Here is a 288,358-nt window from a genome sequence, read left to right as displayed (position 1 = left end):
TAGGAGATGAATGTCAATGTTCAGATTGGCAAACTCCATAATATGAGACTAAATTGGGGATGCAAAAGAGCCAGGAAAGATAAAGAGAAGGGCAATGAGAGAAGGACAGACCATAAAGTACACAAGCTAGGAAAAATGAAGTGAGGGGTAAGAATGACAAAGAAAGAAAAAAGATGCATTAAAAAAAGAATGTAATAGACCAGGAAAAGAAGAAAAGAAGCTGAGAGTGAAGCAAGCAAGGAGGAAGAAAAAGACTAAAAATCCGATAGGCTCAGTGGGAGGGAATTGGGCTACTTGCAGCAGCCTTGGGAATCAGTCCCGATAGTAACACTGGAGATTTGTAAATCACTACTTCAAACTTCATGTGTGGTATTAACAAATGTCACATGCTTTTGATTTTTATGTACATATTGGTGAGCACTTTAGAAGTTATGGGATAGATTTTCATCTTTACTATTTGTACATTAAGCATCACCATTGCACAAGGGAAAATCTGGCAGAGAAGATCACATGTCCCTTACAGAACCGGCCTGATTTTCCTTCCATTAATTTAAGGAAAATTAGATGTATTCTGTTAGGGACGTGCAATCCTCCCTTCCAGGTTTTCTTCCCTACATTCTGACCAGGCAATTCAGAACGTCCAGGCAGTAAAGACAAAAATCTACCCTCATATTTTATTTGCTGATCTCCTACTGGAATGGACCACTTTGATCGTGGTTTGTTTTCCCTGCTATTTTATTTGTATTTACATATGTTAATCCTATCAAGGCCTGCAAATTAGCTAAAGGCTTACCAAAAAAGGGTTTTTCTTAAAGTGAAAAATAAATTTGTCAAAGCAGAAGATTGCAAAAAATGTCTGAGATTTCTGAACTAAAATAATTTTTTAATCATTTTAGTCATCGACAGTGCTATCAAACGGCATTTACTCACCAATAACCCGCTCATCGATGCTCAGTTTGGGTTCCACCAGGACCACTCGGCTCCAGACCTCATTGCAGCCTTGGTCCAAACATGGACAAAAGAGCTGAATTCCAGAGGTGAGGTGAGAGTAACTGCCCTTGACATCAAAGCAGCATTCGACTGAGTATGGCACCAAGGAGCCCTAGTAAAATTGAAGTCAATGGGAATCAAGGGGAAAACTCTTCATTGGCTGGAGTCATACCCAGCACAAAGGAAGATGGTAGTGGTTGTTGGAGGCCAATCATCTCAGCCCCAGGACGTCGCTGCAGGAGTTCCTCAGGGCAATGTCCTAGGCCCAACCATCTTCAGCTGCTTTATCAATGACGTTCCCTCCATCATAAGGTCAAATGTGGGGATGTTTGCTGATGATTGCAGTGTTCCGTTCCATTCGCAACTACTCAGATAATGAAGCAGTCCGTGCCCGCATACAGCAAGACCTGGACAACATCCAGGTGTGGACTGATAAGTGGCACCACACAAGCGCCAGGCAATGACCATCTCCAACAAGAGTCTAACCACCTCCCCTTGACATTCAACGGCATTACCATCGCCGAAGCCCCCACCATCAACATCCTGGGGGTCACCATTGACCAGAAACTTAACAGGACCAGCCACATAAATACTGTGGCTACAAGAGCAGGTCAGAGGCTGGGTATTCTGTGGCGTGACTCACCTCCTGATTCCCCAAAGCCTTTCCACCATCTACAAGACACAAGTCAGGAGTGTGATGGAATATTCTCCACTTGCCAGGATGAGTGCAGTTCCAACAACACTCAAGAAGCTCGACACCATCCAGGACAAAGCAGCCCGTTTGATTGGTACCACATCCACCACCTTAAACATTCACTCCCTTCACCACCGGCTCACCTTGGCAGCAGTGTGTACCATCTACAGGATGCACTGTAGCAACTTGCCAAGGCTTCTTCAACAGCACCTCCCAAATCCGCGACATCTACCACCTAGAAGGGCAAGGGCAGCAGGTGCATGGGAACACCACCACCTGCACGTTCCCCTCCAAGTCACACACCATCCCGACTTGGAAATATATCGCCATTCCTTCATCATCGCTGTGTCAAAATCCTGGAACTCCCTACCTAACAGCGCTTTGGGAGAACCTTCACCGCACAGACTGCAGCGGTTCAAGAAGGCGGCTCATCACCCACCTTCTCATGGGCAATTAGGGATGGGCAATAAACGCTGGCCTTGCCAGCGACGCCCACATCCCATGAACGAATAAAAAACATTTTCCCCGAAGGCTCCATTGGTTTTTTTAGATCTAGAGGTTCATGCTAGAATGAGAAATAAAGAGTGAATACATTTTATCTAACATAATTCAACTAGAAATTGCCTGCATTCAGATGGTACATCAGTTTGAAGTGGTGTGCAGAGGGACTGGGTCTCTCCTTATGATTTGGGTTTCGGTAAGTTACATAGAATTACATAGAATCTACAGCACAGAAACAAGCCATTTGGCCCAACTGGTCTATGCTGGTGTATATGCTCCATACAGGCCTCCTCCCACTCTACTTCATCTAACCTTATCACCATATCCTTCTAATCCTTTCTCCCTCATGTACTTATCTAGCTTCCCCTTAAACGCATCTATGCTATTCACTTTAATTACTCCATGTAGTAGCAAGTTCCACATTCTAACCACTCTACTAGTCACCCTCTGGGTCCCTTGCCGATTTTGCCCTCTCTCTTTAGCTCACTGGTCCTGGGGTCAACTGTAGCACCCCTACTGCTGCCCAATGTTGAGATCAGCTAACTCACCCCGCAGAAGAAAAGGAGAATAGTAATAAATTGTGCTCAATTTGTTGCATTTTAAAGAATTGGAAGAAGAATTCAGTGCAGGCTGAGGCTCTTTAATATTAAATTATTGGTGGGGTTCTTCCATAATTCAGGAAGGAGAATTCAACCACAGAAATACACATCAGAAAAATTAGCGAGGACTCCCAACAGATGAAATTTCATTATCAGCACCCTTTTAAAAATCAAATCGGGGAGTGAAATTGGTCTTGGGCAGTAGTGCAAAACGAGCAATTGTGAATCGGCAGCTCGTTTCACACCCCGCCCGATTTTCGTTTCCACAATGTTTGTGAGTCAGTGGGGCGTGCTGCATTGTTAGAGGTGCCGTCTTTCAGATGAGATGTTAAATAAAGGCCTCAGCTGCCTGCCCAGGTGGATATAAAAGATTGTATGACACTTTTTTTGAAGAAGTGTAGAGTTCTCTGGTTTTCCTGGCCAAGATTCATCTCTCAACCGACACCATCAAAACAGATTAATTTGTCTTTCATTTCATTGTTGTTTGTGGGATCTTGCTATGACCAAATTAGCTTCCCATTTATCTACTAAACTTCAAAAGTAATTCATTGATTGTGATGTGCCATGGAACATCCTGAGGACATGGATGATACCATTACATGCAAAGGCATTCTTTCTTACAAGGATTATCTTAAAATCCTTCCCCCGCCCCCAATTTTTCTGTAGGTACTCGTACATAAATAATGAGCACTGATTATATCACAATGGAAGAGTTTCAGTGGAAGCATTGTGAATGTACTGAACTAACAACAATAGGTGCAGGCTTTATCCAAAGCTAGTTCAGTGAAAAGGAAAGACTTGCGTTCAAATAGTGTTTTATCATGTTTCAAATCTCAAAGAGCTTCACATGCAATTAATTATTTTAAAGTGCAAGTAACTATTGTTATGTAGCATATGTGGCAACCATTCTGCGTCCAGCAAGGTCCCACTAACAGTGAGATGAATGACCAATTAATCCATTTTTGGTTCTGTCAGTTGAGGGAGGACTGTTGGCCAAGACACTATGACTATTTCCTGCTCTTCTTTACCTGGCCTAGTTAACAGTTATCTGAACCATAGGAACAGGCAGACTCAGTTTAAAGTCTCACCAGGCTAGGGAGTGGAAAATTAGCCAGTGACTCATGGAAAGTGAATAAATTGATGTCAGATGAGAACATTATTGGTCATGTCAATTCAAGCATGAAATTAGATGGGCATGGGTCTCATACTGGTATATACAATGTGAGTAGCAACAGTCCATTATTAACTGTTAAAACATAGAGCAATTGTTAAGAGTATACCTATATAAGCTGTAAAAAAAATCTTTTAGTTTTAAAAAATACTGATATCCAAGACCTACCCTATTGGAAAATAAAACTTACTCAAATGGAAGAAAAACTGGCTGGATTAATTCCATCCAGTAGAACCAGATCTCCTCTTAGCCGATCACAGATGGCAGCTGTGGAATAGATCCCATTAAAATTAACTGTGTAATTCATAGCAATATTTTGCAGATATGATGAGCTATTGTTTACATCTTAAAGTCTTACTCGTTCACAAAAGGATATTATACACCCGTTGTGTAAAATTGGTGTAGAAAGTCACTTTATGAAGCACTCCGCCAGGCATGGTGGGTTAGAGGCCACTGAAGGAGGCAGAAACAAGGCACAGTATATTAATGTGTTATATCGAGGAATTACTTAATTGCTAAACATATCTGTCCTCTGCCTCTACAACACCCAGCTGTACCTCACCACTGCCTCTGATTTATCACACTGCTTGTCCAACCTCCAGTATTGGAAAGACCAAAGCCATTGTCTTTGGTCCCCACCACAAACTCCGTTCCCTAGCCACCAACTCCATCCCTCTCCCTGACCACTGTCTGAGGCTGAACCAGATCGTTCGCAACTTTGGGGTCCTATTTTGACCCTGAGATGAGCTTCTGACCCCATATCCTCTCCATCACCAAGATCACCTACTTCCACCTCCATAACATCGCCCGACTCTGCTCCGGACATAGCTCATCAACTGCTGAAACCCTCATCCATGCCTTTGTTACCTCCAGACTTCACTATTCCTATGCTCTCCTGGCCGGCTGCCCACCATGCATCGTCCGTAAACCTGAGCTCTTCCAGAACTCTGCTGCCCGTATCCTAACTCACACCAAGTACCGTTCACCCATCACCCTTGTGCTCGCTGACCTACATTGGCTCCCGGTCCGGGAACACCTCGATTTTAAAATTCTCATCCTTGTTTTCAAATCCCTCCATGACCCCGCCCCTCCCTATCTCCGTAACCTCCTCCAGCCTTATAACCCTACGAGATCTCTGCACTACTCCAGTTCTAGCCTCTTGAGCATCTCTGATTTTCATTGCTCCACCATTGGTAGCCGTGCTTTCAGCTGCCTAGGCCCTAAGCTCTTTGATTCCCTCTCTAAACCTCTCCACCTCTGTCTCATTTAAGACATTCCTTAAAACTTACTTCTTTGAGCAAGCTTTTGGCCACCTGTCCTAATATGTCTTTATGTGGCTTGGTGTCAAATTTTGTTTGATAACACTCCTGTGAAGCGCCTTGGCACGTTTTACCACGTTAAAAGAGCTATATAAATGCAAGGTGTTGTTGTTAAGTAACACAAAAATCATGTCTGGTGGGCAAGGCAGGAGAGATCCTCGTTCGCTCTGTGGGTTGGTTAATGACGTGCTGAACAGTGTCTAGTGAGGATGAGTGTGCGTAGTTTAGTAACTGCTACCAGATCCCTTCAACAACTTATGGGTCTATCATGAACCACCTATTTCCTTCAACTACATGCCCTACAGCGCAGTATTACTAACTTTTCAAGCAAATATATTAAGACATTTCCACCACAGTTCTTCCACTCATATCTAATTAAGATATACTAACTAAACATAGAGAGGATAAAACCCCTGCTCTGGATGGATTGCATCCGTGTATATTAAAAGAAGCTAAGGAATAGATAGCAGAGGACTGGTGGACAGTTAATGCTATTCCTATGTTGATAAAGGAAGATAGAACAAGTTCAGAGAACTATTGACCAGTTAGCTTAATGTCAGTGTTAGGAAAGATAATGAAATCATTACTCAAAGATGTAATAGAAAAACATCTAGAAACAGAAAATATAGTAAAGAATAGTCAGCATGGATTTCAAAAGGAAAAGTCATGCTTGACCAACCTTATTGAATTCTTTGAAGAAGTAACAGAAAGAGTAGACAAGGGCAATGTAGTAGATGTAATATATTTGTATTTTCAAAAGGCCTTCAATAAGGTATCGCATAGTAAACTCATGATTAAGTTCATGAGTGGCAAAAGGTGGGAAATGATGTTCCACAAGGATTGGTGCTGGGACTACTATTATTTACATAAATGATTTGGACTTGGGAATCATAAGTACAATTTCAAAATTTGAGGTTGACGCCAAATTGGTGGGTATAATTAATACTGAGGAAGATTGCGACAAAATACAAGAAGACATTAATAAACTTGCAGAATGGCCATGTAATTTGCAAATGAATTTCAATATAGATATGAGATGGTGCATTTTGGTAGGAAGAATAAGGAGGCCACATACTCCTTGGAAAATAAGAATCTTAATGGGGTAGAGATACACAAATCACTAAAAGTAGCGACGCAAATTAATGTCATTAAAAAAAAGCAAAGCACTGGAGTTCCATTTCTAGAGGGATAGAATTGAAAAGCAGAGAGGTTAAGTTAAACTTACAAAGAACCTTAGTTAGACCACACTCAAGAGTACTGTGCATAGTTCTGGACTCCATATTATAACAAGGATCTAGAGGCACTAGAGAAGGTGCAAAAAAAGATTTACAAGGATGATACCAAAACTGGGAGGTTATACCTATCAGGAAAGTCTGAACAGGCTGGAGCTGTTTTCTCCATAAAAGAGGCTAAGTGGTGACCTGATAGAGGTCTTTAAGATTATGAAAGGGTTTGATAGGGTAGACATAGAGAAAATGTTTCCACATGTGGGGGGAGTCCAAAACTAGGGCTCATAAATATAAGATAGTCACCAATAAATCCAGGGAAATCAGGAGGAACTTCTTTACCCAGAGTGGTTGGATTGTAGAACTCGCTATCACAAGTAGTTGTTGAGGTGAATAGCATAGATGCATTTAAGGGGAAGCTAAACACGAGGGAGAAATCAATAGGTTATGCTGATAGGGTTAGATTAAGAGGGGTGGAAGGATGCTCATGTGGAGCATAAACGCTGGCATGGACCTGTTGGGCCGAATGGCCTGTTTCTGTGCTGTAAATTCTATGTAATTCCATGTCTACTTCAGCATTTGTGTTGTGAATCTTTTATGTTCCTATGCAGCAGTACAAACACCAACACCACACCGCCCCCTTCCCAGAACTTTCATTTATGTTTACATGTTTTTTTTTTGCATGCCACATATTGCTGCTGTGCAATAATAGAAATTGAAAGCATTGAAAATCTGCATCTTGGGAATTTACATGGCAGCTTATTGCAAACACACTATATGGTAAGTTGGTTGAATGTTGTTGATAAATGAGTATTCCTGTCTTTTGTGTCATAACAGCTACCCCAACTCCAGACCAGGGATCAGGGCTATTTACATATTGAAAGCAGGCACCCACACTATTTTCAATGAGACTGGGGTGCCTGCCTCAGTCGAGAGGAGAAATATCGGAGCAACACCCCGCGCCAACTTTAAGGAGCTATGTTGGCCGAAGAAACCCTGAAAATGTTTCTAATTTCTGTAATTCAAAGTTGTTATTGGAAAACCATAATTTGAATCACTTGTGGGCCCCACTTCCACCAGAATCCAATCCTGGCATGCTACTACACTGCGTCGTGTAGGATACTTAGCAATGGGGAAAATGGAGATAAGAATGGTGGGAATTCTGATGGATAACTTAATTCCACCATTCCCACCTCTTGAGGTTGCTGACACAAGAATACCCTTCCCCACTTCTGGTGGAATGTGGTATTACAAAAAGAGGTGGAGACCCCACAGAATTGCATCCTGCTCCAAATTCTGGTCTGCACACCCTGATCCCGCCCCTCCCATACCCAGGAATTTTGGGCTTTACATGTTAATAAAGTGCATTACTGTAAAGCCTTCAGCCCAAGTGTGCATGTGTCACCTGGCACCAGCAAGCAAATCATGTCTGCTGCTATTGTCATAACCAGGCATCGATATAATCTGCACGAAAATGTACTGCTCTTAAGCAGGGTTTTGAAGAGGGGGAAAAATTAGCAGGTGGATCTGAATGAATTGACCATAACTGGATTGGCTTAAATTCTTGTTAAGTACAGCAACTTTCCACCGAAAATTTCAACAGGAACTTAGATAATGTATGGACATAGCTGTGACACCCAAATATAAACTTGCGTCTTGAAATTCCACCATGTGTCACATTTATCCTAATGCATATTTGCGATAGGTGCATGATTTTGTCAATGGATAAATTTATAGCCATTTTAGTGACATAATTTTGCATCGATTATAGCTTGTTTTGTGGGATTTTTTTCCAAAAACAGCTTGGACTGCAGTATTTTAATTCAATTAGCTTTCTGCTAATGTTTTTAGGAGGGGCTGTGGGAAAAGTTCACTCTACACAGCTGGATGAGTTTGCCTTCGCAATGGTCTACTATTGATTTGGAAAACAAATGAGGGGGCTTTGTTTATTGTAATGCTAAGCTCCTTGGCAGGGTCCACAAGTTAATAGTTAACCCCCTCAGACCTGCCACTCAGATTTCTTATCACCACGTATCCTCGGCCTGATGGAAAGGCAAGACTAGTCAGGGCCACAGGTTTCTCTGCAACAATTATCATGACCACTCAAAGAGCACAGCTCGAGGCATCATTTTTATTTTGCCTTCATTCAATATGGAACACCTTGCTTCCACACAGTATTAAAATTAATGATTTTTTACAACAAAGAAAAACCAAAACCAGCAGCCGTTGAATTAGCCTTCAGAGTGCATCAAAACAACATTCGCCTTTAATTTTCAGTCATCTAATGCAACGATACATCATGAAGTCTATAGTGGTACATCTCGGAAATTTGCCGATTGAACTTTCCTCCACTGGAGTGTAGACTTTAATTTGCCTCATATGAGTGTCTCTTCCATTCTGATGATTGGCTAGTACAGCAATCTGTATCATAAACGTACGGATTGGCTTCTTGTTGACATCAGTAAGCGGAACGTGTATCCAGCCGCTGGGTTCCACCAGTTCTAGTTGCTGTAGTTAAATTAAGACAGGCTATTAACTATTGTTTCCATCTTATTGCAAGCATATACAATAAAAATCCAGTACAATAGCTGCAATTTTTTTTTAATTAAAAAGGACACATTAAGCACAGGGAAAAATAAGTTTAGAACTGCTCATTAATTTTTAATGCTTCCAACACAAATACTCTTGTAAAGTTTTGGCTGGAGGTCATCAGGCACTGGTTTAAAAATATGCTGGACAACTATAAAATATTGATAATTTAAAGAACAAAAATCTAGCATCAAGTTGCATATAAAATAACAAGGCTCACATGCTACATACTGAATCTCAGTAAATTACAACATATCCTTCAAGCCATTAGTCTCAAACCAGATCTTCTCCACTCCCGGTCAGTGAAACTACATGGGAACCAAAATGCTTTGTCCTATTATGTATGGACATCACATGTAAATATAATTGTATTATGTAGATCAACAGCAGCAGAAACATACATCTGTCTTTAAATAAATGTAGCACTCCTACAAAATAGAGAACATTTTTCAACTGCATGCTACTGGCATGGAACCTTATTGGATGGGATGTGTATTAGGCAATCACGTGCACACAGCCAATGATTTCCATCAATTATGGGCTGTACCCCTATGATTTTCCAGTATGTGCTCCAATTGGGTTTTCTACATCCATCTAAACAGGCAGAGAGGGCCTCAATTAACGTCTCATCCATAGCACCTTCGACAATACAGCACTCCCTCAGTACTGCACTGAAGTATCAGCCTAGATTATGTGCTCATCCCGGAATGGGGCTTGAACCCACAACCTTCTGAGATAAGAGTGTTACCACTAAGCCATGTTGACACTTAGGAGCTGAGGCTATGAACGATTGAATTAAAATGAAGCTGGCAGCACAAGGCAGCTCCATGCTCAAATGCTGATCCGAGATTTTCTTTTGTGGAAGTTAAGATCTTGGGGCAAAGTGTAAGTAGAGAAAATTTTTATGAATGCTGCATGTGGGGTGGGGAGGGGAGGAAAGCGAAGAGAAAAAGACAAGAAGGAAAATAACTCATGCACCTGCACAAACTATAGGTTGGAAGTATTAATGGAGTTAAAAATGTTAAGATTGCTTTCCCAATATTCTAGTCTTTTCCAACAAAAACATTGAGTAAATTTGTATTTTTCCATTAGGAAAGAGGAACAAAAAAGTACATTGTGTATATTTTACTTTAGTGTTGAAGTACTCCGAGAGGGTAGCTAGGCTAACAGCCGTAACTGCCTCTAACAAAAAAAATAAATGCATTATGTTGAATTAAAAGGTAATTATTTAACTTGGCTGTATAAGCCTTAAATAGACTTTCAACTATAATAAATCACCCGTGCACTGGTTGACTATAAAAAGATTTTCCTGGCAAAATTTTGCTATAGTTGATTACATTTACATATTGTTCATTTTGTATCTTTAAGCCAGTTTACTGAGTATTAATATCAATGCAAAGGATTTCTGCACATTAAACTGAATGTAAAACTTACTTGTATATTGGAGTATCAACTTAATGTATTTCCATTGACATTGAAGTGCGCTTCCAAGTAAAATATACATTTTATTTTTAGTTAAAAAAGATTAATACCGTTTATATGCAAGAAAGCACATTAGAGACATCAAATATGTGAGTTTAGATGTATATAATTACATAGTTTTCTAAGGTCATTTGGGAATGCTAAATTGGATTGAGCTCATACAATGGAGACAATAGTAAAATTTTCCAAGTGGTTGAGCACTTACTCTGTAGCGAGCCAACAGCAACCCATTACGCATTAGCATAACCTGCCACCCACATTGCTGAAGAAACAGCTTTCAAACACATGCATTAAACTCAAAAACTACTAAATCCTTTAACACCCATTCACATTTTTACAACACTTCATTTAGTTGAAAACGCAAAAAATTTAGCTTTCAGTGTTCTTGCAATGAACCTACTGTGTTGATGGATCAATTGTGAACTCAGCTGCTGTCTGAGATTCATGGCTAAAAACAGTTTAAAAACAAAAATGCTGAGTGCACTATATTCTTTATATCACCACTCTTGTGAAACACATTACATGATAAAAACTCTTCCAGAAGTTCCCACAGTGTGTGGATACAGTATTCATTACTCTCAAATGCAACACATCGTACCCATATAATTAGGGGCAGTTTTTTCCTTTATTCCCCTTTCATTTTTCTGAAGGATCAGCTGAGCGGAGTCCAAAACATGAAGTGGAACAGATTGCAAAGTCCATTTAAAAAGTACATGTACTTTAATAATTGTATAGAGAATTGGGGAAAAAATATACTTACAGGCGTGCACCATATAAAAATAGATTACTGAACAGTTTTCTGAGAATCCCCCACTTAGGAAGCCAGCAGAAGGCCTTACAAAAGCTCACACAATTGTGCAGAAAGATTGCAGCAACCATTGCAGAGTACTTGATTCTGCCACCGCAATCATGTGAACATCTTAACTGCCAAACTAATGGGTCACTCCCCAGAACAAAAAAAAAAGTTTTTAATCAGTACATATGTTGTAGCAACCTCAGAGAAGAGGGAGAGCAGGAGGAGAAATGCACACCACAAAGACAATGGGAGCAGCAATTGCCAGAAAGTTCTCTCTCTCTCACACACACACACATTCACGGTTTGGAAGTTTCTCAAACTCAATAACATTAGAAATACCATGTCTCCTGCAGTCAAATAGCCTGCTGACTCTTGTCATCAAGGCTCACATATGCATTCAGGTCAGTTGGCCAAAATACTGGATGACAACTGGATGCCTGTGGAAAAATATTGCAGGGTGGAATCAACATCAGAGGAAGGGAAGGGGAGAAAATTGGTGACAAGTTAAAACAAAAAGTAGAAATGTTTCAACAACATTTTGCATAACGATGTTAGATAATTTGCATAGTTTCAAAAGGCATAGAGTTCTTAAAGGTTTTGAATATAAAGTAATATTACAGGACTTGTTCGATCCATAAGGAGGACTAACAGATGAAAACCCCTATTTGTACCTAACCTCCACCCAATAACTAAACTACACAACCATCAGAAAGTCTTTGGGTTTGGCATTTTCTTTGTTATTACCACAATAAAAAGGGTATAATTATGTGCAACTGAAACAAAAAAATATAATCAATGTAATAAGTCATAGCATTTCTATGAAGAGAATTCCTTTAATTCAATATCAGAGGTATTGTTAAGAAATTGTTAGGACAAATGAGCCGAGCTACCCTGTATGCTATACACAGCATTAAAATAAAATATATACAAAATTCTTTAAAATTTTACCACTACACAGTGACGTTTTGTATATTTATATGAAATAAATTAACGCAAGTAAAATACAGTAATACTGGCAGCTAAGGTTTACATCTGAAAAGTTATTACAGATGTACTGTAAAAGTTTACAACCTTTTGTTATTTAGTTTTAGAAAAACACGTATTACACATATCAGCTATTATAGCTCTTTGCAAACAATCTCATTCATAAAATAAAGATCTTCATTGGAGGTATTGCTACATTAACATTGCTGGCCGAAATGCGTGGAAGTCCTACTGAGTTATTCTATCTTTAAGAGAACCAAGCTGAATACAGAGAGTACAGAGGAGAACTGAAAAAGGAAATAAGAGGGGCAAAGAGAGTGAATGAGAATAGATTAGGGTAACATAAAAGGGAACCCAAAAGTCTTTTATAAACATATAAATAAATAGTCAAAGGAAGGGTGGGGCCAATTAGGGACCAAAAAGGAGATCGTCTTGTGGAGGCAGAAGGCGTGGCTGAGGTACTAAATGAGTACTTTGCATCTGACTTCACTAAAGAGGATGCTGTCAATGTCACAGTAAAGGAGGAGGTAGTGGAGAAATTGGATAGGATTAAAATAGATAAAGAGAAGGTACTTAAAAGGTTGGCAGCACTTAAAGTAGAAAACTCACCTGGTCCGGATGGGATGCATCCTAGGTTGCTGAGGGAAGTAAGGGTGGAAATTGCAGAGGCTCTGGCCACAATCTTCCAATCCTCCTTAGATATGGGAGTGGTGCTAGAGTACTGGAGGATTGCAAATGTTACACCCCTGTTCAAAAAAGGGGAGGGGGATAAACCCGGCAACTACAGGCCAGTCAGCCTGATGGCAGTGGTAGGGAGACTTTGAGACAATAATCCAGGACAAAATTAATTGGCACTTGGAAAAATATGGGTTAATAAACGAAAGCCAGCAAAGATTTGTTAAAGGCAAATCGTGTTTGACTAATTTGATTGAGTTCTTTAATGAAGTAACGGAGAAGGTTGATGACGGTAGTGCAGTTGATGATGTGTCTACGGACATTCAAAAAGTGTATGATAAAGTACCACATAATGAACGTTAGCAAAATTAAAGCCCATGGGATTAAAGGGGCACTGACTGCGTGGATATGAAATTGGCTAAGGGACAGGAAGAAGAGAGTGGTGTTGAATGGTTGTTTTTCAGACTGGAGGGAAGTATACGGTGGTGTCCCCCAGGGATCGATATTAGGACCGCTGCTCTTTTTTGATATATATTAATGACCTGGACTTGGGTATACGGGGAATAATTTCAAAGTTTACAGATGACACGAAACTCAGAAATTGTAAACCGTGCGGAGGATAGTGACAGACTTCAGGAGAACAGTCTGGTGAAATGGGCTGACACATAGCAGATGAAATTTAATGCAGAGAAGTGTGAAGTAATTCAATTTGATAGGAAGAATGACGAGAGGCAATACAAACTAAATGGTACAATTTTACAGGGGGCGCAGGAACAGAGAGACCTGGGGGTGTATGTACACAAATCTTAGAACATGACAGGACAAATTGAGAAAACTGTTAAAAAGGCTTTATAATCAGAGGCATAGAGTACAAAAATGAAAGGAAGTTATGCTAAACCTTTATAAAACAATGCCTAAGACCCATCTGGAGTATAGTGGCCAATTTTGGGCACCACACTTTAGGAAGGATGTCAAGGCCTTGGAAAGGGTGCAGAGGAGATTTACTGGAATGGTGCCAGGGATGTGGGACTTCAGTTATGTGGAGAGACTAGAGAAGATGGGGTTGTTCTCTTTAGAGCAAAGAGGGTTAAGGGGAGATTTGATAGAGGTATGCAAAATCATTAAGGGTTTTGATAGAGTAAATAAGGAGAAATTGTCTCCAGTGGCAGAAGCATCAGTAACCAGAGAACACAGTTTTAAGATAATTGGCAAAAGAACCAGAGGTGACATGAGGAAAAAATAATTTACACAGCCAGTTGTTATGATCTGGAATGCATTGCCTGAAAGGGTGGTGGAAGCTGATTCAACAGTAACTTTCAAAAGGGAATTGGATAAATTGAAGGGGGGAAATTTGCAGGGCTATGGGGAAAGAGCAAGGCAGTGGGACTAATTGGATAGCTCTTTCAAAGAGCCGGCACAGGAACGATGGGCAGAATGGCCTCCTCCTGTGCTGTATCATTCAATGATTCTACCTGTGCTGTAAGATTTATTCCATTCTTACGATCCCAAATTGCAGAAACCATGAATGCATACTTAGAGCAAGTGCAATTAACGTTAAGATTTTAAAAACTTTAAAGCGTGGAGCTCAGTGATCCTGCACTTTGCTGGAATTTCACCCACTCACCTTTTTAATATCACGATGAACGTATTATTATATAGTGTACACAGATTTTTAATTTATAGAAATGCCTTTCCTTAAATATTGCTCAGCTCTTAGGTTATCTTACATAAAGCATTTGTTGTAGCCCATTTTCCCATGAGTCTTGTAGCTCTAAATGCTCTCTAGTTTAGTTAATCTACCTACTCCTTTGAAACAGTTTTTAAAAGAGGAGTGAAAAAATCCATTAAACAATAAAGTTTACAATTTGGAACAAAAAAAAGTGTAAAGTCAAAAACAAAAGATTTTTTTCCACTCCATGCCAATTTTCTTCCCTCTGCTCTTTAAAGTGTTGACCTCTTGTTGGAACATAATTGCATGGGTGCCAGTAACTCTCCAATATCTCAATGAAATGACACTCTTCCTATGAGTCTAGACAGTGAATGCTGATGGACTATTTGACCAAGGGGGCATCACAGCAGAACCCCACCTGGAAGATGTTCTCATCCATTGCCCACTTATGCACTTCCACCAGTGTTACTGTATGGCAACCAGAAATGGTAATCTGGCCAAATTCCCCTCCCTATTCCAAGGAAGCAAAGTCTGATTGTAGTGCCATACCATTGCCCTAGTTGAGATCAAAGAATTCGGCACAAACCAAGGATTGAATCTGGGAAGCACCTGTTCTGTATGACTCAGTTACTCACTAGACATCAGGGTGGCTAAATAGAAAATTCAGAAAACATTACATGGAGAGGTTGTGAGATAAAAGGTATAGAGAATCACTAAGACATCAACGTTACTTCCATCTTTCAAAAAAATGCTAACATCCTCATTAAAGATACTGTAAAATATCTTTAAAATATATAATTTTTCATTATATGCACAATTTGTAATATTTATCATAAACACTACTTGTCGACCACTGCCTCTCCCTGCCTGCCTGACATTGAGGATGTTAACTGCTAGTACAATAGCTATCAGGTGTTAATAGTCAACACATACTCTACTCACTGACACTATAAAACAGCGTTTAAAAATATGTACATTTAAATGACAGCCAAAAATGGATTTGAACTCATTTTTGGAGCCTCAATGCATCACAATTGCATTGCTGATAGTTAGTGATTATAATGCAGAACTGCATTCTTCAGGACATAGAATGAATGAATCAGAAATGTTCATTTAAAAATAGTCTGGTATAGATTTTCATTTGATACTTCAACTAAAAATAAAGAAACTTTAATCACACTGAGAAATTTGCCAACAGATCAAAACAGCAGAATGTAAAATCCAGCAAACTGAAAAAATTGGTGAAAAATAAACATGAAACCATTCTTGTACCAAAATATCATTAAAAGTCAGCAGCCACACGTCAGCACCCCGTGATTAAAGATGCTTAATTTTAGATGCAGCTGCCAAGCTAAAAGCTAAACCTGATACATTTCAAATGGACATCCCAATTAATTTCCTACTTTAGCTCCAAGTCGTAAATGGACGCCATTTTCCATTCAAATCACTAGCATCCAGATAAAGAACTATTTCAAAATCATTAAAATGAAACATTTCCATTTTGCTTGTTGGATAAAAATAAAGAATAAAAATTATACATGAAAAAAGGGAATGGGCATAGAAGCACTCTTATATTTCAAGCGCATCTTTTAATTCAACTTCAGATCTTGGCCTTAAGCAGCTTATATAATGGGCCAGATTTTGCTGTAGCAGGGCATCTAACGATGTCTGCCATTAGTTAGACTTGCCCCTGCATCCTTCAGCTCAAAAAATTTTGCTCACTAAGTTGCTGGAAGTGCGAGCTGATAATGTCGCAATGAGGGAAACAGGGCATCTGGGACCTGAGTGAACAGGGCAAGCAACAGGGTAGCTCCTTAACCAATGAGATTTAAGGATTGGGAAATAAATAGCTGAAGGACCGAGAAGGAGGGTGAATTAAAGGGGATGAATTTAATGTCAAATCAGGTACAGAAGGAGAAATAAAGAGAGGGAAAGAAAGACTGAATCAAAGAGAGAGAAAATGAGACAGAAAGGAAGAGTAAAAATTTAAAAAAAAAATTTAACATTTTTAAAATCTCCTAAAACAATTCACAACCTGAAGGAATGAGACTTCACCAGCAACTTCACCCCATTCAATGCATTTCAATGGTGAGGCAGACTGTGAAATGCCATTTACACAAAGATAACAGCAGAGCCGGGCAACTCGCTCAGCAACTTTTTGATATTGGCATTTAACCGCACATCTGCCCCTCGCCTGAAGTTGCTGTACCATTTACACATAAATAACGGCGAATGCCATTAGCCTCACCATTATTTTGACAGCAAAATCTGGCCCCAATATAAACAAAATCTCTTTTGAGATAGCATTTGTCCAATAGCTCAAATCCTGCAATAATGTCTCATCCTTAACAGCACAGCATAAAACACCTTTCCCTCGGGCAGTCTCATCTTTAAAGAGATCTGAATTGATCACATGGTAAAGAAACTATGTAGAGCAACAAAAAAGTCTTTGAGGCAGACAGTTAGGATGCATTACTATGGCACTGTAAGGCAAATTGAGCTGACCTAACACCATGTCCCTGACCTAGAAGTATCAGTAAATTGCACATCTCTTAAATGTATACCAAAATCTAATTTTCTGGGAGACAGGGGAGGGGGTGAGGGGAAACAAAGTGGAGAAGAGAAATAAAATCAGAAATATACATAGAAAATATGCTGTAATGCAAAAAAAGCATTAAAAGTACACAGTGGTACAAAAATAATTAAAACATTCTGAGCAACGGTAACTAAAATAGAATATCTTCCAGAACTCAGCACAATGAAATACATCTCAAAGAGCTACCCTCTCTCCAGTGGTTAACGAATAAGGCTCTGCATTTACAAAGACGAAACTAGGGACTGCTTCAATATGCAGTTAGGCCTGAAAATATATAAACTTGATGGGACAGAGTTCCACAGAAATGGAGGCAAGGGAGAAGTCTGGCTTTCAAACCACATACCTTACATACAATCAAACGGAACATAAAAGACCATAAGCAGAGCTTCCATTATTAAACCCTTACACTAACATAGAAATTGTATACTCGCATAACATGGATTGAATTTGCATTTTAATTATATTAATTTGATTACTAAATTTGTGATTTTATAAATTGTAAGGGATATCTTACCTAAATCCATGTGGTTAACAATACAATGCACCTCAGCCTCATTGGTTGCGTGTTTGGCCGCTCAGCAACTCACAGCAGCAGTTTCAGCAGCTGGGAGAGGGTAGTGCGTTGAGATGTATTTCATTGTGCTGAGTTCTGGAAGGTATTCTATTTTAGTTACTGTCGCACAGAATGTTTCAATTATTTTTGTACCAGAGTGTACTTTTAATGCATTTTTTGCATTACAGCATATTTTCTATGCATGTTTCTGATTAATTTCTCTTCTCCACCTTGTTTCCCCTCACCCCCTCCCGTCTCCCAGAAAATTAGATCCAGCAGGATGTAGGCTTAAAAGTTTTTTTTGGGATGCTTAAAAATCCCGTTTTAAGGGAAGTGTTCAGTGTATGATGGGAGTGTGACAGACTACACTCAAAAAGCAAAGAATTGCTCAGTCAACAGCACCTAGCTTTACAGCACTCAAGAGTCTCAGAACTACACTTAACTCTCACATTTTATAAAAGATATACATAAAATATCAAGGAGTTCCTTTTACTTAAGGCTCAAGCTCCTTACCTAAAAGTTTATGGTGTTGGGCACACTCAGTGAAGTTTATTCTTTTCTGGTACAGTGGTAAAATAATTATTTTGAAGGCTATCAGTGTGATATATTTGAACAGTGTAGACTGGACCACCTAGATGATTGATAAAATTCCACATGTACTATATCTGTTTGGAGCCATGGGTTATGTCACTATTAGTTCAGATCAGTAGTCATGAGGTATAATATTTATGCAATAAAAAGTACCAAGGAAACATTAAAATTCAAGTTTTAGAGTGGGCACATGACATGATCTGCTGTGTGTCATTGCTATTGTGGTTAAATACCAGGAGGCCAACTTTTCTGACCTTTGCCCCGGGGAAATGTCCATTCCCGAGCACAAAGCTGAGGCTTGCAACAGGGATGCTCCTGGGCCAAGTTATGGCCTATGACAGGAAATACCAGTGCACGTGGGCTTGGACAGGTGTAGCGCACTTCAGGTGTGTTGATCCTGTCCAGCACTGGGGCAGATGGGAGGGACATGAAAAATCAGTCCCCAGAATCTGTGCTACAAAGCATAATGCTACTTTCATTGCACAACTAAATGACTAGATTTAGCAAAAAGTACCTGTAGTAAATGTCTTAATTTACAGTTGCTGTACAGTACAACTGAAGAGCATGCAATTGCAGAGGAGGGGAAGAAAGGGAAGGAATTACTTTGAAAGTATTTTCTCATCTACATTTACCTTTGCCTACATTTGTGGCAAAGCTAAGCAATCTTCACAGGACTTACTCCATCCTACTGATTTTTTTTTATTCGTTCATGGGATGTGGGCGTCGCTGGCGAGGCCAGTGCTTATTGCCCATCCCTAATTGCCCTAGAGAAGGTGGTGGTGAGCCGCCTTCTTGAACCGCTGCAGTCTGTGTGGTGAAGGTTCTCCCACAGTGCTGTTAGGAAGGGAGTTCCAGGATTTGGACCCAGCGACGATGAAGGAATGACTATATATTTCCAAGTCCGGATGGTGTGTGACTTGGAGGGGAACGTGCAGGTGGTGTTGTTCCCATGTGCCTGCTACCCTTGTCCTTCTAGGTGGTAGAGGTCGCGGGTTCGGGAGGTGCTGTCGAAGAAGCCGTGGCGAGTTGCTGCAGTGCATCCTGTGGATGGTACACACTGCAGCCACAGTGCGCCGTTGGTAAAGGGAGTGAATGTTTAGGGTGGTGGATGAGGTGCCAATCAAGCGGGCTGCTTTGTCCTGGATGATGTTGAGCTTCTTGAGTGTTGTTGGAGCTGCACTCATCCAGGCAAGTGGAGAGTATTCTATCACACTCCTTACTTGTGCCTTGTAAATGGTGGAAAGGCTTTGGGGAGTCAGGAGGTGAGTCACTCGCCACAGAATACCCAGCCTCTGACCTGCTCTTGTAGCCACAATATTTATATGGCTGGTCCAGTTAAGTTTCTGGTCAATGGTGACCCCCAGGATGTTGACGGTGGGGGATTCGGCGATGGTAATGCCGTTGAATGTCAAGGGGAGGTGGTTAGACTCTCTCTTGTTGGAGATGGTCGTTGCCTGGCACATGCCTGGCACGAATGTTACTTGCCACTTATCAGCCCAAGCCTGGATGTTATCCAGGTCTTGCTGCCTGTGGGCACGGACTGCTTCATTATCTGAGGGGTGTCTTTATAGAAATGGAATAATAGGATTGTTGGCATGACGAAAACCTAACCTGTACAAATACCCACCTGCTTATCTAAACAGAGTTAGTACATCCATCACTTTATTTGAATGGGTTATCAAGTCAGGTTAATTAAAATGCGATTGGCTTGCCATAGAAGTTCAGTGCGAAGTACTTCCATTTTAATGTCTCATATCTCTAGTAGCTTTCAAAAAAAAACTTTTACAGCAGCACTCAGCTGATACTAGGTTAGACATCATTTGACTGCTTAAGACGACCACCCAGAGGTGAAAAGAATGTCAATCTATATGATCAGTGCAGGCACAAACTAACTGTGGTTAGTCAGCTATATATGTCTCCAGCATCTAGCCAAAAGGTCAGTGGATGAGGTACAGTAAACCAACCCATATTTCCCTCACCCCCAGACATGGGTCATTTTTATCAATTGTCATAAATTGATAAATTGGGGAAAATGTCAGTACACAAATGACACATCACACCCAGCATCATCACTACACCTCCCCAGAAAAAAAAAGCAAAAATACTCTACAAAGCATCTTTCAAACTAGGATGAATTTTAATTTTATATATTGTGAAATAGACAGGAAAGAATTTCTGTAGCACAGTGACACCTAGTGGTTAAAGACCAAATTCAAGTGCATTAAATTAATTTATGAGGATACCGTCAATATGTTATATTACCAACCTTAAATATAATTACAGAAAACACACGTAGATCCTCATTTTACACTTTGGCAAAGAATTATTATAAATACTAGCGATGCTTCTGTGGCTTTTCTCACTCCACTGTTACCTCCAAAGTCCCCCAAGGATCGAACCTTGGCCCCCTCCTCTTCTATATTTCCATGCTGCCTGTGCAACATTATCCGGAGACGTGGGCCCCGCTATTTATTCGTGAAGATTAGTGGCAGGTCAGAAGATTGAACAGAATACAAAAAACAGCAAAGAATGACTAAAAGAATAATAAGGAGGGAGAATTTAGAGTACGAGAGAAAGCTAGCTAGAAATATAAAAACAGATAGTAAGAGTTTCTAGAGGTATTTAAAAAGGAAAAGAGTAAGTAAAGTGAGCGTTGGTCCACTAGAGTGTGTGTCTGGGGAATTAATAATAGAGAATAAGGAAATGTCGGATGAATTGAACAGATATTTTGAGTCCGTCTTCACTGCAGAGGATATAAATAACATGCCAGAAATAATTGCGAATCAAGAGGTGAAAGGGAGGAATGAACTTAAAACATTTACAATCACCAGGGAAAGGGTTGGAACCATAGAAAAGATACAGCACAGAAGGGGGCCATTCGGCCCATCGTGTCCGCACTGGCTCGAAGAATAACCAGGTGCCCATTCTAATCCCACCTTCCAGCACCCGGTCCGTAGCCTTGCAGCTTACAGCACTTTAGGCACAGGTCCAGGTACTTTTTAAAAGAGTTGAGAGTCCCTGCCTCCACCACCAATTCGGGCAGCGAATTCCATACACCCACCACCCTCTGGGTAAAAAGCTTTTCCTCATGTGCCCTCTAATCCTTCCAACCAATCAGCTTAAATCTATGTCCTCTAGTTTTTGAACTCTCTGCTAGGGGAACAGGTACTTCCTGTCTACTCCATCTGGGCCCCTCATAATTTTGTACACCTCAATCAAGTCACTCCTCAGCCTCCTCTGCTCCAAGGAAAACAATCCCAGTTCTGAAAAAAATATTAGAACTAAAAGCTGACAAGTCCCCAGGTCCTGATGGACTTCATCCTAGGGTCTTAAAGGAAGTGGCTGCAGAGATAGTTGATGCATTGGTATTAATTTTCCAAAATTCCCTAGGTTCTGGAAGGGTCCCATCAGATTGAGAAATAGTGAAAGTAACTCCTCTATTCAAGAAAGGAGGGAGACAGAAAGCAGGAAACTACAGGCCAGGTAGCTTAACATCTGTCATAGGGAAAATGCTAGAATCTATTATTAAGGAGGTTATAGCAGGGCACTTAGAAAATCTCAAAGCAATCAGGCAGAGTCAACACAGCTTTGTGAAAGGGAAATCGTGTTCGACTAATTTATTAGAGTTCTTTGAGGAAGTAACAAGCAACGTGGATAAAGGGGATCCTGTGGATGTGGTGTACTTGGATTTCCAGAAGGCTTTTGACAAGGTGCCACATCAAAGGCTACTACACAAAATAAGAGCTCATGGTGTAGGGGGTAACATATTAGCATGGATAAAGGATTGGTTAGCTAACAGGAAACAGAGAGTAGGCATAAATGAGTCATTTTCAGGTTGGCAAAATGTAATGAGTGGAGTGCCACAGGGATTAGTGCTTGGGCCTCAACTATTTACAATCTATATCAATGACTTGGATGAAGGGACCAAATGTATGGTTGCTAAATTTGCTGATGACACAAAGGTAGGTAGGAAAGTAAGTTGTGAAGAGGACATAAGGAGTCCGCAAAGGGACATAGATAGGTTAAGTGAGTGGACAAAAATTTGGCAGATGGAGTATAATGTGGGAAAATGTGAACTTGTCCACTTTGGCAGGAGGAATAGAAAAGCAGTATATTGTTTAAATGGAGAGAGATTGCAGAACTCTGAGGTACAGAAGGATCTGGGTGTCCTCGTACATGAATCACAAAAAGTTAGCATGCAGGTACGGCAAGTGATTAAGAAGGCAAATGGAATGTTGTCATTTATTGCAAGGGGAATGGAATATAAAAGTAGAGATTTTTGCTATAGTTGTACAGGGCATTGGTGAGACCACGGGCTCGATTTTCGGACGTCCAAGCGGGTGCGTTCGTGGCGGAGGGGCTCCGAAAATTCGGGATTCCCGGGGCAGGTCCGGAGCCCAGCTCCAACGCACCCACTTCCGGGTTCCCCAGTGACGAGCTTAGATGCGCGCGCAGCCCTTGCTTGCGGGACTCCAGTCGGCAATTAAAGCCGGCGGGATCCCACTTAAGGCAATTATTTTGATACTTCAGGTCGTTAGCACACCTGATTTGTAGGATATTTTAGGAGGGGTGGGATTTTCATCTAAACTGAGAGTGTTTCCCCTACTGGGGGAAAACACTCCCAGTTGAAATGGAAGTGTTGCAGCCACCAGCCTGTGGCAGCTGCAAAGGTCCATTTGACAGGGGGGGGGGGGGGGGGGGGGGAGACCCTCACTCATTGCAGGAGGCCACTCTGTCATTTTGGACAAAGTTTGGCCTGCACCACCCACCTCCTAACACTAAAATTCACCAACTTGCAACCTCAACCCCGGTGTGCAGACACATTTACCTACCTTGTGGATGCCTTCAAACGTACATCTTCCGGATGGGGGCCGTCATAGCTGCAGTCATGATCTCCTCGGAGGACGAACAGCATCACCAGCCTCGCCGTCTACCTGACACATGGAGCTCCACAACACAGTGCTGTGACACATCCACCTGCACAGCAGGAGGGAGGGCAACCGCAGAGAGAGATGCGTCGCAGGGTCTACAGACGGAGGCTCAGCTTTCTGGACCTCTCTGAGCAGCAGTGCACACGGAGGCTCAGAGTCACTCGACATGTAGTCGTGGACATCTGCAGCCTCCTTCATGCCGAGCTGCTCCCAGCTGGCCCGAGCACCATCATCTTATCTGTCGCTGTCAAAGTCACCACTGCCCTCAACAACTTCTCCTCCGCATCCTTTCAGTGTGCCACCTAGGATATCGCCAGCATCTCTCAGTCGTCTGCAGTGACACAATGGGTGGCATCAGTTGTGGGTCTTCATGGTGATCCTCAGGAAAGGGCATTATCGCACAAACCAGACAAAATTTGCAAAGACGTGGCAGTAGTGGTGATAACAATTTTTTATGATTTTTTGCAAAACAAACAAAAGTAAACCAAAAACATGACATTTTGTCTTACACCCTTGTGCATCCCCTTTGTGCTCACAAAACCTTCGCATTACGTTTACGGGAACCCGTACGTGGTGCTACCCCTAAGGCTTCAGCAGAGGTAGTGGCAGGTTGCTCTTGTCCATGCCCTGACCGATGAGATGCTTTGCGCGGATGCCTTCTGGGTTTCGGTGCCCGTGAGGGCCCCTCCAATGACCTGTGCAGGGGCAGACTCGGCCACCAGGAGAGGAGGCAGCATTGCGGGTACTGGTTAAGAGGGGGGCAATGGGTGAGACGTGGGAGCGCTTTGAGTGGCGCCCCACTTCCATGTCCCCTTTCACCATCATCCCTCTCCTGGCCCAGGCCCACATCATTCCTTCCACCCTGCTGGACGACAGTTTGAAGGACTTGTGTGAAGCCTTGGAAGGCCAGTTGTAAGGTATCTGTCAGCCTGTTTAAGGTGGCAGAACGTTGCTCACCCTGAATCCGAACGGCCTGAATGGACTCATTGTTGAGCCATGCTTGACGCTCGATGGAGGCTAGCCTTTCCTCCATCGCAGACATTCCCGCACCTACCCGTGACACTATCTCAGAGATGCCTTCACGTCCCTGTGACAGTATTCCACTCATGCTGGAGATGGACTCCTCCATCCTCTGCGCGATTGTGGAGAGTGCGTGTGGCAATTGTTCCAGTACCTCGGCAACATGCTGCTGGCCCTCGATGACTCGCCTTTTCACGGCTGTTCCCCAGGGTTCAGCATCTGGGTCCAGCTGCGCAGAGCCTGGAGAAGAGTGCTCCCACCGACGTGGACCCTCCATGGCTGCCCCTGCCACCAGAGTCTGCTTGTGCTCACGTGCGTGGTGACTCACCATGTGCAAGCCCAACTAAGCGAGGACGGGGACCCATCGAGGTGTGTGTATCTGCACTGGTGGATAGCTGGCTCAGATGTGATGATGCACCCTCAGAGGCCGGCAGGTCCTCTGAGGAATTGCCTCCACCGTCACGGCGCTCGCAGATGGCCCTGCAAGAGAACAGAAAGCAATATTAAGCATGTGGACAGATGTTGAGGTGCTGCAGATGCCAAGTGATGCTAAGATCATTCACTATCATGAGTGCTGAGTGTTAGATTTCTGTCACCAGCCGCTTGTGCACTCCCAGTCTCGGCGTCCGCCACGGACAGGCACTCCAGTGTCCAGCTTATTTCGAGTGCCTGCTGCTCCGCATCTGTTAAGGCCACCTGGTGTGGCGGGCCCCCTCTGGTCCTTGCCCTTTCCCGGGCATTCAGGCATCTCTTCTCCTATCAAGGCAAAACACAGAGGCGTGATTGAGTGATGGTTGCATGGTGACCCGCTGCATGCATTGGTGTGGGTGGGGGTGAGCGTGAGGGAGATGCATGGGAGGGTGCGTGTGAGACATAGCCATGAGATGGGAACTGGGGTGGTGAGTACGTGCAGGCAAGGTGAGGATGATAGTTGAGTGGATGTGAGGAGTGATGCGAGAGCGTTGTGGTGGCAGAGGTGATGTGGAAGACGGAGTGTGCGAGAATGCGTAAGTATACTCACTTTGGCTGACCTGGTTAGGTCATTAAATCGTTTCCTGCACTGGACCCAGGTTCTGGACATATTGCCGCTGCTGGTGACCTCGGCCACCTCCACAGGCCTTCTTGGTGTTGGAGGGAGGACACTTCCTCCCATCCGATGGGAAAAAAATTTCCCTCCTCCTCCTCACCCCATCGAGCAGCACCTGGAATGAGGAGTCAGAGAACCTTGGAGCAGCCTTGCCTTTGGACTGCTCCATGATCCGAAATTGGTTCTTTGCTGCAGGAGGAGCATTGGAGGACTGCCCCTTTAAATAGGGCTCCCCCTGCTGACAGCCTGTGATGCGGGTGCGCAGTGCGCCCGCTGCGCAAGTCTAGAACGGGAAACCCGGAAGCCAAGGTAAGTTACGCCCAGTTGGCCCCCCGCTGCCAACCCACCTCCCTCCTAATATCGAGCCCCACATCTAGAATACAGTGTGCAGTTTTGGTCTCCTTATTTAAGAAAGGACATAATTGCTTTGGAGGCACTTCAGAGAAGGTTCACTTGACAGATTCCTGGAATGAGGGGGTTACCTTATGAAGAAAGGTTGAACAAGTTGGGCCTGTATACACTGGAGTTTAGAAGAATGAGAGGTGATCTTATTGAAACATATAAGATCCTGAGTGGACTAGAAGGGGTAGATGCTGAGAGGATGTTTGCCCTTGTGGGAGAAACTAGAAATAGGGGCCACAGTTTAAAAATAAAGGGTCTCCCATTTAAGATGGAGATGAGGAGAAATCTTTTCTCAGAGAGTCATGAGTCTGTGGAGGCAGGGTCATTGAATATTTTTAAGGCTGAGCAGGCTCGAGGGGCCAAATGGCATATTGCTGCTCTTAATTCGTATGTTCGTATGAAGGGGGAGGTGGGGGAAGAAAGAGAGGATTTCCGGTTGGGAAACCCGGAAATATGGGTTTCCAGGACGCCCTGCATAATTTAAACGCAGGACGTCTTTTAATTTTTCTCAGCAGGTTTCCTGCACGACAGCCATCCAGATTTACAGGCTGGCTGTCTGTCGGGTGGGAAAATAGCTGGGTAGCGGATGCCAGGAGGGAGGTCGCTACAAGGAGACGCTGGAGGACTGGAAGGTGGGTAAATGTTATAATTACATTTTACAGATAGGGGATGTCTCGGACATCGGTGGGTGGGCAGCCGGCATGACGTGGGGAGGCGGGGAAAGAGAAAAAAAAAATCACTGGAATCAGAGAGTCCGATCACAGCAGGTAAGGTTGCTGGGCCTGGAGGAATCACTCCTGCTCTTCCTGGCCCACAAGCAGTGCAACCAAGGCACTCACCTCAGGATCCGGCCCTTCTCACCTCCATTTCATTGGCAAGATTCACAAGCCCCAGGAAACACTTGCTGGAGGCAGTAACCTTGAAGGTCTGTTAAAATCAATTCATAAACCTGATTAATGTCTCATAATTGCTCCGATAACTACCCCCCGTCTGCACTAATTAGGGACCGACTCCAGCGAGTAGTTTACTCACATGCATCGAAACATGTCTTCGTTAAAGTTGGAGCCGGGTTGCCATCGCGCTGGTAAATTCATTTATTTTAAACCTCCATTCAGCCCCCAATCCACCCATTCCTTGGGATTTAAACTCCCCCCATGGAGTCAGGTTCCACATGTACGCTGACAACAACCAGCTGTACCTCTCCACCATCTTTCTTGACCCCTCCACCGTCTCTGTGCTTTAAGATTGCTTGTCCGACATCCAGTCTTGGATGAGCCACAATTTCCTCCAAACAAGCTACTGTACTTGGCCCCTGCCACAAACTCCGTATGTACACCATCAATTCCATCCTCCTCCTCAGCCACTGTCTCACGTTAAACCAGTCTGTTTGCTACGTCGACGTCCTATTTGACCCCGGGTTGACCCTATATCCCTGCCATTGCAAAAGACCACCTACTTCAACCTCCATAACATTAGCCACCTCTGCCTTGTCGTAACCCATCTGTTGCTGAAAGTCTCATCCATGCATTTGTCACCTCCGGCCTCATCTTCCACACTTCATAAACTTCAGCTCAACCAAAATTCTCCCTGCTGTATCCTAAGCCGCACCAAGTCCCGCTCGCTCATCACCCCTGTACTCGCTGACCTACATTGGCTCCCAGTCTACCCACGCTTCCATTTTAAAATTCTCATCGAATCCTCATAGTGTTCAAATCCTTTCATGGAATTGCCCCTCCCTATCTCTATAACCTCCCCCAGCTCTACAGCCCTCCAACAACTTTGTGTTCCTCCAACTCTGGTCTCTTGTGCATCCCCAAATCCCTTTGCCCCATCATTAGTGGCTGTGCCTTCAGCCATCTAGGCCCCACATACTGGAACTCCCTCCCTAAATCTCTGCCTCTCCACCTCCCTTTCCTCCTTTAAGACTCTCCTAAAATCCACCTCTTTGACCAAGCTTTTAGTTACCCCCCCCTAAAGTCTTCCTTTGCCTCAGTGTTCATTTTTGTCTGATTATACTTCTGTGAAGCACCTTAGGACTTTTGTTTTTACATTAAACATGCCATATAAGTGCAAACTGTTGGTGTTGTAATTCAGATGATATAAAGCTTGTGTTATTGATCAGTGTATCATGTAATGCACAATGTATTATTCGGCTGCTAAGGTGGATTCAACTTATTTAATCATCATTCATGCACATCAGGCACAGCATGTTTAAGAATCTGCAATCAGGAAAGATTTTCCATTTTAATGTGATTTATACTTTGCCATAAAAATGCATAAAAAGAAACAGAAAATACAGAGCAGGTGTCAGTGAGGATAATTTTTTTTTAAATGCTCAAAAAATTGCAACCAGACGACCAGAAAAATGACTTTCTTGCTGTGCCTGAAAATCTGGTTGCAATGTTGCGAGACCCCCCCACCCCGACACAAGCACAACTGAGAGTCGGGGGATGGAAGGTTTGATGGACGGACACAAAAGATCAGAGAGACTTGGGCGTATTGTAGTTATGCGGGTAACTCACTCACGCTCAAAATTCTGCAATGTTTTAATTAATTTGCACCCAGATTACTGGTGTATCTGGGCACAAACATGGAGGTAACTCCAGGCCAAGAATTTTCTTTGAAGTAACTCCATGTGACCACAAATGCCCCTTTTGTCTGATCAGAGCCGACGCGGCGAGGCTCAACGCGATTTTAGACTCAAAAAGTGTTTGAAAAATCCGCCCGTTTATGTCTTCAATCTTCACAGGTGACTTCAAAATTCTCTATACTAGGTTATTTTTGTTAGTGAATTACTATATAAGATTGCAAATTCTTTATATTAGAACATAACATTAAGACTTTTCTGCATTATTAGTTCTTGGGCAGTCTCTGCATCAGCCCTAGTTAAAGCATAGTCCACTTACTTGAAAGACATCACAATTAAATGAGCCACATTAAAAAATTCTCTAGACTTCAACCAAAATAATAAGTGTTTTAATGTGCTGCAACAATATACTAATAAGGTCACTAAACAAAGTGTGGTTCTTTCAAGTAGCGCCTGAGAACTGATTAACTGGAGTCAGATTCATTGAAGGTTTGAGCACTTTGTCAGTAGTAACTCTATGTAGAATTGGTTTCCAAACATTCAGAAAATTGGAGTATTTGTGACATTAAATTTCACCGTCACCCAAGGACTTAGGTATGGGCTGGCACAGGCTGGTCAGTCACAGATCCACTGGCCAATTGCGATCCCTGCCTCATCGCCTTGGGAAGGTAATCAATCCTCAGGTGCCTCGGAGAGGGAAGAGGAAAGATGCAAATTATTTCTAAAAGGCATCACTCCCATGCTATTCTCACACACCTAAGTAGCTGCTGAAAAGTGGCCTTGTCAGAGGCTCAGAAGGGAGTTGCCTGCTTTATTGGTCACAGAACAAGGGTGCCCAAATTGTAGCCTATAGCCTACACACTGCTGAGTTGTCTGGCAACACAGCCCTCGAAGTTGTGGCAATTTAATCTTTTTGCGCTCATTTCTTATTCACTGATTTGTTCTGCTTGAATTGGGCTGGAGAATTAAACGGGCCTTTTAAGCACTATTGCCTCGGTGAGGAATAAATCTTAAATCAGAATACTTGAGATATGCAAATTAACAGGAACATGAGTCTAATGTTTATATGTGGTTCCCAAGGTTCCTTGGTATATACCTATGCAGGCCATGGAGACCAACAGCTTGGACATCACTGGTCTGGGAAGCCTTAAAACAAGAGACTTTGCTACCAAGGCAAATTTTATGAAGCAAGATGTGGTAAATTCGTACCCGCATTTCTTTGAGGTCGTGAAAGTTGTTTCCCACTCTGACAGAGACCTTGCTTGGAGTATAGCTTTCATCAGATTTGTAGTCTGCATAAATACACAGGGTCTTCACAGTTGTTTTTCGTCTATAAAAACAAGCAAGTTAATACCAGCAACTGAGGCATCAGAAATACATGGCATAGCGAGCACTGCGGGAGTACCTTCACCACACGGACTTCAGCGGTTCAAGAAGGCGGCTCACCACCACCTTCTCAAATGCAATAATTGCTGGCCTTGCCAGCGACGCCCACATCCCATGAATGAATAAAAAATTGCTGCCTGAAGTGAGGACAGCTGCAATATTTCTTTTTACCAGCTCTTAACAGATGTACACTGAAACCTATTAAAATCAAAATGAATGTACCATAACTTCACGTGTGAATCTCTAGTGTGGCCTGGTAGGGTAATTGACTGTGTGGGGCCTCTAGGCCAATCCCAACCCTGTCTTCAATCAAACAACCACACACATGTACTTTTCAGCAGGATTTTTGGAAAACAATCAAGAGCAGAAGCCTGGCCAAACTCCCCCCCCCTATCTAGCCCAGGGCACAGTACACATCTGTTGAGCCCCTAATGCCACCCCGGCTGAGATCAGCCAACTCAGCACAGACTAGGCATCAAATATGGGATCCACCTGATTTGTATGTTGCAATTTCACCAGGTGGCACTGCCACCAACATCAGAGGAACCTTATTTGCTTTTTAATAGCCCTTTCACAGGTCCAGGCATTCAATATTACAACATATATCACTTGTTTAGATACAACATTATTGATGCGTTCAAATAACACCAGAGTATAATTCAAGGTTTCTGGCCCCACCCCATTCCAAAAAGGCCAATCAAATAAATCTCAATCTATTTTGTGAAATTATGGCACATTCCCCTTGTCTGATTTTCTTCAAAGGGAGAATCCTTATATCAGCTACAATTCTCTTCTGAATGAAGTAATGTATACGAAGATTACCATTTAGGGGACTATGTATTTATGCAATGGATATAAATTTGAAAAGATTAGAAAGAACTTTATTGTTGTGCTCTAAATCTTTAGATACTGGGTGGTCTGCAGCAATTTTCTGTACCCAAAGCATTAAGAAACCAGACACAAATGATGATTGATAACCTTGACTTTGAGTTCTTCCTTTAACTAGCAGTCAATCATGGAGAACTTTCATAATGTAAACTAACGCTTCTAAAACTGCCAAAAAACATATGCTTGTAACTACATTGCAACATAGGAAATTTATACCAAAGTTAGCAATATTATGCACAGAATATACATGAATACTGTTGCAATCTTAATGTTTTCTTAAAGTTTGAGCTTTTGATAACATAGCTTTCCCTTTGAATGGTTGTTCAATGCTTCCTGTGAGTATGCCTCATTCCGCAGGAATGAGGAGTGCAAAAGCTAGCCCAGCCCCAGTTTAATAATTAGCCCAACTGTGATAAATTGAAAACTAAAATATACATAGGGTTCCCATTATGCCCCCTATAAATTAAAGCGCATAAATATTGCATCACATAAGACCTGCACAGGATATTGTTTTTTCATATAAATTACTCAAACTTTAAATGAAATAAAGTAAAATAAACACATAAAACTTTATGAAACAGTGGACAAAAAGTTAATTTGTTCATTTCACGGCTAAATTGCAGAGGATAATAAAAAGTCCTTTTTACTGAAAAAGTTCTCAAAGTGCATGACAAAACAATTCTCCAACTTCTTCCTCCAGCTCTTTCTTGGAAAAAGCCTGATTTACAGGTTTCCAGAGATGACTATCTTTAGCAGCAAAACCTTGTTGGAAAAATGAAATCGGAAATCCGATAGGAAAAACTGGATCAGGTTTGATCATTTTTGTCAAGCATTTTACGCGTAATGCTGTTTGGCTTCGAGAGTTGTCTTATATAAACTGACCTACTTAAAGAGATTAAGAGTCACTGGTTAATGTGAATAGAATGCAGGACTGTAAAGATTTACTATTAACTCATAATCTAGTTGAAAGACCGCAAGCACGTGACACTAAACTTAATGAACTAACAACTACTTAATTTAATCAAATCCATAACACTACAATTATCATTACAAGGTTTAGTATCAATGATCACTGCTAAATGGGATAGATTCAGAACAGATCTAGCAGCTCAAAACTGGGCATCCATGAGGCGCTGTGGGCCATCAGCAGCAGCAGAATTGTATTCCACCACAATCTGTAACCTCATGGCCCGGTATATTCCTCACTCTACCATTACCAACAAGCCAGGGGATCAACCCTGGTTCAATGAAGAGTGTAGAAGAGCATGCCAGGAGCAGCACCAGGCGTACCTAAAAATGAGGTGCCAACCTGGTGAAGCTACAACTCAGGACTACATGCATGCTAAACAGCGGAAGCAACATGCTATAGACAGAGCTAAGCGATTCCACAACCAACGGATCAGATCAAAGCTCTGCAGTCCTGCCACATCCAGTCGTGAATGGTGGTGGACAATTAAACAACTAACGGGAGGAGGAGGCTCTGCAAACATCCCCATCCTCAATGATGGCGGAGTCCAGCACATGAGTGCAAAAGACAAGGCTGAAGCGTTTGCAACCATCTTCAGCCAGAAGTGCCGAGTGGATGATCCATCTCGGCCTCCTCCCGATATCCCCACCATCACAGAAGCCAGTCTTCGGCCAATTCGAATCACTCCACGTGATATCAAGAAACGGCTGAGTGCACTGGATACAGCAAAGGCTATGGGCCCCGACAATATCCCAGCTGTAGTGCTGAAGACTTGTGCTCCAGAACTAGCTGCGCCTCTAGCCAAGCTGTTCCAGTACAGCTACAACACTGGCATCTATCCGACAATGTGGAAAATTGCCCAGGTATGTCCTGTCCACAAAAAGCAGGACAAATCCAATCCGGCCAATTACCGCCCCATCAGTCTACTCTCAATCATCAGCAAAGTGATGGAAGGTGTCGTCGACAGTGCTATCAAGCGGCACTTACTCACCAATAACCTGCTCACCGATGCTCAGTTTGGGTTCCGCCAGGACCACTCGGCTCCAGACCTCATTACAGCGTTGGTCCAAACATGGACAAAAGAGCTGAATTCCAGAGGTGAGGTGAGAGTGACTGCCCTTGACATCAAGGCAGCATTTGACCGAGTGTGGCACCAAGGAGCCCTAGTAAAATTGAAGTCAATGGGAATCAGGGGGAAAACTCTCCAGTGGCTGGAGTCATACCTCGCACAAAGGAAGATGGTAGTGGTTGTTGGAGGCCAATCATCTCAGCCCCAGGACATTGCTGCAGGAGTTCCTCAGGGCAGTGTCCGAGGCACAACCATCTTCAGCTGCTTCATCAATGACCTTCTCTCCATCATAAGGTCAGAAATGGGGATGTTCGCTGATGACTGCACAGTGTTCAGTTCCATTCACAACCCCTCAAATAATGAAGCAGTCCGAGCCCGCATGCAGCAAGACCTGGACAACATCCAGGCTTGGGCTCATAAGTGGCAAGTAACATTCGCACCAGATAAGTGCCAGGCAATGACCATCTCCAACAAGAGAGAGTCTAACCACCTCCCCTTGACATTCAACGGCATTACCATCACCGAATCCCCCACCATCAACATCCTGGGGGTCACCATTGACCAGAAACTTAACTGGACCAGCCATATAAATACTGTGGCTACGAGAGCAGGTCAGAGGCTGGGTATTCTGCGGCAAGTGACGCCCCTCCTGACTCCCCAAAGCCTTTCCACCATCTACAAGGCACAAGTCAGGAGTGTGATGGAATACTCTCCACTTGCTTGGATGAGTGCAGCTCCAACAACACTCAAGAAGCTCGACACCATCCAAGATAAAGCAGCCCGCTTGATTGGCACCCCATCCACCACCCTAAACATTCACTCCCTTCACCACCGGCGCACTGTGGCTGCAGTGTGTACCATCCACAGGATGCACTGCAGCAACTCGCCAAGGCTTCTTCGACAGCACCTCCCAAACCCGCGACCTCTACCACCTAGAAGGACAAGAGCAGCAGGCACATGGGAACAACACCACCTGCACGTTCCCCTCCAAGTCACACACCATCCCGACTTGGAAATATATCGCCGTTCCTTCATTGTCGCTGGGTCAAAATCCTGGAACTCCCTTCCTAACAGCACTGTGGGAGAACCGTCACCACACGGACTGCAGCGGTTCAAGAAGGCGGCTCACCACCACCTTCTCGAGGGCAATTAGGGATGGGCAATAAATGCTGGCCTCGCCAGCGACACCCACATCCCGTGAACGAATAAAAAAAAAATCACAGTACAAGTAACAGATAGTTACTGTCGTCAGTAGGATCTGATTCATGCAATATCACTGCGTTAGCTGGATTTAACCCAACACTAATATTAAAATCCAGTTTTTAAAGTTGCAGCTATATTTTTAAAATTTATTCTTGGTATGTGGGCGATGTTGGCAAGGCTGCATTTATTGCCTATCCCTACTTGCCCTGAGAAGGTGGTGATGGGCCTCCTTGAACTACTGCAGTCCTTGTGGTGATGGTGCTCCCATGTTGGTGTAGGACTAAATCAACAGCTTTAAAGTAGTAGGCTTGAGCACAAAATCCAGGCTGACACCTCAATGCAGTACTGAGGGAGTGCTGCACTCTTGGAGGTGTATGCTATCTTTCAGATGAGATTAAACCAAGGCCTGGTCTGCCCTCTTAGATGGACGCAAAAGATCCCATGGCACTATTTGAAGAGCTGGGGAACTCCTCCAGTGTTCTGGCCAATATTTATCCCTCAACCAATATCACTAAAATAGATCCTATGATCAGTGTCTCATTGCTGTTTATGGAACCTTGCTGTGCACAAATTAGCTGCCGAGTTTCCATATGACAACAGTGACTACACTTCAAAAATACTTCAGTGGCTGTAAAGTGCTTCAGGATGTCCTGAGGTCATGAAAGGCTTTATATAAATGCAAGTCCTTTGCTTTCTTTTAAAATGCCCCAAAGTGCTTCACAGATGCAAACATCAATACTGAGAAGTGGCAGAAGAGCTAGAGAACCTGGCCAAAGGCAAATCACATCTTAATCTGCAAGAAAAGAAACGTCACACCACGTCGACACTCAGCCTTGCAGCTATTGACATCTGCCATGACCATTTGCATTCCAAGCTAATTAACTTCAATTAACACATCAGATCAAAGTACAATTCATCTACAGAAGCTACCATCAGGCAGACCAGGTGGTGCCAACAGCTATCTTGCAATTTAGTAAATCATCCATTTTGACAGGCTTATTTCAATTTTAAAGGCTATACACAAGCATATCTCACAAAAGATTCTATGATCGTCATACATTGACACTGAAATTTAAGGAATTATCTTTATTTTCAATAAGATTTTTTCCCACAATTTTTTGGCAGTGAAAAAGGTTTAGTGCATCATATTGTGTACTTTTTTCCATCAGTAGTAGATATCCATTTAGAATCAATATATACCCAAGAGCTGCTTTCATCACTGTACTTTTATTAATCAGGGCTTAACTTTAACTTCTGCAGCAAAGTATATCTCGGTCCTACCTCAACCTGTCCGTCACTGAAACCTTTCATTCATCACCTCCAGACTCGATTACTGCAATGCTCCCTTTGCTGGCCTCCCATCCTCCATAAACTCCAGCTAGTCTAAAACTCAGCTTTCATTTCCCATGCCACTTGCCCATCAACCTGTCCTCGCTCCTAGTCCTCCATGTCTACAAACTTCCCCCTTAGAATCACCAATCTGGTTGGATGTATTCCTGGCAGTTTCATCACATGACCTCCCGCCTCCAACTGCCCTGCACAGTAAAACAGCCTTTTCCTCATCTCCAATATTTTTAGAACTAATAAATGAAAGTGTTCAAAGAAATTGAAAAAAAAACTTTTTTTTTTAAACATCCCCATCAGCTTTCTCCTGGGTTGCTTGCAGCAGTGTCCAAGACATTAATCTTCAATTCCTGGAGACTCCAGGGCAATCCTGGGGGGTTGGCAACACTAACCACCCCACCGCCCCCACCACCCCACCCCAAATCTAAACTCTCAATTCCTGATTCTGGTTCTTGTGCAACATCCTCCTTCACCCCACAACTGTCGACCATGCTTTCAGTTCCCATAATCTCTGGAATTCCCTCCCTAAATCCCTCTGCTTCTCCAACTCCTTCTCCACCTTTAAGATCCTCCTTAAAACTCACTTCTTTGACTAAGCTTTCTGTCAACCCTTCCTGATCTCTCCGTTTTTCGCTCAGCATCCATTTTCCTCATGCCTTTTGTGAAGTGTCTTGAGACATTTTTCTATGTTAAAGGTGCTATATAAACATAAGTTGCTGTTAACAATGCCTGAATGTTAGCCCAACCTGCCTATATAACTCAGAATTACATAGAATTTACAGCACAGAAACAGGCCATTCAGCCCAACGGTGTTTATGCGCCACATGAGCCTCCTCTCACCTTACTTTATCTAACCCTGTCTGCATATCCTTCTATTCCTTTCTGCCTCATGTACTTGTCTAGCTTCCCCTTGAAAGGCATCTATGCTATTCGATTCAACTACTCCATGTGTAGCAAGTTCCATATTCTAACCACTCGCTGGGTAAAGAAGTTTCTCCTGAATTCTTTAATGCATTTATTAGTGACTATCTTATATTTATGGCCCCTAGTTTTGGACCCTCCCACAAGTGGAAACATCTTCTCTACTTCTACCCTATCAAAACCCTTCATAATTTTAAAGAAATGGACCCCAGCCTGTTCAGTCTTTCCTGATAGTTATAACCTCTCAGTTCTGGTATCATCCTTATCAATCTTTTTTTGCACCTTCTCCAGTGCCTCTATGCTTTTTGTAATATGGAGACCTGAACTATGCACAGTCTTCTAACTGGACCTTATTTTTAATTTTCTCGAGTGAAATTCGGAGTTGAAATATATAACATTATGTCAAAGTACATACTCTTCTGTCCCACAAAGTATAACTACCAGACTTTGAATCCAATATCTGCAAGTATTCCCGCACTGGCCTCTTTGCTCTCGCTGCAGCCAGACCAGCGCGAGAGCAGCGGCAAGAGCAGAAAGGCCAGAGTGGGGATAAAGAGCAGTGGCAGTGAGAGGCCCCAGACCAATGTGAGAGCAGAGAGGCCAGAGTGGGGATAAAGAGCAGCGGCGAGAGGCACACAAAACAAAAAAAAAACAAGACAGCTAAAGTGACATCAGCACTGATTTTTAACCCTTTAGCTTATTTCTGTTAAGCGGAGTTAATAGTCTAATAAATAGAGGACTGGCAAGGCACCTTGGTCTCATCAAATGCACATCATGTGTCATGTGGGAAGACCAGGACGCTTCCCGTGTCCTGGACAGCCACAGGTGCAGGAAATGTCGTCAGTTGGAGGAGCTGGAGCTCTGGGTTTTGGAGCTTGAGCAGTAGCTGGCATCATTACAGTGCATCCACAAGGCTGAGAGCTAAGTGGATAGCACATTTCAGGTGGTCATTCCGCAGCTTAGGAGAGTGCAGGCAGAGGGGGAGTGGGTGATCACCTGACAGACAAGGACCATGCAGGTAGTTCAGGAGTCCCCCGAGTGCATCTCGCTCTCTAACCAGTTTCTGAATACTGGTGAGGGTGATGGTTCCTCCCGGTGAGTGCAGCCAGATCAAAGTCCACAGCACCACGGGTGACTCAGCTGTACAGGGGGGGGGGGGAAGGAGGAAGGTCAGGAGAGCAATAGTGATAGGGGATTCAATAGTTAGAGGAACAGACAGGTGTTTCTGTGGCCGCAGGCGTTGCCTCCCTGGCGCCAGGGTCAAGGATAACACTGAGCAGCTGCAGAACATTCTGAAGGGGGAGGGTGAGCAGCCAAAGGTCGTGGTCCATATTGGTACCAACAACATAGGTAGAAAGAGGGATGAGGTCCTGCAGGTGGAGTTTAAGGAGTTAGGAAAGAAATTAATGAGCAGGACTTCAAAGTTAGTAATCTCCAGATTACTCCCAGTGCCACACACTAGTGAGTATAGAAATAGGAGGATAGAACAAATGAATGTGTGGCTGGAGAGATGGTGCAGGAGGGAGGGCTTTAGATTCCTGGGGCATTGGGACTGGTTCTGGGGGACGTGGGGCCTGTACAGGCCGGACGGGTTGCACCTCAACAGGGCTGGGACCAATATCCTTGTGGGGAGGGTTGCTAGTGCTATTGGGGAGGGTTTAAACTAGCTTGGCAGGGGATAGGAACCGGAGCGTAGATTCAGAAGGGAGAGAAGCTGAGCTGAAAATGGAAAAGAAAAACATTAGTAAGCGAGGTTGGAAGGCAGAGGAAACAAAAGTTAGAAAATAGACAACAAAAGAGTTTGACAGTGCTTAATGGTATATACTTCAATGCAAGCAGTCAGCGAACAAGGCGGGTGAGCTAAGGGCACAGATAAACACGTGGAAGTTTGATATCTTAGTTATTACTGAAACACGGCTTAATCAGGGGCAGGAATGGCAGCTCAACATTCCTGGTTACAGGGTTTTCAGATGAGATAGAGAGGGGGATAAAAAAGGAGGGGGGGTGGCAATATTGGTTAAAGAAACATTACAGCTGTGAGGAGGGATGATGTGTTGGAAGGATCGTCAAATGAGGCCATATGGGTTGAGCTAAAGAACAAAAAGGGACAATCATACTGCTGGGAGTATACTATAGACCCCCAAACAAACAGTCAGACGGAGATAGAAGAGCAAATATGTAGGCAAATTTGAGAAGTGCAAAAACAATTGGGCAGTAATTGTAAGGGATTTCAACCACCCTAATATTAACTGGGATACAAGCAGTGTAAAAGGTATAGAGGGTGCAGAATTCTTAAATTGCATTCAGAAGAACTTTTTTAGCCAGTACATAGCAAGCCCAACGAGAGGGGAGGGCAGTTCTGGACTTAGTTTTAGGGAATGAAGTTGGGCAGGTAGAAGGCGTATCAGTGGGAGAGCATTTTGCTGGTAGTGATCATAATTCAGTAAGATTTAGCATAGTTATGGAAAAGGACAAAGATAGAACAGGAGTAAAAGTTCTAAATTAGGGAAAGGCCAATTTTACTAAGCTGAGAAGTGATTTAGCAAAAGTGGACTGGAAACAGCTACTTGAAGGTAAATTAGTGTCAGAGCAATAGGAGTCATTCAAGGGAGAGATTGTGAGGGTTCAGAATAAACATGTCCCAACAAAGAAAAAGGGTGGAACTGCCAAATCAAGAGCCCCCTGGATGACAAGGAACACACAGGGTAGGATACAGCAATAAAGGGAAGCTAACATCAGATACAGAGAGCTGAATACTGGAGAAGGCCTAGAGGAGTATAGAAAGTGCAGGGGTGAAGTTAAAAAGAAAATTAGGAAAGCAAAGAGAGGGCATGAAAAAGTACTGTCAAGTAAAATCAAAGAAAACCCAAAGATGTTTTATAAATACATAAAGAGCAAGAGAATAACTAAGGAAAGAGTAGGACCTATTAGAAACCAAAGACGTAACCTATGCATGGAGGCGGAAGATGTGGAAACAGTTCTAAATGAATACTTTGCATCTGTCTTCACAAAAGAGGGGGATGATGCAGACATTGTAGTTAAGGAGGAGTGTGAAATATTGGATGGGATAAACATTGTGAGAGGGGAAGTATTAAAGTGTTTAGCATCTCTGAAAGTAGATAAATCACCAGGCCCGGATGAAATGTATCCCAGGCTGTTAAGAGAAGCAAGGGAGGAAATAGCAGAGGCTCTGACCATCATTTTCCAACCCTCCATGGCTACAGGCGTGGTGCCAGAGGATTGGAAGACTGCTAATGTTGTACCGTTGTTTAAAAAGGGAGAAAGAGATGGACCAAGTAATTATAGACCAGTCAGTCTAACCTCAGTGGTGGGCAAATTATAGAAAGTTACAGCATGAAAGGAGGCCATTCGGCCCATCGAGTCCACGCTGGCTCTATGCAAGAGCAATCCAGCTAATCCCATTCCCCCCGCCCAAGCCCCGTAGCCCTGCAAATTTTTGCCTTTCAAGTACTTATCCAGTTCCCTTTTGAAGGCCATGATTGAATCTGCTTCACCACCCCCTCAGGCAGTGCATTCCAGATCCTAACCAATCGCTGTGTAAAAAAGTTTTTCCTCATGTTACCTTTGGTCCTTTTGCCAATCACCGTAAATCTATGTCCTCTGGTTCTTGACCCTTCTGCCAATGGGAACGGTTTCCCTCTATCTACTCTGTCTAGACCATTCATGATTACTGGAATCAATTCTGAGGGACAGCATAAATCATCATTTAGAAAGGCATGGGTTAATCAAGGACAGTCAGCATGGATTTGTTAAGGGAAGGTCGTGTCTGACTAACTTGATTGAATTTTTTGAGGAAGTAACAAAGAGGGTCGATGAGGGTAACGCGTTTGAAGTAGTATACATGGATTTTAGCGAGGTTTTTGACAAGGTCCCACATGGCAGACAGGTCAAAAAAGTAAAATCCCATGGGATCCAAGGGAAAGTGGCTAGTTGGATCCAAAATTGGCTTAGTGTCAGGAAGCAAAGGGTAATGGTTGACAGGTGTTTTTGCAACTGGAAGGCTGTTTCCAGTGGGGTTCCGCAAGGCTCACTACTAGGTCCCTTGCTTTTTGTGGTATATATTAACGATTTGGACTTGAATGTGGGAGGCTTCATCAAGAAGTTTGCAAATTATATAAAAATTGACCATGTGATTGATTGTGAGGAGGAAAGCTATCAATGGACTGGTAATGTGGGCAGAAAACTGGCAAATGGAATTCAATCCAGAGACGTGTGAGGTAATGCATTTGGGGAGGGCAAACAAGGCAAGGGAGTACACAATAAATGGGAGGATACTGAGAGGTGTAGAGGAACAAAGGGACCTTGGAGTGCATGTGCACAGATCCCTGAAGGTGGCAGGACAGATTGATAAGGTGGTTAAAAAAGCATACGGGATACTTTCCTTTATTAACTGAGGCATAGAATATAAGAGCAGGGAGGTTATGCTAGAACTGTATAAAAGATTGGTTAGGCCACAGCTTGAGTACTGCGTACAGTTCTGGTCACCACATTACAGGAAAGATGTGATTGCACTAGAGGGGGTACAGAGGAGATTTACGAGGATGTTGCCAGGGCTGGAGAATTTTATCTATGAGAAAAGATTGGATAGGCTGGGGCTGTTTTCTTTGGAACAAAGGAGGCTGAGGGGAGATTTAATTGAGGTATATAAAATTATGACTGGATTAGATAGAGTGGATAGGGAGGACCTATTTCCGTTAGCAGAGGGGTCAGTGACCAGGGGGCATAGATTTCAAGTAATTGATAGAAGGATTAAAGAGCGGAGGAGAAATCTTTTCGCCCAGAGGGTGGTGGGGGTCTGGAACTCACTGCCTGAAAGAGTGGTAGAGGCAGAAACCCTCAACTCATTTAAAAAGAACCTGGATATGCACTTGAAGTGTCGCAACCTACTGGGCTACAGACCAAGTGCTGGAAAGTGGGATTAAGTTGGGTAGCTCTTTTGCGGCTGGCATGGACACGATGGGCCGAATGGCTTCCTTCTGTTCCCAGACTTTCTATGATTCCATGAAATCTAACAACTGCAGATACTGGATTTGAACCTAGGATATCACACTTTGCAGGATGGGTGGATTGGGGGTGGGTAGGAAGGAGGCGGGTCGGTCACTGAAATCTTTTAAGGAGGCTGCGTGCCTCCATTTTAAAAGCATTTTCATTTTTAACTCATGGAGGCCGGGATTCCTGGGGCTTGTGATACTCGTCAGGTAAAAGGAGGCGAGAAGGGCCAGATCTTCAGTTGAGTGCCTTTAATGCACTGCTTGTGGGCTAGGAGGAGCAGGAGTGTTTCCTCCAGGTCCAACAAGCTTACCTGCCGCGATCAGCCGGCAACCCCTCTCCGCGATGTCTCCAGCCAAAACCTGCTGAGAAGATTTAAAAGATGGCGTGCAGTTAAATTCTGCACGACGTCCAGAAAACCCATACATCCGGGTTTCCCAACTGGAAATCCTCCCCACAGCTCTCTTCACGGCTCAGATTTAAAATCCATGCCTCAGTCTAGGAAAACAATTGGAAATTCTTCTGAGTAAATAGCAAAATGCTGCAGATGCTGGAAATCTGATACAAAAACAGAAAATACTGGAAAGTACAGATCAGTCAACATCTGTGCAGAGAATAGACAAGTTAATGTTTTGGATGCAGATGCTTCTTCAAAACTGAAACTTTACAACGGGCAGTTGGAAAGATTATCTGTAATCACCAGGTATTGTTCTCGGACTATAAATGCGGTAACATTCAAGGAATCCCACACTTCACCTGACGAAGGAGAAAGCCTCCGAAAGCTTGTGATTTTCAAATAAAACTGTTGGACAATAACCTGGTGTTGTAAGATTCCTTACATTTGTCAACCCCAGTCCATCACCGGCATCTCCACATCATGAAAAATAAGAGGCAGACAGAGTTTAATTCAACCAAAAAAGGGGGAGGGGAAAAATATAGGAATCATGAGTGCAATGATGTAACTTAAAAGACAAAAACATTAAGGCATTAAAGAGACAAAAGGTGTGTAAATAGCCGGGGAATTGCGGGGAAAATGGGGAATTGCGGGGAAACCTGAGGTCAGGTGTTTAATTAAAACACATTTCAAAATGAGGATATAGCTAAAATCTGAAGTTACTGAAGTCAATTTTCAGACAAGAGGCATGCAGGTTACCCAAGAGAAAGCAGTGATATTGTTCTTGCAGCTTACATCGAGTTACATCGAAACTACAGCACAGAAACAGGCCGTTTGGGTCTATGCCGGCGTTTATGCTCCACAAGAGCCTCCTCCCTCCCTACTTCATCTATCCTTATCAGGATACCCTTCAATTCCTTTTTCCCTCATGAGCTTATCTAGCTTTCCCTTAAATGCATCTATGCTATTTGCCTCAAGTACTCCTTGTGGTAGCACATTTCACATTCTTACCACTCTTTGGGTAAAGAAATTTCTCCTGAATTCCCTACTGGATTTATTAGCGACTATTTTATATTTTATGATCTCTAGTTTTGGACTCCCCACAAGTGAAAACATTTCCTCTATGTATAACCCTATCAAACCCTATCATTATCTTAAAGACCTCTATCAGGTCTCCCCTCAGCCTTCTCTTTTCTAGAGAAAAGAGCCCCAGCCTGTTCAGTCTTTCCTCTCAGTTCTGGTATCATCGTTGTAAATCTTTTTTGCACCCTTTCCAATGCGTCTATATCGTTTCTATAATATGGAGACCAGAACTGTGCACAATTCTCCAAGTGTTGCCTAACCAAGGTTCTATTCCAGTTTAACATAACTTCTTCGCTTTTCAATTCTATCCCTCTAGAAATGAACCCTAATGCTTGATTTGCCTTTTTTATTGCGTCGCTACTTCTAGTGATTTGTGTATCTGTACCCCTCGATCCCTTTGCTCCTCTATCCCATTTAGACTCTTACTATCAAGTCATATATGACCTCCTTATTCTTCCTACCAAAATGCACCACCTCACACTTATCTATATTGAAATTCATTTGCCAATTACACGCCCATTCTGCAAGTTTATTAATGTTCTCTTGCATTTTGACGCATTCTTCCTTTGTATTAACTACACCCCCCAATTTTGAAATTCTACTTCTGATTCCTGAATCCAAATTGTTAATGTAAATTGTGAACAACAGTGGTCCCTACCCTTAACCCCTACTCTCTGTTTTCTGTTTTGTAGCCAACTCACTATCCATTCTGCTACCTGTCCCCTGACTCGACATGCTCTGACCTTAGCCATGAGTCTATAATGCTGTACCTTATCGAAGGCCTTTTGAAAATCCAAATGTATTACATCTACTGCAATACCCTTGTTTACTCTCTGTTACTATTTACGTTGAGGTTCGTTGGAACAGTGTATGAGGTCAGTAACAAAGAAATTCTTATGGATCACCAGGACAAGAGTAGGAAACAGATAACTCAACAAATAAAAACTTAACCGGTAAAAGGCGACATGATATTTATATGTGGGTTTAATTACACCAATTCAAAAGGAAAATGATCTTCCAAAAGAGCTAATACAGGGCTGCTTCTTGACACAAGGGCCTCATTTTTTTTTTAAAAACAGGTGGGGCAGAAAGGGTGCGTGGGAGCCCGGTAGTGGGCGACGAACCCAACGAGGTCGGGGACATGGAGGCCCTGCCATCAATTGAATGAATATTTGCATAGTTCCACCCAACACCCGGCCAGATCGACTACCTGACTGGCAGGTGGGAGCGGGTATTTGACCAGAACTGGGAACGGTTCCCGGCAGTCAGTGGCTGGAGGGGATTTCCTCGCATCGCGGTAGGAGGGGGGAGTCTGGGGTTTACTTTTACTGAACAATCTGGGGATGCTGGGGATGGAGATTCCCTGAAGATTGTGGGGCTGCCCTGCTGGGGACCCCCAAGGACTCCTTCAGGGGCCTGTGGGGAGCTCTCCTGCTCCTCCTGGCCCACATGGAGTTCAAAGGCGGGCAAAGTTTTAAAACTTACCTGGGCCTCTTCCAGCCAGTCGGTTCCTTCTGCCACGTTTCTGCTGCCGGGCAGCAGACAGCGTGGGACTCCCCGTGTGGACCCTAAAATTTCGTTGTGGATCTCATCATCGGCCTGCGACTTTTGAATCCTGAGTAGTCCCTCGCCTGCTTTTAGTGGGAGCCTCGTCCAGGGCCTGAATCACCGCCGTAAATATTCCGAAGGCTGGGAAAGCGGTAGCTTGGAGGCGGGGTCTCGATTTTTAGGATTTTAACCCATAGCCTGATCCTTGCCTGTCTGGGGGAGCGGGATGGGGAGATAAAATTGAGGCCAAGATGTCTAAAAAGACATTTGGGTTGGGGGGGGGGGGGAAACCATACTAAATCTAATATTTAAGAGGTAGCCCACAAATATAGCAAATTTAGAGACAGTGGAATAACTGAGCACCAATGATGATGTTATTAGACTGCACACATTAAAATGGCAGGTTTCAGGACAGCAAGATTTAAAGCTAAGTGGATTGAAATGGCTGGACTAAATTAGGGGCATATGCTAGAAGGGAAAAACAAAAATGGAATGCTTTTAGGAATATTTTAAAATCTTCAAATTAAGGTGGGAAGTGGTGTTCCGCATGGATCGGTGCTGCAACCACTGTTGTTCACCATCTACATAAATGATTTGTACTCAGCAATCGGAACAACAATTTCAAAATGTGCGGACAATACCAAATTGGGGGGTATAGTTAATACAGAGGAGGACTGAGGCAAAATACAGGAAGACATTAATAAACTTGCAGAATGGGCGTGTAGTTGGCAAATGAATTTCAATATAGATAAATGTGATGTGATACATTTTGGTAGGAAGAACATGGAGAGCACATACTCCTTGGAAAATAAGAGTCTAAATGGGATAGACGAGCAGAGGGATCTGGGGGTACAGATACACAAATCACAAAGTAGAGACGCAGGTTAATAAGGCCATTAAAAAAAGCAAACACTGGGGTTCATTTCTAGAGGGATAGAATTGAAAAGCAGTGAAGTTATGTTAAACTTGTATAGAACCCTGGTTAGACCACACTTGGAGTACTATGAACAGTTCTGGTCTCCATATTATAAAAAGGATATAGAGGCACTGGAGATGGTGTGAAAACGATTTACTAGGATGGTACCAAGACTGAGAGGTTATGCCCATTAGGAAAGATTGAACAGGCTGGGGCTCTTTCCTCTAGAAAAAAGACTGACGGGTGACTTGATAGAGGTCTTTAAGATTACAAAAGAGTTTGATAGGGTAGACGTAGAGAAGATGTTTCCACTTGCCGGTGAGACCAGAACTGGGGGAGTAACTATGACTCTCCAAGGCTTAGTAGGTGGCTCTCGGAGTTTTGCCCTCTGGTTACAGTAGCTTGACAGTTTTGTAAGTTCTCGGTCACAGTGAGCCATGCCTCCGCTGGAAACAACATAACACCATTGGCTGAATGGGCTGCTCAAAGAACTTACGGAAGAGTGATCTGCGTAGATCCGCGGAGGTAAGCGATTTCTCTCCTGACCTGTCCAGCCAAGAGCCCGTGTTCTACCTGGTGTTGAACCAAAAGTTGGGGGTAACGACTTGCCCTCAGCCAATGTTTGTTTTAGTAAGTCCGGTTACAGTAGGATGTGGCTGTAGTCGTGCAGCTCTGCTGTTAAATCGCAACCAAACTAGCACTTATTTGGTGAAGTCTTGGTCTTACTGTAGCTGTGATCGTCTTGCGTGTTCTCGGTCACAGTGAGTCGTGTTCCCGCCAGTCTCCATACAATACGTGACTGTTTCGACTGCTCAAAGAACTTACAAATGGGATTCTGACAGATCACATTCCCACAGGAGGGAAACCTTCTAAAACAAAAATATGTGAGTCCGCTCGTGGCCCGATGGGATTGGCACCGGGCAAAAAACCTCCCCGTCTGTATGGTGGCAGATAACCAAGGCGTAAAATATAGAAGCTGCACTGTTAGGCTGACTCCTGGAGTACTAGCATCACGAGCTCCATCAAATAGATCTGGGAGGAGGAAGGCAACAAGTTAAGATCTACAAGTGCCCAGCTGTAAACCAAATCGTTGTCATTTATTGCAAGGGGAATGGAATATAAAAGTAGAGATGTTTTGCTACTGTTGTACAGGGCATTGGTGAGACCACATCTAGAATACTTTGTGCAGTTTTGGTCTCCTGATTTAAGAAAGGACATAATTGCTTTGGAGGCGGTTCAGAGAAGGTTCACTCGGCTGATTCCTGGGATGAGGGGGTAATCATGAGGAAAGGTTGGACAAGTTGGGCCTGTATACACTGGAGTTTAGAAGAATGAGAGGTGATCTTATTGAAATATATAAGATCCTGAGGGGACTTGAAGGCATAGATGCTGAGAGGATGTTTCCCCTTGTGAGAGAGACTAGAACTAGGGGCCACAGTTTAAAAATAAGGGGTCTCCCATTTAAGATGGAGATGAGGAGAAATTTTTTCTCTCAGAGGGTCGTGAGTCTGTGGAACTCCCTTCCCCAGGGAGCGGTGGAGGCAGGGTCATTGAATATTTTTAAGGCTGAGTTAGATAGATTCCTGATTAACAAGGGAGTCAAAGGTTATAGTAGGTAGACGGGAAAGTAGGGTTGAGGTCACAATCAGATCAGCCATGATCTTATCAAATGGCACAGCAGGCTGAAGGGCCTACGCCTGCTCTTAATTTGTATGTTCGTAAATCGTGGAAGACTGAAATAGAAGGGAGTACTAGTCAATTCTGAAGAGCAGGGGTCCGCGATGATGGTGATGTCTAAGAGAGCTCCAAAGAACCTCAAGGAAGGCGGTCCGAGAGGGGAGACTGTACAACATTCGATCCCCAGTTTCAGTGGGTATGGAAACCAAAATGGAAGCGACCCTGCGGGAGGCCCTCGAAACAAGAGCCGCTAGTATGGACTTTGAAATGACCTAGCTGATGGGTCAACAAAAGAAACGCTAGTTCGACTCTTTGTAAATTTGTTACATGTTAAATTCATTGTTGTTATGTTACGTTACGTTATCTGATGTGTGTTAATTAGTAATAAAGCGCAACCAGATGATGATCATGGGCAACGGCAAACAAGGCCGCTAATCTAACGACACAAGGTAGTTGCGTCTCTCTGTTATGGTGGATTCCATGCCAAGTGAAACCTGGCGGTAACATCTGTTTTCCTAATCACAGATCAACCCCTCCTCCCTCCCTCAAGTGCCTGCTGTTCACTATCGGCCAGCCCACCTTGGTCTGTTGGGAAGCTAGATATTGCAACGCGGACGAGCCACCTAAAGACTCGAAACAGACACTCATTCAATGGGAAGGTGTCCCACGAATGTATCTAAAATAATCACTAATAAATCCAATAGGGAAATCAGGAGAAGCTTCTTTACCCAGAGAGTGGTTAGAATGTGGGACTCGTGACCACAAGGAGTAGTTGAGGCGACTAGCATAGATGCATTTAAGGGGAAGCTAGATAAACACATGAGGGAGAGAGGAATAGAAGGATATGTTGATGGGGTTAGATGAAGAAGGGTGGGAGGAGGCTGACGTGGAGCATAAACACTGGCATGGACCTGTCGGGCCGAATGGCCTCATTCTGTGCTGTACATTCTATGCAATTCTGTGTGAGTAGGTACCATGTAGGAGTACCAAAGCCTTGACCAAAATGGTTAAATAAGCTACAATGTCATCCATACAAAGAAAATGTAACTACTTTAAAAACCAAAGAAACATGGAAGGAACAAGTTTGAAAAAAATAACATTTTTTAAAAAAGCTATAAAGAAATATTTTTAATTTCACTGATGCTGAAACCCTCACCCACTTTTCCAACACTCTCCTAGCTGGATTCCCAGGCTCCACTTTGCTGTATCGGTATCCTGTGCCATAATAAGTCCCATTCATGAATCCAATCCTCACCAAATTCCAGTGGGCTCCCCGACCCCAGAGCATTGAATTCATCCTTGTTTACAAAATCGTTCTACAGGACTCGGCCCATCCACTCTCTGCAACCTCTTCCAGCCCTTTGCCCCAGTTCCCACCCTTTGCCCACCGAGTCTGGACTTTTGTGCAGTCTCCCCTTCCTCTACTCCCCCAGTGGTGGCAAAGGCCTTCAGACATTACCTTAGAATTCTCTTCCTAAACCCCTCTGCCTGATTATATTTCTCCTCACCTCTTCAATCATGCCATTGGTCACTTCCACTAACCATCCTCTCCCAGGTCTTGCTCAAAAGTTCATTACTGCCCCCCTCCCCATTCCTATTGCAACATTTCACTACATTAAAAGTCTTATGCAAGTGCAAATTATAACCTGAGACAAAAAGCAAAAATTGAGTAAAAAATTTGCAAGGGTCATTGAGTGAATAAAAATCTCAGAGAGGTACGCAGGTCTGTCAACATTAGACAAATCCTAATGTGAAATCTTCAGTCGCGAGCCTTACACCCGAGGCTTTGCCGCATACCATAAACAAATGTTTAAAGTGGCAAGCTATGTGTTCAGCACAGGAGCACAGCGTGTCTGTGCTTTAAACCAAATTCACTGTCCTGCTACCACTGGAGCAGGCAATCAGGGTCAGTAATTTTCTTTAATTATTAGATTGACCAAGTCGCAACTCATTATAACTTTCAGCTTATCACCTATTAAAAATCACCTGGAAGAGATTGTCTTACAGTAGTAGGGATAGGAAGTTCTGTAGCAACAAAGCAGCTGCTTCTGCAAAATCCTGCCAAAATAGGTAAGCTTTTGAAGTTTAAAAGAAATTCTGGTGGTGTGCTGCATCATCATTTACATTCAAATGACAAACAGCTGACTGTCTAGTCAGTTCTTTTCAATCATCAAAAATTGCACTAGAATCTGGTAATCAGCATTTTCTGCACACATTTGGATATATGTACACAGAGTTCTGCCACCCCCAATTTCCCAGTGACATAAAAAGGCACTGAAAGAGTGGCTCCTGTTTACATCAACCTGATGCAGCATTCTTCAGTGCAGTTTAAAGGTGGCATTCATATAATCTTCATCATTATATACTTTTCCCCCTTCTTTCTTTTTTTCTCCCCTCTCTATTTCTTTCCTTCCAGACTGCCTACAGTTTTAATAGAAAGTTTTTACGACTAGCGTTAAGGAGTCCTCTGTTCTTTTATAATTTGCCTATGAATATACCCGAGTCTACCAATTTTCCTGTATTTGGTCTACTGCCCATTTAGCTCTGGTTTTATAAACTGCTCATATCTCCTGACATTTCTTTTGCTTTCTTGCCAGAGAACACTGGGCAAGTTAGTCCTCATACACTAGTGAGCAAAAAATGTAGCCCAGCTTGACAAGCTTAAAACTCACGAACAAATATACTGCTGCGGTAAATTATCTCAGTTCAGCAAAATAACTTAAGCTGCAGAAATCCTGACATTTTGTAAACCCAACTTAACTTAATTTAAATGCTTAGAGAGCAGGGACTCCCTCCTACCTGGTCTCTACACATTTACATTTCTAGCTTTTGAGAAACAGCTTTACCCATGCATGCGCAGGTGCCAGGCAGGAGCCAAACAATGTAAACTGAGTTCTGCCTGGCTGGAACTGCAGGTACTGGTCTCAGGGTGCATTTAAACTACAATTGAAGCATTAGTGCAAGCAGTTTCATTTCGTACCAATGTTGTAGTTATACCGTGAACGAAGCCTGAACACAGAGACAACCTGACACTGCAGCAAAGTAGAGTGAGAATTTCTGGAGCAGGGTGTCTCATTCCACTTTGTTTTTGAGTCAGTTAGGGCTTTAGCACTTATTTACACTATACAAGTTTAATATCAGTGTGAAGCCAAATCTGCTTTGCACCAACACCAAGCTTGTAGTGTAGATGCCCCCTTACATAGATATTCCTTTTGCAAAGTTAGAATATTTGGAGTGTCAAAGTGATTTGAGGTACACAGACCAGTCACATTGGTTTGGTGGTTTCTGTCCTCCCTGCTCAAAATTCACATTTTTGAGATAGGAACAGGAGTAGGCCATTCAGCCCATCGAGCCTGTTCCGTCCTATCAAATGCAAAATACTGCAGATGTTGGAAATCTGAAATAAAAACAGAACATGCTGGACAAGCTCAGCAAGTCAGGCAGCATTTGTGGAGAAAGAAAGAGTTAACGTTTCAGGTCGAAGACCTTTTGTCAGAACTGGAAGATGTTAAAAGAGCTAAAGTTTTTGAGCAAGTACAGGGGAAGGGGGGGGGGGGGGGGGGGGGGAGGGCAGAAAAGAACAAAAGGGAAAGTCTGTGATAGGGTAGAGGGCATGAATGATTAAATGACAAAAGGGATGATGGTGCAAGGCAAGGAAGGTGGTAGTGGGGCAGGTTAAGAAATAAAAGATTGATCAGGAGTAGCTGTAAATGGCAGCAGCAGAACCATTACCAGCACTGGCTGACCGAAAAAAATGGGAGCAGTGGTTGTGATCTGAAGTTATTGAAATCAATGTTGAGCCCGGAAGGTTGTAAAGTGCCTAAGCGAAAGATTAGGTGCTGTTCCTCGAGCTTACGTTGAGCTTCATTGGAACAGTGTATGAGGCCGAGGATAGGGGTCAGAGTAGGAGTGGGAAGGGGAATTAAATGGCAAGCGACCGGCAGGTCGGGGTCACGCTTGCTGACAGAGCGGAGGTGTTCAGCAAAGCGATCACCCAGTCTGCGTTTGGTCTCCCCAATGTAAAGGAGACCACATTGTCTGCAGTGAATACAGTATACTAAATTGAAAGTAGTACAAGTGAATCGCTGTTTCACCTGGAAGGAGTGGTTTGGGGCCCTGGATGGTGGGAAGGGAGGAGGTGAAAGGGCAGGTGTCGCATCTCCTGCGCAAGCACGGGAAGGTGCCGTGGAGAGGAGAGTGGGTATTGGGGGTAATGGAAGAGTGGACCAGGGTGTCGCGGACGGAGCAGTCCCTTCGGAACGTTGAAAGGGTTGGGGAGGGGAAGATGTGTTTGGTAGTGGGATCGTGCTGGAGGTGGTGGAAATGGCGGAGGATGATACGTTGAATGTGGAGGCTGGTGGGGTGGAAGGTGAGTAGAAGGGGGAACAAAGAAACATAGAAAATCGAAGCAAGAGTAGGCCATTCGGCCCTTTGGGCCTGCTCCACCATTCAAAATGATCATGGCTGATCATCTAACTCAGTACCCTGTTCCCGCTTTTATCCCCCCATATCCCTTGATCCCTTTAGCGTTAAGAAATATATCTATCTCCTTCTTGAATACATCTAATGACTTGGCCTCCACTGCCTTCTGTGGTAGAGAATTCCACAGGTTCACCACCCTCAGAGGAGAAATTTCTCCTCATCTCGGTTCTAAATGGCATACCCCGTATCCTGAGACTGTGACCCCTGGTTCTGGACTCCCCAGCCATCGGGAATATCCTCCCTGCGTTTAGTCTGTCTAGTCCTGTTAGAATTTTATACGTTTCGATGAGATCTCCTCTCATTCTTCTAAACTCTAGTGAATATAGGCCTAGTCGACCCAATCTCTCCTCATACCTCAGTCCTGCCATCCCAGGAATCAGTCTGGTAACCTTCGTTGCACTCCCTCCATGGCAAGGACATCCTTCTTCAGATAAGGAGACCAAAACTGCACACAATACTCCAGATGTGGTCTCACCAAGGCCCTGTATAACTGCAGTGAGATATCTCTGCTCCTATACTCAAATCCTCTTGCAATGAAGGCCAACATACCATTCGCCTTCCGAACTGCTTGCTGCACCTGAATGCTCATTTTCAGCGACTGGTGTACAAGGACACCCAGGTCTTGTTGCACCTCCCCTTTTCCCAATCTATCATCAGATAATAATCTGCCTTTCTGTTTTTACAACCGCAGTGGATAACCTCACATTTATCCACGTTATACTGCATCTGCCATGTTCTTGCCCACTCACTCAACTTGTCTAAATCACATTGGAGCCTCTTTGCATCCTCCTCACAGCTCACATTCCACCCCAGCATTGTGTCGTCTGCAAACTTGGAAATGTTACATTCCGTTCCCTCATCCAAATCATTGATATATATTGTGAATAGCTGGGGCCCAAGCACTGATCCCTGCGGTACCCCACTAGTCACTGCCTGCCACCTGTAAAAAGACCTGTATATTCCTACTCTGTTTCCTGTCTGTCAACCAATTCGCAATCCATGCTAGTATATTTCCCCCCAATTCCACGTGCTTAATTTTGCACACTAACCTCTTGTGTGGGACCTTATCAAAAGCCTTCTGAAAATCCAAGGACACCACATCCACTGGTTCTCCCCTATCTATTCTACTAGATACATCCTCAAAAAACTCCAGTAGATTTGTTAAACATGATTTCCCTTTCATAAACCCATGTTGATTTTGTCCAATCCCGTTAATGCCTTCCTAGTGTTCTGTTATCACATCTTTTATAATAGCCTCTAGCATTTTCCCCACTACTAATGTTAGGCTAACTGGTCTGTAATTCCCTGTTTTTTCTCTCCCTCCTTTTTTAAATAGTGGGGTTACATTTGCCACCCTCCAATCTGTAGGAACTGTTCCAGAGTCTATAGAATTTTGGAAAATGATCACCAATGCATCCACTATTTCCAGGGCCACTTCCTTTAGTACTCTTGGATGTAGATTATCAGGCCCTGGGGATTTGTCAGCCTTTAGCCCCATTAATTTCCCTAGCATTATTTTTTTTACTAATACCGGTTTCCTTCAGTTCCTCCCTCTCACTCAACCCTTGGGGGTTCCCTAACATTTCTGGGAGGTTATTTGTGTCCTCCTTTGTGAAGACAGAACCAAAGTATGTGTTTAATTGTTCTGCCATTTCTTTGTTCCCCATTATAATTTCCCCCATATCTGACTGTGAGGGACCTACATTTGTCTTCACTAATCTTTTTCTCTTGACATATTTATAGAAGCTTTTACAGTCAGTTTTTATGTTCCCTGCTAGTTTACTCTCGTACTCTATTTTTTCCCTCTAAATCAATCTCTGTCCTCCTTTGCTGAATTCTTAACTGCTCCCAATCCTCAGGCTTGCCACTTTTTCTGGCAATTTTATATGTCTCCTCTGTGGATCTAATACTATCCTTAATTTCTTTTGTAAGCCACGGTTGAGCCACCTTTCCTGTTTTATTTTTGCGCCAGACAGGAATGAATAATTGTTGTAATTCCTGCACACGTTCTTTAAATATTAGCCATTGCCTATCCACCGTCATCCCTTTTAGTAAAGATCCCCAATCTATCATAGCCAACTCGCACCTCAAACTTTCATAATTTCCTTTATTTAGATTCAGGACCCTAGTTTCGGATTCAACTATTTCATTCTCATCTTAATGAGGAGTTCTATCATGTTATGGTCGCTCCTCCCCAAGGGACCCCACACAACAAGATTGTTAATTAATCCTTTCTCATTGCACGATACCCAATCCAGGATCGCCTGTTCTCTGGTTGGTTCCTCAACGTATTGGTCTAGAAAACCATCACGTACACACTCCAGGAATTCCTCCCCCACAGTATTATTGCTAATTTGGTTTGACCAATCTATATGTAGATTAAAGTCACCCATGATTATAGTTGTACCCTTCTTGCATGCGTTTCTAATTTCCTGTTTAATGCCCTCCCCTACATCTCCACTACTGTTTGGGGGCCTATAGACAGCCCCCACCAACATTTTCTGCCCCTTGGTGTTTCTTAGTTTCACCCATGCAGATTCCACATCGTGATTTTCTGAGCCAATACCCTTCCTCACTATGGCATTGATTTCCTCCTTTACTAACAACGCCAACCCACCTCCTTTTTCTTTTTGCCTGTCCTTCCTAAATACTGAATACCCCTGGATGTTCAGTTCCCATCCTTGGTCACCCTGCAGCCATGTCTTCGTAATCGCAACTACATCATTACCGTTAATATCTATCTGCACTGTTAATTCATCTAGCTTATTGCGAATGCTCCGCGCATTAAGACACAATGCCTTTAGACTTGTCTTTTTAAGATTGCAAGTCATCTTAGTTTTATTTTGCACTACGACCCAATTTGTTTTTCGCCCTTGTTTTCTCTGCCTTCCCACTATTGCTTCTTCCCTTTCTGTCTTTTGTTTCTATCCTCGTTTCCCCCTCCTCTGTCTCCCTGCTCAAGTTCCCATACCCCTGCCATTCTAGTTTAAACCTTCCCCAACAGCACTAGCAAACACCCCGTGAGGACATCGGTCCCGGTCCTGCTCGGGTGTAACCCATCCCGCTTGTACAGGTCCCATCTTCCCCAGAACCGGTCCCAATGTCCCACGAATCTAAATCCCTCCCTCCTACACCATCCCTGCAGCCAAGCATTCATCTGGTCTATTCTCCTGTTCCTATACTCACTAGCACGTGGCACTGGTAGTAATCCTGAGATCACTACCTTTGAGGTCCTGCTTTTTAATTTATCTCCTAACTCCTTAAATTCACCTTGCAGGACCTCATCCCTTTTTTTTAAAAACCTATGTCGTTGGTACCGATATGGACCATGACCACTGGCTGTTCACCCTCCCTCTCCAGAATGCCCTGCAGCCACTCCATGACATCCTTGACCCTAGCACCAGGGAGGCAACATACCATCCTGGAGTCACGTTTGCAGCCGCAGAAACGCCGATCTGTTCCCCTTACAATTGAATCCCCTATCAATATAGCCTTGCCACTCTTATTCCTCCCCTTCTGTGCAGCAGAGCCACCCGTGGTGCCATGAACTTGGCTCTTGCTGCTTTCCCCTGATAAGCCATCTCCCCCAACAGTATCCAAAGCGGTATATCTGTTTGAGAGGGAGATGGCCCCAGGGGATTCCTTTACTCTGCCTGGCAGTCACCCATTTCCTTTCTGCCTGCGTAATCTTTACCTGCGGTGTGACCACCTCACTGAACGTGCTATCCACGACAATCTCAGCATCGTGGATGCTCCAGCTCCAAAATACGGTTAGTCAGTAGCTGCAGGTGGACACACTTCCTGCACACATGGTCACCAGGGACACCTGTCGTGTCCATGACTTCCCACATAGCGCAGGAGGCTCACAGGTGCGAGCTCTGCTGCCATGACTTGCCTTAGATTTACACTGCATTCACCTCTCAGACTCTCCTCCCCTCTCGGGACTCTCCTTTTTTACTAGGCTCACCTTTCGGACTCTCCTTTTACACTGCACTCACCTCTCTGGCTCTCCTCCCGCTCTCGGGCTCTCCTTTTACACCGCGTTCACCTCTCGGACTCTCCTCCCGCTCTCGGGACTCTCCTTTTACACTGCGCTCACCTCTCGGACTCTCCTCCCACTCTCGGACTCTCCTTTTACACTGCATTCACCTCTCGGACTCTCGGGACTCTCCTTTTACACTGCGCTCACCTCTCGGACTCTCCTCCCGCTCGCGGGACTCTCCTTTTACAGTGCATTCACCTCTCTGACTCTCTTCCCGCTCTCGGACCTATCATAGTTCTGAGAGGGAAGGGAAGTGGTGAGGGCAGAAGTGCAGGAAATAGGACGGTCATGGTCGACAGCCCTGTCAACTACAATGGAGGGGAATCCTCGGTTGAGGAAAAAGACATATCAGAAGCACTGGTGCGGAAGGTGGTATCATCGGAACAGAGGCAACGGAGACAGAGAAACTAGGAGAATGGAATAGAGTCCTTACAGGAAGCGGGGTGGGAGGAAGTCTAATCAAGGTGGCTGTGAGTGTCGGTGGGCTTATAACAGATATTGGTTGACAGCCTATCCCCAGAAATGGAGATAGAGAAGTTGAGGAAGGGAAGGGAAGAGTCGGAGATGGACCACGTGAAGGCGACGGAAGGGTGGAAATTGGAAGCAAAGTTGATGAAATTTTCCACTTTGGGGCGAGAGCAGGAAACAGCACCGATACGGTCATCAATGTTCCGGAAAAAGGGGCAAGGGAGGGGACTTGACAAGGAATATACCACGTATCCACAAAAAGGCAGGCATAGCTGGGACCCATACAGGTTCCCACTACGATACCTTTTATTTGGAGGAAGTCAGTGGAGTCAAAAGGAGAAGTTGTTCAACGCAAGAACAAGTTCAGCCAGGGATAGGAAGGTGGTGGTGGATGGGGACTGGTTGGGCCTCCGTTCAAAGAAGAAGCAGAGGGCTAGCAGGCCGCCCTGGTGGGGGATGGAGGTGTAGAGGGACTGGACATCCATGGTGAAAAGGAGACAGTTAGGGCCGGGGAACTGGAAACTGTTGAGGTGGCGGAGGGCGTCACAAGAGTCGTGGATGTAAGTTGGAAGAGAGGAGAAAAAAAGTCGAGATAGGAGGAAATAAATTCCGTGGGGCAAGAACAGGCGGAAACAATGGGTCTCCCAGGGCAGTCCAGTTTGTGGATCTTGGGAAGGAGGTAGAAGCGGGCTGTGTGAGGTTGGGGTATGATGAGGTTGGAGGCCATGGAGGGAAGATCTCCAGAGGAGATGAAGTCGGTGATGGACTGGGAAACTATGGCCTGATGTTCGGCGGTGGGGTTGTGGTCCGGGGGAGGTAGGAGGAGGTGTCGGAGAGTTGGCGTTCAGCCTCTGCAAGGTAGAGGTCTGTTCGCCACACAACAACAGCACCACCCTCGTCAGCAGGTTTAATGACAGTGTCGGGGCGGACCTGAGAGAACGGAGTGCTGCGAGTTCAGAGAGAGGTAGGTTAGAATGAGTGAGGGGAGCAGAGAAATTGAGACAGCCGACGTCACGCCGGCAGTTTGCAATGGAAAGATCAAGAGAGGGTAAGAGGACAGAGGGAGGGGTCCAGGTGTAACGAGAATTCTGAAGACAGGGAAAGGGTCCGCTGTGCGGGGGGGAAGACTCACGGCCAAAGAAGTGAGCGCGGAGGTGAAGGCGACGGAAGAAGAGCTCAGCATAGTGTTGAGATCGAAATTCATTGAGGTAGGGGGCGTAAGTGAATGAGCCTGTTCCGCCATTCAATTAGTTCATGGCTGATCTATATCTTAACTCCATTTACCTGCCTTGGTTCCATATCCCTTAATACCCTTACCTAACAAAAATCTATCAATCTCATTTTTGAAATTATCAATTGACCTAGCCTCAATAGCTTTTTGGGGGAGAGTTCCAGATTTGCACTGCCCTTTGTGTGAAAAAATGCTTCCTGATATCACCCCTGAACGGCCTAGCTCTAATTTTTTTTTCATTCATGGGATGTGGGCGTCACTGGCAAAGCCAGCATTTATTGCCCATCCCTAACTGCCCTTGAGAAGGTGGTGGTGCCTTCTTGAACCGCTGCAGTCCGCGTAGCGAAGGTACTCCCACAGTGCTGTTAGGTAGGGAGTTCCAGGATTTTGATACAGCGACAATGAAGGAATGGTGATATATTTCCAAGTCAGGATGGTGTGTGATTTGGAGGGGAACGTGCAGGTGGTGTTGTTCTCATGTGCCTGCTGCCCTTGTCCCTCTAGGTGGTAGAGGTCGCAGGTTTGGGAGGTGCTGTCAAAGAAGCCTTGGCCAGTTGCTGCAGTGCATCCTGTAGATGGTACACACTGCAGCCACTGTGCGCCGGTAGTGGAAGGAGTGAATGTTTAGGGTGGTGGATGGGGTGCCAATCAAGCGGGCTGCTTTGTCCTGAATGTTGTCGGGCTTCTTGAGTGTTGTTGGAGCTGCACTCATCCAGGCAAGTGGAGAGTATTCCATTACACTCCTGACTTGTGCCTTGTATATGGTGGAAAGGCTTTGGGGAGTCAGGTGGTGAGTCACTCGCTGCAGAATACCCAGCCTCTGACCTGCTCTTGTAGCCACAGTGTTTACGTGGCTGGTCCAGTTGAGCTGCTGGTCAATGGTGACCCCCAAGATGTTGATGGTGGGGATTCGGCGATAGCAATGCCATTGAATGTCATGGGGAAGTGATTAGGCTCTCTGTTGTTGGAGATCGTCATTGCCTGGCACTTGTCTGGCGTGAATGTTACTTGCCACTTATCAGCCCAGGCCTGGATATTGTCCAGGTCTTGCTGCATGTAGGCACAGACTGCTTCATTATCTGAGGGGTTGCGAATGGAACTGAACACTGTGCAATCATCAGCAAACAGCCCCACTTCTGACCTTATGATGAAGCAGCTGAAGATGGTTGGGCCTAGGACACTGACTGCCCTGAGGAGCTCCTGCAGCGATGTCCTGGGGCTGAGATAATTTGCCTCCAAAAACCACTACCATCTTCCTTTGTGCTAGGTATGACTCCAGCCACTGGAGAGTGTTCCCCCTGATTCCAATTTTACTAGGACTCCTTGATGCCATACTTGGTCAAATGCTGCCTTGATGTCAAGGGCAGACACTCTCACCTCACCTCTGGAATTCAGCTCTTTTGTCCATGTTTGGACTAAGGCTGTAATGAGGTCTGGAGCCGAGTTGTCCTGGTAGAACCCAATCTGAGCATCAGCGAGCAGGTTATTGGTGAGTAAGTGCTGCTTCATAGAACTGTCGACGACACCTTCCATCACTTTGCTGATGATTGAGAGTAGACTGATGGGGTGGTAATTGTTCCGGATTGAATTTGTCCTGCTTTTTGTGGACAGGACATACCTCGGCAATTTTCCACTTTGTCGGGTAGATGCCAGTGTTGTAGCTGTACTGGAACAGCTTGGCTCGAGGCGCGGCTAGTTCTGGAGCACGAGTATTCAGTACTACAGCCAGGATGTTGTCGGGGCCAATAGCCTTTGCTCTATTCAGTGCACTCAGCCATTTCTTGATATCACGTGGAGTGAATCGAGTTGGCTGAAGACTGGCTTCTGTGATGTTGGGGGTTTCGGGAGGAGGCCGAGATGGATCATCCACTTGGCACTTCTGGCAGAAGTTGCAATTATTTTTTCATAGGGCCTTTGAAGTATACAAGTACCCAATTTAAAGGTTATGCCCCTTTGTTCTGGACTCCCCATCAGAGGAAATAGTTTATCTCTATCTACCTTATAAAATCCTTTAATCATCTTAAACATCTCAATTAGATCACCTTAAATCACTTTAATCTTCTTAAACACCTAAATTAGAGATGATGATAATCCTGGTCCACCACACTCACACAGCAATTAATTTGTTCAATTTTCAAAAGAAGGAACAGACATTATGTAGACAGTAAGAAAATCGAGCTTTAATTTATCAGCGTCTCTGAATACCTACGTTGCTTGAGCAGAGGAGGGAGCTTACAGAACAGGGAATTATATGCAAATGCTTTACTCTTTCAAATTTAGGATTAAGTTGCCTAGTAAATCCACCAACACCTCTGTTCTGATTGCTTCTCAATAATGGTTTATAAAAAGGTCTGATTCCTAAATCAGCAGTTTCATTGTTGCACCCTGAAGCCCAAAAGCTTTTTATTATTGCGACATCAATGAATGTGCTCCTGCTGGCACTGCAACTGGACCACAAACTGGAACTGAAACAGTGGCTTTTACAGAACTCACGTATCTAATGACTAATTGTGGTCTGAACTAAGTTAGGGTTAAATATTTGAATAAGGATACATCTTAATGTTTACTACGGTGCCATACTATCTGCTTTAAACACACAAAAAAAATTTCAAATGATCAGTATCAGGTATCAGAAGATAACATTACATTGATAACTCTATAGTAATGTTAATGAATAATAGCTTAGTTTTATCTTTTCAGTTCATTGAATAGTCTGCTTGTACAATTATTTTTTCATAGGACCTTTGAAGTACACAAGAGTTTCAATGAGTTGCCTTTTCATTCTTCTAAACTCGAGTGAATACAGGCCAAGTCGACCCAATCTCTCCTCATACGACAGTCCTGCCATTCTAGGAATCAGTCTGGTGAACCTTCGCTGCACTCCCTCTTTGTCAAGTATATCCTGTCTTAGGTAAGGAGATCAAAACTGCACACAATACGCCAGGTGTGGTCTCACCAAGGCCCTGTATAACTGCAGTAAGACATCATTGCTCCTTTACTCAAATCCTCTTGCAAGGAAGGTCAACATACCATTTGCCTTCCTAACTGCTTGCTGCACCTGCATGTTTGCTTTCAGTGACTGGTGTACAAGGACACCCAGGTCCCTTTGTACATCAACATTTCCCAATCTATCACCATTTAAATAATACTCTGCCTTTCTGTTTTTCCTTCCAAAGTGGATAACTTCACATTTATCCACATTATACTGCATCTGCCATGTATTTGCCCACTCACTCAACTTGTCTAAATCGCCTTGAAGCCTCTTTGCATCCTCCTCACAACTCATAATCCCACCTAGTTTTGTGTCATCAGCAAACTTGGAAATATTACATTTGGTTCCCTCATCCAAATCATTGATATATATTGTGAATAGCTGGGGCCCAAGCACTGATCCCTGCAGTACCCCACTAGTCACTGCCTGCCACCCTGAAAAAGACCCATTTATTCCTACTCTCTGTTTCGTGTCTGTTAACCAATTTTCAATCCATGACAGTATATTACCCCCAATCCCATGTGCTTTAATTTTGTACACTAACCTCTTATGTGGGACTTTATCAAAGGCCTTCTGAAAATCCAAATAAACCACATCCACTGGTTCTCCCTTATCTATTCTACCAGTTACATCCTCAAAAAACTCCAGTAGGTTTGTCAAACATGATTTCCCTTTCATAAATCCATGTTGACTTTGTCTAATCCCATTGATATTTTCTAAGTGTCCTGTTATCACATCCTTTATAATAGACTCTAGCATTTTCCCTTCCACTGAAGTTAGGCTAACCAGTCTGTAGTTCTCTGTTTTCTCTCTCCCTCCTTTTTTAAATAGTGGGATTGTGGGATCACTGAATATATTATTTAAGAAGGAGCTAAATAGATTTCTGGACACAAAGGCATTAAGGGGTAAGGGGAGACAGCGGGTATATGGTATGATAGAGGATCAGCCATGATCATATTGAATGGCGGAGCAGGCTCGAAGGGCCGAATAGCCTACTCCTGCTCCTATTTTCTACGTAAGAATTGATAGTTACAAGGAACAGGTTGACAAGAGAGGGTAAGGGGCTTGGTGTTTGCATTCCCTTTCAGTTATATAGGAACGGGGGAAGGCCATTTGGCCCATCGACGTTGGACCACATTAGCCATGGCAGCCCTGCCTTTTCAATCCCAGTTCCCTACATTTCCTTTATATTTCTCAATATCTTTACCTCTTAATGAAAGTTTCTACCTCCCTTTTAAACATCTCAAGTGATTTTGTATCTAATGTGTTCTGGGCAATATGTACCAATTTAACACACAAGAATTTTTTTTGGATTCACTATTAACCAGCATATTTAGATTTCTAAGATTATGTTTTCTTGTTCTGTATTCTGCCACCAGAAAAAATAAAAAAAAGATTCATTTCCCATTTACAATGTTAATTCCTTTCATTATTTTAAACAACTGCAACCAGATCACCTGGGAATGCAAACATACAGCCCATACCCTCTCCTGTCAAACCAAAGGAGGTTTCTCTGTGCTTTGAATGTTTAAACTTTAAACTGTGATAGGGTTGGATGATAATAGATCTGTATTACAGATGGCCATTTTTCTTGCTTGTGTTTATAGAATTTGGTTTTACATTTTCTTTTATTTTCTAATAGCCGTATTTTCCCTTACTTACTGTTCTACAGCAATATTGATGGAGATCCTATATTATTTACACTGCTGCATTTTCATTATTAAATTAATTCATATTCTTTAACCATTTATACAGCACATACTTGTGTGTGAACAGTAAACACTAGTCCTTGCATCACATGCACAATGCATACAATTTAAATGGTTGTTGTATCCATTGGAGCATATGAAGGAGCTGGCATTTATTTCCTCTACCACCAATAGAGCTGCTGTAACATATTAGTTCCCCTACTATGATGTACAACAGACCCAATTTACAAGAGGGACGTATAAAAACTGACAAGAGACGTGCATTAGTCTAACCGTATCAGATTTAAATGAATGGTCAGTTTTTGACCAGCACACACTGCATTCACCCGTATATTCGTACCTGAACTGAATGTTGACGAGGTGAGGCTGAGATCCGTCTGACTGCCAATATGTTTCCAGGTTATCATCACGCAACTGATCTACACCAAATCCTGATGAAGCAATTAAAATTAATTAATTTTGTCACATATTTAGTCTAATGGAGAGTCAAATGTTCCAATATGTTCAATTGATAACTGCTTACAAGAACAAAACCAAATTTTGTACTTTGAGATTTAGCAGCAATATCATCTTATTTAACTTTCACTCTTGACCTGATATATTTACATATTTTGTGGTGAAATTTCCCACATCACAGGCTACTGATGTAGACATTCACCAAAAGAGACAGGCTTGTGATGGACTTCATATAATTACAATCTTGCACTCAATTCAAGTCAAAAATATGTTACAGTCCCCATCACTTAAACGTTCACGTTTAAAATGGGCAGTTGCTTCTATCGGCCAAAAAGCGCTAACCATTAACCATTTGCATTAACGCCAATTTCAAAGTTGCCTGTTTTTGCGTCTTAAGTGCTCCGTTTATTTTGGTGTAGAAACAGTTGTGCTTACTGTGATATTGTATGAGTGAAGTACACATGAAAATATATATATCAATTTTCTACATTAGTTTTGTGTATGTACATATAAAACAGTCAGGAACTACACAGAAGGTAAACACTATACTCCCTTTGCAGCACCCTGACTATAATATGCTGGAAAATTAAATAGTACAAAAAAGTATCTACTGAAGCTCTGGTTTCTAATCTGACGCCATGCCCGTCAATTATATAATTCAGTTCCTCCACCCTGGTAAAGTACCTGCCTGTCACTGTTCAGATTATGAAGCATTGCTGTTTAGTATTTGTCGCTTTTTAGTATTGAGCTATGCTTCCCATGTGAGACAACAAAAAATAATGAAAAGGCAGCCTTGGTTTGATTTCGTTTGGAGATGGATCCTTGGGCACTAGAGGGCGACAACTCCAGAGGAGAAGGGGGAAAGCTGGAAAGGACTGAAATAAGTTAATCCTTGGTCAGGTCTAGGGTCCGGCAATAAGGAGATTCGTTCAGGTAGCTGCAGATGCTGATGAGCGACAATATATATAATAGCGCTACCATGTTATGCCGGCCATCGCATATAATGGGCAAATCACGTTCGCACGGACACACCTGCTGTAAGCGGTGGAGGACTGTACCAACATATATCTGACCTCACATCAATAGCTCTGGCACAAAAACAAAAACATTTAACCTACAACTTCAATTAAATTATCTTTTGTCTGTCATGATGGGCTAAGGCCGGAGAATGACTTATGATAACAGTATATGTCACACAATGTTTTGGGATTTGCAGTTTCACTAAAGCTATTTGGAAAATTTTAGATACTAGTGTAAAATATTTACTACTGTGTTGAACCTATTTTGAATTTGGAAACTGACATTAATACTATCCAAATACATATCAACATCCAGACTGCAAGCTTCTGCATGCTAGTAAGTTGGCAATTATCAATAGTCATCAAATCACCCTCAGTATTTTATACATGACTTGACACTACTGTATTGTATTTCAGTGCACCAAAATGTAAAAATACAACAAGCTGTACTGATTTCTATCTGAGTTTATTCTTACTTTCTTGACTTCTCATCCTTTAACATTATTGAGAAAAATGAAATCTTCGTATCAGCTTGGCTCAGTTGGTAGCACTCTAGTCATTGGCTCAGAAGGTTGCAGATTCAAGCCAAACTTCAGGACTTGAACGCATAGACTCAGCTGACACTTCAGTGCACTGTTAAGAGAGTGCTTTATTATTGTAAGGAATCTTACAACACCAGGTTATAGTCCAACAATTTTATTTTAAAATCACAAGCTTTCGGAGATTATCTCCTTCGTCAGGTGAGTAGCACTACTCACCTGACGAAGGAGATAATCTCTGAAAGCTTGTGATTTTAAAATAAAATTGTTGGACTATAACCTGGTGTTGTAAGATTCCTTACATTTGTCCACCCCAGTCCATCACCGGCATCTCCACATCATGCTTTATTATTGGAAGTGCCATCTTTCAGATAAGGTGTTAAAGTCTGCTTGTTCAGGTGGATGTAAAAGATACCATAGCACTACTTAGCAGAGTTCCTCCAGTGTCCTGGCCAACATTGATCCCTCAACCAACATCATTGAAAACAAATTAACTGGTCATTCATTTCATTTGCTATTTGTGGGTTCCTGCTGTGTTTGCCTACATAACAATTGTGAGAGCACTTTTAAAAAGTAACCCGTTGGCTGTGAAGTACTTTGGTATGTCTTGAGGATGTGATAAAGCACTATATTGATGCAAATTCTTTCTTCATCCTACAGTGTCTGGGTTGGTTTGGAATCAAGGAACTAAATAAAAGTCAAATGTTTTTGTAAAGTGCACAACAAATCTGCAGACATACCTGGTTTACAAGAGGATAGGGACCAAACAGCCTGTGAGCCTATCTCTCGCACTGTGCCAGTTCTTTCCAGCTGCTTTGGATCTTCTCCAGGTGGAGTCTTGCTTGGAGTGGTCATTTTTCTTAACTATTCTTGATCTGCAATGGGTACAGAACTACAATTAAAAAAAGTTGTTTAAAAACAAAAATGTTTCGGACTACCTACCTTTTTTATACGATGAATATATGAATAAGATATGCATATATGTTGTGGGGTTAACCACACCAGTAAGGTTATTTTTCCAAAAGCCAGAATGCTACCATCAACTGGTAAAACTCTCAATGTACACACACCTTGTTTGATAACATTGTATCCCTTGCTGCAATTCACCAATTATGAAGTAAATGTTAAATTATGAATTTTAAGTTAATTTAACATTTTTAAATTTATCTAACTTCAACAACAACAACAACTTGCATTTATATAGCACCTTTAACGTAGTAAAATTTTCCAAGGCACTTCACAGGAGCGTTATCAAACAAAATTTCAAACCGAGCCACATAAGGAAGTATTCAAGAAGGAGCAGTTCAAGAAGGCGGCTCACCACCACCTTTTCAAGGGCAATTAGGGATGGGCAATAAATGCTGGCCTTGCCAATGACACCCACATCCCATGAACGAATAATTTTTTTAAAACTTAGGACAGATGACCAAAAGCTTGGTCAAAGAGGTAGGTTTTAAGGAACGTCTTAAAGGAAGATAGAGAGACGGAGAAGTTTAGGGAGGGAATTCCAGAGCGTAGGGTGTAGGCAGCTGAAGGCACTGCTGCCAATAACTAAAGAACGATAGAAAAGGTCATTCAGGAGGGTGGTTAGTCAACAGTAGGAAAATGTTTTGCATAGTTATATCTGGGGAAATGTTCTCTGTCAGCATACCAGTAGTTTTACAATGTTCCAACAATCACAAAAGTGGACATGGATTCCACAATTTAGACAACAGCACCACCTACTGTCTAAAACTAAGGAAACAGGCTCATGAGTGGACATTTCATTTCACATCACATCACTAGGCACACCTTGGGGTATAGTAATACTGATTAAAAGCTGATATGAAAACAAAGATTTGACCACAGCCTCCAAAAGGAGGTGTAAGATATTACCCTTTATGATAGCCTTCATACAATTGCTACCTTGTCCTCAATTTAGGTCACAAATATGTTGTGTTACCAACAACGTGGATGTGGTATTAGGTCTTAAACTGTTTTTGATAATATTAGTTGACCAGGACACTGGGAGAACTCCCTGCTCTTCTTCAAATAGTACTGTGAAACAGCTTTGTTTTGTTTCTATCCAGTAAGGGATAATGGCCCAGAATTTCCTGGAAGGTTTTGGCGTAACCATGGTGCAAGAGCGGTGTTGACAGTTTTATTTCCTGAGAAACTTCGTGTGTAACTGATTTACACTGTGAATTTCCTTGATCGCTTTGGAGATACGTCTGCCGAAATCCTCTGCTGCTGATTTACATAGCTCCACCCCCCCATGCAAAAGACCAACACATGCGAGATTCCTGGATTTACGCCAGTAATGCACTGTTATAGGTCTACACCCAAAAATGTAGGTGCAGCATGGCCCAAAGTCACCTGATATCAGCATTACAGATTTCTGGCATTTGATAGTGATTTTTAAAAAAAAATTCTTACTGAGACCTGCACTATACTTAATCAAATGCTGTCAGTCTAAGTGCGCCTGAAATTTTTTGGACCCGGCCTCCCCCCGCCACGTGTTCAGAAGGACTAAACAGAAAGAGAACATACCAGTTCTGCATAATAATGGAAGAGAAAGAGGTGCAGCAGAGGCAAGAGGGTCTGAGAGTGAGGCACTATGTCAGAAGATACTGCTAGAGTGAAATCACTAGCACAGCAATTGCTGGGAAGTTGTTTCCACTCCGTTGGTGCTAGCAGAAGTGCAACGGAAACCCCGAAGTTCCATAAATGTTGGAATGCTTTATTGTCAGCTGATCTCAGGAATGCATCATTGAGCACACAGCAGTCAGGAGAGGCAATGAACATGATCAAACAGCAAAGGGAGGTAATGGACTCAGAGAAATTGGATTATTTCTCACCCTATTCTTCCTTCTCATACACTTGGTGTATGAGAGGACAGATTAGAGGAAAATGTTGTTCTACAACCAGCTGCTAAAAGTTGCACACAAGTGGCTCAGTCTGACTGGCAATGAAACTTTTTCTCCCTCCTCATTCAATGGCCCATTGCCCCCACTTGGTGTCCTCCACAGTGGCAAGGTCTAAATTCAGTGTGAATGCAAAAGTGTAGCACATTGAAGCATTTGTACCACTACACCAACTACCTTGTTAGAATAAAGTTGTATAACCTCAGACTGGAAACTCACCACACAGCTGCAATTCAGCCCAGGTAGTCTCAAAGGACCCAACACAGATTAGCATTCTTTTCAATCCAAAAACTGTTCAAGCACCATCTGAGACTGGAACACCTAATACTGACTAGGTTCTTAATCAGTATTAAATTTTCTAGTCTTGACATCTTCCCTCATTGGGACCAAATGGAATGTTGATTCATTGACTAATAGCTGTGGAAATTTTGAGGCCCACATGCCATTTCTACAGAAGAATAAAACAGAAATTGCATTTTTCAACAAAGCTGGAGATTGTTAAATCAATGGCATCTGTATTATTGTTATAGCTATAAGTGGAGACACTTTATAAATAGTTGCAAGAGTGATCCTCAAGCCCAAGACAGTGCTCAAAACTGTGGTCCTTGATTAAAAGTGGAGTACCACTGAATTATTTTTATTTTATAATGTATTTTTAGCAAATTATTTTTTTATTCGTTCATGGGATGTGGGCGTTGCTGGCAAGGTCAGCATTTATTGCCCATCCCTAATTGCCCTTGAAAAGGTGGTGGTGAGCCGCCTTCTTGAACCGCTGCAGTCCGTGTGGTGAAGGTTCTCCCACAGTGCTGTTAGGAAGGGAGTTCCAGGATTTTGACCCAGCGACGATGAAGAAACGGCGATATATTTCCAAGTCGGGATGGTGTGTGACTTGGAGGGGAACGTGCAGGTGGTGTTGCTCCCATGTGCCTGCTGCTCTTGTCCTTCTAGGTGGTAGAGATCGCGGGTTTGGGAGGTGCTGTCGAAGAAGCCTTGGGAGAGTTGCTGTAGTGCATCCTGTGGATGTTGCACACTGCAGCCACTGTACGCCGGTGGTAGATGGGGTGCCAATCAAGCGGGCTGCTTTGTCCTTGATAGTGTTGAGCTTCTTGAGTGTTGTTGGAGCTGCACTCATCCAGGCAAGTGGAGAGTATTCCATCACACTCCTGACTTGTGCCTTGTCGATGGTGGAAAGGCTTTGGGGAGTCAGGTGAGTCACTCGCCGCAGAATACCCAGCCTCTGAATATAAAAGTTACAGCAGAGGCTAAGTGGGATACTGGGTCAGCAATCTGTGTCTGGGACTTGGCTTTGAATCTAGCCTACACTCATGAGATATACCTCCCCTCTTTGTTGGCTGTAACCACCCTAAATGAAACAAGTTTGGATTTGTGCATGCATGGGCCTAGCAGGAATCTTACAATTTCACTCAAAGGCCATAACCATGCTGGTGGAAAATAATTCACACTGGTGTCGTAGAAAGTATTCTTCTGATGTTGGGGCTGAGGCATATTGTCATGGCAGAATAGAAAGAGTTTACTCTACATCTGCCTGTGCCTCGAAGTGTTTGATTTTGTTCTTGCATTCCCGAATTGAGAAAGTGTTCCATACCACAGTACTAACAATTTCTCACCATCGTGACCACAATTTTTTTTAAATGAGCAATTTTGCCACCAGTCACCATTTTTCACAGTCATGTTCTCGTAACACTGGATAAGCTGCGTGCAAGTGCAAACCAGGTGCAATGAAACCTGCCTTTACACCATCTGAGACAGGTAGCTAAACACGCATTCCCCATTTATATTATGCAGCTGGTTCCAATAGAAGCAGTTCTATAATATAACCACATTTCTTTGCGATGAATCTGCTCCATTTATACTATGAGGTGGATCCGGCAACAAAGAAACACGTGTGCAACCAATTGTACAAAAGTTTTGGCTGCAACTTTAAAGCAACTGTGCATTTGAAAATCCTGTGCAGATACTTCAAAGTAGTATTTGTGATTTTGGCAATCTGGCCAGAACCTTCCCTGGTGGGAATTGTATTGCTGTCTGTATGAGCGGGTTGAAGTCAACTTCTACAGCTAGGCCCAAGATAGGAGACTTGACGTAATTCCCGGTAGCAGCCATTTACCTTTGTTGCCACCTGCATTATGCGTCTGCCCCTTTACGTTATATGAATCCTTGATCACGACAAACGGAACTGAGTGCAGTTCCAACAAATAAACTAGGGCTAGGGACACATGTAAATGATGGAAATGCTTGTTACATTTCAAAGACTGGAGATAACCATAGTTCACATATTTCAAAGTTGTGCCCCATTCTAGAAACAGAAACCAACAGCATTTCACTTCCTATTGGCAAGTTATTTTTCTGAACTATTATAAACATTTAGGAGCTACAGTCACTATATTACAAATGAAAACAAAAAAATATTAAGTTATGAGTTCTGTTTACTTTTTTTGGTAGTTGTTGTAGACTTGCTTTTGATTTTTTATAAAAGGTAGTAAAATAGAAAACATCATTGCCAGTCAGCTAGGTAGAAAGCTTCCCCTCCCACCCCCATATCCATCCCCACAAATGTAACTGTCCAGTCTGCTGAGACAATCACTAGTTACACTAACAAAACAAAAACAGAAGCTGGAGTAGGCCATACGGCCCCACGAGCCTGCTCCGCAATTCAATAAGATCAAGGCTGATCCACTTTCCCAACCTATCCCCATATCCCTTGATTCCCTTATTGTCCAAAAATCTATCGATTTCAGTCTTGAATATACTCAACAACTGAGCGTCCACAGCCCTCTGGGGTAGAGAATTCCAAAGATTCACAACCCTCTGAGCGAAGAAATTTTTCCTCACCTTGGTCCTAAATGGCCGACCCCTTATCTTGAGACTATGACCCCTAGTTCTAGACTTTCCAGGCAGGGGGAACAGCCTCTCAGCATCTACCCTGTCAAACCCTCTCAGAATTTTATACGTTTCAATGAGATGACCTCTCATTCTTCTAAACTCCAGAGAGTACAGGCCCATTCTACTCAACTTCTCCTCATAGGACAACCCTCTCATCCCAGGAATCAATCTCGTGAACCTTCATTGCACCACCTCCAAGGCAAGTATAATCCTTCCTTAGGAAAGGACTGTACACAGTACTCCAGGTGTGATCTCACCAAAGTGCTATATAATTGCAGCAAGACCTCCTTACTCTTATACTCCGACCCCCCCTCCAATAAAGGCTAACATACTATTTGCCTTCCTAATTGCTTGCTGTAACCTGCACCTTAACTTTCTGTTTTCATGTTCAAGGACACCCAAATCCCTATGAATACATTTCTTAGTCTCTCACCTTTTAAAAAAATATTCTGCTTTTCCATTCTTCCTACCAAAGTGGATAATTTCACATTTCCCCACAATAAACTCCATCTGCCACCTTCTCACCCACTCACTTAACCTGTCTATATTTATTTGCAGCCTCTTTGCGTCCTCCTCACAGCTTACTTTCCCACCTAGCTTTGTATCATCAGCAAACTTGGATACATTACACTCAGTCCCTTCATCTAAGTCGTTGATATAGATTGTGAAGCACTGATCCTTGTGGCACCCCACTTGTTTATTCCTACTCTGTGTTTTCTGTCCATTAACCAATCCTTAATCCATGCTAATATATTACCCCCAATCCTATGTAATCCTCTTCTGTGGCACCTTATCGAATGCCTTTTGAAAATCTAAATATACTACATCCACTGGTTCCCCTTTATCTACCCTGCTAGTTGCACCCTCAAAAAACTCAGATTTATCAAACATGATTTCCCTTGCATAAAACCATGTTGACTCTGCCTAATATGATTTTCTAAGTGCCCTGTTACCACATCCTTAATAATAGATTCTACCATTTTTCTTACTACTGATGTCAGGCTAACTACCCTATTCTCTGTTCCCTGTTTTCTCTTTCCCTCCTTTCTTGAATAACAGGGTTACATTCGCTGCCTTTCAATCCATGGGGACCATTCTAGAATCCATGGAACTCTGGAAGATCAAAACCAATGCATCCACTATCTTGGCAGCCCACCTCCCTCAAAACACTAAGATGTAGGCCATCATGTCGAGGGGATTTGTCGGCTTTTAGTTCCATTAACTTCTCCAGTACTTTTTCTTTACTCATCTTAATTACTTTAAATTCCTCACTCTCGTTAGGCCCTTCTTTCCCTACTGTGTTTTTGGTATCTTCTACTCTGAAGGCAGATACAAGATATTTGTTTAACATCTTTGCCATTTCCTTATTCCCCATCATAATTTCTCCTGTCTGCCTCTAAGGGACCCATGTTTACTTTTGCTAATCTCCTTTTTACAGACTTATAGGAGTTCTTACAATCTGTTCTTATATTTCTTGCTAGATTACTCTCATATTCAATTTTTTCCCTCTTTATTAATTTCTTGGTCATCCTTTGCTGATTTCGAAAACCCTCCCAATCCTCAGGCTTACTACTCTTTTTGGCAACATTGCAAGCCTCTTCTTTTAATCTAATACTATCCTTACCTTATCTAGTTAGCCACAGTTGGATCACTTTTCCCATTGAGTTTTTATTCCTCAGGGGAATGTATATTCGTTGAGAATTATGAATTATTTCTTCAAATGTTCGCCGTTGCTATATGGACATCTTACCACCACGGTGTGAAATGTTCCCTTTTAATGTTGATTTGTGTAGTTACAGGCCCACTGCCTTACCGTGAACGGGCAAGTCGAACTCCGGTCCCAGCATTTTTACCGGTGTTTCGGAAAGGGGTGGGGGTTAAAATCAAACTGCACGTTTCGGTGCATTGTCCCGTAAACACCGCTGAATCAGTGGCGTGGCCTTAGCAATGCCCCAAGATCGCTGCTGTTCCCCAGTACCCGGAGCAACAGGAAAGGGAGAGGAGAGGAGCAACTGGCGCGACAAACCTCAAACACCTCCGCCTTCCTCACTCCGTTCAATGGTTAACACACACGTGCGGCTCATTTAACAAGTACTGCCCCGGGAGCACGAGAGCAGACTGGTGCACACCAACCAGACGACGGCAACATTCACTGCTCGCCCGCCCGCCCGCCGGCCGCTAGAGCCGCTCCACACTCTCCTTCCCCGTCAACCGTCAATGGACTGACGTCGCACGCATGCGGACAGGAGAGGGGAAATGATCGGAAAAGCCTCACTGCACATGCGTGTCGGCCGCCATCTTCACTGGCTTTTTCCCCCCCCCCACCTGAGGAACACGTTAGCAGAGAGTGGAAAACCCGGGTGGATTTATACAGCTATTAGCCAGAAAATAAAACCTGCAAGAAGCTAGCCGCAGGCAGTCGCTGCCATTGTGCCGGGCCAGGTAAAGAAGCGATTGGCGGGTGCTCGGTGTTTGGCACAGGCAGGGTTATACATGTGTCTCGGGGCGGGGGCAAGAGTTTGTGAGAACGAGCAGTAACGTGGAGATCAGGCAGGCTTCCGGCCCATTGCCCCAGCTAGGCCGCAGCGGTGCCCAGCTGTGAGAAGCGCTATGGACAGCGGACACGGCCTTTGTTAGTGCCGCGCGTGTTCTATTAGTGACGCGAGGAACATTTCTGTATATGCCTGAAATCTTAATATTAGACAGAAGGAGCTGGGCAGTAATTGACATTTCTGTTAAAACAGTTCGTATTCTGCCCTAATGTTCAAAACCCGCATAAAGTGTTACTTCTTGGGTAGTATTTCCCCTTTCTAGCGTTTCAAGTGACTACTGTCCATGTTGAGGTTTGAAATGTACGTGTCCTATAATGTGGAAGTTTGAATGGGGTAAATGAAAGCCACCTTTACAGGATCGTCATAACCTGTTAAGTCACATTATTGATCTGAAATACAGTAGCACCTCTGGTAATCTTCTTTGAAAGTTGCTAACAGTGCAGTGGACCATTTTAGCTTTATTAAATCCAATAAACTGCAAAGTTCGTGTTAATATTCCTTATAGTAAAGGTAGTAGTGAAGTATGTAATTGAATATTTAGATGCATAAAATTGTTAACTCATTCCTAACATGTATTGTGCCAGTCAGATTGTTGAAAATAGTTTTGTTTAAGGGAAATAGAGACAGATTGTAAACCCATTATTTTTAGTGAGCAGCTGAAAAAGCTTTACTTCACCCCCGCCCCAAAGAAACAGTAATTGTTGTTAGAAATCAGACTTGATAGGTTTGCTACTGTACTTTTTTGAGTCCAGAATCTGATTCCACTCCATTCATTAGTGAAATGATTTAATTGTACTGTACTGGTTTACTGTTATCCTTAAATGTTGTCTTTCAGCTATTAATTCTTTTTGTGAAAGTTTTTGTTTTGGTAATCTTTATTTGCTGCCTTGCTTTGAAAGCAGTAGTTTTTTATACACAGTGTATTTATATTCAATAGATTGGCTGATTTTATTTATGCAAAAAATGTTTAGTTTGTCTAATCTCATTTATGTAAACCCTGATGGCATCAAATTGTGCTGGTGAAATTTTGATTGTGCAAAATTTCTGCTGTGGTGTCAACAGATAAAAATATTTTTAGGAAACCCCATTAATAACTTTGCTGTATCTGGGTGTGCTTGCTGCATTCTGTTGGCAGGATTGAGAACAACTTAGTGTGTTCAAGTACCTGATCTTAATAATTTAAAATGCTAGCATCACACTAGGATTGATATGTTATACACGTCTACATAGTGACAGATTGTTGAATTTGAATGTATGAAATTGACAAGTATATCAGTAAAACAGATTAAGTATGGTGCTGTATAGTGGTTATTTGTAACTGAACTTTATTGCACTACAAAGTTTTGAATAGACCTAGATTAGCACTGTTGATAAATAGTTAATGAATCCTGCTGATATGCAAGAGGGTAAGATTTGTAATAAATAATGAACATATTTCTTTTCTAAAAGTACTTCAAATTAAAATACTGCAATTTGCATTTATTAAATCAGAAAATATTTCCTTGAGGCTCCAGTTGCTTCCCAAATTATTGTTTTTCTACATTTTCAGTAAAATAATTCAGTATTTTCTAGATTTTATGTAATATTTGTAGGTTTATTAACAATACATATGCAGTATAATCTGCCTTGTAACTATGTGGTGGTTCTGATTTAACAGATCTTTCTGCGTCCCCCGGGCACAATACAAAACATTTTTTGCCGAGATATAAGCTCACTAAAGCGATATGGCAGATAAACTAACCAGAATTGCCATTGTCAGCCATGATAAATGCAAGCCCAAGAAATGCCGTCAGGAGTGCAAAAAGAGCTGTCCAGTGGTTCGAATGGGTAAGCAATTTTGCCTTTCATTCCATTGCTGTACTTGGATTAGAAGAAAAATGACCGTATACAGAATGCAAGATATGTTTAGTAAATATGTTGTATTTATTGGTATACTAAGAACTAGTAGCTAGTTAAATAGTGGAAAGAGATCAATTTGCCAGCTACTCAGGCAGTAGGCATTGGAGAGGATGCAAAAAAGATTCACATGGATGATACCAGAACTGAGAGGATATCCTTATCAGGAAAGGCTGAACAGACTGGGGCTCTTTTCTCTAGAAAAGCGAAGGCTGAGGGGTGACCTGAGAGAGGCCTTTAAGATAATAGGATTTGATAGAGTAAGCGTAGAGACAATATTTTCACTTGAGGGGGAGTCCAAAACTAGACGTCATAAATATAAAATAGCCGCTAATAAATTCAATAAGGAATTCAAGAGAAACTTCTTTACCCAAAGACAGGTAAGAATGTGGAACGTGCTACCACAAGGAGTAGTTGAGGCAAATAACATAGATGCATTTAAGGGGAAGCTAGATATGCATAAGGGAGAAAGGAATAGAACAGTATCTTGACGGGGTTAGACGAAGTAGGGAGGGAGGAGGCTCATGTGGAGCATAAACGCCGGCACAGACCAGTTGGGCCGATTGGCATGTTTCTGTGCTGTAGTTTCGATGTAACTCAATGTAATTTCTTGCTTAGTATTTTTTCCCTCAAAAGTTTAATTCAGTGCGTTCACGATGTGTTAAGAAAAATCTCGATGCATGTTTTCAGTAACTATTGGTGTGCACAAAAAGCACCACAAATCTGGAGTATAAACAGATTTTACTTTTTTTTAGTCTCAAGACTGTAGCAAAATGCCCTGACAATATGCATTTGGGATGTGAAACTAGCCCAAATTTTTAGTGAGCATTTGACTTAATTCGGGTCTCCATCAAAGCCACTTTTGATTTAACTACTGGGAAGTGTGTGAGAGCAGGCCGGATAACTTGCCCTTCAATTTTCTCTCCCTATCTGTGCTGAGGTTTCACAGTACTAGTCAATATTGGAATAAAATATTTTTCTGCTGTGATGCCTATAGCGCACCTAAATAGGTGTGCAGCATGCTTGGAAATTTTTTTGCATTTTTGTGGGACATGCTTCTGCCAAGTGTATTAGCTTATATATTGTATGTAAACAAAAAAAAAGTTTTAAGTACACAGTGAAGATGCATTTGTTTGAAAGTGGGTGTGCCACTGTGTAAAAGTACCAATGGACTACTTTGAATTATAGTGATATCCATCAGTTGAATAACTACTTCACCGTCAAGTATTGAAGACTTGCATGTGGTGTGCACTTCCTATCCACAAACCCTTCCTGTATTGTGATTTTACACTGTGAAATGTTATGTCCAGATTTCTAATGAAAATTCCAAAGTTAAAATTGTGACACTTGTAGTGATTACCTGTCATGCCACAACAACTTACATTTATATAGTGCTTTTAACATAGAAAACGTCCCAAAGCACTTCCTGGGTGTAGTCGAATAAAAAAGTGATCCTCTAATAGAAATTCCAATTCTAATGATATCGCTGATCTGTAACAATTACCACTAGGCGGCGTTGTATTATCTTTTCCCCACAAATCTGAAAATTTCATCTGCCATTTTCCCTCCTGCCTTAAATTTCCATTGTCCAAAATATGATTTTAAACAAAGTAAATTCAAAAAATTACATATTTCACAGCAATATGATAAATTTTTCCATTGAATTTGTTTGAGTCTTTTAATGTCTTAATTAAAAGTTTTACTTAAAAGCCTCAAGTTGTGTGTGAAAGGCAAACAGATTGTCCTGCTTACACACCAATTGTAGCTTTTGTGTTTTATAAACTCGAGAAAGTGTATTAAATTCAGAGAATGTGTCCTTCCTCATCAAACATACCTTCTAATTATTACCCGTGGTTTGGCGATAATGTGAATGTTCATATTTTTTTTACCTATTAGCTGTCAGAGAGGAGGGGTAACAGTGAGTGTCTTCCCTCATTCTGGCTTTGCTCACAGTGGTTTTGTAAGAGCAGAAGTGTGGTGCTGAATAGCATTACCTGACACATTGACTTATCAGCTCTGGGAGCACTGAGAAGTGGGGTGTAGCCTGGCAGTATTTTGATGGGTTCTCTGGATCTAGCAGTATTTTTAGCAGGGTACCAGGGCCTGGGAGAACTGATGTGGGGGGGGTGGTGGTTAGTGGAGAGAGGTTCTGGGAACACTGGAAAGGGAAATTCTGAGCAAACTGGGATCGCTGGAAACAAGGTCCTGGCCATGGGAGCATTGGGAGGAGAGATCTCAGAGTCTGGGAGGATAGGGGGCTGTCCTGGGAGTAAGGAGTGCTAAGAATATGGGGGTGTTGGGGGGCGGGTCTTGGAGCACTGAGGGGGTCCTCTAATCTGGGTGTGGGGGGGAGGGGGGGAAGACTGTGGAGGAGCTCCTGGAGTCCAGCAGGAATAGGAATAGGAAGAGGATTTCAAAGTATGAGATTAGCTTCCATATGTACACTGACAATACCCTGCTTTTCCTTTCTGCCTCCTCCATTGACTCAAAGGCTGTTGCTACATTTCCAACATTAAGTCCTGGATAAGCCAAAGTTTTCTACATATTTAAAACACTACAACCAATGTCCTTACCCACACAAAGACCCATATTCTACTTCCTTGCGTACCAACAAATTGACTGCAATTTTCACAGCTTCGATCTCTCTCTGTGGACATGGCCTACCCACTTGCTGGTTTACCTGTGTTTGTTGTGCGGCACAGTCAAGTATCGAAGAACTTGCATTTATATAGTGCCTTTCATGTCCTCAGGACATCCTAAAGCACTTCACAGCCAATGGATTATTTTGAAGTGTATTCACTGTTATCTAGGCGAACGTGGCAGCCAGTTTGCATAGCAAGGTCCCATAAACAACTAAATGAGGTAAATGACCACTTAATCTCTTTTGATGGTTTCGGTTGAGGGATAAATGTCGGCCAGTACAGTGGAAGAACTGCCCTTCTCTTCGAATGATGCCATAGGATTTTTTATATCCACAAGAATAGGTAGACGGCCCCGCTTTAACGTCACATCCAACAGCCTCCAACAATGCATTACTTCCCCCAGTACTGCACTGAGCTATCAGCCTAGGTTATGTGGTCAAGTACTGGGAGTGGAGCTTGAATTCATGCCCTTCTGCCTCAGAAGCCATACTTCAAACATGTGACAATCTTTCAGTAGAAATCATAGAATCTTACAGCACAGAAGGAGACCACTGTGCCTGTGCCGGCTCTTTGAAAGAGTCCCACACCCCAGCTTTTTCCCTGCAAGTTAGTCCTCTTCAAGTACATGTCCAGTTGCCTTTTGAAAGTTCCTATGGAATCTGCTTCCACCATCCCTTTTAGGTAGTGCGTTCCAGATTTTAACAACCTTCTGTGAAAAAATTTTTCCTCATTTCTGCTCTAGTTCTTCTGCCAATTATTTTAAATCTATGACCTCTGGTTACCGACCCACTTGCCAGACGAAACAGTTTCTCCCTATTTGCTCTATCAAAACCCCTTATTATTTTGAATACCTCTATTAGGTCTCCCCTTAACCTTCTCTGCTCTAAGGAGAACAATCCCAGCTTCTCGAATCTCTCCACATAACTGAAGTCCCTCATCCCTAGTATCATCCTGGTAAACCTCCTCTGTACCCTCTCCAAGGCCTTGACGTCCTTCCTAAAGCGTGGTGCCCAGAGTTGTACACAATAATCCAGCTAAGGCCTAACCAGTTATTTGTAAATGTTTAGCAAGACTTCCTTGTTTTTGCACTCAATGCCCCTATTTACATAGCTATGTATCCCTTATCAACTTTCCCTGGCACCTTCAAAGATTTGTGAATATGCACCCCAGGTCCTTCTGCTCTTGCACCCGCCTCAAAATAGTACCATTTAGATTATACTCCCACTCCATGTTGTTCCTCCCAAAGTGCATCACTTCACACTTATCCGCCTTAAATTGCAACTGCCATGTGTTTGCACATTTCACCATTCCTTCTTAAGTCCGCTACTATCTTTGCCATTTACTACGTTGCCAAGTTTAGTATCATCTGCAAACTTCGGAATTATACTCCCTATACCCAAGTCCAGGTCATTTATATATACCAAGAAAAGCATTGATCCTAATACCGATCCCTGGAGGAACCTACTGCATACTTCTCTCCAGTCAGAGAAACATCCGTTCACCACTACACTCTGCCTCCTATCCCTTAGCCAATTATGTACCCACGTTACCACAGTCCCTTTTAATCCCATGTGCTTCTATTTTCCAAATAAGTCTGTTATTTAGTACTTTATCAAATGCCTTTTGAAAGTCTGTATATAGAACATCTACTGCACTACCTTCATCAACCCTCTCTGATACTTCATTAAATAACTGTCAGGTTAGTCAGACACGATTTGCCTTTAACAAATCTGTGCTGGCTGCCCCTTATTAACCCATGCTTCTCCAAGTGAGAATTAATTTTATCCTTGACAATAGTCTTTAGTAGTTTTCCCACCACTGACGTTAGACTGATTGGCCTGTAGTTACCAGGTTTATCCCTCTCCCCTTTTTTGAATAGGGGTGTATCATTTACAATCCTCCAGTCCTCTGGCACTAGTCCCATATCCAAGGAGCATTGAAAGATTGTGGTCAGTGCTTCTCCTATCTCCACCCTTGCTTCCCTCAGCAGCCTAGGATGCATCCCATCTGGACCGGGTGACTTGGTGACTTGTTAACTGTGAGTGATGCCAACCTATTTAGTACCTCCTTTCTATCTATTATCCTATCCAATATCTGTACTCCCTCCTCCTCTATTGTGAGATTAACTTCATCTACTTCTTTTGTGACAACAGATGCAAAGTACTCATTTAGTACCTGAGTCATGCCCTCTGCCAGCACAAGAAGAATTCCTTCTTTATCCCAAATCGGCCTCACCATTCCTTTAACTATCCTTTTATTTTTTATGTTTATAAAATATTTTTGGGTTCCCTTTTATGTTACCCACTAATCTTTTCTCATATTCTCTCTTTGACCTTCTATCTTTTTTCAATTCCCCCCTGCACTCTGTATTCTGCCTGGTTTTCTACTGTATTCTGTACCTGACATTTGTCATAAGCCTTTTTTCTGTTTTAACCACTATTTCCTTTATCATCCAGGAGCTCTAGCTTTGGATACCCTATCTTTCCTCCTTTATGGGAATATGCTTGGTTTGAACCCGAACTACCTCCCTATTGAAGGCTTGCCATTGCTCATTTATTGTTTTCTTGGCTAATCTTTGTTTGCATTCCACCTGTGCTAGATCCCTTTTCAAGTCACTGAAATTGCCTCTCTTCCAGTTGGTTATTTTCACTTTTTTTTTCTCCCTTTCTATAACTACTTTAAATCTAATTATATTATGATAACTATTACCCAGATGTTCTCCCTCTGAAACACACTCCACTTGCCTTACTTCATTTCCCAGAACTAGATGTAGCACTGCTTCCTTCCTCGTTGAGCTAAAAACATACTGATTAAGAAAGTTCTCCTAAACATAAGAAATAGGAGCAGGAGTAGACCATACTGCCCCTCTGGCCTGTTCCACCATTCAATAAGATCATGGCTGATCTTCAACCTCGACTCCACTTTCCCGCCTTATCCCCATATCCCTTAGTGTCCAAAAATCTATCGATCTCAGTCTTGAATATACTCAACGACTGAGCATCCGCAGCCCTCTGGGGTGGAGAATTCCGAAGATTAGCAACCTGTACACATTTTAGGAATTCTTCACCCTCCTTGCCCTTTATACTGTGTTTTTCCTGGTCTGTATTAGGGTGATTGAAGTCCCCTACTATTACTGCTGTATTATGTTTACATTTCTGTATAATTTGCTTACAGATTGCTCCTCTATCATCTTCTCACTATTTGGGGGTCCAGAGTAAACACCCAGCAATGCAACAGCTCCTTTTCTGTTCCTTAACTCTAATCAAATAGATGCAGTCTTTGAACCCTCTAGTATATTGTCCCTCTGTCGAACTGTAATATTTTTCTTGATCAATACTGCCACCCCCGCCCCTCTTTTTTTCCTTCCCTATTCCTCCTAAATACATTGTAGCCAGGAATGTTTAGTTCCCATTCCTGACCATGTTTAAGCCAGGTCTCCATTATAGCCACTATATCATAAACCCCATGTGGCAACTTGTAACTCATCATCCTTATCTGTAACCCTCCTTGCATTAACACACATGCATTCCAACATATCTCTCCTCTCTGCTGCTACGTACTGGTTCCCCTTCCCCTGCCAAATTGGTTTAAACCCTCCCCCACAGCACTAGTTAACCTTCCTGCAAGGACCTTGGTCTCAGCCCTGTTCAGGTACAACCCGTCCGGCTTGTTCTGGTCCCAATGCCCCAGGAGCCTGAAGCCTTCCCTCCTACACCACTTCTCTAGCCATGCGTTCACAGAATGACAGAATTATAAAAATACCTGTTATGTACCGCTCCAGTAAGTTTAAATCATGCCACTTAAATTGTATTTTGCCTTATAGGAAAGCTTTGTATTGAGGTTACTGCCCAGAGTAAGATTGCCTGGATTTCAGAAACTCTGTGTATTGGTTGTGGTATTTGCATTAAGGTAAGCTGTTTTATATATTTTCTTCAGTCAGGGTGGGGGTGGGGATTATGTGATGATGTCCGTCTACAGTATAACTTGTAAATGTTGCAGATTTCTTAAGCATCTCTTCTTATCGAACTTTGATCCTATGACTGGTTTGCATCATCTAAATTTTACTTGTTTTGAAAATCTTACTGCTTTCCCATAATAGGCCCCCACCTTATTTTTGGATTTTATTTTTGTTCCTTTTAAAAGTGGTCATCATTAGCAGGTATCTGCAAATATTCAGCATGTGGACCATTAACCATCCCCAATTGTTACTAAAGTACTACCCTATTTTATAGTCTTAATGGATAAACTAGAAACTACTGCATATGGAGTTAAAAATGTTTATTTTCTTTCTCTATCCTCTCACCCCAGTATACTTAGATATTATACCATGTATCAGCTGAGAAAAGGGAGAATCCAGCTTGATTCCAAGATTTTATGGGTGCTGTAAATGTAACCTGTTGCCAAAGATACGCAAGGGTAACCCATGTTAACTTATCCTGATTTGTCCTGCTTCCCCGCTCTTGGCCTAGCTGCAGTCATACACTTGTGATGTGCACTCAGTGGCATAATTTTGCTGTTAAATTGGGTTATTGTATTTGTGGGCCTATATGCTCAGAAATATTGGTTTGAGAAGACAAGTTAGATATTGTTTATAGCTAAATGCAGTATCTTCCCTGCGCGCCCCCCCCACTTTTTTCTCCTCACCTTTTTTTCTTTAAAATGTCTATTTTTCCACTTCTCTCTGTAAGACATTGATTCCTTTCTAAGTACAGTTTCACCAGCACCCATCAGTAACTCACCCAACTAGCTGTTGCTGAGTGACCTTATGAGTATCCAAAGGCGTATTTGGCAGTGGGCATCACAGTTGAATCTGTCATGTCTTAACCTGATACCACATGCACACCAACTGGGAATCAATGGTTGGTGACTCAGGGCAGAATCTCTGGCTGATGTATCCTCTCCCTAATCTAGGGCCACAGGCTAATTGTTGCACCCCTGTCGCTCCCCTGGGAAAAATTGGCTAGCTCAGCATAGACTGGAGATTGAACCTGCAACTTCTTGGTCAGTATAGCTCAGGTACTCGCTATTTACCAGCTGAGCCATTGGGACAGTTAAATGTAGTTTATACATAGTACTGTAAATGATAAAATTGTGTATGCCATTTGATAAATACTCAAATGACACATTTAGAAACAGTGCGCAAATGCTAATAGTGGTTAGTGGACAGTGCTAATGTTAAATATAAAAAGGGTTGTTTAAGTTTATAGTAAAGTATGCACGTTCATATGTGTTTCTCACAACCCTGGAGTAATGTGAGCAGTTCTGGGCACTGCACCTTCGGAAGGACATATTGGCTTTGGAGGGAGTGCAGCGTAGGTTTACTAGAATGATACCCGGATTTCAAGGGTTAAGTTACAAGGAGCGATTACACAAATTGGGGTTGTATTCTCTGGAGTTTCGAAGGTTAAGAAGTTTATAAGATATTAAGGGGAACGATTAGGGTGGATAGAGAGAAACTATTTCCGCTGGTTGGGGATTTTAGGAGTAGGGGGCACAGTCTAAAAATTAGAGCCAGACCTTTCAGGAGTGAGATTAGAAAACATTTCTACACACAAAGGGTGGTAGAAGTTTGGAACTCTCTTCCACAAACGGCAATTGATACTAGCTCAATTGCTAAATTTAAATCTGAGATAGATAGCTTTTTGGCAATCAAAGGTATTAAGGGATATGGGCCAAAGGCAGGTATATGGAGTTAGATCACAGATCAGCCATGATCTTATCAAATGGCGGAGCAGGCACGAGGGGCCGAATGGCCTACTCCTGTTCCTATGTTCCTTTCAGTGATTTTATTTTTCAGTATTTCCCAATCTTCTCTCAACACATTGAATTTCGGGTGGAGGTTGTAAGTGTTCCTCACCCTCGTGTTTATAAAAGTTGTAGGGAAGGTGACAAAACTTACATATTTTGAATACTTACAGCAAAGTGAGAACAGAGAAAAATTATATAGTAATAATACAGATTTTTTTTAAAATTGGCATTTTTTTGGTATTTTAGATTGTACCTAGTCCATTTAAAATATTTTTTTAAGTTCTTGCAAAAAGTTGCATTTATTCTGTCACTTTCCATGAACTGTTTATTGCAGACCTTTTAAGTAGGTGAAATGCTCTAATTTTATTAGTGTTGCCAGCAATCAATTGCAGGTGATGTGATACTAACACTTTATTAATGATTTGGTTTTCTGTATCCTGTTTCAGAAATGTCCTTTTGGGGCTTTGTCAATTGTTAACCTGCCAAGCAACTTGGCTAAAGAGACAACACATAGATACTGTGCAAACTCTTTCAAGCTTCACAGGTAATGGTCCAGTGCTGAAAAATGTGAATGCTTTGAGAATCATAGCTGATGCTTGTTGGCTGCTTTTGAGAACATCATATTGTAAATGGTGTATATAAACACTTGTATATAATTGCTGCTGCTCCACGAAGGAAACAAAGACAGTTTTGAGATCAATCAGCATGAATTTGTCTCAACAAACTGGAATTTTGAGTTGTACTTGTATCAGGAATTAACATTGCATTAGATTTGCATACAATTGGTCTTGGCTTTTTTTTAAAAAGTAGACCTTACTAATGAAAGGCAACAAGACTATTATGGAGGATCATGTGTCATACCTTATATGAACTGCTTAATATTTGCTAGAGTATAACAAAAAAACTGAAGCTTTTGATTGTCCTCCTGCTTGATCAATATTCTACAGTGGTGCTCTATAACCAGCAGCTAGGTGTAGGTCAGAGCATCCTGGGTAGCACACCGTCTTTTTTTTTCCCCTGGTGAAGAAGCATCAGACCTCTGGTCAGTGCAAAGTCATCTTCCCATCAACAGTCGTGTAAGTTGGAACTCTGTAACATTGCACCACAGTGCCACCCATTTGTGTAATCTCTTATGAATCTTGGTAGATATGTAATTCGAAAAGCACTTCAAATAATTAAAAATAATACTAAAATGAAATTGCATTTGTTGAATTGGAAAATAACTTCTGAATGTCGACTATAGATCCAAACAGAACATATACTTCTGTAAAGGGTGAGGTCCATTTTAACATGAGGTTTTTTTGAAAAATGGATGGCTAGAAGTAGCAGTTAGTAACAATTCCAATGTTTCAGTCCCATTTTCAGTTTCTTTATCAACAAATGTTTAACTAGTTGTAATTTCATGAAAGGAACTCCTAAATCTCCTGCCCCCGGCCTGAATATAGACCATATACAAATTTGAACCTTCAAGGCATTATATGACATTTACCTTTGTTTAGATGATGTACGTGAAGATGTGATTTGTGGACTACAGTTTACAGTATTTTCAGAGTTGAGTAAATTTTAATAGACTTCAAATGACCTGAATTTTAGGTTACCTATTCCTCGACCTGGTGAAGTTTTGGGTTTGGTGGGAACTAATGGTATTGGAAAATCTACAGCTCTGAAGATCCTAGCAGGAAAGCAAAAGCCTAACCTGGGGAAATATGATGTGAGTTCTCTCTTGGGGTGGTATGTAACATTTTAAAAAAAAACATTTTTTTGTCACTCAATTAGTGGTATTTTTGTTGCTGGCAGTTTATCGAATTTGTTATCAAAAAGTGGCATGTTTCAATAATCTGTCAAGCAATTTTGCAGATATTGTTTTCATTATCTGAATATAAAATATTTCAACAAGTTGATCTGATCTATTATCTATTGTTTAACCTACTGTAATTAAGAAAATGTATTGAGGAAGCTACAATAGTTTTTCTGGATAATTATTAGATGTCGATGCACTGGGTAAAACTACACAACTGTACATAATGTGATATCTATAAATATAGAGAGGTGATATCTTTAGAGATATGTATTACAAATAGTGTAAGTACTGTAGCATTCCCAGAGTTACATTTTTGTTTCCTAGTTTTCATGGGTACACTGGAATAAATCAACGTTGTTGGTACATTGTCCACATTTTCGAGAAACATGACAGATCCAAGTAGTAATGGAAACTTGTTTCATGGTTAGTATGCGTGATGCTCTAGAAATTGTATTCTTCATAAATAGAAAACTTGTGGTTCTTCTAACAGGACCCTCCCGACTGGCAGGAGATTTTGACCTATTTCAGAGGTTCTGAACTACAGAACTATTTTACAAAGATCCTAGAAGATGATCTAAAGGCGATCATCAAGCCCCAGTATGTGGACCAGATCCCAAAGGCTGTAAAGGTAATTTTAAAAATCCAACAAATTTGATGCTTTTAACTCACTGAAAGTTGTATGTGATCTGATTAGGCAATTACAACAAATATGGCTGAACAATAAATTCTACCTTGTGCACTTTGGGAGTAACACTGACCTCTTCAGTAATAATTCCTGGTCGATGTGTACTAGTGGTGTTTAGCAAAAAAAAAACCCTGTGTCCTATTGTGAATGTTGCTGATTCAAGTTTTATATCTTTATTAAAAATGTACAAAATCACCTCAAAGCAACCTGTTTCAAACAGCATTTGTAATTTACCTTTATGTTCCCAAAAAGCATCAGATTTATTTCTGAGGCATTACAGCTTTTAGAAAGTGTAAACATACAGCTGCATAATTTACTTATCCCAGAACAAAGTGCACAGGTACCATAATCAAAGCAAATAAAATAGACATTGTTAGGCCATTCCAATGCATAATGCAGAGTTAAGTCATTCAGTTCACTACAATTTGAATTCCAGGGTTGCCTGGTGCATCTAGATCTGTCAACCATAATTAGTTTTGTACCTTTATTTAGCAGGGTCACTAAATGAAGTGCGTGCTGGTGTATCTTCTAATAATTGTGCCTTCTGTTAACTGAGCATGGAATGATATTGATAGTATTTTGAGTCTGGGCCATTAGAGGAGCACTGGGTGTGAGCATAATGGCACTAGGACAAATCCACTACAAGTGCCCCCCGCAAAGGGGAGCACCACTAATACAAAACATGTGGCCTGGTCAAACTAAAAATTCTAATGTAGAGTATTAGATATTGATTCAGTTCTTGTCATCGCTGAGACAGACCATGTCTTATGGTGCCTGAAGGATTTTGAGTGAACCAGTAGATACTGTCTGATTGCGCTCCAAGGTCATCCAAGTGCACACTAGGGCTTGGAACAGCGGCAAGCGATCAGAACAGCCCTCTCTGACGATCCTACGTATCCTGGACCTGGAGATGGCAGTTTTCACCAGAACTAGGGGTAGACCCACCAAGAGGTTCTCTGATCAGCTTGCTCTTCTGCACACCAGTCACCAAAGATAATGGCTTTGGGTATGAACTGTAACCAGAAATTCAGGGGCAGCCAATTCATGTAATGGAAAGGGGTTGCAACTTCTGGCATTGTATATAAATATGATAAACTGTTTCACCCTGGCCACAAAATGGTATTGGCACTGCTGTCGGAGAGAGACGTCTTAGCATTTAGCATGGAACAGGTTTGCACAATCTGTTGAAGAACTTGGTTGTACACAGCCAGTAGAATAAGCAATAAGGTGCTTTCTTTAATTCATTTGTGGGATGTGGGCGTTGCTGGCAAGGCCAGCATTTATTTGCCCATTCCTAATTGCCCTTGAGAAGGTGGTGGTGAGTCGCCATCTCAAACCGCTGCGGTCCGTGTGGTGAAGGTACTCCCACAGTGCTGTTAGGAAGGGAGTTCCAGGATTTTGACCCAGCGACGATGAAGGAACGGCGATATATTTCCAAGTCAGGGTAGTGTGACTTGGAGGGGAACGTACAAGTGATGGTATTCCCTATTGCCCTTGTCCTTCTAGGTGGTAGAGGTCATGGGTTTGGGAGGAGCTGTTGAAGCCTTGGCGAGCTGCTGCAGTGCATCTTATAGATGGTACACACTGCAGGCACGGTGCACCGGTGGTGGAGGGAGTGACTGTTTTAAGGTGGTAGATGGGGTACCAATCAAATGGGCTACTTTGTTCTGGATGCTGTTGAGCTTCTTCAGTGTTGTTGGAGCTGCACTTATCCAGGCAATTGGAGAGTATTCCATCACGCTCCTGACTTGTGCCTTGTAGATGGTGGAAAGGCTTTGGGGAGTCAGGAGGTGAGTCACTCGCCGCAGAATACCCAGCCTCAGACCTGCTGTTATAGCCAGAGTATTTATGTGGCTGGTCCAGTTAAGTTTCTGGTCAATGGTGACCCCCAGGATGTTGATGGTGGGGGATTCGGAGATGGTAATGCTGTTGAATGTCAAGGAGAGGTGGTTAAACTCACTCTTGTTGAAGATTGTCATTGCCTGGCACTCGTGTGGCGCAACTGTTACTTGCCACTCATCAGCCCAAGCCTGGATGTTGTCCAGGTCTTGCTGCATGCGGGCAAGGACTGCTTCATTATCTGAGGATTTGTGAATGGAGCTGAACACTGCAATCAGCAGCGAACATCCCCACTTCTGACCTTATGATGGAGAGAAGGTCTTTGATGAAGCAGCTGAAGATGGTTAGATCGAGGACACTGCTCTGAGGAACTTCTGCAGCGATGTCCTAACGCTGAGATGATTGGCCTCCAATAACCACAACCATCTTCTTTTGTGCTAGGCATGACTCCAGCCACTGGAGAGTTTTTCCCCTGATTCCCATTGACTTCAATTTTACTAGGGCTCCTTGATGCCACACTCGGTCAAATGCTGCCTTGATGCCAAGGGCAGTCACTCTCACCTCACCTCTGGAATTCAGCTCTTTTGTTCATGTTTAGACCAAAGCTGTAATGAGGTCTGGAGCCAAGCGGTCCTGTCGGAACCCAAACTGAGCATCAGTGAGCAGGTTATTGGTGAGTAAATGCTGCTTGATAGCACTGTCGACGACACCTTCCATCGCTTTGCTAATGATTGAGAGTAGACTAATGGGGTGGTAATTGGAGGGTTGGATTTGTCCTGCTTTTTGTGGATGGGACACCTGGGGAATTTTCCACTTTCTTGGATAGATGCTAGTGTTGTAGCTGTACTGGAACAGCTTGGCTAGAGGCGCGCCTAGTTCTGGAGCACAAGTCTTCAACACTACAGCCAGGATGTTGTCAGGTCTGTATCCAGTGCACTCAGCCGTTTCTTGACATCAAGTGGAGTGAATCGAATTGGCTGAAGACTGGCTTCTGTGATGTTGGGGATCTCGGGAGGAGGCCGAGATGGATCATCCACTCGGCACTTCTGGCTGAAGATGGTTGCAAACGTTTCAGCCTTGTCTTGTCACGTGCTGGGCTCTGCCATCATGGAGGATGGGGATGTTCACGGAGCCTCCTCCTCCCATTAGTTGTTTAATTGTCCACCACCATTCACGACTCGATGTGGCAGTACTGCAGAGCTTTGATCTGATCCGTTGGCTGTAGGATCACTTAGCTCTGTCTATAGCATGCTGCTTCGCTGATTAGCATGTGTGTAGTCCTGTGTTGAAGCTTCACCAGGTTGACACCTCATTTTTAGGAACGCCCCCTGGTACTGCCCCTGACATGCTCTTCTACACTCCTCATTGAGCCAGGGCTTGATCGTAATGGTAGAGTGAGCGATAAGCCAGGCCATGAGGTTACAGATTGTGGTGGAATACAATTCTGTTGCTGCTGATAGCCCACAGTACCTCATGGATGCCCAGTTTTGAGATGCTATATCCGTTCTGACTCTATCCCATTTAGCACAGTGATAGCGCCACACAACACGATGGACAATGTCCTCAGTGTGAAGACAGGACTTTGTCTCCACAAGGACTATGTGGTGGTCACTCTTACCAATACTGTCATGGACAGTTGCATATGTGACAGGTAGATTGGTGAGGACAAGGTCAAGTAGGCTTTTCCCTCATTTTGGTTCTCTCACCACCTACCGCAAGCCCAACCTGGCAGCTATGTCCTTCAGGATTTGGCCAGCTCGATCAGTAGGGGGTGCTACCGAGCTACTCTTGGTGATGGACATTGAAGTCCCCACCCAGAGTAGATTCTGTCCCTGTGCTTCCTCCAAGTGGTGTTCAACATGGAGGAGGACTGATTCATCAGCTGAGGGAGGGCGGTAGGTGGTAATCAGCAGGAGGTTTCCTTGCCCATGTTTGGCCTAATGCCATGAGATGTCATGGGGTCCAGAGTCAATGTTGAGGGCTCCCAGGACCACTCCCTCCTGACCTGGATACCACTGTGGACAGGTGGGACAGGACACACCCAGGGGTGGTGATGGAGGAGTCTGGGACATTGGCTGAAAGGTATGATTCTGTGAGTAAGGCTAGTCTGTGGGACAGCTCTCCCAATTTTGGCACAAGTCCCCAGATGTTAGTGAGGAGGACTTTGCAGGGTCGACTGGGCTCGGTTTGCCTTGTGGTCCGTCCGGTTTTATTCTTGTGTCTTTTTGTAGCAGGATTGCACAACTGAGTGGCTTGCTAGGTTATTTCAGATTAAGGTTCAGACCGGGTAAGGATGGCAGGTTTCCTTCCCTCAAGGGCATTAATGAACCAGATGGGTTTTTATGACAATCCGGTAGTTTACTGATCTAGCTTTTTATTCCAGATTTTATTTAATTAACTGAATTTAAATTCCCCAGCTGCTATGGCAGGATTTGAACTCATGTTTTCAGATTATTAGTCCAGGCCTCTGGATTTCTAGTCCAATGACATAACCACTAAGCTACCGTACCTGATATGATGCTTGTTTGAATTGATCTGCAATTTAGAGCAATTAGGCATTAATTTCTCTTTGTGAACCCTGCTTAATTGCACACTCTGATTTCAGACTGGTAACTAAAACTCTTTTGGGAATAGTTACCAGTATGAATTCAGAAGTGCTGCAGTGAAAACCCAGGTACAGTGGAAATCAATTACTTCAGGCAATTGAGCACTGGTGATGTGATGTTTGATTGTATAAACAACTATTAATATTTGGCATAACACACATGTATACTGCATTTTCCCCCATAAAATGTATAATCTATTTGAGTACCATTAGTCTCAGCGCCCCAGACTAGGAAGGAGAAAGATGCATTAACATGTCTTATACATCTGAGTTTCACATACAGTGAATTACTTTGGAATGCATTGACCGTTGTGTAGACAAACGCAGCAGCCATTTTGCGCACAGCAAGGTCTTATAAATGGCAATGCAATGAATGACAAGTTAATCTGTTGGTTATGGGAAGATACTGGGAGTATTGCCTACACCTTGAATAGTGCTTTGCACTCTTAAATGTGCATCAGAAAAAACAGATGTCTTCTCTGAGAAATGATGTCTCCAACAGTGTAGCACTTTCTCAATACTGCACTGGAGTGTCAGCCTAGATTTTCTGCTTTAAGTCCTGGAATGGGACGTGAACCTACAACCTTCTGTCTCTAAGGTGAGTGTGCTACTAGCTAAACGAAACTGGTGCTGCATCGGTTACAGTTATTGTCCAGTTACTCCTAGAGTGTGTGTGTGTGTGTGTGTATGTGTATCTGGATATCATATGAAAATAATACCAGGCTTTGCTGTTGTCATCTGCAGTTGATTAGCATGCCGATCTTCTCATAGGTTCGCACACAAAAAATAGCTGATTGGATGAAGAACCATATGGCTTTTTGCATATCTGATACCAGATCTGAGCAGAGTTGGTAATTTCAGGAGAAAAATGGTGGCATAAATAAATTAAAATTCACTGGTGTATGAGTAGCAGTGTAAATGTTTGTTTATTGTAATCCAGTAGTGTAATAATCCACAGCAAATGCGTTAAAATGAGCCAATAAGTGAATTATATCTCTGCCATACCGCTAGAGATACCATAGAGACAGGCTTTTTTCATGATGAGGAAGAAACTTGTATTTAACTCATAGCACTTGAAACACACCTTTTGCATTGATACTCTTGAATTCTAAAATCTTGTTTATGTCACCCTTTAAGGGAGGGCTGTTCAACTTGCAGGCTTGTGGATGAATGTAGATCTCTAAGCCTTGAAAATCTAGCCCTCATTCAGTTCTCTAAGTGACATTGGTCTCCCTGTGATATGCAACACCCACTTTGACTTTTACCAATGTGGAAGAGGAGAATATATCTTAACAAATAAAATGCAGTTTTTTTGATAAATGTGTGTTAGTTTCATTTCTGAAACTTGGGGCTAGGATAACAGAGTAGATTAGCACACAGTTCTTTGATCTCTAGAACCTGAGTTGAAATCCAGCCCAGAGTAGACTGATGTGATGGAAGGCTCATCACTCTTTGTAAAATAAGTTTGCTTGGCTCATATGGGCCTCTAGCATGTAATTGGTAATCATCATCAGTGAGGATGACTGATGTAGGAAATGGAAAATGTCATGTGCTGCAGCTGGGGTTAAAGCACCTTGTTGGGACGGAGTCTTGCCATTACTGCCTTTTTAAAAGTTGAATCCGTTTTAAAAGATTCAGTTTTAATAATTTTGCTGATGGTATCGTTGAGAAGGATGTAAATTAATAGAATTACTAGGGTATGAATTCATTTTGGGCAGTAGTGCAAAATTGGTGATAATGAATCGACAGCCGGTTTTGCACTCTGCTGGATTTTCTTTTCCATTGAAGTGGTCTATCCTATTCAATTTCTCAACCACCTCCTTCTTTACTGTGAAATTAGTTTAGTTTCTTTAAAATAACAGCTTTCAGAGCTGGCAAATGGAGCATTTTTTCGTCGGTCGCTGATCAGCTTTGCCGTCTGTGCACCGGTCACCAAAGATATTGGTTTTGGGTATGAACTGTAACCAGAAATCCAGGAGCAGCCAATTCAATTAAAGGAAAGGGGTTGCAACCTCTGGCACTGTATGTAAATATGAAAAATTGTTTCATCTTGGCCACAAAATAGCCAGCATTGGAATGGTATTGGCATTGTTTGAAATTGAGCATGGAACAGGTTTGGACAATCTGTTGCAGAACTTGGTTGTGCAAAATAAGGAGACAGAACTTTAGACTCAGTGGGGTATAAATTAGTCCTCGGCGTTAGTACAAAACGTTCTATGTGCAAAACAACCAAATCCAATCGCCAAAGACTAATTCATTCCCCAATGAGTCCAAGGTTCTGTCTCCTTATTTTTGCATCTGACCATATTATAACTTGATACTGTCACTGATTGATAAGAGCAAAAATGCTACATTTGTCAGCTCTGAAAGCTGTTCTTTTTGAAGACACTAAACTAATGTCACAGTAAAGGAAGAGGTGGTAGAGAAATTGGATAGGATAAAAATAGATAAAGAGAAGGTACTGAAACGGTTGGCAGCGCTCATAGAGAAGTCATCTGGTCTGGCTGGGATGAATCCTAGGTTTGTGAGGGAAGTAAAGATAGAAATAGCGGCCACAGTCTTTCAATCCTCCTGGGATATGGGAGTAGTGCCAGAGGACTGGTGGGTTGCAAATGTTACACCCCCGTTCAAAAAAGGGGAGCGAAATAAACCCGGTAACTACCAGCCAGTCAGCCTAATGTCGGTGGTGGGGAATCTTCTAGAGACCATATTAATTGTCACTTGGAAGAACGTGGGTTAATAAACGACTGCTAACCAGATTTGTTAAAGAAAAATCGTGTCTGACTAACTTGATTGAGTTCTTCGATGAAATAAAGGAGAGGGTTGATGAAGGCAGTGCCGTTGATGTGTATTTGGACTTTCAGAAGGCTTTTGATAAAGTACCACATAATCGACTTGTTAGCAAAATTGAAGCCCATTGGATTAAAGGGGCAGTGAGGGTTCATATATACAAATCTTTGAAGGTGGCAGGACAAGTTGATAAAGCTGTTAAAAAAGCATACGGGATATGTGGCTTTATAAATAGAGGCATAGAGTACAAAGGCAAGGAAGTTATGGTAAACCGTTATAAATCACTGGTTAGACCTCAGCTAGAGTATTGTGTTCAATTCTGGGCACCACAATTTAGAAAGGATGTCACAGTCTTGGAGAGGGTGCAGAGGAGATTTACCAGAATGGTACCAGGGATGAGGGAATTCAGTTATGTGGAGAGATTAGAGGAGCTGAGATTGTTCTCATCAGAGCAGAGAAGGTTAAGGGAGATTTATAGAGGTGTTCAAAATTATGAAGGGTTTTGATAGAGTAGATAGGGAGATAATGTTTCCACTGGCAGGAGGGTCGGTAACCAGAGGACACAGATTTAAGATAATTGGCAAAAAAGCCAGGGGGTAGATGAGGAAATTTTTTTACTCAGCAAGTTATGATCTGGAATGCACTGCCTGAAAGGGTGGTGGAAGCAGATTCAATAGTAACTTTCACAAGGAAACAATAGCAGGGCTATGGGGAAAGAGCAGGGCAGTGGAACTAATTGGAAGCTCTTTCAAAGAGCCAGCACAGGCATGTTTTTTTTAAAAGGAGGAAAAAGTAATGATTTAAAACTACAAGTCAAGCAACAAGTTATCCAAATAGAATTGCTTAAACAGATTATAACTACATTTTGATTTGTTTCTGCAGGGCACTGTGGGTTCTATTTTGGACAGAAAAGATGAGACCAAAACACAGGATATTATTTGTCAACATCTTGGTAAGAAAACTGTGGAGCTAAAGATCCTGAAATATTTTAATTTTAATGGCTATGGTTCAGTCCACAAGAATCTGTTAAGATGTCAAAACATACTCCTTCAATGAAGAGAGTCTTACCTGTATAACCCAGTCAGTTATACTCTTAATTATTTTAAGAGATGAGTGCTGAATATGTTTGTATTAAAAATAGACGAAAAGTGTTTGCATTTATATAGCATCTTAACACCCCTCTCTATCAACCCAAAGCACTTTACTAAGAAGTGCTTTGAGGAGCAACCACTGTCGTTATGTGGCAGCCATTTTATGCACACAACGTCCCACAAATAGCAGTGTGATGGACAATTGGTTAATGTGTTTTGGTGGTATTGGTTAAGAAATTTGGGAGCCAGAATACTGGGAGAGCTCGGTGCAGTTCTTTGATGATCATGAGATCTTTAACATCCACATGAGCCACCCGAACAGACAAAGGAGAACTCATTCAAATAACGGTACCTCTGATGATACAGTATTCCTTCGGTACTGCACAAAAATGTCTGACTAGGTTACGTGCCCAAGCCCTAGAGTGGAGCTTGAACTCAACACTCTGACTAGAGGTGAGTGTTGTACTAGTCTTGGCCTTGTTAGCCTTGGCTCAATGGTTGCACTCTCACCTCTTGAGTGAAAAGGTTGTCTGTTTGAACCGCACCACAAACACTTGAGCACGCCATTTAAGCTGAAACTTCAATGCAGTACTAAAGGAGAGCTCTGCTGTCAGAGGTTCAGTCTTTTAAAGGGTCATTAAATTGAGGTCCCGCCTGTCTGATCTTCAAAAAAGATCTGGGACGTTCTCCTGGTGTTCTGGCCAACATTTACCCCTCAGCCCACATCACTAAAACAGATTATCTGGTCCTTCATCTCACTGCTGTTTGTAGGATCTTGCTGTGTGCAATTTGGCTACTACGTTTGTCTACATTACAACAGTGCTTACAGTGTGAAAGTACTTCATTTGGCTGTGAAGCGCATTGGGAAAGCCTGAGGACACGAAAGGCAGTGTTATAAATACAAGTTCTTTCTTTACCAACTGAGCCAAGTGAAAATGGACAAATACATTATGTGCTGTAATTGTAAAGTTCTGGATGATGTAACTTAATAGATTGCAAAACTCTTCTACAGATCTGACTCACTTAAAAGAGAGGAATGTTGAGGACCTCTCTGGAGGAGAGCTGCAAAGATTTGCATGTGCGGTGGTGTGCATTCAAAAAGCAGACATGTAAGTTTCCAAAAGGGCTCTTTCATTTTTAGTAGTTTGTATATTTTATGTGCAAAATCCTACAACAGAGCCTGCACCTGGCACTGTAGCACTAGGGGAGTTTTGTAAGAAATGAGTGTTTATATTCTAAATTTAACATCCCTTCAAGAGGAGCTATGGCTGAGATTGAATTTACCATGAGTGGGATTTCAAGCAGCGATCAGAGTTATCAGAATGGAGTGGAAGTTTTAATGCACATTCTCGGTGTGCCATTGTATTTAAAATTGAATATTCTTATCTGGGTGGGGCAAGAGAGAGAGGTGGCACTTTTTACATTGAAAATACTTCCCCAAGAAGAACGGTGAAAAGGGGAGGCATAAAGTGACAAATGTTTCCTCCCTTAAGGAGATGTTCTTTGTTCGTGGAATGATACCGCACAGAAGGAGGCCGTTTGAACCATCGTGCCTGTGCTGGCTCTTTGTCGATGTATGTTAAAATGCAGCCTAAGGAGACCTGTGCCCCAGCTGTCATTCTGTGTCCTGGATTCTGATCCTTGATTAGCTGGGTGATCATTATGCAGAGATCCAGGGGCATCTTGTAATTTGTAAATATTGCTAAGTCTATTACTGGTTGTTGTATAGAAAACCTATTGGTACTTCATTTCTGTGCAAAACATTTGCTCCTGTCTATTGCCAAAAAGCATCTGAATATGACCGGTTTCTATCAGCAATCAAAGACAATTAGTTCCAGAAGTCATGTTATGCAAGTGGTAAATTTCACATTGCATGCAGTGTACTAATATTGAATTAACACTGCACTTTATCTCAGTTCTGTAATGTTGACAATACTTGCATTGTCGTGTAGCAGTTTGCATTAACATGGTTGTCTGAAAGTTGGAAGTAGTCTTTTGTTGGATTATGGCTTTTGGAGTGGGGAGGGGTGTAAATCTACAACCTGAATGGAATTTCCTGTCAGAAGTTTCAAAGGATATACAACTGCACTAAAATCGGAAGAACTAAGTGCATGCTTTTGTTCTAATAAAAAAAACTTATATATTTCAATAGTGTTCCCTTCTTCCTTTTCCCCATCCCCCAGTGGTGGCATCTCCATACACCACACTTTGCCTGGCCAAAAGGACCTGCTTCCAACCTTCTTCAAATGCATTTGTATGGATGGTGGCAAGTGCAAGCTGAGATGTCTGGCTCTTTGATTTTGCTATCCGCCCTTGCCCCCTTCCACCTCAGTTTGGAGAAGTCCCTGGCTGTTGCCATACAATATGGAAAATTACTAACTTGAACCATTGCCCAGCCACTCTACACAACAACACATTGATCCTCATATTAGTTGTGCTTTGTGTGTCATTTTTAGGGATATAAAATCTGTTGTTGAAGCTTTATTGATGTGCCATTTTAGCTAGTTGTTTCTCATGGAAGACTTTTCAATTTAATGGGCTCCAGGATCTTTATGAAGTAGACCGTGCCGGCTGTGGCTCAGTGAGTAGTACTCTTGCCTCGGAGTTATGGGTTCAAGTCTCACTCCAGGGACTTGAGCACATAATCTAGGCTGACACGTCAGTGCAGTACTGAGGGAGTGCTGCACTGTCCGAGGTGCCATCTTTCGGATGAGACGTTAAACTGAGGTCTGCCCCCTAGATGGACGTAAAAGATCCCGTGACACTATTTCGAAGAAGGGGAGTTTTCCCTGATGTCCTGGCCAATATTTATCCCTCAACCAACATCACTTTTTAAAAAAAAATTATCTGGTCATTATCACGTTGCTGTGTGCAAATTGGCTGCCGTATTTCCTACATTACAACAGTGACTACACTTCAAAAAGTACTTCATTGGCTGTAAAGTGCTTTGAGACGTCCTGAGGTTGTGAAAGGCACAATATAAATGCAAGTCCTTTCTTTCTTTCTTCCATCCATCCATACATCCTCCCATTCCCAGCTCCAGATAGCAGAGACTCTTGGTTAGGATCCTTGGGGAGATTTTCAGAAAATGAATTTGCTGTTACAAAACAGAAAACAAAGAGTTGGGGTTAAGGGTAGCTACTCAGACTGGCAAAAGGTGGGAAGTGGTGTTCCACAGGGATTGGTGCTGCAACCACTGTTCACAATTTACATTAACAGTTTGAATTTGGGAATCGGAAGTACAATTTCAAAATTTGTGGATGACACCAAATTGGGGGATGTAGTTAATAAAAAGGAAGAATGTGTCAAAATGCAAGAGCACATTAATAAACTTGCAGAATGGGCATTTAATTGGCAAATTAATTTCAATATAGATAAGTATGAGGTGGTACATTTTGGTAGGAATAATGAGGCTATATACTACTTGTATAATAAGTAGTGGGATAGAGGAGCGAAGGGATCTAGGGGTACACATGCACAAATCACTAAAAGTAATGACAGGTTAATAATGCCATAAAAAAGGCAAATCAAGCACTGGGGTTCATTTCTAGAGGGTAGAGTTGAAAAGCAGAGAAGTTATGGTAAACTTGTATAGAACCTTGTTTAGACCACGCTTAGAGTACTTTGCACAGTTCTGGTCTCCATATTATAGAAAGGATATAGAGGCATTGGAGAAGGTGCAAAAAAGAATCACAACATGATCCCAAAACTGAGAGGATATCCTTATCAGGAAAGGCTGAACAGGCTGGAATTCTTTTCTCTTAAAACAAAAGGGAAGGCTGAGGGTTGGCCTGATAGAGGTCTTTACGTCTAACCTATCAAACCCTATTATCTTAGAGAAAATGTTTCCACTTGTGGGAGAGTCCAAAACTAGAGGTCATAAATATAAAATAGTTGCTAATAAATCCAATAGGGAATTCAGGAGAAACTTCTTTACCCAAAGAGTGGTAAGAATGTGGAAAGTGCTACCACAAGGAGTAGTTGAGGCAAATAGCATAGATGCATTTAAGGGGAAGCTAGATAAGCATACGAGGGAGAAAGGAATAGAAGGGTATGCTGATCGGGTTAGATGGTTAGGGAGGGAGGAGGCTCGTGTGGAGCATAAACGCTGGCATAGGCCATTTGGGCCGAATGGCTTGTTTCTGTGCTGTAGTTTTGATGTAACTCAATGATACATACTGAAAGCTGCAAAGCAAAGATGGCACTTTGTACAAAATGTGAATGTGATCTTATCCGTTTCTGTCCTTTGTTAATCTGACTTGAGATTGCTTGTATATATTTCAATGTGACCATATACTACTATTTGATATTAACTATTATTGCACCAGGTGTTAAGTATTGCATTAGTAATAAGGTTTTTGTTTTCTCCAACTTCCAGAAAGGTTTTAAAATACTACTGTGTAAACTCTAGCAACTAAAATTATATATTTCTTTTCAGTTTCATGTTTGACGAGCCCTCCAGTTACCTAGATGTCAAACAGCGTTTGAAGGCTGCCATCACTATTCGCTCCCTTATAAATCCAGATAGGTAAGCTTCCAGTGTATGTTGTACCAGCAAGTAATGGGCCTTTGTACAGCAACAACGTGCATTTATATAGCACCTTTAACAAAGTAAAATGACCCAATGTGTTTCACAGGAGCATTATCAAACAAAATTTAACACCGAGATATTAGGACCAGTAACCAATAGCTTGGTCGGAGAGGTAGATTTTAAGGAGCAGAAGTTTAGGGAGGGAATTCCAGAGCTTGGGGCCTAAAGACACTGCTGCCAATGGTGGTGCGATTAAAATCGGGGATGCACAACAGGCAAGAATTGGAGGAGCACAGAGATCTTGGAGGGTTGTAGGACTGGAGGAGGTTACAGAGATACAGGCGAGGCCATTGAGGGATTTGAAAACAAGGATGAGAATTTTAAAATTGAGTCATTCCTGAACCTGGAGCGAATGTAGGTCAGCGAGCACAGAGGTGATGAGAGAACGGGACTTGGTGCGAGGTTAGGATACCGGCAGCAGAGTTTTGGATGAGCAAACTTATGGAGGGTGGAAGATGGGAGGCTGGGCAGGACAGCATTGGAATAGTCAAGTCTAGAGGTAACAAAGGCATGGATGAGGATTTTAGCAGCAGATGAGCTGAGGCCGGGGCAGAGATGGGCATTGTTACAGAGGTGGAAGTAAGTGGTCTTGGTGATGGATGCCAAGGTTGCGAACATTCTGGTTCAGGCTCAGACAGTGGCCAGGGAGAGGGCTGGAGTCGGTGGCAATGGAACAGAGCTTGTGACGGGGACCGAAGATAATGGCTTCGGTCTTCCCAGTATTTAATTGGAGGAAATGTTTGCTCCAATACTGGATGTCAGACAAGCAGTGTGATAAATCAGACAGTGGAGGGGTCAAGGGAGGTGGTGGTGAGGTAGAGCTGAGTATCCTCAGTGTACATGTGGAACCTGACATGTTTTTGGATGATGTCGCCGAGGGCCAGCATGTAGATGAGAAATAGGAAGGGGCCAAGGCTAACGGAGCAGGGAGAGATGCCATTGCAGGTGATGGCTATGACTGGATAGATAAGAATGGAACCAGGTGAGCGCAGTCCCACCCAGCTGGACAATGGAGGTGAGGCGTTGGAGGAGGATGGTGTGGTCAATCAGGTCAAAGGCTGCAGACAGGTCGAGAAGGATGAGGAGGGATCGTTTACCATGGTTACAGTCGCATAGGATGTCATTTGTGACTTTTTTGATAAAGGCTGATTCAGTACCGTGGCTGGGGCAGAAACCTGATTGGAGGGATTCAAACATGGAGTTGCGGGAAAGATGGGCACGGATTTGGGAGGCGACAACATGTTCAAATACTTTGGAGAGGAAAGGGAGGTTGGAGATGGAGTGGTAGATTGCAAGGACAGAGGGGTCGGGGTGGGGGGGGCGATGACGGCAGATTTGAAGGGGAGGAGCACAGTATCTGAGAAGAGGGAACCGTTTATAATATAAGCTAACATGGGCGCCAGGAAGGAAAGTTGGGTGGTCAGCAGTTTGGTGGGAACAGGGTCGAGGGAGCAGGAAGTGGATCTCATGGTCAAGCTGAGCGTGGAGAGGGCAGGATGGAAGATAGGAGAGAAACTGTAGTGCACAGTACCCACATAGCCATTCGTTAAGAAATTATGATTTCAATTTTACTGCTAAATTTTTAGTGATTGCCTTTATCGTATCTTTTAATAACTTCATTAGTTGTTGTTGTAACTATTTAATTTTCAGTGTTGCATACTTAGCGATAGTTGTGTTCCAACTGCAGCAGACCTCTTGAATCAGCCATAGAAGTTTGATATAAAAGTGGTTCATGTGGCTGCTGTGTTGTAAGAAAGCCATAAATAATGTGCTTTGCATGACAGATTTCAATGTATCGCAACAGTATCACAAACCAAATCTGTCATTCATCACAAATCAGCTCTGCTACCTCTTCAATCATAATGGCACAAACTGGCCTACCCGTTGGTTGAAGAAGTGGTAGAGCTCTAATTACCTGCACATTTCCCACTCGTGTTGCTACTCAAATAGAGCTATTGGTGTAACAGTCCACACCATATAAAGGTGGCATTTTATCTTTCATCATAACTGCTGTTGCAGTCTGATCCCTGTTGTGGAATACAGCCACTAGTCAACAAACCCTTCAAGATGACAGTAGCATTTTTACACCAAAACATTTCAGAAATATTCCGTAATTCTTTAGTGTTTCTCTACCTTACATTAAAGCCGTGTTATAACATGTAGAAAAAGTTGCGTTTTTGAAATCTGGACCGATATTTTAGTGCTAAAGGATTCAAATGTTGTATCAGCATGTGAGGCATCATTTTTGCATAACACAGGGGTGTCTTTCGCCTCATGGGCTACATAGGTGTACATTATGGAGCCACATATAAAATTTAAATCTCAAGTTGCCGATTCTAATAGATCTTGACGTTCTGATTTAAGGTTTATTCACCAATGAGGAAACAGTGCTTTTTGAAAAAAAAAATCCCGTTGCAAACTTCCAAATTTGAATCACAAAATTCAAATAGGATCAACCAGGGAATAAGAAACATAGCACAATTAGGACTGAGTTATCTGGGCTTCTAGGGTCAGATTGCCAACGCTTGGGACCCATGAGGACTTGACAGTATGGACACATTATGAAAACCTATGGGGTGTGAATGTTTTTTTTCAAAACCCACCTGATAACTGGTGAACAAAATCTCAAGTGGGATATAAATCATATGTAATCTTCACAATTTTATTTTTATACTCTGTTTAGATAGAGTGGTTCTAAAATATTGCATTGTATTCTTTTTGTAGTTTTGTTCCATTGTAGCTGATGGGCAGTGCAAGTGTCATATATTTTATGTGATACTGATTTAAAATGTTACAAGTTCAAGTAAATTTTCAAAGAAATAATAGTTCCTGTAATTAGAATATTATGTCATTATGTTAGAATATTAGAATATTATCATGAAACAACATCAGTTACAAATAAATTTCTTTGATTCTTAGACTTCAATAGGTGACCTTTCTAAACTCACTTGAATTAAAACTTGTTCATTGCTTTAAGGTTTTGCAAAGAAATTCTTGGTGGCAGAACTCTTTTTTTCTAGCAGAACTGCATATGGTAAAGGCTACAGTACATGTTATACTAGACAGTGTATAATTTGTTCATCTTTTTGTAATTAGATATATCATCGTTGTGGAGCACGATTTGAGTGTGCTGGACTACCTTTCTGACTTCATTTGCTGTTTGTATGGCGTGCCGAGTGCATATGGTGTTGTCACTATGCCTTTCAGTGTTCGAGAAGGTAAAACGTGTGTGTGAATTTCTATTTAGTGAACTATTTGGAGAGATTTTTTTTAAAAGCACACCTGCAGACTGCAAGCAAAGGCCTTCTAAAATTTAATGAGGCACAGAAATTGTACATGTTCTGACATCCCTGGCCTCACTACAGTTCGTTATACTTTAATGCTGACACTGGTGGATGTTTTGAGAGCATTGCAAGGGAACAGCACCGAATTTTCTTTCCCTGTGTACACACCTAAGTTAGTAAAGAGCAGACCAAACTCTTTGCTCTTCATGAACATTGAAGTAGTTCAGTGTACTGCATGGGAGCTTTTTAAATTGAAGTTTTAATGTCCACCTCACTAATTGCAGTTCACTGTGACCTGCATGAAGCTGAAGTAATGTGAGATTATCTCCTCAAGGTGACCTCGTGTTACTTACGATAAATTGAAGCACACTCAGACTGGTAGTTTTAACTTGGAATAAGTATTCGATAAAGCCTCATTAACTGGTATGAAAATAAACATCATCCACTTATTACATAACAGATCATATACTTACAATTGTCATAATACAGTTTATATTCTGTTGTAAAATATTTTTTGTTTATAGATTAAAACGCCTTTGAACACAGTTATGTTGTCACTTCATGTCAGATGCCATATGTACCTGAAACAAAACAACAGCGATCTAACTTAATTGAATGCATAACTTGCAGCTGTGTACAGTGTATTATTGGGGTGTTCATCATAGAAAGCAGTGTTTCGAAAATAACATTGGGTTCTTTCACCCCTGAAACATGTACCATTCCTACAGTCATGAACCCAGTAACACAGATCGCACCCAACTGGCAATTTTATGTTCGATCAAATGCTGCCTTCTAATTTTATCCTCCCCAGTTATAAAAATGATATACCCAGCATATTGCCATTGTTCTAAAAACTGTAATGGATATTTATTCCTCAATAGGTATCAACATATTCTTGGATGGGTATGTGCCAACGGAAAACTTGAGATTCCGAGATGCCTCTCTGATTTTCAAGGTGGCTGAAACGGCAAATGAGGAAGAGGTCAAGAAAATGTGCCGCTACCATTATCCGAGAATGAAAAAAAAGATGGGCGAGTTCGAACTGGAAATCGGTGCTGGAGAATTCACAGACTCTGAAATCATGGTGATGCTGGGAGAAAATGGTGAGTTCTTGATTACAAATGTTGAGATCAAGTAAAATAATAGGCAAAATACATATTTCAAAATAGATTTTTGGTGCATTGACATGTGTTTGATCATTGGTGTGTCATAAAAGGTGTCAAGCAGCATGAAACCATGAAATTAGTGTTTTACCTTAAGTACAGAATTAAAGCAGCCATTGGCAAAGATGTACAAGAAAAAGCATGGGAAATTTACATTCTGATCCTGTGAAACTACTTGCAGTATAAGCAGGACAATTAATAAATTTGTGACTTTGCAACTACATACATCTCAATAGATCTTTTTCACACTGTGTAGTTCTCCTCAGCATCTGATCATTTTTTTCTTAACAGGTACTGGGAAGACCACATTCATCAGAATGCTGGCTGGACGATTGAAGCCTGACGAAGGAGGTAATGTGCAATGTTAGCAAATGGAACTATCAAACTGTAACTCATGCTGTCAACTCTGAAATAATGACTTTATAAAATACACAACTAATAAATATGTGTTAATAGGTGAGGTGCCTGTTCTAAATGTCAGCTACAAACCACAGAAGATCAGCCCTAAGTCCCAAGTAAGTAGTACAATTTCTCTGACCTTTTTAGATTATTGGAAAATGGATTACTGAACGAGGATTGGAAAGTTAGCATCTTGTCCAATCCAGTTTAGAGCGTTATAGTCTTCAAGCTGTGAAAATTGCCTGTCAGTTATGATTTTAAATAATTAGAGCCCATGACACACTGAATTGAAAATGAATTAAATTCAAAGAATTCCTGTACTACCTGGCCTGTATCTGAATATCCCAATATCTAGATTTATTTAGCTGACTGTAACCACCATCATGATTGGTCCTGATCAAATGCAAACTGAACTTTCATGGGCATTAATGAAGATAACAAACCTTGTCTTGTCTTCCAGAGTATTCTTTTATGTGGCAAAAAATGTATATTGATTTGTTAATCTTTTCACTGGATTTTAACCTGATGTGTTGCACTTGCCATTGGAGACGTAACTTTTGTTTGTAAGAAATGTTTGTGACTTTTTTTAAATGGTATCTCTGCTTTACCTTAATAGGGAACTGTTCGCCAGCTGCTGCATGAAAAGATCAGAGATGCCTACACCCATCCACAGTTTGTGACTGATGTAATGAAACCACTACAGATTGAAAGCATCATTGATCAAGAGGTACCACTTTAGATGTTCTTTATTAGAGGACATGGAATGTTTCGAGGGAATTGTAGGGCAGGAGGACGTTACAAATATAGGGAGGGAAAAGCCATGGAGGGATTTAAAGATGAGGACAAGAATTTTAAATTTGAACTGTTGCGGAACCAGTAGCCAATATAAGTCAGCAGAGATGGGGGAAATGAACAAGTAGGACTTGGTGCGGGATAGGATACGGGCAGCAGAGTTTTGGGTGAGGTGGAGTTTATGGATGATGGAGTTTATGGTCAAGGAGGGCATTGGAGTAATTCAGTTTGGAAGTAGTTGTCATGTTTCAGGATTTTTTGACCATTTTTCTGCAGAAGGGAATTGAATAAAGTTACCTTTTTAATATTTATTTTAAGCAAAGTGTATTCTCAGGAGTTTTATTTTTTTTTAAAAAAAGACACCTAGACAATAGATTGTTGATGTGCTAAATGGAAGTTAGCTAAAAGGGTTAAATTTTGAGGACAGGTTGCATAGACTAGGCTTGAATTCCCTTGAGTATAGAAGATTATGGGGTGATTGATTAAGATGATTAAAGGAGTTGATAGGGTAGATAGAGAGAAACTATTTCTTCTGGTGGGGGAGTCCAGAACAAGGGGGCATAACCTTAAAATTAGAGCTAGGCCATTCAGGGGTGATGTCAGGAAGCACTTCTTTACGCAAAGGATAGTGGAAATCTGGAACTCTTTCTCCCAAAAAGCTGTTGAGGATAGGTTAATTGAAAATTTCAAAACTGAGATTGATAGATTTTTGTTAGGTAAGGGTATTAAGGGATATGGAACCACAGTGAGTAAATGGAATTAAGATACAGATCAGCCATCATCTAATTGAATGGTGAAACAGGCCTGAGGGGCTCAATGGCCTACTGCTGTTCCTATGTTGTTTTCCTCAGAGACTGTCTAGGTAATCGAAAAACACCTTGCACACATTGTTTTAGAATTACATACAATGTGCAGCACAGAAACAGGTCATTTGGCCCAACAGGTCCATGGCGGTGTTTATGCTCCACACGCGCCTCCTCCCACCCGTCTTCATCTCACCCCACCAACATATCCTTCTATTCCTTTCTCCCTCGTGTTTATCTAGCTTCCCCTTAAATGCATCAGTGCTAGTCGCCTCAACTACTACTTGTGGTAGCAAGTTCCACTTTCTGAGTAAAGAAGTTTCTCCTGAATTCTCTATTGGATTTATTAGTGACGATCTTATATTTATGACCTCTAGTTCTGGTTTCCTCTGCAAGTGGAAACATCTTCTCTATATCTACCCTATCAGACCCTTTCATAATCTTAAAGACCTCTATCAGGTCACCTATCAGTCTTTTTTCTAGAGGAAAGAGCCCCAACCTATTCAATCTTTCCTGATGGGTATAACCTCTTAGTTCTGGTATCATCCTTGTAAATCTTTTTGCACCTTCTCCAGTACCTCTATATCCTTTTTATAATATGGAAACCAGAACTGTTCGCAGTACTGCAAGTGTGGTCTAACCAAGGTTCTATACGAGTTTAACATAACTTCCCTGCTTTTCAATTCTGTCCCTCTAGAAATGAACCCCAGTGCGTTGTTTGCTTTTTTTATGGCCTTATTAACCTGTGTCGCTACTTTTAGAGACTTGTGTATCTGTACTCCCAGATCCCTCTGCTCCTCTACCCCATTTAGACTCTTATTTTCCAAGGAGTTTGTGGCCTCCTTATTCTTCCTACCAAAATGTACCACCTCACACTTACCTATGTTAAAATTCATTTGCCAATTACACGCCCATTCTGCAAGTTTATTAATGTCTTCCTGTATGTTGTCGCAGTCCTCCTCAGTATTAACTATACCCCCCAATTTGGGAACATGGCAAAATTTGGGATAATTTTCAAGCTAAAAGTAAGCTTTATCTATGTATAAACCTACTGCTTCAGCGTTTTTGTCCTTTAATGATTTCTTTGTTATCACGAACTTTAGGGATTGTGGGCATATTTGAAGGGTATGGGTCATGATCTCCAACTGATACCCTTGGTGGATACAAGTAGCACATAGCTGGTTATAATATTTCACGCAACTTTCATTTCAAAATTGTACATGCTTATTACCTATGTTTCTCAGGGTAAGAAGGGATGTTTTTCCTGTGCTCCTTTCTTGGGTCACCATCCCAGTCAAAAAGATGAATGGGAAAATGGCTGAGACCTGCTCCAATGCTGCTATGAAACTGGCCATGAGGCAGTAAGAGTGGGGCTTGGTGAGTTTCCATCCAGTTTTCCAATGTGTGGAACGAGCACTTGACCTCTTGCAGACACCTCACCGTGGTACATTGAGGTGTTATCACTGATGCAAACTTCCATCCTACATCTTTTGCAGTGCAGCAAGTTTGGATCTAATGCGGTGTGCCATGTTTGGAAGGGGCTTGCTAGTAAATCTACTGCATTAGCCAGTGTTCAGCGATGATTTGTGGCCAATTTCTTTTCCTTCAGCATGATTTTTACAATCAATGTTTATCTCAACAGGTCCAGAATCTATCTGGAGGTGAATTGCAACGTGTGGCGCTCGCTCTTTGTCTGGGTAAGCCTGCAGATGTCTACCTGATTGATGAACCATCAGCGTACCTGGATTCTGAGCAGCGTCTAATGGCTGGAAGGGTAATCAAACGGTAAGTGTTTTTTAGGAACCTAAACCAGTTATTTACTAACAATTTAAATGTCAGCATGGCTCAGTGGTTGTACTCTCAAGCCCAATTACAGACTTGAGAACTTAAACCTTGCTGACACTTCAGTGCAGTACTGAGGGAGTGCTACATTGTTGGTGGTGTTGTCTTTGGGATGAGACATTAAACCACTGTCTAACTGCTCATATTGGAGAAAGAGTAGGGAGTTCTCCCATTGTCCTCCCTCTACCAACACCACCAAAGACAGATTATCTGGTCATTCATTCATTTGCTGTTTGTGTGACCTTGCTTGTGTTATAACTAGCTGTTTTATTTGCCTACATAATCATCATGCCTGCCCTTTTTAAAAAAAAAAATCTACTGCTTGTAAAACACTTTGGGATATCCTGAGGTCATGATAAGGCGCTTTATGGATATAAGTTCTTAATATTCTTACAAAATTAACCCTGGTTGCAAAAAGAAGTGTTCTGTGTATATTTTGTAAACCTCCGATATAGCTGGTACTTTCAAAAATCTAGGTATACCAGACTGATGTGCAGTCATTAGTAAATGTGTTTCTCTCAAGGTAGGTGTTAAATGTAATTAATTTAAAATATTCGGCTATAGTGAAATGGCTGTACTTTTCTGTCCCCTTATTAATTTACTAAATTGTTAATGACTGCTCTTTATTTTTTAGTTTCATCCTCCATGCTAAGAAGACTGCCTTTGTTGTTGAACATGACTTTATAATGGCCACCTATTTGGCTGACCGTGTGTTAGTGTTTGATGGAATACCATCCAGGAGTACAATAGCTAATCCGTAAGTTTTATTTCTTTGGAAGTAAGTCTGTTTCCAGCTGTTTTGAATGTTAGACCACTATTAGTGATAGCACTGCATGTCTTTCTTCTGCACTCTTCCCTCAACTCAGTATGTAAATGCACCATCTGATATGACACTAATTCATACGAATCAGGGAAGTCTTATCTAATGAGCCCAGTATGTAGGTAGATATCAGACGAGGATAGGATTGAGTTCAACTGGGATACCCTCCATAGTTATTCTGTCAGTACAAGAACATAGGTAGTGATCAGGATTTTAAAAATGCCATTCAGCCCATTGAACCTCATCCTTCCAGTACATTAACTCTCCTATTGTGGCATCTTATATTTTTAATAACCCCACTGGTTACATAATCAGAGTAGTCTAGCAGTGAGGGAGACCTGACTCCATGTGAGCAATTAAAATAATATTTCTATAAAAATTATAAATAAAATAATGGTGAGTATTTTTCTGGGTAAAATAGGGGAGCACTTTGAACATAATGGACTCTGCCTAAACTTCCCTTCTCTCAAACAGTAGATTGTTGCCTAATGTAGTGAATGCTAACTCAGGATAAAGTTGACTCACCAAAAAATAAAATTTGTCGATGTGAATCTTAAATGGCCCAAGTGATTATTTGATCTACGTGGACTAAATGGCATTTCCTTGTTCCTATCTTATGCTCTTTTATGAGGTTACCATTACTGAAAAGAGAAATTGCAACTTATTCATTGTAATCTCCACATACTATAGATATAACCATGAAGTCAATTGATGCAGTCTGCACTCATAACCTTAGCAGTCAAAGTGTCACTAGTAGTAGTTGCAAGCCTCCATTCTGTTCTTTTGGGCAGTTAAGCATGCACTGTGGGGAGGGGAAGAGCAACTAAGTGAAAAGAAATAACTTTAAGCAGTCAGTTATGTTGGAAACGAAACCAAGATGTGATGCAAAGAAGGTGAAATGATGTGTAAGATTGGTTAGACAATGTATTAATATAAATTCTTACAAGGCAGAAGTGTGGCTTATGATTTTTGAGTTGTACCTTAATGTATGTAGAAATTAACTTCATTTGGGAGTGAGAATTACACATTAAGTAATTCACCATTAAATCATAATGGTTATAGCACAGGAGGAGGCTATTCAGCCCATCGAGTCCATGCCTGCAGATTTTATTCTCAAATCTGTCTTGGAATGCATGGAGCTTTCACTATAATACATCTGTAGTTCGGTATGCTGTGCTAATTGTTTTAAACAATTCCAGTCCACAGACACTGCTTGCTGGAATGAATAAGTTCTTATCTCAGCTGGAAATCACGTTCCGAAGAGACCCAAACAATTATAGACCGAGGATTAATAAGATGAACTCTATCAAGGTGAGCATAAATTTATATTTATATATATTTTAATTATTAACACCACGGTCATGGGAGTGAAAGCAATGTACACTATTAGACTAAAATTCCAAAGATAATTTCCATATCATTTACAGTATAGTTAGAAAATATAATGGGTTCATTAATTTGCAGAAAATACCTGAGTGGAACAAATCATAAAGAAGTATGTTACTCTTAATTAGTACACAGAATTAGAGAAAATCTTGAGGAAAGATTTCCTCTGGTTGCTGTCTTAGGCGGAAGTCTTCCTGCTATGTTGCAGTAATACTACCATTGAAAGGTTGGACATGTTGGGCCTGTACATGTTGGAGTTTAGAAGAATGAGAGGTGATCTTATTGAAACATATAAGATCCTGAGGGGACTAGAAGAGGTAGATGCTGAGAGGGTGTTTCCCCTTGGGAGAGAGACTAGAACTAGGGGCCACAGATTCAAAATAAGGGGTCTCCCGTTTAAGATGGAGATGAGGAGAATTTTTTTTCTCTGAGTCGTGAGTCTGTGGAACTCCCTTCCCCAGAGAGTGGTGGAGGCAGGGTCATTGAATATTTTTAAGGCTGAGTTAGATAGATTCCTGATTAACAAGGGAGTCAAAGGTTATAGTAGGTAGACTGGAAAGTAGGGTTGAGGTCACAATCAGATCAGCCACGATCTTATCAAATGGCAGAGCAGGCTTGAGGGGCCGAATGGCCGACTGCTCTTAATTCATATGTTCTCAAAGGGTTCAGGTCAGTGCTGTTAGAGAAACGTGCTATACTATCAACAAATTGCACCACTAATTGATGGGAATGGGATCACATCTGTAGTTCCCCACACACTGAATTTATAGTCTTGGTTGGGGTATTGCGCAGAGACTAAGCTATCCCTTCCAAGTGGGTAAGAGGAAGAGCAGTGTGGGGGAGGTGAGCAAACTGTGAGCTGTTTTTAAAGTGGCTTCAACAGAGGTTAATTTTCCCTTGTGTTTAACGGTTTGTGTTAGAGAGAGGAGAAAGCAGGGAAAACAAGTGTTTTTAGAAGGTGTTTTCTGGAAGATACAATAGGAAAACACAAAGTGTGATTTCTGTGACTTCTCCTTTGCCTTTAATAGGATGTGGAACAGAAGAAGAGTGGAAACTACTTTTTCTTGGATGACTAAACTTTCATTTTTGAGAGCCAAACGTGAATCCAAATTGCCATATTCAATACAAGAAATGTTTAGAATGAAAACTGACAAGGTGCATCTTTTACTATTTAATCAACATCTACAGAGCAGTTCTATTAATTTTTTGAAATTGTTCAATTCCCCCTTGAGAAACAGTTGTAGCTAATTGCTATATGAAGCTGAAAATTGTGGTTTTATCACATCTACATTTATTTATTCATGGCTGTGATGTAAAACACCAGTTTGAGGTGTACAAGGGGGAAAGAAAAGTCCTGGAAATGGTCAAAACAACCATGTGCTGTAAAAGGTGACCAGAGAGGTTGTGGTACATTAAAAAAAACAGTGGAAACATCAATTCTGCTTTTATTTTTACATCAGTTTCTTTTGACAATAATTGCATTTTGATGAATAATCTTTTATTTGCAAACGAAGTGTCCTATTAACAATATTAAATCATATAAAAACAAGGATAGTGTACTGTGTTTCCTATTCCTTTTTGTAGACTGTAAAATGCAAGATGTGGGATAAGTTACACAATGGAGTACAATTGAAGAGGATGATTTTGTTATATACATAGCACAGAGGAAATCCTCCTTCCTCTACGTCCCCTTCGAAAGATGTTAGGAGTCAACTTGCCCGGCTTAAATTAATCAAAACAAGAGGCTATGTTTTTGTATGTGACACCAGAGAAGTGTGAGAAACCCACCACCCTGCCCTTGAGTAGGAAGACTAGAAAAATATTAATATTGGAGAGGTGTCAAAAGCAGTACTGGTTTATTGCTATTGAGCAATACATGTGAACTTGACGGATACAAAATAGTGTGGTCTGTGCGTATGCATTAGTTGGCTGCTTTATACGCCAAACAATGACTGGGATTATATTGTAAAAATTAGTCATAGTACCTTGTCTCTGCTACCTATTCAATCAAAGTGGAAGCAGTGACTATTGGCTGGCAGACTGTATTGAGAGATTGATGGATACTGGATTCCGATCTATCCAGAGCAGCATTTGGAGGATATCTGGTACACACTTTCTCAGGGTTTCATTAGTGCTTTCATCAGGTCTGTTCTGCCGATCATGGGCCACAAGTATGCTGTTCCCAGTTCAGGTGGGATTGCTGGAGAGTGTACTGATGAGACAGCTTACCCTCAGAACAGAAACACAACAGAGATTACCGCACAGTGCTGCCAGAACCAGGCTGTGGATGACCATATGCCATCTCAGGAATAAACAACCCCAAGCAAAAGCTATTTTTGGCCCAGGAGGCTCACGGTAGTTCTGAGCAACCATCAACATCTCGGGTGGCACTCAGTGTTAGTATAGGTCTTACGAATTGTAGAAATGTCAGCAGAGGCTTGCACCGTGAAAAGTCCTTGTAAATATTCTAAGTTTGGTTTTGTTGAGCTATTGGAATTGTAGGGGGTGGTGGTGTGTGTCAGCTTCACCTCTGACTTCTGAGCGGTCCGAATCGCTCCCACTCCCTGGGTTCTAGACCTTGGACTTATTTGGGGGTTGTGACAAAGTGCAGCAAACAACTGGTTTTGGTGCAAGAAACTTTGACCTTTATTCAAGAGAGGAAATACAACACAACAATCTTAACACTCTAATAAAATGGGGAACACTTCAGTACACGCGAGGGAAATGTAACACCCTTATTTAAAAAGGGTAGTAGGCAGAAGGCTGGAAATTATAGACCAGTTAGCCTAACATCTGTGGTGGGTAAAATTTTGGAGTCTATTATTAAGGAGACAGTAGCGGAACATTTGGATAAACATAATTTAATAGGACAAAGTCAGCATGGCTTTATGAAGGGGAAGTCATGTCTGACAAATTTGCTTGAGTTCTTTGAGGACATAACGTACAGGGTGGACATAGTGTATTTAGACTTCCAGAAGGCATTTGACAAGGTGCCACATAAAAGATTATTGCTCAAGATAAAGAATCACTGGATTGGGGGTAATATTCTGGCATAGGTGGAGGATTGGTTATCTAACAGAAAGCAGAGAGTTGGGATAAATGGTTCATTCTCGGACTGGCAACCAGTAGCCAGTGGTGTTCCGCAGGGGTCGGTGCTGGGTCCCCAACTCTTTACAATCTATATTAACGATTTGGAGGAGGGGACCGAGTGTAACATATCAAAGTTTGCAGATGATACAAAGATGGGAGGGAAAGTGGAGAGTGAGGAGGACATAAAAAACCTACAAGGGGATATAGACAGGCTGGGTGAGTGGGTGGAGATTTGGCAGATGCAATACAATATTGGAAAATGTGAGGTTATGCACTTTGGCAGGAAGAATCAGAGAGCAAGTTATTATTATAATGGCGAGAAACTGGAAAGTACTACAGTACAAAGGGATCTGGGGGTCCTAGTGCAAGAAAATCAAAAAGTTAGTATGCAGGTGCAGCAGGTGATCAAGAAGGCCAACGGAATGTTGGCTTTTATTGCTGGGGGGATAGAATATAAAAACAGGGAGGTATTGCTGCAGTTATATAAGGTATTGGTGAGACCGCACCTGGAATACTGCATACAGTTTTGGTCTCCATACTTAAGAAAAGACATACTTGCTCTCGAGGCAGTACAAAGAAGGTTCACTCGGTTAATCCCGGGGATGAGGGGGTGGACATATGAGGAGAGGTTGAGTAGATTGGGACTCTACTCATTGGAGTTCAGAAGAACGAGAGGCGATCTTATTGAAACATATAAGATTGTGAAGGGGCTTGGTCGGGTGGATGCGGTAAGGATGTTCCCAAGGATGGGTGAAACTAGAACTAGGGGGCATAATCTTAGAATAAGGGGCTGCTCTTTCAAAACTGAGATGAGGAGAAACTTCTTCACTCAGAGGGTAGTAGGTCTGTGGAATTTGCTGCCCCAGGAAGCTGTGGAAGCTACATCATTAAATAAATTTAAAACAGAAATAGACAGTTTCCTAGAAGTAAAGGGAATTAGGGGTTACGGGGAGCGGGCAGGAAATTGGACATGAATTTAAATTTGAGGTTAGGATCAGATCAGCCATGATATTATTGAATGTGAGGTTGTGCACATTGAATGGCGGAGCAGGCTCGAGGGGCCAATTGACCTACTCCTGCTCCTATTTCTTATGTTCTTATGTACCCGTGACTGCTGCTATAGGACGGGACCCAAATGGGTCCCAGAAAGTGCCTGTGTGGGCACCCTCCTTAGCTAGCACATCGGCCTGCCGGTTGCCCACTGGGGTTCTGCGGAGGAATGGGCAGAACCTTATGGATGAAAACCTCCCCTTCCTCCCCCACTGCTGCTAAGATTTTCTCCAGCAAGGGTTTCACTCTGAGGGGTCTCCCGTCAGCGGAGGTGTATCCGCGGCGGGACCAGATGGCCAGGTAATTCCGTACACTAATTGCATGTGAACATGCTGTCCGAGCAAATCGTGTATGGGGTGGGGAAGATCTCGGGGTGTATAACCACGTACACTACCGCAAACAGTTCAGCCTGCTGGGCGCTCATGGTGCTGGGGAGCTTAATTGTCAGGGCAAGGTTTGCCGCTGGGTCATAAACTCCACACCCCATGAGTCGCTCACCAGCAGATACTATGCTGGAGCCATCCACATAGATTTCATGGCCTGTGGGGTGTATCCCGGCCCGTAAACCTATGTTTACTTCCCAAACCCCTTCTATGGAACACCGGTGGGCTGTTCCAGGATATACCAGGTTAGCTGCGAGCTTTGGCTCGCAGAGCCCTTTTACTTTCAGGTTCATCTCTGAGAGAAGCAGGGTCCAGCGAGCAATGCGGGCACTGCTCACTGTCCCATCCTTGATTCTCCTGTCCAGGAGCACCTGGGTGGGCGTGAGGAGGGTGATGGGAGAGGTGCCTGTGAAGATCAGCGATCTTTTCACAGCCCAATGTGTGGCCAAGAGGTGCCTTTCACAATTGGAGTAGCTCTTCTCCACATCTGTGAGTATCCTGAAGGAGTAGACCACCGGTCTCAGCTTGCCATGCCGCTCTTGGAGCAGCACAGCACTCAGGCTGTCCCCGCTGGCTGCTACCTCCAGGAAGAACTCTTTCCCTGCATCTATGGCCCCTAGAGCTGGTGCGGTCTGCAGATCTTTCTTGAGCCTGACAAATGCTGCCTGGCACCCTTCATCCCAAACCCACTCCACTCCCTTATGCAGGAGTCGGAGCACAGTGGACTCCTGGAGGGCCACAGTGGACTATCGGGTGCTCAACAGTAACATCCCAGCCTATGCACCCACGGTAGCAGCAGTTGCCGACCTGATAGGAAGTATCCCAGCATCCGCGACCACTTTCACGGTGCTGGAAATCTCCAACGGGTTTTGGTCCATCCCTTTAAGCAGAGGGGCTGCTGTGGCCGCATAGTCCTCAATGAAGTCTCTGCAGTACCCGGTTAGCCCTAGAAACAATCTCACTCCCGTGACTGTTGGGAACTGGTAACTCCTGTACTGCTTCCCCTCTAGCTTTATCTATGGCCCTTTCCCTAGCCCGTATTGTTAGGCCCAGGAATTTCACCTCCTGCTGGCCAATCTGTGCTTTCTTTGGATTCACTTTAAAACCTTCCTGCCCGAGCAGTTCCAGCAGTTCGGCCAGAAGTGGGCCATGCTCCTCTCTCGAATCGGTGAATAGGAGCAGGTCATCCACGTATTGTACCAGCTGCCTGGGCTGGCGAAAGCCCTTTAAACTGTTTGCCATGCATTGGTGGAAAATGCTGGGGCTATTGCGGAAGCCCTGAGGCAGACAGTTCTAGGTGTACTGTTGCCCTTTAAAGGTAAAGGCAAACTTGAATTGATCCCCTCTCCTTAAAGGGATGGACCAAAACCCGTTGGAGATTTCCAGCACCGTGAAAGTGGTCGCGGATGCTGGGATACTTCCTATCAGGTCGGCAACTGCTGCTACCGTGGGTGCATAGGCTGGGATGTTACTGTTGAGCACCCGATAGTCCACTGTGGCCCTCCAGGAGTTGTTCGGTTTTCTAACCGGCCACAGTGGAGAGTTCACGTGGGTGACTATCGGTCTCAGGACCCCCTGTTGCACTAAAGAGGACATGGCTGCTTCCATGTCTGGCTCCGCTTCCCTGGGGAAGTTATATTGCTTTTGTGGTCGGGCCATAGTGTCCCCATCTACACTGACCTCGAAACCGTTGACCTTCCCACAGTCGTGTTTGTGTGTGGCAAATGTGGCTAGGCGGGCTCGCACAAATGCCTGGAACTCCCTTGGGGTATTGCTGACCATGAGTTTGAGGTTATAACCCTCTTTAGGCTTCATGGTGCACAGGGTCCCCTTCCCCTGTTTCCCTGGGATGACTACTACTCCGCCTTCCTTTCCTGTATTTGCTCCCCACAGGCAGTGATTCCTCAAATCCACTAGGATCCCGTGGCCTACAATAAAGTCGGCTCCCGGGATCCCTTTTTCACTCTCCACTTCCCACTTCATTAGGATACAGGTCCACTTAGAGCGGAGTGTTCCGAAACGAATGTTCAGCGGGATGGAAAATGAGCCAGCCTGTTCTTTACCTGTGAATCCCGACAGACTGTATGGGACTCCGTTAGATAGAGGTAAGGTGGTGGGGTTAGCTGAATGGATCACGGTACATGATGCTCCCGTGTCCAACAGATAGGTCCCCTTTACCTCTTCTACCTCCATCTCAACGAGGGGTCTCTTCCGTAAGTCGTATGTAAGGGAACACAGGTAAACAGGCTGCGCTGGCTCTAGTCAGGGTTGTGGGTTAGATGGTGCTGATGGGGTCAGAGCACCGGTGGTGGCTGCTACCTTCCCTGGGCCAGTCAATTGGGTTCTCACGGTGTCCAAAAATGACTCGACCGTGGCGGGAGGGATTCCTGTCTCTGCCTTTTGGGCTGGGGTTGAGGAATTCTTTCCCTTGTTATCTTTCCAAGGATTCTTACACTCCTTCCTCCAGTGTCCATCCTTCCCACACCCATAACAGTTGAGCTTTGTGCTGGAAGGGTTATTCCCTTCCTGATGCCACTCCTTCCTACCCTGGCCGGGTTTCATTTCATGCACTTTCCCTTTAGGTGAGTGTGCATCAGTTCCTTTACCATTACGGTAAGCTATGGTCAATTGCCTGATCACTGTGAGTTCGGTAGTCAGGGGATTCTTTGGGTCAAACCACATTCCTGCCGTGGCCCTGACCTGTGGCAAGTTGTTTGCCACCAGGCAACGGAGCCAGTGGCCCCGCTGATCCTGGTCCAGGTTAGCCCAGTTAGGCGTCCCACTGCATGCGCTCCTATACACCGGCCACAACCTGTCTGCAAAAGCCTGCGGGGGTTCTCCTATAAGCTGCACTGTTTTTTCCACCCGGGAGAAAGGACTTCCCTCATTCATCCCCATGGCCTCAAGAACTTCCTCCTTGAGCTCCCCATAATCACACTGTCCCATCTTACATTGGTCAGAGAGGGACTGGAAGAGCTTACTCTCCAGGGAGAATAGCAGCATTTTGGCCTGTTCAGCATCATTGCACTCGTTGATGCTTGCTGCTTGTTCCACTTCCCTGAAGTGGACCGAGGGGTCCCCATTTGCCGCAAGTTTAGTTAAATGACTTACCATGGCCCTAAGCTGTTGGGTGCTATGGGGAACTACGAACTGGTTTTGGAGGGGTCACTCATCCCCGTTATCAGTGGGCGGGCCAAACCTTTGCTGCCGGGCCAGGCACATCGGCCCCGGTCCCAGCCTTTCTTGCTGGGGGTTTTCCTCCTCAACTTCTGCCCCTAATTCCACCCCACCCTCCTGCCGGATTTCGCTAAAGCTTGGCGCTACGGGTGGTGGTCGTGGGCCCTCCTGCTCCTCAACCGGGTCGTCCCTTGGCACTACCTGTGATGTCTGAACCGTTCTCCCCAGGTTCCCTGTGAAGTCGACCTGGGCTGCCCCGGGCTTATGAGGCATACCATGCCTTTTGCCGTCCTTAGAGCAAGGTTCAGACTCTCTATCTGCTTCTGGCAGGGGCCATGGTCTGCATCCTCAAACCTCTGTGCGCTCACTATCTTATAGGCTGCCTGTAAGCCTTTTACTTTCTTCTCCTGTTCTTTTACTTGTCTTGCTAGGCGGGCATTCTTTTCCCACAACCTCAGCTCATTGTTCTTGGCCTCAGTGACCTGACACTGTAAATATTCCTGCTGGGTCTTATGCTCCCCCACTAACTGCACCCTTTCCTGGTTCAGAGTCTGCAATGCTAACAGTAACTTCTCCCCTGCTAGGGCCTTTGTTTGGACTTCCAGGGCTGACTCCCGAATCTCAGCTGCCTGTGCTTCAACGAGCCTGTCCAAAAGCTGGATCTGTTTCTTGAAGCACATCAGCCAGACTGCCTTTTCTATGGATTTCTTATGATCCTTTCCTTCTGTCCATTTAGCTGCAGCATCTACCGGGCGCCCAGCCTTTAACAGATTAGTGACCCATTTTTTTCCCATCTTCACCTCACCTTACTGAACTCATAATTTGAAATCCTCTCTTCCATTACAGTTCTCTCTTCCAAATCAGTGTCCACTGCATCACATCCCTTTTGCCAAGGTCCCATCTGGGTTGCCATTTTGTAGCGGGTGGTGGTGTGTGTCAGCAACCCACCAGAACCAGCAAGTCAGAGAGAGAGCGAGAGAGAGGGAGAGAGAGAGAGAGAGAGAGGTTTCCAGTTTCCACTTGTGGATGTCTCTCTTACAATTGGTCTTCGACACTTTAAAAAAACACCATGTCTGTTTAAACAGTTCTTACAAAGTACTTAAAAATCTTTGATGGCTTCTCATCATGTTGCAATTGCTTCTCCCGATGGGTCATTGTTAATTCCGATTTGCTAATCACCTGGTATACAGGCTTCCTTTTGTATCCAACAAAACAGGTGTTGATCGGTTTTGCATTAAAACAAAAACATGGCCCCACCATGTCTGGAGCAGTTGCCTCTTTCAATGGCCGACTGCCTTTCGAATTCGTGCTGAGTGTCAACCACCTGCTGTCGGATTTGCATTAAAACAGAGACATGTCTGAAGCAGTAATTCTCCCACCTTCCACTGTGTGGGTTGTGGATTCGTCTGGTGACCTCTCACCTATCCTTCCATCTTAGGATTTTGATGTGGAGATGCCGATGATGGACTGGGGTGTACAAATGTAAGGAATCTTACAACACCAGGTTATAGTCCTGATGTGGAGATGCCGGTGATGGACTGGGGTTGACAATTGTAAACAATTTTACAACACCAAGTTATAGTCCAGCAATTTTATTTTAAATTCACAAGCTTTCGGAGATTTTCTCCTTCCTCAGGCAAATGTTTCAAGATCTCCTTGAAGCCTACGCATTTATACATATTGAACAATACATTCCCATCTTCACCTTTCTCCTTCGTCAGGCTTTCTCCTTCGTCAGGTGAGTGATTTTAGTCAGGGGCCAAAGTTTTTCCATACTCAGGGAAAAGGTGAATTTCTTTAGGGTTTTTCTCTGAGTTTTTGGGGGATCTGTGAATTTTGAGAATCTTACAGAATAATTTATAATGTAAATTTAACAGTAAACAAGGATGTGCTATTGTGAAGTGACTGGAAAAGACAAAGCCAACACTTCAGTCAGTGCTACACACGAGGAGGAATGGAGGCAATTTATGTAAAGGCTCGTTCATTGATGAAGATAAGACTTTACGAAATGTGTTTTGACAGAGTGGTTTATGCTTCAGTGAAGGTGTTTCAAATAAGCCTCAATCTCAGTTCTCTCTGCTGTTGCAGTTGCTTTGCCTGTTTCCTCTTCCTCTGGCAGATAATCAGTCTTCATTTACTTCTTTCCTTCTCTGGCATGGCAACATTATGGAGGATATAACAGCCTACGACATTGTGTAATACTATGCTAAAGAGCATATCCACACATTTGAATCTTGCCTTCAGCATGCCCATTGTTCAGTGTGAATCCTTGTTATGTGAGCATCATTATATCTCATCTGCTTTATTGATAATCCTGTACAGTGGTGTCATATTAGGAAACCAAATTGCCAATTGCCCATCACTTTGAAACGAGAAGAAAAGATCAACTGCCAGCGTATGAATGAGTCGTAGCAACTACGAGCATGCTTTACATTAATGAAGAAACTGGTGCCTAAAATCAAATATAAGTTGAAAAATGAGGGACTGAAATCCCTTTCTATTAACAAAATGATGAGTTCATTGGTCAGCATGTTATAGCCACATGTAAATCAATTGCATGAAGGACCCTTGGAAATTCTGCAACTCTGTCTAAATTGACATCACATTAATATTGGTTAGAGGCACATGAATCAAACACTTTTTTTATTCGTTCATGGGATGTGGGCATCGCTGGCAAGGCCAGCATTTATTGCCCATCCCTAATTGCCCTTGAGAAGGTGGTGGTGAGCTGCCGCCTTGAATCTCTGCAGTCCGTGTGGTGAAGGTTCTCCCACAGTGCTATTAGGAAGGGAGTTCCAGGATTTTGACCCAGCGACGATGAAGGAACTGCGATATATTTCCAAGTCGGGATGGTGTGTGACTTGGAGGGGAATGTGCAGGTGGTGTTGTTCCCACGTGCCTGCTGCTCTTGTCCTTCTAGGTGGTAGAGGTCGCGGGTTTGGGAGGTGCGGTTGAAGAAGCCTTGGCGAGTTGCTGCAGTACATCCTGTGAATGGTACACACTGCAGCCACAGTGCGCTGGTGGTGAAGGGAGTGAATGTTTAAGGTGGTCGATGGGGTGCCAAGCAAGCGGACTGCTTTGTCCTGGATGGTGTCGAGCTTCTTGTGTGTTGTTGGAGCTGCGCTCATCCAGGTAAGTGTGACAGTATTCCATCACACTCGTGACTTGTGCCTTGTAGATGGTGGAAAGGCTTTGGAGAGTCAGGAGGTGAGTCACTCGCCGCAGAATACCCGGCCTCTGACCTGCTCTTGTAGCCACAGTATTTATATGGCTGGTCCAGTTAAGTTTCTGGTCAATGGTGACCTCCAGGCTGTTGATGGGGGATTTGGCGATGGTAATGTCATTGAATGTCAAAAGGAGGTAGTTAGACTCTCTCTTGTTGGAAATGGTCATTGCCTGGCACTTGTCTGGCACAAATGTTACTTGCCACTTATCAGCCCAAGCCTGGATGTTGTCCAGGTCTTGTTGCATGCGGGCACGGACTGCTTCATTATCTGAGGGATTGCGAATGGAACTGAACACTGTGCAATCATCAGCGAACATCCCCATTTCTGACCTTATGATGGAGGGAAGGTCATTGATGAAGCAGCTGAAGATGGTTGGGCCTAGGACACTGCCCTGAGCAACTCCTGCAGCAATGTCCTGGGGCTGAGATAATTGGCCTCCAACAACCACTACCATCTTCCTTTGTGCTAGGTATGACTCCAGCCACTGGAGAGTTTTCCCCGATTCCCATTGACTTCAATTTTACGAGGGCTCCTTGGTGCCACACTCGGTCAAATGCTGACTTGATGTCAAGGGCAGTCACTCTCACTTCAGCTCTGGAATTCAGCTCTTTTGTCCATGTTTGGACCAAGGCTGTAATAAGGTCTGGAGCCGAGTGGTTCTGGCGGAACCCAAACTGAGCATCGGTGAGCAGGTTATTGGTGAGTAAGTGCCGCTTGATAGCACTGTCGACGATACCTTCCATCACTTTGCTGATGATTGAGAGTAGACTGATGGAGCGGTAATTGGCTAGGTTGGATTTGTCCTGCTTTTTGTGGACAGGACATAATTGGGCAATTTTCCAAATTGTCGGGTAGATGCCAGTGTTGTAGCTGTACTGGAACAGTTTGGCTAAAAGCACAGCTAGTTCTGGAGCACAAGTCTTCAGCACTACAACCGGGATGTTGTCGGGGCCCATAGCCTTTGCTGTATCCAGTGCACTCAGCTGTTTCTTGATATCACGTGGAGCGAATCGAATTGTCTGAAGACTGGCTTCTGTGATGGTGGGGATATCGGGAGGAAGCCAAGATGGTCCATCCACTCGGCACTTCTGGCTGAAGGTGGTTGCAAACGCTTCAGCCTTGTCTTTTCCACTATCATTGAGGATGGGGATGTTCACAGAGCCTCCTCCTCCTGTTAGTTGTTTAATTGTCCACCATCATTCATGACTGGATGTGGCAGGAGTGCAGAGCTTTGATCTGATCCGTTGGTTGTGGAATTGCTTAACTCTGTCTATAGCATGTTGCTTCCGCTGTTCAGCATGCATGTAGTCCTGAGTTGTAGCTTCACCAGGTTGGCACCTCATTTTTAGGTATGCCTGATGCTGCTCCTGGCATACCCATCTACACTCCTCATTGAACCAGGGTTGATCCCCTGGCTTGTTGGTAATGGTAGAGTGAGGAATATGCCAGGCCATGAGGTTACAGATTATGCTGGAATACAATTCTGCTGCTGCTGATGGCCCACAGTGCCTCATGGATGCCCAGTTTTGAGCTGCCAGATCGGTTCTGAATCTATCCCATTTTGCACGGTGATAGTGCCACACAACACGTTGGATGGTGTCCTCAGCGCGAAGATGGGACTTTGTCTCCACGAGGACTATGCGGTGGTCACTCCTAGCAATACTGTCGTGGACAGATGCATTTGCGACAGGTAGATTGGTGAGGACGAGGTCAAGTAGGTTTTTCCCTCGTGTTGGTTCGCTCACCACCTGCCGCAGGCCCAGTCTGGCAGCTATGTCCTTCAGGACTCAGCCAGCGGGGTCAGTAGTGGTGCTACCGAGCCGCTCTTGGTAATGGACATTTAAGTCCCCCACCCAGAGTACATTCTGTGCCCTTGCTACCCTCAGTGCTTCCTCCAAGTGATGCTCAGCATGGAGGAGGACTGATTCATCAGCTGAGGGTGGGCGGTAGGTGGTAATCAGCAGGAGGTTTCCTTGCCCATGTTTGACCTGATGCCATGAGATTTCATGGGGTCCAGAGTCAATGAGGACTCCCAAGGCCACTCCCTCCTGACTGTATATCACTGTACCGCCACCTCAGGTCAGTCTGTCCTGCCAGTGGGACAGGACATACCCAGGGATGGTGATGGAAGAGTCTGGGACGTTGTCTGAAAGGTATGATTCTGTGAGTATGGCTATGTCAAGCTGTTGCTTGACTAGTCTGTGGGACAGCTCTCCCAATTTTGGCACAAGTCCCCAGATGTTAGTGAGGAGGACTTTGCAGGGTCAACTGGGCTTGGTTTGCCTTTGTCGTGGCCGGTGCCTAGTGGTCTGTCCGGTTTTATTCTTATTATGACTTTTTTTTTTAAACGAGATTTTACAACTGAGTGGCTTGCCCGGCCATTTCAGAGGGCAATTAAGAATCAATCACATTGCTGTGGGTCTGGAGTCACATACAGGCCAGACCGAGTAAGGACAGCAGGTTTCCTTCCCTAAAGGGCATTAGTGAACCAGATGGGTTTTTACGACAATCTGGAATTTTCATGGCCACCATTACTGATACTAGGATTTCAATTCCAGATTTTATTTAATTAATTGAATTTGATTAATTGAATTTAAATTCCCCAGCTGCCATGGTGGGATTTGAACTCATGACTCCGGTTTATTGGTCCAGGCCTCTAGATTACTAGTCCAGTAACATTACCACTATGTTACCGTACCCTTGGTAAGGTACAGAGCCCTTATCTTTTGATTTTTCTCATCATGTCCCTTATTCTCTAATGGTAATATTACTTCTGCCATCTAACCATCTTAAAAAAATCAAAGCACTGGGGTTCATTTCTAGAGGGATAGAATTGAAAAACAGATGTTAAACATGAGTAGAACCTTGGTTAGACAACACTTAAGAGTACCACAGTTCTGGTCTCCATATTACAAAAAGGATCTAGAGGCACTGGAGAAGGTGCAAAAAAGATTTACGAGGATGATACCAGAACTGAGAGGTTATACCTATCAGAAAAGATTGAACAGGCTGGGGCGGTGACCTGATGGAGGTCCTTAAGATTATGAAAGGGTTTGATAGGGTTGACCAAAACTAGGGGCCACACAGATAAGATCCAAAAGGGAACTCAGGAGAAACTTCTTTAGCCAGAGTGGTTAGAATTTGGAACTTGCTACAATGAGCAGTTGCATAGCATAGATTCATTTAAGGGGCAGCTCGATAAACCCATAAGGGAGAAATGAATAGGTGGTTATGCTGATAGAGTTGGATGAAGGAGGGTGGGAGGAGGCTTGTGTGGAGCATAAACAACAGCATGAACCAGTTGGGCTGAATGGCCTGTTTCTGTGCTGTACATTCTACACAAATCTATGTCAATGTAAGCAGTGGTGGATACCCTCTGAAACGCACAGATACCACTGGGAGCCCACCCAGCATGCATAATTGACCCCAGCCCAGGAAAGTGGATTAAGTGTCCGCTCAGTGGGCGAAGTCCCACCTTGACCCACTTGAAGGATCAACCAGGGAGTTAAAGGGCCTGCTGCTTAACTTTGCACAAGCTGTGCAATTCTGGAAATTGTGACTCATTAGCAGACAATGGCCCGGAAATTACGCTGAGCGACGAATGGACGTCGCCTGCCGTCCGAAAGTAACTTACTCACCCACAAACTTGCTTTGAGACCTGCAAGAAGTGCAGGTTTTCGTCCCGGGCTTCTCTGAGCTGAGAGCGGGGAAAGGATCTCTATCTCCCCCTCAACCAATCAACTGGAAGCAACATTGTCAAGCCGCGCACAGAACCAGGAAGTGAAAGCCTTCACAAGTGTAGGGGGTGGTGGTGTGTGTCAGCTTCACCTCTGACTTCTGAGCGGTCCGAAGGGCAGAGATAATGCTCACCAAACAAAACCTTGACAGTGTCAGAAATAGATTGTAGAGTGGAAACTTTGCGGATCTTCGGTTTTCTCCTGAGTTGGTTTTCTTTGGTCGCGGTGGCTCAATATTACCCGGTTGGTTGGTGGTAATATTCGGTTGGTTGTTTCGTAAGGCCCTTGTTGCCGCGAGGTGTCTGATGGTCACTGGGGCTGTGGCTCTGGTTTCTTCTTGTGTGTCGGCCTGCTTCGAGAGCTGCTGACCTTCCCTGTCAAACTGCCTTCCCCTCGCCTTGTTGTTTGCTAGAAACTGCTCTTCTTTCCAGACACAGGCAGAACCAAGACAAGCAGCCCACCAGAACCAGCAAGTCAGAGAGAGAGAGAGAGAGAGAGAGCGAGAGAGAGAGAGAGGTTTCCAGTTTCCACTTGTGGATGTCTCTCTTACAATTGGTCTTCGACACTTTAAAAAAACACCATGTCTGTTTAAACAGTTCTTACAAAGTCCTTAAAAATCTTTGATGGCTTTTTGATGATACCTCATCATGTTGCCATTGCTTCTCCCGATGGGTCATTGTTAATTCCGATTTGCTGATCACCTGGTATACAGGCTTCCTTTTGTATCCAACGTCCTAGGTGTTGATCGGTTTTGCATTAAAACAAAAACATGGCCCCACCATGTCTGGAGCAGTTGCCTCTTTCAATGGCTGACTGCCTTCGTGCTGAGTGTCGACCACCTGCTGTCGGTTTTGCATTAATGTAAGGAATCTTACAACACCAGGTTATAGTCCAACAGTTTTATTTGAAAATCACAAGCTTTCGGAGATTATCTCCTTCGTCAGGTGAGTGAGTGAATGAGAGGTTCTCAAATCGCATATCTTATATTAGGCTGGTACACCATCACACCAATCAAAGGTGTCGTTGGTGTTCAGACAGGTTAGCCACGGAAAACAGTAGGTCCCAGTATACTGAATACACAATGGGTCAAATTACACAGACAAAGAGAGAAAGAGACCCGAAAGGCAGAGAGAATGTCCAGTTGTATTAAAAACAGATAACTTTTTTTTCCTGCTGGTGGGGTTACGTGTAGCGTGACATGAACCCAAGATCCCAGTTGAGGCCATCCTCATGGGTGCGGAACTTGGCTATCAATTTCTGCTCGATGATTTTGCGTTGTCGTGTGTCTCGCAGGCCGCCTTGGAGAACGCTTACCCGAAGATCGGTGGCTGAATGTCCTTGACTGCTAAAGTGTTCCCCGACTGGGAGGGAACCCTCCTGTCTGGCGATTGTTGCGCGGTGTCCGTTCATCTGTTGTCGCAGTGTCTGCATGGTCTCGCCAATGTACCATGCTCCGGGGCATCCTTTCCTGCAACGTATGAGGTAGACAACGTTGGCCAAGTCACAGGAGTATGAACCATGTACCTGGTGGGTGGTGTCCTCTCGTGTGATGGTGGTATCTGTGTCGATGATCTGGCATGTCTTGCAGAGGTTGCCGTGGCAGGGTTGTGTGGTGTCGTGGACGCTGGTCTCCTGAAAGCTGGGTAATTTGCTGTGAACGATGGTCTGTTTGAGGTTGGGTGGCTGTTTGAAGGCGAGTAGTGGAGGCGTGGGGATGGCCTTAGCGAGGTGTTGGTCGTCATCGATGACATTTGAAGGCTGCGGAGAACATGGCGTAGTTTCTCCGCTCCGGGGAAGTACTGGACGACGAAGGGTACTCTTGGTTGCATCCCGTGTTTGTCTTCTGAGGAGGTCTATGCGATTCTTCGCTGTGGCCCGTCGGAACTGCTGATCGACAGTTCATATCCCGTTCTTACGAGGGCGTCTTTCAGCGTCTGTAGGTGTCCATCGCGTTCCTCCTCGTCTGAGCAGGTCCTGTGTATTCGCAGGGCCTGTCCATAGGGGATGGCCTCTTTGACGTGGTTAGGGTGGAAGCTGGAAAAGTGGAGCATCATGTGGTTGTCCGTGGGCTTGCGGTAGAGTGAGGTGCTGAGGTGCCCGTCTTTGATGGAGATTTGTGTATCCAAGAAAGAAACCGATTCTGAGGAGTAGTCCATGGTGAGTTTGATGGTGGGATGGAACTTGTTGATGTTGTTATCGTGTAGTCTCATCAGTGATTCTTCGCCGTGGGTCCATAGGAAGAAAATGTCATCGATGTATCTGGTGTATAGCGTTGGTTGGAGGTCCTGTGCAGTGAAGAAGTCGTGCTCGAACTTGTGCATGAAAATGTTGGCATATCGGGTTCAAATTTGGTCCCCATGGCTGTTCCGTGTGTTTGGGTAAAGAACTAGTTATAGAAGGTGAGGACATTGTGATCCAGAATGAAGCGGATGAGTTGTAGGATGGCGTCTGGAGATTGGCTGTTGTTGGTGTTGAGTACTGAGGCTGTTGCAGCGATGCCGTCATCGTGGGGTATACTGGTGTAGAGTGCCGAGACTTCCATCGTGGTGAGAAGTGTTCCTGGTTCAACTGGTCCGTGGGTGCTGAGTTTTTGTAGGAAGTCTGTAGTGTCACGACAGAAGCTGGGGGTTCCCTGTACGATGGGTTTCAGGATGCCCTCGACGTATCCAGAGAGGTTCTCACACAGGGTTCCGTTCCCTGATACGATAGGACGTCCGGGTGTGTTGGCTTTGTGTATCTTTGGGAGGCAGTAGAAGTCTCCCACGCGGGGAGTACGTGGGATGAGAGCACGTAGGATGCTTTGAAGGTCTGGATCGAAGGTCTTGATCAGTTTGTTGAGCTGATGGGTGTGTTCTTTGGTCGGATCTGCGGGTAACCGTCTGTAGTGTTCCTGGTCGTCCAGTTGTCGGTATGCTTCTTTGCAATAGTCCGTTCTGTTCTGTATGACGATGGCTCCTCCTTTGTCCGCTGGTTTGATGATGATGTTGCGGTTGGTCTTGAGAGCGTCAATGGCGTTGCATTGTGCTCGGGTGACATTCTGGACTGTCTTGTGAGTGCGGCTGATGAATCTGGCGTTGACGCATCTCCTGACAGCTTGAGCATACATGTCAAGCTTAGGGCAGCAACCCTCCGGAGGAGTCCAGTTTGACTCTTTCTTCTTCGGTTGCTGTACCGCAGATCCCTCTGTCTGCTGTTCCGGATCGTTGATTGTCTCATTGGGTTCGCTGCTGAAATCTTGGGATTTGTGGAAGCAGAGACATGTCTGAAGCAGTAATTCTCCCACCTTCCACTGTGTGGGTTGTGGATTCGTCTGGTGACCTCTCACCTATCCTTCCATCTTAGGATTTTAGTCAGGGGCCAAAGTTTTTCCATACTCAGGGAAAAGGTGAATTTCTTTAGGGTTTTTCTCTGAGTTTTTGGGGGATCTGTGAATTTTGAGAATCTTACACAAGCCACGCAGAGCAAGAACCAGGACGTACATTAGTAAATTCTCAATAAAATTAGTTAGAGAAAGTGGGTACGGTAGAATAGTGGTTATGTTACTGGACTAGTAATCCAGAGGCCTGGACTAATAATCCGAAGTCATGAGTTCAAATCCCGCCACGGCAGCTGGGGAATTTAAATTCAATTAATTAAATAAAATCTGGAATTAAAATACTAGTATCAGTAATGGTGGTCATGAAAATAGCGGATTGTCGTAAAAACCCATCTGGTTCACTAATGCCCTTTAGGGAAGGAAACCTGCTGTCCTTACCCAGTCTGGTCTATATGTGACTCCAGACCCACAGCAATGTGGTTGATTCTTAATTGCCCTCTGAAATGGCCGAGCAAGCCACTCAGTTGTAAAATCTCGCTTAAAAAAGTCATAATAAGAATAAAACCGGACGGACCACTAAGCACCGGACACGACAAAGGCAAACCAAGCCCAGTCGACCCTGCAAAGTCCTCCTCACTAACATCTGGGGACTTGTGCCAAAATTGAGAGAGCTGTCCCACAAACTAGTCAAGCAAGAGACTGACATAGCCATACTCACAGAATCATACCTTTCAGCCAACGTCCCAGACTCTTCCATCACCATCCCTGGCTATGTCTTGTCCCACGGGCAGGCCAGACCGACCAGAGGTGGCGGTACAGTGATATACAGTCAGGAGGGAGTGGCCCTGGGAGTCCTCAACATCGACTCTGGACCCCACGAAATCTCATGGCATCAAGTCAAACATGGGCAAGGAAACCTCCTGCTGATTACCACCTACCACCCTCCCTCAGCTGATGAATCAATCCTCCTCCATGTTGAGCAACACTTGGAGGAAGCACTGGGGATAGCAAGGGCACAGAATGTACTCTGGGTGGGGACTTCAATGTCCATCACCAAGAGTACTACTGACCGAGCTGGCTGAGTCCTGAAGGACATAGCTGCCAGACTGGGCCTGCGGCAGGTGGTGAGCAAACCAACACGAGGGAAAAACTTACTTGACCTCGTCCTCACCAATCTACTTGTCACAGATGCATGTGTCCATGACAGTATTGGTAGGAGTGACCACTGCACAGTTCTCGTGGATGACGAAGTCCTGTCTTCGCAATGAGGACACCATCCAACGTGTTGTGTGGCTCTAAAATGGGATAGATTCAGATCTAGCAGCTCAAAACTGGGCATCCATGAGGCGCTGTGGGCAGTCAGCAGCAGCGGAATTATAGTCCAGCACAATCTGTAAACTCATAGCCCGGCATATTCCTCACTCTACCATTACCAACAAACCAGGGTATCAACCCTGGTTCAATGAGGAGTGTAGAAGAGCATGCCAGGAGCAGCACCAGGCGTACCTAAAAATGAGGTGCCAACCTGGTGAAGCTACAACTCAGGACTACATGCATGGATCCAACCAACGGATCAGATCAAAGCTCTGCCGTCCTGCCACAGTCGTGAATGGTGGTGGACAATCAAACAACTAACAGGAGGAGGAGGTTCTGTAAACATCCCCATCCTCATGATGGTGGAGTCCAGCACATGAGTGCAAATGACAAGGCTGAAGCGTTTGCAACCATCTTCAGCCAGAAGTGCCGAGTGGATGAACCATCTCGGCCTCCTCCAGATAACCCCACCATCACAGAAGCCAGTCTTCAGCCAATTCAATTCACTCCACGAGATATCAAGAAACGGCTGAGTGCACTGGATACAGCAAAGGCCCAACAACATCCCGGCTGTAGTGCTGAACACTTGTGCTCCAGAACTAGCTGCGCCTCTACCAAGCTGTTCCAGTACAGCTGCAACACTGGCATCTACCCGACAATGTGGAAAATTGCCCAGGTATGTCCTGTCCACAAAAAGCAGGACAAATCCAATCCGGCCAATTACCGCCCCATCTGTCTACTCTCAATCGTCAGCAAAGTAATGGAAGGTGTCACTGATAGTGCTATCAAGCGGCACTTACTCACCAATAACCTGCTCACCGATGCTCAGTTTGGGTTCCGCCAGGACCAATCGGCTCCAGACCTTATTACAGCCATGGTCCAAACATGGACAAAAGAGCTGAATTCCAGAGGTGAGGTGAGAGTGACTGCCCTTGACATCAAGGCAGCATTTGACCATGTGTGGCACCAAGGAGCCCTAGTAAAATTGAAGTCAATGGGAATCAGGGGGAAAACTCTCCAGTGGCTGGAGTCATACCTAGCACAAAGGAAGATGGTAGTGGTTGTTGGAGGCCAATCATCTCAGCCCCAGGACATTGCTGCAGGAGTTTCTCAGGGCAGTGTCCTAGGCCCAACCATCTTCAGCTGCTTCATCAATGACCTTCCCTCCATCATAAGGTCAGAAATGGGGATGTTCACTGATGATTGCAGTGTTCAGTTCCATTCGCAACCCCTCAAATAATGAAGCAGTCTGAGCCCGCATGCAGCAAGACCTGGACAACATCCAGGCTTGGGCTGATAAGTAGCAAGTAACATTCGTGCCAGACAAGTGCTAGGCAATGACCATCTCCAACAAGAGAGTCTAACCACCTCCCCTTGACATTCAACGGCATTACCATTGCCGAATCCCCCACCATCAACATCCTCGGGGTCACCATTGACCAGAAACTTAACTGGACCAGCCATATAAATACTGTGGCTACAAGAGCAGGTCAGAGGCTGGGTATTCTGCGGCGAGTAACTCACCTGCTCACTCCCCAAAGCCTTTCCACCATCTACAAAGCACAAGTCAGGAGTGTGATGGAATACTCTCCACTTGCCTGGATGAGTGCAGCTCCAACAACACTCAAGAAGCTCGACACCATCCAGGACAAAGCAGCCCGCTTGATTGGCACCCCATCCACCACCCTAAACAAACATTCACTCCCTTCACCACGGCCGCACTGCGGCTGCAGTGTGTACCATCCACAGGATTCACTGCTGCAACTCGCCAAGGCTTCTTCGACAGCACCTCCCAAACCCGCGACCTCTACCACCTAGAAGGACAAGAGGAGCAGGTACATGGGAACAACACCACCTGCACGTTCCCCTCCAAGTCACACACCATCCCGACTTGGAAATATATCGCAGTTCCTTCATCGTCGCTGGGTCAAAATCCTGGAACTCCCTAGCAGCACTGTGGGAGAACCTTCACCACATGGACTGCAGCGGTTCATGAAGGCGGCTCACCACCACCTTCTCAAGGGCAATTAGGGATGGGCAATAAATGTCCAACAACAATTAATATCGAGAGGAATTAGACTCCACATTTTTAAAAGTTAATTTTCAGTGCCAGAGAGGTTGTTTGGCAGTCATTAATACTTACCACGCCGTTAAAAGTTAGTTTAGACCTAAAAAACCCTGCGTACCTTTTTTAAAATGGAGAAATTAGTTCATTTCCAGTTAGGCAGTGCAGCAAGTTTGCGCAGGTCCATTCATTCAGCCGGAGATCTCTTTAACGCGAAGCTTTCAAACGAGCAGGGCAAATGGTGGAGCAGTTTCCAGATTTTCGCATTTGACTGCGCATGTGCGCTCTCCAGAACTTGCTCTTCCATTTGCCCTGAAATAACGGTGAGCCCTGTTAGCCTCACCTTTATTTCATGAGTAATTTCCGGGCCAATGTAAACATAAGTCATGGTGGGATCCACAGAGGTGTGCAGACCTTGAAATCAGCATTGAACAAAGCACTTGGTGAGTCAATCACAACCAAAGTTCGAATGCAAAAACAAGAAATTGTATTCCAGCATCTGCAACTCACTGCTGTGAAGATAGAAACCTAAAATATCTCTTCTGTTTGCAAAATTCTATTGAAGTTGAATTGTTTCCTTGTCTCCTGGCAATAGTGAGGGCCATGGATGATGAAACAAAAGATATATTTCGAAAATTATGCCTATATACACAGCAGGAGTTGGAAGTCCCTGTCTGACAGTATCAAGTTCTTTTTCTATCTCCCTTGTCCCAGTTTACTGCCTTATCAAAGATCATCAGCAGATATTGCAATCCAAGACTACTATATGCAAGGCACCATTCTTTTTTAATTTTGTTCATAAGCACTTCAAGATAAAAATACAAAAGAATGAAGTATATTTCCACAACCAATGACAATTGCACATTGTAAAATAGAAAAAGTTACCAAATGCAGTTCAGTAAAAGTTTACATTACAACAAAATAATCCTCAACGTTCAGTCTAGTTCAGATTATATTGCATTCCTTTTATGCATTACACAGTAAAAACACATACCCTACTGGTTTAGGCACAATGCAATTAACACCACATCCTCAAAAGAAAACAAACAGTTCGATAAAAATAAAAACTAATGGATCTCAAGTAACTTTTCTATTCTTACAAAGCATCTGTCAACAATATATTTTCAAGTGTTTTTGATAACCTCTAGCAAAACAGATATAAATCATACATATAGACACTCACACTCTTCCCACATGAATATATTCGTGTGTGTGAAATGAGTTAAGTTTTCTAATTTGGGCACTAATGTTCTGGCACGTAAGCAATAAATCTTGTTGCATAATCATAATTAAAGCACGCCCACAGTCTCAAATACCATTACATTGTGAATAATGTTTTCCTGATCATGTTAACAAGTGTCAGTGCAATATATAATCCCTGTAAAGATGTGTACAAAGTTGCCAAATTAACATCTCATCTTTAGTTTTAGTCACCTTTCAGTAAAAAGGTTAGAACATTCATTGTAAACCAGATATGCTGGTAACCATATTTGTAATGATAGTAATAAACTTTTTAAAATTGCTGTACTACACCAGAAAAAAAAAATCACAAAGGAAACAATTTCTATCAATTTAAAGCTGAAATATTTAGTAGAATGGGCTAGATCAAGGCACACAGTCACTTGGCTAAGGAATACTGGGGAATTTAACTCGATAAAAGCTAATAAGGGTGCTACAATTTCTATCAGAAGACACATGGCTATGGGAAGAGCATGGGGCAGTTGAATAGTTCTAGTTTGCTCTAGCAAAGATACAGATACAATGGTCCAAATGGCCTCTTTCTGTTATATCTTCTTTGGTTATAATTTGGAAATCCATAGTACCCTACAAAAGTATGCAGGTTGGAGCAGGAGTCTGAAAGTCAGACAGCTGCAGTCAAAACTGTATATATGTCAACAGAAACTAAATAAAGCCCATCTCTGGGGCAAATAAAGATGTGTAGAGTTTAGTCCTCCCCTTCCCCCCCCACGCAAGGTCTTACAGCCAACACTACAGCAGTAGATTAGTCATGTGTGACTATTTAGTTCTTTCCTTACAAGATAAATTGATGATACAATTCAAGATTCTGTAGTTAGAAACTTCACTCACAAAAGTTTGCTTTGCAATCTGGTTTGAATTTTAAAATGTCTTGGTTCATTTTCATTATTAGCCAAATATATATTTCTAAGTTAATAATGATGCTTTTGCTGATGAAGCCCAACTATCTTTCCCAGACCTTCAATGGCACCACCATCACAGAAATCCAGTGACCATAGGCTTAACTGAACAAACTATATCAACACTGTGGCTACAAGAACAGGGCAGAGGCTAGGTACTCTGTTACAAATGGCTCACCTCCTAACCCCTCAAAGCCTCTCCACCATCTGCAAGACTCAAGTCAGGACTGTGATGAAATATTCACTGCTTACTAAAAATAAAATCCACACAAAAATGTTCGTTACATTTCCTCACAATCTTACAGCCCAACAGCCAGAGTACTTCACATGAACACATAGTGGGTGCTCCATGCGGCCTGTACAAAATGATCAAACGTTTTAGTGTTCAATTAACTACCAGAGATATCGTCTTAAGTGTTCAATGTCACATCTGTCCCTTTAAGTAATTGCGCTGCTACTTTGGTCAGGTGATTTCTCCCTGCTTTACTGTTCACATGACCTGTTCTTAATACCTTTAGTTCTTTGAGCAGAGGCAGCAGCATCAGTATCTTAAGTGAAACAATAGCAAGTAAACACAAACCAAAAAAGTTCCAAGTAGCAACACATCAGAAAGGGAATCAAAGACTGGGATAAGCAGGGAGTTTTCTACATGGAGGTTGAACTTCTTTCAAAGAATGAATGAGACCATACCTATAAAAGTTATTCTAATATTCTTTCCTCAGTTTAACCTTAACATCCAGAGGAGTATACCAAAGTATTTCAGCAACTGTCAGTGGGACTCTGGGATGGACATGTTCAAGTTTGCTTGGAGTACTGCAGCGCTGAAGCACTTATCATGGACTGTTTGATCATGACTGATGAAAATATATAAACTGCTGAAGCTAGCTCCCTTACAGATCAACAGACCTCATGGGCATTAATCACTGGGGAAAGGTACAACATTCAATGTAAATAGTAAACTAGGGGATAAGCATAAGCTAACCAGTACCAAGTTAGCTGAGGTAGGTCTTGGCAGCCCAATGTGAAGGCACAAAGTAGTACTTAAGAAAAATGGTGTAGACAACTAAGCAAAAAGTGAAACTTTTGAAAACTTTTACAAACTATTCCTGCATCTGCTTACCACAAAATTCCACTGATTATGGGAAAGAAAAACATACACAGTAAGTGATTTTTTTCTGAGGTGCACAGAAGAATCAAGAGTTGCTTTCAACAGGAGAAAAATAAATAAGGTTGTCATTCAAAATGAGACCTTAGATTCAAAAGAACAGGCAGGACATGGAAGATCACTTGACCCACATCTCTTTTAAAGGATGATGTCTATGTGACTTTTCTCCTCTAATGGATGTTAGCCATTTCTATATTTATGTGGAGGTTTAATCAATGAGAAAGGAGAAAAATTATAATTTGCTAGTAATTGTACTAAAACCTGTACAGTTTGTGTTAATCATGTAACTATTTTGCCAGACAAAACTCTGGAATGTCAAAAGCTATTAGCAATAATAAACTTGGGTCCAGATTTTGACAGATCAATGGTCACGTGACTAAACCCTAAATCCCACAATAAATTACTGCCGAGTTATCATTTTTTACATTAGCAGTTTAATGGAAATCAACTGTCTAAACAACCAGGTTGTTGCATCTATGCCCAGGCCTGATATTGGCTGACGTGAATATGTACATGGCAAATGCAAAAAACAACAGAATATCATGATCACAATTAATTTTGAAATTGTCTTCTAAAATTATAACTCCGACCTCAGAATTGATTATAACTGAATAGTTTGCTTTTTATAGTTGCTGTACTTTGCATGTTAATGTGAAAATAATTATACATTATTCCACTAATAGTGTAAACTTTCCAAACAGTATGCCAGCTTATTAAATTGTGCCCTTAAATACTTAATATTGAAAAATAAGTTTGAGAAGTATTCTTCTTTGGACTTCCTGCTATGGTGACTTAAAGTTTATTTCTGGCCAAACAGTACTATACTTGGTCAGTTTTCTGGATGTACTACCGGATTCATTTTTAGAATCAATTCAATTTCTATGATATCACAGCAGTGGCAGCTACATAATAGTAGTGTTGCATATCGCCTTCAAGTCTCCACTCGAAAGGAAAGATTTGAATCTGAATTCAGAACCTAATCAGTTTTTCAGAAATTCAAATTTCCTTAGGTGGGGTGGAAGAGAGAAAAAAGGGGTAAAAAGGGAAACTAATTCTGTGCAGAGCACCAGGCAATACCTGAGGCAACCATTGTTGCAGTTACCCGGGACAGGTACTCTCAACTGAGCAAATACAGATACAGTTGGAATCGTGGAATCGTAGAATCATACAGTGGAGAAGGAGGCCATTTGGCTGTGCTGGCTCTTTGAAAGAGCTATCCAATTAGTTGATACCTGAGTTAATCTAAATTGTAACTTGAATATGGAAACTACCCAGATTTAATCTCCACTTCCCACACTCCTGCCTTTGAATAAAGCCCTACAGTAACTAGGAAACATATCACATTCTTTCACGCTTATGCAAATTGTCTGGATTTTACAGCCACGTAAAGAAATGACTGCCGTCTAATATTTAAGAAAATGTTTCTAGACTAACTGAGAAGGATGCAGCTTATCATATTTTTAATTTCTACAACTTGCAGCTATTTTCTTCCTTATCAAGTGCTTACCCAGACTTGCAAAATAACCTTGAAAAAGCTGTTGGAAGCATTGCTGGGGTGAGAGAGAAAAATTGTGGCAGCTACAGACCACTATGACCTTTTCCTATTACGTCTTTTGATCTATTTTAAAAATGCAATGCAGATACTCCCAAATCAACCCATTGAGTTTCTGCCTCATCTATTTACCCCTCCAGATAACCCAGAATTACCAAGGACTTTTCCTGTTGACTCAGATAAATTAGTAAAATGATAATGAATATTGATACTTAGGAAATTCTGTCTAGCTAATAGTATGAATACCCTCTAATAAAATATATGTATTGTTGCAAAAAAGGGGACAAAGATGTTTAAATCCTCACAAAAATAGCTGCAAGATCTGCTTAAATCAGTTCTATTTCTAATTCTATCAGTGTCAATGTTTTCCATAATTTGATGAGTTATCTCTTTCTTACAGCAGGATTAGGTTTCCCCCCCTCTCTATATCTCTGTTTTTTAAAACTACTGCGTTTCCCTTCACACAACATTCCACAGGCATTTTCCGCAACTGCCCGATTCTCAAATTCTTTTACATCATGATCTCTCCTGTTGCCAAAACCAGTTCCTTCATCAAGTCTACTCTGACTCATAAAAAGCCTTTGGTTTTCCACTTTTTCCTGTATGTTTTCATTTTTGCTTTCATACTTATCAGCATCAAGACCACCTGGCATTTCAGAACTCTGTACAACTCTGTTTACATCCTGAGCATTCCTGTCTTTAGTAGGTGACTTACTATCTCCCTTCTTTGTGTCAGATTCAGAGTCCCTACTGTTAACATGGCTATCATGTAAGCAACTTGTGCTTTTTGATGACCAAGGTTTTCCTTGACATTTTTTCCTGTTCATCTCCTTTTCTCCCTTCTTACGAACATAAGGAGAACGTCGATACACAGTCCTTTCTGAAGGACCATTTTCTTTTATGTAACCCCTTTCCTCTCCCCAAGTCTGATTGTAAAAATGCACAGGTTTGCTACTGTTTAATATAACAGGCATTTTGTAATTATTCTCAGAGCTTTGATCCATGAAGGTGACTTCTACAGCATGTGCTACAGTATCAACTTTTGATTCGCCAATGCTCTGTAAAGTTAAATCACTTCTGGATTTTGCCTCAAAGAGCTGACTAGCAATTTCTGAATGACTTGCATCAGCTCCTGCAAGCTTTTGGGGCTCAATATTCTCCGTATCCGCACCAAAAAGCCCTGTAGCAGGTGCTAGATTTAGCTTTTCTGTCAGTAATGGCTCTTTTTCTCTTCTAAGGGCTGAGTGTTGCTTTGCATGTCCTTCATGAGGACCAGCAGCTGATTGCTCCTCAGCACCCGAGGGACATATGTCTCCAATGCCACCACCAGGTTCTATCGATAACGGAGAATCTTTGAAAAAATCAGGCACAGCCTTAGATAGCCTGTCCTCTCCAGCACTGGTGAATACTGTTGGCTCTCTCCCCATCTCTCCTAGTTCATGACTCTGAATGTTGCCTGACACCCGTTCACACAGATCTGGTGCACCAACCTTCTGGTCGCTTTGACATGCAGAGCTCCCACTATTTATCTGCAATGGAAATGCATGACTCGGTAGAGCCATATACATAGGATGAAAACTGAAAACGTGCATGTGTGTATTCTGGCTAAATAATGTCTGTGGTAGAGGTGGTCGCCATCCGGAATGCTGGGTTCCATCTGAAATCAAGTTAGGAAAATACCTTGGGAAGAAAGGATTAAAGTTTTGAGGCAGCTGTTCAGGGGTCGATGCGACTGGTAGGACAGATTCGTTTTTGTGAGACGGGAGTGGTGTAGTTGCCTGTGGTAGTGATGAATGGCTACCATCATCACTTACATCTCTTTGTACCGACTGACCAGGAGCGTTGGTCTCCAGAGGTCTGGACATGTGTGGCGGGATCATAACATTCCCATTATGCATGTGCCCAGCAGTCGCCTGGAACCAAGGATTCGGATGAAGTGCTGGAGCAGGATACCTTGGATACATCCCACAACTTTTCAAATAAGCCTGGTTCAGTGGATACAGATATGAATATGGTGCCCACAATGGCAAACTGTAAGCCTGAAAAGAAAAAAAAAGAAGTTTAAGTTTGATATGAAAAAGCACAATCACTAATGTGATATAATAAATCACTGGCTACGAGTACAGTAATTCTCAAATTGTGGGTTGTTAACATGCAAGCTTCCATCAAGTGAATCACCACCATTTGTTGCTTAATGCACTGTTCACTGCAGGTCCTGGCTCCACCTACTGCCCGATGCTGTTGCTTCATTCAAAGATTACACTTCTGTGGGCAGAAATTCCTAATCTCACAATAGTTTTTGCCAGATAAGGAATAACCAACCTTACTGAAAAATTCCTTTCTTAGAGTGAACCATCAGCAGCAGTGATGTGGAGATGCCGGTGATGGACTGGGGTGGACAAATGTAAGAATCTTACAACACCAGGTTATAGTCCAACAGTTTTATTTGAAAATCACAAGCTTTTAGAGCTTACCTCCTTTGTCAGGTGAGTGAAGGGTTCTAAAAACGCATAGCATATATTAGGCTGGGAGACGATCACAGCAATCAAAGATGTCGTTGGTGTTCAGACAGGTTAGCCACAGAAAACATTACATCCCAGTATACTGAATACACAGTGGTTCAGATTACAAAGACAGAGAGAGAAAGAGACCCGCAAGGCAGAGAGAGAGAGAGAGAGAGAGAATGTCCAGTTGTATTTTTCCGCTGGTGGGGTTACATGTAGCGTGACATGAACCCAAGATCCAGGTTGAGGCCGTCCTCATGGGTGCAGAACTTGGCTATCAATTTCTGCTCGACGATTTTGCGTTGTCGTGTGTCTCGAAGGCTGCCTTGGAGAACGCTTACCCGAAGATCGGTGGCTGAATGTCCTTGACTGCTGAGGTGTTCCCCGACTGGGAGGGAACCCTCCTGTCTGGCGATTGTTGCGCGGTGTCCGTTCATCCGTTGTCGCAGTGTCTGCATGGTCTCGCCAATGTACCATGCTCCGGGGCATCCTTTCCTGCAACGTATGAGGTAGACAACGTTGGCCAAGTCACAGGAGTATGAACCATGTACCTGGTGGGTGGTGTCCTCTCGTGTGATGGTGGTATCTGTGTCGATGATCTGGCATGTCTTGCAGAGGTTGCCGTGGCAGGGTTGTGTGGTGTCGTGGACGCTGGTCTCCTGAAAGCTGGGTAATTTGCTGTGAACGATGGTCTGTTTGAGGTTGGGTGGCTGTTTGAAGGCGAGTAGTGGAGGCGTGGGGATGGCCTTAGCGAGGTGTTCGTCGTCATCGATGACATGTTGAAGGCTGCGGAGAACATGACGTAGTTTCTCCGCTCCCGGGAAGTACTGGACGACGAAGGGTACTCTGTTGGTTGCGTCCCGTATTTGTCTTCTGAGGAGGTCTATGCGATTTTTCGCTGTGGCCCGTCAAAACTGTCGATCGACGAGTCGAGCGTCATATCCCATTCTTACGAGGGCGTCTTTCAGCGTCTGTAGGTGTCCATCGTGTTCCTCCTCGTCTGAGCAGATCCTGTGTATTCGCAGGGCCTGTCCATAGGGGATGGCCTCTTTGACGTGGTTAGGGTGGAAGCTAGAAAAGTGGAGCATCGTGAGGTTGTCCGTGGGCTTGCGGTAGAGTGAGGTGCTGAGGTGCCCGTCTTTGATGGAGATTCGTGTGTCCAAGAAAGAAACCGATTCTGAGGAGTAGTCCATGGTGAGTTTGATGGTGGGATGGAACTTGTTGATGTTATCGTGTAGTCTCTTCAGTGATTCTTTGCCGTGGTTCCATAGGAAGAAAATGTCATCAATGTATCTGGTGTATAGCATTGGTTGGAGGTCCTGTGCAGTGAAGAAGTCGTGCTCGAACTTGTGCATGAAAATGTTGGCGTATTGGGGTGCGAATTTGGTCCCCATGGCTGTTCCGTGTGTTTGGGTAAAGAACTGGTTATCGAAGGTGAAGACATTGTGATCCAGGATGAAGCGGATGAGTTGTAGGATGGCGTCTGGAGATTGGCTGTTGTTGGTGTTGAGTACTGAGGCTGTTGCAGCGATGCAGTCATCGTGGAGGATACTGGTGTAGAGTGCCGAGACGTCCATCGTGGTGAGAAGTGTTCCTGGTTCAACTGGTCCGTGGGTGCTGAGTTTTTGTAAGACATGCCAGATCATCGACACAGATACCACCATCACACGAGAGGACACCACCCACCAGGTACATGGTTCATACTCCTGTGACTCGGCCAACGTTGTCTACCTCATATGTTGCAGGAAAGGATGCCCCGGAGCATGGTACATTGGCGAGACCATGCAGACACTGCGACAACAGATGAACGGACACCACGCAACAATCGCCAGACAGGAGGGTTCCCTCCCAGTCAGGGAACACTTCAGCAGTCAAGGACATTCAGCCACCGATCTTCGGGTAAGCGTTCTCCAAGGCGGCCTTCGAGACACATGACAACACAAAATCGTCAAGCAGAAATTGATAGCCAAGTTCCGCACCCATGAGGACAGCCTCAACCGCGATCTTGGGTTCATGTCATGCTACACGTAACCCCACCAGCGGAAAAAAAAGTAACTGGACATTCTCTCTCTCTGCCTTTCAGGTCTCTTTCTCTCTGTCTTTGTAATCTGACCCATTGTGTATTCAGTATACTGGGATGTAATGTTTTCCATGGCTAACCTGTCTGAACACCAACGACACCTTTGATTGCTGTGATTGTCTCCCAGCCTAATATATGCTATGCGTTTTTAGAACCCTTCACTCACCTGACAAAGGAGGTAAGCTCCGAAAGCTTGTGATTTTCAAATAAAACTGTTGGACTATAACCTGGTGTTGTAAGATTCTTACATTAATCAGCAGCAGGTAAGAGATGGAGCAAAACCTGCAGAGGAGCAATATCAGTGAGTGATAGTGCCTCCATGAAGGGGAAGTAGGGGCCGGGGCGGAAGTGGCGGTGTGGGGTGAAAACAGAGAGAAAGGGAAAAAAATGCCGCTGCAAAAGAGGTAGGAATTTTTAGAAAGTCAAATTAGCAAAAGGTGGAGAATTATTTTATTAAATTGACCGGGATGCTCAGTTAGGCAAATGACTTAAAAGACACAATAATACTTGTGAAATTAAGACAAGTCAAAACTTCTGACCATGTCACAATAGTGTGTTTGGTGAAGAAAAAAACACAAACATCTTGCACAAAGTGTATGGATATTTCCCGACTTCTATAAACATACTCATAACACAATCTTTCAATGCTGTAAGCACTTGCAGCAGGCCTCAATTTATGGACAACTCATGGAACAACCAAGCGATTAAGTTGGTAGTGTAGTCTGAAGGGAGGTAGAACTAGCTGAATTAGGTGCACTAGATAATTATTACTTTTTTTTTAAAAAAACTCCAAATCGTGCAAGGATTCATTTCAAATGGTATTAAAAAGCACATTATTCCTTTAACTCGATAAAAATTTCTGTAAAGCTGTTGTGAAAATAGGGAGAAATGTGTTTATAAGCACTTTCTTACAGTTTGAACGTTCTAAAAATGTAAACGTTTGCCTCAGTATAAATATGATTGCGCTAATAACTCAATGAGTAAATGCACAGTGTGTGGCAATGAACCATAAAGGCCAGGAAGATCCTACAATCCTGTTCTATACCGAGTTAATTGAACGAAGCTGGGGTAGTGGTGGGTGGCGGGGGGGAGCTTTTCAATTAGCCTTCCTTGCTTCCCTACGGGATACAGGGAGGAAACCAGCCAGGGTTCCTGCTTTTGATCCCTATACGGTTAACTCCTACTGGAAAACACACATGTGCAGACATCAGGCAATGGCAGGATTGGGGGATGTTCACCATATTCGAATAGCCTGCTGGCACTTGATGTCTAGGCTCAGACGGGAAAGGCCACTTGCAGTGAGAAAGTGCCGGCACCTATGGAACTGCACCCCAGCGAGAGTCACCGTCCTTAGGAGAGGGGTGGAATGGGTTAAGAGAAAACATAAATAAGCATTCTCACATTTATAGAATTGGACCATTAAAGTTCTTAGATCCCCCATAAACATTTCAATATTGTATTTAAGTTTTGTGTTATATAAATGGACCATAAAAGCAGCAGCATCAGCAATTCATTTCATGCAAAAAGAGAGTAGTTTGCAGTGTGCTACAATGGAAGAATGGTCACAAAACTGCCTAAAATGAGAATGCAGCATTAATAAAACCAAATATTCAGCAATTAAAGTTGGTCATGCAGAACCATGTCCAATGTAAGTCAGTAGAGCAGACAAGTTTTCTGTTGTTAATGATCTTTTAATACTCCGACTGGAACATCTACTCAAGGCAAACTGGCCTACCTTCACACCAAGGTTGTAGAAAAAGCGTAGGATGCTTTTATCTATTTGAAGAAAGAGATGAGAAAACGTTAGAAATCATTATTTTTCCTAAAGTAGTCACAGGTGCCTGTCAAATTTACTCCCTTGTGCATGTTCCATTACATTTAAAAACAGTCCTTGGAATCCAAGTACAGTGCACAATTTGTTGGAATACCCACATGCCATGTAACAGATGTTATGACATAGATTTGTACTTACAATTCCTCTTGCACTGAACTAAAGAAAGAGAAAGAGTCAACCCCAGACCACTCATGCACATCTCCTAACAGTTGGCTCAAAGCATTATCGATAGAGGCCTGGAAACAGTTTTCTCCAATCTTTCCTCATTACTCAATCTAACCTTTAAGATTTTGAAGTGTGCCCGTTATTTCGGCGCTACACGGCGTCTCCGACATCCAAGATGGCGTCTTGGATGTGCACGCATGTTTCCTGCGGGACATGCGCCAGACGCCATCTTGGTATAGGAGTTAGCGCAGATGCAGATAATGAACGCTGGAATCATGTAAAGTAGGGAGAAAATGGCTTCAATCAGTGTGCAACGCTGATTTAAAGTGATAATCACCATTTTGGGACTTAACGCTCAACTCAACGCAGAGTCTTAACCCCGACCATCTGAACGTATCTTAGAGTACCTGGAGGTCCCCCCACAACCACTATTTAAAGGGACAATGCAGGATTTACAGGTTGGTGACTGGATTATTGCTTCAGGCTGCCAAGACATTTGTAATTGTTTTTGGAGGTCTCCTAGATTTCAATACTAGAACACGGGGACATAGCCTAACATTTAGAGCCAGGATGTGCAGGAGTAAAGTTAGGAAATGCTTCTACACGCAAAGGGTGGGAGACGTTTGGAATGCTTTTCTGAAGACGGCAGTGAGGAACATAGGAACAGGAGTAGGCCATTCAGCCTCTCGTGCCTGCTCTGCCATTTGATAAGATCATGGCTGATCTGTGATCTAACTCCATATACCTGCCTTAGGCCCATATCCCTTAATACCTTTGGTTGCCAAAAAGCTATCTATCTCAGATTTAAATTTAGCAATTGAGCTAGTATCAATTGCCGTTTGCGGAAGAGAGTTCCAAACTTCTACCACCCTTTGTGTGTAGAAATGTTTTCTAATCTCGCTCCTGAAAGGTCTGACTCTAATTTTTAGACTGTGCCCCCTACTCCTAAAATCCCCAACCAGCGGAAATAGTTTATCTCAATCCACCCTATCTGTTCCCCTTAATATCTTATAAACTTCGATCAGATCACCCCTTAACCTTCGAAACTCTAGAGAATACAACCCCTAGTTGATGCTAGCTCACTTGTGAATGTTAAATCTGAGATTGAAACCCAAGGGTATTAAGGGATATGGGGCTAAGACGGGTATATGGAGTTAGGTCACAGGTCCACCACGATCTCATTGAATGGTGGAACAGGCTCGAGGGGCTAAATGCCACTACCACTTGCTGCCTCTTGATATGCGCTACCTTCTCCTGCAATAAAGCGGGACACGTGTCTGGGTGATGTGCCTGTCATGGTTAAATAGCTGTCAGTGTGTGTGGCCTGTGAGTTGTGGGTGGGCGGCTTGAAACAGTGGTAATGTGTAAGGGTGAGAGGAAGCATCTGATTGGAAGAGTTGAATACTGATGGAAAGAGGTTATTGGTATGTGGGGGATGGGGGGTGTAGTACATGATGCAGTTGGTAGGAGACACCACTTGACAGTTGACCTCACTCACCTTGACCACTCATGTCAAAGCATAGAAACAGAAAATAGGAGCAGGAGTAGGCCATTCGGCCCTTCGAGCCTGCTCCGCCATTCAATATGATCATGGCTGATCCTCTATCTCAATACCATATTCCCGCTTTCTCCCCATACCCCTTGATGCCTTTTGTGTCTAGAAATCTATCTAGCTCCTTCTTAAATATATTCAGTGACTTGGCCTCCACAGCCTTCTGTAGTAGAGAATTCCACAGGTTCACCACCCTCTGAGTGAAGAAATTTCTCCTCATCTCAGTCCTAAATGTCCTACCCCATATCCTGAGAATGTGACCCCTCGTTCTGGAACCCCTCAGCCAGGGGAAACATCCTCCCTGCATCCAGCCTGTCTAGCCCTGTCAGAATTTTATATGTTTCAATGAGATCCCCTCTCATTCTTCTAAACTCGAGTGAATACAGGCCGAGTCGACCCAATCTCTCCTCATATGACAGTCTTGCCATCAATCTGGTGAACCTTTGCTGCACTCCCTCTATGGCAAGTATATCCTTTCTTAGGTAAGGAGACCAAAACTGCACACAATACTCCAGGTGTGGTCTCACCAAGGCCCTGTATGACTGCAGTAAGACATCCTTGCTCCCGTATGCAAATCCTCTGGCAATGAAGGCCAACATACCATTTGCCTTCCTAACTGCTTGTTGCACCCGCATGTTTGCTTTCAGTGACTGGTGTACAAGGACACCCAGGTCCCTTTGTACATCAACATTTCCCAATCTATCACCATTTAAATAATACTCTGCCTTTCTGTTTTTCTTTCTGAAGTGGATAACTTCACATTTATCCACATTATACTGCATCTGCCACGTATTTGCCCACTCACTCAACTTGTTTAAATTGCCTTGAAGCCTCTTTGCATCCTCCTCACAACTCACAATCCCACCTAGTTTTGTGTCATCAGCAAACTTGGAAATATTACATTTGGTTCCCTCATCCAAATCATTGATATATATTGTGAATAGCTGGGGCCCAAGCACTGATCCCTGCGGTACCCCAACTAGTCACTGCCTGCCACCCCGAAAAAGACCCATTTATTCCTACTCTCTGTTTTCTGTCTGTTAACCAATTTTCAATCCATGACAGTATATTACCCCTAATCCCATGTGCTTTAATTTTGCACATTAACCTCTTATGTGGGACTTTATCAAAGGCCTTCTGAAAATCCAAATAAACCACATCCACTGGTTCTCCCTTATCTATTCTACCAGTTACATCCTCAAAAAACTCAAGTAGGTTTGTCAAACATGATTTCCCTTTCATAAATCCATGTTGACTTTGTCTAATCCCGTTGATATTTTCTAAGTATCCTGTTATCACATCCTTTATAATAGACTCTTACTGCTGATGTTAGGCTAACCGGTCTGTAATTCCCTGTTTTCTCTCCCCCTCCTTTTTTAAATAGTGGGGTTACATTTGCCACCCTCCAATCTGCAGGAACTGTTCCATAATCTATAGAATTTTGAAAGACGACAACTAATGCATCCACTATTTGCATGGCTACCTCTTTTAGTACTCTGGGATGCAGATTATCAGGCCCTGGGGACTTATCGGCTTTCAGTCCCATTGAAGCATTGAACTTCTTCCTGCACTGCATCAGTGTTCATGATGCTGTGCGCCTGGCCTTGACTTCGTCCCCCGCTGCCTCCCACTGTCTTTTGAGTATATGTCTGGGGGCCTCTTGCACCTCCCCCCCGCACAGATATAGGATGTCCCTCCTTCTGTCCACCTCTTGCACCCAAGGTCTCTGGTGCATCAGCAGAGAACCTTGGTGCATGCACTCTGGCAGGCCTAGTACCAACTCAGATCGGCAGATTGGTGAGGTCTGGTGTGCAGATTGGAGGATGTGGGATTTAGTAGTGTGCAACCTTTATTCAATGTTCTAACATCAGTGTGTAAACACAGGGATGGGATCTGCATCTGTGTTTTACATGTGTGATGTCTGATCTCTGTTCAGACAATATGCAGACAGTAGACTGTTATTTTCAGCAAACAGGCACCAGCTACCTTTAAGAGATTTCTGAGAAACATCCTCCCTTTAAGAGATTGTGCTCCCTCTGGCGATGGAAAGTGTAAATTGCATTGATTCCACTTGCAAGGCCTGGAAAGGAACGCTGATTGCAGGTAAGTGCTCCCATGGGTCCAAACTTGCGTCCTGCCTGCACATGGTCTGTCGGGCGCGGGGTGTTAGCGCATCACGCCACCACCGCCCAAAACGGACCCTTATCAAATTTTTCCCCTTGAGTTTGCTCTAATATACTAGACCATCTTTTGCAACCAATTTTTATACTGGTTCTATTTTAATTCAGATTCCAAAAGACTGGTATTAGTGAGCCAGCTCCCAGCTTTAAGCTGCTGAATCTAGCTCCCTTATTCTGGAAGTAGACTCACAGACCCTCAGGAAGCATTGGGAGCTGGCTCACAACACCAGTTTCCCAGAATAAAACTAAAACACCACCAGTATAAGGACACCTTTTGTTGAATGCTTTAAACCTTACAGGCCAATTACTGAAACCAGAAAGTACTGGAAACACACAAATCTATCATCATCTGTAAAGAGAAAAGACAGCTTAAAGTTTTGGGTATGGATCATTCATCAGGTCAAATAATGATGCAACTTTCATCCTGACATTTTGGGGATTTTTCACTGATTTCCATTGTGAAAATGATGGGGAGAAAAGAAAGGTTCAAGCCACATGTGATGACCCAGCAATTACTAGTCTGAGTTGCAACGAAAAATCTTTTCAAGCTTCCTAAGCCGGTACTTCAGATCTTCTTCAATGGGACTGTAAATAATCAACAAGGCATGGCCATGATCAAATGCAGGACACTAACTGAGGAACAGATATGTGGGAAGGGGATTATTAGCATTCTTGCATATGATCCGGTCCAAAGCCAGGACTGATCACATCCATATATGTTTCAACAATATTACCAGAAAAAAAACGATCACACGATGGACCTGAGTTTGGTGGTACTTTATACAGTACAGGAAGGAAACTGCAAGATGAAATGAAATGATCGCTGCTGCAGGAAAAATCCTAGTGAAAACTACAGATAGGCTTTGTTCATTTGACAACTTTACTCAGGCATTAGGAACAAAAGAATGTCTCCCCCCAACCCCCTCCAAGTTGATATTTAGTGTATAGCTCTCATTGCTGGCAAAATTCTTTACACAAATTTGCAATTCCAGTTACAATTTAACAAATTAAAAATAATATTTTAAATTGAGAGAGGACTACAACAATTAAAACAACAAACTGTCCTCCCCAATCTAGTTCTAATAATTTACAATCTGGTAAAAAAAATCCTATACAGAAGGAATTTCACTGCATCTGCGAAAGAGCAACATCTGGTCCAACATTTGTATCTAAATAGCAGCCAATTTGAAACATCTCAGGTAAGTATGAAAATGCAAGTCCGCTATATTTTTTTAGTGACATTTTTAGCCAGTTTTAGAAGGTCTTAATATTTGCATAATACATTTTCTGTGAAGAGAATATATCTTAAATTAAACACAAACAGATTTGTTTCAACTACTACCTTTTGAACCAATTAATTGCATACAGTGTTCCTGAGAAGCACATGTATGATTGATGACCATCTTTAAACAAGGTTGTACAATTAACACTTTCCGTTTCACCCCTTTCTTCCCTCCTTTAAAAAATACCCCTGTACTGCACTAGTAGAATAATTCTGTGAATGTAGTAAAATGTAAACTCAAGAAAATTCACTGTAGTTTATATAATGTGCTTTCAAGGTTAGATGATTCAGCTTTTGAGTGACTGACTGGTGCAGTGGGTTAGCGCAATGCCCTTTCACCTCTGGCACTTAGGTTCAATAAGACAGATGAAAATTTATTGGCTCTAGATGTCCCAGGTGAAATTAATTTGGGCGGTGTCAATCCAATTTATGAGTACAGACGGCCAGAACAGAACGGCACACAATTTGGCACAAATTACCACTAATAGAGGTAAAAAAAAATGAAAGTAGTGAATGCTGCAAATTTGAAATAAAAACAGAAAATGTTGGAAATAGTCAATCAGGAGCTGAAAAGACAGCATACAATTTAATGCAATAGCCTATCATTCTTTCAGACACTGACTGACCTGCTGTGCATTTACAGCATTTGCTGCTTTTTAAATTTTTATTACAAAGTACCAGTGTTTGAAAATCTTGCTCAGAGAGGCCATAGGATGGGAAAGCAGAAGAATTTGCATTAATGTTGAGAGAAGTCAAAAAAATGTAGTACAGTTTTCTTTTAAGGTTCACAGTACTTACCATCCGGTAGATCGGCTCCACTTTTGTTGTATGAATACGCAGGTGCGCTGGTGAGGTACTCTCCCTTTTCATTCATAGCAAACCCAGGGTACAAGAGATCATCGTAAGAGCTTAGAATCTGAGGTGCAGCCATTGGTGGCAAATTAGCTCCATGCACAGGAGCACAAAGTGGGGTAACCAGGGTTGAAGTCATTTCAGCCTGTGACACAGCTGGACTGGGCATCACTGAAGATGATGGAGTTACAGATGGAACGACCATCTGTGGTGAATTATCTGTCGAACAATGGAAGAAGCTATCTTCAATATTCTTCCTTAAAAAAATCAATCAGTCACACTACTATAGGCAATAAAATCGCAAGGAAGCTGTGAATCACAATTCTGAATTCTCAAACTTTGTCGTTTCAAAAGTCAAGTATTCATTAGTAAGTAGCTGAGCATTTGGCTTCCAACTAGGTGGGTATGAAAACATAAACGTTCTCTGGCTTTATTAACGTTACTCACGTTTGAGTAACACTCGGCTTAAGAAATGTATAGAAAATCACTCATTTTGTTAAAGGAAATACTAGCATTTTGAAAAGCTGTTAAATGATTCAGTATTTAGGAGGATTAATCCACTGTTATTAAAATCCCTTGGATTTTTAAATGTGTTCCAGATTTATATATTAGCTATCTCATTAAATTCTTAATGCACTGGAAATTAATTCCAATACGTTTGCGGTAAAAAGAGTACAATACAATTCCGTAAGTACTCAAACGTGTAAGATACCTCTAAAATACTCCTAAAGTAAACCCTAGAACCTTTTCCAAACAAATAATTTGATTTGCAGTGTATTATACATAAAATAACAGGTATTAGGAGGTTGAAGACTGTTCCTTTAACTACTCTAACTTCACTCTCATGTCATTTGAACTCCTCACCCCAGCCATGCAGCTCACGTTGGAAAATCCATCATTACTTTACATTTTGTGACATAGATAACAGAACTATCTTTCCAAATAGAGATGACAGATATGATTTAACATACTACCTGTTGATTGGTAAGTGACTGACTCGGCTGGATGTACAGAAAGCACCGGTGGAGTCACTGATGATGTTGAGGAAGGAAGATGTGACATTCTCAGATCTGACTGAGGGACAGGGTCCATTCTTTGGGTTGTAATGCAAGGGGACATCTCCAGTAAATTCTTCAAGACAAAAATGAAATGTAGTTACACAAATTAAAAAAAAATACAATTTATGGAATCCCATAATAATTTTGTTTGCGCACAAATTACAAATGGTTATAGTGCATAAGAAACTGTCTGAATGATTGCAACCTTGGTGGGACCGTCCAAACTTTATTATAACTGGATTTCATTAATAAACTTTCAATCACTCCTATAAGAAAGCTTTCTCAACAGCACTGGGACGTTTCTCTTTGTCCCTGTTCCCTCTATTCAATCATTGGTAGCTGTTCGTTCAGGCACAACGCTATTTCCCTTAGCAGAGAGGTCAATAACCAGGGGGCAGAGATTTAAAGTAATTGGTAGAAGGATTAGAGGGAGCTGAGGAAAATTTTTTTCACCCAGAGGGTAATGGGGGTCTGGAACTCACTGCCTGAAACAATAGTAGAGGCAGAAACCCTCATCGCATCTAAAAAGTACTTGGATATGCACCTGAAGTGCCATAACCTACAAGGCTACAGACCAAGTGCTGGAAAGTGGTGGGATGAGGCTGGATAGCTCTTTTTCGGCCGGCACAGATACAATGGGCCGAATGGCCTCCTGTGCCATAAATTTCTATGATTCTAACGGTGTTGCCCAGTTTATTTAGCCTTGCCACCTCCCTCCCTACGATCAAATTCCTCCCCAAAACCCTTCTTTTGAAACATGTCATCATTTGGTCCCCCACCCTAACTCTCTCCATGATTCCCTTCCCCCCCCCCGCCTCCTGCTCAACATCACTCTTTTTTCCTCAATGTAAAGAGTTTTGAGATGTCTTCCTACATATGTTTTACATTTTACATCTCTTCCAATTCATATCACCTGTTTTACACTATCGCACAAAGTCAGTGTAAGAATATAGATATGTTATTACATTATTCTAATACAGAACAAAGAAAGAACAGCTAATATAGAATTGCTTTAAACTGTGTGCTTGCAAATCCTGTCTTTTCCCCTCAATGACACGGATAACATTGAAGGGCAGAAAACATTGTACTGTAAGGAAAGGTATATATAGATTATTAAATAAAGAAGCTAGTTGAATAATATGGAGCTAAAAGGGTTCTTAGGTTAAAACACAAAGGCTTTTAAAACAGACTTTTGATCACCGCGGGGGGAGTTAAGAGAAGATTACTGCAATATAAAAAGGCAATAGATTCCTGTTACTATAGAGCATAACATCTAAGGTTTGTATAAAAGATTATGACCCCGATATTAGCACGGAAGCGGGATGGCAGCGGTGGGGGGGGGGGGGGGGGGGGGGGGGGGAGGGCTATTGGGCGCATGGCAAACCTGCATAAACCAAACTTACCTTTTCCGATGCGATCGCACGTTGATTGATAGTGGTTAATGTCCTCTCTGGGTTTCACGCCTGGCAGCTGGCCTGATTGACAGGCTGGCTGCCATCAGGAGCTGCAACGCGAGGGGGAGGAGGGGGCAGGAAAGAGGGAGAGCCAGATGTCATCTGGCGCTGGACTGGAAGACCGGTGGGGGAGGGAAGATCGGGAGGGTGAGATCAAGGGGACATCGGGGGAAGATCGGGAGGGTGAGATCGGGAGGGTGAAGAGGGGTTTCACCGGGCGTGAATCAGAAGCGGTGGGTAAGCCGCCCAGGTAAGTTAAAAATCTTTCTAATCCCTTCATCTGTCACAAGTAAAGTGCCTTAAGTATCTCAATTAGGTACATTTGGCACTTTAACTCTCATCCTGCCGGCTTCAATTGCCGGCGGGACTCCCGCACGCACACAGGTGGGTCCCTGGAAAACTCGGAAGCCGGCGTGTTGGAGCCGGCTTCCGAACTCGAACGGGATTTCCGGAGCCCCCCCTGCCCCTGCATTTGCCTCTTAAAATCACCCCCTATGACTCAGGAAAAACAAGGATAGGAAAAGGTATGGTATGGGGCTCCTCATTCCTGTCTAGCAATCTGTTCAAAGATCTATGGGTCATAAAACACCCAGTAGTGTTGAATCCAGCAGGAACTAGACCATAAAAGAAAATGGTATAAAAAGAGATGCGACGTTTCACTCAGTAGGATCTTTTGCCTACCTTCAAGATCAGGTAACGTGAACAGGCTTGGATATGCCATGCTCGCAATTTCTCTGCACAGATGGTTTTAGACATAGGGCTAAATGTGTACTATTCTGTATGAAGTTTTAAGATGAATGTTTTGAATGAAGTTAATTATCAGACATATTACTGTCTCTAGCTTTTCGAATCTGTTAAAAGGATGAGGAAGGAATTTTGCTAACAGTATTTCTCCTTCAGTCTCTAATCCCATGTATATGTTTTTTTCTCTCTCTCCCCCTCTCTGTCTGCAACCACCCCCACCCCCAACATAGCTTGAAGCTATAGTTAAATATTGATTTTACACAACAGTGCTATTTGGTTTACTAGTACCAATACATTGAGAAAAAAAATATGCTTCAATGTTTTGCCAATACGCCTTTTGTTCCATACTCCTAAATCATCAGCTTAAATTGGTTTCGCTACTAGAGATAGACTTGTAACCACAATACTTCACCCGAATTCAATACAGATCAAAATGCACTCTCCAGACACAACCCACACCTTGGAAGGACAGAATCTGCTGTTTTTTCTGCCCATAGTCCAAGTGTCCATAGTACAAAAATTTCACATACACACACTGAAATCCTAGTGATACAAAATGAAAAAACTAGCATCATACTCACATGGAGTGCAGGAAGGGTTTGCTCATCTCTCAGCTGAATTTTAGTTGGGGCTTGAGCCTCATCAGTATCTGGTTCAGTCTTCAACACAGGACCAAAGTGTTTACATTCTACATTTGTGTAGTCAGATTCTAGGCCTCGGTCATATTTTCTACAAATGATTTACAGATAAAGCAGGACCTCTTAAAAATCATAAGTTAACATATGCAGACTTTCTTTTCTCAGAACACAGAAACAGAAAGACCAAGTAAACTGTGTAACATCAGGTACAGAACACACATCAGGGTAAACTGGGTAACATCAGGTAGAGAACGCACATCAGGGTAAACTGTGTAACATCAGGTACAGAACACACATCAGGGTAAACTGTGTAACATCAGGTACAGAACACACATCAGGGTAAACTGTGTAACATCAGGTACAGAACACACATCAGGGTAAACTGGGTAACACCAGGTAGAGAACACACATCAGGGTAAACTGTGTAACATCAGGTAGAGAACACACATCAGGGTAAACTGTGTAACACCAGGTAGAGAACGCACATCAGGGTAAACTGGGTAACATCAGGTACAGAACACACATCAGGGTAAACTGGGTAACATCAGGTACAGAACACACATCAGGGTAAACTTTGTAACATCAGGTAGAGAACGCACATCAGGGTAAACTGGGTAACATCAGGTAGAGAACGCACATCAGGGTAAACTGGGTAACATCAGGTAGAGAACGCACATCAGGGTAAACTGGGTAACATCAGGTAGAGAACGCACATCAGGGTAAACTGGGTAACATCAGGTAGAGAACACACATCAGGGTAAACTGGGTAACAACAGTTAGAGAACGCACATCAGGGTAAACTGGGTAACGTCAGGTAGAGAACACACATCAGGGTAAACTGTGTAACATCAGGTAGAGAACACACGTCAGGGTAAACTGGGTAACATCAGGTAGAGAACACACATCAGGGTAAACTGTGTAACATCAGGTAGAGAACGCACATCAGGGTAAACTGGGTAACATCAGGTAGAGAACACACATCAGGGTAAACTGTGTAACATCAGGTAGAGAACGCACATCAGGGTAAACTGGGTAACATCAGGTAGAGAACGCACATCAGGGTAAACTGGGTAACATCAGGTAGAGAACGCACATCAGGGTAAACTGGGTAACATCAGGTAGAGAACGCACATCAGGATAAACTGGGTAACATCAGGTAGAGAACACACATCAGGGTAAACTGGGTAACATCAGGTAGAGAACGCACATCAGGGTAAACTGGGTAACATCAGGTAGAGAACGCACATCAGGGTAAACTGTGTAACGTCAGGTAGAGAACGCACATCAGGGTAAACTGGGTAACGTCAGGTAGAGAACGCACATCAGGGTAAACTGTGTAACGTCAGGTAGAGAACGCACATCAGGGTAAACTGTGTAACATCAGGTAGAGAACGCACATCAGGGTAAACTGGGTAACATCAGGTACAGAACACACATCAGAGTAAACTGGGTAACATCAGGTAGAGAACGCACATCAGGGTAAACTGTGTAACATCAGGTACAGAATACACATCAGGGTAAACTGTGTAACATCAGGTAGAGAACGCACATCAGGGTAAACTGTGTAACATCAGGTAGGGAACGCACATCAGGGTAAACTGGGTAACATCAGGTAGAGAACGCACATCAGGGTAAACTGGGTAACATCAGGTAGAGAACGCACATCAGGGTGAACTGTCAAACATCAGGTACAGAACACACATCTGGGTAAACTGTGTCAAAGCACAAACAAAACACAGCCTACTCTCAGCAGATACGGCAACTGGTTAGCCTTGAATGGAAAATTCAAGAGGCGCACACATAGTCCTTTGGGAAAGCTCAACAATTTAGTCTTGCAATTGCCCAGTTTGCCCTTTGACTTTCCAGATTCCAGAGAAATTTTAGAAGTCTGAATTAAAACATCTGTAAGTGGTTTCAGCTTTCTACTTATAGCATGTGTTCTTACTATATGTAACTCGTATTTATTCAGCAGTGTAAGAACAAATTGATTTACAATATTACATTAAAAAAGTCAAGAGTAGCAAATCCCTTTATTTTCTCTTCATTTCATGCACCACTTGTGAAGAGAAGAGGGAAACAACCTGAGCAAGTCTCTGCCAGCTCCACTCTGGTCTCTCGGAGGCATGGCATGGCACAGTACATAAGTTAAATGCAAAAGTATATAGTTACAGTGATGAATAATCAGGGGCCAATGTGCAACGGTTACCACAGAAGCAATGCTGTGGTTACCAGGGGCCAATAAGTAGAGGTTACCATAGATCAGTGACAGATGAGAATTTTCAGTCATATTTTTGGACCAATCAGCTCACTCAGTGATATTCAGTTTATCTATCTATAGAAGTACTGGAGCTGTTCCACATTTTTCTCGCACTCTGCCAAACAAGAAAAAAACTTGTGTCCGACAGATCCTTCTAATTTCTTTCTCTTTGCCCACAACCCCCCAACCTCACAAATTGCAATCTTTCAGGTCTCTCTATTTTAGAGATTACTGCAGTCACTGCTACTCTTACTCTCTTTTATCTGCCCAAAGTTCCAAATATGCTGCCATACACGCTTTCTCTCCTCCCTTAATGCTCACTACGTTGAAACCAAGATTCAGTGCAACATTTCATTTCTAATTAATTCATTCCGAAGACTTCAAAACGGGACCCGTCTTATTTCCCTTTGCATTCCTTCCTTCTACAATCTATGGGCTTGTAAAAACCAAGTTTGGCATAATCTAACCAGTGCTCCTTGATTTACCTCAACTTCTCTCCTACTTTTTCCAAACTTGGCCATTTCCTGCCTACACATACACTTTTCAACTTTAAAGAAACTCTTTAGAATAACTTAGCTCCACAACAGGTCACAAATTAGAGCACTGAAATCAAAAAAAGTTATTTCATTATTAGTAGAAACAAAGTTAAAAATTGTTGGAACCTTCCCAAAAGGTAGATCATTGATAATCAGGAGCTTGTGCTCTGACAGATATACCTGTATCACTGATCTTTAGAGCTTCAATTCAATTAATTAAACAGTGGAGGAATGGCAAATGAATCTCAGAGGGTCATAACCCTTGGATACTGCCCATGAACATCTGTAGGTGAAACTGCATGAACAAAACATATGCCAAACTGTTCAAAGAGGTGAATGATGCAATGTTGAGAAATGAATCCTCCACTTTGAAAACAAAAATTCTCAGTTCGTATATGGCACACTTTAAGTATACTTTGCATACTGCATCCTTCAAGATTACTCCACTCTAGTTCAAATCCAACTTTACCCTTCTATTGCATCTGTCTGAAGGAGAATCAAGATGTGGAGATGCCGGTGATGGACTGGGGTTGACAATTGTAAACAATTTTACAACACCAAGTTATAGTCCAGCAATTTTATTTTAAATTCACAAGCTTTCGGAGGCTTCCTCCTTCGTCATTTACCTGACGAAGGAGGAAGCCTCCGAAAGCTTGTGAATTTAAAATAAAATTGCTGGACTATAACTTGGTGTTGTAAAATTGTTTACAAAGGAGAATCAAGAACAGTTGATGTCAAATACATAAGGCAGATTTTCTGTTGGAGAGTTGCGTCCATTAGGAACTGTATTGAGAATGCCCAGGCTCATCTCAGTAATTTTTATCTTCAGAATGTGGGCGACACTGGCTCAATTGTATTTATTGTCCATTCCTAAATGACCTAATAAGGCGTTGATGGCCACCTTCTTGAATTGCTACAGTCCTTGTGGTGATGGTTTCCATGATGCAGTTAAGTAGCCAATTTAGAGGATATTATGAGTTTGTGTGGGACTGTAGTCATGTGTAGGCCAGACCAGGTAGTAGTCTCAGATTCCCTTCTCTAAATGAGCAAGTTGAATTTTTACAACAATCTGGCAGCTTTAATGGTAATTTTTCTGGTACCAGCCCACAAATCACCAGATTTATTGAGTTCAATTTCACAACATGCAATGATGGGATTGGAACCCATGACCTCTGGGTTGCTAGTCCAGTACCAAAACCACTACAACTACCATATCCACAGCAATCAAACTATCAAGTCTGTCTCAGCAGTCTTTCAATGCCTTTGGGAAAAATTTGTTAAAATTAGAAGTAAATGCTACAGAAAGAGTCAAGACAGTGCAGTAGGGTTTCTACAATTGGCAGCAGCGCCCTGTACTGGGGCTGGATTGAAGAGGGTATATGGGCAAACCAGTTAAGGTTTCACCTCCTGATTACTATCCAGTAATGCCATGCGACAGGATTAAGCTCAGGTACGATAACCCCACTGTCAAAAAGCCTGCTAGCCCTCATTGCTTAGGCTCACACATCAAGAATAGCTACTTGGACAAAGCACTGGAGATCGCATTCATAGAACCATATCCCAGCATGATTCAGCCCCTTCAAGAAAGGGGAAAAAAATGGAGGGGAAAAAATGCAAGAAAATGACCTTCATTAGCACTGATGGAGATAGAGGAGAGAGAGGGAACCAACCAGATAATCTGACCAAAAGAAACCTAATTATTAATGAAAAATGGTTCTTTTATCACCTATCCCAATGGATTTATTGAAACCAAATTTGTCTGAAGGATAGGGCTGGGTATTTGACAAATCCTACTAACAGATTCTTATAAGCCTTTAAAACACTTAAAATTTCAGCTTTAAGCGATGCACAGCTTTGACTGTGGCAAGCAAAGAGAGGAACCCTTTTCATGATCAGGGCTAATATAAAACAATGCCACATCACTTTCTGAAAATCAACCAGCAAGAACTTATGGTTGAAAGCTGTTCAATATTCCGCCAATCAGCGTTCCACATACACAGCATTTTATTTCAGAAAGTGCAGGCAGGGTCATCCAGCACATCACAACTTCCAGACACATGTTGTAACATTTCAAAGAAACAAAAGCAGTCTTTAGAAAGTTTAAAAAGCTTTATTAAAGCCCTTGATGGAAAGTACAGCAAAGTGTTTTAATACTGTACCACTTTGTACCTAAGTTTTACCCCGGGGATGACGTTTTTGGGACCTCGATTCTACAGGCTGGAGCAATGCTGGGAAGATTCAAACCTGCTCCTCCAGAACACAGCAGGAACTACGACTCCAGGCGATTTGCAAAACTATCAAACCAAGTTTACCTGAAACTGTTCTATTCTATCAAAAGAAAAAAATAAATTCCAAGATATAGGTATTCACGTTTTCCCACTCCTCCATATTTTCTTTCAAATCTAGTTGAATATTTTTGAGGTAACTAACCAAGGAGTTAGATAAGGAAGTGTCTATGGATGTTATTTACACGGACTTCCAGAAGGCATTTGATAAGGTGCCACATAAGAGGCTTAACAAAAATGAGAGCGCATGGAATTGGAGGCAACCTATTGACATGGGTAGGGAATTGGTTGGGAGGTAGGAGACAGAGAGTACGGACAATGGGTACACAATCAAATTGGCAGGATGTGACTAGTGGTGTCCCCCAGAGATCTGCACTGGGGCCTCAGCTTTTCACTATATTTATAAATGACTTAGATGAAGGAATAAAGAGCCGTATATCCAAGTTTGCTGACAACACTAAGTTAGGTTGCACAGTAAACAGTGTAGATGGGAGCAGAAAGTTGAAAAGGGGCATTGATAGATTAAGTGAGTGGGCAAAACTGTGGCAGATGGAGTTCAATATGGGGAAATGTGAAGTCATTCACTCTGGATCTAGGAAAGATAGATCAGAGTATTTTCTAAATGGTGAGAAGCTAGGAACTGTGGAGGAGCAGAGAGATTATGGGGTCCAAGTACAGAAATCACTAAAAGCTAGAGGACAGGTACAAAAAATAATTTAAAAGGCTAATGGAATGTTGGCCTTTATCTCAAGGGGGCTGGAATACAAAGGGGTGGAAGTTATGTTACAGAAGTTATGTTCGTTATATAACGCTCTGATTAGCCTTTTAAAGTACTGCGTTCAGTTCTGAGCACCTCACCTCAAGAAAGGTATATTAGCCTTGGAGGGGGTGCAGCGCAGATTCACCAGAATGATACAAGAGCTAAAGGGGTTAAATTATGAAGACAGGTTGCATGGACTAGGCTTGTATTCCCTCGAGTATAGAAGATTATGGGATGATCTAATTGAGGTGTTTAAGATGATTAAAGTAGATAGAGGGAAATTATTTTCTCTGGTGGGGAAGTCTAGAACAAGGGGCCATCACCTTAAAATTAGAGCTTGGCAGTTCAGGGGTGATGTCAGGAAGCACTTCTTCACACAGAGGGTAGTGCAAATCTGGAACTCTCTCCCCAAAACACTGTTGAGGCTATGTCAATTGAAAATTTCAAAACTGAGATTGATGGATTTTTGTTAGACAAAGGTATTAAGGGTTACGGAACCAAGGCGGGTAGATGGAGTTAAGAAACAGATCAGCCATGATCTAATTGAATGGCGGAACAGGCTTGAGGGGCTGAATAGCCTACTCCTGTTCCTATGAATTATAATGAAATTTGTGCAGCCAGTGAAACAAGAGCTTCTCCATTACTCACTTTGAGAGTTGTGGAAAGTCCTCATCCCATCCTACAAACTCAGTAGATGACTTTTTGGGTTGTTGACCTGGGATCTGCTGTGTGGAGTTCTGCTGCCTGGCTCCCATTGCTTGCTGTCGACGTGGCGGTAGGCTTGACTGTAGTCGGCTTGGCTTATTTACAAAACTGCTTGAATTCTTCAATCCCCTAAATTCAGCTTCTGTCAACAGAAATGCGTAATTCTTTAAACACTATTTTGGTTCTGGCTCTATGGTAGCACAGTACATTAGAATTAACTACCAACAAAATGTCTTCTTGGCACACTTGCTATTCAGAGGTGATATCAGAAATGTTACATCTCATCATCTATTAGCATCTGTATTTGAATGTCGCAATATAAAGCTACCCCCTCTCCTACATATACTTAGCAAACTAATAACTCTCAGCTAATGGAAATGGATCGAAACAATATTTTGTTACTGCCACGTTCTGAATAATACATCTTCTTCCACCACAATTAGAAAAGTACTTTAAAAAAAAATCCTTACCAGAATTTAAGTTCACTGGCTTCCTAGCCTTTTTCCCTTGAACTCTGTTCCAACTTTTCCCTTGAGAGACCTGTGTAACTGGCCTAAGGTTCTGAAGAAGGGCACTGTGTCTGAAGAGACAAAATATACACATATATATTTAAAAAGGTACACTCAGCAACTTATGTTATTCATGATGTAGTATTTTTGTTTTACTAGTTCTTGCCGGTTGTTTTACTGTTTGTGTTTTCAATATTATGCCTGCAGTACGTTTTGGCATTTTCAGTCACTTTTTAACTTCAGTGTTCTGCATTTGCAAAAGTTAACAACCCAATAAAACAGATACAAAATTAAAATGAGTTTGAATAAAATGCATCTGTGCAGCATTCACCATGAACAAACACATCAACTTGCATTTATATAGGGCTTACATCCCAAGGCGCTTCACGGGAGCAATTATCAAACAAAATTTGACACCGAGCCACATGAGGAGATATTAGGGCAGGTGACTTTAGCTTTTAAGGAGCATCTTAAAGCAGGAGAGAGAGAGGTAGAGAGGTTTAGGAAGGGAATTCTAGAGCTTGGGGCCTAGGCAGCTGAAGGCACGGCCGCCAATTGTGGAGCGATTAAATCGGGGATGCGCAAGAGGCAAGAACTGGAGGAGCGCAGAGATCTCAGAGGGTTGTACGGCTGGAGGAGGTTACAGAGATAGGGAGGGGAGAGGCCATGAAAGGATTTGAAAACCAGGATGAGAATTTTAAAATGAAGGCGTTCCCGGAGTAACTTGACACTGAATCCTTTATAGTACCTGCTGTAATTCTGACTATTCCCATCATATCCCAGCTCCGTGCTTATATCCCTGTAGCCTCTCTGTTCAAAATATGGCAAGTTTTGAAGAAAATTAATCTAAAATTTTAGCACTGGCCACACAAGGTGGTGTTTTGTTACATTCACCATTCCACAATGAAGAGAAATCCAGACCTGTTTAACCCAGAAGAGATGTGGCGGCTGATTTATATTACAAAAGTATATTTTTCTTCCAGTTATTTATCATATTGTGCTATGCACAAAACTGCTGCCACGCTCACCTACATAACGAGTTGTCGCACCTCAAAGTAATTCATTGTATGTGAAGTACTTTGAGACATCTGATATGATAAGGTTCCATATAAATGGAAGTTTCTTTTTATAAATCAAATTAATTTATTGCTCATGTTAGCGGAGAGGAATGTTGCCTCCTATTTTATAATTTTGTTTTGGAGATACAATGACCAACAGGCTACTATGTCAGCGAGCACAGGGGTGATGGATGAATGGGACTTGGTGCGAGTTAGGATATGGGCAGTTACGTTTTGGATGAGCTTAAGTTTATGGAGGGTGGAAGATGGGAGGCTGGCTAGGACACCATTGGAATAGTCACGTCTTGAGATAACAATGGATGAGGGTTTCAGCAGCAGATGAGCTGAGGCAGAGGCGGAGACGGGCGATGTTACAGAGATGGAAATAGGCGGTCTTGGTGATGGAGCGGACCTGTTATTTCTCTTTGCATTTTCCATTTAATACATAAAACTGCTTGACATTCTACAAATGAAAGTAACCTAAAACGATGTGAAATGGCACAGTAGTTCTAGCAACAGAGCAATTCCCCATCCTGACCCAGACCCTCAGTTTGAACTCAGCCACAACATGCTACTCAACCTCATGATAAATACTTGAAGGGAAAAAATTTGCAGGGCTACGGGGAGAGAGCAGGGGAATGGGACTAACTGGATTGCTCTTATGTAACCATTCGATGATTCTATGAGCCAGCCCTAAACGGACAATGAAAACTTTCAGCTGGGCCACTAGATGGAGTATCAGCCACTTCATCTCAGGAGGAGGAAAAGCAGATCCTTTTAGGAGAGTTAAAAGAACTGATATATGGCCTAGATTTTGGGAAATTTTTGAAATCAGTATATATTGTTTGAAAAACTGATAATGGGCTTACCAGCAGTTTTCCAGTTTTTTCTTTGCCTCCAACACCATTGGTAGGGAGTTTGCAGAAGAGGCTGGATAATACAGGCAACCAGGATTATTGACCTCCCACTGATTGTTTTTAATAATGGTGCTTAAGGATCAGGCTAGCTACAGTACAATTCATTTAAATTACTTTCTCCCCCCGATTCCCCAACCTATTTTCTATATTGTTGGTAGAGTGAAGAGGCCAGCTATAGTGAGGAGGGCAGCTATAGTTGACCTCCCTAAAATTCCTCCTCTCCCATTTATTTTCCATAATTTTGGCAGTGATGAGACTAGCTTTAAGTAGAAATTCATTTAAATTACTCTGCAACCTCCTATGATTTTCTTCCATCTTTCTTGATGCTACTATTGACTCATGCTGGGGTACAGTCCCACGAGTCAGTAATGGCATTTATCCCCATCCTCAGTCATTCCCAGCTTTCTCCCCTCCTCTCCTCTCCTCGAGGCTGCAATTCATACCAGTTCATCACTCGTATGGGCGCTTCACACATGAGCCTAAAGATTGAGTGTCCGCATGCTGTTTGGAAAGGGCAGCACAGCAAAGCTTGGTCTTATACTCAAGCAGATGTCCACACCCCAGCCCCACTCCGTTCAGGGCAAAAGGTTTGATCTCAGTTGTGTGGAAGAGGAAGGGGGAGCACAACCACAAAGCCAGTTTCACCTCTTGTGAGACTTCTTTATCCTATTTTAAGTTTTGTCCTGTGAAAAACAAAGTAATTGAAACAAGGTTGGAATGGATTTACTGGAACCAATAACTTGCAACCACCCACAGGTCTAGATGGGGATCGCATGACTTCAGGGCATAAGCTATAAGAGTAAAGAAGTAATGATAAATTTGTACAAAACGTTGGTTAGGTCACAGTTGGAGTACTGTGTGCAGCTTGGGGCACCCCATTATAGAAAGGACATTAAAGTTATAGAGATTGTTCAGCAAAGATTCACCAGAATTATACCAGGGATTGAAAAATATACTATGAAGAGAGAGTTGAAATACTGGAACAATTTCCATTGGAGTAGGGAAGACTAAGAGGTGAGTTAAGAGGTTTTTAAAATTGTGTGCAGTTTTGATAGAATGAAGAGGGAAAGACTATTTCCTCTGGTTGAGGAGTCAGTGACGAGGGCTCAACAATTTAAAATCATCACTAAGAATGAGGAGCGAGATTAGGAGAAAATTTTTTATGCAGAGCACTGAATGCTTTGCCACTGAAACCATTGCATCTTTTAAGGGAAAATTAGATAAATATTTAAAGCAGAGGAGGATACAGGGCTATAGGGAGAGCATGAAGCAGTAGGATTAGTTTTGGAATTCTCTAGTGAAGAGCCAGCACAGACATGATGGACCAAATGGCTTCCTTCTGTGTTGTAAAGTTCTATGACTCACACTAAACCTAAAAGATGTGCAAAGCAGTAATCATATAATGATTTAGACCAATTTTATTCATTATCGGATCTAAAGACTGGTCACTTGAGCAAGGTACCTAAGGCTTACCTGCACTTGCAGAAGAGGAAGTGAGAAAACAAAGGAAATTTGGAATCAAAAAACAAATGTCAAATATGATCTCACTGCTGCAGGTAGATAATTTTAATAAAAATACAGACCAATTGTGAGCAGAAGTAGCATTTTGTTAATTTCTAGGAGCGAGGGCTGCACGTTGCAGACTTAATCTCCTCAGTTTTCATATGCATCATAAATAATGGGCTAGAATTTACTGTAGTCAGTGAATGAACGGCACCTGCAGCTTGTTAGACTCGCCCTTGCCCATATACTTTCCATGAGCCTTTGCGCTGGAAGTTAGAGATCCAAACAGCGCGGTGCCCTCTACAGGGCATCTGGGATCTGTGTGAACAGGGCAAGCAACTGTGTATCTCCTTAACCAATCAGACTGAAGAATCGTTAATGTACAACGCAGAGTCTGAACCAGGGAGTGAATTCAATGTCAAATCAGGTACAGAAAGCGAAATAAAGAGATAGAAAGAAAGCTTGGACTAAGAGAGAGAGATAAAAGAGACAAAAAGAATTTTTTAAAAAAAAGTATTTAAATCTTCTTTTAAATCTCCAACAACAATTAAAAGCTGAAGGAATGAGACTCTACACTTGTAAAAGTTAATTTTTAGTGCCAGAGAGGTTGTTTGGCAGTAATTAAGACGTATCACGCCGTTAAAAAGGGTACTTAGACTGAAAGTGACAAGCTCTAACTTTCTGCGGCGAGTTTAATCATATCTACAATGTAAATACAGGAACTTCACGCCATTCGAAGTATTTGAATGGTGAGTCAGAGAGCAAGATGCCGTTTTCGCAAAGCTGACGGTGTAACGGCACATTTCAGACAGCAACTTCCAGATTTTCATGTTGGAACACCGCGTCTGCCCTCACCTGAAGTTGCTGTCCGATTTGTGCATAAATAACGGTGAGTGATGCTGGACCCCCACCTACCTCCGACCCCACCCAACCTCCAGCGACCTCCGATCATCTTCCCAACCTCCTCCCACCCCGATCTTCCCGGCCCATGATCCCTCCTTCCCTCCCTCCCTCTGATCCCCAGCTGCGACCTGCTGCAGCAGGCCTTCCTGCCCAACAGCCAGCCAGCCTGTCAAACAGACTGGCCACTGGGTCCGAAATCCGGAAGTGCAATTGGTTGGCCTCATTAAAGTCGCGATCTTACTTTCCGAGTTTTGCACCTGAACATCTTCCCTCCCCGCTCCCTTCCCAGCTTGAAGTTAAAATTTACCCCCATATGTCTACTGCAATTAAATCAATAACCTATTAAGAGTGAAACGCAAAAATAAGTTCACAGTTTCATATCAAAAAGCCCTGAGAACAGCTCGATGCAGATAGCTTTAATGTTAACAGGACATATGCCTCAAACTGTAACCAGTCACCTCGGAGGGGAGTCGGAGATCGGAGGGGAGGTCGGTTACTGTGGGTGGGGGCAGCGGATTGTGTGTGTCGGATCGCAGCACGTAGGATTGTTGGGCCTGAAGGAAACACTCCTGCTCCTCCTGGCCCAAAAGCAGTGAAATCATAGAATGGTTACTGCACAGGAGGCCATTCAGCCCATCGAGCCCATGCTGGCTCTTTGTAAGAGCAATCCAGTTAGACTCATTCCCCCGCTCTTTCCCTGTAGCCCTGCAAATTTTTTCCCTTCAAGTATTTATCCAATTCCTTTTTGAAATCCATGACTGAATTGGCTTCCACCACCCTTTCAGGCAACACATTCCAGGTCATAACTACTCACTATGTAAAAAAGCTTTTCCTCATGTCGTCTTTGGTTCTTTTGCCAATCACCTTAAATCTGTGTCCTCTAGTTCTCGACCCTTCCGCCAATGGGAACAGTTTCTCTTTATTTACTAAACTCTTCATGATTTTGAATACTTCTATCAAATCTCCTCTTAACCTTCTCTGCTCTAAGGAGAACAACCCTAGCTTCTCCAGTCTATCCACGTAACTGAAGTTCCTCATCCCTGGAACCGTTCTAGTAAATCTTTTCTGCACCCTCTCTAAGGCCTTCGCATCCTTCCTAAAGTGCGGTGCCCAGAATTGGACAATACTCCAGCTGTGGCTGAACCAGTGTTTTATAAAGGTTCAACATAACTTCCTTGCTTTTGTACTCTATGCCTCTATTTATAAAGCCCAGGATCCCGTATGCTTTTATAACCGCTTTCTCAACCTGTCCTGCCACCTTCAATGTTTTGTGCACGTATACCCCCAGATCTCTCTGTTCCTACACCCCCTTTAGAATTGTACCATTTAGTTTATATTGCCTCTCCATGTTCTTCCTGCCAAAATCTATCACTTTGCACCTCTTGCACTAGCCTGTCTATGTCCTCTTGAAGTCTATTACTATCCTCCTCACAGTTTACTACACTTCCAAGTTTTGTGTCATCGGCAAGTTTTGAAATTGTGCCCTGTACAAGTCATTAACACATCAAAAAAAAGCAGTGGTCTTAGTACCGATCCCTGGGGAACATGCTATATAGCTTCCCCCAGTCCGAAAAACAAACATTCACCACTATTCTCTGTTAACTGTCACTTAGCCAATTTCGTATCCATGCTGCCACTGCCCCTTTTATTCCATGGGCTTCAATTTTGCTGACAAACCTATTACGTGGCACTTTATCAAATGGCCTTTGAAAGTCCATATACACAACATCAATCACATTGCCCTCATCAACCCTCTCTGTTACCTAATCAAAAAACTCGATCAAGTTAGTTAAACATGATTTGCCTTCAACAAATCCATGCTGGCTTTCATTTACTAATCCACAACTTGTCCAAGTGACTATTAATTTTGTCCCGGATTATCGTTTCTAAAAGCTCCCCCACCACCGAGGTTAAACTGACTGGCCTGTAGTTGCCGGGTTTATTCTTACAACTTTTTTTAGACAAGGGTGTAACATTTGCAATTCTCCAGTCCTCTGGGCACTACCCCCATATCAAAGGAGGATTTGAAGATTATGGCCAGCACCTCTGCAATTTCCACCCTTACTTCCCTCAGCATCTTAGGATGCATCCCATCCAGACCAGGTGACTTATCTACTTTAAATACAGCCAGCCTTTCAAGTACCTCCTCTTTATCATTTAGCAGCCAGTATCTCAACTACCTCCTCTTTTATTGTGACTTTGGCAGCATCTTCTTCCTTGGTAAAGACAGATGCAAAGTACTCATTTAGTACCTCAGCCATGCCCTCTGCCTCCATGCGTAGATCTCCTTTTTCGTCCCTAATCGGCTCTACCCCTACTCTTACTACCCGTTTACTATTTATATGCCTATAGAAAACTTTTCAATTCCCTTTATGTTAGCCGCCAGTCTATTCTCATACTCTATCTTTGCCCCTCTTATTTCCTTTTTCAATTCTCCTTGGTACTTTCTATATTCAGCCTGGTTCTCACTTGAATTATCAACCTCACATCTGTCATTTGCCCCCTTTTTCTACTTCATCTTACTCTCTATCTCTTTCGTCATCCAGGGAGCTCTAGCTTTGGTTGCCCTACCTATCCCCACCGTGGGAATGTACCTAGACTGCACCCAAACCATCTCCTCTTTAAAGGCTGCACGTTCCCCTCCAAGTCACACACCATCCCAACTTGGAAATATATCGCCATTCTTTCATCGTCACTGGGTCAAAATCCTGGAACTCCCTTCCCAACAGCACTGTGGGAGAACCTTTACCACACGGACTGCAGCGGTTCAAGAAGGCGGCTCACCACCACCTTCCCAAGGGCAATTAGGGATGGGCAATAAATGCTGGCTTTGCCAGCGACGCCCACATCCCATGAACAAATTTTTAAAAATTGTTCGATTACAGTTTTGCCTGACGATCTTTGATTCCAATTCACCCAGGCCAGATCCGTTCTCAACCCACTGAAATTGGTCCTCCTCCAATTAAGTATTTTTACTCTAGATTGCTCCTTGTCCTTTTCCATAACTAATCCAAACTAATACTATGATCACTGTTCCCTAAATGTTCCCCCACTGACATTTGCTCCACCTGACCCACTTCATTCCCCAGAGCTACATCCAGCAATGCCTCCTTCCTTGTTGGGATGGAAACATACTGATCAAGAAAGTTCTCCTGAACACACTTCAGAAATTCCTCCCCCTCTTTGCCCTTTACATTATTACCATCCCAGTCTATATTAGGATTGTTGAAGTCCCCCTTATCACTATTCTATAGTTCTTGCGCCTCTCTGTAATTTCCCTGCAAATTTGCTCCTCTATATCCTTCCCACTAGTTGGTGGCCTATAGAATACACCCAGTAGTGAAATGGCACCTCTATTGTTTCTTAACTCTAACCAAATAGATTCTGTCTTTGACCCCTCAAGGGCATCCTCTCTCTCCAGCACTATAATATTCTCCTTAATCAATACTGCCACCCCCTCTCCTATTTTTCCTTCCCTATCTTTCCTGAACAGCTTGTATCCAGGAATATTTAGTATCCAATCCTGCCCTTTTTTGAGCCAGGTCTCCATTATCACCACGACATCATTTTCCCATGTGACTATTGCACCTGCAGCTCACCAACCTTATTTACCACACTTTGTGCGTTTACACACATGCACTCTGAACCTTTCTTAGACCTTCTCTTATTCTCTCTTAGTCTGATCCCACCTAATAAAGGCTCTCACCTGTTGATCTGGGCCTTCTCTCTTACGTGGCATGAAGCAGAAAGCCCGGGAATCCTGGCCCCCATGAGTTAAAAATAAAAATGCTGTTAAAATGGAGGCCCGCAGCCTCCTTAAGAGATTTTACTGACCAACCCGCATCCTGAGAGCAGGTTAGTCGGCGGCCCCTCGACCCGCCTCCGTTAAAACCGGAAGTGGGCAGGTCGGGGTCGTGTTTTACTTTTTTTTTACAATTTTTACCTTCTCACCCACCCCCCTAACCCAACCATTCTTGGGGTTAAAATTTACCTCCTCATCTCTTTACATAGTCAGCAACCTCCTTCCCTCCCCCCAGCCCCAGAGATCATTTTACAGCGCTTTTAATTTTTTTTTAAACAGGGTCCGAATCTAGTTCTCAGGAGAGACCCATGTCCACTATTCTCCACGTTTACGCAGTGAACTGGTTCAAGCCTTGCGTAGGTCAGTTGGGAAACTGGAAATCTACTGTCCTGCATATGCACTGTTCTATTACACTGGCACAGTGACATCTTTTGCTCTGCGCATTCACGAAGGTCTGTGCGCTGATGTCATGAAAGTCACATGCGTCAGCATGCTTGCATCATGATGATCAAGCATGCTGATACGCTAAACCTGGACCAAAATGAAAAGTAGTCATCTAATCTTCTTAAACAAAAGCTGAAAAAGGCACAATTTGAGTGTAGTTAAAATTAAAACGACTGTACTTACTTTTCTCCTAGTTCTTCTATGTAGACAACGACTGGTCCATTGTCAGGACTGACTGCCTGAATGTGCGCATTGTAGCACTTACCATTATCCAGGCATACCTAAGGAAGGGGTTATGAGAGAATTAAAAATATATATACATAAATATAAACTTTCTTCAGTTCGTTATTTATGTAATGCATACGTCCACAATAACAAGAGTGTTACAAAGCAGTAACTCATCCAGGGACTTGAATGATATAAACCATGGGAATGGGCATTACAGAATACAGGGATAGCCATGGACTGAGATGATGAAGTACTTCACAGGACGTGGTGATCCTCTGCAGCAGGGACCAGAGGATAATATTGCCTGTAGAGGGCAGCAGGCCCTACTGAAGATATGAGAACAGATGAATATTCTGGAATATTGTTTGATTCTGGGAGTATTTGTACAGAGCATTTCTTCAGGAGATTAAATGAGTGGGTTAGAGTCCAAAATAGAGAAGATGATCAGTAAACATGGTTTGTAGAAGCAATAGGGGATGATGGGCTTTTTCTTATTCCATGCTTTGTGTTCTTATGAGTCACTGCCTTCATGAGAGGAGGGGGTAGAAGGAAGGAAATCACAGTAGAAGAGAAAAATATATACTATTATTTCCCAGTAATTAACCAATCATTGTTTTTCCAGTAATTAACTGATCATTCCACAAATTTTCAGTGATCTAATGGGAGATTCTTCTCTCCTCTTTAGACTCCAACTTTTCTGTACCTTGCTTCTTGCCCACTGCCTTTACTCTTTTCAGCCTTGGTAGTGTCCTGATCTATAAGCTTTGCCCCCTCATTAAGTTTCTCAAAGTTCAAACAATACCTCTCCTGTCTCTCATTATATGAAAACAACTCAGCTATTCAAGACTTCAATTCACCACAATAGCAATTAAAAGCAGTACTTGATAAGATACCCATTCACGTTAGCCATTCATATTTGTGAATTCTCTTTTTAAAAACATGACTAGAGTTGAACTTTTTTTCAACAAATAGGTTTTCCCAGAATGTAAATGATGAATCCCTATCGTGAACAAATCCCTCCCATATTTTAATTTCTTTTGTGCACAAATTAAGGTTTGTAAATGCAAAAAAATTTACAATATATACATCTTACCCTTCGTCATCCAGTACTTCCCCAGAGCGGAGAAACTACGCCATGTTCTCCGCAGCCTTCAACATGTCATCAATGATGACGAACACCTCGCTATGGCCATCCCCACACCTTCACTACTCGCCTTTAAACAGCCACCCAACCTCAAACAAACCATCGTTCGCAGCAAATTACCCAGTTTTCAGGAGAACAGCGTCCACGACACCACACAACCCTGCCACGGCAACCTCTGCAAGACATGCCAGATCATCGACACAGATACCACCATCACGCGAGAGGACACCACCCACCAGGTGCACGGTTCATACTCCTGTGACTCGGCCAACGTTGTCTACCTCATACGTTGCAGGAAAGGATGCCCCAGAGCATGGTACATTGGCGACACCATGCAGACACTGCAACAACGGATGAACGGACACCGCGCAACAATCGCCAAACAGGAGGGTTCTCTCCCTGTCGGGGAACACTTCAGCAGTCATGGACATTCAGCCACCGACCTTCGGGTAAGCGTTCTCCAAGGCGGCCTTCGAGACACACAACAACGCAAAATCGTCGAGCAGAAATTGATAGCCAAGTTCCGCACCCATGAGGACAGCCTCAACCGGGATCTTGGGTTCATGTCACACTACACGTAACCCCACCAGCGAACAAATGTTATCTGTTTTTAATATAACAGGTCATTGACTGTCTTCCTTCTCTCTCTCTCTTTTTTTTGGGGGGTTTGTATATTCGGTGGCCTTTTAGGTGACACCTTTCTGTCTGCTCACTGTGATTGCCTTGGCAACGGGCAGTAATCACCAGGCATTGTTCTGTGATTTTCAAATGCGAAGGATTCAAAAATTCCATTTCCACACCATTCACCTGAGGAAGGAGGAAGCCTCCGAAAGCTTGTGGAATTTAAAATAAATTTGTTGGACTATAACTTGGTGTTGTAAAATTGTTTACAACTGTCAACCCCAGTCCATCACCGGCATCTCCACATCATTACATCTTACATGACAGAGATAGGACAGATAAACAAATAATGTTAGAAAAGTTCTGTTTGAAAACAATTTTAAAAGCTAGTGGCTGTTTAAACATGTGGAAGTTACATTTCTATCTATGAAGGCCAGCAAGCAGTTCACTTACAGCAAGGGGGAGCAGGAGAAGAAAAAAAGGAACTCCTACACATTTGAATGTGAATTCAGAACTCCCTGCCTTGTTACGTTCACTGGCAACATACAGCCTGATGCTAGGCCAATGCAAGGCGAATACATGTGTTCCTGAGTTAGGAATTTTTCAGGAACCTCTATCTATGCTTTTTTCTACAAATCAATCATTACCTTAATTTCTAAATGTATATTTTAGAATATTCTTTTAAAATATCATAAAATACCAATTGGATTCAATGCTTTGTTTTGCCCAACATTGATTTTCATATCTATTATATAAAATCCAGTACGTAGCATGCATTTCATTGAAAAGTCACTACAAGTATCTACAGTGACTGAGATACTTGTAGTTGATTGAGCATTTGTAACTGCTGTTCTCAAGAGGTGTATAAAGTAGAAGGTTATCTGCTGAAGCACAGAGCAGGCATCACAAAGAGAGTGGATCGTGGACCGAGTGGAACTTGAGAATTTGGTGAGAGTGGGACTCTGGTAAAGTAGTGGGTGAATTGAAATTAAAATTAAAATTTAGTTTAAAATTTAACTTAGAACTTTAAAACTTTAAAAGAAATTGCAAGTTAATAAATGGTTAAAAGAAACGGCAAGTCAGTGGCAGTTAACAGTTAATCAGCTGTAAGTGATTGTCTGAATAGAGGATAATTACTGTGAGCTGGAAGCTGAATGAGCAGTTGTAACTGCTGTTCTCAAAAGGTGTATAAAGTAGGTTATCTGCTGAAGCACAGAGAAGGCATTGTGAAGAGAGTGGATTGTGAAGAGAGTGGATTGTGAACCGAGTGGGAACTTGAGAATTTGGTGCTAATTTTTTTTTTAAAAGCAAAAAAACAGACTAAGAGTAATTATCTATAAATAAAAATAGACCAAGATATGGCAGAGAAGGTTGTGCGGCTGGGAGCTTGCGGACGTGAAGAATGACCCGAATGAACATATCTGCAATAGATGCCTCCACCTCAATTCTCTCCAACTCAGAGTCATTGAGCTGGAATGCAAGTTGGAGACACTGACACATAAAGGAGGGGGAGGAGTATCTGGACAGTTTGCTCCAGACCTCGGTCACACCTCGTAGAGAGGTACAAGATCAGCATAGGGTCGTTATGACCAAACATGTACACAGTAAGAGGAACCCAGGTGAGATAGGAAACGAGGATCCGCAAAAACTGATCCTATTCAACAGCTATATTGTACTTGCTACCTGTGAGAATAAAGATAAAGACTGTTGGAAGGACAGTCAGGATGCTGATCATTGCACCCTGGAGCAGGGGGCTGTCTAAAAGGGGGAGGAGGTGGTGAAGCATGATGTGGTAATTGTAGGGGATTCAATAATTAGGGGGACAGATAACATCCTTTGTAAGCAGGATCGAGAGTCTCACATGGTATGTTACCTACGTGGTGTCAGGATAAGGTACAGCTCAAACTGACTTGAAAGGATAGTGGAGAGGGAGGATCCAGTCATTGTGGTTAATGTTGGGACCAACAACATAGGAAAGAGTAGGCAAGAGTTCCTGGAGCTAGGTGCTAAATTAAAAAACATGAGATGAACACGTGGCTGAAGGAGTGGTGTGGGAAAGAGGGGTTCCATTTCATGGGACACTGGCACTAGTACTGGGACAGGAAGGAACTGTACCGTTGGGACGGGCTCCACCTGAACCGGGCTGGGACCATGGGACCAGGGTCCTAGCGGAAAGGATAAAGAGGGCGGTCACAAGGACTTTAAACTAGTTAATGGGGGGGGGGGGGGGTGGGGGAGGGCTCAGGTGGAAAAGGTAGTATAAATAATAATTCTAAAACAAACAAAAAGAGAGTAGAGTGACAGTCAGAAATTATGCTTTGGCACTACAGGTAAAGGGAAAACTAAAAGATGTAAAGTAATTAAATTAGAATAGAGAAATAAGAAATGCGAGAGAAAAACATTAGAACAGAAGGACAGGTTAGAGTTTGTGGCCCAAATAAGCGTTCTTTATACAAACGCACGGAGTATAAGGAACAAATAGATTGAATAACCAAGTGGTGAGGGATAGAATATTAGAGCCTTGTCTTCAGTTGCTTCCAAGTCTTTATTCACAGAGATCCTCATTACTTACACCCTAAATAAGCTCTCTTTTAAAAACGATATTAGAGTCCCCAATTGACACACACCACCTGAATACAATTAACACTAATTGCTATAAACCACATGATACAATTAACAAATTGCAGGCAAAAATTCAACTTAGAGAGTACGACATGGTAGCCATTACTGAGATATGGCTGCAAGAGGGTCAGGACTGGGAACTCAATATATTAGGTTATCAGGTCTATAGGGAGGATAGGGAAACTGGTAGAGGGGGAGGAGTAGCCTTAGTGATTAAGGATGAAATTACTTCAACGGGAAGAGGGGATACAATGAGAGGTAAGCAGGCAGTGGGGACTTTATGGGTAGAATTATGAATTCGAAAAGAATTTAAAGACTGTAGTGGGAGTTGTGTCTGGGCCCCCTGGTAGCAGCTGTGAAGTGGCAGAATGTATAAATGCAGAGATCAGACAATCATGTAGCAAAGGTAGAGTGGTTTTAATGGGGGATTTTAACTTTCATAGTAATTGGATAAGCAGACGAGCTCATGTCAGGAAGGAAGCGAATTTCTTGTGTGTGTTCAGGCCAGCTTTCTGCAACAATATGTCCTAGAACCAACAAGGGGGCAGGCCATATTAGATTTAATAATGAGTAATGAGTCAGATTTAGTTAACAGCCTAACGGTGTGTGAACATTTACCTAATAGCGACCATAATATGATCGAGTTCAATGTTGTGTTTGAAAGGGAGAAACCCGCATCAGCTACTAAGATTCTAAAATTAGGTAAGGCTAACTTCAACAGGATGAGGCAGAGACTGTCCACAGTAAAGTGGGCAAATCTGTTAATAGGTAAAATGACAAAAGATCAGCAGGAAGTGTTCAAAAAAGAATTTAATATGATACAGAACCAGTTTATACCCCTAAGGAGCAAGAGCTCTACTTGCCCAAAAAAAACAGCCATGGATGACAAAAGAGGCAAGGGACAACATAAAACTAAAAGAAAAAAAATACAAAAATGCAAAAATTTGAACAGATCCTGGCGACTGGGAGAGATGCAAAGAACAGCAAAGGGTGACAAAACAGATAGTAAGAGTTACAAAAAAGGAATATGAAAAGAAACTTGCAAGGGATATCAAAATCAACACAAAACATTTTTACAATTATATTAGGAAAAAGAGGGTGGTCAAGAGCAATGTAGGCCCTTTAAAAACTGATAATGGTGATATTGCAAATGAAAATAAGGAAATGGTGGACATGTATTTACAGTAGAGGAAGAGGATACCATGCCAGGCACCTCAAGGAAACTAATTATGAATCAGGGATGGGTCTCACCATAATTAACTTAAGCAAATTAACAGTTACAAAGAAAATAATGGCACTAAAGAGAGACAAATCCCCAGGACCAGGTGGTTTCCATCCCAGAGTTCTAAAGGAAGTAGGTGAGAACATTGCTGAAGCCCTAACTATAATCTTCCAACGTTCTCTCGATTCACGAACCGTTCCTTTAGATTGGAAAATTGCACATCACTCCACTATTTAAGAAAGGTGAGAGAGGGAAGCCAGGGAATTATAGACCAGTTAGCCTAACATCTGTTGTCGGGAAATTACTAGGATCTATAATTAAGGATAGAGTGACTAAACACCTTGAAAATTTTCAGCTGATCAAAGAGAACCAGCATGGATTTGCAAAGGGTAGGTCATGTCTGACGAACCTGATTGATTTTTTTTTGAAGAGGTGACTAAAGTAGTGGACAGGGGAATGTCTATGGATGTTGTTTATATGGACTTCCAGAAGTCCAGACGATAAAGTCCCTCATAAGAGACTGTTAGCTAAAGTTGAAGCTCATGGAATTGAGGGCAAATTATTGACCTGGTTAGGAAATTGGCTGAGCGGCAGGAGGCAGAGAGTAAGGATAATGGGCAGGTACTCAAATTGGCAGGATGTGACTAGTGGTCTCCCACGAGGATCTGTGTTGGGGCCTCAACTATTCACTGTATTTATTAGCAACTCAGATGACGGGATGGAGAGCCATATATCCAAATTTGCCGATGAAAGAAAGATAGGCAGCAGTGTAAGCAGTGTAGATGGAAGCATAAAATTACAGAGAGACATTAATCGATTAAGTGAACGGTCAAAACTGTGGCAAATGGATTTCAATGTAGGCCAGTGTGAGGTCATCCACTTTGGACCTGAAAAGGATAGATCAGAGTACTTTCTAAATGGTGAAAAGCTTGAAACAGTGGAGGTCCAAAGAGACTTAGGGGTCCATGTACATAGATCATTAAAATGTCATGGACAGGTACAGAAAATAATCAAAAAGACTAATGGAATGCTGGCCTTTATATCTAGAGGACTAGGGGACTAGAATACAAGGGGGTAGAAGTTATGCTACAGCTATACAAAGCCCTGGTTAGATCACACTTGGAGTATTGTGTTCAGTTCTAGGCACTGCACTTTAGGAAGGATATATTGGCCTTGGAGGAAGAGAAGCATAGATTTATTAGAGTGATACCTGGACTCCAAGGGTTAAATTACGAGGCAAGATACAAAAAACTGGATTTTAGAAGATTAAGGGGTGATTTGATCAAAGTCTTCAAGATATTAAGGGGAACTGATAGGATAAATAGAGAAAAACTATTTCCGCTGGTTGGGGAGTCTAGAACTATGGGACATAGCCTAAAAATTAGAGCCAGGACTTTCAGGAGTGAAGTTAGGAAACACTTCTACACACAAAAGGTGGTAGAAGTTTGGAACTCTCTTCCACAAATGGCAGTGAATGCTAGCTCAATTGCTAATTTTAAATCTCAGATTGATAGATTTTTGTTAACCAAAGGTATTAAGGGATATGGGGATAAGGATATATGGAGTTAGGTCACAGATCAGCTATGATCTCATTGAATAGTGGAACAGGCTCGAGGGGCTAATTGACCTACTGCTGTTCCTATGTGACTGTACTCCTGTAGGTGGCACTGTAATAGGACATTTAAATGTTAAAAGGTGTCACACTGTGTGACACATAATAGCTGCAATTTTATAGTCAGAGTATATTACCCTGCGATAGAGTCACTCAAAATGCTTTCTGAAAATAAATTTTCATCCATCATTTTTTTTTCACCTTAACTGAAATTTCTAATGTTCAAAGTGAGGGTTTAAACAAAATAAAAAATTCAAAATACAGATTTCACAATAACAATTGAATTTATCAACTGAGTTGCTTTTGTGTCTTTTAATGCCTTCGTTAAAGCTTTTTCTTTAGAGCCTCAGCCTTTCCCCAAAACTAGGCTCGGGCTGGGTATTTTTGCACTGACCTGTAATACTGAGCTGGATTTGGATTCTGCAGTTTGAGTACGTGCAGTGTACCTAATTTCCCAGGATACACCAATACTATTTAGTGATCTGTACTGATGGGATGTTTTTCCTTACCTCCTAGCAGTTTCTGCCCAGTAGATCACCTTCAAATAATTTTCAAAAACAAGAACTAAATTTCAAAAGTTTTACTGGGGTAAAATTTATCTGGAGTCTTTTTAAAAAAAACTTCAGCGGCTGTGTGTGTTTTTGATAAAAATGAATGGTCTGATTCCACACCTGCTACGGTATTTGATTTGTGTTCTATATATAAAAAAAATTAAAGTGCATATGCTGAGAGGGAGGGGGAAGAGAGAGAAATTTCTTCATTTAATGTTACTTGAATTTTTAAAGAACACAAGTTGAACTTTGAAGCCATCTGGTTATCTCCACCTTCGTTGACAGAAAAAAGTCAATGGTAATGGCTTATGCTTGTGAGGTAGAGATTCCAATTTCTAACAGATAGAGAGAAAAGCAGTCAAGCAGTTTTTTAAAACTTTAATTTGACATTTTTTTAAAAAAGGAAAGTTGAATTTTGAAAGCAAACAAAACCCCTTTTGGGGGAAATGTAGCAAGGTACGGTAGGAGGGAAACTGGTTAAAAGTGAAGGGGCCTCTCAGGACCCACCCTGGCATAAGCATGTGGGACTGCGGGAGAGTGGATAGAGGATTATGGATGAGGTGAGTGACAGCGGAGCAAGGGGGAGAACAGGATACAAGAGTTTAGTGGATAGTTCAAAGGAGATGAGGTAACAGTAGTGATAGGATTAATGGGGTGGTATGAAGGACAGTGAGTAACAGGGATAGGAGGTGTGGTGGGAACGAGGTGGTGGAGGGGGAGCATAAGTAATTGGGGGAAGAGGATAGAAAGGGGGCTACCTGAGGGTCACATTTTCCGCACAACTCCCATCTTAAATGTAGCCTGCAACCATTGGTAGCTCCTTTCCCTGCCTCACCACACCATACCATCCAGCAAGTCCCACCCGAAAGGAAAGAAAAAAAAAGATAGACAGAAGAAAAGAGTTAAGGGGGAAGAGATACCGAACAGAAGAGAAAGAGACATGAAGGCAGAAACAGGTAAGAAAATGAACATATTTTCTGACTTACCTTGCACAACGCCACATGAGATCAAGTAATTTTATATTAAAAATAATATGAGTTGCAACATTCTACACAGTACCTATTACAGGTTGCTGGTGCTGTGATAATGTTACATTTTGAGATGCCCTATCAGCTTTTAAAGAGAACCAAATGAAGAATCCATTAGAATATTTAATACATTTCTCCCATTGCCTATGGGGTTGGCTCTGCAGAATATCAATTAAAGGCTCACCATTCAGACAAGTACACTTCTGTGTACTTGAACAATTTTTGTTACAGGCACCCTAATAAATATAATTTCTGCCTCCCCCCCCCCCAACATGCAATTCTTCAATCCCACTCTGGGATGCTCCTCTGCCCTCCCCCATAGAGCGTGCTGATGGCCTTGCACCTATTCCTCGGCCTTGGTGATACCCCCACCACAATCACCCACAAATTGCTACTCCTTTCCCCTGTTGAGCAAATCCCTGGACTCCAGCCTGAACTTTGGCCTTAGAGATACCTCCTCCCACTGAGCATATTTTCAGGCCTGTACCATAATCCTCTGCCTGCCACCCCCTCCCCCTCCCAGTATATTTTTAGCCTACAGCCTGTTCTCCACGCCGTCTGAGCAAGCTTTCAGGCCTGCAGCCCAACCCTTCTCCTGCTGCAACCAGGGATGTTTTGGGGTTTTGAGTTTTGCATTTCGGCCCCCCGATCCCTTGTCTCTCTCCCCTGTCCGCTTCTCCTTCAATCCTAATACCCTCCTTTGTCCCTTCCTCTTCCCCCTCCCTTCCTCTCACTCTCACCTACTTCCACCTCTCCAGTTCAATTATCCATCTGCCCTCTAACCCTGTTTGACCTCAATATTACACTTGGTCTTGACTCCACGTGTGCAACACCATAGGAGGTCAACTAGTATAACTGCATAATTTTGCAGAAGTCAGAGTAGGAGAGAATGCTGGTAAGTGGCTCAGTGAATCGCTTTCAAATTAGAAAAAAAAATCACATACACATCTTTTGAAGATGGAAATAAACTAAATATAATTGCATTAACAAAATCACATGGTTCTGCTACAAAGAATTTTTCAAATTCACTTTCAAGCAAACAGGAATGTTTTCTGTAGATAACGTTTATCAGAAGAAAAGTCAGCAGTCAAAACATTTATTGATCTTTAGTTTCTAAAATTAATGTATTAAAGTAACATGGATAAAACATGAAGTTGAAACAACGTAGATAAAAATCCCAGCTAGCTAAAATCATCACTATGAATATTGGAACATTAGCATAGCAGTGTTTGTGACAAAATACGAACAATGTAAAAAAGTCTCTGAAATTGGTTGCCTTTTCTCACTAGTCATTGAACTTTCAAATTGCAATTATATTGCCAATTAGCATTTACTATTCTACGGGTTGTAATATGGTGCATAGCATAGATTCTTGATTTTTGCCCACTTTACAATCATCCAAAAATCCAAGTGAATTATTCATAAGCAAAGTCAAAGTGGAAAAACTGAGACCAAACAGCAAGTGCTGCACACATTAAAAAATACATCAACAGAATTTCCAATTCAAAATTAAAACAGCAACATCAAAAAATGTTTTGCACCAATGCTTACCTTACATTTATCCCCAACAGTGTACTGCATTCCAGCAGCAATAGAATAATCTCTTTTCTGCTGTGCTGCAAAGTACAGTTTAAATATAAATATTTAACAGCAGCAATGTGTGAAATATCCAACTCAGAATCAAAAAGTTGCGAATTACATTAGACACTCACCTTGTTTTGATTTCTGCCAAACTTCATACTCAGTATTTCTGTAAACATTTGGGTTGAATGCTTGGAGGACCTTTCTAGGAAAGGAAATGTGGGCAGAATTTTCACTGTTCATTTGCTGTTTCTGAGAACATAAGGGGTAAAAAAACACATTTTTAAGTACTTTGAAGGCTTACCTACACATTAAAACACATGTAAAATGTTTATTTTCTGTCATTTGGTTAAAAATATGGATAACAAAATGTTCTCTGGTTTTTGCTAGTTTACTTTGTTTCTCCTGCCTTGGTTTCCTGATCAGAGAACAAGCTGCAGACTTGCTCTCAAACTTGATGTTGCTCTATAGCCAGCTGTTTTAAAAGTGCAGGAAAGTTCGGGCAAATGACACTCTGGGGGAATTTTAACTCCCCAGGATGGGCAGGAGAGGACAGGCGGGGGGAGTTAAAATGTGAAAAATCGGAAACCCAACCCCACCACATTCACTTCTGGTTTTAATGGAGATGGGTTAGGGGGTGGGCGACTGTCATTTAAATATTTTAATGAGGCTACATGCCTCAAATTTTAGCAGGCTTTTAGATTTTGGTTCCCCAGGGCTCAGGAAACCCGGCAGCTGGAGGATGGTGAAAACAGCCAGATCCAGCAGGTAAGTGACTTTCCAGCACTGATTGTGGACCAGGAGGAGCAGGAGTTCTTCCGCCTGGCCCACCAAACAAACTTGCTTCCCTCCCTGCGATTGGCCTCCCCCTCTCCAGCCCCCGCAATCGGGCGGGAAACCCCCAATAATCACCACCCCCTCCAACCCCGGCCTCCGATCTCCCCACCCGCCTCAGACCTTTCCAACCATCTGCAACCTCCCACCTCGCCACGGCCTCCGATCCCCGCAAGGTCTCCGACCTCCGATCCCCCCAAGGCCTCCAGTCCCCACCAAGGCCTTTCTGATCTCCCCACCGCACCCCCCTTTCCGATCTATCCTTCCCTCCCTCCCTCGTCACTGCTCCAATCCCCGGCTGCAGCCTGGTGCCACAGACATTCCCGCACGGCAACCTCTCAATCTGGCTGGCTGCCGGCTGGGAAAAGGAGACAAAAAAATTAAATGTGTTCCTGTGGTTAAATTCAGCAGGACCTCCGGGTTACCCACATTTCCGGGTTCTCCAGCCGCGACGACCCCCCTCAACACCCGCTACCCCTTAAATATCAGGGTCTCTGATTTCTCACCCCCCCCCACTTCCTGTCAGGGGGTGCTTGGCCTCCACTCTGCAGCACCTCACAGCAGGACAGTTGAGATTATGAACACATCATTTGGGGAAACCGCAGATGCAAACCTATTTCCTACTGCTCTGTGGCACAAGACATCACTGATCCTCAAAATACAATTAAAACATTAACAAGTAGCAGTGAAATATAGACTGAGGCAGGTCCTTGGTTTGATTCCTGGTCTGTGCAAGTTAGCTGAACTCAACCAAAACAATAGTAGAGATGCTAACAATTACTCTCAACAGCCCTAGGTTTGGGAAGGAAAAATCTGCCAGGATTCTCATTCCTATTTGCTATCCAGTAACCCCTGCTGGAAGTGCATATGTGCAGACATGGTGTGATTGGGCTTGGATGTAATGGCCTCCTAATTTGAATAGCTTGCACACTCACCATTCAGGCTGACACATGAAGGATGGGCAAATAGGTGACGAACTGGAGGGCACCCCTGGAGGAGGTGAAGGGGAGGGGAAAAGTATTGACAGAAAAAGGAGGAATAAAAAAATGAGCATGTAGTACTTTAAACAAAAATGTCATTCCTGATGCGAGACACGATCACTCTTGAGTACTCAAAGACATTCCTGAATCATCAGTTCTGGTGACACTTTTTTAGCATATTTTCCATAAACTGCTGCTTGGCAACAACTAAGCATACTACAGAATTACAGGTATGGGAGGTGTAGTGGATGGAAAGTTGGAATACATCTATGATGCGTTGCATCACAAGTTCCTGGCCTCACCCGTGACAGTGGATTATGGGGAGGGCAGAAAAAGGCAGATATCCGGTGAGGACCAGCCCCTTCCCCATAGAGAAAAACGAGCAGGTTAGAGACGGTCAGCCTAAGCTGAAAACAATTCTCTGCCAATCTTGATGTAATTATGTCAGAAAAGAATGCAACATCCTCCTTTGATCACTCAGCATCGTATAGAGACTGAAAGTCTCCCAAAAAATAGCAGGAAATTTCACAAAACTGCCAAATGCCATGCTATTTTATGTTATCCGACAGAGCGAAAGCAGGTTTAGAACTTTATATTTGGGTTCTGGTCAGTTCTATAAACTAGTCGAGTGAGCAGCCCTCTCAATTATGTTACAGCTTTAAATCACATTCCTGGAGTAAGTTCTCTTATCAATTTTCTGTACAGCGGAACCACATTATTACAAATGAAGTCATAACAAGTCGTCTTTCTTGCTTCAGACAGCAGTTCCATTATAGTAAGGACCTTGATAAGGACGACTTCACCGGTGCCAAGTTTGTAATAATGACATTTGGCTGTATTTACTAAGTAATATCATCTGGATGTTCTCTCTCAATGATGAGCAAAAGATTTGTGCTTTTAAAAAAAAATCACCTACCTGATTTCAAAACTATCCAATGTGCATTTAAGGGGGGAATTTTAACCCCCAAGAACGGGTGAGTTGGAGGCGGATTGGCAGTGAAAATACTAAGTTTTCGGAGCAGGACCACATCCTGGCTCCAACGCGCCCACTTCCGGGTTTGACCCAGGCACATTAGGATACGCGCGCACAACAGAAACCCGGCGGGTCGATATTTAAAGGGCCAATTTAGGCAGTTAAAACACTTAAGGGGATTAAACTTTTGTGGATTCTGCAGGAGAATCGAATTTAACTTATACTGAACATGTCTCCCATGGCTTTTGAAACACGCCATACAAACGGAGGTGAGTTGTAGCCAAACTTTATATAGACCTTTAAACCAGTGATTGACACATCTGAATAAAAGGTAAAGGTTTTGCAGCTGGGCACTCAGTTCTCTCAGACAAACCTCTGTCTGGTAGTTCTGTGTGTTTAGACTGTGTTCACACAAATTTACCTACATTTTGGACCCTCTCAAATTAACAAGATCAGGATGGGGGGGCGGGGGGGGCGCAATGGGTGTATTCCACAGTACATCTGAGGAGAAGGCACTTCACCATCTGTGGCAGGCACGTCATGCAGTTCTGGGATCTGCAGGTGCACAAGACGGAGGTGTGCCATAAGGAGCTGGAGAAGAGCAGAGGGGGGACCAACGGGGGGCCAAGATCGCAGGAGGCACTACCCGCGTGAGAGAGTATACAGAGGCTGAGCTTCCTGGACCTCTCTGAGGAGCAGTGCCTACGCAGGCTCAGATTTGAGTCGGCAGGTGATCGCAGACATCTGCACGCTCCTTCATGCAGAGCTGCACCCGGCTGGGCCTGGTGGCCATGCATTACCTGTCGCAGTTAAAGTCACCACTGCCGTCAATTTCTTCACCTCCGGATCCTTCCAGGACACCACCGGTGACATCACCAAGGTCTCTCAGTCGTCTGCACCATAAGTGTATGATAGGTCACAGAAGGCTTGTTTGCCCGGGCATCCGACTACATCAACCTTCCCCCATCGACAACATCAGCCAGGCTGAGAGGGCAGTGGGTTTCAACTCTCTGGCTGGCTTCACATGGGTACAAGATGCAATTGATGGCACACAGGTAGCAATCCGAGGATCTCAACATGAGCCAAGACTGCTCATCAACCGAAAGGGATTATCACTCCATCAAAGTGCAGCTGGTTTGTGACCACCGGAAGAGGTTTCTGCTGGTGTGTGCTAGATTCCCCTGCAGCTGCCGTGATTCCTTCATTTTGTGCGAGTGCAGCATCCCGGCCCTCTTCCATGCACAAGACAGACTTAAGGGCTGGCTCCTTGGAGACAAGGGATACCCCCTGCAGACATGGCTCACGACACCTGTGAGAACGAGGCACAGCAGTGGTACAACCCCAGAGCCACATCACCATCAGGTCTGTCATTGAACAAGCTATAGGAATGTTGAAGATGCGCTTCAGGTGCCTGGATAGATCTGGGGGAGCCCTTCAGTACTCACCAGCGAGGGTGAACCGAATAATAGTCGTGTGTTGCCTCTTGCATAAGATCGCTCAGCAGAGAGGGTTACAGGTGGAGGAGCTTGAATGCGCTCATGAAGCATCCTCATCTGCTAACAACATTGAAGAAGACGATGAGGAGGAGTAGGAGGATGAAAATGGTGAACCCATCACCAGAGCAGCAGCGCACATGGCTGCCCGTGATTCGCTCATATCTAACAGGTTCTCATAATGAGATTTGCAAATTGAAGAATATGAACTACTCAGGCTGCCTGGAACAACCACCACCAGCACCTCCCCCCACCCCCTCCACTCTGATTGCACAAAATGGTCCTTCAACCACACATGCATCATTGTACATGCGCCCAACGGGTGGCATCGTGTCTTGGCATTCATAGAAACATAGAAAATAGGAGCAGGAGTAGGCCAATCAGCCCTTAGAGCCTGCTCCGCCATGATGCTCCTTCATGATGATTTACATGAAAGGGCGATTTCACAAAAGGGACTCAAGAATGGGCAAGACATGGCAGTGGTGATGAGAATTATAACATTTAAAGTGGAGTTAACAAAAACCAAATAAAAATTAACAACATGATAGACCATCAAACGCCCTTGTGCATACCCTTGGTGAATTACAAAACCTTAGCCTTCTCCTCCTAGCGCTTCAATGTGGTGCATCCCCTGTGGCTTCAGCAGAGGTAGTGGCAGGTTGCTCAGATTCATGCCCTGGCTGATAAGGTGTTCTCGGCCTACGACCTCTAGATTTTGGATCCCGTGAGGGCCCCGCCAAAGACTGCTCCACCTGCACCTGTGCAGGGGTAGACTCAGATATCAGAAGAGGAGGCAGCATTGCGGGTACTGGTTGGGGGAGTGGGGGGGGGGGGGGGTAGCGGAAGCGGGTGCAACGGATGAGAGGTGGGAGCGCTTTGACTGGAGTCCACTTCCATGTCCCCTTTCGCCATCATCCCTCTCCCGGGCCAGCGTAACATCACTCCCACCACTCTGCTGGCCAGCAGGTTAGTGAGGAGATGTGGCAATTTCTAAGGCCATGGCTGAAATTTCTGTCTGCCTGTTTAAGCGACAGACATGTTGGCATCCAGAGTTCACACGGCCGTTGTTGTGGCCTACAATGACTCATTTGAGAGCTATGCTTGAAGCTCAATGGAGGCTGCCACTCTCTCTATTGACGATATTCTCGCACTTACTGCGCCACCAATCCACTAGCGGTGGAGTCGGACTCCTCTATCCTCTGTGCTATTGTGGAGAGTGTTCGTGAAACCTTTTCCATTACCTCGCATCGGCGGAGCAGGACCTCAATCATTCTCACTCTCAACGATGTCCCCCAGGGTTCAGCATCTGTGTCCAGCTGAGCAGAGCTTGGAGAGGAGTGCACCCCCCTGACGCAGACTCTCCACAGCTGCCCCTGCCACCAGTGTCTGCTCGTGCACATGTGTGAGTGTTGAATCACCAGGTGATAACCCAACTATCTGGCTAACAGGACCCACCGAAGTGCCAGTATCTGCGATGGTGCATGGATGGATATCATGTGACGGTGCGCCCTCAGATGAATTGAGCTCCTCTGAGGAATCGCCTTCTTCCATGGCGGCTGCCTCCTCATCAATACGTGAAGACCCTGGAAGAGAACATAAACCAATATTAAACATTCAGAGAAATTACAATCTTTCCAATGAGCATACTAGAACAGTTCAATCATTGAGACTATCAATTCATGATGTGTGTGAAGGATGTTAAAGTTCGGTCACCAGCCATCTGTGGGTTTCCAGTCTCTCCATCTCCGACGGCCAAGCGAGCAACTGTTCGGCTTATGTCAATCGCCTCCTCCTCCGCATCTGTCAAGGGTACTATTTGTGGTGGCCCCTCTCCAGTTCTACTCCTCTCCCTTGCATTTTGCGCTCTCTTCTCCTACAAATGGGAGAAAGAACGGACGTGTGAGTGAGTGAAGGTGGCGTGGTCACCCGATGGATGGATTGCTTTAATTGAGGCTGACAATGAAAAAGATGCATCAGAGAGTGACTATCAGACAGATACATCACATTGCATCAGGATTGGGGTAAGTGGCAATGGTGGGTTCACAAATGTGGAGGTGAGGAAGTGCATAGAAAGCGAAGATAAGTTGATGAGACTTAAGTGGGTGTGAGGAGTGATGTGATGGAGTAGGCTTGCCAACACAGTGTGAGAGAGGTGGGAGAGGGGTTCTTTTCACAGGATGTGGGTGAGTCATCAAAAGTACTCACTTTTCCTGACCTGGTTAGGTCATTAAATCGCTTTCTGCATTGCACCCATGACCTGGGCACCGTGCTCCAACTGCTGAGTTCCTCTGCCACCTCCCGCCACACCTTCTTAGTGGCAGAAGCAGGGCGCTTCCTCTGGTTTGCTGGGTAGAGGACTTCCCTCTTGCTCCTGACACCGGCCAGTAGCAACTCAAGGGAGGAGTCGCTAAAACAGGATCCTGCCTTGGCCCTATGATGATGCATTCTGGATGCTCCTCCTCTCTTCTTCAAAATCCATTTTTGCAATGGCCCTTTAAATACTCCAGTTCACAGCACGTCATTCGGGTGTGCAGTATGCCTGCTGCGCAGTTTGGAAACGCCAAACCCGGAAGTAAAATTTTGGGTCTTCAATTCAGTCACCATCACTCAAACCGACGCACAAAATTTTTTGTCGGATTTCCCACACGACTACTCACCCACCTGCTCACTTCCCACCATCACATTAAAATCATGCCCTAAGTGTCAGCTTTGTGCAGGTGGTAGTATTCTCACCCCTGAGTCAAAAGGTTGTGGGTTCAGGCATCACTACGGACTTGAGCACATAATTTGTGTCAATACTGAGGGAATGCTGCTTTGATGCAGGTGCTGTCTTTCAGGTGAAACATTTACCTTTAATACCACACATCAAAGTGTGCATTATTATACAATTTAAGGATTACCTTTAGGACTTTATTACATGACTGGGACTTGAATCCATTTACGTCACTCTCATCAGCAGCTTTGCCCCTGTTAAAGATTTAAAAGAAATATTAACGCACAGCCACGCTAGAATTTATATATATTTTTTAAAGCAGTGAGAAGACAGCAGCAAAATTGCAAAGAAAATCCACCAAAATGACCTGAGAAATATTGTAATTAAGACTATAAAGGTTGAAGTTTAGAAATAATAAAACGTGTAAGGATAAATTTTAGCACAATGCTTAAGCTTTCACTCTTCCACGTGAGGTTACAGTATCCCCATGTGCTGAAAATCAAAAAAAAATGCTGCATCTGTTAAAATCACCCACCACTAGGACAAATATCAGATTATCTTTCAAATTAACATTAAAGTGCAAAAAACAATTAGGTTAAAACTCTCTCAAGTAACCAAGATGGCTAAAAAAACAAATATAAGAATCCAATTAACTTCTAGTTATCACCTGCCATGGGTCAGAGTGTTCTCACCTACTAACAGCATCTGTAGGTGATAGTTCCTCACGAGCTGCCTTTTCTAACTAAACTCACAGGTTAGTACAGTTGAAATAATTATCACTATGGTAACGGTTCTGCGAGAAATGCAGTCAAGTGATTTTTTTCCTGTGCAGGAAACTAGCACCAAAGGAATGAGCTGTAAATAGCAAGTAAACATCTCTAGCTGTATATGGGATGTATGTTTTTATTTAAAATTGTGTGGGTTTTTTTTGTGTGGGGTAGAGTCCTATAAGTAACCCATATACTGTGTGAAAAGGGAAAACATGTTTTGTTATCGATTAAGGGGATCTATTTCAAGCACCTTTGGTTCCTAATATTGTCATCAGCATGTTTGACAGTCTGTCTTTGACCAAGCATGTCTTTTGTTTTATTCAGTCTCTGCCATGTTTTTAACTAAACAACGAGAATGACACGGATATAGAGCAAATACGAGTCTGAGACGAAGGATTAGGGTGACATCAAATAACATTTTCAGGCAAGACAGAATGAGGCAGAGATAAAGAATGACGTATTCTTAATTTCTGTTGCCGTACAAGAGATTAGGTGAAGTAAATAAGGGGAAACAAAATTTAAATCTAAGAGTGGGTAATGTGGTACATTAGCACACTCTCCTATCCTTCGAGGGCTGGTTTTGAATCCAGCAGGATAAAGTCTCCTCCTGTTCTCTTTTTAAAAAGCACTCAGAATCAGTCCAACTAACATGGACTCCAGAAGTTTTAAAACCAAATGGTTTATGTTTTTCTGCAGAGGTAGATTCAGGGATGGGATATTAACTGAACTGTAACCATTATCTACCTGGACTTTCAAAAAGCTTTCGATAAGGTACCTCAAGAGGCTTCTCTACAAGATAAAATCTTGTGGAATTAGTGGTAATCTGCTACAGTGGATTGAGAATTGGCTGAATGCCCGCAGGCAGAAAGTTGTCAATGGATTTGAACAAAGCCAGATGAAAAAAGGTCCATCTAGTTCGCTTTCTACCACTCTGGTAGTCGCATATGACATGACAATAATCGATTGTTAATCACTCATAGCAATCAATCACTATCAATTAGTCCACAACAGACCCAAATATGACGCAGGGAAAACCCCAGCGGTGGAGAGCTTTGGGAACGATAGGTCCAAAGTCACCTATTCCGCTCAAGCATGCTACACTTACCACATGTCATGCCTCAAATTACTCGTATACTATATCCCAAAATGTTATTTTCAAAAAGATATTTATCCAATTTTCATTTTAATGAATCAATACTAACTGCTCTCACTATCTGCCTAGGAAGCCTGTTCACCACTCACACATTGAAATATTGGGGAGAATTTTAACCCCCAAGAGAGGCGGGAGAGGGGGGGGGGGTTAAATTCTTTAAAACCTGAAGCCCGACCCCAACCCGCTGTGAACGGATCTACTTCCGGTTTAACCGGGGCGGATCTGTAATTTAAATATGTTAACGAGGCTGCATGCATCAGATTTTAGCAGCCTTTTAGATTTAATGGCTGCAGGCCGGGTTTCCGAGGGCTCGAGAAACCCGTCAACTGAAGGGAGGAGAGAACGAACGGCTGGATCCAGCAGGTAAGCGCTTTTTATAGCACTGCTTGTGGTTCAGGAGGAGCAGGAGTGCTCCTCCCCGACACCCCAAGCTAACCTGCTTCCCTCCCCGCGATCTGCCGACCCACTCCCAGCAATCTCTTCCTCCCTCCTCTCCAGCTATGGCTTTGTGACACAGGCCTTCCCTCCCAACAGCCTGCCAGTCTCCCAATCTGTCTGGCCATCGGCTAGGAAAACAAGAAAAAAAATTCAAATGAGTTCCTGCCATTAAATTCAACAGGACCTCCACGTTCCCCGCATTTCCGGGTTTCTCGGCCACTACAAATCCCCCCGCCTCCCCGTAAATATTGGAGCCCTTGTTACCGCAGATTCATTTTGAATTTATCCCCCTTCAAGTGCAGGCCGTGCCCTCTGGTTCTACTGTTATGGACAAGGTGAAGTAGTTTGTCATAATCTACATTATCTAGTCCCTTTAGAATCCTAAATACAGCAATTGTATCATCTCTAAACCTTCTCTTTTCCAGTGAGAACATGCCCAATTTACATAATCGCTCCTCAAAATCCAATCCCTCCATCCCTGCAGTCATTCTGGTTGCCTCTTCCATAGCCTTTCAATAGTTGCAATATACCTTTTGTACTGTGGTGACCAGAACTGTACACAGTATTCTAAGTGTGGTCACACAAATGCTTTATAAAATGGCAGGATTACCTCAATATTTCAGCTGTACATTGACCTTTTAATACATCCCAGCATCTGATTTGTTTTACCCACTGCCACCGAGCATTATTGAGATAGCTTCAATTTATTGTCAGTCAGGGCCCCCAGATCTCTTTCATTTTCCATGCAGATTATTTTCTTTTCATTTAAGTAATAGTCCCTTCCTAGAAATGTTTTCCCCATGTAAAGCACTTGGCATTTCTCCACATAGAATTTCATCCGCCACCTGTCTGCCCAATTCCCAAATATATTCAAATCCTCCTGTAGCTTATCCTAATCAGCTTTGGAGTCTACCACCTTCATTAGCTTTGTATCATCTGCAAATTTAGCCATTGGGCTGTGACTCCTAGCTCCAGATCATTTATAAAAATATTAAACAAAAGTCGTCCCAAAACAGACCACTGTGAGACTCCTCTGGTAACATTCTCCCAGGCTGATGTCAATCCCTGTACCACTACCCCCTGGGTTCTATCGGTCAACCAATTACTTATTTTTGTAAAATATTTCCATTAATTCCCACTTTCTTTATTTTCAGTACCATCTTTACCAGAGGAACTGTACCAAAGGCCTTACTGAAATCCAAGTACACTACATCCACTGCCTTAACCCTATCAAACCCTATTAACCCGGAAAAGTGCGAGGTGATGCACTTTGGAGGGACTAACAAGGCAAGGGAATACACAATGAATGGGAGGACCCTAGGCAAGACAGAGGGTCAGAGGGATCTTGGTGTGCAAGTTCAAGATCCCTGAAGGCGGCGGAACAGGTAGATAAGGTGGTAAAGGTAGCCGAGGCATAGAATATAAGAGCAAGGAGGTTATGATGGAGCTGTATAAAACACTGGTTAGGCCACAGCTGGAGTACTGTGTGCAGTTCTGGTCGCCACACTACAGGAAGGATGTGATCGCTTTGGAGAGGGTGCAGAGGAGATTTACCAGGATGTTACCAGGGCTGGAGCGCTTCAGCTATGAAGAGAGACTGGGAAGATTGGGTTTGTTTTCCTTGGAGCAGAGGAGGCTGAGGGGGGACATGATTGAGGTGTACAAAATTATGAGGGGCACAGATAGGATGGATACTAAGGAGCTTTTTCCCTTCGTTGAGGGTTCTATAACAAGGGGACATAGATTCAAGGTAAAAGGCGGGAGGTTTAGAGGGGATTTGAGAAAGAACTTTTTCACCCAGAGGGTGGTTGGAGTCTGGAACTCACTGCCTGAGAGGGTTGTGGAGGCGGGAACCCTCAACATTCAAGAAGCATTTGGATGAGCACTTGAAATGCCATAGCATACAAGGCTACGGACCAAATGCTGGAATATGGGATTAGAGTAGACCGGGCTTGATGGACGGCGCGGACATGATGGGCCGAAGGGCCTCTATCCGTGCTGTATAACTCTATGACTCTAAACTCCTTTGTCACACCCTCAAAGAAAACCAGTAAGTTACATTGGCAAGACCTCCCCTTCATGAACCCATATTGGCTATCTTTTATGATTTTGTTTCTATCCAGATGCTCCATGATCTTATCTTTAATAGGGGCTTCCATAACTTTACCCACATTGGACATCACAATGTTCTGTAGTTTCCTAGGTCACTTCTGCTACCTTTTATAAAAACAGGAGTGACATCTGCCTTTCTCCAGTCCCCAGATACCTCTCCAGCATTCAGTGATTTCTGGAAGATTTATGCCAGAGTTCCTGCAATTTCCTTACGAATCCTCTAATGCATCTTATCCGGCCCGAGATTTATTCACCTTAAGTTTGCACAGCTGTTCGGTAACCATGCTGGTAGTAATGTGAATAGTGTCACAACATACCTCTGCAACACCCTCTAGTTCACTTTCCAGATCAAAGAAGTTACCTGACTCCTTCTTGATAAAAACCAAGGCAACAAAACATATTTAGCACTTTTGCAGCCCATGTAGCATCAGTTGTCATGCCCTCACCCAATCCAACTTTCAGTGGTCCCACTTCATCCCTTGTTTTTCTTTTTCTCCCAATTTACCTAAAAAACTTTTAAAATTTGTGACTTGGATCTGCTTGGAGATCAGTTCCCAGTGGTGTCCTGCAGGGATCAGTGTTAGGACTTTTTTATATTTACCATTTTCATTAATGATTTAGATGTAGATTTCGGGGGAATGATCTGCAAGTTTTCGGATGATACCAAGATATGTGCGAGCGTTAAGACTGTAAAGGATGATCGACTACTGCAAGCAGATCTTGACATGTTGCATGAATGGGCCCATATTTGGCAAATAACGTTAAACTTAGAAAAGTGAAGGGTCATGCGCATGGGCAGATCAAATGCTGAAATACTTACACCCTACAGAGAACAGAACTAAAGCCTGTGATGGAAGAAAGAGATCTGGGTGTTTTAGCGTATCACTCTCTAAAGGTCCATGACCAATGCCGGCTCTAGGTTGTTCTCACAGGAAAATTGACTACAAAACAAAGCATACCATTTTGTCCTTATACAAGACCTTGGTTAGGCCTCAGTTAGAATACTTTTGGTCTCCTCACATGGTGGTGGATATTGAGGCTCTGGAAAGGGTGCAGAGGAGGGCCACAAGATTAATTCCCAGTTTAAAACACCTTAGTTACCCAGATAGGCTCAAAGAGCTGAGTGGGTATACGTTAGAAAAGCGTAGGCTCAGGGGCGATTTAATTGAGGTTTATAAAATAATGAAGGGACTAGATTGTTTTTATATGGACTATTTATTTCAGCTTACAAGTTATGTAAGGGCGGAACTAGGTTGGATGTTAGGTGATTCTTCTTTTCCCAGAGAACAGTGGACCCGTGGAACAGGTTGCCAGCTCGTGCAGCGAAAGCCGATTTGCTGTATTCCTTCAAGAGAGCTGGACCTGTTTCTCGCTGGGGTGGAGATCACTTCTTCCTACAAGAGGTAGGTATCCTGGAATATAAATTAGGGTTTATGTGTTCTCTTAAACTAGTTTTGATCACCTAATGTGGTCAGAGAGGAATTTTCCAGATTTTTTCCTTAACTGGCCTGGATTTTTAAATCTGTTTTTTCACCTCTCCCAGGAGTTTACATGGCTCCGGGCAGGTGGGAAGAGTCTGCTTGTGATGCACTGGGAGAGGCTAGATGGACCAGTGGGTCTTTTCCTGTCAGTCATTTCCGTATGTGTGTACTTAAAAACTAGACAAACAAGATTTGACATGCGTGTATTTCACTCCAGAAACACAGGCAGTACTGCAAGGGAAGACATACTCCAGTAACAAGAGAGACGGAGATGTTATCGTCAACAGTTTCCTACAATCTGTGTTCAATGCCTTTACTGAAGCCAACCAAGTGTTATAATTAAGGCAAATTAATGATTGTTTTCATTCCAAAACATTGCAGATGCAGGCCAGTGTATTGATTATTTCTCTGGTAACAAGGTTTGGTGCAATTTTCAGGTACTGCATATCTGATTGTGTCCCTGTTTCTGACTTCCCTCTGAATCTCTTCCTTGTTTAAAATTCCTGGATTTGTCCTGTAAAATGATTACCTCAAATCTGTTTTCAATTTGACTGCTTACCCAAGCATTTCTATTTCTGTATCAGAATCGGAATCTTCACTGGCATTGAGGTGATCCTCATTTATTTCGCTGTTTGCATCCAGTACAGGTATTACTGTACTTACATCAACCTTGAGTACATTCTGGTACAGCATTTCATACAGAATGGCTGTAAAATAAAATAAGGTTTAAGTTTACATTCTTATATACACTGGTCCTGAAACTCCACGGGATGAGATCCCAGTGGTTATGCTGTGATTGCGCCCACAGGTGCCCTCCAGCAATGACCCTGCCAGAGTTTGTGGGATCAGTGGGAGGGCACTTTATTTGCATAGGGCAAGCGGGCACATCTGTAGTACTGCCCTTAGTAGTCATAAAATACAGCACCTGCTCGCCAATGGGGGGAGGAGTGGGGAAGTTGTCCAGACCCTATCTCCCTCCAGATGTGTCCCCATTGGTCCCCAGTAAGAGGCCAATCAACATATTTTAAGAAGTATTCTTTAATATTCTTCATGGGTCCAGGAGTCTTGTCTGGAGACCCAGCATATTTTTAAGGCTTATCCATTAAGAATGATCACTTAGATGAGGTACCAGAAATGATCCACCGCCCATGGAATTGTACCCCATCAAAAGACAGCACATTAAGGAGAGGAGGGAAGAATAAATAACCGAGATGGATTCCACTGGTCCTTCCAGTTTGGTAATATCTGCAAATCTGGGCACTTTGCATTGAGTTTCTGAATCCACATCGTTTACATAACACTAGTGACCCCAACACTGAGCCCCGGAGCACCCCACACAGAACTCCCCTCCAATCCAACCTAACTTCGGAAACGAGTACTTGCTGATTTCTACCTTTGAACCAGTTTCTTATCTATTTCAAGGGTTTACTCTGAATCCCCACACCTTTGAATTTGACTGATTGCCTTTCTTGCGGGAGCCACTTCGGTACATCAAACCTACAGCTTTTAAATGTTAATTAAATTGAATCTCAGCAACTGATGTGTACAGTATAGTTTGATTCTGATTAAATCAGGGCTACGTGGAATCCATGCAGATTCAATGAATGATCATTTCTCACATATAAATATTGCGTGCAATTCGAATTCAAGTTTCTTCCCAAATTCATAAATCATGAGGCAGGTGACTTTTGAAGCAAAAAATCAGGATTTCAACTGTCTTTCAACTAAATTTTAGATCAGCTAGTTAGATTAAAGGACAAAATGCCTGACGGCATACATGCTAAAAGTACTGGATTCTTTTTCTTAGCCTCCACATCCAAGCTGAAATCCAAACTCAGAACCATTTCTTCTTCCTCCCCATGGACAGTCCAAATACTCTACCACTAGAGTATATGTTAGTAGGCCTACAAGGGCGGTGTTGTTGCTAGATCTTGTTATGATTAATGAAATAGATAAGGAAGATGAATTAAATGTGGGTGAACACCTTGCGAGTAGTGACCACAATATGATAAAATCCAACTAGAAAGGGAAAAAGTGCAAAAACTAGAACACCAGATAGGATTAGGGCAGATGTTGGAAAGATGAGAAGTGCGGTAGCCGAGGTAAATTGAAAGGGAAAATAGCCATAAGGACTGTACAGCAACAGTGGGATGTTTTTTAAAAAGAGATTGCAGAGATACAGAATATGCGTATTCCATTAAAAAAGGAAACTACTAAGTAGCTTCAGGATGTCACAGATAAATAAAGAGGTTCGAAAGCAATTAAAATTGAAGATGGCCTATAATAATAATGGAAAAAACTAAAAGGAGAATATGAGAAAAGAGGTTAAGAGCAGGATAAGGAAAGCTAAGAGGGAGTGCGAGTAAAAAACTTTTAAAAACATCGAAAGGAAAGTGGAGTATTTTACAAGTATATCAGTAAAAATGTGAATTGTTTAAAGTGAAGTGGGACCCATAAATGCAGAGGATTGTCAATTTGTAGATGATGATCAAAAAATGATGGAATAATTAATAACTTGTTTCCATCAGTCTTTACGAAAGAGGTTATCGGAAAGGATGTGAATCCTGAAGTGGTTGAGAGTGAGATAAGCGACATTACGATGGATAAAAGGTAAATTTTAGATCAGCTAGTTAGATTAAAGGACAAAATGCCTGACGGCATACATGCTAAAAGTACTGGATTCTTTTTCTTAGCCTCCACATCCAATCGCTAAGCGATTCCACAACCAACGGATCAGATCAAAGCTCTGCAGTCCTGCCACATCCAGTCATGAATGGTGGTGGACAATTAAACAACTAATGGGAGGAGGCGGCTCCGCAAACATCCCCATCCTCAATGATGGCAGAGTGAGTGCAAGAGACAAGGCTGAAGCGTTTGCAACCATCTTCAGCCAGAAGTGTCCAGTGGATGATCCATCTCGGCCTCCTCTCGATATCCCCACCATCACAGAAGCCAGTCTTCAGCCAATTTGATTCACTCCACGTGACATCAAGAAACGGCTGAGTGCACTGGATACAGCAAAGGCTATGAGCCCCGACAACATCCCAGCTGTAGTGCTGAAGACTTGTGCTCCAGAACTAGCCACGCCTCTAGCCAAGCTGTACCAGAACAGCGACAACACTGGCATCTACCCGACAATCTGGAAAATTGCCCAGGTATGTCCTGTCCACAAAAAACAGAACAAATCCAATCCGGCCAATTACCGCCCCATCAGTCTACTCTCAATCATTAGCCAAGTGATGGAAGGTGTCATCAACAGTGCTATCAAGCGGCACTTACTCACCAATAACCTGCTCACCGATGCTCAGTTTGGGTTCCGCCAGGACCACTCGGCTCCAGACCTCGTTACAGCCTTGGTCCAAACATGGACAAAAATGCTGAATTCCAGAGGTGAGGTGAGAGTGACTGCCCTTGACATCAAGGCAGCATTTGACTGAGTGTGGCACCAAGGAGCCCCAGTAAAATCGAAGTCAATGGGAATCAGGGGGAAAACGCTCCAGTGGCTGGAGTCATACCTAGCACAAAGGAAGATGATAGTTGTTGTTGGAGGCCAATCATCTCAGCCCCAGGACATTGCTGCAGGAGTTCCTCAGGGCAGTGTCCCAGGACCAACCATCTTCAGCTGCTTCATCAATGACCTTCCCTCCATCATAAGGTCAGAAATGGGGATGTTTGCTGATGATTGCACAGTGTTCCGTTCCATTTGCAACCCCTCAGATAATGAAGCAGTCTGTGCCCACATGCAGCAAGACCCGGACAACATCCAGGCTTGGGCTGATAAGTGGCAAGTAACATTCGCGCCAGACAAGTGCGAGGCAATGACCATCTCCAAAAAGAGAGAGTCTAACCACCCCCCCTTGACATTCAACGGCATTACCATCGCCGAATCCCCCACCATCAACATCCTGGGGGTCACCATTGACCAGAAATTTAACTGGGCAAGCCACATAAATACTGTGACTACAACAGCAAGTCAGTGGCTGGGTATTCTGCGGCAAGTGACTGCCCAAAGCCTTTCCACCATCTACAAGGCACAAGTCAGGAGTGTGATGGAATACTCTCCACTTGCCTGGATGAGTGCAGCTCCAACAACACTCAAGAAGCTCGACATCATCCAGGACAAAGCAGCCCGCTTGATTGGCACCCCATCCACCACCGAAACGTTCACTCCCTTCACCACCGGTGCACCGCGGCTGCAGTGTGTACCATCTACAGGATGCGCTGCAGCAACTCGCCAAGGCTTCTTCGATAGCACCTCCCAAACCCGCAACCTCTACCACCTAGAAGGACAAGTGCAGCAGGCACATGGGAACACCACTTGCACATCCCCCTCCAAGTCACACACCATCCTGACTTGGAAATATATCGCCGTTCCTTCATCGTCGCAGGGTCAAAATCCTGGAACTCCCTTCCTAACAGCACTGTGGAAGTACCTTCACCACACGGACTGCAACGGTTCAAGGCGGCGGCTCATCACCACCTTCTCAAGGGCAATTAGGGATGGGCAATAAATGCTGGCCTTGCCAGCGATGCCCACATTCCATGAACGAATAAAAAAAAACTGACATCCAGTGCTCACTGGGAAAATTTGACCAGTTCTAAGCAAGGCACAAAAGGAATTAAGGGTGAGGGAGGCAAGAGAATGAGGTGAAAATTACAGGAGCACTTCAATCCTAAAGCACACCTTCTGTCAATTAATAGTGATAGTGGCAAAGTCGGAGTTTGTATCCAGACTTTCCCACCATTCAGCTGGGAGGAAGGATACACGTGTGTGAAGTAAAAGGATGTTCCAAGTGATCATGTAGGCTGGGCCCCAGGACAAGCAGGACAAGTAGAAACAGCTATAACCTGTTTGTCGCTTTGTTGATGTAGAGGTGGATCTCAATGCTGGCTGGGGACCGGTCTAATGCCTTTCTCCAGTAAGGTTCTTCTTAGTAGCGGATAAGGCGACCAGAGGTTCCGGGGCATGGGGTGCGCAACGCCATCAGGCTGACAGCAAGGATGGGTGAGCGACCCTCAACATGGCAGTGAGGTGTCTTTGTGAGGAAGGTTCTACTGGGAGCTTGTTGATTCGAGCCAGTGGACAGCTTCTGCCTGCAGGACTTCCTGAGGAGTGGATACTTCAAAGTGACCTTCAAGAACATCGAAGGATTTTTTTTTTTTTTAATTCGTTCACAGGATGTGGGCGTCGCTGGCAAGGCCGGCATTTATTGCCCATCCCTAACTGCCCTCGAGAAGGTGGTGGTGAGCCGCCTTCTTGAACCGCTGCAGTCCGTGTGGTGACGGTTCTCCCACAGTGCTGTTAGGAAGGGAGTTCCAGGATTTTGACCCAGCGACAATGAAGGAACGGCGATATATTTCCAAGTCGGGATGGTGTGTGACTTGGAGGGGAACGTGCAGGTGGTGTTGTTCCCATGCGCCTGCTGCCCTTGTCCTTCTAGGTGGTAGAGGTCGCGGGTTTGGGAGGTGCTGTCGAAGAAGCCTTGGCGAGTTGCTGCAGTGCATCCTGTGGATGGTGCACACTGCAGCCACAGTGCGCCGGTGGTGAAGGGAGTGAATGTTTAGGGTGGTGGATGGGGTGCCAATCAAGCGGGCTGCTTTATCTTGGATGGTGTCGAGCTTCTTGAGTGTTGTTGGAGCTGCACTCATCCAGGCAAGTGGAGAGTATTCCATCACACTCCTGACTTGTGCCTTGTAGATGGTGGAAAGGCTTTGGGGAGTCAGGAGGTGAGTCACTCGCCGCAGAATACCCAGCCTCTGACCTGCTCTCGTAGCCACAGTATTTATATGGCTGGTCCAGTTAAGTTTCTGGTCAATGGTGACCCCCAGGATGTTGATGGTGGGGGATTCGGCGATGGTAATGCCGTTGAATGTCAAGGGGAGGTGGTTAGACTCTCTCTTGTTGGAGATGGTCATTGCCTGGCACTTATCTGGCACGAATGTTACTTGCCACTTATGAGCCCAAGCCTGGATGTTGTCCAGGTCTTGCTGCATGCAGGCTCGGACTGCTTCATTATCTGAGGGGTTGCGAATGGAACTGAACACTGTGCAGTCATCAGCAAACATCCCCATTTCTGACCTTATGATGGAGGGAAGGTCATTGATGAAGCAGCTGAAGATGGTTGGGCCGAGGACACTGCCCTGAGGAACTCCTGCAGCAATGCCCTGGGGCTGAGATGATTGGCCTCCAACAACCACTACCATCTTCCTTTGTGCTAGGTATGACTCCAGCCACTGGAGAGTTTTCCCCCTGATTCCCATTGACTTCAATTTTACTAGGGCTCCTTGGTGCCACACTCGGTCAAATGCTGCCTTGATGTCAAGGGCAGTCACTCTCACCTCACCTCTGGAATTCAGCTCTTTTGTCCATGTTTGGACCAAGGCTGTAATGAGGTCTGGAGCCGAGTGGTCCTGGCGGAACCCAAACTGAGCATCGGTGAGCAGGTTATTGGTGAGTAAGTGCCGCTTGATAGCACTGTCGACGACACCTTCCATCACTTTGCTGATGATTGAGAGTAGACTGATGGGGCGGTAATTGGCCGGATTGGATTTGTCCTGCTTTTTGTGGACAGGACATACCTGGGCAATTTTCCACATTGTCGGGTGGATGCCAGTGTTGTAGCTGTACTGGAACAGCTTGGTTAGAGGCGCAGCTAGTTCTGGAGCACAAGCCTTCAGCACTACAGCTGGGATGTTGTCGGGGCCCATAGCCTTTGCTGTATCCAGTGCACTCAGCCGTTTCTTGATATCACGTGGAGTGAATCGAATTGGCCGAAGACTGGCTTCCGTGATGGTGGGGATATCGGGAGGAGGCTGAGATGGATTATCCACTCGGCACTTCTGGCTGAAGATGGTTGCAAACGCTTCAGCCTTGTCTTTTGCACTCACGTGCTGGACTCCGCCATCATTGAGAATGGGGATGTTTGCAGAGCCTCCTCCTCCCGTTAGTTGTTTAATTGTCCACCACCATTCACGACTGGATGTGGCAGGACTGCAGAGCTTTGATCTGATCCGTTGGTTGTGGAATCGCTTAGCTCAGTCTATAGCATGTTGTTTCCGCTGTTTAGCATGCATGTAGTCCTGATTTGTAGCTTCACCAGGTTGGCACCTCATTTTTAGGTACGCCTGGTGCTGCTCCTGGCATGCTCTTCTACACTCCTCATTGAACCAGGGTTGATCCCCTGGCTTGTTGGTAATGGTAGAGTGAGGAATATGCCAGGCCATGAGGTTACAGATTGTGCTGGAATACAATTCTGCTGCTGCTGATGGCCCACAGCGCCTCATGGATGCCCAGTTTTGAGCTGCTGGATCTGTTCTGAATCTATCCCATTTAGCACGGTGGTAGTGCCACACAACACGTTGGATGGTGTCCTCAGTGCGAAGACGGGATTTCATCTCCACGAGGACTGTGCGGTGGTCACTTCTACCAATACTGTCATGGACAGATGCATTTGCGACAGGTAGATTGGTGAGGACGAGGTCAAGTAAGTTTTTCCCTCGTGTTGGTTCGCTCACCACCTGCCGCAGGCCCAGTCTAGCAGCTATGTCCTTCAGGACTCGGCCAGCTCGGTCAGTAGTGGTGCTACCGAGCCATTCTTGGTGATGGACATTGAAGTCCCCCACCCAGAGTACATTTTGTGCCCTTGCTACCCTCAGTGCTTCCTCCAAGTGGTGTTCAACATGGAGGAGGACTGATTCATCAGCTGAGGGAGGACGGTAGGTGGTAATCAGCAGGAGGTTTCCTTGCCCATGTTTGACCTGATGCCATGAGATTTCATGGGGTCCAGAGTCAATGTTGAGGACTCCCAGGGCCACTCCCTCCTGACTGTATATCACTGTACCGCCACCTCTGGTGGGTCTGTCTTGCCGGTGGGACAGGACATACCCAGGGATGGTGATGGAAGAGTCTGGGACGTTGGCTGAAAGCTATGATTCTGTGAGTATGGCTATGTCAGGCTGTTGCTTGACTAGTCTGTGGGACAGCTCTCCCAATTTTGGCACAAGTCCCCAGATGTTCGTAAGGAGGACCTTGCAGGGTCGACTGGGCTTGGTGTTTTGCCGTTGTCGTGTCCGGTGCCATGTGGTCCGATGCCGGGTGGTCCGTCCGGTTTTATTCTTATTATGACTTTTCGTAGCGAGATTTTACAACTGAGTGGCTTGCCCGGCCATTTCAGAGGGCAATTAAGAATCAACCACATTGCTGTGGGTCTGGAGTCACATATAGGCCAGACCGGGTCAGGGCGGCAGGCTTCCTTCCCTAAAGGACATTAGTGAACCAGATGGGTTTTTACGACAATCCGGTAGTTTCATGGCCATCATTACTGATACTAGTATTTTAATTCCAGATTTTTATTTAATTAATTGAATTTTTAAAAATTAATTAATTGAATTTAAATTCGCCAGCTGCCGTGGCAGGATTTGAACTCATGACTCTGGATTACTAGCCCAGTAACATAACCACTATGCTACCATTCCAGGCATCGAGGAGAAGGAAGCGCCATTGTCACTCTTCACCGCGGAACCACTCTGCACGCTCCCACAGGAGAAGGAACGGACGCTAACGGTCCACATGTTCAACCTGCACGTGCCCGTCGTGGATGTGCTGATGTTTCTCAAGTGAAACGTAGATGGAGCAGATCGGAGCATCGATATCGCAGACATGCACGGGATCTGGACTAGCAAGAGGAGCATCAAGGTGAAGCAGAGGTCAGATGCCGACGGAAACATCATCCACCTCCCATCAAGTTTTGCAATCCGGACGAGCCGTGGGTACGTGGTGTACCAGGGGCAGCCCAGAGTGTGCCGATCCTGCGGCAAACCTGGGCACGAGGCCACCTCCTGCAGGATCTGCAGGAACTGCAGGAAGGAGGACCACCAGACACTGGACTGCCAGGAGGCCAAGTGCTGCAACCCGTGCGAAGAGGCTGCTCACCTGTACAACACCTGTCCAAACCGCGGAAAAAGCTAAGCACAAGCAACGAGAGGCGAGGTGACGCAGGAGAAGAGAGCAGTCGTCGCGGCTTCCCCAAAGGAGGCCAGACCGCCCCCCGCTGTAGTCCCCCGTGAAAAAGCCAACGACCAGGAGGAGGACAAAGAGCAGGAAGAGAGCGTCGAGGAAACCAGCCAAACCCTGAAACCTCCCAAGAACTCAGAGCCGATGGAAAGTGAACCAGGGGTGGAAGAAGGATGGATGACGCAAGGAAAGAAGAAAAAGGAAATCTCATTAGGAACAAAGGCACAGCCAGCAGCAAGAGGAGCTTCGAGTCCCCAACAGACAACAGTGACCACTCCTTGGCTGTGGAACAAGGAAAGGGGAGGGAGGGGGGGGGGGAACCCCACCTTCATCGAAAGGAAGAGACAAAATGCGACGGTGACCAGTGACACCAACAACGCGCTCCAGCTCCAGGAACCTGGGAGCAGCAACACTCAGCTCCAGGGCACCGGGAGCAGCAACGCACCCAGTGCACCCAAATCCGGGACGCCAGGAGCAGCAACGCGGAGAGCGAGGTCCCCCAACTCCGGGAAACCGGAAGCAGCAGCGGGGAGAGCGAGGTCCCCCAACTCCAGGAAACCAGGAGCAGCACGATGGTCGCGGAGAGCAAAACACCAGCGACAGCCAAGGAGCTGGATCTGGCTGAGGATCTCATGGACACATCAACCCACGAGACCCTGCCATTGATCCCCGAGCGCGGATCCACCTCCAACGGAGGACAGGCCTCCTTCCTCAGCCCAAGGGCCGAAGTTCCTGCACACCACACAAATGCAGAATCTGGACCGAGGGTCCCAAATGGATGGTAACATAGAATCCGGACTGATACAAACCTAAGACCTTAACGGTTTGTCCTGTTGTATTTTAAAATGGATTTAAAAATTGCATCCATAAACGTGCGTAATATCAAATCGACTATGCGATGTGCCACAAACCTTAACTACCTGTCCAGGGTCAAGAGGCACCTGCTGTTCTTGCAGGAGTGTGGGATACTGCACCTCAGCAACTGCCGGCAGTGGTCACGCATGTGGTCCTAGGGGCAGTCGATCTGATCAGGAAGCAACGATGGTCTTCCTCATACCCGGGGATTCTGCTGCGAGGAGGCCAATTCACCATCACCGGGGTTAAGGAGGTAGTTGGGGGCCGCCTGCTCGTAGCAGACGTTCTGTACAAGAACGCCCCGTTCCGACTGATCAATGTGTACGCCCCGAGCCTCAGGAGCGAGCGGATGGAGGTCTTCCAGCATCTCCTGATGCTGCTGGCGACCCCCAGGCCGATCGTTCTCGCCGGAGACTTCAACTGCATCATCGATGCAGCAGGCCCGATGGAATACTGGACTCCATGTCCAAACTCCTGATAGAGGCAGTGAAAGACGCAAAGCTTCGTGACGTCTTCAGCAACCTTGCAGATAGTGCGCCACAGAGACACACCTGGTCCAGGCCAGACGGGTCCATCCGTTCCAGAATAGACTTTGTATCCCCAACGCTCAAGGTCAGATCCACCAACGTCCAGCCGGTGTTCTGCTCTGACCACTGCCTCTTACTGGCCGACTGTCAATCGCTAGAGGACCAGAGGGCGGGCAAGGGGATATGGAAGCTGAACATGAGACTGTTGACCCCAGAAAACATCGAGGAACTAAGGAGGAACTCCTCTATGACTCCATGGTGCACTGGTGGGAAGCGATCAAGGCCAACATCAAGAGGTTCTTCATCCTTACAGGTGTTCAGAAGGCGAGAGAGACATGGGGAAGTGTCATAGCTCCAGAAAAGCATGCAGGATCTGTCCCAGCTGCAGTCGATGGGGGGTCGATGTCAGGGAGGAATTCAGAGAGGTGAAAGACCAGCAAGCCTCAAAGATCATCTTCTGGTCCAGAGTCCTCTCCGTGGCTCGGTGATATCTTCCAAGGCCGACATACTGAGGATCAGTCAGTCCTTTTATGTTGGGCTGTATGACAAAGTCCACAGACAGCACGGCCTCCCAGTCCTTCCTGTTCTCTATAACGGAAATCTTAGAGGACAGCGAGCGGGAGAGCATGGATCGGCCACTGACCTTGGACAAGCTGACAAAGGCCGTCCAGTCTTTGAGAAGAGTAGAACGCCTGAAAGCGACGGCTTATCGGTCGAGTTGTACTCAGCTCTGTGGGACTGAATAGGCCCAGACCTACTGGAAGTGTACGTGGGTATGCTTCTGACAGGCAGCATGTCAGAGTCCATGACAAAGGCATCATCACCCTCATCTATAAGCGGAAGGGGGAGAGGGACGAAATCAGAAATTGGCGACCCATTTCCTTGCTAAATGTCGACTACAAGATTCTGTCTAAGGCCATCGCCAACAGGCTCAAGTCTGCTCTGGAGCTGGTGATCCACCCGGATCAGACCTGTTCTGTACCCGGCAGGAAGATATCTGGTAGCCTTGCGCTGCTCAGGGATACAATCATCTATGTGCAGGACAGGGGGGTGAACATCGGCCTCATCAGCCTGGACCAGGAGAAGGCCTTTGACAGAATATCCCACACATACATGATGGACATGCTCTCCAAAATAGATTTTGGGGAGGGAATCCGCGATTGGATCCGACTGCTCGACGTGGACATCCGTAGCTCACGTCCGTAAGGCAAACATACGTTTGCCAAGTCCATCAGGGAGGATGCAGGTATCGGGGGGTGATGATCCCAGTCAGTGGAGGCTCTCAGGTTAAGGCCTCCCTGTACATGGATGACTGTCCCCGTAAACGTTTTCTGCTCTGATTAGCAGTCGGTCCACAGCCTAATGGGCATCTGTGACTGTTTCGAGCTGGCCTCGGGCCCAGAGTGGACTGAAGTAAGAGTGAGGCCATGTTCTTTGGCAGGTGAGAGACCCGATCCTTTGTTCCCCTTCACCATCAGGTCCGACTACCTGAAGGTGCTGCGGATCTGAATCGGGGGACCCCTGGCCTGCACGAAGAACTGGGAGGAGCGGATCGCCAAGGCCAAACAGAAGCTTGGTATGTGGGCGAGGCGATCCCTTTCCATAACCGGCAGGAACCTGGTGATAGGTGTGAAGTACTGGCGGTGTTGCTCTACGTGGCCAGGGTCTGGCCCATTCCCCACAACTCCGCCGTCAGTGTAACCCGAGCCATCTTCCACTTTGTCTGGAGAACCAAGGTAGAACGCATCCGCAGGACACCATGTACAAGCCCCCAGACAAAGGGAGGTAGAGCATCCCCAATGCCGCTCTGATCCTGATGGCCACCTTTGTGTGTGGCTGCCTCAGGATATGTGTAAAGCCCCAGTACATAAACACCAATTGTCACTACATGCTGAGCTTCTACATGGCCAACACACTGAGAAGGCTGGGTCTGGCTACGCTGGCCGAGCAGGCGCAGGACGTCCCGTCCAGCTGGACCGTCCCCCCGATCTGTTCCAGGTGGAGAAGTTCCTGAGGAGGAACCCCTTCGATCACAAGGCCGTCAGACAGTGGTCGACACGAAACGTTCCGAGAGTCCTGCAAGGAAAGGAAAGGGTGGACTCGATCGGGCATTTCCCTGACCAGACGGTTGATGCCATTTGGCAGAACGTCTCATCGCCGGAACTGACCAACAGGCACCAGGATGTAGCCTAGATGGTGGTGAGAAAGGCGCTCCCAGTGCGGTTCTTCCTACACTCATGGAATCTCAGCGCCACCGAGCTGCCCTCGAGGCTGCATTGTGGAGGAGACCGTCTTCCATCTCCTGGTGGACTGCCCCTTCGCGCAGAGGGTGTGGAGGGAGATGCATTGGTATCTGTCCCGGTTCATCCCCAACAGCTCAGTAGCACAGGACGCTGTACTCTACGGGCTATTCCCCAGGACGCACACTGAGACAGATATCACCTGCGGTTGGAAGACCATCAACTCGGTGAAGGAGGCCCTTTGGTCTGCCCGAAACCTGCTGGTCTTCCAGCTGAAGGAGCTGTCCACGACCGAGAGTTACCAACTGGCACACTCCAAGGTCCAGGACTACATGCTGCGGGACGTACTGAAGCGAGGTGCGACCTAAGCAAAGGCCTTATGGGGGAAAGGCCACCGTATAAAGCCACCCCACCTTGTATTTTACAGAATGTATTAGCAAATATGTACTGTGTTTTAAAGTTGTAACAATGAGATCATAGTATATACGATCTGTACCGTATTGCTTTGAACTGCTGTGCTGCATTTTGTGTCCTCTATCTGAACTGTATGTAAACCATGTGCATCTTTAAATTTTATGAAATACAGTATATTTTGAAATAAAGAAACATTTTTCTTCAAAAGCACAGGATTCTTTTCTTTCAAAGAATGAATGATTGCCAGCTTTGAATGGTCAGTTCTGAATTTCAGACACCAAAGAAAACCACTTAAATTAAAATCAGAGTACTTACATTGGCAAAGGGCTGCTGCATCTACAAACGTCTTAGGATAGACGCTGTCGTAATGATTTCCATTTGAAAAGCATAACAAGATCTAATTGGAAGCCAAGGAAAAAAACTGTTCAGGCAGCCTTACTGTTATCATCTTTGGAGATCAATTGGTTGCTCACATATCTCCAAAGATGGGATACATTTGTTAAAATTGTAATAGGAGCTCTTGCATATAAAAAAGCTGTACTAAAATATAACCACGTCAAACTCAGAGGTTTTTTAAAAATTCCATATGAAAACTAATTTCAATATGCAATGAAATCTGTCACAAATTGAATCCATTCTCTGCCACAAATGATTATAATAATGGGACCCCGTTTTCCAATTTATTAAGAGTGGCATTATTTTCTCATCATGGAGCTCAGATAAACCTCAGTTTCTTCAAGCGTCTTTGACCTGGATGTTATCTCCTGGGTGATTAATGCTGCAGTGCTGCTACTGGTACGTTTTCTTTTCAAAACATCACTTAATCAGATGTACAGGAAGAAATGTTTGATTTTGGTCAAACTCCAAGGACCTGATATTCACTTTCCAGATGCAAGGAATTCCTCAGGTGGAATTTATCCAATCAGCTAAGGCATTCAAACCAGGAAACTGGAAAGTTCTAAGTCTGCATCTAATTAGCTGATCTTCATTGGGGCACCAATATTGGCCCCAGATTAGGGAAGGGGAACATCTGACAGATATCTGCTCCCGATTTCTATCCACTGGCCCATGCTACAGCGGCCACCTGATAGAATAGCCATCTAGCCTCACATATAAAGAACGACCACTTGGATAAGGTACCAAAGGACTCCTGCCGCTTATGAAACTGTACCCCCCAGCAAGGAGCAATAACATTCAGTACAGCTAAAGAACAGAAAACTGTTATGGGGAAAATATTAAAAATTCTAAAATTAAAGATTTCCTCAGCCAATTTCATTCCAGGCTCAAATTTGATCCTTCTCCAGATATTTCCCTTGATAACTTATTCATTACTGAAGCTCTGAAGCATTAATTTAGACAACATTTTAAACTGCAAGGCTAAATGCTGAAACATAATTTGGTTACAAAAAACAAAAAATGCCATTATTTAATTTGGAACACTTAAAGGGGAAAGACATTTCTAAGGCTGTTCTTACACCGTTCGGAAGGCAACCCAAAATCCAAGTGAAAAATGCATTTTCAGAAATCTGCCCTTTATTTTTAATTTAATTCTAATTTCCTGCCACAATGGAAACCTGCCATTCCTTTCAGCACGGTTCCAGTGGTGTGTTCGTTCTCTTGGGCAGCACCAGATCAACTCCTACAACAGTCTGAAGTTGTGACCGCCACACCATTAAAGTGAATGAAGTCACTCCAGGATGCATTGCTGACACCACTGGAATGGCATTTGAAGAAGTGGCCTGAACTGGCAGATCTCCTTTAGAACAGGCATATTTCATTTAAACAAAAACTTGTAATAGATATTTTTGCAGTTTACAGAGACATTTGACTGGGGGGTAGGACTCCTCTGAACAGAAAGTACTCCCAACCTCACCCACTCCTAGACTTTCCTTTTAAATTGGTAGAGGTCAGAACCAGGTTCAAAGGCATTCATAGGTTCTGGGACCCAACAATGTCAAAATATTTAAGTCATCACCTCAAGCAAATTACAAAGCTTTGTTCACAACTGCAATGCTGCAGTACTGGAGCTCAATAATAAAAGGTACAGCTTTTAAGTATCATTTTGATTTACTCAACAGGTTCCATTGCTACTTTTGGTGCTCCTGACAACAGAAAAGCAGGTTTTAGAACCTTCACGTGTGCAGTTCCATCTCTGATTCGTAAATGGTAAACATTTAAGTAGTGACTTCATTGTATCTTTTTACTTACGACCACTGTAAATAATTCGGTCATATCTTCTGTTAACTTACCTGGTCAGGAAATCCATTTTCAGTAACACGGGCAGGAGGTCTATTTGGTTCCTGATAAATTACAAAATCTCGCCTGTGAAATTAAACGTGACACAGATAAAAAATATCTTAAAGCATACATGACAAACTTAACCATATTCTTGCAGACCAAAAGTCAACTGTTACTGTCGCTCAACTGTTTAAAGCAGCATGTACAGACTAGAAAGTCCCAGGTTTGATTTCAAAACTGTGCCCAAACAGCTATTCTCAGCTGGGCTGGCTGTAGGACCACTTCAGCTCACGTCAGCTTTCCTGGTTTAAGAATCAAAGTCAAAACACCCGCTCAAGATCGCCAGCGGTCGACTTCTGCTCGAACGTCTGCATGTGTGTCATCATCTGGTGAGATCGGGCTCAGCCGAGGAGTCCCCAATGTCTGCCAAAACTCATACATTGAGAATGGCCACCTGAGTGAGGTATTGGATGGTACCAAGCCCCGTGCATCCAGTGCATGTGTCATAACCTAATTAATGTTAGTTTAGTTGGGATAATAACATTTGGGGCATTACAGTTGTTTCCATTTAAAAGCAAATAGCTTCAGGTAAAGAAAGAAAAAATAAATATCGGGGGTGGGGGGGGGGGGGGCGGAGGGGTAGGTCCAAGAAATAAATTCCCTGAGAATGTCCAATTATTCACAGAAAGTTCCCATTATCAGGTCAGCATGCTGGCACTTGTTGGATGTCAGTACACCGTGCTGTGGAGTAGTAGGTTTCAGCACTATGGCTCATTTAAGTTTTTGGATCTAAGTCATGCTCTCACAGCAAACCAGTGTGTGTAGCAAAAGTAGTCTTTCACACACACGCACAAAAAAAACTAGAGGAACAGTGACCCTGGATCACTCTGGCACACTTCCCAATTGATGGTCATGCAGCAGCACTGGTACAGATTCTCAACCAGGCAAGGAGTGTGGTGTAATAACACATGAGGAGGAAAATAGGGTGAAAATAACTGTCACGTTGCAAAAAGTCATCCCAGAGAAACAAACATTAGTTAGATTACAACACAGGTATAGAACGGTCATTTGACCCATGCAATCCAGACCTTCCACAGCCCATTTGCAATCTATATTAACAGACACTCCCCAACTTAATCTCCTGAGAGAAAAAGCACAGATGATTCTTCCAAAATAAAACTGACAATTTCTACCTGACCCTCAAAAGTAATCAACAGCTTACATTTATATAGCGACTTTAACGTAGTAAAACATCCCAAGGCTTTTCACAGAAGCGTAAATCAGACAAAAACAGACATTGAGCCAAAGGAGACATTAGGACAGGTGACCAAAAGCTTGGTCAAAGTGGTAGGTTTTAAAGAAAGTCTTAAAGGAAGAGAGAGAGGTGAAAAGTCAAATAAGTTTAGGGAGGGAATTCCAGAGCTGGGAAATGGAGATGGGGAAAAAGGCTGTTTGACTGGGTGGGTGATAGGAGGAGGGAGGTAATGTGATGAAACCTCCAGCAATACATCCAGTTGGCAACCCTAGTTTTGACTAGTGCATCATAAAGGCCCACCAAAACCTTAAGCTGCAGTGTACTGCAGATTGTAGGGCCGGCATGCTCCTCCCTGATCCTAACTGAATTCAATAATGTGGTGGAAAATGATGAAGCATGCAGGTGGTGAGGCTTACCGCCACTTCACTGTCCCAACTGGGATTTCCCTCCCAACACACCGCCCTAAAAAATTGTGCAGTCTCTTCCTTCCCCGCCCACTGTACACAAACAGTGGTGGGGCCTTGGTCCCTCGAGGATTTCCCCCTCGTCCCCCTCCTTTATAGGGTGCAAGCAACCCAGGATAAAAATCATAAGGGCATTAAACAAAATTGTGTTTTTTCATTTTCATTTATTAGTTATAAAAATATTGGAGATGGGGAAAAAAAGGCTGTTTCACTAACAGTCAAGATTAATCCAATTGGGTAACAAAGAATCTGTTCCTTTTCCAATTGGTGTGGGAAGGCAGCGCACCTGGAGGATGGACCAATGGCAGGAGTGTAGGGCCAGGGTGATTCGAGGTAGAAGGTCATGTGATGAAACCTCCAGGAACACACTGACCACAGTTGGCAACCCCAGCCCTTTACCACCACTTCCTGGAGCTGCCATGTCGAAGATGGCAGTAGACCCCGGAAAGCGGCGGTAATACTCGAGTTTCCCCAATGGATGGCCGAGGCCTGTAATGCTGCAGCTCCATCAATCTTCAGGGTGTTTCTGCTCAAAGTGTGAAAGATGTTTGGAATAATCTAATAAGCAAGATAATAGAGAAAACATCTGAAGTTATTTAAAATACAATTAGATGCCATGATGGAAGAATTATGGTTACAGAGGGTTGAATTCTGATTGACTAAATGGCCTGAAATTGACAAATTTGGCTCAAGTAAAAATTAGCAATTTTTAAAAAACTTTTCATTTTCACAATAATTCCCCCCCCCCCACCAACCCCAATCAAAAACATTGATTTATCACAGGGGTATGGCTCCATAGAAACTACTGAACAAAGTGGCCAATTTGTGACACGTGTCCCTTGACAGCAGAGCTATGCAAATGCAGAGTACATCATGTCCAAGCCAAATCCTGTCATTACCCAACATCAACAAACACTTCCATCACAGTTCAGGTTTAGCGGTGATGTCCTCCACGATTGAACAGCCTATTGACACTCAGGCAAAGTACAGAAGTACTGTTGGTGCCCAAACAGCTATACCCCAGCAAGAGTCCACACCTTCACGACTGAAATAAAACAATGTGAAAATGAGATAAGGGGCACTGGATGGTGCCGTGTGAGCTGGAAGCAAGTCAAGTCAAGAATGATGGGATGAAAGTTCCATTGTTGAATGAGTTTCGGCAATTTCAATTCAATTTCTCATTGGCACAAAACTGTCTCTAATTTGGCATTAATTGATAACCTCACTCAGAGAGGCCACAGGATGGCTGGTGTGGGAAATGGAAAAAATGTCATGCTGGTGTAATGGGGGCTGCCAGCTTGGAGATTAAGGCTGAGGCATGTTATAAGGGTTTTTACCTGACCTGGGACTACATGATGCTGACATTCGGTGCCTGAAATGGGAAGTGTTCAATTTCTCAGAGAACAAGACACTTTTATAAAGATAGATGCCCTGATAAGACATGAATGTGAATCTTAAATGGTTTCTCACAGCAATCTAATGCTGGAAATGAGATTACAAATTTGAAATCATGGATATCTAGTTCAAAGTACACCTCACTAGGACAGTTTTATCCCATTTTTAATTTCTTTTTGGCAGACTCAGATGACAAAAAGATCAGTGTTGACATGCAACAACATCCATCCTGAAACACAGATAGCGATGTAAACTGTGTAAATTTAACAGCTGATCACTGGCAACCACAAAAATGCATCACAGTCCCCACCATTTACACCGTACCCGCTTGTTCCGGACAGCCGTCTATATTGGGCACATGGCGCTGACCATTTGCCAGTACCATAGGCTTCAATTACAAAGGCGCTACTTAAACCGTATTAAGCTGGCCAGCTCTTTCAGACAATTCAAGTAGCTGTTCGCACCTCATTAAAGTGCGATTACTTGTCATTAAGTCCTGTGGTGGTTGCATTGTTGCATTCACCTGCTGTCACAGTGGGTTTCATTTGATTTATTCCTCAAATCTAAAGCATTGCAAGAGAAAGCATCAGACATGTTTAAAAGGGCAATCTCCCCTTCATTCTTTGTAATGAGATTTGATAATGATTCTGGCACATAAATCCAGACTAGGCTGACACCTTGGTACAGTGCTGAGGAAGTACTGCATTGTCAGATGCACTGTCTTTTGGATGAGAAGTTAAACCAAGTTTACCTTCAGTCATTAATTGGTTGTAAAGTGCTTTGAGATGTCTATGAAACGCAAGTTCCTTCTACGTTTCCAAGTCACTGAACCAAATAGAAGGCACTAGAATGAGATCATCAATACAGTAAAGATGCCCAACACCGCAAGGCACCCAAGCTACAAAATACATCTAATAAAATGAATATCCATAATGGTCTTACTTGTACATGAGTGAAAGAGCACTGATTTCCACTTGTCCAACCCATTCCTGCATTAAAGAAAAATAGCAATTTCAAATTTGGTTATCCAAAATTAATAAAGCTTAAATATTTTTAAATCCTATCAGTAGTATAGTCCTAGCATAGTCAGGGAGTGAACTACAGCATCACACAGTGGAAGGTTGGCATTTTAATGCTCTTAGCTGGCCACATATAGAAAGCTGTCAAGTACACTTGTGCAGCTCTTAAAGACCTAATAGGAGCCCAAGGAGTCACTTGTCTATCCTTGGAGAACAATGTGGAGGTGATGTTTGCACTTGTGGGACTGTCCAAAACTAGGGGTCATAAATATAAGATGGTCACTAATAAATCCAATAGGGAATTCAGGAAAAACTTCTTTACCCAGAGAGTGGGTAGAATGTGGAACTCGCCCACAAGGAGTAGTTGAGGGGAACTAGATAAGTACATGAGGGAGAAAGGAATAGAAGGATATTCTAGAAGGATAGAAGGTTAGGCCACAGCTTGAGTACTGCGTACAGTTCTGGTCACCACATTACAGGAAAGATGTGATTGCACCAGAAAGGGTACAGAGAAGATTTACGAGGATGTTGCCAGGACTGAAGAATTGTTATTGTGCTGTGAATTCTGGAAACGATTGGATAGGCTGGGATTGTTTTCTTTGGAACAAAGGAGGCTGAGGGGAGATTTAATTGAGGTAAATAAAATTATGACGGGACTAGATAGAGTGGGTAGGGAGGACATATTTCCCTTAGCAGAGGGGTCAGTGACCACGGGGCATAGATTTAAAGTAATTGGTAAAAGGATTAGAGGGGAGTTGAGGAGAAATATTTTCACCCAGAGGGTGATGGGGGTCTGGAACTCACTGCCTGAAAGGGTGGCAGAAACAGAAACCCTCAACTCATTAAAAAAGTACTTGGATGTGTACTTGAAGTGCTGTAACCTACAGGGCTACGGACCAAGTGCTGGAAAGTGGGATTAAGCTGGATAGCTCTTTTTCGACCGGCACGGACACGATGGGCCAAATGGCTTCCTTCTGTGCTATAACTTTCTATGATTCTATGATATGCTGATAGGGTTAGATGAGGTGGGATGGGAGGAAGCTTGTGTGGAGCATAAACACCAGCACAGACCAATTGGGCTGAATGGCCTGTTATTGTGCTGTGAATTCTATGTAATTTTATGTAAAACTAGATTTAAATAATTCTGCTTTAATAAAAATTAACATTATCTGGAAATTTACTTAATAATAATGCTAAGAACTTTTGTGGCAATTCAAAGTGAAATTGTCTTTTCCCTTCAGCTTTATACATTAAAGCGTAGATTTTCTGATTAGTTATTTTAACACCAACATTAACCGGTTTAAAATAAATGGGCTAATGCCAGTGTCAAGTTAACACCAAATTGGAAAATCTGGGCTTGAGTCTTTAAAAGACATTTATATAAATTTCAAACTGTAGAAATTCAGAGTTGGAACCTTGGCAACAATTATTCAGAAATTAAACAATAAGTAATACTAATAACGAGGAGTTTCGAAGAACCAGGTACCTGGTGTCAAGGGAAAGAAACCAGTCTCTCGGAGACAACCAGAGTTAATCATTAGTGGTGCAAAGGACACATCCAGGAAGGACTCACGAGGGAATATGATCTAGCCTTAGGCTGAGAGTAATATAAACACCAACATAAAAGGGAATAAGGCAGGTGGCCTAAGTGAATAATATATATTAATATAGATAACAGAGCAACAAACTGAAGCTAGCTAAATTAATGTATATATCCGATATATCATAGGTTATATACAGGATAAATTCACTGTACTCTGCCCCTACTGCATCAATGTGACATTTCCATTTCCTACAATTGGTCACATTCATGGGCCAGGATTTTAACCTGGAGCCGGAAGTGGGGGGCGGAGGGGGGGGTCGAATCATGAACGGGAAACTCGGATGTTGGGGTTTTAACATAAGGATGTCTTTTTTTTTGTCAGTTTCCTGTCCGACAGGCCAGCCCGATTGACAGGCAGGCCTCAGCCAGGCAGGAATGGTGCAAGGAAGAGGACGTCTTTAGGTGAGTGTTCAGGTAAGTCTTAGATTGTATGGTATGGGGGGGGGGGGGTGGGGTGCCATGGGGGCTTCGGTGGGCATGGGGGTCAATCATCGGGGGTCAGCCATTGGGGGAGGGGGAGGAGAGAGAATCGGGTGTCAGTCACCAAGGGGTCAGGTGGGATCGGGAGTCATCGCAGAGGTCCACAATCATTTCGGGGCGGGGGGGGGGGGGGCGATCGTTTGGGGAGGGGGCCGCGATCACATTTTGGCGGGGGGGGGGGGGGGGGGGGGGGGTCACTGCAGGTACGCTTGTTGGGCCTGGGGCAAGCACTCCTGCTCCTTTGGGCCCAGCTGTGCTTTAAATGTACCTACCAGCAGTTTCAGGCCTTCCCACCTGGCGTGAAGGAGAAGGCCCAGGAATCCCGGCCCCCAGAGGATGAAATAGCGAAACCGAAAAAACGGAGGCCCGCAGACTTCCTGTTGATGTATGTGACAGGTGCACGATGGGGTGCCTTCAATGGCACATGGGCTCCGTCGACAGCCCCCTGCACTTTGGGGTTGTCAGCGATCCTGTGGGGGGAGGGGGGGTGGTGGGGGGAGGGGAGGGGGGGGAGGTGGTGGTGGGGGGAGGGGAGGGGGGGAGGGGTGGTGGGGGGAGGGGGGAGGGGAGGGGGGGGGAGAGGGGGGAGGGGAGGGGGAGGAGGAAGGGGGAGGGGGAGGGGGGAGGGGAAGGGGGGAGGGGGGGGAGGTGGTGGGGGAGGTGGTGGGGGGGGAGGTGGTGGGTTGGGGGAGGTGGTGGTGGTGGGGGTGGGGAGGTGGTGGGGGGGGAGGTGGGGGTGGGGAGAGGTGGTGGGGGTGGGGGTGGGGGGGGAGGTGGGGGTGGGGGGGGGAGGTGGGGGTGGGGGGGGGAGGTGGGGGTGGGGAGAGGTGGTGGGGGTGGGGTGGGGAGAGGTGGTGGGGGTGGGGTGGGGAGAGGTGGTGGGGGTGGGGTGGGGAGAGGTGGTGGGGGTGGGGTGGGGAGAGGTGGTGGGGGTGGGGGGGGAGGTGGGGAGAGGTGGTGGGGGTGGGGGTGGGGGGGTGGTGGTGGGGGGGAGGTGGTGGGGGGGGAGGTGGTGGGGGGGGAGGTGGTGGGGGGGGGAGGTGGTGGGGGGGAGGTGGTGGGGGGGAGGTGGTGGGGGGGAGGTGGTGGGGGGGAGGTGGTGGGTGGGGGGTGGGGGGGGTGGGCTGGAGGGGGGGGTGGGGGGGTGGGCTGGGGGGGGTGGTGGGTGGGGGTGGTGGGCTGGGTGGGGGGTGGTGGGCTGGGTGGGGGGTGGTGGGCTGGGGGGGGGGGTGGTGGGCTGGGGGGGGGGGTGGTGGGCTGGGGGGGGTGGTGGGCTGGGGGGGGGGGTGGTGGGCTGGGGGGGGGGGTGGTGGGCTGGGGGGGGGGGTGGTGGGCTGGGGGGGGGGGTGGTGGGCTGGGGGGGGGTGGTGGGCTGGGGGGGGGGTGGTGGGCTGGGGGGGGGTGGTGGGCTGGGGGGGGGTGGTGGGCTGGGGGGGGGTGGTGGGCTGGGGGGGGGTGGGGGGGGGGTGGGGGGCTGGAGGAGGGGAGGGTGGGGGGGGGTGGGCTGGAGGAGGGGAGGGGGTGGGGAGAATAACCATTGACCAAAAGCTGAACTGGACCAGCCATATCAATACTATGGCTGCAAGAGCAGGATTGGGTAGTCTGCAACAAGTGATTCACCATGACCCAAGTCAGGAGATTGACAGAATACTTACCACTCAACTGGATGGATGAAGCTGCAACAACACTCAAGAAGCTGTCACCATCCAGAACACAGCATTTCACTTGATTGGTGCCCCAGCCACTGGACTCAATATTCCCCCCTCCCCCATCCCCCATCACCAGCATACCGTAGCTGCAGTACATTTTACCTATAGGATGCACTGCAGCAACTCACCAAGATTATTCCAACAGCACTTCCCTCCCCTATGACCTTGACCACTGAGAAGGACAAGAGCAGCAACATTATGTGAACACCTTCACCTCCAGATTACCCTGATAAGTTACACACCACCCTGACTTGGACATATATCGCTGTTCCATCATTGTTGTTGGGTCAAAATCCTGGATTTCTCTCCCCAACATCATTGTGGGAGCACCATCAAAAAGTTCAAGGTCAAGGCCCACCGCCCTCTTCTCAAGGATGAGCAATAAATGCAGCTTTGCTGGTGTCACATATCTTCTGAGAACTAATATTTTTTTTAAATTGTCGCAGACAATCTGTACACAGCAAGGTTCTACAAACATAAAATGAGATAATCAACCAGCTAATCTGTTTTTGATGGTGTTGGTTGAGGAATAAATGTTGGCTGGTGTTATGGGATATTTTATGTCCACCTGAACAGACAAACTGGGCCTTGGTTGAACATTTCATCCAAAAAACACCACCTTTGATAATAAATCCAGTATCAATACTGCACTTAAGTGTCAGCATGGATTATGTCCTCAAGTTCATAGAATCATAGAGCACAGGAAGCAATTGGGCCCATCGTACCTGCTTTGTGGAACAGCTATCCCATTAGTCCCACACCCCTGCTCTTTCCCCACAGTAATGCAAATTCTTCCCTTTCAACTATTTAACCAATTCCCTTTTGAAAGTTGCTATTGAATCTGCTTCCACCACCCTTTCAGGCAATGCATTCCAGATCACAACAACTCGCTGCATAAACATTTTTTTCCTCATTTCGCCTCTGGTTCTTTTGCCAATCATCTTAAATCTGTGTCCTCTGGTTACCAACCCTTCTGCCACTGGAAACAGTTTCTCCTTATTTACTCTATCAAAACCCTTCACGATTTTGAACACCTTTGTCAAATCTCCTCTTAACATTTTCTGCTCTAAGGAGAATAACCCTAGATTCTCCAGTCTCGCCACGTAACTGAAGTCCCTCATCCCTGATACCATTCTAGTAAATCTCTCCTGCACCCTCTCTTAAGGCCTTGACATACTTCCTAAAGTGCCCAGATTTGGACACAATATTCCAGCTGGGACCTAAGCAGTGTTTCAATAAAGGTTGAGCATAACCTCCTTGCTTTTGTACTCTATGCCTCTATTTATAAAGCCAAGGATCCCAAATTGCCTTTTTGATAGCCTTCTCAGCTTGTCCATAGTTGGGCTTGAGCCCACAAATTTCTGACATAGAGGTGACAGTGGTGCCACTGAGCCAAGCTGACACAAGAAACTGAACCATATAGATCAGGAAGGTCCCACATTCAATTCATGGTCTGTACTGAGCTGATTAAGCTGGGACAAAGACAAGGACACTACAAATGAGCTCAGTACCTTGAGTAAACATAGGAACACGGTTGGGCCATTCAGCCCCTCGAGCCTTTTCCGCATTCAATTAGATCACGGCTGATCTGTACCTCAACTCCATCTACCCGCGTTGGTTCCATATCCCTTAATTCCCTTGCCTCATAAAAATCTATCAATCTCAGTTTTGAAATTTTCAACTGATCTAGCCTCAACAGCTTCTTGGGGGAGAGACTTCCAGAATTCAACTACCCTTTGTATGAAGAAATGCTTCCTGACATCACCTCTGAATGGCCTAGCTCTAATTTTAAGATTATGCCCCCTTGTTCTGGACTCCCCCACCAGAGGAAATAGTTTCTCTCTATCTACCCTATCAATTCCGTTGATGACCTTAAGCACATCAATTAAATCACCCCTTAATATTCTATATTCAAGGAAATACAAGCCTAGTCTATGCAACCTTTCCTCATAATGTAACCCTATTAGCCCTGGTAAATCTGTACTGCTGGTAAATCTGTACTGCACCCAATCCACGGCCAATATATCCTTCCTGAGGTGCGGTGCCCAGAACTAAACGCAGTACTCCAGATGGGGGTCTAACCAGAGCTCTGTACAGCTGTAACATAACTTCCACCCCTTTGTATTGCAGCCCTCAAGATAAAGGCCAAGATTCCATTAGCCTTTTAAATTATTTTTTGCACCTGTCCACTAGCTTTTAGTGACTTCTGTACTTGGACCCATAAATCTCTCTACTCATCCTGTTCCTAGCTTCTCGCCATTTAGAAAATACTCTGATCTATCTTTCTTAGGGCCAAAGTCGATGACCTCACACTTTCCTACATTGAACTCCATCTGCCAGTTTTGCCCACTCACTTAATCTATCAACGTCCCTTTGCAACTTTCTGCTCCCATCTACACTATTTACTGTGCCACCTAAGTTAGTGTCATCAGCAAACTTAGATATATGGCTCTCTATTCCTTCATCCTAGTCATTTATAAATATCGTGAAAAGCTGAGGTCCCAGTACAGATCCCTTGGGGACACCCCCAGTCACATCCTGCCAATTTTGAGTACATACCCATTATCCCTACTCTCTGTCCCCTACCTCCTAACCAATTCCCTATCCAAGCCAATAGGTTGCCTCCAATTCCATGGGCTCTCATTTTTGTTAACATCTCTTATGTGGAACCTTTTTGAATGCCTTCTGGAAGTCCATGTAAATGACATCCATAGATATTCCCATATCTACCACATTTCTTACCTCCTCAAAAAATTCAACTCGGTTCATTAGGCATGACTTACCCTTTACAAATCCATGCTGGCTCTATCAGTTCATATTTGTCCAAATGCTCAGTCACTCTGTCCCTGATAACAGATTCTAGTAACTGCCCCACAACTGACGTTAGACTATAGTTTCCTAGTTTATCTCTCCTACCCTTCTTAAATAATGGAGTGACATCAGCAGGTTTCCAAACCGAAGGGACAATTCCTGAATCGAAAGTGTTTTGGAAAATCATGACTAACACATCAACAATTTCTTCACCTACTTCTTTTAATACCCTGGGGCGGAAACCATCGGGTCCTGGAGATCTGTCTATCTTTAATCTGATTAGTTTCTCCATCACCTTTTTTTAAAATTTAGATTGAATCTAGTTAGTTCCTCCCCTTGATTTATTTTTAGTTTTCCTTGTATCTCTGATATTTTATCCTCATCCTGTACTGTGAAGACCAATACAAAGTAGCTATTTAGTAAGTCTGCCATTTCCCGATTTTCAAGTTACAATATCACCTGCATCTGTCATCATTTAATGGCCCACATTATTCTTAGCCACCCTTTCTCTCTTAATATATTTGTAAAAACCTTTAGTGTTGTCCTCGATATTCCTGGCAAGCTTTTTCTTGAATTCCCTATCTGCAGTTCTTACCACTTTCTTTGCTGTGCTTTATATCTCCCAGTCCACAGGATCTCTACTGTTCTTTGCTTTCAATTAAGCCCTCTCTTTTAGTTTTATTCTATCTTTCACTTCCCTTGTTGACCAAAGTTGTTTGATTACACAAGTAGAGCTCTTATGGGGTTATACAGGTCTTGTATTCTACCAAATGCTTTTTTGAACACCTCCCACTGTTCATCCATAGTTTTATCCATTAATAGTTCTGCCCAGTGTATTGTGGTCAATTCCTGCTTCATCCCTCCAAAGTCAGCCTTACCTACATTTAAAACCTTGGTTCGTGACTCACCCTTCTCCCTCTCAAACCTAATATCGAATTCCATCATATTATGGTCAGGTGTTCCCTTACCATTAGATTATTGACTAATTCAGGTTCATTACTCATCACTAAATCTAATATGGCCTATTCTCTTGTTGGTTCAAGAACATGTTGATCCAGAAAACCGTCCTGAATACACTCAAGAAATTCACTGCCTTTGGGACTTGAGCTGTTTTGCTTCTCCCAGTCTATGTGAAAATTAAAGTCTCTCATTATAACTACTCTGTTCTTGCAACAAGCTTCTCTGGTCTCTGCATTTATGTATCCCGCTACTTGACCACTGCTATCTGGAGGTCTATAAACACTCCCAAAGTCTTGCATCGTTTTCTACTCCTCAATTCTACCCATAGCGTTTCTACTGCCTGCATACCCTTACTGATATCCCCTCTTTCTAATGCTGTAATATTGTCCCTTCTCAATATTGCTACAGCCACTCCTCCTCCTTTTCCAATTTCCCTGTCTTTTCTAAAGGTATTATAAACTGGGATATTTATCTCCCAGTCACGTCCAGCTTGTAGCCAGGTGTGTGATGGCCACTACGTCATACCCTTTAAGCTGAATTTGCATTTCCAATTCACTTGTTTTACTTCTTATGCTACATTCATTAATGTATAGAACTTTTAATTGGGCAACAGACCATATCCTGCCAAATGCCCTGATGTTATTTTTAACACATATTTTAACTCATCATTTCTTTTGTATTTTGATCAATTATTTTGTTATTATTTCCTATATTTTTTTCTGAACCTGAAGTATTTATATTACCTTTAACACTATTGATGACCTGGACTTCGCTCTCATTCCTTTTTTTTAATCTTTAAGCTATTTTTATTTCTGCCTGAGCCCTCCTTCCTCTTTAGTGGTTTAAATTCCTTTCTACAGCCCTATTTATCCTTTCAGCTAGGACCTTGGTCCCAGCCCGGTTCAGGTGCAGCCTGTCCCAGCAGTACAGCTCTTTCCTGTCCCAGTACTGGTGCCAGTGTCCCATGAAATCGAACCCCTCTTTCCCACACTATCCTTTAGCCACCTGTTAACTTTCCTAATATGATTGTCCCTATGCCAATCTGCACGTGGCTCGAATAATAATCCCGAGAAGGTTACCCTCAAGGTTCTGCCTTTTAATTTAGCTCCTACCTCCTGGTACTCCCTCAGCAGGACCTCCTCTCTGTTCTTTCCTATATCATTCATCCCGACTTGGACCACGACAACTGGATCTTCCCCCACCCTTTCCAAATTCCTTTCCCGCCGCATCAAGATATCCCTTACCCTGGCACCTGGTAGGTAACACACCCTTCGTGGCTGCAGAAGATGCCATTTATCTCTCTAATTATTGAATCCCCTATAACTACCACATATCTATTCTGCTCCTCCCCGCTTTGGGCTGCCTTCTGCACCAAGGTGCCTTGGTTAGCATTGTGGCAGTCCTTCCCGCAGCCTTTCTCCTTATCCTCACAAGTAGCAAGTATCTTGTACCTGTCAGATAGGATCAGTGTCTGCGGGACATCCTTGTCTACCTCCCCGATTCCCTCTACCTTACTGACTGGCAGTCATACCCTCCCTTTCCTGCAGCTGTGTTTTCCTCTGAGGTGTGACTGTAATCTGGAGAAAACTATCCAGAAATTCCTCCCCTTCCCTTATGTGTCAGAGTGTTTCTAACTCACACTCCAGCTCAATGACTCTGAGCTGGAGTGACTCGAGGCAGAGACATTTCCTACAGATGTGGCAATCAGGACAGTCTCGCTGTCCACAAACTCCCACATACTGCAGTCCTGACACACTGCCTATGCTGCCATTGCTATTCTTTATTTGTTTATTAGTTAGCAGTAATTTATTTCCAGAACTAATAGAATAACTTGAGGTCTAGATTATATTTAGTAGATGGATTTTAGCTTGATTTCAAATTAATTAGTAATTAATTACTCTGAATATTTATTTATTTACTTATTTAACTAAGTTGATAGATTGGTTTATGCTTAGCTCAAATTCCTCGGGCTCCGCCGTTCCTCCCTCCGCACTGACTATGACGTCACTGAGATTTTTCACTGCGTTTGTTTTAGGATGCTCTGCTGGTTATCGCACCCTTCTTAAAATGCTGCCACTCTGCTGGTTCTCGCACCCTTTTTACAGTGCTGCCACTCTGCTGGTTCTCGCACCCTTTTTAAAGTGCTGCCATGCTGCTGGTTCTCGCGCCCTTTTAAAAGGAGAAAAATTGGCCAGGATTTCCTGCCGAAAAGGTGCACGTGGACATCAAATCAAAATGGTGTTGTCCTCGGCTGCGATGCCCTCCATGGTCAACCACCAGACATTATCACTGTCTAGGCTCACACATATCCTGTTGTTGAGGTACCAGAGGAGGGTCATGAAACCATACACCAGCAGGGGTCATGGTATTCATGAGAGGAAGGGTGAAAAGAGGAGAAAGTGGGGGAAGGAAAGGGAAATTACCCTTTCTGTGATATTGTCATTTATAATGCAAAAGGTTGTATCATGAGAGACTGGATGGTGGAGTGAGTTGAGAAGATCTCTAGTTAGCTCAAAGGAAAGATACTTAATCCCAAAGGATTCTGAATACTGTGCAAGACCCCAATCTGTACAGTGTTAAAACTGTCCTACAATAAATAAATACAAGACTAACTTTATTAACTGGAGGTCTAACCAAGCTTCTTCAGTCTTTTGATCTGTTAATTAATAGGCTGTTCAAACTTGCTGTCAGGAAGTTGTAGGAAACCAGGGTGCCTGAAGATTTGCATACTTTTACTAGAGATATCAGAATGATAAAGTCCACCATAGCTAAAATATGAGAATGGATAGGTTAATCTGTGCCTTTAACATTCCGAGTAAGAAAGGCTGCAATCACAGATAAACCAAAAGATACATCGAATCAGACTCTGGATTAGTGGCTCTACAGAGAATTCATCAGACATGTCAGCTGAAGACCACACTGAGTTATTCTGGTTGGACTGAGAGAATGATGACCCTTGACATAGCCCTATCAAGTAATTGAGTATAAAAATAATAATACTAGGGATGTTACTCTGCTAATTACTTTAAGTTTGTATTTACTGTTGTATTTTACTACTGGTGGTAAAATCAAGAGTTGAACTAACCTGAAGATATAGAGAGTAAATTGTATTTGAAAAGATTGGTAATATATTTAAGTTACAATATGATGATAGTTTATTTTTTCAGTCAAAAGGACAGAAAAGGGTCTCAGTTTTTCCAAGTGATTTAAATCCAGCTGGAAGATATTTGAATTATTATATTTCTCCTGATTGACATAGGTAGCAGTCAATCATGGCAAGCCACTCCCCTCTATTTCAGTTGAAATAAATCTTACTCTGCGGGACCATTATGGGACTTAAGGAAAATTATATATAAGAACATGGAAACTGCATAAATAATAAACTTTTGGGCATTTTACAAAGTAGTTTTTTATTTATGGGAAGTTATTATTAAACATGTAAATTGGTAACTGAATAAGAATACCCCAAGTCAGGAGCATAAAGACAGGATCTGGCTGACGACACGGTGTGCAAGAAAGGCTGTGGACAGGTTGGGAAGGAGGCTGACAGATGTCGACGAGGTGGAAATGTCAAATTATCTCCCTGTCCTTAAAAGTTTGTATTTTTTTTAAAGAAATTGAATAGGGACTGGATGACGAATTAAGAAAATAAGAAATAGGAGCAGGAGTAAGCCACACAGCCTCTTGAGCCTGTTCCGCCATTCAATCAGATCACGGCTGATCTTCAAGCTCAACTCCACTTTCCAGCCCGATCCCCGTGTCCCTTGATTCCCCTAGAATCTATCTATCTCAGCCTTGAATATACTCAACAACTCAGCATCTACAGCCCTCTGGGGTAGAGAATGCCAAAGATTCACAACCCTCTGAGTAAAGAAATGCCTCCTCATCTCAGTCTTAAATGGCCGACCTCTTATCCTATAACTACGCCCTCTAGTTCTAGACTCACCAGCCAGGGGAAAAAACCTCTCAACCTCTACCCTGTCAAGCCCCCTCATAATCTTATATGTTTCAAAGAGATCACCTCTCATTCTTCCTAACTCCAGAGAGTATAGGCCCATTCTATTCAACCTCTCCTCACAGGACAACCTTCTCATTTCATTTGTGTAGGTTTTCAACTAAAAACATTTAAATAAAAGCAATCCTTTCTTTTATTTCAGAAAACATATCAAGCTGAGAGACAGAAACAGAGAGGTGCAAAGAGAGCTCAAAAATTGAATATAATATTTGCACCGATGTCTTCCCCCAATTCTGCCAAACCTCAGTTTCTCCCTCGACAGTGATACTACAATCCAGCACCCCCACCCTAGTTCTGCCAGGCTCCCAGTATGACCTAAGCCTGGAACCATCCTACAGTACTGTTAAATACTAGGCATCCATCTCCAACTGCTCTATCTTGCATATCATCTTTATGTATATCCTCAGCTTTAAAAATGGTATGGGTTAAAGATAAGATAGTACGGTAAAGAAATAGATATTAAAAAAGGCAATTTATGTAGTTTTCACAGAATAAAGGGCAGAGTCATGAGATGAGATCCCAAAGCACAGGTAAAAATCCCAATACATTGCATGTTACATGCTATAAAATCCCTATTGTTATAACGTATTGTTCGAATCAAGATGCACAATGCCACAGATCATCTATTAAATATATTAAAAATCTTGCATATCGACCCACTTCCTGTAAGTGCCACACTTACATTCTGTAATATTTTCTGTCATGGCTATTTCAGTCACACTACTTAAAGTCACACCTAAATTATACTTAACAATACTTACAATATACTTCCCACATATCCAAGGTAAGTATACCTTCTTGCTAAGCATCCTGACTCCCTCCTCCCACAGGAGATGTTGGTCTGCTTATGGAAACTGCCTTTTTTACATGAACCCAAGTTTAATGTGCTGGGAGGCAGTCGAATTGCAACACACATGATTGGGGATTTTTCAAATAAAATTGTTGGACTATAACCTGGTGTTGTAAGATTCTTTACATTTATGATTGGGGAAGTTAGTGAACCATGGGGTTGAGTTTTAGTGGGCTGAAGGTTTTTTTTAATCCTTACATTCTTATTATGACAGTTTGTGAAATTGACATTTGGACAAGGGAGATACATTTATTTTGGACTTGCTAAAGCTACTTGCTGAATCTTCATTGATCAGGTACCAACAATACAGCCTTCTTGCAACAGAGACAATGGGGATAATTTTAACCGAACTTGCCAGGTGGGAAACCCACAGTATCGGGTGGAATGCCGGTTTTACACCCCACCCAATATTACTCTCCACTGACTTTAAAACCGTGTTAGGTTAAAATTACCCCAATCTTTCTAACTTTTGTTTCAGAGCTACAGTCTACTTCTGATAATTCAAAGTCATTTTCTGCACTAAAAAAAGAATTGAATTATCCAGCAATTTGAATGAAACAATATAAATAACTAAGTAGGAATTTAGTGCTTAAAATAATTTAATTATCAGATAATTTAACTTAAGCAATATTGAATTAAGAGTAGACAGTAATGCAACAAGTTTTCTTTCGAGTATCATTTAGATTCTGAAAATACAGATTCCCTCCCCTCACGCCCATCATTTTCTGGAATCAATTCAGACGCTGGTGGTTCAGATAACATTTTGTTTATAAAAATATAAAACAGCATTTCTAAAACATCAATGTCATACCTGTGGCTTTCCAAGTTGCTTTAAATATTCGTCAAATGATCCTTCGATGAACTGTAATAATGACAGAAAAATAAAATCTAACAAATAATGCAATACATAGGAAAAGGAATAGCCATTCAGCCCCTTGAGTCTGTTCTGCCATTCAATTAGATCATGGCTGATCTGTATCCTAACTCCATTTACCCGCCTTGGTCCCATATCCCTTAATACCCTTAATCAACAAAAATCTATCTATCTCAGTTTTGAAATTTTCAATTGACCCCCAGCCTCAGCAGCTTTACGGAGGAGAGAGTTCCAGATTCCCACTATCCTTTGTGTGAAGAAGTGCTTCCTGACTAGGCGTGAGTTTCTGTATCTAGCAGGCTGTGGTATTCCAAGATGAATGTTAATATCGGACAAGGCACTGTGTCAAAACACTGTACCACAGGACAGATGCTTCCTCACAAGTGGGAAGGGAAAGTAAACCCAACTAGCTGTTGTGTACCAAGCTGCCAGCTCAAGACTGTTACTGATCGAAGCCTCAAAGCAAGTCATCCGCTCACCGTCTCAGCTAGAGGATGATATGTAACTAAAGGCAGAAGGGAAAATAAATTGAGGTTTAAAAAAAATTAACAAAGAAAGCCTACCGCTTCAAACTTTTCTCGGTTCCTCCTCAGGTAAGAAACACAAGCTCTTCTCACTTCAAGGTGTTTAGATTGTGTGTGGAAAATCTGAAAAAAATATATATACTAAAGTAATTCCCATTAAATTGTTCAATGGGTTATTTAATCAGCAGATCTCTTGTAGCATTGTTCACATGAAGTCTGGGGCAGTTGTGATGTTTAGCTGCTCACACTGAGTTGTATTTAATCTTCTCTGTTCCGTTAAGGCCATTGTTCAAGTAAAGAAAGGAAGAACTTGCATTTAGTTGATGTAAACGAAGTGTATAGACTTATATAGACTTGCATTTAAAAAACGCCTTTCACTACCTTAGAATGTCCCAAAGAGCTTTTGAAGTGTAGTCATTGTTGTAATGTAGGAAACGCGGCAGCCAGTTGTGCACAGCAAGATCCCACAAACAGCATTGTGATAATGACCAGATAATCTGTTTTAGTGATGTTGGTTGAGGGATAAATATTAGTCAGGACACAGAGGAGCACTCCCCTGCTCTTCTTCGAAATATTCCGTGAGATCTTTTACATCCACCTGAAAGGGCAGATGTGGCCTCGGCTTATGGTCTCATCCAAAAGACAGCACCTCTGACAGTGCAGCACTCCCTCAGTCCTACACTGGAATGTCAACCTAGATTTTAAAAACATAGAAAATAGGAGCAGAAGTAGGCCATTCGGCCCTTCGAGCCTGCCCCGCCATTCAATATGATCACTGCTGATCCTCTATGTCAATACCATATTCCCGCTCTCTCCCCATGCCCCTTGATGCCTTTTGTTTCCAGAAATCTATCTAGCTCCTTCTGAAATATATTCAGTGACTTGTGCTCCACAGCCTTCTGTGGTAGAGAATTCCACAGGTTCACCACCCTCTGAGTGAAGAAATTTCTCCTCATCTCAGTCCTAAATGTCCTACCCCATATCCTCAGACTATGATCTCTCATTCTGGACCCCCCCCCCCCCCCCCAGCCAGGGGAAACATCCTCCCTGCATCCAGTCTGTCTAGCCATGTCTGAATTTTATACGTTTCAATAAGATCCCCTCTCATTCTTCTAAGCTCAAGCGAATACAGGCCAAGTCGACCCAATCTCTCCTCATACGACAATCCTGCCATCCCAGGAATCAGTCTGGTGAACCTTCGCTGCACTCCCTCTGTGGCAAGTATATCCTTTCTTGGGTAAGGAGACCAAAACTGCACACAACATTCCAGGTGTGGTCTCACCAAGGCCCTGTATAACTGCAGTAAGACATCCTTCCTCCTGTATGAAAATCCTCTTGCAAGGAAGGCCAACTTACCATTTGCCTTCCTAACTGCTTGCCTCACCTGCATGTTTGCTTTCAGTGACTGGTGTAGAAGGACACCCAGGTCCCTTTGTACATCAACATTTCCCAATCCATCACCATTTAAATAATACTCTGCCTTTCTGTTTTTCCTTCCAAAGTGGATAACTTCACATTTATCCACGTTATACTGCATCTGCCATGTATTTGCCCACTCACTCAACTTGTCTAAATCGCCTTGAAGTCTCTTTGCATCTTCCTCACAACTCATGATCCCACCTAGTTTTGTGTCGTCAGCAAACTTGGAAATATTACATTTGGTTCCCTCATCCAAATCATTGATATATATTGTGAATAGCTGGGGCCCAAGCACTGATCCCTGCGGTACCCCACTAGTCACTGCCTGCCACCCCGAAAAAGACCCATTTATTCCTACTCTCGGTTTCCTGTCTGTTAACCAATTTTCAATCCATGCCAGTATATTACCCCCAATCCCATGTGCTTTAATTTTGCACACTAACCTCTTATGTGGGACTTTATCAAAGGCCTTCTGAAAATCCAAATAAAGCACATCCACTGGTTCTTCCTTATCTATTCTACCAGTTATATCCTCAAAAAACTCCATTAGATTTGTCAAACACAATTTTCCTTTCATAAATCCATGTTGACTTTGTCTGATCCCGTTGATATTTTCGAAGTTTCCTGTTATCACATCCTTTATAACAGACTCTAGCATTTTCCCTACTACTGATGTTAGGCTAACCGGTCTGTAGTTCCCTGTTTTCTCTCCCTCCTTTTTAAAATAGTGGGGTTACATTTACCACCCTCCAATCTGCAGGAACTGTTCCATAATCTAAAGAATTTTGGAAGATGACAACTAATGCATCCACTATTTCCATGGCTACCTCTTTTAGTACTCTGTGATGCAGATCATCAGGCCCTGGGGATTTATCGGCTTTCAGTCCTATTCATTTCTCCAGCACTATATTTTTACGAATGCTAATTTCCTATAATTCCTCCTTCTCACTAGTGCCTTGGTTCCCTAGCATTTCTGGGAAGTTATTTATGTCCTCTTCCGTGAAGACAGAGCCAAAGTATTTGTTTAATTGCTCTGCCTTTTCCTTGTTCCCCATTATAAATTCTCCCGTTTCTGACTGTAAGGGAACTACATTTGTCTTCACTAATCTTTTTCTTTTTACATACTTGTTGAAGCTTTTACAGTCCACTTTTATGTTCCTTGCAAGTTTACTCTCATACTCCTTTTTTCCCCTCATAATCAATCTCTTGGTCCTTTTTTGCTGAATTCTAAACTTCTCCCAATCCTCAGGCTTGCTACTTTTTCTGGCAACTTTAAATGACTCCTCTTTGAATCTAATACCATCCTTAATTTCTTTTGTTAGCCATGGTTGGGCCGCTTTTCCTTTTGTGTTTTTGTGCTAAAAAGGAATGTATAACTGTTGCAATTCATGCATTCGTTCCTTAAATGTTAGCCATTGCCTATCCACCATCATGTCTTTCAATGAAGCTTCCCAATCTATCGCAGCCAACTCACTCCTCAAACATTTTGAAGGGGGGGGGGGGGGGGGGGGGGGGAAGAGCGGGAAGAAGTGGTGCTAATATACAAATTCAGGTGTTGCTGCTTCTAAATTCCAGAGGTGAACTAAAGGGCAACTGCAGTGACTTGTAAACTTCAGATTCCATATGAGAAAAGCCCTGCATGATTGCAACAGACGCAAAAAAAAAGTGTCAACGAGACATTTTCTTAAAACAGATATTAGTTGATGTTCCGTGGCATTAATCACAGAAAGTCAAAGCTTTTTTATATAATAACAGGAGTGTTATTATGCCTACTGTTGGGGCGGGGGCTGATTTAACGGTTGGGTGGGGTCAGAGGATCTAGCAATATTTTGAGTAGGGGTTCCAGAATCTGTGATCACTGAGGAGCTTGGTCAACCTGGGATATAGGAGCAACGCGAAGGGTGGCTCTGGGAGCAATGGAACAAGATTCAGGATCCGGGATCATAGGGATCTTAAAAAGGTTAGAAAATAGGTGAAGTCTAGAGATGCCTGAACATCAGCCAGTTGTAAAACCACACATCAAAGTCAGCCTTTGTTCTCTGAAGAAATGTTCCAGTTCATGTCTCCTCCAATAACATCTAATGTCTACAAAAAAGGTAAGCAAACATTGTTTTAAAAATAAAACTACTGAGAAACATACACCCATTTTTGCACCAGACACAAGTGTTTAACAAGCTTTACATGCCCAAATAAAAGGGGAACAACACCATCTTCTTTTAATTTTTCAGTGAATAAGCCTTGGGGTTCAAACCGTGCCTTGTTAACAGTGTACTCGCACACATTATAGGAGCATTGTTTGAATTTTTGAATTTAATTCATTGGGGAAGATTAGACAATTTCTCTAGCTACCTTTTAATGATTCAGATCCTCACCATGTTTCATGCCTCCAATCCTCCCTCACTGACACCCCTTTTGCATCAGTTAAACAGTGGCACCTCTGCTTGGTCTTGCAATAAGTGTTATGGTTTTGGCTTTCTCAACCCTTTATTCTGGTGCTCACAGCAAAAAAAGTTTCCATAAATCAAGTGAATCGCCTGTGAACTGAAACCTGTTTCCTCATGCATGCCATGAATGGGATAGAGGGTCACGCTGTTAACAATTCTCACCTAACTGTGCTGTTGACCACTGAAGATCACGTGGCAATTCTCTCAAGCAGTTTACTTGCCCACCAACATCATCTGGGTGTTTGAAACATATGGCCAACTGCAAATGTTGAGCGCTTAAATATCTAGAAGTGAAGACAAGGCTGTAAATCACCTTTAGGGTCTGCTGATGTTCAGAATTGCTCAAATGAATAATAGCCTTCTAATTAACTCCAGGTAACTTATATTTTGTTTACATGGCTGTCCACTGAAACAAGCTATGGAATGAATGTGCTTTCTGACACTATTTACTTAATGCACAGATTAGAGTACGCAAACACCTGGGAGCATTATGTTTTGTGTAACTGTTGAAGTTCGAGAGGCTGCCACATGTTAATTAAGTACAAAGCTGGACTGAATCAGTTCTCAGACACCATGCTGAGGTTGTATGTTTGGTAAAGAAGAAATAATGGTGTTAGCGGATAGAAGAGAAACTACTAAGTATGTTTTGAATATTAAATATGGGCTAGAAGTATTGAAAATTGTTGCCTGAAGCCAAATGAAAGGCACAACGGTGCATCAAAATGGCAGCACAAGGATCATTATTGCCTGAACAATTGTATCTCCTAACTGAAAACCATGCAAAAGTTTAAGCAAAGGTGGGCAAATTATGAGCACACTTCAGGTATTGCAGGGAAAGGAGAAGACTTAAAGATTGTGAGACTCTACACGATTGGTAATGAAGCTGTTTTACACTTTTACTTGGAATACCATGGGTAGTGAAAAGCCTAGCTACTGATAAGAGAAATTTAGTCAGCCGCAGCAGAATGCTAGAACACATAATGTGTTCAAGAAATCAAGAGTGAGTTCTCAAGTTTAAGCTGATTAGAGAAATCTCCTGTGAGTGAACCCACGGACACCCTAACACAGTGGTCAATCACTTCCTCAGTTTCAATTTCTTGAGCATATTTACCTCACAGTATTCTTCCGTGTTGGCAAAATTTCTCAATAACTTTCCATATTTCTTTTCACTTCTGCTATGTCCCATGTAAAAATGTAAGATACATTAATTGCTTCATTACCAATCATGTATGGCAACAGTGTAAAGCCAAGAGCTGAGAATCTGCAATGATTCAACAAATTTAGAGTGAATACAATTAAAAGTCTGTAACAACTACCAACAATTGAAGAGATTTCCACAAATTTCAGCAAAGCCAATATTTTTTTCTGTAACAATGGACTTCAGGGGCATAATTTTTTACCTGGAGGCAGGAACTCAGCGGGTGGGTAGATAATCGCGTGGGAAACCCGGAAGTCATCTGAGCAGGTCAAAATTTGCCATCGCAACTAAATTGAAGACACTTAATGTAACTTCTGGGTTTCGCAGCTCCAAGCTGCACAGCAGGCGTACCACACGCCCGCTTGACGTGATCTGAACTCGACTGTTTAAAGCATCAATACAAAAATGAATTTTGGAGGAGAAAGAAGGAAACAACGTTTTGGAAACACGTACAGGAAAGGCAGCACCCTTGAAGTACTGCTGGGTGCTGTGAGAAGCAGGAGGGAGGTACTGTACCCAACTGATCGGAGGAAGAAACCTGGTCCTGCCACCAAGAAGGCCTGGCTGGAGGTCTCAGAAGAGGTCAACAGCAGGAGCACTGTATCCAGGTCTTGGTTGCAGTGCAGGAAGCGTTTTAATGACCTGAGCAGGTCAGGAAAAGTGAGTACATTTGATGTTTCACCCACATCCTGCGTGGTGCAACAACCCCCCCCCCCCCCCCTCGCTCTGTGTTGGCACGCCTACTCCATCACATCACTCCTCACAGGCAGTTAAGTTTCAGCATCAACCATCCTTCACTTTCTATGTACTTCTTCACCTCCCCATTTATGCACCCACCACTGGCACTCACCCCAATCCTGATGCAATGTTATGCATCTGTCTGATAGTCAGCCTCACCCAAAGCAATCATTCATCGAGTGAATAGGGCACCTTCAATCACTCACAGTCCCCTTGTAGAAGACAGCGCAAACCGCAAGGGAGAGGATGAGAACTGGAGGTAGTCCACCACATACAGTGCAGCTAACAGATGCGGAGGAGGCGGCCATGGAAATAAGTGGGGAAGTTGCATCCCTATTCATCGGCGATGGAGAGACTGGGAACCCGCAGATGGCTGGTGACAGAACTTTAGCATCTTTCATACACATGAGGAATTTATTTCATCAATGAGAGTTTCAAGCACAACTCTCAAATGAGTCCATGCAGGCCATGACAACGGCCGTGCAGACTCTGGATACCAACCTGTCTGGCGCCTTGAACAGGCTGACAGATACCTTATCCGTGGCCTTACAATGCGGCACATTTGTTCACCAAGCTGTTGTCCAACAGATTGGTGGGAGTGATGTGGTGCTGGCCCAGGAGAGGGATGACAGCGACAGGGGATATGGAAGTGGGAACTCAACTCAAAGCACTCCCATGTCTCATCCATTGCGCCTCCCCCTCAACCAGTACCCGATATGCTGGGCTCTCCTGATGGCAGAGTCTACCGCTGCACAGGTGCAGGTGAAGCAGTCTTTGGCGGGGCCCTCAAGGGCTCCAAAACCCAGAGGATGTAGGCCAAGAGCATCTCAAAAGTCAGAGCAGGTATCGGAGGAACCTTCCACTACCTCTGCTGAAACCACAAGGGATGTACCATATAGAAGCGGGAGACAGCTGTAGGATTGCAAATGTTATACCCCTGTTCAAAAAAGGGGAGAAGGATAAACCCGGCAACTACAGGCCAGTCAGCCTAACGTCAGTGGTGGGGAAACTTTTAGAGGCAATAATCCAGGACAAAATTAACTGGCACTTGGAAAAGTATGGGCTAATAAATGAAAATCAGCATAGAGTTATCAAAGGAAAATCGTGTTTGACTAACTTGAGTTCTTTGATGAAGTAACGGAGAGGGTTGATGAGGGTAATGCGGTTGATGTAAATATGGACTTTCAAAAGGCATTTGATAAAGTACCACATAATAGACTTGTTAGCAAAATTAGAGTCCATGGGATTAAAGAGACAGTAGCAGCATAGATACAAAATTGGCTAGGGGACAGAAAGCAGAGAGTAATGGTGAACAGTTGTTTTTCAGACTGGAGGGAAGTATACAGTGGTGTTCCCCAGGGATCAGTACTAGGACCACTGCTCTTTTTGATATATATTAATGACCTGGACTTGGGTATAGAGAGTATAATTTCAAAGTTTGCAGATGACACGAAACTCGGAAACGTAGTAAACAATGTGGAGGATAGTAATAAACTTCAGGAGGACATAGACAGACTGGTGAAACGGGTAGACACATGGCAGATGAAATATAATGCAGAGAAGTGTGGAGTGATGCATTTTGGTAGGAAGAATGAAGAGAGGCAATATAAACTAAATGGGACAATTTAAAAGGGAGTGCAAGAACAGAGAGACTGGGGGTGAACACACACAAATCTTTGAAGGTGGTAGAACAAGTTGAGAAGACTGTTAAATAAGCATATTGGATCCTGGGCTTTATTAATAGAGGCATAGAGTACAAAAGCAAGGAAGTTATGCTAAACCTTTAGGCCTCAGCTGGAGTATTGTGGCCAATTCTGGGCACCACACTTTGGGAAGGAAGTCAAGGCCTTAGAGAGGGTGCAGAAGAAATTTACTAAAATTCTGCCAGGGATGAGGGACTTCAGTTACATGGAGAGACTGGAGAAGCTGGGGTTGTTCTCCTTAGAACAGAGAAGGTTAAGGGGAGATTCGATAGAGGTGTTCAAAATCATGAACAGTTTTGATAGAGTAAATAAGGAGAAATTATTATTAAGGAGACAGTAACGGAACATTTAGATAAACATAATTTAATTGGACAAAGTCAGCATGGCTTTATGAAGGGGAAGTCATGTCTGACAAATTTGCTTGAGTTCTTTGAGGATATAACGTACAGGGTGGATAAAGGGGAACCAGTGGACGTAGTGTATTTAGACTTCCAGAAGGCATTCGACAAGGTGCCACATAAAAGATTATTGCTCAAGATAAAGAATCACTGGATTGGGGGTAATATTCTGGCATGGGTGGAGGATTGGTTATCTAACAGGAAGCAGAGAGTTGGGATAAATGGTTCATTCTCAGACTGGCAACCAGTAGCCAGTGGTGTTCCGCAGGGGTGGTGCTGGGTCCCCAACTCGTTACAATCTATATTAACGATTTGGAGGAGGGGACCGAGTGTAACATATCAAAGTTTGCAGATGATACAAAGATGGGAGGGAAAGTAGAGAGTGAGGAGGACATAAAAAACCTACAAGGGGATATAGACAGGCTGGGTGAGTGGGCGGAGATTTGGCAGATGCAATACAATATTGGAAAATGTGAGGTTATGCACTTTGGCAGGAAAAAAATCAGAGAGCAAGTTATTATCTTAATGGCGAGAAACTGGAAAGTACTGCAGTACAAAGGGATCTGGGGGTCCTAGTGCAAGAAAATCAAAAACTTAGTATGCAGGTGCAGCAGGTGATCAAGAAGGCCAACGGAATGTTGGCTTTTATTGCTGGGGGGATAGAATATAAAAACAGGGAGGTATTGCTGCAGTTATATAAGGTATTGGTGAGACCGCACCTGGAATACTACATACAGTTTTGGTGTCCATACTTAAGAAAAGACATACTTGCTCTCGAGGCAGTACAAAGAAGGTTCACTCGGTTAATCCCGGGGATGAGGGGGTGGACATATGAGGAGAGGTTGAGTAGATTGGGACTCTACTCATTGGAGTTCAGAAGAATGAGAGGCGATCTTATTGAAACATATAAGATTGTGAAGGGGCTTGATTGGGTGGATGCAGTAAGGATGTTCCCAAGGATGGGTGAAACTAGAACGAGGGGGCATAATCTTAGAATAAGGGGCTGCTCTTTCAAAACGGAGATGAGGAGAAACTTCTTCACTCAGAGGGTAATAGGTCTGTGGAATTTGCTGCCCCAGGAAGCTGTGGAAGCTACATCATTAAATAAATTTAAAACAGAAATAGACAGTTTCCTAGAAGTAAAGGGAATTAGGGGTTACGGGGAGCGGGCAGGAAATTGGACATGAAGCTGAGTTCGGATCGGTCAATGCCCTGTGGGTGGCGGAGCGGGCCCAGGGGCTGAGTGGCCGGGTCCTGCTCCTACTTCTTGTGTTCTTTAGATTTGAGGTTAGGATCAGATCAGCCATGACCTTATTGAATGGCGGAGCAGGCTCGAGGGGCCGATTGGCCTACTCCTGCTCCTATTTCTTATGTTCTTATGTTCTTAAACTGTTTCCAGTGACAGAAGGGTCGGTAACCAGAGGACACAGATTTAAGATGATCAGCAAAAGAGCCAGAGACAACATAAGGACACATTTTTTTACGCAGCGAGTTGCAATGATCTGGAGCGCACTGCCTGAAAGGGTGTTGGAAGCAGATTCAACAGTAACTTTCAAAAGGGAATTGGATAAATACTTGAAGGGAAAAAATTTACAGGGCTATGGGGAAAGAGCAGGGGAATGGGATGAATTGGATAGTTCTTTCAAAGAGCCAGCACAGCTGATGGGCCGAAAGGTCTCCTCCTGTACTGTACCTACTATGATACTATGAAATGTAAGGTTAGCAATTGTAGTTCACCAGGGGTATGTGCAAGGGTGTTTGAAGAAATGTCAATTTATAATTTTTCTCGTATTGGCACGTTAAATTTATTGAGTATTACCAGTCTTGGCCATTTTTGTATCCCAAGTGTGAAGTCCCCCTTTCATTTGCTTCATCATGAATGCCAAGACATGACAGGACCCATTTGCAGGGTGTGCAATGCGTGGTTGAAGGGCTGTTTCATGCAAAGGGAGGGGGTGGGGGTGGGGCGGTGGTTGGTGGTGATTGTTCCAGGTGGCCTGAATATCTCAAATTCTTTATTTTGCAAATCTCACTATCTGTTAGAGATGAGGGCATCCCTGGCATCACAGGCAACAATGTGCACAGCAGGTCTGGCGATGGGTGCTCCATCTTTATTTTCCTCCTCCTCCTGATCTTCAATGTTGCCACGAGCAGAGGATGCTTGATGAGCGCTGTCGTTGTCCTCCACCTGTAAACCTCTCTGCTGCACTATGTTGTGCAAGAGGCAGCACACCATGATTATTCTGGACACCCTCGCTAAGAGTACTGAAGGGCTCCCCCAGATATATCCAGGCACCCGAAGCACATCTTCAACATGCCTAATGGCTTGCTCAATGACACACCTGGTGGTTATGTGGCTCTGGTTGTACCGCTGTTGTGCCTTGTTGGTGGGGTCTCTCACAGGTATCATAAGCCACGTTTGCAGGGGGTATCCTTTGTCTCCAACGAGCCAGCCTTTAAGTCTTTCTCCTGTATAGAAGAGGTCTGGAACATTGAACTGGGGCAAGATGAAGGAGTCATGACAGCTGCCAAGGAATCTGGTGCACACCTGCAGAAATCTCTTCTGGTGGTCGCACACCAGGTTTATGAAGATTCCTGGCTCATGTGGCGATCCTTGGATTGACACGTGTGCAATTGATTGCGCCCTGGACCTACGGGAAGCCAGCCAGAGAGGTAAAACCCACTGCACATACATTAGGGCCAATGTCGTCAAGGGAGATGTTCACGTAGTCGGACACCCTGGCAAACAAGCCATCCGTCACCTGCCTTATACACTTACGTATAGACGACTGACACACCCTGGAGGTGTCACCGGTGGCACCTTGGAAGAATCCAGAGTCGAAAAAATTGATGGCAGTTGTGACTTTAACTGCGACAGGCAATGCGTGGCCACCAGGTCCAGCTGGGAGCAGCTCTTCCTGAAGGAAGCTGCAGACGTTTGCCAAGAGAACTGAGGGACCAACTGCAATCCTTGAGCTTTTATTGTCAATCACAGGTTTAAAGGGTCAAATCAACTTCTGCATAAATCTCGCCTCCGTTTCATAAGTGAATTTGAGAAGCCATGGGAAATCCGTGCAGGTAAGCTTAAATTCGTTTCAGGTTCACAATCCACAAAAAAATTATCTGGCTTAAGTATTTGAAGTAGGTAGATTTCCCCTTGATTAATCCACTCACCAGCATTTTTTTTTATTCGTTCATGGGATGCGGGTGTCGCTGGCGAGGCCGGCATTTATTGCCCATCCCTAATTGCCCTTGAGAAGGTGGTGGTGAGCCACCTTCTTGAACCGCTGCGGTCCATGTGGTGAAGGTTCTTCCACAGTGCTGTTAGGAAGGGAGTTCCAGGATTTTGACCCAGCGACGATGAAGAAACGGCGATATATTTCCAAGTCGGGATGGTGTGTGACTTGGAGGGGAACGTGCAGGTGGTGTTGTTCCCATGTGACTGCTGCCCTTGTCCTTCTAGTGGTAGAGGTCGCAGGTTTGGGAGGTGCTGTTGAAGAAGCCTTGGCAAGTTGCTGCAGTGCATCCTGTGGATGTACACACTGCAGCCACTGTGCGCCGGTGGTGAAGGGAGTGGATGTTTACGGTGGTGGATGGGGTGCCAATCAAGCGGGCTGCTTTGTCCTGGATGGTGTCGAGCTTCTTGAGAGTTGTTGGAGCTGCACTCATCCAGGCAAGTGGAGAGTATTCCATCACACTCCTGACTTGTGCCTTGTAGATGGTGGAAAGGCTTTGGGGAGTCAGGAAGTGAATCACTCGCCGCAGAATACCCAGCCTCTGACCTGCTCTTGTAGCCACAGTATTTATATGGCTGGTCCAGTTAAGTTTCTTGTCAATGGTGACCCCCAGGATGTTGATGGTGGGGGATTCGGCGATGGTAATGCCGTTGAGTGTCATGGGGAGGTGGTTAGACTCTCTCTTGTTGGAGATGGTCATTGCCTGGCACTTATCTGGCGCGAATGTTACTTGCCATTTATCAGCTCAAGCCTGGATGTTGTCCAGGTCTTGCTGCATGCGGGCTCGGACTGCTTCATTATTTGAGTGGTTGCGAATGGAACTGAACACTGTGCAATCATCAGCGAACATCCCCATTTCTGACCTTATGATGGAGGGAAGGTCATTGATGAAGCAGCTGAAGATGGTTTGGCTTAGGACACTGCCCTGAGGAACTCCTGCAGCAATGCCCTGGGGCTGAGATGATTGGCCTCCAACAACCACTACCATCTTCCTTTGTGCTAGGTATGACTCCAGCCACTGGAAAGTTTTCCCCCCTGATTCCCAATTACTTCAATTTCATTAGGGCTCCTTGGTGCCACATTCAGTCAAATGCTGCCTTGATGTCAAAGGCAGTCACTCTCACCTCACCTCTGGAATTCAGCTCTTTTGTCCATGTTTGGACCAAGGCTGTAATGAGGTCTGGAGCCGAGTGGTCCTGGTGGAACCCAAACTGAGCATCGGTGAGCAGGTTATTGGTGAGTAGGTTATTGGTGAGTAAGTGCACCTTGATAGCACTGTCTACAACACCTTCCATCACTTTGCTGATGATTGAGAGTAGACTGATGGGGCGGTAATTGGCCGGATTGGATTTGTCCTGCTTTTTGTGGACAGGACATACCTGGGCAATTTTCCACATTGTCGGGTAGATGCCAGTGTTGTAGCTGTACTGGAACAGCTTGGCTCGAGGCGCAGCTAGCACTACAGCCGGGATGTTGTCGGGGCCCATAGCCTTTGCTGTATCCAGTGCACTCAGCCGTTTCTTGATATCACATGGATTGAATCGAATTGGCTGAAGACTGGCTTCTGTGATGGTGGGGATATCGGGAGGAGGCTGAGATGTCTCATCCACTCGGCACTTCTGGCTGAAGATGGTTGCAAACTCTTTAGCCTTGTCTTTTGCACTCACGTGCTGGACTCTGCCATCATTGAGGATGGGGATGTTTACAGAGCCTCCTCCTCCTCCCGTTAGTTGTTTAATTGTCCACCACCATTCATGACTGGATGTGGCAGGACTGCAGAGCTTTGATCTGATCCGTTGGTTGTGGAATCACTTAGCTCTGTCTATAGCATGTTGCTTCCGCTGTTTAGCATGCATGTTGTCCTGAGTTGTAGCTTCACCAGGTTGGCACCTCATTTTTAGGTACACCTGGTGCTGCTCCTGGCATTCTCTTCTACACTCCTCACTGAACCAGGGTTGACCCCCTGGCTTGTTGGTAATGGTAGAGTGAGGAATATGCCAGGCCATGAGGTTGCAGATTGTGCTGGAATACAATTCTGCTGCTGCTGCTGATGGCCCACAGCGCCTCATGGATGGCCAGTTTTGAGCTGCGAAATCTGTTCTGAATCTATCCCATTTAGCACGGTGGTAGTGCCACACAACACGTTGGATGGTGTCCTCAATGCAAAGATGGGACTTTGTCTCCACGAGGACTGTGTGGTGGTCACTCCTACCAATACTGTCATGGACAGATGCATTTGCGACAGGTAGATTGGTGAGGATGAGGTCAAGTAAGTTTTTCTCTCGTGTTGATTCACTCACCACCTGCCGCAGGCCCGGTCTGGCAGCTATGTCCTTCAGGACTCGGCCAGCTCGGTCAGTAATGGTGCTACCGAGCCACTCTTGGTGATGGACATTGAAGTTCCCCCACCCAGAGTACATTATGTGCCCTTGCCACCCTCAGTGCTTCCTCCAAGTGGTGTTCAACATGGAGGAGGACTGATTCATCAGCTGAGGGAGGGCGGTCGATGGTAATCAGCAGGAGGTTTCCTTGCCCATGTTTGACCTGATGCCATGAGAGTTCATGGGGTCCAGAGTCAATAGTGAGGACTCCCAGGAACCACTCCCTCCTGACTGTATATCACTGTACCGCCACCTCTGGTCGGTCTGTCCTGCTGGTGGGACAGGACATACCCAGGGATGGTGATGGAAGAGTCTGGGATGTTGGCTGAAAGATATGATTCTGTGAGTATGGCTATGTCAAGCTGTTGCTTGACTAGTCTGTGGGACAGCTCTCCCAATTTTGGCACAAGTCCCCAGATGTTAGTGAGGAGGACTTTGCAGGGTCAACTGGGCTTGGTTTGCCTTTGTCGTGGCCAGTGCTTAGTGGTCCGTCTGGTTTTATTCCTATTAAGACTTTTTTTAAGCGAGATTTTACAACTGAGTGGCTTGCTAGGCCATTTCAGAGGGCAATTAAGAATCAACCACAATGCTGTGGGTCTGGAGTCACATATAGGTCAGACTGGGTAAGGACAGCAGGTTTCCTTCCCTAAAGGACATTAGTGAACCAGATGGGTTTTTACAACAATCCGGTAGGTTCATGTATTTTAATTCCTGATTTTTATTTAATTAATTGAATTTAAATTCCCCAGCTGCCGTGGTGGGATTTGAACTCATGACTCCGGATTATTAGTCCAGGCCTCTGGACTAATGCTACCGTACCCTTAGGGGATGCGACTTCCGGGTATCGTACAAGCGCATCCAAACAAGACTGGGTTAAACCCAGAAGTCAGCACATTGGAGCTGGGTTGCGGTCCCGCTGAAGAAATCAACTATTTTTACTCCCCTCCCGCCCCCAGCCCACCTATTCTTGGGGGTTAAAATTATCCCCCGATTCTCAGTATGGAATTTCAAGAAATTTGCAAAAGATTGGGACATTGAGCACATAATGTCATCTCCATATTATGGCCATTCAATGCAAAATAGAGTAAAGGCATCAAAAGGGCTGCTGAAAAAAGCCAAAATTGTTATTAAGGCCTGCTAAAATGAAGAAACACCCCAGTGGAAGATTTGGCTCTTCTCCAATGCAAGATTGATGGAAGAAAGACTTTGAACTGCTCCAAATATTCTAATGTCAAAAATTGTGGAAGTTGTTGCCTGAAAGCTGTAAAAAGAATAAGAGGAAACAAACAGACTATTACAAGTTAGGGGCATGACAATTATCAGAAGTAAAGAATGATGTTGTAAGAATATAATCATGACCAGAAGTTAGCAACATACAGTTGAGAACAGATCAAGAAGGTTGCTCCTAAATCTTACAAGGTGGAAAGTAATGGAGAAGGATACCGCTAGAATCACCTGCAAATTGTGAAACAAAGGAATCTCCTAATTGATCTACAAGATAATTCTAGATTCATACAGAAGAACAAATTTCATGTTACTTCAGCAAGTCCTGTGTACAGAGTAAACCGATACCAGATGGAGAGAAGGAACTACAAGGGAACAGCAAATCACAAATCCTTAAGTCAAGAAAGTTAGGAAGTCCCATCTCAAATAAAAAGGAGGTTGTCAAGAGGCAAATTAATCAAACTTCGACAGAAGTCGAAGAACTATTACTCAGGTATCAACATTCCACTTTACAGCCTTGGCTCAGTGGTAGCACTCTCGCCTCAAGAGTCAGGGGGTCGTGCGTTCAAGCCCCACTCCAGAGTTTTGAACCTATAATCTAGGCTGACACTCCAGTGCAATACTGAGGGAGTGCTGCACTGTAGGACGTGCCATCTTGGGGATGAGACGATAAACCGGGGCCCCAACTGCCCTCTCGGGTGGACGTAAAAAGATCCCATGGTACTATTCCAGGAAAAGCAGGGGAGTTCTCCCAGTGTCATGGCCAGTATTGATCCCTCAACCAACATCACTAAAACAGATGATCTGGTCATTTATCTCATTGCTGTTTTTGGGAGCTTGCTCTGTGCAAATTGGTTGTCACATTTCCTACATTACAACAGTGAATACATTTCAAAAGTACTTCACTGGTTGTAAAGTACTCGAGACATCCTGAGATTGTGAATGGCGCTATATAAATGCAAGTCTATCTACTTTGGTTACATCAACTGTATATGGTTTAAAGTAAATTACTGGAGGACTCCAAATCAATATTTGGAAGTATGGACATTCAAACTCAAATAGTTTTAAGATGCTATATTAGCTAGACTTTTCGTATTTTTTAAAAATGGAAATATAACAATATTTCCAGAATATGCAATTTAGACTAGACAAAAAACTGGGATATTCTGTGTAGCTATTGGAGTCCAAGAGGTCATTATATACATTTTATTTAAGTATACAAATGGATTGAACTAGTTTGCAGAGTGTTGTCAGAGTGTTTTGTAAAGCAGAAAAAAAATTGCAAGGTAAAAAAAAGAAACTGAAAACATTGTTTCCTGTTTGCAGGCCTTGCTGTGCACAAATTGGCTGCCATGTTTGGCTACAAAATAATAATAATAATAATATGTAAAACAGTTTGGATGTCCTCGAAACATGAAACGGTGTTATACAAATGCAAGTTCTCTCTTTTGTTGTGACTAGGAGACATAAAATCACTAAATACTTGGTTGATTTGTCAGTAAAGCTGTCAGCTCAGTGTTCTCGGGCAGTGGAGAAAGTTAATAAAATGTTGGGATGTATGTCTTGGGATGTGTCTAACAAATCGAAGGAGGTGATGTTGAAGTTGTGTCTGGCCTTTGTCAGACCACAGCTGGAGTACTGTGTTCAATGTTGGTCTCCATATTGCGAAAAAGATGTAGAAGAATTACTGGAGGGAGGCCGAAGGAGAGTGTAGGAGGCTGATTGCTGAACTTAGACGGCTAAGTTATGAAGAAAGATTAGTCAATGCTATGTAAGGAAATGGTTAATTCTTAAAAATTAACTTTTAGCTTTTGCCTGTTTTTTTAAAATTAAATATTAAACAGTTTATTTATAGTTAGTGACAGTTAGTATTACATTTCAACTTTCAGTGCAGAGTTTTAAACTTTCAGTGCAGGGTTATAAACTTTCAGTGCAGGGTTAGCTTTTGCCTGTTAAGTAAGTTTTTGTTAGAAGGCTGGAAATGTCGGTTTCAGTTTCATTTCCAGTGAAAAGAAAAGCAAAGACAGGGCAGCAGAGGCCACAAAATATCTTTGCTCGTTCAGCCTTGAAAGCTACCATAGATCTCTCAGCAGTGAGATATCCATGGACATGTTTTGACCATCAAGTCGAGAAGCTATGGCTTCCGATTGTGACTCCTCCGAGAACTTTGTTGAGGAATTTGGAAAAGATAAAGCCTTGATAAGCCTTGGGAGGCCTTCTTGTTGAAGCTGAAATTCATTAAGTAAATAACGGGATGAGGTAACCCTTTCAAAACATATTAATCTGCACTAGAGAAAAAATATATAAAGAGGGGTTTTAGAATAGATACTTCAGAATTTGAAAAGGCTTGGCCAGCCGATCCCGAGCTCGAAAACTGTAATGTGTGAATTCTCCGGTACATTGTATCATAAGTGTGATACTGAGTATATGTGTAATTGTATTTAGTAATGGTTATCATTGTATATGTGTGATTGTTGGTAATACAGATTATCATTGTATGCTTAATTCCTATGAAAGCCAATAAATGCCTTTGAACCCTATTATCTTGTGGAATAACTTAGAAACGTATAAATAAGGGCACCCATTTCCTAACAGTTGGCACTTCACTCTCCGTGCAAAATGAGGAGGAATTTGACAACCAAAAAAGTCCTCTATCAAGCACAGAATTCAAGCACTAGAGGACGTAGTTTAAGATTTAAGGGAACCAAAGGAAAAGAAGAAACTTAGGCAACATTTTTTAATAAGAGGAGAATAGAATTGAACAATCGATTACCATTGGGAGTGGTGAAACAGAAAACTATGGCAGATTTTCTTTTTTAAAAAGAGGCTGGATGAATTCTTGTTAGTAATGGGGATGCAGGGCTATTAGTTCCAGCAATGCATCCTGATTGGCAATTTGGAAGGGTAGGCTGCATGAACCAATGGTCTTCTACTCAAAACTTCACAATGTATGTTACTTTAGTGCCTTCTTTCAGATGAGATGTTAAACCAAGACCAGTCTGCCCTCTCAGGTGGACATAAAAGATGGGTTAAGCTATACAACCAACACCTTTCATGTCCTCGGGAGATTCCCTAGCACTTCACAGCCAACGTGTAGTAGAGTCACCTTTTGTTAAGTGCATGGAAGATCTCCCAGTGCCATGGCCAACCTTTATCTCTCAACCAATATCACTATAAAACAGTTTAATTGGACATTTATCTTATTGCTGTTTGTGAGACCTTGCTGTATACAAATTGGCTACCACATTTCCCTATATCGGGGCGGATCTTACTGGAAAAATAATGGCATGTTAACATTGCATGCCATTATTAATGCGCAAATTGGCCAGCAAGTTCAGGGGATTAAGAGATACATCATGAGTAACCTCCCTTTCCCCTCCAAAGTCCTTGAACGTGTTGTCACCTCCCAAATCCGTGCCCATCTTTTACTGCAACTCCATGTTTGAATCCCTCCAATCAGGTTTCTGTCCCTGCCACAGTACTGAAGTGACCCTTATTAAAGTCACAAATGACATCCTATGTTACTGTGATGATGGTAAACTATCCCTCCTTATCCTTCTCGACCAGTCTGCAGCCTTTGACACGGTTGACCAAACCATCTTCCTCCAATGCTTCTCCTCCGTCGTCGTCCAGCTGGGTGGGACTGCGCTTGCTTGGTTCCATTCTTATTAATCCAGTCGTAGCCAAAGAATCACCTGTAATGGCTTCTCTTCCCACTTCCGCACCGTTACCTCTGGAGTCCCTCGAGGATCTACCCTTAGCTCCCTCCTATTTTTCAACTACATGCTGCCCCCGGTGACATCATCCAAAAACACGTCAGGTTCCAAATGTATGCTGACGACACCCAGCTCTAACTCACCACCACCTCCATCGATCCCTCCACTGCCTCTGATATGTCACACTGCTTGTCTGACTGGATGAGCAAAAATTTCCTCCAACTAAATATTGGGAAGACCAAAGCCATTGTCTTTGGTCCCTGCCAAAAACTCCATTCCCTAGCCACCAACTCCATCCCTCTCCCTGGCCACTGCCTGAGGCTGAACCAGACCGTTCACAACCTTGGCATCCTAGTTGACCGAGAAGAGCTTCCAACCACATATCCGCTCCATCACCAAGACCGCCTACTTCCAACTCCGCAACATCGCCCGTCTCCGCCCCTACCGCAACTCATCTGCTGCTGAAACCCTCATCCATGCCTTTGTTACCTCTAGGCTTGACTATTCCAATGCTCTCCTGGCTAGCCTCCCATTTTCCACCCTCCGTAAACTTGAGCTCATCCAAAATTCTGTTGCCCATATCCTAACTCACACCAAGTCCTGTTCACCCATCACCTCTGTACTCGCTGACCTACACTGGCACCCAGTCCGGGAACGTCTCGATTTTAAAATTGTCTTCCTTGTTTTCAAACCTCTCCATGGCCTTGCCCCTTCCTATCTCGGTAACCTCCTACAACCCTACAAACCTCTGAAATCTGTGCTCCTCCAATTCTTGCCACTTGCACATCCCCGATTTTAATCACTCCACCACTGGCGGCCGTTCCTTCAACTGCCTAGGCCCTAAGCTCTGGAATTCCCTCCCTAAACCTCTCCACCTCTCTCTCCTCCTTTAAGACACTCCTTAAAACCTACTTCTTTGATGAAGCTTTTGGTCACCTGTCCTAATATTTCCTTATGTGTCTCGGTGTCAAATTTTGTTTGGAAATCGTTCCTGTGAAGCACATTGGGACGTTTTACTACGTTAAAGGCGCTGCATAAATGCAAGGTGTTGTTGAGTTGTGAATCTCCAGAACTTGCTGGTCGATTTATGCCGCTACGCCGTTTACTTCGCACAAACAGCATCTCGCCTTTAGCCTCCCCTTTATTTTTAAGAACCGACTGAATTTGCACATGAACTGCCTATTAAACTCCCCAAAGGAAATTAAGTCTGGTAATTAAGAGCGCAAGTACTCTTATCAACATGATCCTTTTTATTGCAATGCCTATCAACTTTTCTGGCCCAGAAAGGGAACAATTTAAACTGTTCAATCTCAATCGTGCAGGTACTCAATTGTAGTTACAGATTTTTTTAAATGTCAAATTTTAAATGTTTAAATTTTTTTTCTTACTTTTCCTTTCTGTCTCTTTTTTTCTCTCTCAATCCAATCTCTCTATTTCTCTTTCTGTACCTGATTTGACTCTAATTCACCCACACTAATTCACCCTCCTTCTCCATTGTTTATCTGTTTCTTTCTCAATCCTTAAATCTCATTAGTTAAGGAGATACATTGTTTGGTCCCACCATTCACTGAGGTCCTAGATGCTGCACTGCCCTGTTATCAGCTCGCATTTCGAGCAAGTTACCGCATAAAAAAAGTTGAACTGAAGGGTGCAGAAAAAAGTCTAACTTAAGACAAGCGCTGGAAGATAGCCTGCTCCAGCAAAATCTGTCCCATTACAACAGTCCTGAACATTTACCTGAGGAAGGAGGAAGCCTCCGAAAGCTTGTAGATTTCAAATAAAAATTGTTGGACTATAACTTGGTGTTGTAAAATTGTTTACCATTACAACAGTGACCACTTCATTGACTTGTGAAGTACTTTGGCACATCTTGAAAGGCGTTGCATAAATACAGTTTCTTTATTTCGATACATTTACACCAGGTACCCTAAACTTCAATATAAATACACTTTCACACTACATGGCTAAAAGTTACCATTAAATGTCAAAAAGCAGAAAACGAGTTACCATGCTCAAGACAAGTAGAAATGGCAAAATGGGGAAACAGTAACAGAAACACTCATAAGCAATAACCTCATAACTAACAAGTTTTTTAAATAGCAATAAAACCGACAAATTTGTTTAGATCTTGCGTAGATTACCAACGTGGGTTAAACTGCACGTCCTCGGAAGATCCAAAAACAACTTCACACTGTTTTGCAGGCAAAAGTGGTAGTCAATCACGCAGCAAAATGATAAATAACTTGATAAACTGGAAGTGATGATAGTTATATAACTAATAGTCTAATTAAATTTTAATCGGGTACAATGGGTGACAGCAGTGTTTTTTTAAATAAGCGTGTTGCATACCTGTTCGGCAACAGCTCTGAAGAGGCAAGACCCATCCTTAGCGATTCTCTTTCGATATAGACCCTGGCTCCTCAAGTATTCATCCAGCAGAACTTCACTGAGATTATCGGTGCTGTTACAGCGCTCCGCGGCCTCGCAGCCTTTCCCTTTACCCGCACCACTACTCCTCCTCTCCATTTTCAAGTCGCAGCCTCACGTCTTGAATACGAACGCATGGCTGCATTTACTGGGCGCAACTCCTCCGGATCTGGAACCTGTGCCGCGCGCTCCGGGACAAACTTCCAGAGCTCGAGATCCGATTGTCTTGGAGGAAGACTCTCGGTCCGCCCGGTCGGTCACTCACTCACTCACTCGGTCGGTCGGTCCATTTGTTTTGACATGGTGGGTTCTGGGTGATGTAGTCCGCCCTTGTCCGTCTCTCTCACCCTCCCGCGCAGCCGCCGGGCCGCGAAAGGACTGCAGGACCCAGAGCCCATCGCAAAGGCGCTCCGCGGAAGAAATTGAAAGGAAAAGCGAAAGTTATTCCTCCACCACCAGCACCACTTTATAAACAGAAAGAGGAAATAGTAGAGCAGTTAGCGTTGTTTAATGGAAGTCGTTAATGTGGGTCTATATTTTAGGATTGAGGTTTATGATCGATTGCAAACCCTCTCAACTGTGGCGTTGTGTTGCGTTTTTAACCCGGGACGAGTCTCTCCGTGCAATCACACTCCTCATATTGAAACCGCTTTGCAACAGCACTAATCTGTAGTGCAAGTCAGGTGCGAATTCCTGAACTGACTCCCGCTCCAGTGCGAGGTCGAGTCTTCAATGAATTCGAATTGCGTTTGCAACTTTAACTGCAACATTAGTGTGAAATGAAACCGCATTGCACTTTTGCTACAGTTGTGTAAATGTACCTTAAGTGAGATTAGATAAAGCTAAACTGACATCGAAAGTATGCAATCACATCAAGAACAACATGTTGCATTTATATAGCGTCTTTAATGTAGTAAAACGTCCATAGGCGCTTCACAGGAGAGTTATCAGACATAATTTGACAAGGAGTCACATAAGGAGATATTGGGACAGATGACCAAAAGCTTGGTCAAAGGGGTAGGTTTTAAGGAACGTCTTAAAGGACAAAAGAGGCAACGAGGCGGAGAGGTTTAGGGTGGGAATTCCAGAGCTTGGGGCTTAGACAGCTGAAAGCATAGCCGCCAATGGTAGGACAAAGGAAATTGGGAATGCACAAGAGGCCAGAATTGGAGGAACGCAGAGTTCTTGGAGGGTTGTAGGGCTAGTCCACCTTGTCTGTAGAGTAAATGCCTCCTTTTGGAGCAGAAGACTGCCCCATTTCATCTCGGGACAAGCAGGGTGTCAGAATTAATCTCTCAGACCCACATCTACAAGACAAGGTCATCTTGACCTGACTTCAGCACTTAATGAAATATGATCAACTTAATCATGTGCATTTCAACGTTTGTACATTCCCATGACTCATTCATATCCGTCTTGTCTCTCTCCTCCAAGGCCATCACGCAAAGAACAGCAGCAATTGCACTTTGATGACGAGGATTCTTCAGAGTAGCTCGTTCCTGCTGAGCGTGCACTGTCACAGGATTAACGCGTGCCGGCCACTAGGGCAGATACGAGCACTTCGGTGGGTCCTCATAGAGAGTTAGGTGGAATCACATTTCACAAGTGAGCACAAGCAAAGAGTGATGGTTGGAACAGCTGTAGAGAGTCCACATTGGAGAGCGCCGTCATCTCCAAGCTCTGCTCAACTGGTCAGAGATGCTGAACCCGGGGGGCCATCAATTAAAAGGAGAATGATAGAGGATCAGCTGCAACTGTGCAAGGTTCTGGCAGTCCTGCCAGGCACATTCTCCACAGTGGCACAGAGGATGGCAGAGTCCAACTCAAACATTTGTGGAGTGATGTCGCAAGCTATTGCAAAGATACAATCTTCCATTGAGAGACTGGCCTCCTATGAAACTTGAAACATGGTGCACTAACGAGTCCCTGCAGGCCCAGACGGCAGCCTTGCAAACTCTGAACAGCAACATGTCTACTGCCTTATACAGGCTGACAGATTAGTCGCGGGCTTTCAAGGCGTCACTGATCTCCAAGCTGCTCTCCCGCAGAGAGGCAGGAGTGATGCTCCACTGGCCTAGGAGAGGGATGATGTTGATAGGGGAGATGAAAATGCAAACTCCTCTCAAAGCGTTTCCACGTCTCACCTGATGCCCTCCCCCCACGACCCCCGGCCCTCAACCAGTGAACGACATGCTGCCTTCCCTCCCGCTGGCCCAGTCTGCCCATGCAAAGGTGTAGGTGGGACCCTCATGGGTTCCAACACCCAGGGACTCATTAGTGCACCATGTTTCAAGTTTCAGAGGAGGCCAGTCTCTCAATGGAAGATTGTATCTCTGCAATAGCTTGCGACATCACTCCACAAATGTTTGAGTTGGACTCTGCCATCCTCTGTGCCACTGTGGAGAATGTGCCTGGCAGGACTGCCAGAACCTTGCACAGTTGCACCAGAGGTCTTGGCCACGAGCACCAAAGAAGTCAGAGCAGGGATCAGAGCAGTCTGTCACTACTTCTGCTGAAACCATGTAGAAGTGCCAGGGAGAGAAAAGGAAAAGCTTTATTGCTAGCCGAGGGTATGCACATGTTTTTTTTTTGAAAATTTGTTAATGTATTTAATTTATTAAGTCACATTAAATTCATTACTTTGCACCACTTTCCCGTGTTCCCCATTCTCGAATGTCTAGTGCCAACTCTGCTTTTCAGTTGTTTGGTGCTGAATATGAAGACATGGAATTGACTGAAACCAATTGGTGCATGTGCAACGAGTGGATGGATGGGTACAGGACTGCTGGAGGGGAGGAGGGGGCAGGGGGGAGAGGCAGGCAGGGGATGTTATAATTACTTTGGTCCAGTGTGAGTGACCAATTGAGCTATTAGGGCATTCCTGGCATCCCGAGCAGCAGTGTTATCAGTTGGTCTGGCATTGGGCATCCCATCTTTCTCCTCATCATCATTCAAGACCTCATCAGATAAGGAGTCCTGAGTGGCTTGTTCCTCCTGCACCTCTAGTCCTTGCTGCTATGCTATGTTGTACAGAACGCAGCACACGTGATTATCCTGGAGACCCTCACTGGCGAGTACTGAAGAGCGCCTCGAGAACTGTCCAGGCACCTGAAGCGCAACTTCAGCATGCCGATGGCTTTCTCAATGACACATCTGGTTGTCATGTGGCTGTCATTGTACTGCTGCTGGTGTTCATCGGTGGGGATCCTCAGAAGTGTCATCAACCAGTTTGAAGGGAGCATCCTTTGTTGCTTAGTAGCCGCCCTTTAAGGCTGACTCCAGGCCTGAATATATCAGGGATGTTGGACTGCTGCAGTATGAAAGCACATGGCAACTCCCAGGGAATCAGGCACAGACCTGCATGAACCTTTTTTTGTGGTTGCACACCAGCTGAACATTGATGGAATGAAATCCCTTGCAGTTGATGAATGCTCCTAGTTGATCTGGTGGTGCTCGGATTGCCACGTGTGTGCAGTCATTGGCACCCCGTGCCTGTGGGAAGCCAGCCAGAGACGCGAAAACAAGTGCCCACTTATTCTAACTATTGTCATCACAGGAAGTTTATATACCCCCCCAGCCCTGGCAAATAATCCATCCATCACCTGCCTTATGTGCAGCCGACTCCGAGACCCTCGCTATGTCTCTGGTAGGGCCCTGGAAGGAACCGGTGGCAAAGAAATTGACAAGGCAGTGATTTTCACAGCCACCAGTAATGCATGGCCGCCATGTCCAGCGGGGAGAAGGTCTTCATCCAGGAGGCTGTTGATGTTTGCGACCACCTGACATGACAATCTCAGCCTTTGGAAGCACTGCTCCTCCTACAGGTCAAGGAAGCTGAGTCACTGTCTGTCGACCCTGTTAGGTGGATAGTGCCTCCTGTGACCTCGACCCCTCTGTTGCTCCCTTCTCAGCTGGCCACCTGCAGCTCCCTTCACAGCACGTCTTAATGGTGGCGTTTTGCTTATTTGATGGTTTAATCCCCACCACACCCCCCCGGACACATTCCTGCCCATCACGAGGGGGTTTAATATTGAGCCCCATGAATTCTTTTAATAGGAAATTAGTTGTTTGTACAGAAGAATATTATAAGGTATGAGAAGGAGGATGTGGTTAGACTAGATGGCTCATGTGGAGAAAAACCCTAGCACAGACTTAATCTGCCAAATGGCTTGATTCTATGCTGTAACTTTCTATGATTTTAAGTAAGCAAATGCAGCAGCCATTCTGTGACAGCCCCAAAAGCAACAAGTTATTCTGTTTTTCCTTTGGTGATTTCCATTCAGCCCATCAAGTCTACTCAGTCATTTAGTCAGCCATGGATTATTTTTTAATCCCAATTTTCACCCTTTCCATACAGCCTTTAATGCCCTTTCTTCCAAGTTAGTATCCACCTCCCTTTTAAACACCTCAATTCATTCTGCATGTATGGCCTTTGGGCTAGTCCATTCCTCATTCTTACAAATTTTGTATCATGAAACATTTGTTTTTCAGTATTCACTCTTAACCGACTTAGTTCAAATTTTAAGATTATGTCCTTTTCTTCTGGTCAGCCTCTCATCCTCCACCCTCTGTAAACTTTAGCTCACCCAAAACTCTGCTGTCCTTATTCTATCCCACACCAAGTCCCACTCACCCATCACCCCTGTCCTCACTATATCGCTGATGGACCCCCAGTGCTTCAAACTTAAAATTCTCATTCTTATGTTTAACTCCCTTCATGGCCTTGCCTTGCCTCCCTATTTCCGTAACCTCCTCCAGTCCTACAACTCCCTCCACCCCCAACCCCAAACTCAATGTTCATCTGATTCTGGCCTTTTCTGCATTTCCTCCCCCACTCCATCACCCCACCATGTGGCCATGCTTTCAGCCAACTAGGCCCCATACTGTGGAATTCTCTAAAAAGCCTCTACCTCTCCACCTCCCTCTCCTCCTTTAAGGTCCTCCATAAAACCTGCCTCTTTGACCAAGCTTTTGGTCATCCATCCTAATATCTCTTGCTTTGTCCTGGGGCCTATTTTTGTCTGATTACACCTCTGTGAAGCATCTTGGAATGTTTTTCTATGAAATTTGCAGATGACACAAAACTTAGAAGTGTAGTAAACAGTGAGGAGGATAGTAATAAACTTCAAGAGGACATAGACAGGCTAGTGGAATGGGCGGATACATGGCAGATGGAATTTAACGCAGAAAAGTGCGAAGTGATACATTTTGGCAGGAAGAATGAGGAGAGGCAATATAAACTAAAGGGTGCAATTCTAAAGGGGTGCAGAAACAGAAAGACCTGGGGGTATAAGTGCACAAATCTTTGAAGGTGGTAGGACAGGTTGAGAAAGTAGTTAAAAAAAGCATACGGGATCCTGGGCTTTATAGAGTTATAGAATACAAAAGCAAGGAAGTTACGTTGAACCTTTATAAAACACTGGTTCGGCCACAACTGGAGTATTGTGTCCAATTCTGGCCACCGCACTTTAGGAAGGATGTGAAGGCCTTAGAGAGAGTGCAGAAAAGATTTACTAGAATGGTTCCAGGGATGAGGGACTTCAGTTACATGGATTTTAGCAAGGTTTTTGACAAGGTTCCACGTGGCAGATTGGTCAAAGAAGTAAAGGCCCATGGGATACAAGGGAATGCGGCAAATTGGATCCAAGATTGGCTCCGTGGCAGGAAGCAAAAGGTAATGGTCGATGGGTGTTTTTGCGACTGGAACGCTGTTTCCAGTGGGGTGCCGCAGCGCTCAGTACTAGGTCCTTTGCTTTTTGTGGTATACATTAATGATTTGGACTTAAATGTAGGGGGCATGATTAAGAAATTTGCGGATGACACAAAGATAGGCCGTGTGGTTGATAGTGAGGAGGAAAGCTGTAGACTGCAGGAAGATATCAATGGACTGGTCAGATGGGCAGAAAAGTGGCAAATGGAGTTCAATCCGGAGAAGTGTGAGGTAATACATTGGGGGAGAGCAAACGAGGCAAGGGAATACACAATAAATGGGAGGATACTAAGAGGTGTAGAGGAAGTGAGGGACCTTGGAGTGCATGCCCACAGATCCCTGAAGGTATCAGGACGGGTAGATAAGGTGTTAAGAAGACATATGGAATGCTTTCCTTTATTAGCCGAGGCATAGAATATAAAAGCAGGGATATTATGCTGGAACTGTATAAAACACTAGTTAGGCCACAGCTTGAATACTGCGTACAATTCTGGTCACTACATTACAGGAAGGATGTAATTGCACAGGAGAGGGTGCAGAGGAGATTTATGAGGATGTTGCCAGGACTGGAGAATTTTAGCTATGATGACAGGTTGGATAGGCTGGGGTTGTTCTCCTTGGAACAGGGGAGGCTGAGGGCTGATTTGATTGAGGTGTACAAAATTATTAAGGGCCTAGATAGAGCGGATAGGAAGGACCTATTTCCCTTAGCGGAAGGGTCAATAACCAGGGGGCATAGATTTAAAGTGATTGGTAGGAGGATTAGAGCGGAAGTGAGGAAATCTTTTTTCACCCAGAGGGTGGTGGGGGTCTGGAACTCACTGTCTGAGAGGGCGTGAGAGGCAGAAACCCTCAACTCATTTAAAAAATGTCTGGATGTGCACCTGAAGAGACGTGACCTGCAGGGCTACGGACCAAATGCTGGAAAGTGGGATTAGGCTGGGTGGCTCATTCCTCAGCTGGCACAGACAAGATGGGCCGAATGGCCTCCTTCTCTGCCATAAATTTTCTATGATTCTATGACAGACTGGAGAAGCTGGGATTGTTCTCCTTAGGGCAGAGAAGGTTGAGAGGAGATTTGATAGAATTGTTCAAAATCATGAACGGTTTAGATAAAGTAAGTAAAGAGAAACTGTTCCCATTCCGGAAGGGTCGAGAACCAGAGGACACAGATTTAAGGTGATTGGCAAAAGAACCAAAGACGACATGAGAGAAAAACTTTTTTACGCAGTGAGTAATTATGATCTGGAATGCACTGCCTGAAATGGTGGTGGAAGCAGATTCAATCGTGGCTTTCAAAAAGGAATTGGATAAATACTTGAAGGGAAAAAATTTGCAGGGCTATGGAGAAAGAGCGGGGAAATGGGACTAACTGAATTGTTCTTACAAAGAGCCGGCACGGGCTCGATGGGTCGAATGGTCGCCTTCTGTGCTGCAACCATTCTATGATTCTGTATAGATGTAAGTTGTTGGATTGCCATACGAGAGGGAACAGTTGTTTCCTATCAATCCTGTTAATTCCCTTTATTATTTAAATAGCTCAATCAGATTATTTCTTGAAGTCTTTGTTGCCAGGGAATATAACCCAAGTTTATACAGTCTCTCATCGTAGCTAAGTTCCTCCATTCTGTGTATACCTCTAATGAATCATTGCTGGATTTTCTCCAAGGCCAGTTTTCCCAAGGTGTGGTGTCCAAAACTGAGCACAATACTCAAAATGAGATCTGACCAATCTCTGTATAACCACAGGAGTACTTCCTTACTTTTATACACTATATGTGTTGTGATAAAGCTATGCATCCCAGTAATAAGAAAGAATTTGCATTTATATAGTGCCTTTCACTTCTTCAGGATGTCTCAAAGCACTTCACACCTAATGACTTGCTTTTGAAATGTAGTCACTGTTATATGCAGCAGCTAATTTGTGATAATCTGTTAAATATGTTTTTGGAGGCATGGATTGAGGGATAAATGTTGGCCAGGTCATAGCGAGACTCCACTGCTCTTTTTAAAATAGTGCTATGGAATATTTTACATCCACCTGAACAGACAGACAGAACCTTGGTTTAACGTCTCATCCGAAAGATTGTACCTCCAACAACATAGCATTCCCTCAGTACTGCACGGAACTGTCAACCTATATTGTGTACTCAAGTTGCTGGAGCTGGGGTTGAACCCACAACCTTCTGATTCAGAGGCAAGAGTACTACCACAATCATTTTTGAAACCTAGAAATCCATTAGGTTGAGGCAGGAATGCTCTTCTTCAAATAGTGCCAGGGGCTCTTTTCTACCGATCTGAATCATCAGAACAGGCACCTGAAGCCCTGGATTTGACATTTCTGACAAGTCAATTTTCTGATTTGATCCAGTCACTTCATAGTACCATTTTTGTAACATCCACAGAATAGCATATTTTCACTTTTTCAGGTTGACTGGTTTCCCAAGACTGCAGGGCTGGAACTCATATGGCCATACAAGCTACTTACACCAATGCTATAATTTTTATAAATAGTAAGGGATTCCATTCAATAAATCTAGAGGTTATATGTGACCTTCAGTACCACACCATGCAAGTAGATGTGACGTATCTTGAAAGCTACCACAGCATATTTAATCTACAGCAGCCATGGCTCAAGATGCCAGCCTAAAACCTACAAACCACAACTGTAATAAAATATAATGAGGCACAAGCATACACATAGAGCATACCCCATTGGCATGCTGAAGCAAAGATTCTATTCAGGGACTGTTCTACAGCCAGCAAAGATGTCCCAAAGGGTAGTGGTGATGCTGCACAATTTTGTTCTCCAAGGAGGAGGGTCAGGTAGGCCCTGAAAAGAACAATGACAATAAGTCTGAAGCCAAAGAGTTGCTTTATGCGTCACGGCTACAGCCAGGAAAGCAAATCTGGCAACCTCTAATAAACAACAATTTCAATAAAATTTCAAATTGCCCCCACATAAGATGTACCGAATACATATTCCCAATGAACCGACTCACCAAACATAATACCATCATTATCCTCTACCTGCCCTTGTCTCCCATGGATGCCCATCCATCGCCTGCTGCAGAAATTTTCCCTGTTACAAATTACTGGAGTGAAGCTACAGCGGAATTTGAAGGTGAGGAAAAGAATCCTGGAAACAATTCGATGTGGCACAGGGAACCATCAGAACTTGGCAAAGCCAGGGGTGATGGGAATGTGGTTCTTTGTGTAATGGATGATAAGCTGTGGCATTCTAAATAGGTTATAGTTGTGGAACCAGAGAGGTAGAGGATGAAGTGTTCAAATCTGGAGATGAAGCTGGAAAAATGGAGGGAATCAGGCAATGAATGTCATGGAAATTAGGTCTGATGAGTTGGAAGAATGTGAAGCCAGTGGAGATGGACTCCATAAGAGGGAAAGTGTTGCCATTCGTGACCCAGATTTCAGTCAGGCCCAGGATGTCGAAGCACTCTGCCAGGATAAGGTTTGAAGGAGGAGGGCCTTGTCGTGAAGATCACTGATGCTTTAGTTACTTTTTGCATTGTTATTGTCTTTGATATTGTTTCAAAAAAAGCTTCTTTTAAGAATGACATTTTGTCTGACTGTAAATAATATCTTGTAGATAAATCACTGTTGTTAGTTTCATAGTGCCATTTTATGTTCCCAGTTTTCATAATTACAAATGACAGTGCTGTCCATACATTTTTCTCAATGTGATTGGCTCAGCAACATAAAGTAACATTGATCAGTCCAATCTCCCTTAAGTTAATGCATTTTTGCTATCAACAGTCCTCTCTGTAGCAGATGTCATTTTTTGATTTCAAGCTGTGTTGATCTCTCTGTAAGCACTATTACCTTAAGGGAGTGCTGTTGAACAGCTTTCCAAAATATAAAGGACACCATCTCCAGCATTCTGTCAGCATCATGGATTAGACGTCTTTTGTTCTAGCCCACTAAATGCATGGAGCCAGTTATATGTCTCTGTATGCTTGCATGCACAATGATATTTTATATCATGATGTGTGCACCCAGGTGCCCAGAATCAGGTTCACATTAGTTCCCAGGCCTAGTTTCAAGGAAAATCAGATTACAGTGAACTCCTTGGCCCCTATGCTGCCACTGTTATTATTATAGGTCTGTTGGATGCCTAATTTTGAAACCAAAAACTTGCTAATTGGCATCTCGATGAGGGAATGTCCTGAAAGACATATAATCACATTTCTGTTTTATGAATCGGCCTCCAACAGACCTGCAGCAAGAGCAGTGGTAGATTGCAATATGAACCAGGGAGAATTGTGTAGCAGGATATTTATGCATCGCCCTTTCAATACACTGCTATAAAGTGAAAGTGCCTTCAGACTGAGCAGTAATGAATTTTGGTCTAAAGTTTTATGGTCAAGCTCAGTTCATTGATCTTTGATGCTTACTGTGTAGATCATTCATACGTACTGAGCACCACTAACCCAGCATGGCTGCTGTGGAGAAAAACCTATAACACAACATCTCAATGCTGGTAATGAGATATTCTACCTAGTACTTCAGCTGTGGTACTTCTCCATTATCTAGCTGAGTGAGACTGCCCTCGCTCGGGTCCACTCTTACCTATCCTATTGTAGCCAGAACATCTCCAGTAATGGCTTCTCATCCCACCCCTGCACCATTACCTTTAGAGTCCCCCAAGGATCTATCCTTGATCCCTTCCACTTCCTCATTTACATGCTGCCCTTTGGTGACATCATCCAAAGACATGGGGTCAGCTTCCATAAGTATGTTAACGATACCCAGCTCTACCTCTCCACCACCTTTCTCGACCCCTCCACTGCCTCGATGCTGTCAGACAGCTTATTCAACTTCCAGTCTTGGATGAGCTGGAAGTTCCTCTAGTTAAACATTGGGAAGATTGAAGTCAACGTCTCCACAAACTCTGCATCCTTTCCACTAATTCCATCCCCCTCCTAAGCCACTGCCACAGGTTGAATCACATTGTTTGCAACCTCTGCATCCTATTCAACCCCAAGCTGAGCTTTTGATCCCATATCTTCTCCATCACAGAGACTGCCTGTTTCCATCTCCATAATGGGACTTAATGCAGGATAGGATATGACCAGCAGAGTTTTGGATGAGTTGAAGTTTACAGAATGTGGAGAATGGGATGCTGGCCAGGAGATCATTGGAACAGTCACACCTGGAAATGATAACGACATGGATGAGAGTTTCACCAGCTGATAGGCTAAGGTGGGAATGGAAGCGGGTGATGTTACAAAGATGGAAGTAGGCGGTCTTTGTGATGGAGAATATATAGAGTCATTTCGCTACATTATAGATGCCATACAAATGTAAATTGTTATTGTAGCCCAGAAAATACTTCTGCCAATATTAGGGGATGAATACTTAATGCATTCATATGACATTCCTTTGTCTGCTATTTTATTGAAGGTCAATGGAAATAAAGAGATGAACGCTTGTATTGAAATAGCAAACAAAGGAAAATCATACTAACAACAACAACTTGCATTCATACAGCATCTTTAATGTAGAAAGCAGCAGAGGTTTGGATGAGCTGAAATTTAATGGATGGTGAAGGATGAGAGCCCGGCCAGAAGAGCACTGGAATAGCCAAGTGTGGAGGCAACAAAGGCATGGATGAGGGTTTAAGCGGCAGATGGGCTGAGATAAGGGTGGTGGATATGAGGTTGGAAGCTCAGCTTGAAGTCGAATAGAAAACCGAGGTTGCAAAAAGTCTGGTTCAACTGAGACAGTGGCCGGGGAGGGGGCTGGAATTGGTATTGAGGGTACAGAGTATGTGGTGCAGCTCGAATATGATAGCTTTAGTCTTCCCAATGTTTAACTGGAGGAAAGCACAGAAGCAGCAGACGGGTCGAGAGAGGTAGTGGAGAGGTAGAGCTGGGTGTCGTCAGTGTACTTGTAGAAGTTGATTCCATGTATTATCAGTGTTAACACCACGTTCTTCTGTTTTCCTATATCCACTGACCCCTTAAGTATAGAAGATTGATGGGTGATTTAATCGAGGTGTTTAAAATGATAAAAGAATTCGATAGGGTAGATACAGAGAAATTATTTTCACTGGTGGGGGAATCCAGAACAAGGGGGCATAATCTTAAAATTAGAGCCAGGCCATCCAGGAGTAAAATCAGGAAGAACTTCTTCACACAAAGGGTAGTACAAATCTCCCCAAATGGGATGCTGGGTCAATTGAAACTTTCATAGAAACATAGAAAATAGGAGCAAGAGTAGGCCATTCGGCCCTTTGGACCTGCTCTGCCATTCAAAATGATCATGGCTGATCGTCTAACTCAGTACCCTGTTCCCGCTTTTTCCCCATATCCCTTGATCCCTTTAGCATTAAGAAATATATCTATCTCTTCTTGAATACATCTAATGACTTGGCCTCCACTGCCTTCTGTGGTAGAGAATTCCACAGGTTCACCACACTCTGAGTGAAGAAATCTCTCCTCATCTCGGTTCTAAATGGCATACCCCGTATCCTGAGACTGTGACCCCTGGTTCTGGACTCTCCAGCTATCGGGAACATCCTCCCTGCATCTAGTCTGTCTAGTCCTGTTAGAATTTTGTATGTTTCAATGAGATTACCTCTCATTCTTCTAAACTCTAGTGAATATAAGCCTACTTGACCCAATATCTCCTCATACGTCAGTCCTGCCATCCCAGGAATCAGTCTGGTAAACCTTTGTTGCATTCCCTCCATGGCAAGGACATCCTTCCTCAGATAAGGAGACCAAATACTCCAAATGTGGTCTCACCAAAGCCTTGTATAACTGCAGTAAGACATCCCTGCTCCTGTACTTAAATCCTCTTGCAATGAAGGCCAACATACCATTCGCCTTCCTAACTGCTTGCTGCACCTAAATGCAAGGCCACCCAGGTCTCATTGCACCTCCCCTTTTCCCAATCTATCACTGTTCAGATAATAATCTGCCTTTCTGTTTTTACAACCAAAGTGGATAACCTTACATTTATCCACGTTATACTGCATCTGCCATGTTCTTGCCCACTCACCCAACTTGTCTAAATCACATCGGAGCATCTTTGCATCCTCCTCACAGCTCACATTCCACCCCAGCTTTGTGTCATCTGCAAACTTGGAAATGTTACATTTAGTTCCCTCATCCAAATCATTGATATATACTGTGAATAGAAGGGGCCCAAGCACTGATCCCTGCGGTACCCCACTAGTCACTGCCTGCCACGCGGAAAAAGACCCGTTTATTCCTACTCTCTGTTTCCTGTCTGTCAACCAATTCTCAATCCATGCCAGTATAGTCCTCCCAATCCCATGTGCTTTAATTTTGCACACTAACCTCTTGTGTGGGACCTTCTCAAAAGCCTTCTGAAAATCCAAATACACCACATCCACTGGTTCTCCCCTATCTATTCTACTAGTTACATCCTCAAAAAACTCCAGTAGATTTGTCAAGCATGATTTCCCTTTCATAAACCCATGCTGACTTTGTCCAATCCTGTTAATGCCATCCAAGTGTTCTGTTATCACATCTTTTAGAATAGACTCTAGCACTTTCCCCACTACTAATGTTAGGCTAACTGGTCTGTAATTCCCTGTTTTTTCTCTCCCTCCTTTTTTAAATAGTGGGATTACATTTGCCACCCTCCAATCTGTAGGAACTGTTCCAGAGTGTATAGAATTTTGGAAGATGATCACCAATGCATCCACTATTTCCAGGGCCACTTCCTTTAGTACTCTGGGATGTAGATTATCAGGCCCTGGGGATTTGTCAGCCTTTAGCCCCATTAATTTCCCGAGCAATATTTTTTTTACTAATACTGGTTTCCTTCAGTTCCTCCCTCTCACTAGACCCTTGGTTCCCTAACATTTCCGGGAGGTTATTTGTGTCCTCCTTTGTGAAGACAGAAGCAAAGTATGTGTTTAATTGTTCTGCCATTTCTTTGCTCCCCATTATAATTTCAAGAGTGAGATTGATAGATCTTTATTAGGTAAAGGTATCAAGGGATATGGAGCAAAGGCGTGTAAATGGGGTTACGGTACAGATCAACCATGATCTAATTGAATGGCGGAACGGGCTCGAGAGGCTGAATGACCTACTCCTGTTCCTATGTCCCATTCATCCATGCAGAAATTATGTTAATTTATTAAAAATATTTATTCTCATCCTTTGCTACACAATTTCCCACTTCCACTTCATTCTTGATGAAGGCATTTTTGATAAACTATTACATTTGCTTCATCAGAAGCACTCTAATTAAATATCATACTTAATTATTACAAACATACCATTACCCAAAAGTGCAATTGCTTCTTCAATGTAATGAATCCTCATCAGAGCTGAAAATTGACCTGAAAATATAAAATGCATGAGTAATCCTGATATAACATAGCACAACAATCATGAGTGTAATTGTCATAACGTGGTCCTTTAAGTTATATGAATGCTTAGTTTTGAATGTATCATACTCTCAGGAATTGTGTATATTATATTTTCAGCAAATGATTTTAATAATAATAGGATCAAAGTCGCTGAGTCTTAATCCTTATTTATCCTATTACCTATAATTATCAGAATCACAGAGTCTCTTATCTTATTTTTTTATGGAAGAAGTTCCCTTTTAATATTTCAAGCTAAACCTGAGGCTAATGGAAGCATTAATAATTTTAATGGTCTTCAAGGATTTTATTAAGTTATAAAATAGGATGCGATTTGAGAAAAGTGACAACTCAGACACCAGAATAGATGCTTGTGAAAGATGCACAAATGACGTCATTCATTTTGCTAAAATTTCGCTCTTTAATCTCATGAAATTTACCAATTAGTAACCACCAGTACAAGAACAGGTGAGGATGTTTTCTTATTCAAACTTCTAATTAAGTGCATGCTTCATGGCGGCTTGTGTCTAAAGTTGGAAAAACATTTATATCATTTATTAACCAAAGTTGTAATATTATCTCCTGCAATATAGTCCCACAGATTTTAATTTCCTATGATTTATTGTCATTGCAGGAAACTCTGCTGACAAAAGCAGATGAAAAGGGAGATCAGACCCCTATTTATAATATACTCCCTTATTAATAGCAAATCAATTGTGGGTAGGGCTGATTTGTCATTTAATTTTCAAAATTAAACAATGTCAGGAGATTTCGAAAAAGAAAAAGGCTTTGTTCAATGGATATACAAAATCTGAAATCTGCTTTTACAAAATCTGGAAGTGAGCAAGAATAAAATTATCTTGAATTTTCCAAGATATTGAAAACTAATGGGCCAGATTTTGCTCCAAAAATAACAGCGAGCCTAACAGCGCACATCGTTATTTCAGTGCAAAGGATGGAGCAACCTCCAGTGACTGCACATGCGCAGTTAATCACGGAAATCCGAAAGTTGCTCTACCAGATGCCCTGCTTCTCCGTAAGCTTCATGGGAACGGCCTTTTGCTGGCTGGCTCTCCATTCAAATGAATGGAAGAGCGTGAAGTTGCTGCACTGACGCCATAATTACGTACTAAACTCACCAGAAAAAGTTAGGGCTTGTCTGAACTGATGTGAGGAGCCTGCCTTGCTGCCATTTAAATTTTGCACATATTTAATTAAGCCAGGATTCAGCTGGAGGGAGCTTTTTGGCCGTCAGAGACTTGTACAAAAAGTACGTGAGAGCCGGGTGTCAGAATTTTTCAATTTCTTTTCAAATTTATGTGACATCAAGAGTCCTGGAAGTGCTTAAAGAGGCCTGTGTGGGGGGAAAAAGGCCTTTTCCACTGCTTGTATTTACTGTACAGAATGGAAGGCCGACGCAGGGATCAACAAAGAAGAGTCAGGCGCCATGCCCGTACGCTCATCAGGAGAAACAATTACCCACCCGAGAGAGTGTACAGGGAGAGGATGTCTTTTGAGATGATACTGGAAGAGTTGTGTGTGAGGAAACTATGCTTTAGTAAGGAGACAATCGGCCGTCACTGTGAAATATTAAAAGATATTCAGCCACGATCTAACTCCTGCAGGGCCTTGTCAGTGGCCATGCAAGTAACTACAGCCTCAAATTTTATGCGTGCAGCTCATTTCAGTCAGGCGCTGGTGATGTGTAACATCACCCAGAGTGCTGCGAGAGTCTGCATTCAGCAGGTCACGGATCCCATATTTCGCAGGGCTTCTGACTTCATCACCTGTGACATGTCCTCAGCGCAGCAAAGGGAGAGGTCCATCGCATTCCACAGGATCGCTAACATCCCCAAAGTGCAGGGAGCTGTCGATGGAGCCCATGTGCCATTGAAGGCACCCCATCGTGCACCTGTCACATACATCAACAGGAAGGGGTTTCATTCATTAAATGTGATGATCATTTGCGATGCCGAACTGTGGATCATGAATGTCAGTACAGATCCCCGGGGAAGCGCTCATGATGCCTTCGTCCTTCCGCACTGAAACTTACATGATTCCTTCACCAGAGGGCGGGCAAGGATCTGGATGGATTTTAGGTGACAAGGTATCCGCTAAAGCCATGGCTGATGACACCCTACCACAGGACCAATAATGCAGCACAGGAAAGGTACAACCGTGCACATGCCAAGTAGTGGAAAGGACAACACGGGTGCTGAAATCACGCTTCCAGTGTTTGGACAGGTCGGGGGAACTTTGCAGTACTCACCTATCAAAGTGGCGAGGATTGCTGTGCATTGCATAACTCTGCCCTGCAGGAAGGACTGACCCTGAACCAGGCAGACGAGATGCCGTTGGAAATGGATGAGGTGGAGGATCCCAACCCGGATGTCGCTGGGGCCGTGGTTCAGGGTCCCCCGAGGAAGCCACGGCTGCAGAGGGCAGGGCAGCTGGAGAGCAGCTGGTGGCTCAGTCATTTGGACAGTGAAGAAAGTGGCAAAATGCCTCCCCTCCCCCTACCCAGGAAAGCACACAAAAGGACAGGCAAGATTGAAAGTCAAACAATGAACTTTTATTGCAACAGCAAATACTTGGTGCAAAATTTTTAAGAAACAGGTATTATTGCAACGCTTCTCTAAACATTGAGGTACTTAGTGCAAAATTTTAAATAAAAATTGAGTTAATTTAGTCATTTTCTACTTTGGAAACGGTTGTAATGTTAACATGGTTGATATTAAAACAATTTTTCAAACAGTTACAAATGACTTCTGACTAAGATTTAAGGACAGCAACAATAACAACAGCAACAACAAAAATTATAATGCAAACAATCATAAGAGAATCATTAAAGAACAAAACATCATCAATCGAATAACAACAAACAGCAAAAGAATTAGCAGACTTTCCCCTTCACAGGCGTGCCTGAGAGTTGCTGTGACTAAGTCTAAGCAAAAGGAGGTGTACTCTGCACAAGAGGGGCATCCTATTTCCTCCTGATCCTCATCCCTCCCTATGAGCCGACCCCTCTTGCGCCAAGGACATGACCTCTGTAATCAGGGAGTTTGAGCTGGGGTGCTGCCGCTCCAAGCGGACATTGGGAGAAGTAACGTCTGGTGGAGACCGAGCTGCTGGCTTTTGGGCCTGTACTGTCCTGCGGTGGAAGGCGGCATGTGGGGTGTCACGGGCGTCAGGTGCAGTACGGCTGCACTCACTGCATTCACCTCAGCTACATGTAAAAGAACCAAGCAAAGGTGACCTACATTATGCCCAATATTTGCCAGCTGGTCACAAATGTTCTGGCCAGTATCGGCCAGCTGGTCACAAACGTTCTGGCCAACGTCCTTGATCTCCTGTCTCATGGAGTCAAGAGAGTCAAGGTACTTGTCGTGCTCAGCAACCATCGCTCGCCTCAATAGTCGACTAATGAAGTCCTCACCCCAGTCGTCATCAACATGGGGCTGACGTGTACCCCATCTTACAGGGGGCTGGGACTCATCTACTTCAACTCCCATAGGTCTTTCACCCTCGACAGGTCGGACTCATCAATATTGTTTCCTCCCACAGGCCCAGCAGCAGCAGGTTGGCAGCTGCCTGTGAGGGGAGTCGTATGTATCTCGCTCAGTGCCAGAGGGGCCAGATGTTGGGGAGGCTCGTCGCAGTCATGGGTCTCCCCAACATCAGCACCCTGGAGGTGCCATGTGGGAACAGGAGTGACAACGCCACTTCACCTGCCCTCCCCCTTAGGGTGCACATCCTTCTCTTCCTCTAGATAGCGCCCCCCCCCCCCACCGTTCTTCCTCCTCTCACTCACTTACCGTGTCACTTCCTTCTGCAGCCCCCGCATCACCGCCTGTGCAACCCCCACGTCATCGCCCTCTGCAGCCGCCAACTCACTGCCTTCTGCAGCCCCCATGTGCTCAGGCAGCTGTGCACCTGAGGGAAAGAAGAACAAAATATGTTACAATGGTGAAGCATGTTCATCTACCACATCACAGAAGCTCATATGTTGCATTAACTTTCAATGGCTTTTTAAAAACAGTTCATTACTTTGCACTCCTTTTTAAGAATTGTTCATTTTACTTTGCCTTTTAATAAAAATTTTAAAAATTTTATTTACAATTATACTAACTTTCAACAGTCAATAAGTGACTTGAAGACTACTCATCTCTCTGTAAGACTCCTGGCTGAATTGGTGGGCGTGTCTTCTCTTTCTGGCTGAATTCATGGGCGTGTCTTCTCTCACAGATTCTTGCGCGATTCCAGATGCTGCTCAGATGCCCTGTAGAGGATGCTACACTTTTCTCAGCTCCCGAGTCCAGGAAGTTGCCGTGCAAAAGCCAGTGGATAGTTTATGGGTAAGTGCAAATCTAACGAGCAGTGGACGCTGTCCGTTTACCGCTCAGAGGAAAATCCGGGCCAATATGTTATTTCCTAACAGAGTAGAAATTACCATTGGTGGTTATCATATGAATGCTTAATGTGCTTATATCAAATTGTTCTCTTGCTAGTTCAAAACAAATGCCTCTGTTAAAGTAGCAGCGAGAGGAATTTGATACAATCACATTACATCATCGGCAGTAATTTCCAAGCAAATGTGTTTCTGTTTCATGAAATCAGATTGTATACCATTTACAATTTTTTCAGATTGTGTTGAACTCACTGTTTTGTCCCTTTTCTTCCCACCTTTTCTTGCTCTGGGGTTTGATTCTGCTGATGATCGTGGCTCACTGGTACATCCCCCAAGTGGTATGAGTGTTGAGAGTGCAGAGAGCATTATACCGAAGCCTGATTCTGTCCTAGCCCGAAGTAAGCTTTTCATGGAATCATTGCCCAGCAATTAAGATCCCTGACTTATTTCCTCAAGCACAGGGGTGAGACACAGATTGTAGAACCTCAATTCCCGTCCTAGGCTGAGATCAACTAACAGACCAGCGATCAAACCTGAAACCTTCCTGGTCTGTATGTTCCTCACTGCCAACTCAAGATAAGGCACACAGAATGTTGTAATAAAATTTTGTTTATCATGGCCTTGCTCCTCTCTGTAACCTCTTCCAGTCTTACAATCCCACATAAACTCTGTGTTCCTCTGACCCTGGCCTATTATGCATCCCTCCCCTTTTGCCTCAACATTCGTGGCCATGCCTTCAGCCATCTAGGCCCCATACTCTGGATTTCCCTTCGCCTCCACCTCTCCATCATCTTCTCCTTTAAGACATTCCTTAAAACCCACCTCTTTGACTAAACTTCTGGTCACCACTCCCAATATCTCCTTTTTCTCAGCATCCATTTTTGCCTGATAAAGCCTCTGTGAAGCACCTTGGGACATTCTTCTATGTTAAAGGTGCTATACAAATGCATGTTGTTGTTGTTTTTGTTATTGATGGGATATGTATGGAATAAATGGGGCCAAGGTGGTGAAATGCCTACGAGAAAGATTAATAAGGTGCTTTCAAAGTGGGAGGTTTTGTATTCATGGAGAAGTGTTATTGTGTTGATGTTGTAACCAAAAGGAACCATGATAGCAAGACTGATTGTGCAGTAGGCAAGGAGCTTTAATTGGTGAAATTGTTCCCTATTAGCTACATACACAGATTTCTGGCAGCTGGTAGCAGGTTCTCCTGGCGGACCCCCTCTTGCAGTAGGGCCTTGGCTGCCTTCATCTTCCTCCTCCTCATCTGCTGCATCAATGTGAACTCCTTTGCGAAGTATGAAATTGTGCAGCAAATGCTGATTGTGCACAAGACCCTGGCCTGATCATTCTGCATTGCTCCCATGATCTGTCAAGGCACTTGAAGCAAGACGTCAAAAATTCCAATTGTCTATTCAATCACAATGCAGTTGCACCATGAGCCTCGTTGAATCAGTGCTGAGCAGGGTTACTATGAAAGTAAACTGCGGTCATGAACCAATGCTGCAAAAGTCAACCCTGATATACATTCAGTCACCCAAACACTTGACTCTCACCAGTGAATCGTAGACCCTTACAGCGCAGAAGGGGGCCATTCGGCCTATCGTGTCTGTGCCTGCTCTTTCAAAGAGCTATCCAATTAGTCCCACTCCCCTGCTCTTTCCCCATGGCCCCCCAATTTTCTCCTCTTCAAGTATTTATCCAATTCCCTTTTGAAAGTTACTATTGAATCAGCTTCCACCACCCTTTCAGACAGTGCATTCCAAATCATAATAACTTGCTGCGTAAATAAATTTCTCCACATCTCACCTCTGGCTCTTTTGTCAATTACCTTAAATCTGTGTCCTCTGGTTACCAACCGTTCTGCCAGTGGGAACAGTTTCTCCTTATTTACTCTATCAAAACCCTTCATGATTTTGAACATCTCTATTAAATCTCCCCCTAATCTTCTCTGCTCTAAGGAGAACAATCTTAGCTTCTCTAGTCTCTCCACATAACTGACATCCCTCATCCCTGGTACCATTCTAGTAAATCTTCTCTGTACCCTCTCCAAGACCTTTAAATCCTTCCTAAATTGTGGTGCCCATCTAATTTATATTGCATCTCCTCGTTCCTCCTTCCAAAGTGCATCATTTCACACTTCTCTGCATTAATTTTCATCTGCCATTTCACCAGTCTGTCTCCTGAAGTCTGCTGCTATCCTTCTCACTGTTTACTACTTTTCCGAGTTTTGTATCACCTGCAAACTTTGAAATTATGCCTTCTATACCCAAGTCCAGGTCATTAATATATATCAAAAAGAGCAGTAGTCCTAATTTCGACCCCTGAGGGACACCACTGTATATTTTCAATCGTTCACCACAACTCTATTCTGTCTCTTAACCAATTTCGTATCCACACTGCCACTGCTTCAATTTTGCTAATAAGTCTATTATGTGGTATTAAATGGTGGGGGGGAGGGAAATATGTTCAACTGGCGCTAAATAAAAGAATCAGTGTACCTGTCTGGATAGCATGAATTTTATCTAATGCATGATTAGGTGTTTGGCATCACACAACAGCTAGACATTTAATGAATGCAAGCTTTTATGTTCACAAAGGAAATGGTGTTCTCAAATGGGCACCGATGGTGAAGTGGGATTCTGAGAGTTGGTGCCAGACAGCTCTGATGGAGTCCAATGAGCCCGACCTTTCTGAGTTGCACCTTTTCTAAGCACAATCGCAGGTGAATTCCTAAGGGAACCACCATGGTGTCCTGTTCTTTATGGCTGAGAGCGAAAAAACAAACTCCAGCACCAACAGTAATACTGAAGTTGGTAGCAAGCTGGAGCAAAAGAAGGCAAACTTTTTTATCAGCAAACAAGTTTTCAGCAGTTCCCAACATGGGGAAAGACGTAAGTTGCCTTTAACATTACACTGTGGGGTAGATCTTGGTTTTGTGTGATAGTGTAAAACGGGTGATAGCGAGTCGGCAGCTCGTTTTACATCTCTCCTGATTTTTATTGACTTCAATGGAAATAAAAATCGTGAGACATGTAAAACGAGCTGCTGATTCACTATCACTCATTTCACACTATCGCACAAAGTCAAGATCTACCATTCTGACTCCGCCAATACCTCTGTAACAGCGGTGTTAGTTTTCAAAAGTAGACCACAGCTAGATGAGGAGAAAAAATGGATTGGGTCAGGCAGTCAGACCTTTCTCGGGTCATTTACATGCAGTGAACCATGGTGCACACCCACATCAATAATGGAGGAAGATTTGCCGACCTTTTTTACAGACGGAGAATTAACAGTTGGTCTCCCCTCCTGATGTTCGTGTTCTGGCCACGCTCGGACTGCCCAAAAATGCATGGTAAATGAGAGGGAAATTCATGCTAAGTTGTTGTTGATGTATGGCTCAGTTCACTCTTCACAAATCCGCATTGCAATTGCACCTTGGGCTGGGGAAGGGAAAAGTCTATCCTGCTCAAACCCTATCCAATGTCTTATGCTGGAAATCAGATGAGGACAGGATCAGCCTTGCCTGTGTGTCCTCCTTCTAGATTGAATAACCTGCCAACATTCACCATCTAGGCTCACACATGCAAAAGGCCTCTTGGGCAGGGTACTCGAGGTCCATGGAACCATACATACCCTGTGCAAATCAACACATTCAAGCTTGGAAGGAGGAAAATTGGGATGGGGGATAATATAAGTAAATATACAAGTCCTGCAGATCCTCGGTTCACAATCCTAACAGTTACTCCAGGATTGTGCCCTCCAGTGCAGACCCTGCCAGAGTTTGCAGGGTCAGTGGGAGAGCACTTCATTTACACTTCGAATGCATCTCCTGCCCTTGACTGCCGAAAACTTTGCCCGCCTGCCCACTCAAATTCCCTCCCCCCATTGGGCCCCGACTATGTTCCCCCTCGGCCCCCTGAGCAAAGGTGCGGATCTATCAATTTTTTTTTTAAATCATATTTTTCAGGGGTCCAGACTATTTGCCTGGTCAGAACCCCACAGTGTGGAAGCTGGTCATCTCACTGGGATCCAACTGAGCCTGAAGAGTGGGAAACTCCCTGTGTAAGGAGTGCATGCCCCGGACTCTGCAAAGGCTCTGCTCCTTGCAAGGGAATGGTAGAGATCCAGTGCAATTGGGTCTACACGGTTTCCTTGAGGGTTTCATCAGTCTCCCACTGGAGTTACAGTAGGAGACTGGTAGAAACAACGAGGAATTTCGTGGCCGTACATTTCTATACAGTCCATTCAAAAAAAGACTGTCCAGTCCAAAACCAATTGGGTGATTAGCACATAAAGTGAAGAGTCTTTAACCTATTTTTTTTCTTGGTTAGGAAAGTAATTTGAGAAACATAATAGTTTGTTGCTGTATCTACTTTTGCCATCATAATCAAGAACCATAAAACAATTATCAGTATGCTGTTTGCTCTGTATTTTCCATGTAGATCTGTAGGTGGTGCACTAGAGCCAGCTTTGTCTCAATATCTGTACCAGAGCTTCCAAAGAAACATTTTCAGTTGCCCTGCCATGATCATAACTAAATGGGATTACTCAGGTGCAAATTGCTCCAGTGTTTTGTATAATTCCTGCACTGCATCTTATATAAAGTAGCTATTAATATTTAAAATTGTATGTAAAATATATCTATTTCACATGATTCATTCTTAAAGTTACAGTGCCTAAGAAAAGGCATTTATAGATTTTTAAAGTTAAGAAATAAAGTATGTGACATATAAAAAAAAATGTGTTTCAGATGTGCCCAGTGGGGCTATGATTCAGCTTTTGGAATAAGGGAGTCAGTTTTAGTAATGTAAATGTAAGGAACCAGAACCAGCAAACAGATGCTGCTTTCCTGTGATCCAAGATTACAGACCTCTAAATGTAAAAGCAGCCTTACGTTGCTTGGTCATTTTCTTACTCTCTATGGAGAGATCCATGCATTGCTGTACCCCTTTTACTTTTAGCTGCTGGTTACACTGGGCTGTGTTGTAGTATCCAGACTCAATTGGTGTATCAATGAAAACATCGGGGACCAATTCCTTGATTTACTTTCCTGAAACCAGCTCCCTTAGTATGATGGCACATTCATAGACATTTATTTTTGTGCAGCCAATGGAAGGAAACACAATCACTTCCCTCAACTGCATTCCTGTATTATAAAAGTGCCTAAAGAACTGATGTTAGTAAAGTTTTTTTCTTTGTTTTTAATCCACCTTCTCCCCCCCTTTTATTGTTCCTAACAGCACCCTAATTATACAGTGAGGGCTTAATAACATATGTTGATAATGTTAGATTAATATATCCTGAGGGTTCATTTGATTGTTTTAGGAGTCAAGAAGAAATTTCACAGAGTCTATCTTGTTGTAAATCTTGTCTGTGGTTACTCTGACCCACCTCCTTCAGGAGAATAAATAACTTGGGTTGAGTATGTGGTAGTACAAGTTGTACTTCATTTGTTGGAAGGATCAGTCTTTATAGACTGAATGGCTTTATCTTATTTTGGTATGTTCCAATATACTATTCTTGTGCAAGGAAGAGGTAGGTTTCAGCCATGACAATCTTGAATGATATATGCATTTATACATCCTATATCATGTTGAAACATGATTCAGACAATGAATTATTATTTAGAGTACAGCGGCTATTGTCTTGTAGGCAAACATGGCAACCGTTCTGCATCAGCACCGTTCCACAAACTGCAGTCAGATAAACGATCGGTTAGTCTGTTTACTTTTTGGCGGTACTGATTAAAGGAGGAATGTTAACTGGGACATCAGGAAAACTCCCAGCTCATCTTCAGACTGCTAGGAGAGTGGCTCTTCTTAACTTAACCTATCCTCCAAAATTCCCTTCCTCTTTGAGGGAAGGACCTGACCTTGTTCAGTATCAGCCCTTTCATGCAGTGCCTGGCCTGGCAGAGACTGGGGAAAATAATCACTGATAGCTTAGCATGTGACAAAAGCAATTTTGTTTGTAAGTCCTGGAATTTAAATCTGAAATTTAAAATGTATAAAATCAATATATAACGCAATGAGCTTTTGTTTGCTCAGCCTCAAATTACTGTAAGAGTATTGAATACAACCTTAAACCATTCAGGGCCACAATAACATTTCTGCATCAAAATCAAGATAGGATAATTGCAGTTTTGTCTTTTGTTGCAAGAGCACTGTACGTTAATGAACATTACTGCTTTGCATTACTTTTTTAAAGTGGTTGAAATAGACTGGAATCAGCATTCCAGTTCTTGAAGAAAAGCAGGCTATTTTCACTATTTTCTAGCTTCAAATTGCTTTCCTGTAGTTTCTTTGCATTAGCCTGAGCCCCAACTGTGAAGTGCCTTAGGATGTTTTGCTACATTAAAGATGCTATATAAATGTACATTGTTGTTGTAGCCGAGAAAATACTTCTGCCAATATTAGCGGATGAATACTTAATGCGTTCGTATTACATTCCTTTGCTATTTTAGTGGAAGCCAATGAAAATAAATAGATGAATGCCTGTGTTAAAATAGTGGACAGAGGAAAGTCATACTAACAACAACAACAACTTGCATTCATGTAACACCTTTAATGTAGAAAAACATCCCAAGGCACTTCACAGAGGCATAAGGAAAAAAATTGGACATCAAGTCAAATAAGGAGATATTAAAAGCATGGTGAAAGAGGTGGGTTTTAAGGAGGATATCAAAGGATGGGTAAGCAGGTCTTGGTGTGAGATGGGATATGAGCAGCAAGGTTTTGGATGTGCTGAATTTTATGTAGGGTGAAAGAAGAGAGGCCAGCCAGGACAGCACTGGAATAGCTCAGTGTGGAGGTGACAAAGACGTGGATGAAGGTTTCAGCAACAGATGGGCTGAGATAAGGGTAGAGCTGGATGATATTACAGAGATGAAAGTAGGTGGTCTTTGTGATGGAGGATATGTGGTTGGAAGCTCACTTGGGGTCATATAGGACACTAAGGTTACAGTCTGGTTCAGTCTGAGACAGTGGCCAATAAAAGGGATGGAATCAATGATAAGGGTATGGATCTACCCTTGACCTCCTCCTATTTCTCATCTAAAAGCTGCCCCTCGGCGATATCATCCGAATACACAACATCAGATTCCACATGTACGCTGACGACACCCAGCTCTACCACACCACCACCTCTCTGGAACCCTCCACTGTCTCTGATTTGTCACACTGTTTGTCCGATGAGCAAAAATTTCCTCCAACTAAATATTGGGAAGACTGAAGCCATTGTCTTTAGTCCCCTCCGCAAATTCCGTTCCCTAGCCACTGACTCCATCTATCTCCCTGGCCACTGTCTAAGGCTGAACCAAACAGTTCGCAACCTTGGCGTCCTATTTGACCCTGAGATGAGCTTCCAACCACATATCCGCTCCATCACCAAGACCGCCTATTTCCACCTCCGCAACATTGCTCATCTCTGCCTCTGCCTCAGCTCGTCTACTGCTGAAACCCTCATCCATGCCTTTGTTACCTCTAGACTTGACTATGCCAATGGTCTCCTGCTGGCCTCCCATCTTCCACCCTCTAAAAACTTGAGCTCATCCAAAATCGTGCTGCCCATATTCTAACTCGCCCATGTGCTCGCTGACCTACATTGGCTCCCGGTCCCGTAATGCCTCGATTTTAAAATTCTCGTCCTTGTTTTCCCTCCATGGCTTCGCCCCTCCCTATCTCTAACCTCCTCCAGCCCTACAACCCTCTGAGATCTCCACGCTCCTTCAATTCTTGCCACTTGCACATCCCCAATTTTAATCACTCCACCATTGACGGCCGTGCCTTTAGCTGCCTAGGCTCTAAGCTCTGGAACTCCCTCCCTAAACCTCTCTGCCTCTCTTCACCTCTCTCTCCTCCTTTAAGAAGTTCCTTAAAACCTACCTCGTTGAGCAAGCTTTTGCCCTTATGTGGCTCGGTGTCAAATTTTGTTTGAAAATAGCTCCTGTAACGTGCCTTAGGATGATTTACTATTTTAAAGGCGCTATATAAATGCAAGTTGTTGATGTTGTAGTGGATGTTGAAGACAATGACTTTGGTCTTCCCAATGTTCAGCTGGAGGAAAATTCATTTCATCTGGATGTCGGACAAGCAGTCTGGCAGCACAGAGGCAGTGGAGGGATCAAGAGAGGTGGTGGAGAGGTAGAGCTGAGTGTTATTACTGTAGATCTGGAAGCTGACTTCATGTCTATGGATAATGTTGCCAAGGGGCTGCTTGTAGATGAGGAAGAGGAGGAGGCCAAGAATAGATCCTTGGGGGACTCTGGAGGTGACAGTGCAGGATTAGAGGGATTAGAAAGAGAAGCTTTTGATGGATATGACATACGATGGATATGCTGTGGCAGGAGTGAAAACCTGGTTGGAGGAATTCAAACAGGGAGTTGTGGGAGGGATAGGCACGGATCTGGGAGACAACAACATGTTTGAGGAATTTGGAGAGGAAAGCAAGGATGACAATGAGACAAGGACAGAGGTTTTTTTTTGAGGAGCAGGATGGTGATATTTTTTAAAGTGATAGGGACAGTGCCTGAGGAGAATTATTTACAATGTCAGAAAGCATGACAGCCAGAATGGGAAGTTAAGTGGCCAGCAGTTCAGTGACAATGGGGTTAAGGGAGCAGGAGGTTCATTTCATTGATGAGGTGAGCTCAGAAAGGGCATGGAGGGAGATGGAAGAGAAACTAGAGAGACAGGGATCCAGGGCAAGGGCAAAGGGGAACTTGGGAGAGATTAGGCTTGATGAAGGGGAAATAGCATAGGCAGCTGAATATATGGTCTCTCTCTTAGTGGCAAAGAAATCCATGAGCTCCATCCATGTTGTTAAAGGTGAGAGTGGAGGGGGAAGCAACGAGGGGTTTAAGGAGATGGTTTGTAATAGAGATGATCCAGCAGTAGTGGATGTTTGTGGTAAAGGAGAGTGAGAGATTGATGAGGTCCAGCCAGATCTGGTGATGGATGGCTAAGCCAGTTGTGCACCAAACACACCCAGGATTGTGCCCCTTGAGCTTGCGGGAATGAAGATGGGTGCTGTACTAGGGGAACAACCAGAATAAAAAACAATGAAGGTTTTATTGGGGAAAAGGTAGAGGTGAGGGAATGGTTGAGTAGAATCAAGAGCTGAGGTATCATGGAGAATAGAAGTTCAAAGTTTAGGCAGTTGTCGAGTTTGAAAGTGCAGTTATAAGTGACTGAGGGAGAGATTTTTCCTGGGGTAGATGCAGAATGAAGTGGGCTGGAAGGTGGTAGGAACATGTGGGCGATGAGGGATACAAGGAAGTGGTCGGAGATGGCCTTGTCTGTGATAGAAACTGTAGGAGTAGAGGTTGAGCGGGTAGCTGTAAATATAGGTAGGAGAGTTTATATAGAGGGAGAAGTTTTGGTCGGACTGGAATGCAGTGAATTCAGAGGAGAGAGGGCAAATGGGACTGAAATGGAGATTGAAATCACTGAGAAAGAGTAGTTGCTCAGTGAGGGAACAAAGGAAGGAGGATATCTCAGGGTGGAGCTGGGAGTGTGGGGGGGCAGTATATAGCAAGGATTTTAAAGGAGAGATGTGAGGATTGTGAGGGTGAGGTGCTCAAAAGAGAAGGTGGCATCGGAGTAGGGGGAGTGACCAAGGTGTAACTTGGTGATAAGAGCCATACCAGCACCTCGCAGGTGTGCTGGGCAGGAAGGTCGGCAAGAGGAGGATGAGGAAGTTGGCCCTTCGGAGAATGTCAAGCGAGGTGCAGAGAGTATCTGTGAGCTTATTCAAAGGGGATTCAATCCTTGGACAGTGGCAGGATAGTAGGATAGCAAAGGAGTAGTGATGGGTTGGGGTAGGGATTGTGGGGGGGGGGTGCAAATTACTTAAGAGGGAAATTATATGGCTGGGTGACCAAAAGGGGAGGAAGAGAGGAGAGAAGGGCCCCAGAGGGGCAGAGAAAAGAAAGGGAGCTAGAAGCAAGTGGCTTGTGTCCAATGTGGCAGCCAAAATGTGCACATGAATGAACACAGAAGTAATTGGGAATACATAGGCATGGAAGAGATTAGGCAAGTCCTGTCATGGTTGTAAACAGTGGACAGGGAGGAAACAATATACACAACATACTATTTTTTGCTGTTTATTCTCATGTAGATTGAGTTGTGTGACATGCCTGCAAATACACATTTGCAAAAACTGTCTCTACTATTTGGTTGCTGCATTTGAAGAAGGTAAGTGCATATTTGCTGCAGCAAATTAATCAGGTAAGTCAGCAGAGACGAGGAATCACATCTGAGACCTTCTAGACTGCATGGTTTGATACTGCACCAGGTGGTTACTTCACCTAATGGCCATTGGGAGAGCTGTAAATTAATTTTAATGTGATTTCAATAGTTTTCTTTTGACAAGTCACATTAAATTGTGATTTCACTGAGAACATTTATCTTTATATATGTATTGTAAGCAATTCTATATTTATTTATAGATATATATATATATAGCGTATGAGAATGATGGAAGGTGTCATTGACAGTGCTATCAAGCAGCACTTACTCATCAATAACCTGCTCACCGATGCTCAGTTTGGGTTCCGCCAGGGTCACTCAGCTCCAGACCTCATTACAGCCTTGGTCCAAACATGGACAGAAAAGCTGAATTACAGAGGTGAGGTGAGAGTGACTGCCCATGACATCAAGGCAGCATTTGACTGAGTGTGGCACCAAGGAGCCCTAGTAAAATTGAAGTCAATGGGAATCAGGGGGAAAACTCTCCAGTAGCTGGAGTTATACCTAGCACAAAAGAAGATGGTAGTGGTTGTTGGAGGCCAATCATCTCAGCCCCAGGACATTGCTGCAGGAGTTTCGCAGAGCAGTATCCTAGGCCCAACCATCTTCAGCTGCTTCATCAATGACCTTCCTTCCATCATAAGGTCAAAAACAGGGATGTTCGCTGATGATTGCACAGTGTTCAGTTTCATTCGCAACCCCTCAGATAATGAAACAGTCCGTGCCTACATGCAGCAAGACCTGGACAACATCCAGGCTTGGGCTGATAAGTGGCAAGTAACATTTGGGCCAGACAAGTGCCAGGCAATGATCATCTCCAACAAGAGAGAGTCTAACCACCTCCCCTTGACATTCAACGGCATTACCATCGCCGAATCCCCCACCGTCAACATCCTGGGGGTCACCATTGACTAGAAACTCAACTGGACCAACCACATAAATATTGTGGCTACAAGAGCAGGTCAAAGGCTGGGTATTTTGTGGCAAGTGGCTCACCTCCTGACCCCCCCAAAGCCTTTCCACCATCTACAAAACACAAGTTAGGAGTGTGATGGAACATGGATGAGTGCAGCTCCAACAATACTCAAGAAGCTCAACACCATCCAGGACAAAGCAGCCCACTTGATTGGCACCCCATCCACCACCCTAAACATTCACTCCCTTCACCACTGGTGCACCGTGGCTGCAGTGTGTACCATCTACAGGATGCACTGCAGCAACTCACCAAGGCTTCTTCAACAGCACCACCCAAACCCGTTTCCTCTACCACATAGAAGGACAAGGGCAGCAGGCACATGGGAACAACACCACCTGCATGTTCCTCTCCAAGTCGCACACCATCCCGACTTGGAAATATATCGCCATTCCTTCATCGTTGCTGGATCAAAATCCTGGAACTCCCTATCTAACAGCACTGTGGGAGAACCTTCACCACATGGACTGCAGCAGTTCAAGAAGGTGGCTCACCACCACCTTCTCAAGGGCAATTAGGGATGGGCAATAAATGCTGGCCTTGCCAGTGACGCCCACATCCCATGAATGAATAAATAAAAAAAGGTGTAATACTTGGTTGTCTCCTATATTAATTTTATTCGACTTTAGAATGAAATGAAAAAATAGACTGTTTGTTAAAACCCATTTTAAATAGTAGTAGGCAACATTTCTTTCCTGTGTATAATTATGGTTGAGCTGAAGGATAATTTTATATCGAAACTGAGTTTTTTTTTCTTTTTTGCTGTTTGGACGTGAACACAAACTTACAATGACCGTGAATACTTTTCAGTTTCTCCTCTATTATAATTAGTATGAAGTCGTTGTTTCTCACTGTTAACATTCATTCCTGTGTCTGCCTTTTAGTTAATTTCAGTTCTTGGGTTTAAAATTCAAGTAACCTTTTGTACTGCCATTCATCTGTGAGTGAATGCCATTCATTCAGGAAGAGCGGTCTTGGAGAATAACTCTGCCTCAAAGCCACCTATCCTCCACTCACCAACGGTCAGCAACATGTTCAACTTTGAAAAGTTTAGCTTTTGTTAAAAGGCATTGAGCTCTTTCCCACAGGGAGAGAGGTTAAATCAGAGGATTAACTGGTCCTCTGTCACTAACCTCTTCCCAATAGCCAAATATCAGCAGCATTGATGGAAACCTAGCAACAGGTCCTCAGCCTATATTCTCAGCCAATAAGATATGTCACATGTTGAAGAGATAACAAGAAAAACTGCAAATGTTAGAAATCTGAAATGAAAACAAAAAATGTTGATAATACAAAGAGAAAACAGAAAAGGAATTGGTTCTGAAAAAATGAAGGTGATAAGTCTCCAGGCCCTGATGGCATGTAATTTAGGTTATTGAGAGAAGCTGGAAAGGAGATAGCAAGACTCTGACCACCATTTTTCACCTTAGATGTGCAATGGGACTAGAGAAAAGTTAATTAAACCTTATTCAAGAAGGTAGAGAAGGATAAATTGGGCAACTATAGACCAGTTGTGGGCAAACTCTTAGGATTTATGATTGGAGATCAAATTGGTAAGCATTTAGAAATGCATCGGATAATAAAAATTAAAGGCAAGTTGTATTTTATAAAATCAATAGTTTTTTGAAGTGAAAATTAGCTAGATAAAGGGAATGCTGTAGGTGTAGTGTATATGGATTTTCAGAAGATGTTCAGTAAGGTGTATCACGAGAGCTTGTTAGAAAAATTATATGTAGGGTATAAGAGGAAACGTCTGAATAAAAAGTTGGTTGATGGATACCAAACAAAGAGTTGGAGTAAAGGACATCGCTCAGACTGCAGAAAGGTTGGAAATGGTGTACTCAAGGGATCAGTGCAAGGTCCAGTTTTTTCTCAGTATATATAGATGATTTAGATTTGGTATAGGGAATAGGAAGAAAAAAAAAACTTACTTTTATCTAGCATCTTTCATGTTCTTGGGGCAAAAAGTAGAGCTTGATCTATGTAAGAAGGGAATAACCTCTAAATGAACATATAGAGGAACCAAAGAGGTAATCAATTCAAGAAGGTGTGGCAGAGCTGTATGATGATTGGTCCATTTTAATATTGACAAACTTGGTGGCTGACAGGCTTTCCTGAATGGGAACAATGAAAAATGACTCTGATGTTAGCCAGATTTAGCTGCAGTTTCCTACCGAAAATGTAGCTTACTAATTACAAAAAACGCGTTACAAAGCAATTTGAGTGGAAGAAAAGTTTAATCATGAAATCTTCAACATCCCATCACTTCATCCAGAGGAATCCTGAGACACTCCATCCATCCCTACCAGGAGGAGGATAGAAAAATAAAAACATGAAGCTCAGTAGGTAAACTTTTGGGAGCATTGCTTGCTTCTGACTCTATCTCAACCCATTTGCTGCTGAAACCCTCACCCTTGTCTCCTCCAGGGACTATTCCATTGCTCTCCTGGCCAGCTACCCATCTTCCGCCCTCCATAAACTTCAGTTCATCTAAATCTCTGCTGTCCATATCATATCCTGTACCAAGTTTTGCTTGCCCATCATCCCTGTCCTCATGGATCTAAATTGGCTCCCAGTTCCCCAATGCCTGACATTGAAAATTCTCATTCTCCTGTCAATGCCCTTCCCTCTTCCAGCCCTACAACCCTCAAACTTTCCATTCGTCTGACTCTGGCCTTTTGTGTATCCCTCCTCCATTTGCCCCACCATTGGTGGTGGTCGTTCCTTCTGCCACCTAGGCCCCATGCTCTGGAAATCTTTCCCTAAATCCCTTCACCTCTACCCAAAGCATTTAATTTCCTACAGGAAGATTCTGCAAAATTTTTCCCTGACCACAAAAGATAATGAAGTAAAGCTCTAAAATATTGATCCATCCCACATCTCCACCAGTGAATCCTGACTGGTTTCTTTCTGCAGTTGATTTTTCTTTGGTCACAGCAACAACAGTGATAGGATTAATAGTAAAATTCAGTATCACAGTTATCAGTGTATCATTTTTAAAAATTCTTTTCTGGCCCATGAGGGGATTCAAATTATTTAACTTGCTAATATATATAAACGTTTCTTTTTTTAAAAATAATTCTTGGAGTATCTGATTATCTCTGTCTGTTCTTATCCCATATAACCTTCAATCCCATTTTTTGTTTTTCATTTTCTTACCTTTGTTCCCTTCTTTCCTTAAGTTGCTGATTCACACTAGTGTCCACAGTCCTCCAGTACATCCCCAAATGACCTTTCCTCTTTAAGATCCCAATCCTATGCTCACCCAACATCACACATATACTTTCCAATAGAAGTCACTGAATAAGTTTGTGACCAATAGAAAAAGGAATAGTGCCAGAGTACTGCTAAATTTTTCTTCTTAGCACAGATGTCAATTGTTAACTATTGCTGTGGCTGAGATCAGCTAATTCAACACAGGCCGAGGTTCAAACCTGGGACATTACTGGTTTGTTTGGTTTAGTGTCACACTGGGGTAATACACTTGTCCATTAAGTCATCAGGGAGCTTAACAATTCCGTTCGTAACCAGATATTTATTTTGCAGGGACTTCTTTTTATTGGGAATTTTTTCCACTTATTCACTACTCTGGAAAAAATGTCATTCCTCTAGTCTTTCCTTAGACGTGTCAATTATGTATTCACATTCCACACATACTGTCCAAGCTAGAGGGTCTGGAATTCTGGGCTTCAACCTCCACTCCCTCTAATGTGATGTAATGAAACTCCTGCCCACATCCAGCCAAAGCATTAGACCCTGTCTCAAATCTTGAGGATGGGGTTATTTAAATAATTGGGGCAGGTGGCCCGCACCTGCATGTGTGCAACAGCGGCAACCCGCTCCAACTGACTTGAGGAAAATTGGAGCTGCACATTGCAGCTCTGATGGCGGAGCCAGAGGGCCTTAACAGGCCAAAGAGAAATAATTTTTAAAAATCTCTCCATAGGGAAAAATGGCCAGTAATTTTCCACTATATCGGTAAATCTTTTGGGGGCTTTTGAAGGCCTAGTATGGGATTTATGTAAGCTCTCAGATGGTGTAGGTCCTGCTGGGCCTAAGGAGGGCATGCAGACTGGAATTCCTGATCATAGCTCAGAAACAACCCCCAGACATGCCCCCAAAGTTGGCGAAAAGAATCATTTGCTCCTTCCGTCTGGAATTTGAGTGAGTTTTTACAGAGGGTAGTAACCTGGTGGATTCAGGTTGTGTCCCAAATCATGATTGAATGATGTCCCCAACTTCCACCCTCGCTCCCCATCAGCATTGTGGGCTCAAAGAGTTTAAGTGCATCTACGTAAACAAGAATGCTGCACCAAAAGCTGTACTCTTACCCCTTTATAGTAACTATATGGTTCCCACTCTCTCACTCCTTTATAAGTTTGTGACCAATAGAAAAAGGAATAGTGCCAGAGTACTGGCAAACAGCAAATGTAATTCCTATCTTTAAAAAGGGAAATAGAACTAATCCAGAGAATTATAGGCCAGTTAGACTAGCGTCGGTGGTAGAAAAGATACTAAAATCTTTCCTGAAAGATCAGATAACAAGACATCTAGAGGCGGAAAATATAATAAAAAAAGTCAGCACAGATTTCTAAAAGGAAGGTCATGTTTAATCAACCTTATTGAATTGTTTGAAGAAATAACAGAAAGAGTAGACATGATGATGCAGTGGGGTGTGGTATACACGGACATTCAGATGACCTTTGATAAGGTACCACGTAAGAGATTTATGACAAAGGTCAGGGCATGTGGAGTTAGGGACCAGGAAGTAGAATGGATTGAAATATAGTTACAAAACAGAAAATAGAGGGTAGGAGTTAAGGGAAGTTTCTCAGAATGGCAGAAAGTGGGAAGTGATGTCCCACAGGGATCCACTCTCGGACCACAGTTGTTCACCATATACGTAAATGATTTGGAATCAGAAATTGGAGGTATGGTGTTCAAATTTGCAGATGATACCAAATTTGGGGGGCAGGAGCTACAGCTAATAATGCGGAGGATTGCACTAAAATATAGGAAGACATACAGGCTTGCAGAGTGAGCAGATAAATGGCAAATGAAATTCAATATAGAGAAATATGGGGCCCGATGTTACCAGGGCTTGCGGTTCTCGGCGGAGGAGCTATCGGGCGCATGGGTAACGCACCCGGTGAAATCAGTCAGCCCCCCGCGCGATTGTAGCCCAATTGGATCCACTTACCTTGTCCTCCGGGTTCCCCACTGCTGATTTGCGCGTCGGGCGGGCTGCGCATGCGCAGTAAGATCTGTCAGCTGGAGGAGCTCTATTTAAAGGGGCAGTCCTCCACTGACAGATGATGCAACAAATAGAAAAAATTACAGCATGGAGCAGCCCGGGGGAAGGCTGCTCCCAGTTTAATGATGCCTCACTCCAGGTATCAATACATGGGGTGAGGAGGAGGGGGAGGACAGAGATCTTCCCCCCGGTGGGCAGGAGGAAGCGGCCTGCCTCTGCCACCAGGAAGGCCTGGCTTGAGGTGGCAGAGGAGGTCACCTGCACCACCAACATATCGCCCACCTGCATACAATGCAGGAGGCGCTCCAATGACCTCAGTAGGTCAGCCGAAGTGAGTGCACTTACTCTTTCCCCTACACTCTGTCTGCCACATCACCGCCCCCACCCCACATCTCCTTCTTCACTGCCAACACTACTCTGTCACATCACCCCTCATACCCACTCAAACCTCATCCTCATCTTACCTGCACTTACTCACCTCGCCAGTACTCATCCCACCACTACCACTCAACCCAATCCTCATACAATCTCATGGCTCTATCTCATACTCACCCTCTCGTGCATCTCTTTCACGGTCAGCCTCACTCAACCTGCCACTACCTGTGCTGCAGCCACAGGGCATGCATCACATATGTGCAGTCGGCAGTGTAAGGCAAACGTGTCGTGAGCATGAAGGGGATGCACAAGGGTGTTTGAGGGTTTGTCATAGTTGTTACTTATATTGAATTTCTGACCAACTCGCATTACTTATTATATTGGCACCACTACTGTCACGTCTTTGCGAATCTTGTCTGGTTTGTGCAATAATGCCCTTTCCTGAGGATTACTATGAAGACCCACAACTGATGCCACCCATTGTGTCACTGCAGAGTGGGTGTAGGTGTATTTGCAGGGCTCTTTTGTGCAGACGGCTGAGAGACGTCGGCGATGTCCCCGGTTGCACCCTGGAAGGATGCGGAGGAGAAGTTGTTGAGGGCAGTGGTGACTTTGACAGCGACAGGTAAGAAGATGGTGCTCGGGCCAGCCGGGAGCAGCTTGGCATGAAGGAGGCTGCAGATGTCCACGACTACATGTCGAGTGACTCTGAGCCTCCGTGTGCACTGCTGCTCAGAGAGGTCCAGGCAGCTGAGCCTCGGTCTGTGGACCCTTTGGCGAGGGTAGTGCCCTCTGCGACGCATCTCTCTCTGCGGTAGCCGTCCCTCCCGCTGTAGAGGCGGATGTGTCACAGCGCTCTGTTGTGGAGCTCCACGTGTCAGAGGTGGACGGCGTGGATGGCGAGGCTGGTGATGCTGGTGATGCTGTTCGCCCTCCGAGGAGGTCATGACTGCAGCTACGGCGGCCCCCATCCGGAAGATGTACATCTGAGGGGGTCCGCAAGGTAGGTACATATCTCTGGACCCCGGGGTAAGTGTGCAAGTTGGTGAATTTTCTTGTCAGGAGGAGGGTGGTGGAGGCCAAACTTTGTCCCAAGTGACAAGAGTGGCCTCCTGCAATGGGTGAGGGTCTCCCCCCCACCTGTCAAATGGACCTTTGCAGCTGCCACAGGCTGACAGCTGCAACAGGTCCATTTGAACTGGGAGTGTTTCCCCCAGTGTGGTAAACAGTCCCAGTTTGATTTAAGATCCCACCCTTCCTCACATAATCCCTTAATCAGGTCAGTTAATGATCTGAACAAGCAAAGTAAATAGCGTCAAGTGGCATCCCGCTGGCTTTAATTGCCTGCGGGATTCCCACCAGCGGGGGCTGCGCGCGCACGCCGGCGCGTCAGTGGGGAACCCGGAAGTGCGCGGGTTCGAGGCGGGCTCCGGTCCCGCTCCGGGATTTCCCAATTTTCGGGGCCCCCCCGCCAGGAACGCACCCGATAGCGGGTGCTAAAATGATGCCCATGAAGTGGTTCATTTTGGTAGGAATACCAAGAAGGCCACTTATTCCTTGGAAGGTAAGAAACTAAATGGGGTAGAGGAGCAAAAAGACCTGGGAATACAGATGCATTAATTGCTAAAAGTAGCAACAAGTTGATAAGGTCATAGAGTGCAAACACAGTACTGGGGTTCATTTCTAGAGGAATAGAATACAAAAACAGGGAGGTAATGTTAAATTTACATATAACCTTGGTTAGAGCACACTTGTGTGCAGTTCTGTTCTGCATACAAAAAGGATATTGAAGCACTGAAGAAAGTACAGAAAAGATTTACAAGGATGTTACCAGAATTGAGAGGATGTGACTATCAGGAAAGATTGAACAGGCTGGGGCTCTTTTCTCTGGAAAAGAGAAGATTAAGAGGAGTCCTGATAGAAGTCTTTAGCACTTACGAAGGTGTTTGTTAGGATGAATAGAAACATAGAAACATAGAAGATAGGAGCAGGAGTAGGCCATTCAATATGATCATGGCTGATCCTCCATCTCAATACCATATGCGGAGAAACTGTTTCCACTTGTGGGTGAGTTCAGAACAAGGCGGCATAAATTGAAGCAAATAGAATTGATGCATTTAAAGGGAGGCTTGATGTATACATGAGGGAGAAGAGAATAGAGTGATACGGAGGCACGGCGGGAAGAGGTAATTAGAATGGGATGAAGCTCATGTGGAGTATAAACACCGGCATAGACCAGTTGGGCTGAATGACCTGTTTCTGTGCTGTAGTTTCGTGTAACTCGATGTAAAACGGAAATGAAAATTGGAAGAGATGTATAACGGATGGCTGATTCAATATCGCCTGTTTTATATCGCCTAAAATCAAAATGACCCCCATGTGTTCTATTGTTGATTTGGAACTTGTATGGGGTGACAAGTCCTATTTACAATGCACCCCTGCCCTTATGTGCATTTGTCTTCTGGGACTAATGCCATTTTGACATCCATAAAAGCAAGCTATATTGTAGGAAGTGTACTGTTGAACTACTTTGAAAAAAAACATTAAAAATGTTACTTCATTCTAATGCATATTCCAAATGAGCCATTTCTGTATGATTCAAAATATAAGGTCAATAATTGTATGAGTAAAAATTTCTAAACAGAAAAAGCTCCTGGAACTGTTAACCTTAACCAAATATTAAGCATGCACTGAAAAGGTTAATTTCCTAAATAGTGTCAGATCAGGTTTACTGAGATCAGCCAGTGAAAAGCAGATACTGCATAAATATTGTGGTCTTCCATCTTGCCTGGTGTAGCTAGAAGCAGCTTGTAAAAGTCAGAAATAACGGAACTTGGGGACTAGGTTTTCTTGGGTGGAAGGGCACAGTTTGAGGTTGCAGTCAGAGAGCCATTGTGTAACTGTCTTCACCGAGGGAAGCTGGAGCTCGAGCTAAGACGAGTCTAGACAGTCGTGACCTGCAGAAAGCAGCCTTTATGGAGAGAGGTCAGACGTGATACTGAATGGATAAAGAAAAGCCTCTGGGGAGTGTTAAAATGAAATCCAGATTGCCCATCGGACATCAGATTTTTTTTTTAACTTTAATCCCACAATGAATTGACCAAATAGCTTGGAAGTGATGCGGGCAGCAATAATGTACCATCATCAACAACAGAAAAGCTGGTATTAACAGATAGAACAGACAGCAAAGTAAAACAGACTATTCAAAGACTATTTTACTTCATTAGCCTGCACAACAACTAATCTGTATAACATGGGCCGCCGAAGAAATGGTTCAAAAGGTCTCTAAAAGAAAACCAAAAAAACAAAGTACCACATTTATAGGCTGTCAACATAGCATATTTACTAGCTTTAATGTTCCTGGACTGCTTTGCTAAGACTTTTTTGTTCTTTGGAGAATAAAGCTGAGAAGAGTAATATGGCGCTAACTTTTATTAACTGATAAATGTGATTTGTCATAGCAAAAACATACAGTCAGCAACAATTGAGTGTTGTTTAGGGGATTGACTAATCGTTCAGTTATTGCAGCAGTGAAAGGTATAAGTTAATTTTTAAATAACAGGTGTCCCTTTCTTTTTTGCTGGGCCTCTCCTTATATTATAATGTAACAGTAAGTAACATCTTCTCTGAACTGACACTTCAAATGTTTTCCCTCCTACCCCACCACCTCGCCGCATGCCCCCCACCACCACTGCAACAAGATCAATAAACTCTGTGATGGAGTTTTCTTTCTTTATATAAATTTTAAAAAGGGCGCTGTCGAAATATAGGTACTGCTTTAAGTTGGACACCTGATTAGTGTCAGCCGTGGCTCAGTGGTAACACTCTTGCCCCTGAGTCAGAAAATTGTGGTTTCATAGTCCCACTCCAGCAGCTTGAGCACAAAATCTAGGCTGTCATTTCAGTACAGTACTGAGGGAGTGCTGCACTATCAGTGGTGCCGTCTTTCAGATGAGATGTTAAACTGAGGCCTCATCTGTCCTCTCAGGTGGACATAAAAGATCCCATGGCACTATTTCGAAGACGAGAATGGGGATTTCTCCTCGGTGTCCTGACCAATATTTATCCCTCAACTAACACCTAAAAACAGATGATCTGGTCATTATCACATTGCTGTTTGTGGAACTTGCTGTGCGCAAATTGGCTGTCACATTTCCTACATTACAACAGTGACTACATTTCAAAAATACTTCATTGGCTGTAAAGTGCTTTGGGACATCCTGAGGTCATGAAAGGCGCTATATAAATGCAAGTTCTTTCTTTCGTTTTAGAGCAATGCGAACCTGGCAGACCTGAGTTAAACTGCCAGCTCTGCAGTGCTATCCGGTCACCAAAAATGAAGTTCCACACATGCGTGTAAATGGGCCTGCACAGAGCTCTGCTCACCACCATCAGAGTGACGGTTACAATTTAATGCTAACAAACAGCTGACTACAGTCAACATGACCTGTTTTTCAGCATAATTAATACTTTGCCAACAAAATCGGGAGAACATGTATTTTTGAAATACGCGATTCCTAAGAATGTGACTTTGTTCGTGACAATGAAAAACTAGCCACCCGTTGTAGTTCGCCTGTATTAATGATTCTTTAACATTTCTCAAGCAGCTAACAACAATGTAGGGGTGCGCTTGAAAAATCCAGCCCTAAGTGTCACAGTTTGTCAATCTGGCTGTGTTGCGTGCAGTTTTTGAGAAAAATGGCTGAGTGCTAAATTTGAAAAAGTAGCTTTATTGACCTGGCCCTGCACACACTGGTAACCTCCATTATGGAGATATGTGAGTAGATGTTTGGTGGAGGAGGACAGTGCCTACTAGACCAAGGAGGCGCCAAACGTGGCAATATGTCACTCAAAGGGACAGCTTTGAGCACCTGGCTGGACATTTTAAAAGAAGAGCACAAAGGTACGGCAAGACTATTACTGTAAAGTAGCTGCACAGGGCATATATGAACATGAAGGAACAGTAATAGTTCTTAAAGATACCGTAAGTGCAAAAGAATGTACCAACACAGAAAAGTTAGCATGAATGTAGCAAGTAGGGTAGAATTCAAAAGATATTATATATGTCATTATAGGAAAAGGAAACTACTGCAGAAAGGAATTTCCATTGGGCAAATCTCCTGCCTCCATCCCCATTGCTTTTATGTTTAAAGGCAATTCTCACATAATAGGGAGGCACAGCATGGAACAGGTGATGGGCACTATAGGATGAAACAATTCACTATATATGAGGAAACAATGGTTGATTTATTTGAGAGGAAGAGTCGGGAAGATATTTTGACTGCTGCTGCCCGGATCCAATCCTGCACCCAGTACTGCTTGCCCGTCACCCATATCCTCCCTGACCTACGTTGGCTCCCAGTCCACCAATGTCTCAAATTTAAAATTTAAAATTCTCATCTTGTGTTTAAATCCTTTAATGGCCTTGACACTTTCTATCTCTGTAACCTCCTCCAGCATTGCAGTCCTTCCTCCCAAACTTTCCATTCCTCTGACTCTGGCCTCTCGTGATTCGCCCCAACTTCACCCCACTACTGGTGGGTGTGACTTCAGCCGCGTAGATCTCACACTCTGGAATTCCCTCCCTAAAGCTGTCCATCTTGCCACCTCCTTTAAAAGCTTACTTAAAACCCACCTCTTTAACTCCCTAACATCTTCTTCTTTGGCTCATTGTCCTTTTTTATTTGTTACTCTTTAGTGAAGTGCTTTGGGATGTTTTTCTACATTGAAGGCGCCGTTTAAATGCAAGTTCCTATGGCTGTTATTGTTGATGGCGGCCAGCGGCACTGCTTAGCCACAAAGAGCTTGAATTTCAGCTGGGGTTCTCCTGACTGTCCGCTGTAACTTCGGCGGAAGATCTGTAGAAACTCCAGAGAAATGGCAGAAACGGTCTTCCGTGGATCCTCCTCCTCCTAAGTTAAGATGGACAATCGGTAGAACCCCCACAGAAATTCAAGCCCAAACTTTTTAGTGAGCCTGAGCCTCCTCATGTACTCCTCCTCTGTAATACCCAGGTATTTGACTGACCCTTTAGTGGGATATTCCCCACCTGGGGTAGTATTTTCTGTATGCTTTGCTAGGTCAACCCCTCCTCCTACTCCACCGTGACATTACTGCCAATATCTGCTACACCCATGCTCTCAGGCAGGAAACTATTCTTTACTATTCATTTCTTTCCCTGTTGTGCTGATATTTTGAAAATTTCTCCTTCGTTAAACTCACTAGCCTTGAAATTCCATCTGGAATCTGCTGGTCTCCCATGGTAACCTCCAGGGAAATAGCAGAGACCCAGATTCACCAGGTCTCCACTGTTCCCCAATGTCTTGTAAAGGGCAAGACTTCTTTCCACTCCTTAAAGGCAAATGATTGGCAGGGAGTTACTGGTTCTGATCCTCAGTCGGGGCTCAACATTATAGTGACAGCCGATAAACAGAGTGAGTGACATGTATTGGCCTCCACAAGAGGTTAAATGGACCCACTGTTGGAGTTCAGGCTGGATAAGTAGCCTGGGCCCTTGAGCATCTAAAACTTTTGCCTGAGCAACCCCACCCTCCCCATGGCATAACTAAGCCATAATTTCTGCAGGCATGGGGCAGTTGGGTACCAGAGATGTGCCCACTGTTGGCACTTGCTGCCGCCTGAACAAGCAAAAATAGTACTTTTCCCTTAATGAGAACCATTTTGATGGAAGAGTAGGAATCCTCAGAGCAGCGCTAATCATGATTGAATAGTCGGTTGGCATTTTCGACTAGACTTTTCTCTCACATCTACTCTTTCACTAAAATTAGTAAAGGCAGGAATATTGGGATTAAAATCTAAAAAGCTCCCAGGTAGCCATCATTTTAAAATTCGATTTGCATTGGTTGCAGTAGAGAAGCTCGAAGCAGTGTAAGACTGCTACCTCGATTGCTCTGCAGTGTCATCGTGAAACTAAACCCACTTTGCATGAATGAAAACTATGGTATAACTGTGCTATTATACTACAAAATGTTCTGCTTTTTTTGGTAAAATGTGGAAGATAGGCACTGTTTTCAAACAATCAGCAGGATACATCCAGAAATCTTTGACATGGTGGGGTAGATTTTGACTTTGTGCGACAGTGTAAACCGAGTGATAGCGAATTGGCAGCCTGTTATCTTCTATGTCATCTGTTTTACACTATCGCACAAAGTCAAAATCTAGCCTGGTGATGCAATAGTGACCATTAGAAGTGAAGGGTGTGAATTTCTATGTGGTGATTTGTGCCACCTTTACGCCAATGGAAAAAGATTTGTGCCCACCGGTGGTTGAGAGAGGTATTTACATGAGAGTTTCCTGGGTCAGCTCATTTGCATTCCCATTGGTGTAGTGATTGGCGTAAGACCTGTGTAAATCGGACTGCATGGAAATTGGACTGCAACCTTTAAAAAAAAGTTCTGCCTGAACACTTGAGCAACAGACTGGGAAACAAGCAGGTAAGGAAGGAGCAGTGCTTGATTCTTAGCTAACTTCACTGCATGTCTCATTAATCTTTATCTGATACTTTGCAAGATATCTACGACAGGAACAAGTAACCAAACAAGGCAGCAGGTCATGGAACCCAGGCATAGAAAAAGAACCCAGAATTTTACAGACTTGGACCTGCAGGCCCTCTTTGAGGATACTGAACTAAGGAGATACAGACTATTGGGTATCTGTGACAGCAAACCTTCCATGAATCTCACTCATACCACATGGAGGGAAGTAGAACTGGCATTGAGTGCCAGCTCTCTCACCCCAGGACTGCAGGCTAGTGCTGCGCAGTTCAGTGACCTCGCCAAAGCAGGTAACACACCAGCCACTCTCCCTTTTCTTCCTTGCCTACCATGGGCACCAGCACACTGTTAGCAAAATTGAAGCCCATGGGATTAAAGGGGCAGTGGCAGCATGGATACAAAATTATCTAAGAGACAGAAAGCAGAGAGTAGTGGTAAACAGTTGTGTATCAGACTAGAGGGAAGTGTACAGTGGTGTCCCCCAGGGGCCGGTATTTGTACCTCTAGTCTTTTGGTATATTAATCACCTGAACTTTGCTATACAGGACATAATTTCCCAGTTTGCAGATGACACAAAACTTGGAAATGTAGTAAACAGTGAGGAGGATAGTAACAGACTTCAGGAGGACAGACAGAATGGTTAAATGGGCAGACACATGGCAGATGAAATTTAATGCAGAGAAGTGTGAAGTGATGCATTTTTGAAGGAAGCATGAAAAGAAGCAATATAAACTAAATGATACAGTTTTAAAGGGGGTGCAGGAACCGAGAGACCTGGGGATTTATGTACACAAATCTTTGAAGGTGGCAAGCTGTTGATGTGGCTGTTAAAAAAACATACGGGATCCTGAGCTTTCTAAGTAGAGGCATAGAGTACAAAAGCAAAGAAGTTATGCTAAACCTTTATAACTTGCTGGTTAGGCCTCAGCTGGAATATGTCCAGTCTTGGGCACCACACTTTAGAGGGGGCAGAGGAGATTTACTAGAATGATACCAGGGATGAGGGACTACAACAAAACTTGAATTTATATAGTGCCTTTAGCATAGTAAAAGGCCTCAAAGCGCTTCACAGGAATGTTATCAAACAAAATTTGACACCAAGCCACATGAGATATTAGGTCAGGTGACCAAAAGCTTGGTCAAAGAGGTAGGTTTTAAGGAGCGTCTTAAAGGAGGAGAGAGTGGTATAGAGGAGGAGAGGTTAAGGGAGGGAATTCCAGAGCT

General features: G+C 43.6%; 3 protein-coding genes across 6 annotated transcripts; 1 reads left to right on the top strand and 2 right to left on the bottom strand.

Annotated features, from left to right (window-relative positions):
• Positions 1-8,617: 8,617 nt before the first annotated feature.
• Positions 8,618-71,847, bottom strand: anapc10 (anaphase promoting complex subunit 10). 4 transcript variants are annotated; one of them, XM_067992412.1, is made up of 6 exons: positions 71,640-71,847; positions 64,547-64,681; positions 62,133-62,223; positions 29,672-29,792; positions 11,707-11,804; positions 8,920-9,008 (listed from the first exon to the last, which is right to left on the bottom strand). In XM_067992412.1, the coding sequence occupies exons 2-5, from the start codon at positions 64,659-64,661 to the stop codon at positions 11,721-11,723; spliced, it is 411 nt and encodes a 136-aa protein (XP_067848513.1). In that variant the 5' UTR covers positions 64,662-64,681; positions 71,640-71,847; the 3' UTR covers positions 8,920-9,008; positions 11,707-11,720. The 4 variants fall into 4 exon arrangements, with proteins under 4 accessions (XP_067848495.1, XP_067848507.1, XP_067848501.1 ...); XM_067992394.1 differs by lacking the exon at positions 11,707-11,804 and having other exon boundaries at positions 8,618-9,008; positions 71,640-71,846; XM_067992406.1 differs by lacking the exons at positions 11,707-11,804; positions 71,640-71,847 and adding an exon at positions 71,427-71,610 and having other exon boundaries at positions 8,618-9,008.
• A 60-nt stretch (positions 71,848-71,907) lies between these two features.
• abce1 (ATP-binding cassette, sub-family E (OABP), member 1) lies at positions 71,908-109,891 on the top strand. Its single transcript, XM_067992383.1, has 18 exons — positions 71,908-72,055; positions 73,823-73,992; positions 80,527-80,612; positions 82,898-82,995; positions 84,045-84,162; positions 84,743-84,880; positions 93,054-93,123; positions 94,275-94,371; positions 97,701-97,790; positions 100,950-101,071; positions 102,019-102,240; positions 102,592-102,651; positions 102,757-102,815; positions 103,316-103,426; positions 105,937-106,079; positions 106,771-106,893; positions 108,156-108,267; positions 109,371-109,891. The coding sequence occupies exons 2-18, from the start codon at positions 73,890-73,892 to the stop codon at positions 109,416-109,418; spliced, it is 1,800 nt and encodes a 599-aa protein (XP_067848484.1). The 5' UTR covers positions 71,908-72,055; positions 73,823-73,889; the 3' UTR covers positions 109,419-109,891.
• Positions 109,892-130,468: 20,577 nt separating this feature from the next.
• Positions 130,469-244,636, bottom strand: otud4 (OTU deubiquitinase 4). The gene is made up of 18 exons (XM_067992376.1): positions 244,205-244,636; positions 223,438-223,521; positions 222,812-222,862; positions 209,496-209,542; positions 205,451-205,523; positions 203,517-203,598; positions 190,712-190,859; positions 184,386-184,452; positions 177,337-177,457; positions 177,176-177,240; positions 166,780-166,877; positions 157,931-158,040; positions 157,404-157,602; positions 150,861-151,008; positions 147,998-148,154; positions 146,970-147,242; positions 140,894-140,934; positions 130,469-136,613 (listed from the first exon to the last, which is right to left on the bottom strand). The coding sequence occupies exons 1-18, from the start codon at positions 244,379-244,381 to the stop codon at positions 134,958-134,960; spliced, it is 3,597 nt and encodes a 1,198-aa protein (XP_067848477.1). The 5' UTR covers positions 244,382-244,636; the 3' UTR covers positions 130,469-134,957.
• Positions 244,637-288,358: the final 43,722 nt, after the last annotated feature.

The sequence above is a fragment of the Heptranchias perlo genome, chromosome 1 (assembly GCF_035084215.1).
Source record: "Heptranchias perlo isolate sHepPer1 chromosome 1, sHepPer1.hap1, whole genome shotgun sequence".
NCBI classification, from domain to species: domain Eukaryota; kingdom Metazoa; phylum Chordata; class Chondrichthyes; order Hexanchiformes; family Hexanchidae; genus Heptranchias; species Heptranchias perlo.
The sequence above is the reverse complement of the archived record's forward strand: the minus strand, read 5'-3'. Positions and strand labels throughout refer to the sequence as shown.

Bases quoted from the DNA above. Each gene is read 5' to 3' on its own strand.
- anapc10 (XM_067992394.1), bottom strand. From the start codon at position 64,661: ATGACCACTCCAAGCAAGACTCCACCTGGAGAAGATCCAAAGCAGCTG. The intron at 29,793-62,132 runs GTACGAATATAC...TTGTTTTTATAG, and splicing joins CTCGTCAACATTCAGTTCAG to ACGAAAAACAACTGTGAAGA. The intron at 9,009-29,671 runs GTACGAATTTAC...ATTTAACTACAG, and splicing joins ACGACCTCAAAGAAATGCGG to CAACTAGAACTGGTGGAACC.
- otud4 (XM_067992376.1), bottom strand. From the start codon at position 244,381: ATGGAGAGGAGGAGTAGTGGTGCGGGTAAAGGGAAAGGCTGCGAGGCC. The intron at 205,524-209,495 runs GTAAGACCATTA...TTAATTTCACAG, and splicing joins GCTCTTTCACTCATGTACAA to GCGAGATTTTGTAATTTATC. The intron at 177,458-184,385 runs GTAATCCTTAAA...TTATGTTCTCAG, and splicing joins CATGTAATAAAGTCCTAAAG to AAACAGCAAATGAACAGTGA.
- abce1 (XM_067992383.1), top strand. From the start codon at position 73,890: ATGGCAGATAAACTAACCAGAATTGCCATTGTCAGCCATGATAAATGC. The intron at 93,124-94,274 runs GTAAGAAAACTG...ACTCTTCTACAG, and splicing joins TATTATTTGTCAACATCTTG to ATCTGACTCACTTAAAAGAG. The intron at 97,791-100,949 runs GTAAGCTTCCAG...TTTTGTAATTAG, and splicing joins TCCCTTATAAATCCAGATAG to ATATATCATCGTTGTGGAGC.